Source organism: Primulina huaijiensis, chromosome 5 (genome assembly GCF_012295235.1).
Source record: "Primulina huaijiensis isolate GDHJ02 chromosome 5, ASM1229523v2, whole genome shotgun sequence".
In the NCBI taxonomy this organism is placed as follows: Eukaryota; Viridiplantae; Streptophyta; class Magnoliopsida; order Lamiales; family Gesneriaceae; genus Primulina; species Primulina huaijiensis.
The window spans coordinates 22,348,234-22,603,349 of NC_133310.1; the positions used below are offsets into that span (position 1 = coordinate 22,348,234).

General features: G+C 34.4%; 29 protein-coding genes, 2 long non-coding RNA genes, 1 other non-coding gene and 8 pseudogenes across 59 annotated transcripts; 15 read left to right on the forward strand and 25 right to left on the reverse strand.

Moving 5' to 3' along the window:
- Window positions 1-1,443: 1,443 nt before the first annotated feature.
- LOC140977238 (uncharacterized) lies at window positions 1,444-2,118 on the reverse strand. Its single transcript, XR_012175388.1, has 2 exons — window positions 1,706-2,118; window positions 1,444-1,488 (listed from the first exon to the last, which is right to left on the reverse strand). It is a non-coding gene; the product is annotated as an uncharacterized lncRNA (long non-coding RNA).
- A 5,066-nt stretch (window positions 2,119-7,184) lies between these two features.
- LOC140977239 (probable protein phosphatase 2C 38) lies at window positions 7,185-10,540 on the forward strand. Of its 3 annotated transcripts, XM_073441904.1 has the most exons (6): window positions 7,185-7,354; window positions 7,576-7,685; window positions 8,307-8,471; window positions 8,955-9,322; window positions 9,790-10,026; window positions 10,222-10,540. In XM_073441904.1, exons 3-6 carry the CDS (start codon window positions 8,327-8,329, stop codon window positions 10,459-10,461), a joined length of 990 nt encoding a protein of 329 aa, XP_073298005.1. In that variant the 5' UTR covers window positions 7,185-7,354; window positions 7,576-7,685; window positions 8,307-8,326; the 3' UTR covers window positions 10,462-10,540. The 3 variants fall into 3 exon arrangements, with proteins under 3 accessions (XP_073298005.1, XP_073298006.1, XP_073298004.1); XM_073441905.1 differs by lacking the exon at window positions 7,185-7,354 and having other exon boundaries at window positions 7,436-7,685; XM_073441903.1 differs by lacking the exons at window positions 7,185-7,354; window positions 7,576-7,685 and having other exon boundaries at window positions 7,692-8,471.
- A 1,530-nt stretch (window positions 10,541-12,070) lies between these two features.
- On the forward strand, window positions 12,071-14,504 carry LOC140977240 (large ribosomal subunit protein uL4-like; annotated as a pseudogene).
- A 1,286-nt stretch (window positions 14,505-15,790) lies between these two features.
- Window positions 15,791-21,558, forward strand: LOC140977244 (nuclear transcription factor Y subunit B-1-like). Its single transcript, XM_073441913.1, has 6 exons — window positions 15,791-15,893; window positions 16,007-16,261; window positions 19,744-19,879; window positions 20,123-20,200; window positions 20,312-20,362; window positions 21,296-21,558. The coding sequence occupies exons 2-6, from the start codon at window positions 16,020-16,022 to the stop codon at window positions 21,338-21,340; spliced, it is 552 nt and encodes a 183-aa protein (XP_073298014.1). The 5' UTR covers window positions 15,791-15,893; window positions 16,007-16,019; the 3' UTR covers window positions 21,341-21,558.
- Window positions 21,559-23,491: 1,933 nt separating this feature from the next.
- On the forward strand, window positions 23,492-29,227 carry LOC140977241 (PWWP domain-containing protein 5-like). Of its 4 annotated transcripts, none has more exons than XM_073441909.1 (7): window positions 23,492-23,713; window positions 23,834-23,940; window positions 24,033-24,585; window positions 25,854-25,888; window positions 25,975-26,112; window positions 26,536-26,680; window positions 26,754-29,227. In XM_073441909.1, the coding sequence occupies exons 3-7, from the start codon at window positions 24,348-24,350 to the stop codon at window positions 29,114-29,116; spliced, it is 2,919 nt and encodes a 972-aa protein (XP_073298010.1). In that variant the 5' UTR covers window positions 23,492-23,713; window positions 23,834-23,940; window positions 24,033-24,347; the 3' UTR covers window positions 29,117-29,227. The 4 variants fall into 4 exon arrangements, with proteins under 4 accessions (XP_073298010.1, XP_073298008.1, XP_073298007.1 ...); XM_073441907.1 differs by lacking the exon at window positions 23,834-23,940 and having other exon boundaries at window positions 24,033-24,226; window positions 24,321-24,585; XM_073441906.1 differs by lacking the exon at window positions 23,834-23,940.
- A 2,053-nt stretch (window positions 29,228-31,280) lies between these two features.
- Window positions 31,281-31,352, reverse strand: TRNAT-GGU (transfer RNA threonine (anticodon GGU)). Its single transcript has one exon. It is a non-coding gene; the product is annotated as a tRNA-Thr (tRNA).
- Window positions 31,353-34,124: 2,772 nt separating this feature from the next.
- On the forward strand, window positions 34,125-38,777 carry LOC140977242 (uncharacterized). Its single transcript, XM_073441911.1, has 8 exons — window positions 34,125-34,328; window positions 34,721-34,900; window positions 34,997-35,266; window positions 36,028-36,062; window positions 36,150-36,287; window positions 36,722-36,863; window positions 36,937-37,595; window positions 37,848-38,777. The coding sequence occupies exons 1-8, from the start codon at window positions 34,244-34,246 to the stop codon at window positions 38,664-38,666; spliced, it is 2,328 nt and encodes a 775-aa protein (XP_073298012.1). The 5' UTR covers window positions 34,125-34,243; the 3' UTR covers window positions 38,667-38,777.
- LOC140977243 (ribonuclease MRP protein subunit POP4) lies at window positions 38,412-43,726 on the reverse strand. The gene is made up of 10 exons (XM_073441912.1): window positions 43,620-43,726; window positions 42,563-42,768; window positions 42,034-42,069; window positions 41,863-41,939; window positions 41,471-41,733; window positions 40,778-40,846; window positions 40,627-40,685; window positions 40,290-40,391; window positions 39,056-39,649; window positions 38,412-38,686 (listed from the first exon to the last, which is right to left on the reverse strand). The coding sequence occupies exons 1-9, from the start codon at window positions 43,703-43,705 to the stop codon at window positions 39,546-39,548; spliced, it is 1,002 nt and encodes a 333-aa protein (XP_073298013.1). The 5' UTR covers window positions 43,706-43,726; the 3' UTR covers window positions 38,412-38,686; window positions 39,056-39,545.
- A 736-nt stretch (window positions 43,727-44,462) lies between these two features.
- Window positions 44,463-45,044, reverse strand: LOC140977783 (protein OSB2, chloroplastic-like; annotated as a pseudogene).
- A 114-nt stretch (window positions 45,045-45,158) lies between these two features.
- LOC140977744 (protein OSB2, chloroplastic-like) lies at window positions 45,159-46,450 on the reverse strand (annotated as a pseudogene).
- Window positions 46,451-47,349: 899 nt separating this feature from the next.
- LOC140977784 (uncharacterized) lies at window positions 47,350-48,932 on the forward strand. Its single transcript, XM_073442514.1, has 2 exons — window positions 47,350-48,460; window positions 48,748-48,932. Exons 1-2 carry the CDS (start codon window positions 47,575-47,577, stop codon window positions 48,765-48,767), a joined length of 906 nt encoding a protein of 301 aa, XP_073298615.1. The 5' UTR covers window positions 47,350-47,574; the 3' UTR covers window positions 48,768-48,932.
- A 1,266-nt stretch (window positions 48,933-50,198) lies between these two features.
- On the reverse strand, window positions 50,199-52,283 carry LOC140977245 (DNA-binding protein S1FA-like). Its single transcript, XM_073441914.1, has 2 exons — window positions 52,111-52,283; window positions 50,199-50,612 (listed from the first exon to the last, which is right to left on the reverse strand). The coding sequence occupies exons 1-2, from the start codon at window positions 52,162-52,164 to the stop codon at window positions 50,397-50,399; spliced, it is 270 nt and encodes an 89-aa protein (XP_073298015.1). The 5' UTR covers window positions 52,165-52,283; the 3' UTR covers window positions 50,199-50,396.
- A 915-nt stretch (window positions 52,284-53,198) lies between these two features.
- Window positions 53,199-58,629, forward strand: LOC140977247 (uncharacterized). 2 transcript variants are annotated; one of them, XM_073441922.1, is made up of 11 exons: window positions 53,199-53,655; window positions 54,046-54,357; window positions 54,434-54,542; window positions 54,631-54,724; window positions 55,143-55,230; window positions 55,309-55,392; window positions 55,807-55,900; window positions 56,019-56,106; window positions 56,230-56,335; window positions 56,806-56,898; window positions 57,760-58,629. In XM_073441922.1, the coding sequence occupies exons 1-11, from the start codon at window positions 53,476-53,478 to the stop codon at window positions 58,156-58,158; spliced, it is 1,647 nt and encodes a 548-aa protein (XP_073298023.1). In that variant the 5' UTR covers window positions 53,199-53,475; the 3' UTR covers window positions 58,159-58,629. The 2 variants fall into 2 exon arrangements, with proteins under 2 accessions (XP_073298023.1, XP_073298022.1); XM_073441921.1 differs by having other exon boundaries at window positions 53,201-53,655; window positions 54,034-54,357.
- Window positions 58,630-58,793: 164 nt separating this feature from the next.
- LOC140977246 (origin of replication complex subunit 3) lies at window positions 58,794-68,093 on the reverse strand. 5 transcript variants are annotated; one of them, XM_073441917.1, is made up of 17 exons: window positions 67,956-68,093; window positions 67,683-67,865; window positions 67,372-67,570; window positions 67,162-67,277; window positions 66,900-67,030; window positions 65,503-65,776; window positions 65,306-65,380; window positions 65,004-65,077; window positions 64,709-64,799; window positions 63,698-63,891; window positions 63,221-63,290; window positions 61,161-61,243; window positions 60,510-60,599; window positions 59,973-60,045; window positions 59,640-59,764; window positions 59,278-59,454; window positions 58,798-59,159 (listed from the first exon to the last, which is right to left on the reverse strand). In XM_073441917.1, exons 1-17 carry the CDS (start codon window positions 68,019-68,021, stop codon window positions 59,054-59,056), a joined length of 2,127 nt encoding a protein of 708 aa, XP_073298018.1. In that variant the 5' UTR covers window positions 68,022-68,093; the 3' UTR covers window positions 58,798-59,053. The 5 variants fall into 5 exon arrangements, with proteins under 5 accessions (XP_073298021.1, XP_073298018.1, XP_073298020.1 ...); XM_073441915.1 differs by having other exon boundaries at window positions 58,804-59,159; window positions 67,108-67,277; XM_073441918.1 differs by lacking the exon at window positions 64,709-64,799 and having other exon boundaries at window positions 58,803-59,159; window positions 63,698-63,907; window positions 67,108-67,277.
- Window positions 68,094-73,029: 4,936 nt separating this feature from the next.
- LOC140977248 (polyubiquitin-like) lies at window positions 73,030-75,154 on the reverse strand (annotated as a pseudogene).
- A 5,339-nt stretch (window positions 75,155-80,493) lies between these two features.
- On the reverse strand, window positions 80,494-84,012 carry LOC140977249 (auxin response factor 18-like). Its single transcript, XM_073441923.1, has 4 exons — window positions 83,587-84,012; window positions 82,316-83,511; window positions 80,980-81,848; window positions 80,494-80,880 (listed from the first exon to the last, which is right to left on the reverse strand). Exons 2-4 carry the CDS (start codon window positions 83,417-83,419, stop codon window positions 80,802-80,804), a joined length of 2,052 nt encoding a protein of 683 aa, XP_073298024.1. The 5' UTR covers window positions 83,420-83,511; window positions 83,587-84,012; the 3' UTR covers window positions 80,494-80,801.
- Window positions 84,013-94,325: 10,313 nt separating this feature from the next.
- Window positions 94,326-97,897, reverse strand: LOC140977250 (cytokinin riboside 5'-monophosphate phosphoribohydrolase LOG1-like). The gene is made up of 7 exons (XM_073441924.1): window positions 97,569-97,897; window positions 96,796-96,893; window positions 96,665-96,695; window positions 95,862-95,961; window positions 95,257-95,327; window positions 94,968-95,111; window positions 94,326-94,831 (listed from the first exon to the last, which is right to left on the reverse strand). Exons 1-7 carry the CDS (start codon window positions 97,686-97,688, stop codon window positions 94,739-94,741), a joined length of 657 nt encoding a protein of 218 aa, XP_073298025.1. The 5' UTR covers window positions 97,689-97,897; the 3' UTR covers window positions 94,326-94,738.
- A 7,181-nt stretch (window positions 97,898-105,078) lies between these two features.
- On the reverse strand, window positions 105,079-107,113 carry LOC140977851 (protein CNGC15a-like). Its single transcript, XM_073442583.1, has 5 exons — window positions 106,921-107,113; window positions 106,497-106,789; window positions 106,296-106,407; window positions 105,978-106,214; window positions 105,079-105,866 (listed from the first exon to the last, which is right to left on the reverse strand). Exons 1-5 carry the CDS (start codon window positions 107,089-107,091, stop codon window positions 105,168-105,170), a joined length of 1,512 nt encoding a protein of 503 aa, XP_073298684.1. The 5' UTR covers window positions 107,092-107,113; the 3' UTR covers window positions 105,079-105,167.
- Window positions 107,114-109,762: 2,649 nt separating this feature from the next.
- Window positions 109,763-112,507, reverse strand: LOC140977252 (30 kDa ribonucleoprotein, chloroplastic-like). The gene is made up of 5 exons (XM_073441925.1): window positions 112,047-112,507; window positions 111,307-111,408; window positions 110,815-111,201; window positions 110,200-110,316; window positions 109,763-110,057 (listed from the first exon to the last, which is right to left on the reverse strand). The coding sequence occupies exons 1-4, from the start codon at window positions 112,413-112,415 to the stop codon at window positions 110,245-110,247; spliced, it is 930 nt and encodes a 309-aa protein (XP_073298026.1). The 5' UTR covers window positions 112,416-112,507; the 3' UTR covers window positions 109,763-110,057; window positions 110,200-110,244.
- Window positions 112,508-121,668: 9,161 nt separating this feature from the next.
- On the forward strand, window positions 121,669-128,700 carry LOC140977253 (ethylene-insensitive protein 2.2-like). Of its 2 annotated transcripts, none has more exons than XM_073441926.1 (8): window positions 121,669-121,826; window positions 122,602-123,307; window positions 123,816-123,902; window positions 123,991-124,101; window positions 124,185-124,397; window positions 124,804-124,989; window positions 125,072-127,681; window positions 128,087-128,700. In XM_073441926.1, the coding sequence occupies exons 2-8, from the start codon at window positions 123,059-123,061 to the stop codon at window positions 128,441-128,443; spliced, it is 3,813 nt and encodes a 1,270-aa protein (XP_073298027.1). In that variant the 5' UTR covers window positions 121,669-121,826; window positions 122,602-123,058; the 3' UTR covers window positions 128,444-128,700. The 2 variants fall into 2 exon arrangements, with proteins under 2 accessions (XP_073298027.1, XP_073298028.1); XM_073441927.1 differs by having other exon boundaries at window positions 121,682-121,826; window positions 122,612-123,307.
- A 5,460-nt stretch (window positions 128,701-134,160) lies between these two features.
- Window positions 134,161-137,164, forward strand: LOC140977254 (phenylalanine ammonia-lyase-like). The gene is made up of 2 exons (XM_073441929.1): window positions 134,161-134,810; window positions 135,238-137,164. The coding sequence occupies exons 1-2, from the start codon at window positions 134,422-134,424 to the stop codon at window positions 136,985-136,987; spliced, it is 2,139 nt and encodes a 712-aa protein (XP_073298030.1). The 5' UTR covers window positions 134,161-134,421; the 3' UTR covers window positions 136,988-137,164.
- A 250-nt stretch (window positions 137,165-137,414) lies between these two features.
- On the reverse strand, window positions 137,415-142,266 carry LOC140977745 (uncharacterized). Its single transcript, XM_073442484.1, has 4 exons — window positions 141,243-142,266; window positions 140,006-140,365; window positions 138,473-139,425; window positions 137,415-137,525 (listed from the first exon to the last, which is right to left on the reverse strand). Exons 1-4 carry the CDS (start codon window positions 142,264-142,266, stop codon window positions 137,415-137,417), a joined length of 2,448 nt encoding a protein of 815 aa, XP_073298585.1.
- A 4,780-nt stretch (window positions 142,267-147,046) lies between these two features.
- Window positions 147,047-147,952, forward strand: LOC140977808 (uncharacterized). The gene is made up of 2 exons (XR_012175437.1): window positions 147,047-147,143; window positions 147,472-147,952. It is a non-coding gene; the product is annotated as an uncharacterized lncRNA (long non-coding RNA).
- Window positions 147,953-149,398: 1,446 nt separating this feature from the next.
- On the reverse strand, window positions 149,399-156,615 carry LOC140977255 (putative white-brown complex homolog protein 30). 2 transcript variants are annotated; one of them, XM_073441931.1, is made up of 14 exons: window positions 155,896-156,615; window positions 155,742-155,818; window positions 155,356-155,628; window positions 155,042-155,105; window positions 154,805-154,951; window positions 154,630-154,664; window positions 154,075-154,148; window positions 152,921-153,825; window positions 151,297-151,593; window positions 150,710-151,159; window positions 150,363-150,511; window positions 149,966-150,255; window positions 149,725-149,874; window positions 149,399-149,645 (listed from the first exon to the last, which is right to left on the reverse strand). In XM_073441931.1, the coding sequence occupies exons 1-14, from the start codon at window positions 156,129-156,131 to the stop codon at window positions 149,613-149,615; spliced, it is 3,180 nt and encodes a 1,059-aa protein (XP_073298032.1). In that variant the 5' UTR covers window positions 156,132-156,615; the 3' UTR covers window positions 149,399-149,612. The 2 variants fall into 2 exon arrangements, with proteins under 2 accessions (XP_073298032.1, XP_073298031.1); XM_073441930.1 differs by having other exon boundaries at window positions 149,741-149,874; window positions 155,896-156,612.
- Window positions 156,616-157,882: 1,267 nt separating this feature from the next.
- On the forward strand, window positions 157,883-161,673 carry LOC140977256 (serine/threonine-protein kinase PCRK1-like). The gene is made up of 5 exons (XM_073441932.1): window positions 157,883-158,277; window positions 159,086-159,475; window positions 160,014-160,274; window positions 160,456-160,578; window positions 160,768-161,673. Exons 1-5 carry the CDS (start codon window positions 158,251-158,253, stop codon window positions 161,284-161,286), a joined length of 1,320 nt encoding a protein of 439 aa, XP_073298033.1. The 5' UTR covers window positions 157,883-158,250; the 3' UTR covers window positions 161,287-161,673.
- A 3,574-nt stretch (window positions 161,674-165,247) lies between these two features.
- On the forward strand, window positions 165,248-175,197 carry LOC140977257 (OVARIAN TUMOR DOMAIN-containing deubiquitinating enzyme 12-like). The gene is made up of 11 exons (XM_073441933.1): window positions 165,248-165,264; window positions 171,832-172,240; window positions 172,337-172,503; window positions 172,757-172,830; window positions 173,364-173,418; window positions 173,655-173,729; window positions 173,834-173,907; window positions 174,001-174,049; window positions 174,161-174,245; window positions 174,525-174,581; window positions 174,956-175,197. The coding sequence occupies exons 2-11, from the start codon at window positions 171,925-171,927 to the stop codon at window positions 175,015-175,017; spliced, it is 1,014 nt and encodes a 337-aa protein (XP_073298034.1). The 5' UTR covers window positions 165,248-165,264; window positions 171,832-171,924; the 3' UTR covers window positions 175,018-175,197.
- Window positions 175,198-175,582: 385 nt separating this feature from the next.
- Window positions 175,583-178,105, reverse strand: LOC140977258 (uncharacterized). Of its 2 annotated transcripts, XM_073441935.1 has the most exons (2): window positions 177,772-178,040; window positions 175,583-177,652 (listed from the first exon to the last, which is right to left on the reverse strand). In XM_073441935.1, the coding sequence occupies exons 1-2, from the start codon at window positions 177,813-177,815 to the stop codon at window positions 176,128-176,130; spliced, it is 1,569 nt and encodes a 522-aa protein (XP_073298036.1). In that variant the 5' UTR covers window positions 177,816-178,040; the 3' UTR covers window positions 175,583-176,127. The 2 variants fall into 2 exon arrangements, with proteins under 2 accessions (XP_073298036.1, XP_073298035.1); XM_073441934.1 differs by having other exon boundaries at window positions 175,583-178,105.
- Window positions 178,106-178,217: 112 nt separating this feature from the next.
- LOC140977746 (cell division control protein 48 homolog D-like) lies at window positions 178,218-178,820 on the reverse strand (annotated as a pseudogene).
- A 39-nt stretch (window positions 178,821-178,859) lies between these two features.
- LOC140977261 (UDP-glycosyltransferase 86A1-like) lies at window positions 178,860-181,100 on the reverse strand (annotated as a pseudogene).
- A 1,604-nt stretch (window positions 181,101-182,704) lies between these two features.
- LOC140977259 (UDP-glycosyltransferase 86A1-like) lies at window positions 182,705-186,546 on the reverse strand (annotated as a pseudogene).
- On the reverse strand, window positions 183,114-183,924 carry LOC140977406 (cell division control protein 48 homolog A-like; annotated as a pseudogene).
- Window positions 186,547-188,651: 2,105 nt separating the features above from the next.
- LOC140977747 (uncharacterized) lies at window positions 188,652-195,643 on the reverse strand. The gene is made up of 7 exons (XM_073442486.1): window positions 195,050-195,643; window positions 193,887-194,781; window positions 193,753-193,757; window positions 191,606-192,175; window positions 190,293-191,176; window positions 188,845-188,900; window positions 188,652-188,754 (listed from the first exon to the last, which is right to left on the reverse strand). The coding sequence occupies exons 1-6, from the start codon at window positions 195,582-195,584 to the stop codon at window positions 188,859-188,861; spliced, it is 2,931 nt and encodes a 976-aa protein (XP_073298587.1). The 5' UTR covers window positions 195,585-195,643; the 3' UTR covers window positions 188,652-188,754; window positions 188,845-188,858.
- A 7,892-nt stretch (window positions 195,644-203,535) lies between these two features.
- LOC140977785 (heavy metal-associated isoprenylated plant protein 3-like) lies at window positions 203,536-205,350 on the reverse strand. Its single transcript, XM_073442516.1, has 5 exons — window positions 205,205-205,350; window positions 204,933-205,077; window positions 204,598-204,839; window positions 204,259-204,349; window positions 203,536-204,115 (listed from the first exon to the last, which is right to left on the reverse strand). Exons 1-5 carry the CDS (start codon window positions 205,211-205,213, stop codon window positions 203,640-203,642), a joined length of 963 nt encoding a protein of 320 aa, XP_073298617.1. The 5' UTR covers window positions 205,214-205,350; the 3' UTR covers window positions 203,536-203,639.
- Window positions 205,351-216,386: 11,036 nt separating this feature from the next.
- LOC140977262 (uncharacterized) lies at window positions 216,387-219,099 on the forward strand. Its single transcript, XM_073441936.1, has 5 exons — window positions 216,387-216,826; window positions 217,043-217,143; window positions 218,015-218,131; window positions 218,213-218,314; window positions 218,724-219,099. The coding sequence occupies exons 1-5, from the start codon at window positions 216,580-216,582 to the stop codon at window positions 218,892-218,894; spliced, it is 738 nt and encodes a 245-aa protein (XP_073298037.1). The 5' UTR covers window positions 216,387-216,579; the 3' UTR covers window positions 218,895-219,099.
- A 124-nt stretch (window positions 219,100-219,223) lies between these two features.
- LOC140977263 (uncharacterized) lies at window positions 219,224-221,430 on the forward strand. Of its 8 annotated transcripts, XR_012175389.1 has the most exons (5): window positions 219,224-220,054; window positions 220,284-220,353; window positions 220,429-220,572; window positions 221,046-221,118; window positions 221,225-221,430. XR_012175389.1 is itself a non-coding variant. In XM_073441937.1 (4 exons), exons 1-4 carry the CDS (start codon window positions 220,007-220,009, stop codon window positions 220,751-220,753), a joined length of 297 nt encoding a protein of 98 aa, XP_073298038.1. In that variant the 5' UTR covers window positions 219,224-220,006; the 3' UTR covers window positions 220,754-221,430. The 8 variants fall into 8 exon arrangements, 3 of the variants coding, with proteins under 3 accessions (XP_073298038.1, XP_073298041.1, XP_073298040.1); XR_012175393.1 differs by lacking the exon at window positions 220,284-220,353 and having other exon boundaries at window positions 219,224-219,692; window positions 219,958-220,054; window positions 220,417-220,572; window positions 220,719-221,430; XM_073441937.1 differs by having other exon boundaries at window positions 220,719-221,430.
- A 520-nt stretch (window positions 221,431-221,950) lies between these two features.
- Window positions 221,951-225,023, forward strand: LOC140977264 (serine/threonine protein phosphatase 2A 57 kDa regulatory subunit B' beta isoform-like). The gene is made up of 2 exons (XM_073441941.1): window positions 221,951-223,502; window positions 224,480-225,023. The coding sequence occupies exons 1-2, from the start codon at window positions 222,333-222,335 to the stop codon at window positions 224,786-224,788; spliced, it is 1,479 nt and encodes a 492-aa protein (XP_073298042.1). The 5' UTR covers window positions 221,951-222,332; the 3' UTR covers window positions 224,789-225,023.
- Window positions 225,024-225,564: 541 nt separating this feature from the next.
- Window positions 225,565-228,294, reverse strand: LOC140977265 (small ribosomal subunit protein bS16m/bS16c-like). 3 transcript variants are annotated; one of them, XM_073441943.1, is made up of 4 exons: window positions 228,092-228,294; window positions 227,793-227,838; window positions 226,245-226,417; window positions 225,565-225,892 (listed from the first exon to the last, which is right to left on the reverse strand). In XM_073441943.1, exons 1-4 carry the CDS (start codon window positions 228,222-228,224, stop codon window positions 225,876-225,878), a joined length of 369 nt encoding a protein of 122 aa, XP_073298044.1. In that variant the 5' UTR covers window positions 228,225-228,294; the 3' UTR covers window positions 225,565-225,875. The 3 variants fall into 3 exon arrangements, with proteins under 3 accessions (XP_073298044.1, XP_073298045.1, XP_073298043.1); XM_073441944.1 differs by having other exon boundaries at window positions 225,565-225,949; XM_073441942.1 differs by lacking the exon at window positions 225,565-225,892 and having other exon boundaries at window positions 225,995-226,417; window positions 228,092-228,293.
- A 3,521-nt stretch (window positions 228,295-231,815) lies between these two features.
- Window positions 231,816-238,361, reverse strand: LOC140977267 (phosphatidylinositol 4-phosphate 5-kinase 9-like). 4 transcript variants are annotated; one of them, XM_073441947.1, is made up of 9 exons: window positions 238,149-238,361; window positions 235,729-237,111; window positions 234,404-234,571; window positions 233,769-233,934; window positions 233,505-233,615; window positions 233,132-233,319; window positions 232,626-232,783; window positions 232,326-232,488; window positions 231,816-232,208 (listed from the first exon to the last, which is right to left on the reverse strand). In XM_073441947.1, the coding sequence occupies exons 2-9, from the start codon at window positions 236,997-236,999 to the stop codon at window positions 231,932-231,934; spliced, it is 2,502 nt and encodes an 833-aa protein (XP_073298048.1). In that variant the 5' UTR covers window positions 237,000-237,111; window positions 238,149-238,361; the 3' UTR covers window positions 231,816-231,931. The 4 variants fall into 4 exon arrangements, with proteins under 4 accessions (XP_073298048.1, XP_073298047.1, XP_073298049.1 ...); XM_073441946.1 differs by having other exon boundaries at window positions 235,729-237,119; XM_073441948.1 differs by having other exon boundaries at window positions 238,112-238,361.
- A 2,437-nt stretch (window positions 238,362-240,798) lies between these two features.
- On the reverse strand, window positions 240,799-249,915 carry LOC140977268 (uncharacterized). 2 transcript variants are annotated; one of them, XM_073441950.1, is made up of 20 exons: window positions 249,006-249,914; window positions 248,290-248,361; window positions 247,966-248,170; window positions 247,785-247,884; window positions 247,082-247,177; window positions 246,886-246,975; window positions 246,556-246,762; window positions 246,377-246,458; window positions 246,243-246,302; window positions 246,111-246,163; window positions 245,844-246,010; window positions 244,317-244,530; window positions 244,162-244,219; window positions 244,012-244,068; window positions 243,665-243,910; window positions 242,819-242,883; window positions 242,636-242,692; window positions 242,452-242,545; window positions 241,409-241,549; window positions 240,799-241,323 (listed from the first exon to the last, which is right to left on the reverse strand). In XM_073441950.1, exons 1-20 carry the CDS (start codon window positions 249,534-249,536, stop codon window positions 241,165-241,167), a joined length of 2,754 nt encoding a protein of 917 aa, XP_073298051.1. In that variant the 5' UTR covers window positions 249,537-249,914; the 3' UTR covers window positions 240,799-241,164. The 2 variants fall into 2 exon arrangements, 1 of the variants encoding a protein (XP_073298051.1); XR_012175394.1 differs by having other exon boundaries at window positions 241,305-241,323; window positions 242,641-242,692; window positions 249,006-249,915.
- A 2,401-nt stretch (window positions 249,916-252,316) lies between these two features.
- On the reverse strand, window positions 252,317-254,304 carry LOC140977272 (probable 2-oxoglutarate-dependent dioxygenase SLC1). 2 transcript variants are annotated; one of them, XM_073441954.1, is made up of 5 exons: window positions 254,282-254,304; window positions 253,752-254,033; window positions 253,344-253,591; window positions 252,838-253,171; window positions 252,317-252,716 (listed from the first exon to the last, which is right to left on the reverse strand). In XM_073441954.1, the coding sequence occupies exons 2-5, from the start codon at window positions 254,004-254,006 to the stop codon at window positions 252,474-252,476; spliced, it is 1,080 nt and encodes a 359-aa protein (XP_073298055.1). In that variant the 5' UTR covers window positions 254,007-254,033; window positions 254,282-254,304; the 3' UTR covers window positions 252,317-252,473. The 2 variants fall into 2 exon arrangements, with proteins under 2 accessions (XP_073298055.1, XP_073298054.1); XM_073441953.1 differs by lacking the exon at window positions 254,282-254,304 and having other exon boundaries at window positions 252,318-252,716; window positions 253,752-254,211.
- Between the last annotated feature and the right edge of the window lie 812 nt (window positions 254,305-255,116).

Sequence of the window (255,116 nt, forward strand, 5' to 3'; positions counted from 1 at the left end):
TTTTTTTTTTTTGACAGCTAAAAAATGTATCTTTAAATAATTGTTTTTGGACTTTTTCAACTATTTTTGTACTTAAATAAATATTGAATATTAGACGATTAACCTATTCATTTATCCAAATTTTGGATGTGGTTATTTTATTAGAAGTGGCGCACCAGGATAATTAAATGATACATGTACGTAATACAATAATGTTTAATATATCATAAACTATTTTTAAATAACTATAGAATATATTTTAACACAAAAATATCAATATCAGTTGATGATATGAATTCAAATAAAAATATTGTAGGGTTCACAAGATGATCGATTGAAATTCTTGTATCAAAACATATCAAGTGTGTTAGTGCTAGCACTCTTGATATAGTAGTATACACCGATCCGTTGGAGAGCATGAATGTTTAATTACCACTGGATTATTTTGATAGAGATGGGACATAGGCGAACGAAACTGGGACTTGGGTGAATGTCTCGGCCCAAACATAAATCACATAGTGCACTGAATGGTTCTGTAAAAATAATGTAATGGTACTTGTGCTTCTTACTCAAAAACCACTACTTTTCTCTTCCTTCCTCGTCCCACTATTGTCCACGTTGTTTCTTCTAAATTTAGTTTTTTCAGACTTTTGAACAGTTTTCTGTTTCCTCTTGATCATCTTCATTGCCAATGTTCTCAAAGGAATATTTACATCCAGCGGCTCTAGCACTTCTTCCAACTCACGCCACTCGAGATCTTCAAAGTCACCGTCTTCGTATTCTACCCTATACCAGCCGGCTTCCTCATCGTATCGAATTACTTTACCGTAAAACAACTGTTCCCCAAACAATTTTTTAACGCTTCTCCCTTCCAACCATTCGCCAAAGCCAGCAAGTCTTTGAGGTTGCGCATCCGTAACAATGCAAGGAAAGATATTGGCATTGCTTGAAGGCAGTGAGGGTAGCCCGTTTATTACGATGGCTGGTTCTCCAAGTATCTCAAAGACTCCGGTAGATGAAGTCTCTAATAAATTGTCATTCCTAGAGTCATCCATTCCTCTTTTTTGAAAAATAATTCAGTCTACATACACAAAATTGAGTGATTAGACCATTTCACAAACCGGCTATTACTACCATATTTTAGTTTATATTTTCAGAAAGTAACAAAAAGTGAAGTAACAAAAAGTGAATGAACGGATAGCAAGTACTTAAATTTCCAACCAAACTTTGGATGATGATAGAGTATATTAGTTACGAGCAAATGCAAAGGCAGTACAACAGTAGTAAAAGAGATCCGCGAAAAGAATATTCTGATATTGCTGCCGTGGAGCAAGGATTTCTCTGCAGTAGATAAAGAGCCATCTGGTTCAGGCAATCAAGATACTCTTCAGCCGTATGTTGCCAAAAATCAGGCATAATATGCAACATCTCACAGTGAAACAAGCTTTGTATGCCATTTTATTAAAAAAAATATCAACATTAACCCCCATGGTTAGAGACAACAATATCCTGCAGATCAAGTTGGAAAAGAGGTCATATTTCTTGGGTTGTTCTAAAATATCAGTCAAACTCTCTCGAGTATATTCTTGAATCCTTGGGGGCATTAACAAAAAACTCTGTTTTTCTCAACCCCAATAGAATAGATTAAATAAACACTTAATCAGGTTTTTCCATAGCCTCTTCTTGAACTAGCAAATGACACAACCTAAGAACCATAAAGACAAACCTCTCCAGCTTCGATATACCGCATTGCCCATAGAGCGCAATTCCACTACTCCACAAATTATCTAACAAAAAAATTTACAATAAACGCATAACTCATTTCATCACAGACATTGACAAAGACAGCTTTGTTCAATTTCGCCATCGGATTTGTTTGCATCGAAGATTTCCAAATAAACGAAAATAACAAGTGAAGAGAAAAATCATTCACAACGATAAAGTTGAAATAGTTTACAGATCATTAATTCACTGAAGGAAAAATCAATTAAACGCTAATGGTGCAACGGTTCACAGGGAGTAAAACAAGAAATGTAGATATCAGCCAAGAGAATGACAAATTCGGCAAAAAAATATGGAAGCAATACAGACCTGTGTGTAATTTTCAATGGCCGTTCGACATCTACTTCAAGAATCTAGAATAATTTACAAGCTCTCGTCTTCGGAAACCCTAATCACCGATAACCCGCGTTCGTTGCTTTCACTTTCAACGTTCTTTCCACCTGAAGTTTAGGCTTCGCTTCTTTTGGGAGCATTTATATATGTCATAGAAAGGAAAGTAAATGGAGTGACAAAAAACTTTCGTTTCTGAAAAATAAACCAAATATTTCCCAAAATCATAATATTTCGCAAGAGCCACGTGAGCGCCCCAAATGTAAAATGATTTGGTTTTTTTTATCAAATATTGTGGATCTCGATTTGATCGAATGTTCTAATTTCATCGAAATGATCCAAAAACGAAGACATAAAATGAGGAATATGATAAAATTACAGGAGGAATCCATTAACAATATCAAATTTAATTACGTTATGAATTTGAACGACATTATCATAAGAAAGTTAGAGGAATACGCAAAATCTGAAGAAACTAAAATAATAAAAATTGTAGAAAAATGCAGATAAAATATTTAGAGAAATTTTAAAAAGCTTTGTTGCTACTTTTGTTGGATTTTTTTGTTGTCCTCTATTCTTATTCTAGTTTTTGTTTTTGTTACATTCCGCTGAACAGTTCCGGCCATATTCCACGATCGTCCATGATGTGTCGTAGATCAACTTCTCCATCGTGGTCTTCAAGTGACATTTTCTTGAGCTCGTCCATTGGACCTCTCCACATTCTGCAGGCTTCTTATAGTTAATGGGTTTTTCAAGATTTGGACTAAATAATAACTTTGGCACTTTTAAATGTGTGGATAAAAATAACAATTAATTTTTAAAACAAAAAATATGACAAGCCTAAATTGGTGTGTATTCAATTTTATTTATTTACCTACCAAATTTGAATTATGGATAAGCAACAACTCATGTTTTAATCATGGTCATTGTTTAAATGTCCGATCCATACCCGTCCAGGTACAAATGTTGAATACATATTACCTGACCCATAGCCATTTAAGATTACCCAAACCCGTCCCAAACGGATGGGGTCTTAGTTGAATACCTCTTATACTCTTACTCATTGACATCTCTAATTTGGATCTTTATAAAATATTTACATGTTGTTAACTTAAGCGAATATGGGTGAGAATAATAATGATACGAATGACCTCTTGGAAATTTCTTGTGCATGAAGCTGCTGACGTTGTGCTGCTTAATCTGGTTGACACATTGTCTCTACTGAGGACATGACCAGCGGTAGAAAAAGTATAAAAAGGATTTATAATATATATGTGACAACATCAATTTTTATACACGCACCTCCTAGAACTCATGAACTTAACAGTCTGACCCATTAGCATCAAAATAGATGTAATCTGCGCTGTCACGAGTATAAGAAAATAAAATTATGCATTAATTAACAACTATAATTTTGACATATTGTTAAATGTTTGATTCTAACAATTTATATTAGAGTGAGTAATACTTTCAAGTATTCCCAAATTATATTTCTATACTTATTTGGGGATGTTAGGTTAAGCGTGCATGAGTGAGAGTATTATTGAGATGGATGACCTCGTGGGAAGTTCTCGTGCATCAAGATGTCGATATTTTGCCGCTTGATCTTGTTGGTTAGGTGGACCATAGAAGAGTGATGTCAGATGTTAATGAGTAATAATATCTCTGTTGCGGGCAGAGTCATCGGTAGGAAAAGAGTAAGATTAATCTCGAAGAGAAATGAGACATTGCCAGATATAAACTCACATCTCCAAACTCAAGGACCTAACAATCTCACTCATTTTTTGACCTAATGTTAAGCGTAACATATATTTAAGATTATTAAATTAATATTTAATTATATTTCTTATTATAGAAATACATTTTAATAAATAACTTATATGATAAAGAAGTTCACTTTGACCAAATCCCTTCAATCATTTGAATGAAACACACAAGCAAATTGCCCGCACAGCCGCAAACGGTTCCACCCGCCAAGGCATTCAAATCCTCTTCCAGAATAATGGCAACCCCATACAAAGATCCATTTAGATCGAAACAACTGAAGAGAGAGGAGACAACTATTCTATGAGCTCTCACTCCTTTGTCAACTATTTATGTTATCTCTGTTAGGGATAGCTAAAGATTGATATATGTGCTTTTTACCACGGGAGCTTGGAAGGACCTAAAATTTTGTTAACTTGGAGATGCAATCTTTGTTTTTGGTAAGAAGCTGAATCATTTTGTAGTCGTCGACCAAATTCATGGGTTCGTCGATTCTTGTCCCACCCTCCCCTCCTATCTACTCTTGAGAAGACATAACAAGCACTAACTTTTTCTAAATATTGTATCAAATATGATCAACAAAAAGAGCTGTGTTTGAAAATGAGAAGCCGTGGTGGAAGACATTATCAAGAAGATTAAGATTATGAGCTTTCCGTGTATTCTTAGAGCGATTTCTGTTATAGATGCTATGTAGTAGGTGATTTTACGATTATTGACTCTCGTTGGGGATGCTCAGAATATTTGTATCTGTATTATCTTTTTACAATTATTAATGAAATAAATTTCATTAAAAAACAAAAAAAATAAATGAATGGCTTGACGTGCTGGGGTATCAAAAGAACATTGATAGAATAATGGTAAAAACTCGTGTGAGATGGTCTCACGGGTCATATTTTGTGAGACGGATCTCTTATTTGGGTCATCCATGAAAAAGTATTACTTTTTATGCAAAGAGTATTACTTTTTATTGTGAATATATGTAGGGTTGACCCGTCTCACAGATAAATGTTCGTGAGACCGTCTCACAAGAGACATGTTAATAATAATGATTCATTGCGCATTTATCCTCAGTTTTCTCAAACTAATCTGCCAACTTGCTCAAAAGGGCTATATTCAGTGTCACTCTTTATTGTGGAAACTGATTATTATTTATAAGTTGGTGGGACCAATCAAGTGAATCTGCACCTAATAATTCAGATAAGAGAAACCATCAATTTTGATTTATTTTGCCATGTTATTCTATTTATACTATATTAAATAATTTATTTTTCTGGAAAAATCTTAAGCACTTCACGTAAAACTATAGTAAAAAAAAGTAATTATATATTTTTTAAAAAATTACTCATATTTGAATACATTTAACTAGGTAGTTACCAGGGTTGTATACCGTATCGTATCATATCGAAAATTATTTATCGTATACCTTACAAAAAATTACGATATAAAAAAATTCATACCGATATTGTACCGAAAAATCCGTATATTGAAAATTTCGACACATATAACTAGCATACCGATCATACCAAAATTGTACGATATACCGAAAATTTCGGTACAATATCGATATATATCGTTTTATACCGAAAAAACCTTATATTTTTAAAATTTTATAAATTTTTTTTTTAAAATATTCGGTATTTCGATATTTCGGTATACATCGAAATTTTCAAATTGCATACCGTTATCGTACCGAAAAATTCGATATTATTATCGTACCGTACCGAAATCTTTGGTATACCGAAAATTCATAAATTCGGTATTTTTTCGATACGATAGTTTCAATATACCGAAAATTCTATATTTTTTTTATCACCTTATTAGTGACTTGAATATGGAGGAAGACCGCACGACTTGTCTTTATGTACATCGAATATAAAAGGAGATTTATATATTTAAATGTAAATATGTGGTTATCCATATCTTTTTTTCCAAATATATATCCATGTCAATATTTAATATATATATTTATATATACTATAGAAGTATCATAAATTGATCTATTTGGTATGTCACGTGAGACAACATTATAGGATGCTTTCAGTATGCTATATACATCTAATGTTAGATTACCTACGTTAGGTATGTAAATATATTTTTTAAAAATACTCTACTTAACTATTTATCATTTATTATCCATCAAAATATAACTAATTGTCACATGCAAATTGATTTACAATAATACATAAATTAATTTTATAATAAATAAAAATATAAATTTTAAAAATATATTGATGATGCCTTCATATTGCATGTAAATATAGAGGTGGTTGGTACCATATACCGTATCAAGATTTCGGATATTGTATATCGTACTGAAAATATCGATAAGAGAAAAATGATATAGTTACCGAATCGATTTTTCGGTGTATGCTGAAGTTTTGGTATGATATCGGTAAAATACCGTCATACCGAAAGTATATATAAAAAATTTCATTTTCTTGTAATTCCAAGGCCAGTGATACTAATACTAAACAAATTTCTCAAGACAGTCAAAGAGACCAAGAAAGATATATACAAAACAAATTCATCAAGACAATAAAAATCAACCGCAACATGTGTTTGGAGATCCAAGACATCAATGAACACCAATAAACTTCAACCGCAACATGTGCGACTTCTTCATCTGCTATCTTTGCAACAATGTCTGAATTCCTATGGTTTCTGAAGCTTGACAACTTTTTAACAAGTCAATACCTAGCATCTAGTCTTCTAGCCAGATGTAAAGTTAGGCGACAAAGATAAGACTTCTCAACAATTTAAATTCTCAACTATGAGTCGAGTTGCTTCACTTAACTTTGATTTAGAATATTCCAACATGATGAGCCTAAACAAAAGTTATATTCTTTATTTTGGTACAGTATCGATATATATCGTTTTATACCAAAAAGATTACCTTATATTTTTAAAAAATTTAACTTTATTATTTAAAAATATTATATATTTATTATATAATATTTTTTAATTTATATATATTATTTCGGTATTTTCATATATACCGAAAATTTCAAATTACATACCGTTATCGTACCGAATGTTTCGGTATCGATATCATACCGTACCGAAAATTTCGATAAATTCGATATTTTTAAGTATGATAACCTTAGTATACCGAAAATTCGGTAATTTCCCGATCCTTAAGTAACTATAGTATTATTTAGCATGTAGCAATAGAGCAACATAAGACAACTTTTCATCTTTTTAACATTGTTTGTCAATTCGAAAGTTTATTCAATGTGAGGATTTATATTGATTTCGGATTCTAACGTCATAAGATTCTCTTGTCAAATATATCAAATAAAATTGCCAATGAGCATGGCCCCTATTTTTAGTGAGTGGTCAGATGAGCAAAATTTGCCTAGAATGGTGGTCTGTTACTCATTAGGTTAAAAGATGAAATCTTGACCAAGTAAGTTGGGGGGGAAAAGATCCTGGAAACCTACAAGAGAGGAGAGGAAGAGACATTGATGGGAAAAGTGAAGCCAAAAACTATTCAATGATGGTAATATTGCAATAAATTTTCATAGCAAAAAAAATTATATAAAAAAGGCCGGTTGTTTAAACTGAAAAAATTCTCCTCAACGCTTGTTCTATTTACGTTCACCCAGAATCATAAGCTGTGATCTCAATTCTGACAATCTTGAGAGATTTTATTTCGCTAGAAAAATTCCAAGACCCATTTTTTTTTCCCATCCATTTGCCCATTTGGTTTCTCTTACACAGGAACAAATTCTGTCGCCATCAAATCTGATATGGGTTTGTACAGCTAAGGCTGTTGTTGAAAGGTAGCGCAATAAAATGGAAGGTCCACACGTATTTGAACAAGGTTCAAGGTATTCAAAGGCAGGAGAAGCCTTCCATATTATCTGAACTAACCCCAGATTACTGTTTCTCTCTGTTTTTTTTAGACACTTTTTCAGGGTGTGATTTTGCCCATACCCTTTTTGCCCTCTTATTATTTCTTTATTTATTTATATCTTTATTGGTCTGTCTTGTGCACATTAATGGTGTCTAGGCCTTGTAGTGCTGGTGGGTATATAGTTTTGAGAATTGGGGTTGTGGGTTTGGAACATAAGCAAAAGCTGGAGTTGAGGTTGGGATTGATGAATATATTGTTCGCTGGTTCTTTTGGATGATGTGTTTTTTAGGCTTAATTTAATTCACACACATTTATAGATGGCGTTGACTTATGTAAGAATTTTGGAGTCGTCGTTGAACTATGCATGTTTATTAGATCATCTGGACATGTAGCTCATATATTGTAAATCACTACTCCAAATCAAGTAGTTGCGTACAAATGGTGAAGCCTTGTTGGAAACCGTTGGTTGAGGGTGATGGAAGTTGGAGAAGAGGTGACGGGAATCGGCGATGGGGCGATATGAATGGCAAGAATGATGGATTGTTGTGGTATAAAGATTTAGGACATCATGTAAATGGAGTATTTTCAATGGCAGTGATTCAAGCCAACAGGTTGATGGAGGATCAAAGCCAGCTTGAATCCGGACCATTGAGTTCACTTGATTCGGGACCTTCTGGTACTTTTATTGGAGTGTATGATGGTCATGGAGGACCAGAGACAGCTCGATATGTCAACCAGAGCTTGTTCAAAAATCTCAAGAGTGAGTTTCTTCCCTTGGGTTACTAGTTTTTCTCAGTTTTCAATTTCCCAAGTTTTTTGGAATTCAATTATAGAGCAATTTCAATGCGTTATTCATAAAGATGCATGCTTAATTGATGAAATAAGACTCCATGACCGAGCCAATCCACGTCAAAAATTCAAAATATACTTGTCTTGGAAAATTAAGAAAGCATGGCGACCGCACCTTGCTGATCCTCTGCAGTGCCCCCATGAGTAAAGCTGGGTATTAAATGTTGTAAAAATTGGTGGCAGATGGTTTACCTTTGAGTCACTTCGTATCCATGAACGTGGAAAAATGTAGTAAGCATCTTTTAGTTAAAAAGTTTCTGGGATTTCCCATAAACCAGCAATTTTTTCATCATCTTGCAATGAAGTTTTTCTTAAAGATTCGAAGTGTATATATATATATATTGATGTTACGTGGTAACATTTGTCGTAATCCTGTAACCTTTTCTTGAAACAGAGTTCGCTTCACAGCATCAAGAAATATCTGCGAATGTTATTAGAAAAGCTTTCTTGGAAACCGAGGACGAGTTTCTTTGTCTGGTGAAGGAGCAATGGCTCAATAAACCGCAAATGGCTTCGGTGGGAACATGTTGTTTGGTAGCCATAATATGCAACGGACTCCTACACGTTGCCAATGCTGGTGACTCGCGTGCTGTATTAGGCAGGGCAGATAATTCTATTAGAGGGGTGACCGCTATTCAATTATCAACCGAGCACAATGCTAATCTAGAATACATTAGGGATGAATTGCGATCGTTGCATCCTGATGATCCACAAATAGTGGTTATGAAACACAAAGTTTGGCGTGTGAAGGGTATCATACAGGTAAAATCATGGCTATTGTTCCTTTCTCTTCAGATGAAGTTTGTTTTTGATTCTGTGACGGAGGGGGATAGAGTGGCTGGTGCTGCGATAATTGCTTCCCTTTCTTTTATATTTTCTTGATCTAGAATATTCTTTTCGTAAACATATAGAGGAAAATGTAATTTCACCCCCACCGCATTTGAAAAAATTTCTAGTTTTTTAGTGAGTCCTTTGTCGAATCCCTTGCTCCATCAGTGGTTTCATTATCTATCAATAGCAGTTATTGTCACGTTCCATGAGCACGAGGTTGAGGCCATAAAATTAGACTTTTCACATAGAGTTCCTCTTGTGACTACTTTTCATCTGTTATTCAATTTGCAATTATGTAATATTCTAATCTGAGAGAAATCTACTTCCCAGATTTTATAGACAACTTTTTCCACAAATTAACAAGAGCTTTTATGCATGGTATTTTTTTGACATACCAGATATCAAGATCCATTGGAGACGCTTATCTCAAGAAGCCAGAGTTCAACAAAGAACCCCTATTGGCAAAGTTTAGGCTATCTGAGCCCTTCAGCAAACCGATTCTTAATCCGGAGCCATCGATATTTACGCACAAACTCAATTCCAAGGATCAGTTTGTCATACTTGCTTCGGATGGTTTGTGGGAGCAACTTAGCAACCAAGAAGCAGTTGACATTGTCCACAGCCACCCACATCAGGTTCGAATGTTCTTTCGTTATGCCAAAGGCACATTGATTTCTGTTAATTTATTAAAACCATCATTGTGCCACGAGCTCCTGGAAGAACAGGTGTTTAATAATCTCTATGCTCTCTGCAACTTGCCAAAGTAAATTTATGCTCCTCTTTTTAACTTGAACTTTGTTTACTATTAGAAGTTTGTTTTCTGGGGGCAGGGTGTTGCTAAGAAACTTGTGAAAGCAGCTCTTCGAGTAGCAGCAAAGAAAAGAGAAATGCGATATTCAGACCTGAAGAAAATCGATCGCGGTGTGAGGAGGCATTTCCACGATGATATCACAGTCGTGGTAGTCTTCATTGATCCATCTGCTATGAATAGAGGGGCCACTTGTGTTAGTTCCACTGTTTCAATAAGAGGAGGCGGAGGTGGAAGCGCCGTTCCCTTCTCAATTTCTTAAGAATAGCTCGATCTTATACTTCTCCTGAATCTCTTTTTGAAGTGCCATATCGACCAGATGTTGGTCACTTCTGTATTCCGATGCCGCCGAGTATATTCCATTACAACCTTTAGTCATGGATGAGATGATGTAGTGTAGCTTGAATGCCTTGTTCCCTCTCATTTGTTCTGTAGACTTTTTGAGGCAGTGGGTACTGATCTGTTTGCTGGAATAAATCATTAAGATTGTCAATAATTTGTCTCTAGTTTCTGTTGATGCGATCTGTTTTGTATTCCTATGAAGGATATCCAAATTTTTGTTTTCATATCGCAGCATGAACTCTTAATTTTGTACAGATTGACTTCTTTTTTCTTATATTAATTAAAACTCATGACGCCTTTTTCAAGAAACAAACGTTATCAAATAGCATTGTTTAGATATTAGAAGATTGCAAACAATTCGCTCATAATTTCTGAAATTGTATTTTTGTATTGAATAGATCAACGAATCAGGTGCCTCGTGTTTTAGTCAAGACTTTCTATACTTTGTCAAGTAGATTGGGTTGTGCGTGTTCTTAATTCTAATTTCGGATGTAATAGCACTGGACTCATTTCAATATTATTATATCATTTAATAACAAAATGTGTATATACCAACGTATTATCCTCCTTATCATGTTTTTGTTTTACTTAGAAAGTGCTGGTAGACGTTACTTTAGGTTGAGTGAGATCAGGCAGAGAAACAATTGCCCTTGCTAGAGCGTGGGGTTGTCTGGTTCACCCATCTACGCACAAAAACAAAAATACAAGATGTTATATATTTAGATAAGAATCGATAGTTCGATAAACAAATTTAAGCTAGAATAGTTTAGTTCTGGATTATTTAAAGCATCATATTCGATTGTCACATCTGAGATATACAAATTATTGAGGCAACTAAGAGCTTCTCTGATTCCCTACGCTTCGGCTACGGTCAGATTATTACTGCCTCGTAGTCTCCCATAAATTGCATCAATCACTTGGCCTTATGAATTCCTCAACATGCATCCATAACCAGTATGTGGGTTGTTTGCAGATATGTTTGCATCAACATTGCATTTGAGGTAGTCTACTGGTGGGCTTTTCCATTGCATGTACTTGGCTTGAAAGGAATATCTGTTTTGCTGCATGCCACAGAGTGTAAAGATCCAATGCAGATTGGTAGATCAATGTTGCTGGATTACATTTGCTATTCCTACTCGCATCATTTCGATTTTTTCCAAATACTCCACAAAACCATTGCTACAATCTCTGTCACATGATGTTCATGACTGTATTGTTGCACCCATTCCACAATCGATCCCATGGATGCAACATGATTCCCAATGGGCTTGACGCACCACATTTGTTGTTTAGTGGAAATTGGTTAAATAACATCGATCAACTATTTTTTGAAGAAAATAATTTTCTCAAGTATATTTCAAATATATTTGAGAAGGTCATTTTCTTAAAAAAATAGTTGACCGAGATTAAAAAATAAAATACCCTTTTTGTTTATTTCCACGAAAACCGATTATTTAATTTGTAATATTGGGCCACTGACTGACTAAACGGACATATAATAGCCCATTTTATCAACAAGGCCTTTGTACAATATAAACAGGACTTCACTGAAACCCTAATTCCCAGTCACCGAAACCCTCCAGTTTCCTCGCACTCTCCAATAAGCACCCAAAATGGCCGCAGCCGCCGTTCGTCCACTCGTCACCGTGCAGACCCTAGAGAACGAGATGGTCACAGACGGTGCCTCCGCCGGAGCCAATTCTGTGCCTCTTCCTGACGTTATGAAGGCGTCGATCCGTCCTGACATTGTGACATTTGTCCACGGTCAGATATCAAACAACGCACGACAGCCTTATGCTGTTTCGAAACTCGCTGGACACCAAACCTCAGCAGAGTCGTGGGGAACCGGTCGCGCAGTTTCGCGAATTCCCCGTGTTCCAGGTGGAGGAACCCATCGGGCGGGTCAGGGTGCCTACGGAAACATGTGCCGTGGTGGAAGGATGTTCGCCCCGACCAAGATCTGGCGCCGCTGGCATAGAGCGGTGAATGTGAATCAGAAGAGACACGCTGTCGCTTCGGCGATCGCCGCTTCTGCTGTTACTTCTCTTGTACTGGCGAGAGGGCACAAGATTGAGGAAGTGCCGGAGCTTCCTCTTGTTGTGTCGGACTCTATTGAAGGTGTTGAGAAGACTAACGCCGCTGTCAAAATTCTGAAGCAAATCGGAGCTTTTCCTGATGCTGAGAAGGCCAAGGACAGCCACGCTATTCGTCCTGGGAAAGGGAAAATGCGTAACCGTAGGTATATTTCGAGAAAGGGTCCTCTTATTGTGTATGGTACTGAAGGAGCTAAGCTGAAAACCGCATTCCGCAACATCCCAGGTGTCGAGATAGCTCATGTTTCGCGCCTAAATCTATTGAAGCTCGCTCCTGGTGGTCATCTTGGGAGGTTTATTGTCTGGACCAAGTCTGCATTTGAGAGGTTGGATGAGGTTTACGGAACTTTTGATAAACCATCGGAGAAGAAGAAGGGCTACGTGTTACCGCGGGCTAAGATGGTCAATGCTGATTTGGCAAGAATTATCAATTCCGATGAGGTGCAGTCTGTGGTGAAGCCTATCAAGAAGGACATCAAGAGGGCTACTTTGTAGAAGAACCCGTTAAGGAATCTGAATGTGATGTTGAAGCTTAATCCGTATGCAAAGACTGCTCGGCGGATGGCCCTCTTGGCTGAGGCAGATCGTGTTAAGGCTAAGCAGGAGAAGTTGGACAACAAGAGAAAGAAGATCACACGGGTACTGCCTTTACAGCTTTACCTTGTTGATTTTTATCTCATCTCCTTTATTTACTTGTTTCATTCTAATACTGCTGATCTCTGTTATCGTTGATCCATATCATATGATGGTAATATCTTCGTATGTTGTTAAACATTGTGTGGCTCAATTTTACGTGTGGTTATGACAAATTGATTGTTCGTACTGTTGTGTGCTACATTTGCAGGACTGGTTCCAATAGTCTATTTGTGTTATGACTGCGTCTACTTGTTGTTATCTTATTCTCCCTGGTTACTTGCTCTTAAAATCTAGGCACACAAATAGTATATATTTAATTGCAACAATTTAGCCTAAGCTTGTGATTTGATAGGATGATTTGAATTTGTGGGAAGATTTGATGTATGAATTTAATTACTCCAAACATGATCATGGATTTGAAACCATTTCTTCAATCCAAGCCTTCAGTGATTTGTTTGGGATGGAAGCTGTGCACCAATTCAAACACCTTGCTTTATTATTAAATTGGAACTCGAAATTATAACAGATTTATTGTATTTTGATTTTCATGAAATAGTAAATGCTGTTTGTTGTATGCTTAATTGCTTATAGACAGTGTTTAGACATCCACATTTTATTTAGTTGCATGATTGCCCGATAACCAAACTAACAACCTTGTATGCTATGTAAGAATTCATATTGTTAGTACATTTTTAAACAAAATTTATTACATTGATTATAAAAATGTGAGATGTTATGTATGCATACGTCATTATTTGTTCCATCCGAATTGCGAATTTTTTTGGTTTCCATTGATAAACTGGTCGTATGGACAATGTTCATAACTATAGAGAATTGTCCTTAACCGTGCGTTTCTCGAGTGTATTGATATGCTTTATATCCTCGTTCTTAGCTTCCATGACTTCTAATTTTATACCCTTTTCTCACCACTTCTTTACATAGGAGGAGGCATCAGCGATCAAATCTGCTAGCAAGAATTGGTACAAGACGATGATCTCTGATAGCGACTACACAGAATTTGAGAACTTTACAAAGTGGTTGGGTGTGTCTCAGTAATTGAGTGTCTTTATTACGGATTTAAATTGCCATTTTATTTTGTTCGCTGTATTTGGAGTTGAAGCATATTGGTCAGCTACCCCTTTTCTTGCTTTTTTAGGTGCTAACGTTATGTTCGTACCATGAAAATTTTTGGTTTAGATATTTGTTTTTGAGGAATTTGCACTTTTTTATTGTTGTTATTACAATTTCGGTTGATGCACATTAAAATATTAATAATAGATCAAACATTCATTTAAAATTTAAAAATAAAAAAATACTTTACTCAGGTACAATTCTTTGGACGATGAGAAATCTGGATATTTTTGTTAGCTAATTTCTCTTGTTGTGTTTGGTAGGCATGATAGTGCAGGGGTTTTTTTTTTCCTGGTTATCAGTTTGGTTGGGTTTTAATTAAAGAGACGGTCTCATGGATTTTAATCTGTGAGACGGGTCAACCCTACCAATATTCACAATAAAAAGTAATATTTTTAGCATAAAAAGTAATATTTTTTCATGGATGGCCCAAATAAGATATCCGTCTCACAAATACGACATGTGAGATCGTCTCACACAAATTTTTATCTTAATTAAATGGACTTTGTCCACTAGAGATTGATTAATAATCCCACATAAAAACATACCAATTAATTCCAAAACTACTTGCCGTACCCACACAAATCAACAGAATTTTTTTTTCCTCGATCGATGTCAGTGAAGCTCGTTTATTTTTTCTCCTCCTCCATCGATCTAACGGATGAAAAGAAAATGAGGGCTCGTAAATCACACACTCACACCTACGAAGGACTCTCTTTCTCGTAAATCTACTTTAAATTTTGAATTTGATATTGATATATGATATTTGATTATATAACTTTCTTTATCTTAAATGTGGCTGAATCGGTTGATTTAAAGAGATTTTTAATTTCGTGTGAACATTTGTCGTGTGGTAAATCATTGAAAAGTGTACGATAGAATGCTTACATGAATTTTTTTTGTTAAACTCTTGTAATTTGATGTCCTTTGTTCAGCTTAAAGTTTTCACATTGCAGAATATAATAATGTAATTTTACGATTTAGTAACTGATCATAAGAGCCAATGATTGAAATGAACAATTTTTTTTTTTAAATTTGATGTTTTATTTTGCAAATTTATTATATGTTTCCAATTTTTGGCAAAAAAAAAAAATTTATATTATTTTTATTTTGATTCAAAAATATGTTTTAATTTGTACATGATTATGAAACCAAAAATAAAACAAACATTGATACTAGATGATTTAGATTGAATATAAGTTATCTTTTTTAATTCTACAATTTTTTTTATATTTTTGTCATATATTTAGTTTTATTAGTATCTTGATTATGATATTTTTAAACAGTATATTAATAACAAATGCTGGGAAAATTTTAAAAATAAAAATAAAAGAGTAAGACGTCGTCGTATGAGAAACAGCAGGTTCTCCTAACTTAAATATCGTTAATCGCTAAACAAACCAACGGTGCTGATAACCTTAGATCAAAAACCCAATCTTTCATCTGAGTCGTCGTCTTCCCCCAATTCTCCACCCTCCGATTCTCATACAAGGTACGTATATTTAGGATTCGCAAACCTTCTCCCTCCTCTCTCTCCCTGCTTTGTCCAAACACATCTGCGTGTGCGCGCTTAATTGATCTAGGGGTTTTCTTCGGAAATGACAGGGTTTTCGATTTCATGGCGGACGGGCATCCCTCTTTGGTTCAGGTATCTCCGGGAAGTCCTGTCGGTGGAAGCCATGACAGCGGCGGTGACCAGAGCCCTCGCACCGGTGTCCGAGAGCAGGATAGGTTTCTGCCGATTGCTAACATCAGCAGGATCATGAAGAAGGCGCTCCCCGCGAATGGGAAAGTCGCCAAGGATGCGAAAGAAACTGTCCAGGAATGTGTCTCCGAGTTCATCAGTTTCGTCACCAGCGAGTATGGTTATTGAGCTTTGATAATTATGTCCTTGTAGTTATCTTTGCGAATGAGCTTATGTGCATCTTTGGGGAGTTGGCAGTGCTGTGGAATTAATCGTCGGGATCATGACGGTGATATGATACAAAAAATAATCAACAAAAATTCAAAAATTTACGTGTCAATATAGGTTTACTACAAATATTTATTATAGAAAGAAATATCACAAGTGTATGTAAATCACTCAATCTCATACAATCCCCAAGTAGAATGGAAAAAATAATTTTCTTCAACTCACGCAATAGAACCTTTTCAACTCCCAGAAACCCTTTTCTTTTCCATATCTCTTGATTGTGCTCTCTCAATTTTGGGATGTTTAGCCCTGCTGGTGTGAATGAAAGAACATGTTTTCTTTGATAACGAAGCTTCAATTCTTTTGTCAAAAAGACGTTGCTGCCGTCCGATGAATTTTGCACATCCACCAACCATTATAAATGCCCATACACATCTAAATTATTTTTATCTAACATTTCTCTCGCTTGAAGACAATCATGTTTTCACGCAACGAATGCAAAAGCTCATCAACGGAAGTCGAATACAACTTCAGTTTTTCAGTGATTAGTGTCTTCGTGAGCATATTATTTGGATTTTTACTTTCAGAAATCTTTTCAAGCATCAATAGTCCATCTTCCGGTATTGATATGATGAAATTGTATTGAACCTGTATATGCTCAGTCTTAGCATGATAAACAAGATTTTTGCTAAATGAATATCACTCTGGCTGTCACAGTATAATGTGCTACCCTCAAGATTTTGACTCAATTCATCTAGAAAGGATCTCAACTATACCATCTCCTTGCTAGCTTCTATTACCACAACGTACTCAGCCTCAGTAGTCGAAAGAACAACTTTCTTTTGCAGCTTAGACACCCAGATTACCGTTGTACCACTACCACATAATGCGAATACATAACCAATATTAATTTTTCTATCATCCAGGTCACCAACCATATCGACATCGACAAAACTTTGTAAACCCAAACTTGACTTCCTGAAGCATAAAGATGAACTTGCAGTATATTTCAAGTACCTGATAATTCATTTAAATACTTCTCGGTGTTGTTTTCTCGAATTGTTCATAAACCTGTTAACAACTCCCACTACATGTGCTATATTTGATCTTGGCCACGCCATTGAATACACGAGGTTTCTGACAACAGAAGTATAAGGAACCTTGTTCATATAAGCCTACTTGTAAGCCTACTTGTGCTCCGTCGATGGTGATTGCGTTTTGGTTAGTTTAAAATGGCTAGCCAAAGGAGTACTCACATATTTAACTTCATCAATATTAATTTTGCTAATCAACTTTTTTACGTATTCTTCTTGAGATAACTTCAAGATTCCATTCATCAATATCTCAAGATCCTCATTCCAAAGATTTGCTTTGTAGCACCCAAATCCTAATAACAAATTATTTTGATAACTCTTTCTTGAGTTTATCAAACTCTTCCAGACAAGCTTATGTATCAACTTATCATCTATGTATACTAGTAGAATGATATAAGAACTATCAAGCTTTTTTACATAACAACAATGCCAGCCTGACACATCAGGAAATTATTTTTACTCATGAATCCATCAAACTTCTTGTACCACTGTCTTGGAGCTTGTTTGAAACCGTACAAACTTTTTTAAAGTTTGCACATCATTTTTTCTTTCTCTTGTATTTCAAAAATTCCTATTGACTGTTTATATAAATTCCTTCATTCAAGTCACAATGAAGAAACAATGTCTTTTACATCTAACTGATCCAAATGTAGGTTTCTTCCGCCATTAATTAAAATACAATTCTGATAATGGTTAACTTTACTACTGGAGAGAATCTGAGTGTAATCAATGTTTTTTTTGTTGAAAACCTTTTACAATAGGTTTTGTCTTGTACCACTTGCTACCATCATGTTCTTCTTTTAACCGGTACACTCACTTGTTATGTAATGTCTCTTTGCCTTACGGAAGTTCTGTCAACTCCCACGTATGATTAGATGACAGTGAATCCATCTTATTTTCGATGACTAACTCTTACTTGGTTGATTTAGCATTTTGCATTGTCTCTTCATAGATCTTTGGTTCACCTTTATCTTTCAGCAAAATATAATGAAGTGCAATGGATTATCTCTGAGGCGGTTTAATTGTTATAGAAGATCTTGAGTTCAACAACTGGAGTTTGTGGGTCATCATCTTGTGCAATTCCTTCTTTTATTGCTTTTCAACTCATTCACATGAATATTTATCAATGACACTTCATCAGTTTTCTTGACTTCAGGACATTCATCTCCTACTCCAATGCTTGACCTGTCTTTGTACAATACTTACTCATTGAAGATTACATCTCTGCTCCAAATGATCTTCCGGTATAATCAAACTCGTTATCTCCATAACCGATAAAGAAACACTTTTTGAATTCCGGGATCAAGTTTTGTTCTGCTAGCTGAATCAATATAAACATAGGATAGACGTCCAAACACTTTGAAGAAAAAAATGTTTATTTCTTTACATATCCATGCATCTTCGGGTATTTGCAGTCAAACGGTACCGAAGGTCTCCTATTAATCACATATACTGCAGTGTTAACATCAGCCCAGGGTGATTTTGGTAATCCAGAGTGCAATTTCATGCTTTTAACGCGTTCATTCAGGGTTTTATTCATCCTTTCAACTACAAATTATGTTGAGGTGTAACAGAAATGATTTTTTTCATTTTGATCTTGTTTTGTGCGCAATATTTCTTGAACTCATCATCTTCATATTCACCACCATTATCAGACAGTCGTCACTTCATCTTCAAGTTGGTCTCATTCTTAACAATGACTTTCCACCTTTTAAAGATCTTGTAAACATCATATTTATTTTTCAAAAAATAAAGTCAAACTTTACTGCTCGAATCATCGATAAAGGTGACATAATATCATGAGTCTCAGAGGGATGTCGCAACTCCAACTTTGTTGTTTTCGGTTTTCTACCGTATTTTGAAATTAATTTTCTCTAACTCACACAAGGACCTCTTTGATTTTGCACATCCACCAATCATCATAAATGCCACACATTTAAATGATTTTGACCTAACAGGCAGTTTGTGCTGCGTGATTATGCCTTCAATTGAAAAGGAAAAAAAAAGATCAATTTTTTTGTACAATTCTTCAAAAATGTATGTTTTGCCCCCAAACAAACTTGGGTATGCCTATCTGTCTATGCTTGTCGCTGGAGCATGCCAGCATGTGACTGCCTAAATTTTTTTCAGGTTTAAAAACATGTAGTTATTCTTATTATATGTAGCCCTTGTCTCAGTATTTTGTATGAGTATGTTCAGAGAATTGCTTTGGTGGCTTGTTCGAGTGACAGTGATGAATATCTATGTTCATGGTTTTGCTTATGAATGTGGGTGTACTTTTGTGCTACGTTGATGAAAACACAACTAACTCGTTTTTGGATGGTTCTAATGTCAAGGGCAAGTGATAAGTGCCAAAGGGAAAAAAGAAAGACCATTAACGGGGATGATTTGCTGTGGGCTATGGCAACACTAGGTTTTGAGGATTACATCGATCCACTAAAGATGTACCTGGCTAGGTACAGAGAGGTAATTGTTTCTCTCTAAAGGTTTTCTTGATTTCGTTTTTTACTCTTGTTTGCTTGAAGTAAATTATTTAGTTTTTCTTTACATGCTGCAACTGATACTTTCCCTTATTTCCCTTGTTTTGGTGCTCATGGTGGTGGCTGGTGTGGCAGATGGAGGTGAGTGAAATAATATAATTCCCCTGCAGTTTGTCTTTCTTTTTGTATTTCGTTCTCTGACAATTTAAGGAAATTTTTTATTTATCCTCAACAGGGTGACACCAAAGGATCTGCTAAGGGTGCTGAGGGATCTGCAAGGAAGGATGTATTGCAACCCACTTCCACTTCTCAGGTCACATATCATATGCGAACTCATATTCATTTGTTTTCTGTAGTTTTCCACCAAGATTAGTAATGGTTATTGTTGGGCAATGTTGAATTGCTATTTCTGTTAATTGTACAGCTTGTTAACCAGGGTTCATTCTCGCAAGGCATGAATTATGGTCACTCTCAGGTACACTTCATTCATGTTGGTGTTGCTTCATAGCCAGTATCACTGTATCTGATCTCTAGGTCGTGTACTCGTATTTCAAATTTTTAATTATGAATGTGTCACTTATGCATGTTAAGTACTTTGTCTAGCTTTCTGAACACTTCAACATCTGATTGATGGAATTGACCTAACAATTATCTACGTTGTGGAGAAAGTTCGTAACTTCTTTAAGTTGTTTTTTTCTTCTCAGGTTGATTAAAGTAATCGATAATTTAAGGAGTGAGGTAGAATTTGCGACTTACAAATCATGAAGATGTATTATTGTATTGTCAAATTACTCAAACTAGAAGCTTTTTAGAGAGAGACTGAAGAAAGTTGAGGAAAAATGCTTCTGTGCAGTTCACCTTAACATAGGAAGCCAGAACATAATGTGGAGATGTTAATGTGTTTTTTCTTTGTTTGATGCCAAGATATTCTGACCTCCACTGTTATCTATGTTGCTCTGATCCAGTGTGGCTCAATCCCAAGAGCTATACTTGTTAATTCCGATGGTTCTACACTGGACTTCACAGTTGGCTATACCTGACTTTCCTAACTTTGTTTAGGTGAACCTTGATCAATTTGGTGGTAAGGGCGAGATAATAATCAAATCATTATTTCTTTTGATCGAATCAAGTTAGATATGTTGTTTTTAGGTAATTATAGTCGATGAATTACTCTACTGGATTGAATAGATGGATCTCACTACCCTATTGTGCTCCATCTGAAATTAGAACATGAAATGATAACATCCCTTTTTCTTTTGATTGAGTCAAGTTAGATCGTTCATTTTTGGGTCATTACATCGAAGAACTCAGCTGCTGGATATATTATAATCAAAACACGAGAATCTGCTCATAATTCATTTTCACCATATGCTTTCCTGAGGCATTTAGGTTTATTTTGTGATTGCAGTCACAAGCTCAGCACATGATGGTTCCAATGCATGGAATGGATTAGATGTTGCTTGCCCATCTTTGGTCAGGGTCACCATTTCATCCTCTGCTAGGGAACATTTTACTCAAGTTCAAGATACATTTTGTGTTTTCTTGTGCTGTAACTCTTGCATATTATTATTTTTTCTGTGTTTTGTCGTCAGTTTTATCGTACTTGAAGTTTGTATATCACAAATCTTTCGGAATAGGGATGTGTTGAATAAGATTTTAACTTTATATTTATCTCTTTATCATGATAATTCATTTGTTTTGTTTGCTTTTTATTCTTTTTGAATTATAGAAATAATAGAATCACCGTTGAAATATAACCGTCTAAGAAGTTAGAGGCCAAGCTTAAAGAAAATCCACTTAAAGCCCCATAAAATTTCTCTTATGTCCAAAAAAGTATATTCATGTACTCGACAAAATTAAAACCTTCTTGTAGATTATTACACATAATCATAGTTTTTTTTATTACGTTTATAATCACAGCTTTTCTTATTGTCCTTTCAATTACTGCTAGGTATCGTTGTTTACTTTAATATAAAACTTTTTGCTATATTGGCTACGTATTTTAATTTTCTTGGTGCTCAAAATTTTAATGGTTCGAAACTGAAATACGCGCAAAAGATCTACGAGCAAGAAGGAGATCATCTTTCATTTGTGAGAAACTGAACGAGATATTTAGGCGTTGATACATTATGCTGTCAGTGACACTTGAGTATGATGTTTTCCTCATATCAGACACTTCATCCTCTGATTTAGGACTATGGTCAGATGAGAGCTTGAAGTGTGCACCAATAGGGGTAATGACTGAATTGGGATTCATCATATTAAACCTATTTAGGACTTTGGTAATATATCCCTGTTGTGTAATATGTAGCAGTCCCTTGGCTTTATCTCTGTATGTTTTCATGCACTATATTTTTGAAGCTTGATCTAAATATTTCATTTCAAACTCAGATCCTAGAAGCTTCTTTAAAGTGTCGATTTTAGTCTCCTTGTTGCTTGCAATTAACATATCATCCGCGTACAAGATGGTATTATATCCATGTATTTTATGATAGAAGCAACATTTCATCTCTTGTTTTCACAAAATCCTCTGCCTGTGACATATATATTGTCTCATTTAGCTCACTCTATTTGCTCCAATTAAAAGTTATAAAAAGCTACAATATATAATAACATTTTTAATGGAAGTATATTTGACCACGGGGTGAGAAATTTCATTGAAGTCGATCCCCTCTTGCGAGTGTAAACTTTTGCCTTGCTTTATATCTAGTATTTTCAGTTCCAATAATTCCTTCTTTAATCTTGTAAATCCATTTACCACCGACTAACTTCTTGTTATTTGGTTTATCCACAAGAACCCCAAGTGTCATTCTTGTGGAGTGATCGAATTTCCTCATCCATAGCCGACTGCCGAAGGTGACTCTCTTCACTTTTTTTAAAAAAATGACTTCCTCAAATATTGTTAATGTGTTTAAAAAATCAAGCACATTTAGTCACGTACAAGGGGTTTTGTGATTTTATGCATTGAGTTTTTCGTTTTTTTAAATTTCAAAAGAGGTACTAACTACGGGAAATTGGACTTAACTCCCCAGCCGTCGTTTTTTTTTGTGTTCAGTCCCTGGGTACTTTTTTAGTACCACATTTTCACATGAAGTGTACCACATTTCCACATGAAGTGTACCACAATTTGTATGACATAGTACCACAATTTTGTGGGTAGGGAGTGAACCCAAATAAATGTTTTGGTTGGGGATTTTTCACCAACTTCCCTTACTAACTACTAATGCAATTTGCCCAAAATAAATTTATTGAATAAACATTAAATTTTTTATTTAACTAATAAATTATTATCATTTTGTTATAAAGCAAGAGGATATTGTTATGAAGCGAGAGGAAGGGGTTGATATAAAAAAAAAATTGTGGCGAAATTGAAAATAAATTTATCGAATAAAAAATAAATAATTTCATTTTAATTAATTAATTTTAAAAATTATTTTATGCTTGATATTTTATTTCAATTTCAATAAATAGGCTTCCGCAATTCAGAATAATATTTCAAAATTAAAATTTAATTAGTTTCCTATATTTGTAATTTTTAAACGATTAAAGTCTAGAATTTAATTGTAGAAAGAATTACGAAATATTATACATAAAACTCTATTATAATTCAGAAAAAACCTCTCGCTTCATTTCCTTCCTTGTATACTCACTGCCGTGGCATTCTCCTATCAAACAAACCCTACGATTTTAACGACCGCAGTACTAGGACTTACACTTTCTGATTTATTGCGAAATTGTAGATGGATTACCTCAGAAGATTGATTTCGAGGCGCGATAGAAATCAGTCTCATTGATCTTTCATCTCAAAACAATTTCCAGTTTCCAGGTACTTTTTGTGATTTCTCGAATTTTTATGTTTTTTTTAATTGGGATTGTGAAGTAGATGATCTTCCACGTGTGTGTTGGTTGTACGTTCTGGGTTTGAGGCCTCCTGTGTATGTAAAAGTACACAGTACCAGGATCCCAGATATGTGGATGGGAATTGGATTATTTAGGTATTTTTTCGTGGGTATGTTGTTTTACTGAATCGAAGTACGGAGCCCTCTTCACATGGTGATACAAAGTCTTTTTTTTTGTTGAATTCAGTTTCTATTGAAATTATGTCCAGGAAATGCTATATAAAGTTTTGTTGTGTTTTTCTTCAGAAAATTTGACAGAGCACAACACTCATGACTTGCTAGGAGATACAAGTGCTGAAAGAAGAGCTGGCACTGATTGTGCCATCGAGGAATTTCCCGTACTTCATGAAACAACTGAACCCAAAATAACCCACAGCAAAGGGAAGTATGACTTGCGTAAAAGTCTAGTCTGGGACAGTGCCTTCTTTACTAGTGCAGGTACTGTTTGTCAACTGAAGATGAATTGAATAATGTTCGTGGAACTGTCCGATCCACTACTTGCAGCTAGTAATTAATCTATTTTGCAATTTGGGGATTCTGGATCCAGAACAATTACCCACCATGCTCGAAGGACCAGAAAAAAGCGATAAGAAATTATTGCCTAGAGTTGAAGAAGATATTTCAGGGAATGAGTCCATATCCACTTTTGAAACTGATATTTTGACTGTAGATAGTCTTGAAAATGACTTGTTTGACGACATCAGAGCTTCTCTCCAGAGATCCAATGAAAAGGCATCCAACACAATAAACTCTAGCATCAAGATAGAGACCATGGATACAGATAGCACTGCCATTTCATGTGAGCTTACAGTTCTATAATATTTTAGTTTTTTTTATCCTCGTGTGTTTTAAGGATATTTTCTTCAGATCTCTAGGTGCTTGATTGGGATGTTTCGGGTTTTCATGTAATTGTCCTCACTTCAGTAATTGGCTGTTTTAAGTTAATTAATCAGTTGGGAGAAACTAACTTTAGGACTAGTATCTTTTATGTCTCTTATTATAAGTATGACATCATGACATCTCTTTTAGTTTCAGCTATTACTATTTAGTTTTGGAGGTTTGCACATCAAGTACATGCAAGATGTTGAATCCTATAAGTAGACATGGTTAGAGATAGTACGATATTATATTCAATATCCAGTCTTGTCACGAGCTACTATATTAAATAATATTGGTAATTTAATTTGCTTTTACGAAAAAAATAGTGTTACCTGAATGATATTTGCGTCCAATACGTGTATTCCTAGTTAATGCATTAGTCTAAGCATCTAGATGAGTAGGTTTCCCGAAGGGCATATTTTAGATTTGTGTCCCAACTCAATATTTGTTTTAGTAACTTTGGAAGGTTGTCAATCCCTAGGTTTTCTCTGAGAGAAACTATTTACGTTCTTTTAGAACTGCAGTTGACAAGTTTTGCTTAATGTTTATCATGTGTGAACCAAGGTTCAAAAATTTCCTATGCGTTAATCGGTCACAAGACCAGCGCCTAGAGCCTACGCCACTAAGTGGATTCCACGATATCAAAAGACTTGTAATGGTTCTTAGAATAAATTTCAGCCCAAACTTTGTTAAAATCCAATCGACACCTGGTTCATTCCTCCTGCAACTTCTGCTTAAGGCAGGTCAGGATAATAGACAACGCAAGAAATATCATATAAAGAAAAAAAGTACCTTTAGGACCTGGTTCAATTTTCTTATGTGTGCAGAAGTAAACAGACAAAGAAGATGAGAGTGGTGTGTTAAGGTAAGCGCAAGCCAACAAATCGTGTTTTTAATTGGGCTTTCAATCCCAAAAAATTAAACGCAGAAATCTATAATTCTTTCTTATGTCATGTTCTGATTTAATTGGGCTTTCAAAAATTAAAAGCCAAAAAAAATTCTCAAAAAAGCTTTAAAGCCTAGGATCGCCTAGGCGACCGCCTAGCCCGAGTTTTAGAACACTGGTGTGAACCTAGCTTGCTTATTAAATTATTTTTGAACTAATATGATTTCGTGCACCCACTGGTGGTTTTCTTCTTTATCTCGCTCGTTAAAATATTCTTGAACTGATACAATTACGATAAACAGCTCTGCAAAAGGACTACCTTGCTTCTGAAAGTAAGGTGAGTCTGGTTTTTCAACCTGAAAAGATATCTGTTTACAATAGCTTTTCCTGTTCTAATTACTGGAGACTATGGCAATTCAACAGAATCCGAAACCAACTTTAAAGGAAAACAGTGGCCTGCAAATTATTAGGCTGTTAAAAAGTCAGCCAAAACAGAATATGTTGAAGTTAGGATCCGGGATAGCTTTTAAGGAGGATGGTGGTCATTCACAGGTGGCACAGGTAAGTTTTTTACTCGAACCATATAATCTAATATTATGTCCTATCAAAGAAATGAACTTTGGGTGCCACCAGTTTACCATCCCATAATCACAAATAAATCTGAACAGAGCTAGCTTATCTAATTTGAAACCTATTTTTTTGCTTATCCTTATTTGATATATTATAAAAAAATATTTGATTTGACCTTGCTTCTCATGTACCCAATGACATTATGATATTTGCTTCGACAGTGTGTAATGAGGTTTGAGATCCAATTTATGTTGAAACATTTTGTCTTCTTTTAGATCTATAACCTTCATTTATTTAATTTCCCCCTCTTTTATCGAGAAGGTTGAAATGTAGCTTCAATTATTTTATTAATTTCATAAACAGAATTTGTTCTCATTGATGACTAACACCAACAATTTATTTTAATCGTTGAAGTCTTCGGCCATGAATGGTGAATCAAATTTAGTACCTAAGCCACCCCAGGCTGTCAGCAGGTCGATTCTGGATTCAACAGCGGTAACAAAGCAGGATGATTTGGGGAGAATTCGTGCCAAATCTGAATGTGGAAACTCAAAACCTGGTACTGCAAAAAAACTTTAGTCATTTACTTTTGAAACATGATTAATATAGAATTAATAGTGTTTATTTGACAGTTTTGGAGAAGGTGGCTCAGCCACCAAAACCTTCCATCTTAAGTGGTGCTCAAAGGCCTTTGCCAAATCCTGCATTGCCATCCAAATCTTCTTCATTGTGTTCTTCGACTATCAGCACAGATTTAGATAGTAAATTAGATTGCACACGTGAGGGAGCTGTTCTCAGCGATGTGAAGAAATATGGAACTGGGAATGATATAAATAGCATTGTTGCCAATGAGGTGGAAGATGCGAAGAAAGTTGGAATTGGGAATGATACAAGTAGTATTGTGGCTGCTGAGGTGGAAGATATGAAGAATTCCGGTACCAACCATGATGGTAGTAGCGATGTGGATTGGAACGTGTGCCAAAATGAGATTGGTGAGTCAATCTTTGAAGATGGAATGGCCGTTAATGAAGCTGTTAACTACAAAGATTTAGATAGTAAATTAGATTGCTCGCGTGTGGGAGCTGGTCTTAGCGAGAAGCAACACTTTGTCGTTAATGAACATGTGCCAGATGGTGGGTTGGAAAGCAAGGGGTTAAATAATGTCAATAGTGCTGACATGTTGTTGCAGAGAGGATGTGGAGGAGAGTGTGTGACCGAAAAGGAAGGAGAGTATAACGTGTCAGATCTCGTATGGGGAAAGGTCAGGAGCCATCCATGGTGGCCTGGGCAAATTTTGCCACCTTCAGCGGCGTCAGATAAGGCAATGAAACATTTTAAGATAGATACTTATTTAATTGCATATTTTGGTGATCAGACATTTGCATGGAATGAAGTGTCTAAAATGAAGCCTTTTCGGACTCATTTCTCAGAGATGGAGAAACAGAGCGATGCAGAAAAATTTTGCCGTGGTGTTGGTTATGCTTTGGATGAGGTTGCTAGGCGAGTTGAGCTCGGGCTGTCATGTCAGTGCTTACCTAAGGAGGTGCATATTGAGATAAAGTCCCAAGTTATTCAAAATGCTGGTGTCAATGAAGAATCAAGCATTAGAGATGGTGGAGACCGTTTATCAACTGCAACATCATTTGTACCTGGAGACTTTTTGCAGTTTTTAAAGTCATTGGCAGAAGCACGAGTGTCAGAAACAGATAGATTGCAATTTTGGATAACGAAAGCTCAATTTTTGGCTTTCAGTCGATGGAAGGGTTGCCACCAGCTTTTTATTTTTCAAGAACATGGTGGATTGTTGGAGAATGATGCTCGATTTACTATGGAGGAGGGGGAAAGGAGTTCTCGAGATTTTGTGAATGGAGGCCTTTCATATTCAATTGATGCCATTAAAGTTAAATCGAAAAAGAGAAAATCGACTGCTCAATATGTCTCTTCTCGAAAATGTAACCACGTATCAAATGATGAGCTCTCAAAGATAAAGGAAAAATCCATACCTGTCTTGGCAGCATCTGCGAACTTGAGTTTACTGGATGATGAGAAGAATGCGGTGAAGAGTGGCACAAAGACAGTTTCTGCTGGTAATAAACGTGGACGCATTAATTATGTTTCTAATGCTAATGCTAAAGCTAAAAGACAAAAAAGTGTGCTCAGGCCTAGAGATACATGTTCTAGTCAGGCCATATTCAGTGGTGGTGGATCAGAAGTACGATTTAATGCTAGAAAATCTACAGTTGAGGAAATGATTCCAAGTGAGTTCAACCCAGATGAGATTCTTTTAAAGCTAAACTATGCTGCAATAAATCCCAGGCGAGGGTATTTCATCTTAACTCCTATCATGGGCTTGCTTCGTCAAATCCGATACTCAGCATGCCTGGAAAAACCACATTTACAAAATCTGAATAACCATTCTGAGAAGTTTGAGAACAAAAATACATTCAGCTTGGAGGCTACAGTTCTTCGTTTTGAAGGTACCAAGGACTCATACTGGACTGATAGAATTATTCAAGGCTGTTCTCAAGAACAGGTGATGCTCGAACCAAAAAAGACTGCTACGAAGGATGCCTCTGGTGCTGAATTAGAGGCCAGTATCGGTATGATTGCAACCTTGGGCGATCAAAAGCAAGGAGATTCTGTTAGTCTTCATTGTGAAGCAGAAAACTCATCTACTCAAGTTGATGAAGGGTCTGAGGAATATTTTCCTACTGCTTTACTCCTTAATTTTACAAATCTAGATTCCATTCCACCAGTTGAGAATCTGAACGAGATATTCAAGCATTATGGACCTTTGGATGAGACAGAGACTAAAATATTAAATAAAAGCAAACGGGCAAAGGTTGTCTTTAAGAGAAGAGCAGATGCTGAAGCTGCTTTTAGCAGTGCAGGGAAGTACAGTATTTTTGGGCCTTCACTCCTAAGTTACCGCCTTCACTATGTTGCTAGTAAACCCTGTGCAGCCTCAAAGGGGAGAAGAAACGCACATCCATGAGAAGCTTTGCATTTTAAATTTTATGGGCATCAGTTTAGGCATTTCATGTTTTCATAAGATCCAATATTTACCGAACACGTTGGGCTAAATATTATAAGGGCGTGCACATATGTTTGANTTTGTTTAAAATTTGTTTAAAAACTAATTTTTTCATTAGTATTTTAATTTTATATATAATAAAATTTATAATTTAATTAAATAAAAAAACTTATTCGACTCAATTTTTCCATCTTTCTTGACTCAATCTTAGATCTCATTTCATTTCTTATCTTCACAAAAAATCTTTTTCCTCTCAACCTTCCATCCTCTTATTTTTTGGCTAACAATTAACCACGAATCTATAAATTAATCTTCTACAACAAATCCAAAAAATAAAATTATGTATTGAAAAAAAATTTATTTTGAGATATCAAATTTATTTAGTCTCGTCAATGTTCACGACCCAAGATGAAGAACTTCACCCAGGTCGTGACACAACCCTTGGCTTCACGACCCATGGGTCGTGGGTCTTGTGCTTCACGACCCAAAGGGGTCGTGAAGTCACGACCCTGGGTCTTGTGCTTCACGACCCAACTTTGGGTCGTGAAGCACAAGAGTTGGGTCGTGAAGCACAAGCACTACCCTGGGTCTTGTGCTTCACGACCCAGTCGTGACGTGAAGATTTCACGACCCTTTCATGATCTATGGGTCGTGACACAACCCATTAATTTTAAATTTTTATAATAAATAACATTTGTTTTGTTTTAAATTTATACAACTAATAATTTTTTTGTTTTTTTTTTTACAGGTATACTTTCTCGCTAAACTTAGAAGAAATCAATTTTTTGAATGCAAGTTAACTTTAGGATCAAAATACGTTTAAATCTGTAAGAAGATTGTATCATTTTTAAATGAGAAAGAGATAGAATATTTGGTGCAGTACACTCAATTTGATAATTTAATTTTATGTGTTAAGGATTATAACAATTTCAAATTTCAATCAAAACTGAGTCGAGGGTTATGACTCGTCAGAAAATTGGGTCGAGATACACGCGACCCAATTTTGGTGGATCGCGTGGGTCGAGATGNCTTCACGACCCACCCGGGGTCGTGACGTGAAGATTTCACGACCCTTTCATGATCTATGGGTTNCCACTGAGTTAAAAGGGCTTCCTTGTCTTGGCTTGGGGCAAGAGAAGGTAGAATAGGCCAATAGAAAGATTCCTACCATCACAAAAGATTCGATAAAAAGATGGCGCACAAGAAATCCTGTTGGTTACCCAAAAGGTCCTCAAACAACTCCAGGGGATATCTGCTAAACTCAGTGTCTGGGACGTATTCTTATTGGGAAGAGAGCTCCAANAGAAAGAGATATAATATTTGGTGCAGTACACTCAATTTGATAATTTAATTTTATGTGTTAAGGATTATAACAATTTCAATTTTCAATCAAAACTGAGTCGATGGTTATGACTCGTCAGAAAATTGGGTCGAGATTATACTCGACCCACGCGACCCAATTTTGGTGGATCGTNTCCTTAATTAACATCCCTGAGTTAATGAGCCAAGGAGCTAGTGAGCCCAATGAGCTGAGGATGTCCTTGACCTCTCTTCATTTTTTTTATTTAAAAAAAAATATTTAGAAGTAGAAGTGCCCTTCATTTTTTTTTTAATTTTTTTTCAAAAAATTTATTTTTAAACAAAAAAATAGAAGTAGAAGAGTCTTCTCGACCCACTCTTCATTTTTTTATTTTTTTTCAAAAAATTTATTTTTAANTAGTCGAGTATAAATTCAACCCACATTGTTAGAATAAGAGATACATTCTTCTACTTGTTATGAATTTTTTAACTAACATACTTAAATTATGACATATAACTAATGTTTACACAAATAAATTTTTTTATATATATTTACATTCTATTCATATATAAAGTGAATTATATATTATAAAATGATCAAAACTCAAAAATATCAAAGATTTCCTACCCACTCGACCCAAACCCTAAACCCTAAACAAAACCCTAAACCAAACCTCTAACATTATCACTCGACTCACTCTTTTTATTTTTTTTATTTAAAAAACATAAAAAAAAATTAGAAAAGTGTCGTCGATCATGTATCTAACTCAACCTGTTCACCTTTCGTCGGTCCGACTGACAATCCAGTTTCACTTCAATGCCCCAAAGCCCTTTATCGGATTTGAACCGATGACTTACGCCTTACCATGGCGTTACTCTACCACTGAGTTAAAAGGGCTTCCTTGTCTTGGCTTGGGGCAAGAGAAGGTAGAATAGGCCAATAGAAAGATTCCTACCATTACAAAGGATTCGATAAAGAGATGGCGCACAATAAATCCTGTTGGTTAAATAAAAAAAATTAGAAGAGTGAGTTCTTTATCTCTTAAAAAATAAAAAAAAAAAAAAAATCAAAAGAGTGGGTCGAGGTCTTCACGACCCAGCACCTCGACCTACTGGGTCGAGCGTCTGAAGAGTAGGTCGAGTCAACCCGAACAAAGAGCTCGACCCCAGGTGAAATTTAACTAACTAATTAATGATCTTATCTAACTAACATATTCAACTCCCTTTTCTCGATTTAAAAAAATCAAAATCTCTTTTATTTAATTAAATTTTAAATGAATCGTATATTTTTTATTGACCCTTCCTCATATTGACTTTATTCTCGTACGTTTAGTCCTTTTTTGTTTTTAGTTTCCATTCCCCTTTTGTTGTGTCGTTGCATGAATGAATTTTGATTAAAACATTTTATTTAATTTTCAAAAGTTTATCCTGAGTTTAGAGAATGAATCTTTTTTTTTTCAAAAAGTAAAAATTACTGTTATTTATTAGATGAATAAATTTTGATTAAAGTATTTTATTTATTTTTTAAAACATGTTTAAAAAATGAGAAATTGATTATTCTAATTCATTTCAAAGTCATAATTTTATAAACGACTTTTTTTACTAAATATTTTACATTATGTCTTATATGATTGAAATATCATATATTACTTTTTTTTTATTCTAATTTATTTGCTCTCATTTTTTAATGTCTAGTTATCAAGAAAAATAAATAACTAAAGAATCAGATTCATGCCAATTATCATGGACCTCATTCTTCTTTTCCGACATTGCTCTACATTTTTGTTCATTATTTCAAATAAGTTACTTTACAATAATTGTTCAATCTATGTTCTCAATTTTTATATATTTTTAAATTTACATCATTCAATATTTGATAACCAATTGAAATCTAATATTAAGATATTTAACTCAACATAAGAGGTTCCATTTGAGACGGTTCAAGTCCACGATAACCTTGTGACATTCCATCGATTCTCAATAATTAGATCCTAAAACTCGGGGTTATGTGATAAGTTTGTATGGTTTTCAAGAATTCAACAAAAAAATTATTTCAACAATCATCAAGAACACATAAATATACATTTTTAATATGTACAAATAAAAAAAAATTCAAATATATTTCAACTTCAAAATATTCTTGTTGGAGTCGATATATCGCTAATCTTCCACTCATTAATACATACAAATAAAAGAATTCACATATATTTCAAAAAATTCACACATATTTCAACTTCAAAAAATTCACATATGTTTCAATTGCAATAAATCGCAAATCATCCACTTATTTCAACTTAAAAATATTTTTAATTATAAAAACTTAAAATTATGGAAAAATCATGACAATAATCAAGTCAATTTTTTTAAAAAATTAAAATCAAAATTAGAAAATTTTATTTGAGCCAATATATTCAACAATTTGATTGAAACAAAACCGTTTTGCCATATATCTATGCACATATATTATTATAAACAAAAATTAATCATTATTTGTGTAAAAAAATAGGTGGACAAAAAAATGAAATTCATACATGTTTGAAGAATTAGAATAGATATGCTTCAATGTTCCTAACGCATGGAATTGATGAGAAAAGAAAAGAAGTTAATAGAAAAATTGATGTGAGAAGGGTTTAAAAGATATCTTTGTAAATTGATATAATAAAACAAATGTTTGATTTATGAACTTAATTGAAGGTTAAAATTAATTATAGTAATTTGGTGGAGGGTATTTAAGAAAATCTCTCTTAAAAAATTTATAAAAAAGTTTTGAGTAAGATACATAATAATAAAATCAGTTTATGAATAATCAATATACCAGAATGTACGATAATAATATTCACTAAAAATTGAAAAATGTGATAATATGTAAATTTTGTTCATATATTATTTAATATTTTAGAGAAGAATGAGATCTTATTATACTTAAATAACATAAAAATAAAAACCGTAATCGAATTAAATAAACAGATATAAATTGTCAATTATACATCCTTTAAATTTAGTTAATTATAAAAACCTCTTATACATTGTATTTCACATTTACTATTATAATAATTATATTTTAAAGTTTAACCATAATTTTTATCTTATATGAAAATAAACTCATTCTTTTATTAATATAATTCAAAATACAACTTAAATTTTAATGTGACATATAAATTTGATTTATTTTCAGTAGTTAATTGAATCAATTTAGTTTGAATTTTAGTTTGTTTGATATAGTTTAAACCTATTCATTAAATGATTTATTTATTTAAAAATTCAATATGACAATCGTATAAAGTTTTAAAATAAAAAATATAAAAACAAATCTCCTTAAAACTAATGTTTAAATAATATAATATAATATTTTTTTATTGTTGTGCAAGAGCAATAAAAAATTCATAAATTGACCATTTGTACTCCCCAATATTTTTACGTATTTATAGAAAAAAATTAATCAAAATTTCACGAACCTCGACTAAAACTTAGGATAATTTTTTTTATTTTTTATTTTATTTGTGAATGGTAAAATTTTAGTTGTTTTTTTAAAATAAAACTTTTAATTGATATAAAAAAATTAGATAAGGTGGAGTGCTTTTTTCTTTGAGAATGTAAATTAAATTAAACTCCACTGAAATATTATTATATTATAATATATAAATAAACCGCCTCTTTGGCAATTCAAAAACTTTCCCCTTCGCGCTCTCGCTTCATCTCCTTCCTTGTATACTCTCTCCCATTGCATTCTCCTATCAAACCCTACGAGTTTAATCCCGAGATTCAGATATAACAATCGCGAAATTGGAGATGGATTTGCCTGAAAAGATTGATTTCGAGGCCATAGACATCAGTCTCATTGATCTTTCCTCTCAAAACGATTTTCAGTTTTCAGGTAATCTTTATGATTTCTCGAATTTTTATGTTTCTTCTTTTGGGATGGTGAATTGGATGATCTTGCTTGTGTGTGTTGGTTGTGCGTTCTGGGTTTGAGCCCTCCTGTGTATGTACAAGTACAGCAGGATCCCAGATATGTGAATGGGAATCGGGTAATTTAGGTGTTTTTTTTTTCGTGGGCATGTAGTTTTACTGAATCGAAGTACGAAGCCCCATTCACATGGGGATACAAATGTATATTTATTTTTTGTTGAATTCAGTATCCATGACCCATTAGTTTTATTTCCAGGTCATGCTATATAAAGATATCTGTTATTGTTTCTTAGTTTGCTCATGGCACATATGATTATACGTCTTGTTGACAGTTTTTGTTGTAATTTTCTTTGACAGACCTCAACGTTCATGACTTGCTAGGAGATGCGAGTGCTGAAAGAAGAGCTGGCACTGATTGTGCCATCGATCAATTTCCCATACTTTATGAAACAACGGAACCTGAAATAACCCACAGCAAAGGGAAGTATAACTTGCGTAAAAGTCTAGCCTGGGACAGTGCCTTCTTTACTAGTGCAGGTACTATTTGTCAACTGAAGATGAAATGAATAATGTTCGTGGAATTGTCCGGTGCCCTACTTGCAGCTAATAATTAATCTATTTTGCAATCTTTAGGCGTTCTGGATCCAGAAGAATTGTCCACAATGCTCAAAGGACCAGAAAAAAGCGATAAGCAATTACTGCCTAGAATTGAAGAAGATATTTCAGGGTCAAATGAGTCCATATCCACTTTTGAAACTGATATTTTGACTGTAGATAGTCTTGAAAATGACTTGTTTGGCGACATTAGAGCTTCTATCCAGAGATCCAATAGAAAGGCATCCAACTTAACAAACTCTAGCATCAAGATTGAAGCTATGGAGACCGATACCGCTGCCATTTCATGTGAGCTTACAGTTCTATAATATTTTTTAGTTTTTTTGTCCACATGTATTATAAGGATATTTTCTTTGGATCTCTACGTGCTTGATTCGGATGTTTCGGGTTTCCATGTAATTGTCTGCACTTCAGTGCTTGGCTGTCTTCAAGTTAATTAATCAGTTGGAAGAAACTAACTTTAGGACTAGTATCTTTTATGTCACTTATTATGAGTATTACATCATGACATCTCTTTTTGGTTCAGCTATTACTGTTTAGTTTTGGTGGTTTGCACATCAAGTATGTGCAAGATGTTGAATCCTATAAGTAGACACGGTTAGAGAGAGTACAATGTTAAATTCAATGTCCAGTCTTGTCACGAGCTACTATATTAAATAATATTGGCAATTTAATTTACTTTTACGAAAAAAATAGTGTTGCCTGAATGATATTTGCATCCAAACGTATATTCCTAGTTTAGTGCATTGGTCTAACCATCTAGATGAGTAGTTTGCCTGAAGGGCATATTTTACCACTTTGTGTCCGAACTCAATATTAGTTTTAGTAACTTTGGAAGGTTATCATTCCCTGGTTTTTCTCTGAAAGAAACTATTTGCATTCTTTTTTAGCTGCAGTTGACCAGTTATGCTTAATGTTTATCATGTGTGAACCTAGCTTGCTTATTAAATTATTTTTGAACCAATATGATTTTGTGCAACCCACTGGTGGTCTTCTTGTTTATCTCGCTTGTTAAAATATTCTCGAACTGATACTATTACGATAAACAGCTCTGCAAAAGGATGACCTTGCTTCTGAAACTAAGGTGAGTCTAGTATTTCAACCTGAAAAAAATATCTGTTGACAATAGCTATTCTGGTTCTCATTGCTGGAGACTATGGCAATTCAACAGAATCCGAGACAAACTTTAAAGAAAAACATTGGCCTGCAAACTATTAGGCTGTCAAAAAGTCAGCCAAAACATAATATATTGAAGTTAGGATCTGGGAAAGCTGTTAAGCAGGATGGCGGTCTTTCACAGGTGGCTCAGGTAAGTTTTTGACTTGAAACAACCGATTTAATATTATGTCGAATCAAAGAAATGAACTTTGGGTGCTACCAGTCCACCATCTCATGATCACAAACAAATACGAACAGAGCTAACATGTGTATCCAATTTGAAACCTATTTTTTTGCTTATCCTTGTTTTGATATAGTATAAAAAATATTTGATTTGACCTAGCTTCTCATGTACCGAATAACATTATGATATTTGCTTAGTCAGTGTGTAGTTACTAGTTAGACTTGAGATGCAGTTTATCTTGAAACATTTTCTCTTCTTTTAGATCTATAACCTTAATTTCTTTAACTTCCCCCTCTTTTATTGAGAACGTTGAAATGTTACTTCAATTATTTTATTAATTTCATAAACATAATTTGTTCTCATTGATGACTGACACCGATAATTTATTTTAATTGTTGAAGTCTACTAAGAATGGTGAATCAAATTTAGTACCCAAGCCACCCAAGGCTGTCAGCAGGTTGATTCTGGATTCAACAGCAGTAACAAAGCAGGATGCTTTGGGGAGAAATCGTGCTAAATCTGAATGTGGAAACTCGAAACCTGGTACTGCAAAAGAACTTTAGTCGTTTACTTTTGGAACATGATTAATATAGAATTAATACTATTTATCTGACAGTTTCGGAGAAGGTGGCTCTGCCACCAAAGCCTTCCATCTTAAGTGGTGCTCAAAGGCCTTTTCCCAAGCCTGCATTGCCATCCAAATCTTCTTCATTGCGTTCTTTGACTACCAGCTTGGTGCAATCTACAAGGTCCCACGCTTCAAATGATATTTACAGCAGTATGTCCTCTAATGCCCCTGCAAAATCTTCACTTGCAGCAGTGAGAAGAAATCCAGTCAAGAGCAGCAGCTCTCTTTCAGCTTCATCTAGTCCTATCCCCAAAGTTCCATCTAGAGGGGCGTTGAGAAACAAACCATCACCATCTACTCTTTCGACTTACGTGAAGTCAACTAAGATCTCCTCTAGTGTCTCACCAGCTAGTTCAATTAGTGAATGGTCTTCAGTATCATCTTCTTCTTCCATAATTAACCAAAGATCTAGTAACTCAAGGACCAGTGTAGAGATGGATTTTTGTAGATCTTTAAGCAGTGACAACACTCTTTTAGATCCAAGTAATCATTCTGCTAACCGACTAGCGGAGGTACAAGAAAATCATGAACTTGGTTTGCCTGGTAACAGGTCAACAAAATCCTCAACACGCGTGAGTTCCCTTCAGACTCTTGTGAGACCATCAGGATTACGAATGCCATCCCCCAAAATTGGGTACTTCGACGGGGTTAGCTCTCAGTCTCTCTCTCTCTCTCTCGTTACTTTTTGATTGTAAATCCTCAACAAGGGATTGTACTGGTTCTTATGAACAAAAATGTAGATCATTCATTTAAAACAGGGTTGTTAAATATATTTGTTGCTGCTTTCTTGAGATTATTTGCGAAAAGCGCATCTGAGATATTTGCAAAAAACTAGAATTTATTTCTAAAGTTACTATTTCTGCCCAGTGCTGGGTTTCCAATTTATTCTACCTTTTCAGGTGAAATCATCAGTTTGCACCCCTAAGAAAACAATGCAATCCCCATCTAGCTTGCATACTGTGATTCCTAAGAGTGGATCTGCTGTCTGCAGTTCAAATCGAGGCTCAAACATCAAGCTGAAAAGTGACAAGACTTCAACAGCTAGAACAGTTAATACTGCGGCACATATTAAGCCTAATTTTCCACAAGCCATGATTCCAACATCCTTCCATACTTGTGTTGTGACGGATGAAAAAGATTCTGCCAGCTGGTCTCTTGAGGGTGATGGTTATAAAACAAGAGTTATTTCCTCAGAAGCACAGAAACAAGTTGTTGATGCTGGTGCAGGTTCAGGTGCAGTTAATGAGAATGTAGCTGGCTTGAATAATGAAACTGGCTTGGATGTGGATAAAAATATGGGTTTTGGGGGTGTCAAAATCCCTCTTGCTGAAGGGATCGATCCTTCAGGTTGTATTGGTGGGAAAGTGGATGAAGGTGGAAGGGTCGAGCAGAATCACCTTGAGAATAATACCCATCAAACTTGCAATACTGGCGACAAGGAAAATCATAATGCTAAAGATCCAGGGGAGATGTTAAAAGGGCTCAGTGTAGATCTAAATCCCTATATACCCAGTTCAATGGCTGAAATTTTAAAGGAAATATCAAATTGTGCTCCACTCTCGCCTAAAACTGCCACCGAGTTTGCAGTTCCCAGATCCCCATTTGCTCCCAAGAATTGTTTCTGTGATCATGAATTATTTGATGCATCTAAGGACTCTGCTAGCTCGGTTGCAGATAAACCAGCTTTTCTATCGCCTTTGGACGAACACAACAGCTAATAATAGAAGTCAGCTGGATTCTAGGGGTATGTTATGTATCGATGATTCTGGCAAAAATCAATTACATAAATTTATTGTTTGATGTTATTTCAAAATATCAACTTTTTATGAGCTCGCATGGTCGATTGCATATTATGTTTTGTTATGCATATGTAAACAAATTATCCTCGGCTGGAAAATCATGTTCAAAGTGTCATCTACATGCATGAAAAACCATTTTATCGAAAGATCTCGACTGCTCTTCGATCCCGTAAAGAGTACAAGAAATGAGTTGAATCTTGTGAACCATATGAATTGCATTTGAAAGTTGCTCCACTTTTTCCTGTCCATGTTTCTGTAAATATGTCAGATTAGGCAGTTGAAACAAGCTGTCCGTTGAATTGCCATACTCTTTTTCATGAAGGTATGGCTGCTGGAAGAATGAGATCATGTGCAGAGCGTGGTTAGCCGTATAACAAAAGTGTTATTTCATCATACTGGCGCCTAGTGTAAAATTTTTTTTATAATTGATACGTTTGTTTCATCCAAGTGGTTTATCAAATCTCTGCAGGAGTATTATATTCTCCAAAAGTTTAAATTGTCAAACTCTACTTGTATCCCCTGTAGCTGTCGCAGCTAGGTTGTCTGTTTCCATCGAACTTTCGAACAATAAACCTTCATTTGCAAGGATTTTAAACTCGTGGACTACTTATGCACCATGTCAGTTTTACCAATCCGTTCAAAACCTTAAATCATTGTCAACAATGATTTGTATATGTAACATTGTCTCGTTTCTGACTCATTGAAAACTCTCCGACTGTGACGACGAAAGTGGGGAAGATGACAAGTTGGATAAACTACATCAGAACTGGATCATTCCGACTACAGAGAATACAAACATCATGACCAAGGAATTAATCTTCTCGATGCAAGTCTATCACCAAGTAGGGTAATCTTCCAGCAATCAGCTTGTAGCACGAATACAGATAGCTTTTTCGGCACAACTGCAAAGAATAAGCGCAAGATCAGAAAATTTTTGAATGTGTGCTTTGTGCAAGTTCGTGAATCAAAACATGTTCCACAATATGCAAAGAACATCCCGAAGAGCAGGGCCCAGCAAGCCACTCACATAAAATATCTAAGGAATTAAATGTCTTCTGTATGCTTCAGTTTAGCATGAGGGCAAGCGGCTTCAAGTATCTGAACTAAAAGTCAGGCAACAAGAATACACAGCATGGATAATTGGAAATATCTGAAGAAGAAGTGTAGATCTAGATATGATCTAGGGGCCACTTTCCCAGTATTATCCTGGACTCTTAATCTCACTTAATTTGAGACATAGACGAGACAAATGGATCTTTTGCCAGCAATCAACCGAGAGCGGAGCAAGATGGAAAGTACAAACACAAAACTCGTGCTTGAAGAAACAAGCATCAAGATCAATTTCTTATCATAGAAATTACAGACGAACTAAACTAGTGCATAAATACACACACGTGCAAAAAACATGTAGCAGCTCACTCTTTAGCAAGCAAGACAGCAGATCAAACTGCATGAAATTAAAGGATGCATTTACCAAAAACCTGTGTTGATAATAGGAAAATGAACCAAAGCCAAAAGAATCTCAGAGATATAGGGCACCACCTCTGAATTTGTTGTCCTGGGTAATAATTCCAAATGTCTGCTCAGTTTCTCGGATCATGATGCCATATGTTCCAATGTTGGCAACTATTTTACACCTAACAACTAAAAAAATTAAACAGAAAGTAAATACCACATGATAGGAGTAGAATTATGCAATAAACCTCATTACTACATTAGAACTATAGTTGGTCTACTGACGGTATCCCAAAAACACTGCAACGTCTTGCGAATTAACAGCGTCGAACAGAAGATTATCAGATCAAGCAAAGTTCCAAAACACTGTGGGGTCTCTTAGCACATACTGAAAGCTACTTGGGCAGAAAGTTATTTTTCTAACCTAAAATGGTAGCACCATGAAGATCTGCATTGAGAAAACACTGAGCCAACTGATCTTTCCTGTCAGGGAATCCAATCACACAAAAATCAATATCGTATATGAGATGATATAATAACAAATAATAAATGAAAAAAATCAGATTGCCACTAACCCAACATTATTCAGAAGTCGCGATGTGTAAGATTTCCACTTTTCATGCATAGACTTGAAGATTTCGAAGCTGAAACCAAATCAAACTATATGAGAATTGCTAACAGAATCAATGAAATCTTAGTAACCAACCTCACAAATTTATATGATTACTCGATGAATTATCATTAGTTATACTAATTAGATTATAACTTAGCAGGAGCACTGACATTACATGGCCAGGAGGTCCAGGACATAAATTTTAATTCAGATTATGCGCATGCCAGAAAGAAGCGTACAGTGTTTTGTCAAAGAAGCTAAAGACCTAGGCCTCAAAATTTTCGATCAATTAACTACTCCAGATAAGCCAAATATGCCTTTCCTTTAATCGCGCCTCCATATTTTTATATCCCAGTTGCATAGTTCAATGAGAATGAAAAGCAAATGATGGGCATTTTGTCCTAAGAATTAGAAGCACTGAGAGTTGAGGAACGTCGAAACAAAATTATATCAAGTCCTGTGAAAACATATATAAACTTAAGTAAACATTATAACCATACAATTTCCCTATTGAAAGAACTTTTCTTGCTTGTTTGATTTATATACTGCTACAAGAAAAGACATCAAGAAACTCAAAACAGAACTGGAAAAAATGTGTAACAAAACAGGGAAATTTGAGTACCAAGAAAAGATACAAAAGGACCAATGGACTCACTTATGGAATTCTTCAGGCATGTCAAATGTTCCCTTCTTCTTATGCTGCTTCAAGGACATATGCTTTTTGGAGCGCTTTGAGCATTTCTGACGGGCCTGAAGATGGGAATGGTTGGAGAAGCCACGCTTTTCGACATAATTATCAAGGAGTATTGTATTCTCAATTCTCATACTTTTGGATCCCTGAATGTACTTCTGAGCGGAATCTCCATGTTGAAATAGATCATGCAAGATATGATCCACCGTGGCCTTTTTATCAGAAATCTGCACATACAAGAGCAAGTTAAAAAGTAGTGGAAATATAATGAATTCCTGTCTCATGCGTATCCGCATAAAGCTTCTACAAAAATCAAAATTCACAGAGACAGGCTATAGTGAAGACTGAAGAGTCACCTGGTTACACGATGGTAGCAGTTTTTCATTCACAGAATGAGAAAGTTCAAAGTACGCTGGCTCATTTACTTCCACATCTGCAAATTAGGGTAGATACAACTTGAATTACAACATTGCCAAACTTATTTTCCCCATGCATATAGAAACTGGAATCACCATATACAAGCGTACCTTGTTTTGAAGTATGACTAGAGAAACAAATATTGCCTGCAAGCATTAGGAAGCAGCTCAATGAGGAATAACAAACTCATACATAAATGAGTTTCACACAAATATATTTGAAGTTCATTTGCATGAAGTATTACGTGCCACATACATGATCCTATTATCACTTCTTAACATTACCCCCAACAAGTCAAAACACATCTACAATTTGTGCGGTAAGGGCAAGGAGCCGACTTACAAATTTTATGAAACAAACTACAGAAATTCAGTCATTTCACCAAACTTGTGCAATCTACTTTTGTCTTTTGACATAGACATCCTCACATCCATCTTAGGTACCTTAATCAGTTGCACAGGACATTATTATAAGGTCATCAAACAGACCCTAGAATGTGCTAAATCTGAAAAGTATTTTATCTCTAGACTTTGGACAGTTCAACAAATGAATTAAATATAGGAATTTGGCATTCTCACCAATTAACCATTATTCGTTAAAAACAAAAACAAAAGCAAAAAAGGTAAAAACAAAATAAACCTTTTCTAGAAGAGGTATTTAAGGAAGGTTTTATAACCACATTATCTGCAGGTGGACGCTTGACATCAGACGTAACTGGATTCGTATCTTCCATTGGCCTTTTTTTGGTCTTCTGTTGTTGTGCATGAAATTCTTCCTTTGCTTGTGCAAACCTTCGCTCCAGGGCTTCCAGTGTTCGTTTCCTTTGATCCTCCATTGTTGCCCCACTAACAAAATTTTATAAAGTAAACACCACTTCAGCGGAATAGAACTGGATAGTTAACATCAAATGAAGTTCAATCAAATAAAGAAAAAAAAAACAATAATACAAATGTAAAAGCAGCAGTCAAACAGTTAATAACCCTTCTGAAAAAATCGAATATGGTATCACTGAAAAAATAAAGCCACCGAGATTTTGTGTGATGTGAAACTCATCAAACTGCAGAACCAGGGATAAAAATTACAAGATTAATATTAATTGGATCATCTTCACAAAAATCTATAAACATAAAATATAGCTTAACTTAGCACGTAGCCACATACACAGTAAAATCGTAATCCTCGCTGTTTTGTTTACTGTTTATGGGGTAACAATAGAACCAGATAATAAATTAATTCCTATACAATTAATCCTACTGAGTTCCTCTAAAATTCAACAAAAATAGCATCAAAAGCCCAGATTTCACAATGTTTTGAATTGTTGGAATTTTGAACGAAGATTGCCTGATGATAGCTCTAAGGAATCAAAAATTTAATCCTATAAATATTAAAATCAGCTGGAAAACGAACTGCACTACAAGCTAACAAAATTCATAATCTTAACCAACACTAAAAAATTTACCAAGAATTGAAGCTAAAAAAATTATCCCAATTCGAAACTAAAATCGCCTAAGATAGAAAATTTTATCGTTTAAATGAGAATAAAAAAAAACTGTGTTTCGAGGATTTCATAATAAATTTCAAGAAATAAACGAAACCCGTCTTCAAATCTCCTACAGACGCCCGAAAAATTAGCTGAGAGTGCATTCCATAAGAATATGAACCGAAAGAGTAGGAACAAGGAAAGCACGCCGAGGACCTGCTTCTGTGTAGGGCTTCGCCATCAGCAAATCCAACCGATCCGAAAATTAGGACATACGATTGGGGCGTCGGAAACGACGACATTTCATAATGGGCTTGGGCCAGAAAAACCCAGCTAAACATAGGCCTAGAAAAAACAGAAAATTCATTTTCAAACAAAAAAATAGAAAACACACACAAAAAATAATAATAATTTTATTTATAGTAGGTATCTTATACCGGAGAAACGAGTCAATTCGGTTGACCATGCAACTAAACGACTGTTTAAACAAAAATCGTCGTCTCAAAAACCGTCGCTAACACCTATTTTTTTTGTAGTGAACCGATAAAGTTTATATGTAATTTATTTATTGATAAAATAAAATAAAAAGAAAAGTGTTTTAAAATGTTTGCTGGTTGTTTTTATAAGTTTTTAAAGCATTAAAAAATCACAATCACAATTATAAAGATTCTAAGGAATTTTATATTTTTTTCTTTTGAAAGATGAAAAATAAGAACAAAAATTGATTTGGCTCCGTTCCAACTTAGCTAAACATTTAAAACCAAATAATTATGCATCTGGCTTTGTCTCTGCTATATCCCCCATTGTTGATGTACTCCAAAAACAATATATAAGGGCCATACTATCCAATGGTTTAAAGAGATGGGGAAAGAAATACTCATGATCCTGATCTTTGCAAGTAAAGAAAATATTTTTTGGCCATCATTCTTTCATATTTCATTTTTCAGTCAAAGTCCAAAAAGGCAACACGGGAGATCACAGAGTATCAAAATGATTTACCCAACTTCAATAGCAGCAAAAATGGCTCGTTAATTGGTCATACGTATAAATTTGGTCATCTCACAATGGTGGTAACTTTGACGATGCCATATCTGACGACTTGTTTAACCATCACACTTCTCCCGTCTCTTTGTGCTTGAATTCAGGAGCTTTTGGATTCTTCTTGTTTGATCGTTTATCCCACCATTTATACGGATTCTCCATCAACTTCTTCCAAGAACCATCTCCCTTTTCATTCCTTTTTCTTTCATAAGTCCATGGACTTGTTGGTTGTATCTTGGCATAGATTGGTTTCACAACAAACTCCACTTTTCCAAGTCCAGCCAACACCCATTCTGGAGCCTCATTGATCCAAAGACTCTCACCAGTTGCCTTATGTTTAAAATCTGGGAATTTTTCTTTAACCAATCCGTTAGATTTGTGCCCACGATAATCCCACCATTGCATGATAAGATCCATCCAAGAATCCCCATCTTTATGTTTGCTATCAGTCTCTCCCCTCATCTCCTTTCCTTTTTCCAGTTTAGAATTATCGTTGAAGACCATTCGGCCTTTGTGACTCAGCTGGTGTTGCTGCCTCAGAATCATAAAAAACTGGTGGTTAAACAAAATCCTGAGCAGAATTCCCGTAATCCCTTTCATTTTTCCCGTACAAACTCTTCATCTTCGGGCGTTCTAATGAGTCCCTCCACGCCGGATCCAGAGCTAGATGACTTTTGCCTCCATCATCGCCACTTTCTGAAGAAATGTTCACCTCTAACTTCTCAGCCACGGGACTAAAAGACTTAAGAAGTTGAGACCTCTTTTTTCTCTCTCATAATTCAAAATAGTCATTTTCAATCCCTCCACAAAGTTGAGATTTTCGGCCACAACATGAAACTTCCCAAGACTCTCGCTCAACACCAATGGCATTGAATCAAAACTCAGCTGCCCAGAAACAAAAACACGATCATTCTCCTTCACATGACGAGCCACAACATGAGCCAAATTACCCTCAAACACAATAGGAATCAACAAAGACTTCTTATCTACGTCTTGCGAAATGACTGTGGCAGCCCAGTGTTTCCCATAAGAAGAGGACTCGAACTTCACCGAAATCTTCACACGACCAATTATATTCACAAAATTATCAACCTTTGCTTGATATGGAATCTCTCTCGGCCGACGCCAAAGATTTAGTGCTTCCTCTTGTTTCTCGACACTCTGAGAAAAACTCGACGATGGTTCAGAAGATTTCTACGTTTTAGGCTTGCTAGATCGCTGTTTTTTCCGGGTGTTATCAGCATTTTTGGTGGAATACTGACTATGTTAATCGAAATTTGAGAGTGTACCCTTACTCGCCATTACTACGACTGTGAATTAGCCGAGGCCAATAAGTTGGGATGGAGGGTCATAATTTTAAAATATAAGCATCCGCGGCAACACGTAGCGAGAATTATGTATTCAAGTATTCCATCTCCTTTTCCCTTTGTGTTGTAGTCTTCAGTTGGATAGCTCTTTCGTTATGATGTTGCATTTGTTGGTATTAGAGTTGGTACTTGCTGCAACGTGAACACTTTGTCTTTTTCTCAGACTTTTATCCATGTCTTATTGTTGCTTTTCGAGATTTAATCAGATGGGAAATGAAAGCCAATTCTTTGGGTTGCATTGAGGAGACAATCCTGGAACAACTTTCGAAGTCTCTACTCTTGCTCTTAGTTTTGGTCAATAGGTTGAGTTGATGGAGGGGCCAATATAAACGAATGATCCGTACTCACTTTCAAATTTCAATAAGTATCCCATTCCTACACATGCTATATAAATACTTAACCCGCATTGGTTTGTATTTCGTTTTCTGCTGTTTGTTCGTCTTCGCTTTAGCATGGACTGAAAATATTCTGTAAGTGAAGATCTTCTCTGAATCACCGCATTTGAACTGGCTTGAGCTTTGATTTTCTTTTGAAAACTTTTCATATACTGCAATGATATAAACCAATGGAATTATATGTGATGTAACTGGTGTAAAAGAAGCACTTTACCTTAATTTTAGTTGTAGAAATTGTGTCCATATTTCCCATGCCCTCCCTCCTCTTGTGTCTGGATTTGGAATCCTCATGTTAACTCTGCTGGCTAATTGTGTTTTTTGTTTTTGGCTTTTCTTTTGTATTTTTTTTCCAAATTTGTTGGGATGTTGGGTTTGAGTAAGAACAAGAAATTTTGTTTTCTGTTTTGCATAAATTCTATATTCTTATCCTCTTTTTTTGTCGCTCACTCGCAGGCCCCTTTTTGGATCACCAGCCAGATTGGCTGGCCCCTTTCACACTTCTGGAGTCACCGAGGGCGTATGTGGTTTTGTCTTTTTTCAAAAGAAAGTGAAGTGTTCTTTGTACTAAAAAATTATTAATACTCTATTGTTTTATTTTAATAATTGACATTATTGCCTTAGCGTTTTGCTTCTACAAATATGCATCTCCTTTTCAAATCTCAAGATTTTTCTGCCTTAGTGAATCTATAATAATTCATGTAATATTATTATTAATTATTGGATCAGTTGGTGCACAAATTATTCAAGTGTTGAAAATGTAACATGGTTCAACCCTTAAAATGATTCTATTGTAAAATCAGGTGGTAGCATTATATATACCAACCGATGATAGGCATTGCATATCAAGAAAAATGATAACTTAAAACAATAGTTATGATGGAAAATCATTGGCATATCCTCGTTCGTGATAGCATTTAAATTGTTACCCCAAATTTAATATATCAAATTAGCTATTTTATATGGAAAAGATAGATTGTGCATTTGGGCGTGAATTTTTTGAAATATTTGTTAATAATGTAAATTTAATTCGGATGGTGTAATCGAATAATATAACATCTAAATCCGTAAATATCGATTAACTATATATTGATGTTATCTTTAACATTATTGTTTATTTTACACTGACTGTGAGGCATTAACGTCATGTCAGAAAGTGACAAAAACTAAAATCCAGGAAAAAATAGCATATCGTAAGAAAAAGCCTACACCTTCAATCTCAATCTCCTCATCCCACACCAGAACAAACCAGAGAAGACACACGTATAAAACACAATACATGCATGGGCATATAGCAAGGGAAGCCAAGATTCATTTCTAACCATTGGAAACTGCAGATTTCTGTGAATTTTATGCATTTTTAGTGTAAAGATGAAATCTTTACCGATGCCAGTGTCGAGTCCAAGCAGGGCGGGGGCGGAAAATTTTCCTCCGCCATTGATGAGGTCCTTGAAAAGCGATTTGGGAAGCAGAAGCAGAAGCAGAAGCAGCGGCAGGCCACGTGCAAGCCCGATGCTAATTGGAAAAAAGAACTCGGTTGGTGTGATTGAAACTACACAAGAGCCATCTTCTCCTAAAGTAACTTGTTTCGGCCAAGTCTCTGCTCGGCGCTCCGCCAATGCGAAGGCCAAGAACACCGCAAGCCACCGTCCATGGTGGCGGCACAAGAAAACCTTATCTTGCGGCGAAGTTAGCTCACGATTTGGCAGCTGGTTCTTGTTCTGTAAGTCTGGTTTCTGCAAGAAAGTGGATGATAGAGAGGATTCTTTCAGGGCTAATTCGAATCAGAAATTCCAAAAGAATGAGGATGGTGCTTCTGCTAATAAAAGTGACGATAATAATTGTAGTAGCGAGAACGAGGTTGACGATATAAAGTGTGAAAACCTTGGAGTTGGGATTCAAGAAAGTAAAGATGATTTCGTTTTTTGCCCACCCAAAAATGCACTAATCTTGACTAGATGCAGATCTGCTCCTTACAGATCTTCATCTTTGGCAGCAAAAATTTGGGGGTCCCCATTTGAACCTACTGGAATAGAAGCGGTCAAAACTGAAATCGAGGCAAAAACAGAGCAAGAACCTCATCCCTGTCCAGAGAATGCGGCGGAGGAATCAAAAACTATCCCCGAAAGCAGTAGGAAGTTGGAAACTGAAAATGCAAATAAAGAAAATAATAATCAAGATCCCAAGGGAACTGAAGGAGGTAAAGTAGTTCATCCTTTACTACTGACAAGATGTAAATCAGAACCAGGAAGAACAGGTGAGAGGCTTAATCCAGAGCGTTGTTTTTGGTGACATGGTAACTTCGAGTAATTGATAAATGGAAAATGATTTTGGTTCTGCTTATTTCCGAAAGAAAACAATGTAGATTGATCTTGTATCTGACAAGTTTTGCTCCATTTTTGGTGGAAGAATGATAATGAGAACTGAACATATATTTCTTGCTTGTGCCTTAGATCTATTCTTCTCAACCAGCCAAGACAAATTTAGCAGTAGTTCCTCCAAAGTATTTTAATAAGAACGACTTTCCATTTTTTATTTTTGCAGAAAACTTGAGCAAAGATTGAATGAAAACCGGAACTGTGAAGTTATTCAATTCCTGAAAGTTTACATTCAGGTTGTGAAATGATCGTGTTCAATTCATCATCCTACAATTTCATCTTGTTTTTCAATATGTATTTAATTTTCTTGTGTCGTTTCTTTGAAAAACGAGAATACCACATAAAGTGACGCAAAATAAACAATTCCTATTGATTTTTTTCTTTAAAAAATATTTCTCTAATATTAGAAAATTCATTTATTAAAAATATGAGCATTATCCTTTGATACATCTAAAATAAAAATTATAAAATATAAACTATTGAAATCTTTTACCCTGTCATTTGGGAAATCGAAAAGACTAATATCAAGAGAAAAGTGGGTCATCTTTTGCCATAAAGGTGATTTATTTTTAAAATTAGTCAAGTAATTCATATTGTATCTAAGTATTATCTAGCACATTTCCCAATTTTCTTGAATTAAGTTCAAACCTTCATTACCCTAGGGCAGATATTCCATTTACCGGAGGGAAAGTATTGGTTATCAACGATCCAAACAGAAAATAAGAGCAATTTTTAGTGGGCAAACAAACTTCATTTTCTTAAATATATGATAAAACCCCACAGCCGGTAAAATTCTTTGGATGCATGTGTTATAATTCTGAATGTAAACATAATAGTTATTATGATAAAATTAGATAGAAAATAACATAAATATGTTTTATTGTAGTTAAAATGGGAAAGTTGCAAGACTGGGCTACTATCTCAAATTCTGAGTCATGCATCTAAGGCTATATATATATGCACTGAAATAGCTACCACGTATATTGATAAATATCTCCTCTTAGATAATACCCTTGACACATATGTTTATATATATAATACCCTCGACATATATATACACACACACACACACACACACACACACACACACACACTCTGAAATAGCTTCCACGTATATTGATAAATATCTCCTCTTAGATAATACCCTTGACATAGTCTCCTGAGAGTAGTATCTCGTTCTCATTAAAATGATGATTTGCACTCAAATTAGGTAAATATCATGCATTTTAATTAAAATTATACATACATCACGTAAAATTTCATGTATGAGAGTATTTTAGCTTCAACTCTGAAAATAAATGAGAACTAAACTCGCTGATTTTCACGGCCAGAGTTCAGCTTACCGCAACATTCATACTAGATCCTTCGGCATTGTGAGATTCGAACCTTCTAAAGTTCCACTGGAATAGTAACTTGGAACATCTTTAAAGTTTCTACGGAATCATAATTTATCCATCCATAGAAGAGAAAGTACTAGGCACAGGTCTCCGGAGGAGAGGTAAAAGGCAAGATACCTATCTATCCCTTGTGAGTATGTACAGTGTGTGTGTGTGTGTGTAGCTCGGTCTCCCAACATCACTAAAACGTCAAAAAAAAAAAATTATAAAGGCAATATCGTGGATCCAAACAACCTTCTTAGTTCTTAGTCAATAGACAAAGCCGAGAGTCTAATTCTAATCTCAAGTGAAGTTCTTTCCACACTGGATGACAACGAAGGTCTAAAAACGATGCAATGATTTTTTTGACAAAGTTTTTAACATTTGAAGTCTAAAGAACAACTTGACTTCCTAGGGGAACATCCCATGTTACCTCCATCTATTCTCCAGGAGCTGATACACATTGCTTCAGCCTTTCCCTCTTCATCTTCTTTTTTGAAACAGGCTTCTTTTTCTTCTGAGGGAGGGTTTTCTGGGCGTATGCGTAGAGAGCATAGTTTCCAATGATGAATGTCAAGAGCAGCCCACCTATGACAAGCAGGACAATTAAACCTGGGTTGAATCCCTTGGCTTCAATGTCCTGGGCAACATTTTTCTGTTGATCCAGTCATCCAGCAAATGAGAAATAAAGAACAGTGAAAAACAGCAAAAAATTTGACATCTCAAAACTTGAGCCACCACGAAGTTATGAGTAATCATCGTATAACTGCCTAGTTAACATTAAAATGAATGTAATATGTGATTCAAGCAGAAGAATGTTACAAGATTCCATGCTGAAGGATATACTACATGCTTACGCTTGAATTAGCTTTAAGGAAGTGACGAGTATGATATCTCAACTAGGGGAAACTCTAGAAAGAGGTTTCAGTGCTCAAGTACACATAAAGACAACATAACAACATAAAAGGTAATCATTCTCATCCGCTCAATTCCTGAGTGCAAAACAAATTGGACCATAACAGTGTCCTGTATCTTCTCACCCTAAACATATAACCCAGTTTCCTATTGGACTAAAGCAAAATGCACAAATCAAACTAAGTGAACGGGACATGACGAAATTATGAGCACCAGCATAGAAGATACATAATCATGTGGATGATTTATGCATTGCATTATTTATCTCAACAATATACATCTGAGTCTGTATCATTTAATGCCCAAAAATCCACTTCAAAATTCAAAAGCAAAGGGGGGAAAGGTACACAAGAGGGAAAATTAAAAAAAAAAAGTTAGCCTCGGAAATGCAAAACAAGATCATCCAACCATACAAGGATGACATTAAAATCAGATCACACAATCAGATTTAAACTTAATATGCTAAGCAAGTCATAGTGTCAGGATGCCGTGGAAACAGATTACAAAATATTGTTTCTGCGTAAATAAAACAATACCAAGTAATAACATTTACAGCCACCAGACAGGCTAATCATGCATTTTACATGCATGTTCGCAATCACAGTCAATCACACACATATTATAGGCTTGAAATAAATCTCACTGGACCAACAAAGCCATATCCTTAAAACGAGGAAATGAATATCAAACAAGCCATGCAAATGTAAAACCATATGTTAGGAATGTGCTGTGGATAAGTTTAATGTGAATCGTTAATCTTAAGGATAACAGCATAGTGTTTATTTTACCACCCATGACTCCAGAGTACCATAAACTATCCAGAGTCCCAGACATAAGATTTGATACACAATTTTCGTCCCCCTTCATAACCAGATACAATGTTCGAGTTAAAAAAACGATTCTTTCTATATCCTCACAGAACGAGCCCAAGCATCTGTAATTGAATTCTAGTCAGTTCTCCAATAAGAAAATTTTTTTTCTTCGGCAAACCAAAAACATGCAACAGAAATCTCATTTGCCCATCCATTTCGAGAGCAAATCCGATAAACCAAACGAATCAAGCAAATCAACCCAACAACAAATATTTACAAAACAGAATGTTGTAGATAAATACAAACGAAATCCAATCCACCGATAATCTACAGATCTTCGATTAAATCAACTCAATCAATTCCAGGAATAACAGATCTACAAATATGAGCAAAAATGGAGCTGATTTTGGACCAAAAAAAGGGTACCATTCGATCAAATGACGGAGGCACGCGATCGTCAAAATCTGGTTCGTAATCCATGGCCCTCCACGTTAACAATAACACAGATCAAGAAAAATAAGAGAAAAGGATAAGATCGGAACAAAAAAAAAACAGGAGAAAAAAAGTGACTATGGTCTTCAATTAAGCGCGTGTTAGCGGAAGTTGGCTGAGTTTCTGAAAAGTCCTCTGTTTTTTAATATTTATTATGAAATTACCCACATGTTGTTAGCCCAAATGAATATTGAAACTTGTAAGCCCAAGATCAGTTCGGAGGCTATCCCAAGCCCAAGCTCAAGCCTAAGACCAAGCCCAAGCTCAAGCCGAAGCTCAAGCCCAAACCGAAGCTCAAGCCCAAGACCAATACACTATTTTATGGGGCAGCACCTCCTTAAAATTGGGTGAATTTTAAAGTATTCATTTGTTAAGTTATATAGATGTTATCGTTTAACTTACATTGATCTTACTATAAGTTGGAACATCTTATATAAATATCATTTCAAATTTATTATTCAAATATCTTCATGGATCAAATCTCCTCCTCCAAATTCGTCTATATTGATTCGTCCTTTTCTTCAAAATTTCAAAGGAAATGTGCTTTAACACACTAATATAGATAGATAGACACATTTTTCTTGAGAATATAACACATTTCAAAATTAATTCATCAAACCATTAGCTACAATTTCACGAGTCTAAGAATCACATTCAAAAACACTCAGTTTCTTTGGATGTGCAAGCTACAATTAGCTAGTTCACGACTCACGAGTCACTGACATAGATGCATAGGTTAGTGATATTTGGTCACGGTTCCAATCCAGTCCGATTATGACAAATATTTTTGACAAATCTTTAACTAAACTTTAATCTTTAATTGTTTGCACAAAAAATAACACATTTTTTTGTGGACAAAATATTTTTGACAAATTGTTTGCACAAAAAATAACACAATTTTTTTTTAACTAAACTCCCTCAATATTATCGTTAATATTATTTAGATTTTAAAAATTAATGTGTATCTGACTTCACTATGTTGTCAAGAGGATCTAATATTTATTCAAAACAAAAGAATATCACGCGAAATTCCATGGATTTCGTTCAATTTTTCAGCCTACACCCACATAAAGTCAATTGGCGATAAAGAACTTTGGTATTTAATTTACAATTTGCTTAACAAAACAAGAAAACAAAGCCTTGATCCACAAAAAACACTTGCACGAAGGCAGTCACCGATTTTCATCAAGAACAGAATTTTGCTCCGGAGGAAAAACCCATTCGGTTTGTATGATCTCTGGACAGTTTTGACAATATTGATAGTAACGATTTTAGTATATATTTTTTGGGTCTCGAGAGATGATGAACTCTGCGACGAGTAATAATATGATGTCTTCAGCATCCGCGTCTGGGAACAACGCACAGCCGCCGGGTTTGAAGACTTATTTCAAGACCCCAGAAGGCAAATACAAGCTTCAGTATGAGAAAACCCATCCAGCGATTGGTCAACAGTATTCCCAAGGCAAAACTGTAGTTCAGGTTTGTCCATTTCTGCTCTTTAGGGTTTCAATTTAATATTTCGCTGTTGAGTCACTCTGTTTTTGGCAATTTGTGTGTTGGAAATTGTAAGCTTTATCAGTTTAGTATAGATTTTGGAATGGCTTAAGTAGTCCATATTCATCTTTCGGGTCTTCAAACGGTTGTCTGTAATATGCATTGGTTGTGGGTGGAGATATGAGTGATTGCTGTTATAGTCGAGTAACATGTCCTGAAATTTGATGCTTCTGACTTTTGGCTTGCTCACAAGGTTAAGTAAAGGATTTACCAAATAAGATTTTCTATGGTACCAGATTACTTGCTCTTTTATGAATGTGACTTGTAGGTAGTTTTAAACTGCTGAATGAATATTTCCTCAAGGTTGTTGGTCAGGTTACACTGGCTCACCTCAAGGATAAGCCAATGCAGACACCATCACAATCATCCTCAAGTTTGGGTGTCAGCAGTGGCGTGAGGTCAGCGGCAGCAAGGTTATGGAGTGGTGGAAATGGTGGTAGGGCCCTTAGTTTTGTTGGAGCAAATGGAGGTAAGTCGGTCGCTGGCACTAGTAGTAGAATAGGATCATTAGGCGCGTCAAGTTTGAATAATGTGGTTGGGAATTCAAACTTTGATGGTAAGGGGACTTACTTGGTGTTCAACTCCGGTGATTCAGTTTTCATCAGTGATTTAAATTCACAGGATAAGGTAATTTGATGGTCTTCTGTTAACTTTTAAAATCATAATGGTGTTGATTTTTGAGAGGCCTTTTATTTTTTCACAGGATCCTATAAAGTGTATTCAGTTTAATAATGTATATCCTGTTTGTCATGCATATGACCCCGATGCAAAAGACGGGCATGATTTGCTTATTGGTTTAAGCACTGGAGATGGTTTGCCTTCTTCTCTTAGAACTTCTAATCGACTATCATGAATAACACACTTTTCATTGAATTAGATTTTACTTTCTATTTTTTGTAGTCTATTCAGTGTCACTCAGAGAACAACTACAAGATGTTGGGAAGAAGCTTGTTGGGGCTCAACATTATAATAAAGATGGTTCTGTTAACAATAGGCAAGAACATGACTCTTATTTTGATCCCTTCCTGAGTTACGCATCTTTCTGCATTAAATCTTTTTATGTGATACTTGGAACAAATGCTGTTGTCACCTTGAGTTTATTAATTTTTTATTTTTTGAGATGCCACTTTAGTTTATCATCCTCTTCGGGAACATGCTTCATCCAAGTTTTCTTATTTATGGGATTCCCAAACCTTCCTGTATTGTACACAATTATTGACTTGAACTAACGTAGGTTTTATCACAATTGCTTCTCTGGATTGAGTCTGCTTTGTACGTACTTTATGACCGTATGAGTGTGTTTGGGAATTTCCGATACTTAAATCTTATCTGATTTTTTCAGTTTTCATTGTGGAATATATTGAAGTCCTGGAGTTTTTTAGCTGATCTATTACTCCTTTTCTTTTTAACAGTCGTTGCACCTGTGTTGCATGGATTCCCTACAGTGATGGATCATTTTTAGTTGCTCACGTGGATGGAAATATGTATGTTTATGAAAAGGCAAGTTTTGAAATGAATAAAGTTAATTCTCTAAGTGGCTGTGTTGTGAAAATTTAAATATCCCGATGTTCTTTTCAGAACAAAGATGGTTCTGGTGATCCTTCATTCCATGTGATCAAGGACCCAACTCAATTTTCTGTTTCACATGCACGCTACAGTAAGGTATTGGCAATTGTTAATCATGTTCTGTACCTTTTTTTTTTTTTTTGGTATTTTCACCTACTACCTACACTTATTTCCAAGTTTTTTCTGAATTATTAGCCTCTGTAATTTTTTTGCTAGGGCCTAGGCAGAATAGCACAAATTTAGTCAATTTTTTTTTGGCGGGGTGGGAACGAGGCGGTTTGCCAATGTCTTCGTAGAAGTCTTCCTTTGCAGAGTTTTACTCTCTGAGTTGAGAAATATGTTTATTTTCTTGTTAATTGATGACAGGATGGACATCTATAAAGAAAAGGCTCACTATGTGGTTGTGTAGATAGAGGATTTGACAAATGCTTATAATGCATAATTTTCAGGACTTTGATTTTGTTGTGGAAAGGTAGTGTTAACTGGAAGTGATTATATGATTCACTGCAGAATCCTGTTGCTAGATGGCATGTATCCCATGGTTCAATAAATGGCATTGCTTTTTCAAGTGATGGATCTTATATAGCAACCGTCGGAAGAGATGGTATTGTCATTTTCTTAAGTCATTTGGCTATTTCGAATTTTCAAGTGTGAAAATTTGTCTCCAACCGCCTGTCAACTTTCCTCTTCATTTACAGGCTAAGTAAATTTAATGAGTGCAGGTTATCTTCGAGTCTTTGACTACAAAAACGAACAACTTATATGTGGTGGAAAAAGCTATTATGGCGCTTTACTGTGTTGTGCTTGGAGGTGGGCATTCTTATTTTCTGGTTTGAATTGTTATTCTTCGATTCCCAACAATACTGCTTCTGCAAGTACATTGTGTGGTCAATATTAAAAGAAGTGAAGTTACTAATGGCAAACGAACAACAGTATGGATGGAAAATACATTTTGGCTGGAGGAGAAGATGACCTAGTTCAAGTGTGGAGCATGGAAGATCGGAAGATTGTGGCATGGGGCGAGGGACACAACTCATGGGTGAGAGTTCTATGATTAACCATCCACTAGATAGTATCTCCAGCTTACTTAGATAAATGATTTGCAACTTGTTCTGTAAAAGTTTTGAACGGTGCTGAAAGCCTTCTTTAATGTTTACACAAACAGTGATATTTTTTTCTAAAGAGGAATTTCCAGAATAAGTTACGTTCATTTATAAATTATTATAAATGATTCACTTCATCTATTTATTGGGTCTGCCCTGTAAATGTTGAACTGTTAGTAGAACTAATCTATATGTTCCAAAAGTAATATCAAGATTCCAGGAGAGCTGCTCAATTAACCATTTAGCACACAATACTTATACAGCAGTCCAAATAGCATAAATGATTTTTTTTTTGTTCAAATATAAACTATATTAATCACCTGGATCGGGTTGTAGACTGTTGCTATGTGCTTAATTTCTGGTGGATACTGATGTCCTCTTTTACATATGTTCTCGGCAATGGCAGGTTAGTGGTGTGTCATTTGATTCATATTGGTTGGCACCAAATTCTGATGGTGTAGCTGAAAATGTTGTATACCGTTTTGGCTCAGTTGGTCAGGTATTGCTTTAAGCATAATTAGCCAATTTTTGAATTAATGAATCGCACAAGTCTTTAATAACTTTCTCATTTTATTTGACTGATGTGTTATATAACCCTGTACACCTTAATACTGAAAGTAGTCAATATGTTATCGTATTCTTGGATTACAGGCTGTAAATGTTGATCTTACAACCACTTGTTCTTACTCAAAATAACTTCTATTTCTTCTGAACTATAATTTTGAATTTGCGGAGGAATGTTGGACATCTATAAAATGGATAAGGAACCATGTGTTTTATTTGGAACAACTTAGGGCTATATGCTGGAGCTTGTCTGGGTTCACTGTTTCGTAATTATGTCCTTTTTTCCTTCCTGCATAGGATGTCCAACTCCATGGAGTTGGTTTTCACACATACCACAATGTTGATTAGATTCCTGGATAAATGTTCTGGTCTGACTTCCTTTTGTTCTTTTTCTTTTGTTATGTTCTTTCTTGAAATCAAGAGATCAAATGATATATTAATATTTATTCTGATGTTTGCTGTGCAAAGTAAATACACCTTTCTGTATTGCACCTTTTGTAGTTTATGAACTACTACCAATTTCTAGTCCCATCAAGTTACTTTTTAGAAACAGATTAAGAGGATGCTATCTGATAGATCCATCACCTCGAGGCCTTTCATTTCCATATTATCTTCCTTAAATGTTCTTTATTTATGTAAAGGATCATTTATGTGGGGTACATTTATTTTAGTGAAGAAAAAGAATCTTCTTTTGATAGAGACTTGTATGTCTCTCATGCACACGATTACTTGCCATCTGTTTATTCCCTATCACCATCTCTCTTTGTAACATACGGAAAACTTAATTTTTGTGCAGGACACACAATTACTTCTATGGGATCTTGAAATGGATGAACTTGTGGTACCAGTACGGCGTCCCCCTGGTGGGTCCCCCACTTTAAGTACCGGAAGCCAGTCATCTCACTGGGACGGTGCTTGTCCTGTTGGCACCTTGCAACCTGCTCCAAGCATGAGAGACATCCCAAAACTCTCTCCATCAGTCGCTCATCGTGTTCACACTGAACCTCTTTCTGGTTTGATATTCTCTCAAGATTCTGTTCTTACTTGTAGCCGGGATGGACACATAAAAATTTGGACGAGACCTGGTTCCCTTGAAAGCCAATCAAACACCACTGATTCTCTGTTAACTGCAAGCTTGAAAGAAAAGCCATCAATACCATCGGGGAAAGTGGCAAGTCCTCGTTTTAAACAATGACGATGATGATCAGTCAATTTACAATAAGAAAAGCAACTGTGTGACGCTAATTGGATCGTGGAATGCGGCCGTTAGGATTATTTGCAGAGTTCTTTTGTGGATCGACTGAGCATACGTGATACTCATGTATGCTCTCAGTAAAAACTAACAGATAATTATGTGGCCAACCAATTAGCCCTGCAGTGGAGCAGCTGGTTTGAGTTAGATTCTGGATGCGAGTCCTACCAGTACGGGAGATGATTATCGTATATGAGCTAAATATCATTGGATTTTGTTTGAGATTGAGATAGAAAGCACAAGCCTTTTGTAAGTATGAGAGGGATGTCCAAGAAACATTATTGATGAAAAATAATTGAGTTGTGCGTCTTTGAAATTTTTACTCCTTTGTTCCCGCGCTCTGTTTTGCTATAGCACGCTGTGGGATTTATTTATATTTTTTAGAGTAAGCATAAGCTGGGATTTTAGTTTTTCTTTCCTGTTTTATTTTTCAGTTTGTGTAATTGAATATGTATTCTACTAAGCATTTTGAACGAACACAAATCGATTGTCTGAAACGGTAATGATTTATAAATGATGAATATCATATAGTAATGTATTGTTTTGGAACCTCCAAACTTTGGCTTGGCTTATCTCTTTTGGCTCGGATGGTAAGGATACACTCAACATATGACAAGCAGGTATCCGTGGCATTGGCATAAAAAACTTAACAGGCCTACCAATAAGAGTTAGGTGAAATGTCAAAATCCTGCTGATTTACAATAGAAGTGACCCTGTAGCTGAATATTGAGACGATCACACATCAATTTAGTTAACCGATTTGAGTCCAACACAGATCATCTTTGCATACAGAAGCAGCAGGTTGGGGAGCAAGAAAATGTGTAGAGCCTGTACCTTTTCAAATTCCAAAAGCCACCATCTGTACATAATCAGGGCGCCTTTTGCTGGGCAACCGAAGCAGTCCGGTAATCTGTAGCTCAGTCACAGCCCTGCAGAATTCAGCTCTATACATTATGTAGTTATGGATATCAGTAGTAATATTGTGTACATCTGCTGGCGTGAGTAATAAAAAATGCTCCATAAATTTCAAATGAATAATACAGAAAAGAAGGGTAAGGATACTGAATTGAAGCATCATTCCGGTGTTCTGGTTCCTTAGAACTTTTTCGTTTTTTAGGTGATGGTGACAACTTTAACCTCTTCTTGGCTTGTGAACATATGGGAGAAACAATGGCTCTGAAAGAGTAAAACCATTCGTGAATATTGATGTGATCACCATGTTCTTGAGCCAGAGAGTACCTATGCAAGAAAATGAAATTACTTCAGGGAAATTACCATGAAATGCCAGCATAGCACATAACAGTTTTTCATTTAATTGTTTTCGCTCCTAAGGCTTTAAATTGACAAGTATCAATACACAAAGTTCAAAATGTCAACATTTCAGTGGAACATTACTGTTAAAGAGGTAGATATGTACTACTTACATTATCGAGGTATCATGCATGGATGGTAATGGCCCACTACCATTTTTGCAGCAAGAACACTTGAGGAAATTCCGGGACTCTAAAAGGTCAGCCTGGATTCTTCTTCTAGGATCTCCTATCAAAGCCTAACGTGATGAAAACAAAATACACCAAGTCTACAGCATCAGCGTATAAATATCTATTTAAAATTTCTACACATTTTAATGATTTTAGATGTTTCTGCCACCTTATATACACATAATTTTGCTAAATTGTTGCTGAGAAACTGATATTCATCAATAATTCAAGTCTGCCAAAAAAAACACAAACAAATGGATTTTTAGCAAACTTAACTGCTTGGAGCGTGTGGACATTATTGAAGAAGAATATTTCATTGAAAGGTATACTTTCAATGGGCTTCATATCCCTGATTTTTCGGCAAAAAAACATTAGTTACAAAGTATGCCAACATTAAAACAGTGTATACAATACAAGAAATCAAGTTAATCAACACTATAAAATGATTAAAGAAAGAACTTATGCATTCACTTAGCATTCTGAATATTTGCGGTCCACATTTGAGTTATGTCAACAAAACGAAATTTATTTTATAAGCATAATTATGAGATACAATTAGACAACAGAAGTATGGTCGCTACATAAAACTAGAGATTATTTTTGTCAGCCATAAATTGAACCACCAGTTATGCCTCAGATTTTATTTCAAGTAAAAGCTCAAATTAGTCAAGATTTCTTTTTCTTTTATCATTAGAAGATAAATCAAATGGAGCCAGTAAGAGAAGCGATAAAGGGGCATTGAATTGCATTAACTGAATGACACTGCTTGAGTCAACTCTGTTAGTAAACTTACTAGGTATAAGCTATCCCTACCTGACCATGCATTCCAGAAGAATAGCAACTTTCTCGTTTAGTGCACTTTTATCCTTGTTTTCATGAACATTTTTCCTGGCAATGGACTTCCTGTGACATCAGCACAGAGTACACTAGTCATATCCAAATTATGTCAATATTATAATATTCAGAGATGTTGAAGCTAAATAAAGAATTCAAGCAACAAATGCAAATAAAGATCAGATCAAAGACAAGTTCAAACCCAAAATCAAAATGGTCAAATGTGATGAAGACTTTAAATTCCCCAATTAGACACTCCGTTGTGCTATGATCAATCAATTGAAGTAACTGAGAAAAGAACTTTCATAGCATCAACGACAATTTGTAAACCAATAGGTTTCAGGTCGAGAGGTCACCTAAAAATTCACTGAGATCGGCTACTACTGTAAATCATGAATTTTCCATACAGGTTGGGCCATTGGGGATGCATTGATGTGGCATAAAATGTTTCATACGAAAATTAATACTAGGCCAAAGTAAAGATTCAAAATAAAGATAACATAAATAGAGCTTGTCACCGCTCAGTAAGTTCTGTGGTCCATGAAAGAGGTTTCTACGGCATCTATTTGGTCTAGGACTGATGCGTGGTCAAATAATACAATACAGTGCAAGGCAGCAAAGAGAAAATACCTGGTTGCTTCATTCAAATCCCTTTTTGAATGTTTGTCCTCCAATGCTACCAGAGACTGCAACTCCTTTACTTTTTCATGAATCTGGACATTGTTTTTCAAGTATTCAAATCAGCTAGACACGGAAATCATAATATGGAAAAAATTATTCATAGTTGATTTTGAGTAGACACTGGAACATTATAGGAATCCACGTCATAAGCAAAAATATAGCAATTTGCTAAACACGCTTTTCTGTTTTAGCTTGAAGTTTCTTTCTATACATCAAAACTCTAAAAAAATTATGGTCGAGAAAAACTGAAGCAAGTATCAAGCATATCAGAAACATGGATTTTAGACATTTTAAACTGCAAATATGTCAATTTTCATATATTTATAAATTTTACTGGTAAACCATTGGCTATTCAAAAACAGAGCCCCTTTTGTTTTCTTCATCTAAGCTCTGAGCAGCCTATTCATTATAGAAAACATTAGACGACTGAAACATAAATACATTTTAATGCAATATAACTCTAAAATGTGATTTCTGGGATATTTGATGGTACTTGAACGATGGAAAGGTTAGTACTGCATATTGGAGTTTTTGACCTTTTGCAGGGACAGTTTGAGTCCAAATTTCAGAAAAAATAGGACTAAAATGTGTCCAACATGTTCCCAAACTACTTGCAAACTTTTAAAACTTAACGAATTATCAAAAGATTCTATTTATGTTGTCTTATTCCTTGATTGGTGCGTCAAAACCACTTTATTTGGTTCACAGTGATGTTTGGGGTTCCTAAAAAATTACCTGTTTGATTTGAACAAAGTGGTTGTTACTTTCATTAAAGATCATACTCGACTTTGTCGGAATTTTTACATGAGTGAAAAATCTGAAGTTAAAAAATTGTTCAAAGAGAGCAATAATGTTTTCTACGCATGCCCAAAGTATTCATGGAGGGATGCTATTATAACAGCATGTTATCTGATTAGGATGGCCTCACATGTTTTGAAATATATAACACATCTAAAGAATTCAAAAAATGTTTCTCAATCATTTCTGATTTGCCATTAAAGGTACTTGTCCGTCTGTGCTGTTTTTGTCCATATACCAAATCACTTGCATTCTAAGCTTCATCTTAGGGCCAAACCATGCATTTTTTCTTGGATATATTTCTAATAAAAAAGGAACCAGTGTTTGCAGAAAAGTTGTGATCCCAGGAAGGTGAATATGCAGTTCATTGAGAATAGATCAGTGTTCCATTAGGGGATCTTGGAGGACGAGATGTGGAAATGAATCTCATTCTAGAAGGTGTTAAAAGCAAGTTACATATAAACATATCTATCACACGTGTGTGTCTATATATTTGTGTAAGTAAATACATATACACACACAAACAAATATATCTATAGATATATGTACTTATACATGCATGTACTTGTGTATAAATCTGTAGATACACATAATTATATTCCCATCTTGTGGTTTCCAATGAGTGATGTCAAGAAAATAAGATTAAAAAGAGGGAAATTGAGAAAGACATGAAATGACTTGTGGGGAAGGTCAAAATTAATCTTAACCTATAAAAATCCCCAACGAAACAAAACCAAATGATAATTCATCTTGGGAAAATGAAAAGCATTTCCACAATATAGAAGTAAATACGGCAAAATGTTTTATGTGAATTTTTATCATGTGTAGGGATTTAATACGCATTCGCCTTAATATTTTTCAAATTCAGGAGGAAACATGTCCTTTGATTTCACTATGCCCTGTTCAATTTACATGTGTCAAATGAGAGTTAATGCACCAAGTGCCCTTACTTTTTTTATTAAAAAAAACCCTCATATTTTCAGGGAAGAAAATATGGTGTGATGGATTAGCGAATCAGACAGGCATTTGTGGGCTTAAATTTTAATGTTATAAGAACTGGTTATATTTTTGTCAAGAGGTGCATCCTTCTCTCATGTATTTTCATTTTGGTGTTTATATAGTATATACTGGTAGAGATCAATGCTTAAGCTTGTCGCAATGCATCTTTTTTTATAAAAAAAAAAAAAAAAAAATTATGTTTGACAACCCACCTCAGTTATGCCTCTGGAAAGTATTTCCCAACTCTTGAGTAACTTGGCCATCTCAGCGCCTGAGAGATCCCTGGAAACATTTAACTATCGATCATTCAGAGTCTTGACACATAAATCTTAGTTATTCGATAAACCAATAAATCTACTCACACCACAAACAGGGTATTTTCAAATCGAACTCGTATATTATCGATGTTCAAGGACGATCAATCAGTTATAAGACAACTATTTGAACCCAAAACAAAAAAAAAAAAAAAAAAAAAAGCACTACCCAACTATCTGAATTACGTTATGATCACAACCTCCTTCTTGCAAGCAGGCAAGCAAATGCTCTTGTTAGTTATTCGATAAACAACCAATAAATCTCCTCACACCACAAACAAGGGCATTTTCAAATCGAACTCCTATTATCGATGTTCAAGGACAATTAATCAAACTATAAGACAACTATTTGAACCAAAACGAAAAAAACACTACCTAACTATCTGAATCGCGCGATGAACACAACCTCCTTTTTGCAAGCAGGCAAGCCAATGCTCATCAAGAGGTGATTGTCGATTATCTTTTGCCAATCGATCAGAAGCCTTGCTGTTGCATAGCTCGCGTTCAAGCATCTCACAGTACAGATCTAACAGGGTGATTTTCTGATACTTTCCAACTTCATACAGGCACTGCAACAATGTTCGTCTATCAAATGACAAAATTCTCTGCTGTTTAGTTTAATAAAAGTTTTTACATATAAACTGTGAAAAGAAAAAGAACACGTAGATAGATGTTTGGCATGGAAGAAAATCAATAAGGGCTAAAGGTACATGTTCTATGCTCTACACCACATGATAATCATGTAAAGAATCTAAAAGAACAATCACCAATAGAGCGAAATCTAAAATATGAAATAGTTTCACCAACAAAAAAATATTGGTTACTATATAAAACTGCAACTTTTTTTTTTTGAATCATATAAAACTGTAACTTATTTTCACGGACATTGTAAATATACGCAATAATATAACATGTTATGTTTCCTCCCACATCGCTTGTGAAAAGCTTGCATTGAGGGTTTATAACCTCTTGGACACCCTCCCCCCAATAGCTAACTTTTGAAGTTGAGTTTTACTAAGGATTATAACAGTGGTATCAGAGCATTTGTTCCCTGTGGATGACCCTCGTTCCGGTGAGTGGGGACGGCTGCTACCAGCATACGTGCGGGGTCCACGAAGTCACTCGGGAGGGCTGCTACGCACATGCGTGTGTGATCCGCAAAGTCACCAACTGCCGTGGACATCAGTTCTTAAAGGAGATGGATTGTAGCATGTCATGGTTTGTCCCACATCGCTTGTGAAAAGCATGTCTTGTGGGTTTATAATCTCTTGAGCACCATCCTCTCAATAAGCTAGCTTTTGAGGGTGAGTTCTACCAAGGGTAGTAACAAATAAAGTCTATATTACCAAGGTCTATGAAACTATGAACTGAATATTTGGATCTTACCATAACCATAGAGTTCCATAGATTGCGAAATTCTTTTAGTTTGGACCAACCAAAGACCCAGACGTCATCGCCAGAGCTAGACTGACAAAATCTTTAGAAAGAGGTAATTTAGTATCAGAAATTAAACTAGAATGTATTATATTTTTTGTTTTAAAAATATAGCTAATAAACCATGTGACATGGTGGCATAGACCTCTTTAGTTAAAGAAGAGGTGTGGATTCAAATCCAGTTAAAAGACCCCCAACCCCAAATTGTAGTCAAAAAATTATAAGCGCAAACAATTTTTTCCAAAACCTCTGGATGGACGGAAGATCCAAAGCTTGCTTGACCACAGTTTCTTGGGACAAAATACTTTCTCCTCCAAAGCACTGCAATGGGTTCAAAGGCAATTCTAAGCAAACGGAGTAAACATCTTCTGGCTGCTGAAGTAGGAACCAAGTACAGGACACAAATCACATGAAATTTCACACCATTTATGAAAATTTTAACAAAAAAATATGTGACCATACAATCACACTGAACTATCATTACCAGGAGAAATCATGTGGCAGAAAGAAGGAAAGTCGGTAAACAAATTTGATAGAAATATATCTTGCCTTGGTGTCCTCGTCAGCTATTTTTGTAAGTAAGAAGCTTAGGTGTTCTGCATAAAGTTGTTGGGCCATAGAAATCTGGAAACACTCAACACAGCAGACAGATTAGGTGAAACCGACATGTTAAACATAAAAAGCCGTCACCATAAAAACATATATAAAGATGGCAACAAAAATAACTATAATTATTTTGTATTAACCTTCAGAGCTCTAACAAATAAGGTCAGCGTTCCATCATGGTGTAAGAAGTAACTTCTCAGGAAACTCATCACTTGCTTCCCAACACTGAAACTGCCGGAATGTTTCAGAAGAACAGCCTCTATAATTGCATCCATCCTTTCACCTGGAGTTCCCAAAGTGAACTCACAACTAGATATACGAGAGCATGAATTTGAAGATAATGTATTTCTCAGGACATCAACAGTTGTTGCAACTCCCACAATTAAGATTGTTGGAATTTTTATTGCCCATTCGCTGCAAAGAGCCACATTGTAAGCATCATCAAGGCTGAGGATTTGAAATGCTCAAAAATCATTACTCATTAAATCATGCCAGTTCAACCTGTGCCGTCAATATATGCATAATATATGGTATGTCTGTTCACCCATTAATGAGATCGGAAGCATTTAATGGATGTTGAATATAAAATATTGATGATAATGATGCTAGTGGAACAAGGACGCAAGGAAGACTTTTGTAACTTAATTTCAAACAATAAGTCAGACACCCTCCGTCCTTCACTGTTTCATATCATAAGCAACTGATCTTAAGGGCGACCAAAATTCACAGAGGATGCACAATAGTATGTTATATGTATCAAGAATGATAATAGACAGATATATACAATTTTGAAAATAAGATGCAACCCATACTAAAGAATGAAAAAAAAAATTGAAAAAGACACATGGCAAAAGAGACTGACTTCACAGAGTTTAACCTAAAGATATCAAGGTTATGTTCAAAATCTTCGACGTCAGTAACCTAATAACTTCTTCGCTTTGCCATACCAAGGCACTCAATAAATGATTTCATGTGCTACATAATACAAGATGTTGTCCACGGGGCACATCAATGAGCAATCGCCTAATTTTTGTGCAGCAATAAAGATTCTTCATGTCTTCCATATTTAAGTGCGAGTATATCCTACTTTTTTCTTTTAACAATTTGTGTTTTTTACAAATTTATTATTTTATAATCGCAAATGAAGAGCATCAAAGGGATATGAAGAGAACAGTAGTAGACGCTGAGCCAATTAAAACAAAAGCATTCTAAACCTGGATTATGGAATGAAAAGCAGTGAAATTGGGTCCACGTTTACCATAGGCATCAAGATGTTTCTCGTCGGGACAAGGTTTGCGAAAAAGATCACAAAAAATTTATTGGCTAGATTGTTGGAAATAGCAATTTAACAAACTTTAAATTTTATATGTAAAATGGCATTGACAGCTTAAGAGCAGATTATCTAATTGCACAAGTGAATGTATCATTTATGAATAAGATAATCGTGCTAGGTAAATGTAGAAACTAAATATTGCTATATAAATTGAGGTGGCAATAGAAAGATATTGCGGAGGCCGGAGAGAAAAATCTACTATACCTCAACAAAATGATGAAATCAGCCAGGACAGAACCACTGCACCTTTCCACATTGTCGATTATAACAACCAGTGGGCTCCCATAGTTCTCTGATTCAGTGTACCATGATGCTAGCGCAGAAATGTCAGGTGCCTGTTTAACAATCACAGACAATTTAGATTTTGTATAGTGGTAAAGTTGCGAAAGTGTAGAGAAAATTACAAGCTTACATCAATGCCAACCATGAGAAATTGTCTCAATAATGTTTTGAGGCAACCACCAACCCCATTCTTGGCAGAGAAATCCAATGATGTGAGGTTAGCAACGTGACATCCATGGGTCCTCAAATGTACACCAAGATCAACAAATGTGATTATATCATCAACAAATTCCATGTTTTCTGCTAATCCAGCCCATAATTAATGTCACCAATTTGCAGTAATGCAACAATATTAAATAGGGAAAAGAAAATTCAAACGGAGGAAGGTACTTACTGGTGAAGACCAGGGCAGTAAACAGTTTCCTGGATGCAACAGCAGAATCGAAGGACAAACGATTCAAAACTGGACAGTGAATTTTTTTCTGAATAGCGCTAATGGGATCAACCCAGCAAACCCGAATTGCATCAAAGGACTTACGAACCCACTCATCAATCTTTTCAAATACACGGGCATTTACATTTCTCAAAACATCCTGAATTTAATGTTCACGTTTTTAGACTGAAAACCCAATAACAAACATAGTGTGCAGATTTACGAAAGAAAACCAATAGAAGCATTAAAGAAAGATCAAAAGAGAATTTCACCGTGATAGTGGACTCAATCTCGGACCAAAGAAATCGAAAATTCTTTAATCGCGCGTTATCATCATATCCCTCGGCGATATCTTTCTCATTGGCATCGGAAGTTTTGGAGGATAAGTCGATTCTTCGACGGATTTTTCCGGTTGATTTGCTGGTCGGAGTTGCTTGGTGGAGAACAAAGAATGGCTGGCGCATTCGTAAGTATTATCACATCAATGTTTTATAATTAATTTATAAACAAAGGTGGAGGCACAAACTCGTAGTTCATATATGTACCTGGAGATTATTATTATCGGCGGAGTAAATAGGCGGTGGAACCAAAGGATCGCCCGCCGGAGACATTTCGGACAGATTTTCGGAGACAGAGGTTTATACTCTCTCTCTCGCTCCACCAAGCCAACCCTTGGAAGTGTTATCTTGTTTTGGCGGGAAACATATTATTAGTCCTACCTTAATTTATACTACATATATATCATACTCCGTTTTCATGGGCGTAGTCAAAAAAAATTTTTTTTATTGGTATACGAAATTTTGTTTGAAGCATATCTATAATCATAAAAAAAAATATTAACATTAAAGGTGAAATGAAAGGTGTTTTAACATAAGAGTAATTCTCTATACGGTTTTACGAATCTTTATCTGTGAAACGGGTCAACCCTACCGATATTCACAATAAAAAATAATACTCTTAGCATAAAAAGTAATAATTTTTTCATGAATGACCCAAATAAGATATATGTCTCACAAAATACGACATGTGAGATCATCTCACACAAGTTTTTGTCTTAATTATAAATAATACATTACAAAATAAATAATATCTTAAAAGCAAAAATTAAATAATTTATGTCGACATATACGTATAAAATTTGAACAAACTAACTTATGCAGAATAAATACACTCCAATACCTCTTATTTTGTATAATAATAAAAATTAAAATAAAAAGATTATAGAATACAAAATTCATATCAAAATCGTCGGAAAGTTTTCGCACCAATTAATGAGGTGGAAAATGAAGAGCACTGGGGTTGAAATCGATTGTTAAATAATAATAATAATAAAAATAAATTCGGACTCTCTTCTCGTGTGATATGTGTCAAATTTGATATATATTTATAATAAAAAAAATAAGAATGAGTTATGATTGAACTAACTTGTCACAAAAAAAAAAAACCATGGTAAGTTAAAAATAAACTAGTTGAGAATGTTAAAAACAAAAACAAGTCTAGCTACTAGACAAAAGTGTAATATTACAAGCATACGGTTTGGGTATATTAAAGGATATGAGCAGAAGTCCGCCGAGTAAGAGCTCACTCTAGCCCATATACCTTCTCCGCCCCTTGACGTTTTATGATATGTTCTCGCGGATATCTTGTGATGTCCATGAGATGCTCACAAGAAGTGGACAATATATGGGCATCCTATGGACATTACAAGATATTCGTGGGAATAGCTTGAATATGATGTTATCAACCGTGTCAACTTCTGTTCTTATCGATGAAGTGTCTATCATTTATAAGATGTACAATTTGTATATATTTTATTACATCCAATAAATTAATGACATTCCATTAGTTGGCACGTTGAGTAAACAACATATCAAAATATATATACCCACTGCATAAATTTTTAGTAACATTGATCATCCCTTATTCATTAACAGATAAATAATTATTGATTGACAAAGGGCAGAATAATAATTCTTGACTCAATTACAAGCATAATATTGATCGGATTAACCGAAAATACTATTATTCATCTTCTACACTCTAATTGATCACTGTAATAATTGCAATAACACTAACACACATATACTCTTATATGTTGGATTTTATCTTTTATGGAACAACCAAATGATATTCGACATAATTTATAAAGTATACTGCAATTTAATGTATAATCTGATGCTATGATATTACAATGTCTCGTTCAAATCTCTCTGGTCTTTCTTGTATGAGGCGCACACAAGCGGAAGTTATTGTGTAATTAATCTATCAAAATACTATTGAACATCGAGCTATTATTATTAAATATATATTACTAGTAATTTTTTTGCACATGGATTATTATTATTATACTATGATAATATAGTATAAATTATTGGTAAAAGCAGTAAAGATTGAAGAATAACGAAAAGGAAAAAGTGGATAAGAAGTCACTTCAATTATCATTGTTGAAATGATTGTTTAAAAGTGAAAAAACAACACGATTTCCACATTTCTTGGTGAAAAAGAAGAAGAAAAACGAATATACAATAGAGGGTTTAAGCAGCTGGTTCATTTGGTTGAATGAGTACAATTTCATCATCACAATTCTCAGAATCTTCTTCTGTAATGGTCTCCAGGGTAGGGGAATTGGAGGGCTTTTGAGGAACAATGTAAAGGGCTGGTGCCATCTCGATCCAACAACTCAATGATCCAAACCCGACCTGAGGCGACACCATCGTCATCGTCATCGTCGTCTACTGAGAAATAAGAAAGAAGGTCAGATAAAGAACTAACGGGGAGTTGATTGAGTGGAGAACAGAGTGTGGAAGCTGGGGTTGAGAGAGTTGGGGGAATTCAACTTATTTTATAGGAGGAGAAATGCAGTGGAAAGAACACGGAAAGTGGCGAGTTCAACGGGGAAAATGTGAAACACAACACCGAAACTGTTGCTTGTTTTATGGGTAATGGTTGCATTTGGACCCACCACCAGGCATCCGCACGATTTCAATATATGTAATTTTGACTCATGTTTGTGTTGCTTTCGTGTAGCAACATGCTTTAATTAATCAATAATGCCAAAAAAGCTTTTGTGTGGAGTCCACGTTTAAATTGCATTTTTTTTTTCAAGAACTGTTCCGACTCGGAACTTACCTACAACATTCTTAAAAAAAAAACATATATCATTTTGTAAGTGGTCTAAAAACATGATGCATGCTCGCACGAAACGAGATGGATGTTTCTTGAGCAGGAGTACAAAGAGACTAATGTTTCCCAAAATGTAGTTAACAAGTATAAGACTGGAATGAACTATACGACCAAGATCCAGCAAGAGAGACAACCATCGGTACAAGCGTATGAGAAGGAGAGCACGAGGAAAGTACTTGTTCATTCTAGTAGCAAAATAATGGAAAACCCAAACCATAAAAATGGTGTAAGCCTGTATGGGTGTATAGCCTAGTAAAGATACATCAGCCATTTTATGGTATGAAAAAGTGTAACGTGCATCTGAATACAAGAGAACGAGGATAAAATCATCAATTCAAACACCAATAGTTTGACTACTGTTCGAATTCGTACACGAAGTCAAGATGAAAATTTGGAACCCACAAACAACCCCGAGGTGCAAGAAAAATTGGCTAAAAAATAAGTATCAAATGCTGGCAACAGAAATTGGAAAAAACCACGAAAAATACTATCCATTCCAACACCATAATGAGTGATTGAGACCATAATGATGGCTGTCATTCCAGTACCTTCTCACCTATAAATACTCCCTTAAAACTCCAGAAATCACACACAAAAAGCTAAGATCTCTCTAAATCAGCAGATTTTAGAAGCAATTCATAGACAGAATTTGAGCATCATTGTGACAGCAACATCCTGTCAAAGTTCTCTCCAGCGAGTTCAGTCCGACTCCAAGAAAGTTTATGTCCAACCTTCAAACCAAGAAACCCGAGCACTCCATCAAGTTTCATTCTTAATTTTTTATCCAAGAGAGGTAAAATTATATTCACTATGAGATCTTCGTCCTACGATTCTGTTTTCAAAAAACTTCGTTCGAGCAGGGTTCTTTCATTCATGTCATGATTAAGAATTATATGTTTCAAGTACTTTTATGATTCGATTTGACATGGAAAAATATTTTCGAACTATGATAAGATATGAACCTTGTACGATTATAATTGTTGTATGATCTCGCATCTTAGAAGATTAACAATTAAGAAATAATATCAGTAAACCATGAAAATTATATGAAATTTCAATGTTTTATATTCAAACAATGGTATGTAATATTTTTTGTGTTTGAAAAACACATAAAATACTTAACAAGCATCTTAAAAACAGTTGCAATAACTAAATACAATAAATAAATAGACACAAATTTGTCTATGGATGGTTGGAGATTAACAACTCATAAATCACCATTTCTTCCTCTTGGAATGAGACTTTGATTTATACAACTCTTTATATATATATATATATCTATTTTGACTTTGGATTTATCCATTGTCTAATCGAAACTCTCAGCACACTTTCAATGGTAGGTCGCAATCTCACAATTTGCATTATATTTAATGTCTCTTAGGCCAAAACTACAAACATAATCTTTAATTTCTTTGTGTGAAGACTCACTCGGCTAAACTTTGAATCTCAACTCTCATTTATATGCGTGAGTGATAATGTGTGGGGATTTAATCAATTACAGTGTGTATCCTCACACTTGAGTTTGCCCACATTCTAGCTAATTTCTTCATGTAGGCTACCCATGTTTTGAATACCTTCAAAAGCTTGTATTTGATTATCAAGATATTATATTTATAGGCTTCAAGAATTATATACACCTTAGACACAAGAATATGACCATTTGGAAATATTGTGTAAGGATTCTGAAATTGCAGCGATTAAATTGATGTCGACTTTTCCTGAGCCTAACTGATTTTGAGGTCCACTGTCAGTCGGGCTCGTCAGCTAGACTGAACCAAACTGAAGAGATCTGCTAAAATCAGTCTTACTGATTTCGGCCTGTGCATAACCAGTATTGTTATCGTCATTTATCAACATTTTAAACTCGTATTCAGACTTTGAATTGTGAAGATGATTTGTAGATCATCGTCTTAGTTTCGTAACGCGCACTGATTCGTTCCATTTGGATAACCGATTTGTGTTTGTAAAGCTTCAAAATTCTGTCGGAGAATCGGGTGAGGCGTCCAGAAGTCTGAAGAAGAAGCTGGAGTTGTTGCAAAAGGTGCGTTACATATTCATGCATAGTCATGACACTTGTTTTTAGCTGACGGTCACTTGTTCAATTGCCTTGTGTTATTAGGAAAACATGGCTTTACTTGAACGGGTGGAGTTACTGAAACAAGAGCTTGAAGCTGAGAAGTTGAGATGATGTGCACCATAGATGATGTTGTCGTTTGTTGCATGGTGGACAAATTCCGATGGGAGGTCCTCCCAACTAAAACTTTTGTTCTTTGATCTGTCTTTAAAGGGATTGAGAATTGGATTTATTCTCCTACTTGTGAATTCTATGCTTGCCCATCAGAATTTTGGTACAAGGTACTAGGACATTATACGTGTAATTTTGCTCGAAACATCTCACCATCATGGATCCCACTTTTAAAATAGTACACAAGCCCAGAGACACTTCAAATACATATTGAGAAAAAAACTAACATAAAATCCACATGCAATATAAGAAATGTAGAAATTCATCTTCCAAAGTCAACACCACGAAAACAAAACACAAAGGCACGTATGGCATGGCCAACCTTCAATTTATCTTTCCCCGTCCAAGTCTTAGTCAAATAATACCTAGATACCTAGATACCTCCCCCCCTCAAGCGCAAAACAAGATGCAGCGTGGACTCCTTTTGGATGTTATAGTCTGCAAGTGTCCTGCCATCCTCAAGTTGTTTACCAGCAAAGATCAATCGCTGCTGGTCTGGAGGAATGCCTTCTTTGTCCTGAATCTTCGCTTTTACGTTGTCAATGGTATCTGAACTCTCGACCTCTAAAGTGATAGTCTTCCCTGTTAAGGTCTTAACAAAGATCTGCATTCCGCCCCTCAGTCTCAACACTAGATGAAGAGTCGACTCCTTTTGAATGTTATAATCGGCAAGTGTTCTGCCATCTTCCAGCTGCTTCCCGGCAAATATCAATCGCTGCTGATCAGGAGGAATTCCTTCTTTGTCCTGAATTTTCGCTTTAACCTTGTCAATCTTGTCTGAACTCTCGACCTCCAAGGTGATGGTCTTCCCGGTCAAGGTCTTAACAAAGATCTGCATGCCTCCCCTCAAACGAAGCACAAGATGTAGAGTTGATTCCTTCTGTATGTTGTAATCCGCAAGGGTCCTGCCATCCTCGAGTTGTTTCCCAGCAAAAATCAATCTCTGCTGGTCTGGAGGAATACCTTCCTTGTCTTGAATTTTTGCCTTAACATTATCAATTGTGTCGGAGCTTTCCACCTCAAGAGTGATGGTCTTCCCGGTGAGGGTCTTCACAAAGATCTGCATTCCACCACGCAGCCGGAGGACGAGATGGAGAGTTGACTCCTTCTGGATGTTGTAATCTGCAAGTGTTCGGCCATCCTCAAGCTGCTTCCCAGCAAATATCAACCTTTGCTGATCACGAGGGATTCCTTCTTTATCCTGGATTTTGGCCTTGACATTGTCAATTGTGTCGGAGCTTTCAACCTCCAGGGTGATGGTCTTCCCAGTAAGAGTTTTCACAAAAATCTGCATCCCACCACGAAGGCGGAGGACAAGGTGGAGGGTGGATTCTTTCTGAATATTGTAATCTGCCAAGGTTCGCCCATCTTCAAGCTGCTTTCCAGCGAAGATTAGCCTCTGCTGATCAGGAGGGATTCCTTCCTTATCCTGAATCTGTCTTTACATTATCAATGGTGTCAGAACTCTCTACCTCGAGAGTAATGGTCTTGCCGGTGAGAGTCTTAACAAAGATTTGCATCCGTAATCGCACATGAAAATGAAGAATGTTTCAGAGAGAATGCATGATTTTACTGATCGAGACAATTCAAAAGTATCCATCTATAGATCTACCATATAAAAACTAAACAATCATCAATGCTCAAACTTCAAATCTAAGTAAGAAAAACATGCAGCACGACAATAGATAAAATACTTCATATCTAATGTGCTTGGGTTACCTCACAGTATCTCAAAAGCAAGCCACAAACTATCTCTTGTGTAAAATCAATGCTTGGATTAGTCATTTATATTTCTTGGGATTGATTATTGTTTTGTTGATGTACGTGTACAAGCATATAATCTCGTTTTCAATGTCAAGAAACTCCCACAAATAATCCGGTATTTTTCACCCATTTGCATATCCGGGACCATGATACGTAGAAAACAGTTTCAAGAAACCCAATAAAATCAGCCTATATTATTCTTCATTAAAGTCCATATACATATCAGGAAATATGATCTTCAACAATCAACATTTTAAATGAATTAATCGATCCCCATTTCACATGCGAATCAGGAAAAACAACTGATTAAAAAAGCAATCCTCCAAGGCTCCATCGGCAGGATACAAACCTTGCAGATTAAAAGATCTCCAAAATCAAATTCAGTCAACAAAATTAACAAATAATTTGATCTAACAAAACTAAGATGGATCCCAATCTCTCCAGAGAAACAACAAATCTAAAGTCTAAGCCCTTACCATCAACAAAAAATTACAACATTAAAAGATATTCACAGTAAAAACCCATCCACTCAAACAATCTGAACGCGAATTACACAGCAACAGAAAGCTAGAGCGAGAAAACAAAAAAATTACCTTTAAAAATAGCTGAAAACGGAGCGATAAGCGATAAACAAATTCGAAAACTCCGAATCGTTGGTGAGAAAGCAAAAATGGGGTACGAGTGGAGAGATGATATATTTATAGGAAGCGAAGATAGATTGTCTAATTTAGTTAAACGCGGGTCGCTTGCATTTGTTGCGTAATGTCCACATTATACACACACACACACACACACACACACACACACACACACACACACACACACAAAATTTTAAGTTTCGTATGTATTAGATTTCTAATTAATTTTTTTGGTTAATACTATATATTAATTTTTCATTCCAATATGTGAGTTTATATACAATATTTTTCACTTTAAACGAAATAGTATTTCACCAATAAAATGATATATTTATTAGTAGATGATCTCTTGTGAAACGATATTAATGATCTATTATCATGAGACGGGTAAGAAAAAGTGATAATTTTAATATAAAAAAAAATTTTCAGGAATATTGTTGGATATCATTCTCACAAAATTGATCTGTGATATCATCTCATATTAGTTTTTGTGTATATATTTTAATGATTAAAAATAATTAAAATAAGTTTTTCTCTATTTAATAATATCGCACAATGATAATAATTTTAAGATGAGTTTTTAGTACACATCTTTGTATTTAGTATATTTGATAATCTCATTATTTTTATACTTGATAAATTATGTAACTCTAAAATATAGGGAGACACATAATNTTTTAAAAATTAGTTGGGCAAAATTAAATAACTAAATATCTCATAAAAAATTTATTTAATGGACTCCTTAGTATATCAACAAAAATAACGGGCCTATTGGGCTAGCAATGGAAGAAAAAGGATCCAACTGGAGGCATACTGAGGTCCAACGTAATAGGCAAGTGCATTTTGTTCCAACACAGATCAAACAGCGTTTTAAATAATTCAAATTTCGTTTTGGTGTGCATGAATTGACCTGACATGGATCAATTCAAAAGTTGGCAAGAATTTTAAAGACATGATATTTTTTCTATAGACATTCTTTAAAATTCAGATATAAAATGTGGATAATATAATAAATTCCGGGATGGAATTTTAATATTTTTTCATATGATCTAGAGTGATCGTTTTTGGGCACCCTATGTCGGAGGACATTAGGCTGATAGGATGGATGAAGCTGTGGCACGCAAGAATTAATTGCTGGCAGGTTTTTTTGGGGAGAATGGTCCGAATTTTAGAGGGATGCTATCAAATATTTAATCTTGTATTCAATGCAAGTTAACTAATTTATGGATATTGGTCTATAAATAATTGCAAGTTTTTGTTTTCTTTCATTTTTTTATGTTCCAATTTGAACAATGAACACAAATAGGCCTCTTCAGGGGCCTTTTGTGTAGGACTGAACGCATGTTTCTTTATCAAAAATTATAGCTGGTGATAATAATGTAACTTAAATATTTTAAATCATCAAACAGTTCAAACACTACGTTTCAATTGTGGAACACCCAAAACTTTGATATTTTGATTGTAAAATAGGAATTAGCCAAGATTTCATGAAACACTTGGGCTGTGTTTTGTTTCATGGTCATGTGGGCTTTTCATAGCTTTCCGGGAAGTGAAACTCAAACGTGGTCAATTCTTGGGGAGAGCCTGGTTCATTCCCAAAACAGCCCACACCAATCTTTCGCACATTTGATTTTATTTATATAAAAAATATATATTCAAGAAAAATAGTTTCCGGATGCTTTTTTTTTCCTGCTCTTGAATACATACCTTGAAATTTCTCATTTCTCCTCAACAAGCTTTTCCATAATCTATAATTGACCGAAATAAATAAAATATAATAAACAACAGTTACTACATAATATAATAAAATTATTATAATGAACAAAAAATAACTCTTAATCCATGATTTGACATCATCAATTCAGAACTTCAATATCAAAAAGAAATTTTTTTTTTTTACAATATTTGTTTAATATGTTTGTAATTTATAATTTTGATTATTTATGTTATCAAATTTCAATTTTAGTTATATGTCTTCCGATTTTTGCAATTTTATTCATTTTTCATCGAACTGTAGGTGTGACACTACACATATTAACGTCACATCAATAATACAATGGTGGCACATCGAGAAAATGTCTAAAGTTGTAAAAAAAAAAAAACAAACAAACAAAGATACGAACTAATATCAAAATTTGACAATATATATGATCAAAATTATAAAAAATCAAACATATACCAAAAAGCCAATTTTCCCTCTAAAAATAAAATAAATTAAATTAAATATATTTATTCATGCTTTGAAATTTACTTCGTTTTAAAGAGTACAGTCAGTTAAGCGAGTTGAATTTGACTTTAGAAAGAGTAAAAATTTAACTCAAACTGTCAACTGTTGGGCACCAATTCATTGACAAGTCGCTGTCGTAGTTAATAGATTTTTTTCGGGTGAAATGGATCTTTGTCCTTGTTCTGAGTCCACATGCTCTTGGGCCCTTACTACCTGTCTTTGTCTTCAAATCTCTGTCTCTTCGGCCCCATTTTAAACATTTATTATCAAATTATTAATTATGTGGATCGAATCTCCAACTTGACTCAATTCATGAAAAAATATTATTTTTTATGATTGATATGAGTCGATCGATCTATCTCATGAATATAAATTCGTGAGACGATTTCACGAGAAATCAAATCTTTAATAAATACATTCAAGATGCATTTGAAATATCTTCCATCAAATCCAATTTATCGATTCAAACAAAAACGTGATTACAGATGGATCGATGCTCATCAAATTATATCACGAGTTAGGAATGAGGGATTGCGTGTAGCTGGATATTGCTCCCTCGAATTTACTCAAACAAATTAAAGCAGCTTTTTTATGTGTCAAGAAGCTTGCCACTATAGTCCATAATGGAATCCACCATTTTTTTTCCTTTAAACGTAATTTGGATTGAGATTATCACATCATGTACTTTTTCACAATTTGTTATTTTTTTTTGAAGATGAAAAGGAAAAGTATAAATGTAAGTACGGACATTGATCTTGCATATGTTAATATTGAGACTTGTACATAACTCAACCCCAAAAGCTAGCTCAAAATTATTTTTTTTTCTAAAAATCCATATATGAAACCCCAAGGATTTTATACAATTTTTTGTCATTTTGATTGATTCTCTTATGATGTAAGACAACTAAAACACTCTATCACGCCCGATAATTAATATCTAGAGCAATGATCCAACTATGGACATAACGGGTGGCTCAATTGTCGGCAACCCAACACATAATGGTGGAACTTGGGTTCTTAAACAATGTTAAGATTTGAACTTGAAGATAACTCAGCTCTAAAAGCTAGCTAAAGAAAAGATGATTATCCAAGTCCATATATACAACTCTCAAATATTTTATCCAATCGACGTGAGACAACTAACAATATATACCTATGATATTGATTATTAAAAATAAAAATAATTTGATCTCGTGTCGATTTTCCAAACAAAATTTGGAAACACAAAACATAAATATAAAAATAGTAATTATGATTTTTGCCATTTCTAATATTCGTGATGATTTGCAATTATTTTTTTCAAGCGACGATGGAATTTGCGATCACTATCATTTGATATATATTAGGTAAACTTTCAGATTAATGTAGTAGTCATTACGAAGTATGCTAGTCAGATAAACCAAGAAAAATCTTGTGCATTAGTCTTGTCCGATAAAATGTTGATAAAAGAATCAAACTGTTTTCAAATAGTCCATTAACTTGAACGCACTTTTTTTGATTAGCCGTTGTATTGTTTTTTGCTAGTCCACCATGATGCCTGGACCATTACTCTTACTTTTTCACCCTGCACTCACCTTGGTGAAACAATTCCTTGTACTGTGGGCTAAAAATAGAAATTACATTCACCAAATGACTCTCTCTGTTTAAACTACGTTGAATGACATTTATTCGCGGGGGAATGATTTAAAATTTATTATTTTCATACAAAATTTTGTGGCGGTTTCATTTAAGTAATAAACATATTTATGGCATAATAATAATAATAATAATTAAGTTAATAAAAATTTAAATCCGAGGTTGTCGTTGGCAGTTTCACACTATCCAACTCAGGAGCCCACCTCGAAGTGCGTTGTTTTTGCTATCCACACGCACACTCCAGCTCGAATTCGAACTCGAATTTTATAGTAATCATATGTGTATGATTGAATTTTTTTAATTAAGTTTACGATAAATTTTACGCTTTAAGTGGTTTAGGAATTTATTTATTTAATACAAAATACATATATCGATAATCAGATATCACTTTTTCATAACATTTATATGTGAATCAGGGTAATTAGGTAGTTAAATATGATAAATTTCTTATTTTCAAACTAATCTTATTAGGATAAATAAATATTTTTAACAATTTTCAAAAGATTTTGATAAGTCGATAAGATATGATATTTATTGATAAGTTAAAATTTTATCAAAATAAGTCTCTTTTATAATATTGATTCTTGAATAAAAATAACTATTTTTAAACTGAGAGGGATATATTTTAATATATATTAAAAATCAAATCAGTTACTATAAGTTAATAGATTTATGCATCGCAAACAACAATTGCAAAATTTTGAAGGGTGAAATAATAGAGAAGAAACCGCGCAGTCTTCGAAACGCCGCTAAAATCTCATGTTGACGCAGCATGCACATGCGCATGGTCCCACCTACTCCTCACACGTGCGCTCATATATTTTATAAATTGTCTCTGTCTTCTAGGAAATTAAATGTCTTACTATTTCCCACAAAAAATCTTGTGAGACGACTTACGAATCAATTTCGTAGATCGAATCTCTTATTTGTGTCATCCATAAAAAAAATATTACTTTTTATGCTAAGAGTATTACTTTTTATTGTGAATATCGATAGGTTGACCCGTCTCACAGATAAAGATTCGTGAGACCGTCTCACAAGAGATCTATTCTTCTCTTTGCGTGATGCTATTTGAAATACATTAAATAAAGATACAATTCCATGTATTTTTAGGTAATCCGTAGAAATTGTAGATAAAATAAAAAAAAAACTCTATCGTAATCGGGAATATTCATGCAGTCGATTCCAACTCCTGCGGCACTTTAATAGCAAAAACGAATTAACTGTCGTTACTTGTGTTATCGCAATCAACCATCAACAAATAGTATTAATCAAGTAAATCATATTATATAGAGTTTATGTTTGTTTTTTTAAAAAATATATTCAAAATAGCTTGGCAAAATTTGAAATGGGACTTGTCCGAAAGAGAGAGTTCTCCCGAGAAGTATATATAGAGAGAGGGAGATGATATCGACGAAATGGCTTTTTTTACAATACTAAGCTTCGAATTTCTTGAAACCATAGCATAAAATTCAAAACCATACAAAAATGCAAGTAACTTAAACTTATTGTTTACGAGAAATAAACAAGAAAACAATTAAAGAGGAATCTTCTCAACAGACAGGATGATAATGTAGATTGAAAGGTGGATTTGTCATTTGAGTAGGGTCCCCCATGATCCAAGAATGATTCTTCATGAGTTGTTAAGAGCTACGCTTTAAGTTATTCATGGTTAGACTGGAGATTTCCATTTATATGATCACAGGTCTACGTTCTTGCATTCTCGCTGCGTAAATTTTGTTAAAATCCTCAACCTTTTAGCGGCCATCTTGAAGTTACTGAAACATTAACAGACCAAAGTACCAAATACGTGATTAAATGTAGAGAATGACGAAAGAAAACACATGAATTCAAATAACATGTATGAGATAACCGACCTGAATGGTTCTTCACCGAGTTGCTTGACTGCACCTTTGGCGTCCCAGTACAGGACTTGATTCAGCGGATCTGAAATTTCGATCCCAAACATATTTTCCAGATTTCGGTAAAGTTCTTCATATGAACCGACCAAAGAAAGGTCCAAGCTGCGACCCATATCCTCAGATTCAAAGAAAACTTTGCACTGACCGGTTTCAAGATTCAGACCTTCACATGAAGTTCGTTCCGGTGCATCATTCTGATTCGAACCAGATCCATCAGAAGTATTTCCTGTTTTATCAGCATGGCTAGAAAAACTGTTACCCGCATGGATTGAAGAAACAGTATCACTACCACAGCTCGTACACATTTGCTTCTCGGTTAGTATTGGTTGGCCAAAAAGCACAAACGGAGTTGCCTTTAAAACATCAGATTTCTTTGATCCCTCAGTCGAATTTCCCATGGTCAGTGAGCAAGAAATGTTCTCAGTATTGGCAGGCTTGGCGGGTATGAAGGGAATCGAGGCTCCGGTAGGTACAACAGCTTGTCTGAAGCTGACTGGAAACAAACCTGGTTGCAGTTTACTGAGATGAAAATCGGATAAAGGTAATCCATATTGAGCATGCCTGGCTCCCTGCATGCCAGCAGGAATGTTGTCTGGACGACAACCTAAGGGGATGCTGGACCCAAGTAGGAGATTGTTGCCCGAAAGAAATGGGAATGGAAGTTGGGAGTCAAGTGGGAGATCTGACTGATGAGGTAGTCTTAATTTCTTTCGAGGAGGCGAAAAAGGCGAGAGATGAACGGCCGGCATGTTTGATACCAACTCTACAAGCCATGGGCTGACACGTTTCACATTTTGGAGTAGGTCAGGTTCATCCCATGTCACCTGCACCGATTCGCTAAATTAAAATGCGTGAATCATAGTAGATTTATCATAAGGTCCTTTGGAATCACAAGTTTTTCCCCTCAAACTTTAGGGCACACTAGAATTAGGGACAAGTTTTTTGATCCAACTATTCCCGCAGTTAAAGGTATCAAAATTAAAAAAGAACAAGAATATTCGCAATCAAAGTTTGATGCATATATGTACGAGATTTGAAATTTCAGAAAGAAATACAGGGGATAGGACATCAGGGATTTTTCACGGACGCAAACCATGGCATTGGTGCTTAAGGCAGTATAAATGCATTATCACTTAAATTTCATTGTAGTTTTTTGAGTCACATTACAATCAAATATACAAATATAAAATATCATAAAGAAAAGGTTAGATCAAGGTGAAATCATGCTCAACGGAGATAAGAGATCATATACCAAGTTAAAACACGAGGCATTCAACAGAGAAGAAATTACCTGCAGAAGCCTCCAAGGAGAATCAGGCCAGCGAATAGGATCAGCAACCTGGACTGACGATATGGTCCCCATAAACCAACTTATCCTCGACGAATCCTCCGTTTCAAATGCCATCTTGAACCTGGTACCCGAGCTCCAACGTATTTGCAATGCCACCTTTACAAGAGAGGCCTTAACACAGAACTCGGGCGTGCTAGCTCGAGGGTAGTAAATAACCTCAAACTGTTGCCCACTGGCAGCAAGAGTAGCAGCTTCAATTACCGTTTCTACCTTCACTCGTTCTCTACCAATCAAACTTCCATTCCCAACCCCATTACTAGTTCTTGCCAACTTATTCTCATCATCCCTCAAGAAAGTCGAAAATCCTCCATAAGGCATGGTAGAATTCGCCCCAGCTGGATTCCATCCCGGAATCTCAATTCCACCACCAATTCCCCTTTTCGCGCGTCTAATCCCAACGCAAAGATCGCCGTTTTCCGCCCTTAGAAAAACTACGGAATCGCCTGCCACTAGCTTCTTATGGTTCACAAAATTACTCCACCCCGTGGTCAAGAGATGTCGCCTAGGTGTCCCTCTATAAATATGCCTGAATTTCCAAGTATCACCATGAACATCCTTGGCAAGAATCGTCTGAACCGGAGGATCCACGGTATAATCCAGCCTAGGAAAAATCGTCTCTGCGCAGTACCTAGGAACTGAAAAGCCCCCACCATTGTTAGCATCGGATTGCGTTAAAGTTTTGGCAAACGAAGTGGGTTTTTCTTGATGCTCAGGCCCATTAATCCCTACAACCCCTTCATCATCAAAATCCACATCATTTCCAACAGGAACCAGTCTAATTTTCGCAAAAACCTCATCTGTTTCGAGATCTGCCATGAATTTGATTGCAGAAATTTTACACGGTACGAAAGCAGGAATCCTAGGAAAATTCCTATAATCGACATTCCCAGAAGCGTGCTCAGCATGTCCCTGAGGAAAGTAAAACACTTTCGAGTTAACCGGCGGCATTTGAATCATGCTACCGGCACAAGCATGCCATAACTGAGAGTCCAAACATTTCTCAGTTTCTTTCACAGTTTCCTTCGATTCCATAAAGGTGATCATCGCAATTTTAGCAATAACTATCTTCAAATCAAACCCAAAATTTAGGTCACGGGAAGCCCTTCAACAATTCAACAGGCGTCATAAAGTGATGCCTGCACAAAATAAAACACAAAACATTTAGAAACCAAGAAAACTAAACCGAATCCAGAGAACATCCAGTTTCTTACCTCTCTTATCTTCAGCCAGAAAAGAGACCCCATCTGCAGAAACATCTAAAAAAAATCAAATAGTAATTTTACTGCGGATTTACAGAGGAAATTGAACCCCAGAAAATCTCAGTCTCATCAATTTTGCCATCCCACATCTCATTTTTCACCAAATCTGTTCACATCAGCACAAGAAACCCATGACTTCCCGAGAAGATTTGAGTCACTTTTGATAAACAAAACAATCAATACATAGAAATTGAAATAAAAGCAAAATCAAACAATTCTGCAAGAAGAAACAGAACGAAATTTTTTTTTTTGTTTAAACACGCAAAGATCCCAGTAAAATAGGAACAGATGAAATCCCCTTTGGATTTTCTTTACTTCAAAACTCTGTTTTCTTTCTCCCACATTTACACTCAACTCCATTCACACATATAAACCAATCTCTCTCTCTCTCTTTATATATAAAATATATACATACATATATGTGTACGTATATTCGTGAAGTCTTCACACGTACACAAAGCGTCTTTCAGTAAAGTCCTTTTCTTTTTCCATTCACCTGACGAGTAAAACAATTGTTTCTTCTCCAAAAAAAAATTTTTTTTTTCACAGAACTATTATAATAAATATCTCACCTTTTTCTTCGGATCTGAAGAACCTTCTGATGTACCTTCAGAAGTCAGCATAACAACAAAGATCTTAACGTAAGCTTTATCTGTTTTCACCCTTTGTTAACACACTTTCCCATTTACAATTTATTCGTTCCAAGATTATAATATAATTATATTTATTCTGTTGCTTATGGGTATGGAATTTGAGATTAGTGGAGCTTCTTAATATTATGACAAAAATTAAATCTTTACCCATAGAATTTATCAAATTTTTGAATAATCAAGAATGGATTTGACTGTCATAATATTACGATCGTGGGAATTGTGATCGTTTAATTCAATAGATAATAATGAGATTTTGAAAAGACCGAGGTATTGTTGTGAGTGAACATGTTTCATTAAATTAAATGTTAATCTTGAATGAATTGCTTTAATTTAGGCAAGTCAATAGTTGCTCTGAGAGCAAGGCAGTCTTTAATTAAAAGAGACAGAGGTAAAATCGCTATTTACTTGTGGTAAATATATTGAAGACGCTTTCTGTTTCTAAATAATCAATGAGTAAGAAACAACAAATAATTACCAAGAAAAATTTAGGAAGATATGATTTATTTTAATTGATTGATTGGAATAATCTGATAAAGATCTTGGAGTAGTTATTAAAATAATGTTGGTATATACTTGGAGATGATATTTTTTAAAATAAAGTTTACCCAAAATTATTTTCCTCAAATATCTTAAATTTTTAAATACCACACTTTAAATGACGAAGAGATGAATATATATTGATGTGATCCGGATGAATATGGTGAGCTGAGTCGGTCAATCCATCGAAATCTGATAATAAGTTGATGAGAGAAAAGTGAGCTACAAGATATATCCCAAGTTGAGAATATCTCCTTATTTAAGAAAATAAACGCGTGAATGACGAATAGATGAATATATATGGATAATATGAGTGATAAAGATTCCAAATCCAAAATATGAATCAGAATTACATATCCTCTGTCTAGATTGTGGGATAGGGTCACCATTTAAATGTACCGTGAATTCTTGAATTATCATCACATATATATATTGTATATTTTTCTTTCTTATTTGTACATTGCTCGCCCTATTAATCCACGATCCATAGACTTAATGATTTTTAATTATCTTCGAAAATAAATTTTTATAGAATTTCACATATTTATAAATGAAAGTCTATGGATTACTATAGATTTTTTGCAATATTTTTTATAGATTTCTACAAATTTTTTTATAGAATTATATATATTTTGTACCTAAAATTATAACATTTTTATAATTTCTTTAAATAATTAAGCAACGTTATAGTTTTTTTTATCATATTTTATTATTATTTAATATTACAATATTTTTATACATCATAAACTAAAAATCATAAAATCAATTTCTGAATTTTCGTTAAAAAAAAAACTAAAAATTCGAATAGTAAAAGAGGAAAAATATATTGAAATACCTTTTGAAGAGAAGTTTTTAAAACTTAATATTGAATATTATTTGACTTTTTAAAATTTTATGAAAATCTATTTTGAATAACACTAAATTTTATAAAATATAAATAAAATTTGTTTGGAAACACTATACTTTTAAAATATAAAATAATAATTAAAAGCCAACAAATCTTATATATTAAAAAGTACACACACACATACACACACACGCTCTGACACACATACATATTCTTTTATTGAGGTGAATTTGGCACACAGTAAAAAAAATCTACAGTAAACTATTTACTTCTTCCAGACTGGGTTAAAGACGTTGGACGAGGCCATTTCATATATATTATTACAAAATTCGCCATTGTTCACTCCAACGTAACTCTAATGTAGGTAAAATATGCGTTCAAAAGATATATATATATATATATTGTCATCATATATGTATATATAAGTAAAGAGATGATTATGACTTGACAAAGGGCATAGGTTGGGGTCTTGACATTATTATGCATGAATGATGCCACATAAAACCGAAAGGGACTAATGAACCACATCATTTGCTGCCATACAATAATCCCTGTCCAAATCCAAAATATGACATGTATGTATCCTTTAACATATGGAATTTTATTAACAAAAAAGACACCATATTTATAAACAAGTCACATGCACCATCACTACAAGAAAAAATTAGCTTTAACAACACATCTACAACAACGGTTTTTATTAAAACCGTTGTCTTTTTATCTTTAACAACGGTTTTAATAAAAACCGTTGTCGTAGCCTAAAAAAATCCGCTCAAAGACAACAGTTTCTTTAAAACCGTTGTCTTTGATATATCTACGACAACGGTTTTTAAAAACCGTTGTCTATGGGCGTTTTATTTTTGACTACGACAACGGTTTTTAAAAACCGTTATCTATAAGCGTTTTTTTTTAGCTACGACAACGGTTTTAAAACTGTTGTCTATTAGCGTTTTTTTTAGCTACGACAACAGTTTATAAAAAACCGTTGTGTTTCAACTGGTTTTGCGACCGTTTAAGTTAAATCTGTCGCTAAATTAGCGACGGTTATACTATACCGTCCCTAATTTAAATTTGGCGACGGTTAATGTATAACCGTAGCAAACTTTAGCGACGGTTTAAAGTAAAACCGTCGCCGATGTAAAGATAACGACGGTTTTACAATAACTGTCGCTAAATATAGCGACGGTGGTTTTTAACCGTCACTAATGTTAGCGATAGTTTTGGTAATACCGTCGCTGATCTTAAATCAGCGACGGTTTATACCTAACAGTCTCTATATTTAGCGACGGTTTTTTAATATCTGTCGCTAAATATAGCGACGNAACTTTAGCGACGGTTTAAAGTAAAACCGTCGCCGATGTAAAGATAACGACGGTTTTACAATAACTGTCGTTAAATATAGCGACGGTGGTTTTTAACCGTCACTAATGTTAGCGATAGTTTTGGTAATACCGTAGCTGATCTTAAATCAGCGACGGTTTATACCTAACAGTCTCTATATTTAGCGACGGTTTTTTAATATCTGTCGCTAAATATAGCGACAGTTCTTGTAAAAGCGTCGCAAATTTAAATCGGCGACAGTTAGAAAATTAACCGTCGCAATTTGCGACGGTTAAAGTCAAAACTGTCGCAAACTGTCTATAAATATCCCAACCCTCGGTCCATTTTCTACCATACCACTTCACAACACTTAAAATTTTTCTCCCTTACACAATTTTAGTTTCGATTTTCTCTTTAAAATTCAATAAATTTTTAAAATAAAAAATATAGTATTTTCGACGATAAATCAAAAATATAGTTTGCATATTAGATTGTAAGTTTTTTTATATTTATTAAAATATTAAAAGTGAAATTTTTTTTAATTTTACTGCATAAATTAGCGACGGAAATCATACAAAACCGTCGCTAAAATTAGCGACGAAGTTTATAAAACACTGTCGCTAAAATTAGCGACGGAAATCATACNAATATAGTTTGCATATTAGATTGTAAGTTTTTTTTATATTTATTAAAATATTAAAAGTAAAACNCAGTTTAAATTACGACCGTCGCTAATTTTAGCGACGGTTAACGATGTTGTCCGTGGCTATTTAATTTGCGACGGTTTTTTAAAAACCGTCGCAAATTAAATAGCGACGGACATCATCGTTAACTGTCGCTAAAATTAGAGACGGAAATCATACAAAACCGTCGCTAAAATAAGCGACGAAGTTTATAAAACACTGTCGCTAAATGTAGCGACGGTGTATGGAACCGTCGCTATTTAGCGACAGTGTAAATTACGACCGTCGCTAATTTTAGCGACGGTTAACGACGATGTCCGTCGCTATTTAATTGGCGACGGTTTTTTAAAAACCGTCGCAAATTGTAACTACCACAACACTCTCCCACCGTTGTCTTTTAACGAATTCTTTAATCACAGGACCTTTAACAACGGTTTTATATACCTACGACGACGGTTTTTCACCTTCGTCTTTAGACGTCTACGACAACGGTTTTTCACCGTTGTCTTTGAGCACACCCTTTAAGCACAGGGCTTCTAACAACGGTTTTAAAAGACCTACGACAACGGGAAAAAACCGTTGTCGTAGGCCTTTTTTCTTGTAGTGCATTCAGATAATACAGTTTGATACGAATGATAAAAATATTAGTTAATGTTTAATAATGTCATAACTTATTATGTTATCTGATTTATCATTCGTGAATATATACATATTATTCGACATCTCATCCAACGAGACTAACAGTGCTTTGTTTGATGTGTTTTATGTAATAATTTGAATTAGGATCCATCCCGAACGTATATTTTGGTGGTTGGATAAGACTAGGAAAATACAATAAAAATGTAATGTAAATGAAAGACCAAAATGTGACATTTAGCCCACTCATCGGACCTCGCTTTCCCCTAACGTCTTAACAAACTACTCATGAAAAAACACACTTCCAAGCACTATGTAATCTAAACTAAATAATTAATCAATTAATGCAAGAGATGGGGCAGTTCAAATGTTGGGTGGATTCTGTCTCTCCATGAACTTGATTAACCGAAACATAACACGACTTCGTATTGGTGTCCACACATATTGTTTTCTAATTTAATTATTGTTTTCTTTTTAGGAAAAACGAACACGATTTTGCATTTAGAAAAAAATATATATGACTTTTAAAAGAAAATTCAAAAACTCGTTACAATAAAACGTGTTTCTAAAGAAATGCTTTTTTTTAAAAAAAAAAAAATCAAATTCCCCATCTATCCTCCGTTTGGTCGGTTTTCCCGCTTAGGAAAAACTCTTTAATCGGGATTTTTTTTTTTTTGTATTACCTGAAAATAAAATGAAAGAAGAAGTTTTTGATCAAAATATTCATAAAATGAAAGTTAATAAACCCATATTATTCCTTAATTGAATTAATCTGAATTTTAGAAATACATTAGAGTTGTATTTGGATGGATGCGTTTGAAGTTATAAATTTCATAAATTCGTTCATTTGTTTACAAAAATCTACTTAATTTTAAATTCTTTGTTATTATTTTTTGTGTTATATCTCAAATTCATTCCGACATGGAATTATTTCAAACCTCCAGTCAAATAGTTTTTCTCAATCGTTTGCTATATTTACTCGAGAAGATTGTTGTTCATGCAGAGCAATAAATAGTTTTAATTTTTTGAAATGTTACCTTGTCTGAGCGAAAATATAACACAGATGTCGGCATCTGGATACAAGAAACATTAATGCTAGAATAGTTATGTTGTAAACATAAGAGAGATGTCATTTCAAAATCGGGTGTTACAAGTATAAGCTTCTTGAGTTTATAAGCTACTGTTTGTTAGTTTAATATATCGATGTGAAACATTTGTAAGAAACACTCAATTGGATTTGTCGACATGTTCGATTTTGTAATGATAAAAAAAAATCTTTTCATGAACAATAAATAAACTATATATGCAAGGAAAACTTATGCAGTCTTCAGAAATAAATACAAGGAGTGTATGTTTGGTCATGTTTAATAATTGTATCTACCCTAGATGAATTGAAATAATATTTAATTCATATAATATAAAACATGTATATGAATTATTTTTTAAAATAACGATAACTTTAATACATGAAATGATAATTGTATTTGAAATTGTAGCATGCTTGTGGGAAAAAATACAAAATAGTGAGTATACAAATTTCCATTATTCAACCATAATCCTGAATTTTAGAGAAAAACAATATCAAACAACAAGGAGGAGTCCACACGTGTCGATAATATTTTATAAAAAAAAGTTGGTATTGTCTATTTTGTACGTTTTTATGTGAGATTTGTCAACTCTGTCCATATTTACTATGATAAATAATATTTTTAATGTGTGATCCAAATAAGAGATATGTCTTACAAAAGTTTTTGTACTGTCTATTTATACCAGACATCCACTGTTTAATATCTAATACCTTAAATATTAATTTGGTCTATGTAATATACGACACAGTTACAATTTAAATAAATATTAATGAGCCGAAAGTTTTGAAAATTTTACACTTACCATCCACAACACTCCAATTGTTATAGTTATGCATATTTGTCATGTCTACACAAAAGCTTTTAGGTTTATTTCCCCGTAAGCCGAGAATTTGCATAATTTATAGAGTGACAACGACTTCTAAAAAACGATTTTTCCAGTTTTTACGTATAAAATTCACACACGAAAGACGAAAAATCAATTTTTTAAAGGTTGCAAACACTACGTTAATTAGCATTAAAAAATTTGTGCAAAATTTATAGAGAAGGTTTTTGTTTTTTCCCTTCATATTTGGGCAAGCTTTATAAAGGCAAAAATTTGTGTGAGACGGATCTCTTATTTTGATCATCCATGAAAAAATATTAATTTTTATGTTAAGAGCATTACTTTTTATTGTGAATATCAGTAGTGTTGATCTGTCTCACAGATAAATATTAGTGAGACCGTCTCACAAGAGACCTCCTCATTTATAAAATAATAATTGTAATCTATTTATGCAATAGGTATATATATTGAGGCGTTGTGAAGCCTATGAAATTAAATTTAGCATTAAAGACGATTTTTGGGCTCAAATTTATAATCCTACGTGACTGCTTTATATTTGGATTCTCTATCTCATTGAAAAAATATGAATACTAAATTGGATAAATTATTTAATTTATCATAATATTTAAATAATAATTCATAATTATACTAAGAATTTCTTGTTTCTTTTCAAGGACGAATAATTTCGCTTAAAGCAATAACTTTTGCTGGCCCATTTCTATTTTTTGAATTAATGACAGACGGTAGAATGAAATTGTTTATTTTTTTTGGTAGTTTGTGTTAGATCATTTTTCATAATTTATTTAGGTTATTGAAAATGAGCAAAGTTTACCGCTGCGAAAATTGCGGGATCGACCTGTCCGGTCAGGTCGTGGCCCCCAAAAGTTATTCAGAAACCACACGATCTTTCGCAAGGAGTAAGACAACTCTTTGGAAACAACACCTTGTTTCGTGATTCATTTTCATGAAAAAGGTGCATTGTTTCATGAAGAATCGCATATGTTCTGAATCAAAATTTCGTTTCTATATATATGACATCATTAGTTCAAGAAAGGTATTCAGATTCAGATTTGATTTAGTTACCCACAAATACATAATATCTCCATTGTATCCTGAGAGAAATATTTTATATCACTGTGACTAAAGTGAGGGAGAAAACATTTCTTAAAAAAAGTGTTGTAAATGTGTTTTGGAGTTCATTTATTTAGATCCGAAATATTCCCTCAACAGTTTCTAAGCTTTTGGATCCCACATTGAATGAAGATTATAGAAAAACCATTTGGGTCAAAATTTACTTTTGTTGTTTCAACGTGACTCAATAAGAAGACGAACATAAAAACGAGAATACTTAGCTAATTTACGAACAATTTCATTAGTTTGTCAGCATATAAAGTGAACCGAGAAGCATGTGAATAACTTAAACCAAGGATGTCTCCAAACTTGGTAAAATCAGCAATTGTTGCTTTCACAGCATGAAATACTTGTTGCACATCCACCTCAAAGAAGACATTTGAAAAATCTAGAATATGTTCCATTATACCAAATACATCGCGCAATATTATATATAATATAATTGTATAATTGTGCGGTAATTTATATATATATAAAAAAGTTTTTATCATATTTAGAAAGTTTTGAAAAAAATTACTATAAAAATAAATATTTATTAGTATTTATCTATTATGTTATCGTTTTAAATATTTAAAAATAAATATTTAATTAAACGTGAAGTCTTTTCAAATTTATTTAAAATTAAAATTTGAATTTCGCGTACTTGAAAATATAAAATGTATTTAAGTATCTACATTTGTTATTTCATTTTATTTAATTTCAGTTATGATTTTGATTTTTACGTTACTTTTATATATTTAATTATTACTATTCTCTATCATATTAAATAAATATAATTTTGTTAAAAAAATTTTAAAAGAAAGTTTTGTAAATTTTGGTACATTGAATGTTTGTAAATTGCTATTAATATTATATATCTTGATTAGAACTTTAATATGATTTTTTGTTTTTACATAATTTAAAAATAATTTTTTATCAAAATTTATTCATATAATAAATGATAAAAAAATTTGAATTTTTGAAAAATATTTATTTATTGTTTAAAGTTTTGATAGACAAAATAATATGTTCTTTTTAGATATATTTTAGTAATAATTTCACTCAACCCAGATAAAAGAATCAATTTAACGGCAAAATATTGTTATCCTCTATTAAACATAATTTCAAATAATATAAATATTTTTGATATAATAATAATTAAAATTTTAAATATATTTACTATATTAATTGATAATTTTAATAATCATTCAGTCGTTAATATTTATTATAAAATACTAGTAATAGTAAAATTTAAAAATAAAGTGGACCATGGACCAAGTATGTAAGGGTAGATGGATACACGCTAAGTTTGACAGCTACAAGACAACAAAATGTGGACAGAGCAGAGCTTTGGTGTTGTTGGACACGTACAATCCGAACTACGTGTCCACAGGTGGTTGGGTGATGACGTCTGGTGTTTGTCCCTCGTGTGCACCCGACCCACTGACCATTTTTCCGAATCTCTGTCGGTTTTTTTTATCTGAAAAAGTAAAATATATAATATATACATATAATTTTGATATAAACACCCATAAAACGATTAAATGTGAATAAAGATATAAAAATTGTCTAATACGTGAATATCACTTCATCGATTCTTACATAAGTGTATACGATAGATATACAATATATCAAAATATTTTTATTATTTTTCATGGAAAATGTGAAAATTAAGACTTATCACATTTTTTATTTATAGGTTGGTCCCTTTAATACGCAAGAAGGAATAATAGAATGTCTCTTTCGAACATACATACATGTCCTTCTTCAAAGAAATAATAGAGAAAATGCATAATTTATTAAAGTAATGAATGAAGATTGTCTTAATAATTAATTAATTAATATTACAAAAAAATTGTCAAAGAAACAACAGTGTATTCATTCACACACGGAGAGAGTAAATGGCTGAGCAAAAATTGGAATGTTTGATTTGATTTTTAGACAAAGTCCAATTCATTGTTGGACTTGGACATGAAAGATATTCATCCTAAGATTTTTCAGAACCAACTAAATTATGTAAACAATTAGGCCCAAAACCATGACTAAACGAGCTTCTCTTTGGTGCAGATTGCTTGAAAACATAAAATCAATATTAGATCTTTAAAAAGTTCGTACACCAACCATTATCAACCCAAAAATTCCTTACTACAAAACAATATGTGATAATTCTACATAAATTTGATATTGATCTCATACATTTTCTACATATTAAAAATATGAAAATGTGTGTATTTGTGAAAATCAATAAAATATCACAAAAATTAATGTGAGACAGTCTTACGAGTCAATTTTGTGAGAACAATATTCTATTTGGATCATTCATAAAAAAATATTAATTGTTATTGTAAATATGAATATGATTAACGAATACAAAGAATAAAGATCCATAAAAAGGTGGTGTCCCTACCTTAAATTAATGGAAGGAAGAGAGAGTGAGTGAGTATAAACATGTTTGTAACAAAAATGGTCCCCTCGTTTCTCATTGAAACACTACAATTGCTCCATTCCTATCCTGCCATTTATTCAAAGTTTCAAACTATGGAATCTGACAATGATAACAAACAACTAGTCACTAACAACCAACATTTACTTTTCTAGTTAGAGACCAACGTCTTGCTCATGCCGTGGATGGACTGTTATATTGACCCGAGAACCGGGGCTAGAGTCGTTGACAGCTAAACCACTCTCATTTTATTCAGGATCAACGTTCTAATTTTACATCATTCCATCATACATCGACATTTACATATAACTTGCCAGTAACTTCATGAGTTGAGTTCAACCTACCGTAAACATGTTAAACTAATGATCTATATTTTGTCACATTAACACAATTAACATTAATATTATCTATCCCAACTGGATTGAGGTACTTCTTAAGGATAGCATCTTACGTCCCAACTTTGTCTTGCTAGTTTTCATTATTTCTTTTGTATGCGTTGATTTCTTAAAAAAAAAATTTAAAATAAGACGATGACAATGTTCTCCTACAGAAACTTTCACAAGGGAAACATAAAAATGGCAGTGGAATCCATTCATCAAAGGGCATGATCTGACCTGCAACTTTGTCCTTGAGACTTCTTTTCAATTGGTCAAAGTAGAATAAATATGAACATCTTCTATAGAATGAAATCTTGACATAGACAAAAGATTGAAGTCATTAGTGGCGGGGAATGGGATTAATATTGGTATGCATTCAATCTGGTAGACCAGTTACAACTTGAAAATAGAGGGAACTGAGTTTCCATATGAAGCTGTATTAAGAGAGTTATCATATGGCCAGGCCATAAACTTTACAAGATAAGATTTCCCATCCTACATAAATTCGAAATCGCGAGTCAGCTTTTTTTAGTGGCCATTCGCATGATCTAACTGTGGAGCGATAGTATGCAGAAAATCCATTGTTTTCACCTCGAAAGATCGTATATCTGAGAATAGCCCAGCTGCTCCATTTCCCAGCTATGTTTTGAGGCCACTCTTTCATGTCGAGGTACATAATCCTGTAAGACATCCTTATATTTAGACAAAATTCCACTTTGTGAATGCTTTTTGTTGGTCGATATATTCTTGAAAAACGGGGGATATTTAATTTATCTAATCCTTCTGCTGGATTTATCAAGGAAAATAGTTTACTACCTCCAATTTTTTGACAAGTTCCTTTGCATTAGGTGCAGAGACAATGATATGGCGCGCACTTGGACTAATGAATCCTTCCTCCACCGCTTTGTCGATGAACGACAGTAACGAGTTATAGTATCCATCTACATTTAGCAATCCTACCTGCAAATATTCGACAGCACTTACAAATTTTCTTTATGGGATTTGATCAAGTTCTTATTCGTTCTATTTTCTTTAATGATATGAAGTTTCTGATATCTGAATAATATATATCAATGAATCTATGGCATATCAGGAAATAAAGTACCGGTTTATCATGGATTCCAAGTTGAGCCCATGTGATCACTTCAAGCAATTCCTCAAGAGTTCCATAGCCACCTGTTTGCATCAAAATAGTTCATTTATAGCATATGTTAAATTCCTTGACCAAGTTCTTAATATCGAGAATAGGCAAAAAGTATGATTTCAATTAAAAAAAACATGTATATCCATCGATAACGATTTCTATTTATCCTACAGGCAAATAAAAACATGTAATCTAGTCTATTTTTTGAAGTATCTTACTCTCTTATAATCAAAAGGAGTTTCTTTTTAAAACATTTGTAATAATTTTCTATCTTGTTACATTTTATGTTACACAGAACAGTTGTTTGTGTCATAACTTATAAATTGACTAGGAGTTGGTTGCTGTACTGCATTTCTTTGGTTCTATGTTTAACAAAGATTTTGCAGATGAAAACAGCAAAGAACAAGAATTCAATCCCATTAGTAGCATTTGCTACCTTTATAATTCATTTAAGGAAAAAAATGATGCATTTAGAAGCCACTGCACAAACTTTTAAGACCAAGAAATGAGAGAAATGGCAAACTTCAAACTGAGAAATTGGCGCAAGTGAAGGGTTTTACACCAACCTGGCAAGGCAATAAAAGCATCAGAATGCCTAGCCATTTCTGCTTTCCTTTGGTGCATATCTGCAACAGCTTTCACTTCTCCAACTGTTACACCAGTTAACTGCAAAAGGATACTCGTTCCCATTAACCAAAATTGTTGATAAAGCTGAAAAAGAAAGGAAGAGTTTACTTGCATGTTGAATACTGTGCATTTTTTGCAGTGAAGCAATAATGGGTGGTTTTGCAGAAGCAATAAAATTCAAAATCAGCAATTTCAGAGCCAGTGGTAAATTTGAATGACAGAAAAGGCCAAGGAAAAACAGTACAAGAGCCATAGGTAGCAGAGCAGAACAATCAGATATGTGAAAATTAGAGAAAATATCTGGAGTCCGAATGTAGTCATATGTTGCAGTGAAACAACATCTACTTAAATCCTTTTCGTTGTGGATAACGTTGCAACCACCAACCAAGAACCAAATGGTTTGTATTTGGTCAGAGTCAAGGAACAAAAATTAAAAGCAGATGAAAGAAATGCAGAGCAAACAGGCTCATAAGTCGATCAATATTCAAGACATAACGAGCTTGTAGTCCATTACGGATCAAGAAAAGTGTTGTCATCCAAGAGAAACATATTCAACCAATCAAACAGTACACCCTGAGAAGCAGAAACTACGGTTGACGAAAACATGAAAAAACAGAAAAGAAAATCATTGTATCTTCCTCATCATCGGTCTTATTAGAAAGCATTCAAACTAAAAAAAGTTGTAAATAAATTATGTAAACCGGAAAACAGCCCAAAGACATTTTAACCGTAGCGGACAAACCTCTCGAGGCATGAGCGTCTTGGGAATCACCCTGCATAAAGAGACAATAACATGACAAAAAAAAAAATCAGTCAAGTAAAGAATTAAGCAGAAACTTCACCATTATTAACTGATTAAAAGAAAGCTTATACCCCATGACATGCCGACCACCATCATGAACAGCTTGTGAAACAAAACCCATAAGTCCTATGCTGCCTCCTCCATACACCAAATCAATGTTCCTAGAAACCTAAGAACACGTGAACACATCAGACCAGAGGAAAAATGAAGTTTGTCTTCTTACAAGCGAACTTTTTATTTGACCAAGTATAATTTTATGTACAGTAGCCGCCCACCACCCTCTCTCCAAAAAATGGACATTTATCATAACTTCGACATCGTAAAAAAGGCGAAAAAATTATTCTGTACCAAACATGGAGGCTAATACAGTAGGGGAGAGTACTTCATATAGTACGATCGTATGTTGGGGTTCTTATCCATTTGAGGAAGAAAACTAGATTTTCATTGGAAAAAAATTGGGAGACACCTGTAGATGAAAGTAACATGACATGCGGAGTGTCTACACTAAAAGCACAAAGATCTAATCTTCCCCGTGTCATTTTTAGAGCAGATGACCTCAAAATATCGAGTTCGAATTATTTAAACCAACCGGTGGGGTGAAAAATTAGGATTCCCAAAAGCTAAACGCCATAAAATTTTCGAGAGCAGAGACACTGCATTCCGAAATGATGGCAACAATTTCTTGTAAAAACCCAAGTCAAAAACATAAGTAAAACAACGAAAGATGCAAATAACAAGAATTTGAACAAACTTTCATTCGAAGACGAACACAACATTTTCTTAAATACAGAAATAAACACACTTCAATGAGAAAAAAAGGAAGGGAGAAACTAAATGCATGTACCAAGACTTTTCCCAGCTCAATAGCAGATTCTTGATAGCTGGTCTTCTTGCCTTGGCTACTCCCACAGAACACACAAATCTTCTTGAATTTCGACGCCTTCACTTCTTTATTTCTCTCCATTTTTTCCCTACCTTTCTCTCTTTTATCTCCAAATTTAAGCGGCACCTTAGAATAAAAGAACAAACTTTCTTACAACATTCCCCTGAATACACCCGACATGGCTACTATATGCTAATATAATGCTTCCTTCATAGTAAAAATAGCATGTATTTATCAAAAAAGAAGCGGGAGAGAATGGAAGAATACACGCATCAACTAGGAGTGGAGATATCTGCGCTTACTATATGATTGGCTTGGGTTTATTTATAGTGGGAAGGAAAATGGCATGCGTGACTGGCACGTGTGGACCACTTCATTTGTTAAGTTTTTTCTTTCTTTTTAATAATTCTATTTTATTTCCTAGAACTTGAATTTTGTATACATATATATTTCAAATGTACTGAATTCATGTAAATTAAATATATAATCTATTTAATTTATGTAATATTATGGGAAATCTTGTTATTTATGCTATAGTTAAAATGTAATTGGAAAGATATTAAATAATTTTTAATCATTTGGAAATGAAAGGGAAATATTGTCATTGGCTGATATGGGGTTTTATTTTGTATTCGATTCAATAATGTAATTAATTATATATTATTCTTCGGAAATTATTTATTTCAAAGCACATTTTATTATTTATTAAAATTTTTTTATTGGATAGGAGGTGGAGATAATGAGTAAAGAATGAAAATTTTGGCACTCCCAATTTTTATCCAATCGCAATTTTTTCTTTTTTCCTTTAGTCATTCATCCAATTGGTTTTTTTAATAAAAAAAGGTAATTCATCATTTCAACCAATTGTTTATATAATCCAATATATATATCCAATATATATATATCCAATAGAAACAAACAAACTTTTTAAGCCAAGAATGGCAACAAACGGAATTTCATTTTATCAATTATTAATTTAACTATAATTATAATTGTTATTAATGTAATAACACGTATTACTAAAAGATTCATCAATCAATTCGCGTGATGTAGAATACAAACATAGGTTTGCGACAAAATAAAACATGCGAGGACAACCTGGTTTTAAAGATAAATCAAATAAGATTTTAAAATTATTTTTTTGAACAACAAAGAAGCGATAAAATAAAATTGATCTTGTAGTGACTTGAGTTCGAGCTCGAATTCGAGTCCTCCACCTCTTAGATTGAGATAACAGAAAAAAAAATGGAAATAGTTTGTTCATAAAATCAATGGGTGGCAATATTTTTGGTCTTTTTTTTTTTTTTGCTAGTTTTCTTCAAACCCAGGGAAAAAAAACAAATAAAATAGAGCAATTTATGTGCAGTCGACACGCATACCTAGGAAGTGACAATGGGGTAGGGAGTATTCGATGCCTATCGGCAAGAATTGTCTCGGGACACCTATTTAGGGAAAGGAAGCTAGCTTTCTAATCGGGTCGGGTGTGCCTAACCTCATCTTCACACAATACTCCAACAAATCCAATTAATAAATATTCATTCAAAATACACAAAATTTATTCGGCAAGCATCGGGATTGTCCTAAACTTGTTCATATATAAATGCACACTTCATTAACGATGACTGTAAATTTTAAAAGATCATCGACTTGTCGTTTGCGGTAATAGTTTTGTTTTGTTGTCCACCAACCATGCGAAGCTCTATGCTCGCCAATGGAATTAACACTCACATATTGAATATACATATATATGTGTGTGTGTGTGTGTGTGGAGCAGTGTGTAAGAAAGAATATATTTGGATGGAAATTTATAAAATATATATATACATGGGGGGGTGGGTGCCCTCACCACATTCCATTAAGCTGAGAGAAAACTTGTTGTTTTCTTGGGAAACATTTTGTGTGTTTCATTCCCACATGAGTTTCTTAATTTCCCCTTACAATTTGCTGTCCCCTTAACCCGGCCTAGCTTCTCTCATTTCTCCCTATCGCCATTGGAGGAACTTTAACCTGATATATCCTGAAAATAATGCAGTAAATCCTGCTATCAAGATTTTCAGATCTCATCCATATATAATTTTCACTAAATGTCTAAAATTGTCCCTTTTAAAAAGCTTGTTGATTTGCACATATTTAAATAACATATATATTGAATACAATAATTGTCTAGGTGACCTGGTATGTGGGAACAGAGTCATTTAAACCCCATATGTCATTAAAATGATGTAATAAAAAATTCCACATCCCAATGGAGTCTGCCTGCTTACGCCAACATTCAGTACTCACATACCTTGGCCGAAGGGAAATTAATTTATAGTCGATGGGCTCACTTAAGTACAATATATGAATATTAACAGTGGAAACCCTACGTATATATAGATCAGTAGGAGCTAAGAGTTTGGTGCAGCCGCAACTCTTCGAGAACATAAACCAAGTTGGATTTGAATTTGAGTAACATATTTGACTCCCCAAAAATTTGTATAGATAAATATTTAAGATATATTTATTTTATTTAAAAACATTTCCACTCATTGAGACAAGCCCCAAAATAAAGTAAACAATTTTCAAGAAGAAGTAGTATCCTAAATGCTTGTTTTTTTTCCAATTTTTGTTTTTTTGACCTTCCCTCCTCTGATTGTTAGTAGGGGGCGGCCACGCGGTGTCACCCAATTAGATGCACTATCTAAAACATTAATTAATTAATTTATATATATAAAAAAGAAGGTATTGGACTTTGTTGTAGCTTGTTCGTTTCTCTCATTTCTCTACTTCCCAACTATCTATACTATATTATATAAAAAAAAAATGAAAATAATTTTGTATTAATTATTTAGTATTATTTGATCGAATTAAAAATAATAATAACACATGCAACACATGTGCATCTTTTATTAATATATACATAATATATTGTGTTTTTATTAAAAAAAATATTTGTGATTGTTCTCTTAAATTTGGCAAAAACTAGTGTGAGACGGTCTCACAGGTCGTATTTTGTGATACGGATATCTTATTTCGGTCATCCATAAAAAATATTACTTTTTATGCTAAGATTATTATTTTTTATTGTGAATATCGGTAGAGTTGACCCGTTTCACGGAGAAAGATTCGTGAGACCGTCTTACAAAAGACATACTCTATGTGTTTATGCTCTAAATGCATTCCATTCATCAACATAATAAAATAATAAAAGAAAGTGTGAATTTATTTTTCTTATTGACCGTTGAATAGGACAGGATAATGAAATCATATTATTTTGTCAAGAAATCAGCGCAAATCTGAGGCCATGAATACTTTGTGTCCTCAAATTTCAGTACCTGAGATTTTTCTCAAACAGACTATTTATTTCCATGGAAATTACGTTAAAGACAACGATTGAAATATGTGGCTTTAATATATATATATATATATAAATTTTATATTCAATAGATAGATGTCGTCTCATTGATGAACACACGTATCGACACATCTGGTGTGCATAATATAAAAATTGTGTATATATAGATGCAAAAAGATACTGCTGGAATAGTAGCCACTTGCGGAAAAAGTGTGAACAAAATAAATGGTGATTTGAGAGGTTCTCATCTTATCCTTATTTTGATGACAAGTTTTTTATATATAAAAAAAAACACAAATGAAAATGAAATGTAATAAAATTCTAAAAATTAAAGTGTGCGACAGTCTCTAAGTTTTTGTACTTAAATACTTCAATTAGGACTATATAAGTTTTCCTAGTGTGCATGAAACCCACAGACAACGTTAATAAATTTGATTTATTACTTTAGGTAAGGATTAATTCGCTTTGACTAATTAATCAAAAGTGTAAATTCAAATGATTTGTGGGGCTTCTGATCTTTTCAATTATTTATATTAAATTTTCTTGCCTTAAGGTTAAAGACAATATTAAACAACGATTTTGTTTGCATTCATTTCTTCTGTATTTAATGAATTTGACACTTAATTTTATTGCATGTTATAATTTTTACACTAAATTAGAAAAAAAAGAACCGTCGAATACAATTAATATAACGGATGCGAATACAAAAAACTTGTCAAATCAACCTATAATAAATATATGTATCTACAAAACCATATAATCTATTTAATAGTAAATCTTTTATTACATCAACAGATTATTTATGGAATATATGTTTCAAAAGAACCATAACAGATCTGTAGGATGGTAATATAAATCGCATTTTAATAAATATATAAAATTAGATGTAACATAAGTTCAGTCATTTTGTTTGTTGTTGTCCATCTGTCTAACAAATTTAGAAAGTCATTTAAATTGGGAAAAAAAAAGGATAATAATCGAGGTAAAACATAGAAATCCCAATTTATTATATGACCCCACATTATTCCATTCTAATTCTAAAACATTTTTTAACTAATGGGGAATCTCGTTGGTTGTTATTACCGTTACGCTAAAAAAGTCAAAAATACCAATTTTAATGTTCCAAATATTTATAGGTTGAGGAAAATCATCAATTCTTACGAGGAAAATGACATAAATGTCAGTCTGAAAATCGCAACATATATTCGAATTAAACAATCTCAAATATTAGAGGACCTTACAACGATAATTATACGTACCATGAACAAAAAACTATAACATAAAATTTAATTAAAAAACACAAAGATTATCCAATAGGTTCATCTCAGTTATTCGAAATCATAAACATCGCCTTCAAATAGATATTTGATTGATGGTCAAAAGTTCGATTCCTCCCACCAACACCTTCTCAGCCAAGATCGTTACTCAAAGTTGGCAAGTATAGTTTACTTAACTAACATTATTTGCCGATTATTGCGTTAATCTTGAATTTTACCCAGTAAAATCATCAATATCGAGTCTTCCTACCCACTACAATGCTTTTGCATCTAAAAGAAGAATGCATGAAATTAGTGTGATCATTAGGTTGTAATGAAGTCCAAAATGGAGGCCATCATGCATGCGTAACAAACTTTGGATAATTCATCTAATTTTAAATCATAATTTACATCCAACTTCTGTTTGACTTAAATAAAATATATGGCATGCCATATCGATTATTGATCACTGCATAATATAATATCAAAATTTATATGTGTAGGGAAATTTGTTATAATACCAATTTAAAGAGAAATTTCAGATCCGTTTTGAGAATCATAATGAGTTAGTCTATGCTACATCGAAAGTATTGTACTTTCTCTTTTTATTCCAATATCATTATATCACGTAAATCTATCATATTTTTATGGAAGTTGACATATACGTTAATAATCTAAAAATTAACATTGGACCACGTCACAGAATCAGAAATACTCGAATAATCAAATCATTAATATACTCACTTTTTATACTGATTTACAAGTCAGCAATTCAAGAGTCAAAAAGTAAGCAAAAAGTTTGACTATATATTTGACACAGATTCATTCACCACCGAAAGGGATTCTAAAAAGAAACTTTATATATATACTAATATTATACCTTTTGAAATATAATCGAATGGAAAAAAAAAAAAAAAAAAACCTCACCCTTTCGAATTACATATAAATATATATATTTAAGTTAAAAGAAAACAATAAACTATTAATTATATTTTTTTTAGTCATGTAATAAAAAGGAAAAAAATGGGGATATTTTGCTGTGCAGATGGGAGTAAGATAATGCAGGGTGGGGCATCCTGGTTTCGGAGTCCGCTAAATATTGTTTCTCTTTTTGAAGAAAATCATGTCCGTCTCATCCATAGTTTGTCTACCATTCCGATTCCTGTCATACGCACGATATATTATCGTTGAAATTGTTAGACATCTCTAACCTTACACCAAAATGTATTATAGTTGAAATTGTTAGGACATCTCCAACCTTGCACCAAAATGACGTCATTTTGGTCATTTTGGTGCAAGGTTGATTGCTCCAATGAGAGTGCTATCTTTTGCACCAAGATAGCGCCTCACTCTCCCTTGCACCAAATTTGACGCGGGGAAAATCTCATCACCAAATTTGGTGCAATAATTTTATTTTTTAAATAATTATTAATAATGTATAAATAGTAATTTAATACTTGTTTTATTAATGTAATAATTATATATTTAACATAAAAAATTAATTATAATTATTTATTAATTTTTTAAATAAATATTTAATTATTGATTTTTTAATATTTATTTATGCTAATTATTAATAATTAAGGAATATTTTGAGAATATTTTTTTGGTGGAAGATTTGAAATAAATGGTTTGGAAATGGATGTTGTATTTGGTGCAAAAATCACGCTATNACATCTCTAACCTTACACCAAAATGTATTATAGTTGAAATTGTTAGGACATCTCCAACCTTGCACCAAAATGACGTCATTTTGGTCATTTTGGTGCAAGGTTGATTGCTCCAATGAGAGTGCTATCTTTTGCACCAAGATAGCGCCTCACTCTCCCTTGCACCAAATTTGACGCGGGGAAAATCTCATCACCAAATTTGGTGCAATAATTTTATTTTTTAAATAATTATTAATAATGTATAAATAGTAATTTAATACTTGTTTTATTAATTTAATAATTATATATTTCACATAAAAAAATTAATTATAATTATTTATTAATTTTATAAATAAATGTTTAATTATTGATTTTTTAATATTTATTTATTTATGTTAATTATTAATAATTAAGGAATATTTTGAAAATATTATTTTTGGTGTAAGATTTGAAATAAATGGGTTGGAGATGGATGTTGTATTTGGTGCAAAATTCGCACTATTTTAGTAGATTTTGTGGTTCAAGATGATCTATTGCTTTTTGAGTCAATCTGGTTATAGAAAATAGAATCATTTGATTTTTTTGTTCTTTTGTTTTTTTAAAAAATTATTAGATATAATATCATAATACTTTTTTAAAATTTTTATTAAAAAAATAAAAAGAAAATAAAACATCGATGCTATGAAACAAAATCGAGTATCACACTGATTTTAAATTTGAACAACGTGAATTCTTGGAGAAGTAAATGATGCGTTTCTTTGATACATACAATCAAAGTGTATGTTTCCTAGATGGGTAAAATATTTGGGGTCAAAAGTAGGGTTTGAGGTAAACTCATTAGTTACCAAAAGTAAGGAACCAAATAGGAAATTATTTAAAAAAAATTTTTTGGGTCAAAAAGACAGGGAGGAATTGGTTTATGGCGAGACAAAGCATGTTACTTGGTTTTATTGGGAGGGAAAGACACAAAATCATGTGTGTGTGACGAACGATGAATTACCTATTTATCTTTTTTTGTCCTACAACACTAATTTAATAACATAGAATGATGTAAATTCATATTTCACTTTTTTAATTAGACCACATTTTTATTAATAAAATCATTATTATTTCGAATATAAAATAGAGTGTGAATAACAATAATTGGAGACAAACTAATCCGACGTCGAATCGTGTTACTTTTTCGATGGATTCTAAAGTAGAAAATGTTATCCTAATATTTGTCTCTAGGGTTTATGAAGGAATTATTGGGACGGAGGCCCATAAATAAGTACATAAGCCCATTACACAAAATGTGAAGCCCAAACTCGTTTATGATCCACTAATTTTGAACTGAGAAGTCAGGTTCGACGGGCTTCTCCAACACATTGAGCATGTCCATTTGCAAGCTATTCCTCAGGCTTCTGCCCGTGCAACTACTACTACGAGCCACCTTTGCAGCACACATAGCAAACTCCGACGCTCTCGCCGGCAGAGAACTGCCACATCTCACAAGCCATTGCGGTGACGCTGCCACAGCCCTCTCCCGAGCCTTAAGCAATGCGGCCTCCCGCCTCCTCTTGAACCTAAACCAAGCTGCTTGTATAAAACAGGCGGCCCACATCCTCCACTGGTGTGAATGAAACCGGAACTTATGTTTCAGTTGCTTGCTGTGCAGTTTTCGAAACTGCGATGCGATGAACTTCACGTCCTCTGCCGCAAGGGCGAAAGCCTCGACATCGGTTATGGCCTTTACGGTTCGAGTTGATGAAGGTAGGAGAATGCTCGGGCGAGGATATAGAGCCCAAGAGAGGAGTTCTTCCCCACAGAAGTCTCCGGATCCAAGGCGACACAAGTTGAAAAACCCGGTTCGACCTCCATTGGTCGTGTAGGATTCAAGATGGCCTCGTAAGATGAAGAGCATTTCTATCACAGGGTCGCCCTCTCTCACTATGCAAGTACCCTGACTGCATAGAACAGGCCTCAATCTTTCACATATTGCATCAAGTGCGCAAGAATCCATCTCATCAAACAGAGGAACCTACAATGATACAGTTAACAAATTGTGAAAAATATAACTAAACTCCTTTTGTTTCTCACAGACATAATCTCTTTTTCTTGCTATGGTAAAATGAATAAAGTTGAAACTTACTCTTCGAACAAGGTCTAGACAAATGTGGTGCTTGATGTCTCTTCGGAGATCCAAAGGAAGACTTCCAAGGATAGATTCCTCATCGACTCCTCTTGCTGCAACCCATCTAAACAGATCGTGTTTTCGTACTCTCTCCTTTAACTCGTGGGGAAGTTGCCGATGATGCATCCATTGCTCGGTGTCATTTCTTCGAACCCTCCATTCCTCTAGTCTTGCAGTACAAGATTGTAGATACGCCTATTTAAGATACTCACATGTTCAAACAAATCAACGTTGACTTGTATCGAGATGGAATGTATGATAATTTATGAGACTCACTTGCATGTTCCCTATCAGCAGGGCAAAAAGCACCAAGCCAAGAATTGCAATGGTTACAGCAAAATTAATTTCCCCAATATAGGTAGTTGTCATCAGATTCTGTCCGATAGAGCTGCAGATGAGCGTCATTGTTGCTGGTTACTAGTCGAAATCAAACCAGAATATTATCGACCTGATAATACAAATTAATACTCGACATACCTCAGATTTCTTAGTCCCCACCAGAAACAATACGAGTATTTGTTGAGGAAACTAGACGTCGTCACACTATAAGTCAGTGCATCACTGTAAATTCCAAAGTTATGGAAATCGCTACCAGGACCACAGAGCACTGAAATGTTGCTCGATTCAAACCAAGCCCTCCTACTATAATCGTCCTTCGTTTGGCAGTCAAAGTAGAAGTATTGACAGTTTGGTTGTTGAAGATCACAGATTTTTTTCCAGCACTCTTCTTGCCTCTGCACCGCCAGAAGGTACCAGCAAGAACCTATGACCTTCGCAAACAAATGTTCATAAGATATATAAGACAAGTCTAGGAATCAGTATAATTTTCTGGGTACGATCACGCTACTTCTAGCAAATATTTTGTGACACAGCAAGAATCACGTTACGATGAGAAACTTACATGACTTGCCAGCATGAAGAGCATAAGATTAAAAGCTGCACCAGCCCATGCAGCTTCCACCACCACACCGGCAGTCTTGATGATTTTAGATGAAAGAGGAAAAACAAGATACAGTCTCAAAATGAATTGAAATATTATTGTGATCCTAAAACCATGTTTTGCGCTGATCATAGTCGAGCCCCGCAGTGACGGTAACACAGCCCAAATTAACACCTATGTATGAATAATAATCATCATCATCATCATCATCATCATCACCAGCTGTTTGATTCACATAATAGTAAACAGTGGATGTCGTTTAACCGGTAAAACGTTACCTGCGGAAGCGGTAGAGCACCCAATAAGTCGATCCAGAAATCTCTACGAATATATCTCGAAGCTATCTTTGAAGAACTGATAACAAGCTCTCCTCGCCCAAATACGCGAGAAGAAGGTGCGGTGTAAGCTGTTCTAAACTGAACAAAAATCCGAATCATGTAAATTGCATCTACCAGTGACCGAACAACAGTTAGAACAATCTCAAAAGTGACACTTGCTTGCATACACGAGTGCTCCTTAACACTTGGAAGGTAAAAGAATAAAGGGTCAACAAAAAGAGAGATGAGACATGACAGGAGAAAAATTTTATTCCATCTGCTTAAAACGTGCCCTCTTGGATCTAATATGTTGTTGTTCACGGTCTCATAGTCTTCCGAGAAAACTCTGGATAGCTTCTTGTCCTGAAACAGTCTGCTAGCCGCCTGAATATTGGGGTTCCTGAGGTGATATGTGGTTGTTTCTTTACCCTTCTCCATTGAGACGAAGGCCACCGAGTCATCACATTTTGGTGGAGAACACTTTGCACCTTCAGGATCATCTTGAAATCTAGCGACATGATAAATGTAGTGCCAATCATTATTGCAACTCGAACACAACATATATGAAAAAAAAAAAAAAAAGATAAGGATTTTTCAGGCAACCTTACTGATTTTGAATTGGCGAAGCCCATGTCGCTAATGTAGGTTATGTTTATGCTTTCAATCCCACGTTAGCAGGTTAAAAAATTTGGCCAGCTTAGTGCTATTTCATGGAGAAAAAGAAAATCACTTATAAACAAAAACTTGCACTATTCGTGTGTATCAAATGATAGAGAACAAGCATCTAGGGATATATAATATGTGTTTATGGGGTGAAACGGAGTTCTCAAATTCTTGTTTTTGTAATATTTTCATGCTCTTTGGTAGAGATTCAGTTGCATGAATCTTGCGAAATCTCGAGTTTGATTATTATTTTGGTAGTATAGGCGATTGAAATCGATCAGCTGCAAATGAAAACAAAATATATCCTTTCCAAGTACAAAATGAGACAAAACTTGGAATTCTTGACATAATTGTCTGTTTGGACAACCACACTTTTGCCCTTATTTTGTCTGATTAGTTCATGATTTAGCCCAATTATTTTTTTTCACTAAAATGGTAAAAAAAGTGTTAACGTAGAAATAGACACGTCTGTCCAACATAATCAATATAACCAAATATAAAAAAAAATTAGATATAACAAAAATTCGGTTTGCTCTATTTTGTTTTGTTTTTTGAGCTGGGAAGTGGTTTTCATAATTTTTAGTTTATGAAGTAGAGAATAACTTACAAGATAGAGAATTCTACAACTAAAAACGACTTGGTGGCTTTCGTCACTCTAGTAATTTATATATGTAATCGCTTTCATGGTGACGTTGAGCGCCCTCTCACTTTGGGAGAGATGGCTACCAATTGCCACCCCCACGCTTTCTGTCACTGGCTAGGATGATTTACCCAAGGTGTCGTCTGGATTCCTTCTTCCTGTGGAGTCTATTAAGTCTTTCAAGAAGTATCCTACCTTGGTCAGTCTTACATTGATTGTTCTATGGCCAACAATGGCCAGATACATCAGATTTTGTCGGTTCCTGCATACTAGGCTTTGGAATGTCACTAAACATAGAAACGTGAATGACAACATTGTTTGCCATTAACGGTGCTCGCTTGACAGATAAACTCGACGGACGTCGTCATATGCGGTACTCGATACTCTCTTTTTGTCAGTCGGATCTCTTGTAAAAATATGGCTTCTTCAGGATCAAGATTTAGTTTTAGTCGACTCTGTTTTTAACAGTTTTGGGAGTCGATAGGCCTATTTCAGACACACAAATCAACGCTACGCTTAATTGTATGAGATTGAATGCATGCTAATTTATGTGGCTAACGTGAATGTTCCCTATCCGCAGCGCAAAAAGCACCAAGCCAAGAATTTTAAAATTAATTTCCCCGATATAGGTAGTTGTCATCAGATTCTGTCCGATTAAGCTGTAGACGAGATTTATTACCGCTTGTAGGTAACTCGTCGATATCAAACCAGAATGTTATCGAACAGACAGACACAAGTTTGCCCTTATTTTGTCCGAGTGGTTCATGATTTTGCCCAATTATTATTAGCATTCTAGAGAAAATGAGCCGTACATCAAATGCATGGCTTAATCAAACTTCCCTGGCTATTATAATTTTTAAATTTGAAAAAACAAATCAAATAATAATCAGTAGCTATTTTGAGGGATTATAAAAACTTCAAATATCATATTGCATAAAATCTAAAATTTTGTTTAAGCACCCCCTGCTCCAAGTCTCCAACCAAACTGGCTCGACAACAATTAAGGTTTATGTTCTCCACCTGAGAAGCAAATCCAATCCTAGTCAAGACTCATACGAGTGTTGCTTTTTCAAGCAAAGGATCATCTTTGCGTTTGCTACCCAAAGCAGATCCATCATATCCTTCCCTCCAAGGGCGAGGTTAGTCGACAGCGCCAAATGAGATTTGGTTTTTTTAGCAATAATGGAATAAAGCTTTACCTGCATATTGATTTCACAATCACAAAATCCTTGATAATGGTAAACCATAAAGACTAAATCTTATCCAAAATTGCAATTTCGCATGAAATGGTACACAGTGGACCAAATAGTCACATGCATACATTGCAAAAAACTTAATACACTTCAGGATCCTGTTAGACAGGAGACCCAAAATTTCAAGTTGCAACTTGAGTGCATACATATAAAGTTCTTGGGATTTATCGGCCATCAGCTCCAACAGGAAAGTAGCTGCAACCCTTGAGATTCCTCTGCTGAGATCTGTTATCCAATGAGAACTTATATTTAGTTAAGACGGATTAATAAATTTGGCATAAGAGTACAGACTACAAGTGTGACGGAAAAATATGATAAAATGTGATGGTTATGCTGGAAGAAAGTTCAAAATATCTTAGGTACATACCCAAATTTTACGTTTCCATAACAAGTACCATGAATGACTCCCTCCCTAAAATTGACGCCTTGGACGGGATTCACGGGATTCAGCAGCGCTAACTCGAATAGACCTGCCATTAAGGTCCTGTGCCAATAATTTTCAAGTAAGATAGTTAGTGTAAAAGAAACTGCTACACTTGCACCACATGATTAGCCCTAGCAAAAGGCCAAACCAGATTTCGAACCACTTTTAAGCACAGACAAATATACGACAGGAAATTGAATGAAAAATTGATGAAAACCAGATATGGAAAAAAATTGAGTAAATAATATATAATTTGATTATGTCAAGATAATAAAATATTAAAGGTATTCACCACAGACAATGTCTCCGTACCCGGATTTCTGTTGTATCAAATGTTTATCAAAATAATTGCTGGAAATTTTTTTTTGCCTGAAATAGAACCTAAAGTTGTTGAAAATTTTCAGTATCAAGCATAACGGATCAATTCTTGAAGTACATATAGTAAGCACGTATAAACAAAAACACACGGGTGCAACCACCATGTGCTTTAGGTGACATATGTTGAAGGAGATATGCACCAATGGCTGAGCCTTATCGTTCTCAGAACATAGTACTTACAGCTCCATCCAATGACTCGATGGCATTGTTGACCTCATCAGGAGAACTGAGAGTTACAAACCCAAAGCCCTTAGATCTACCACTTTCTCTGTCGTACACCACCCTGGCTTCCTTGACCTTTCCTTGCTCGCTAAACAGAGTCTCAAGTGCAAGATCATCTACTCCCCATGAAAGGTTACCCACATAAACTCTGTTGGCATCACCAGAACTCGTCCTTCCCCTAGGTCCCCCGGCTCCCCTAAACGAGGAATTTTCCCTAAAAGAGGAATTTGAATTTTCCCGATACGAGGAATTTTCCCTAAAAGAGGAATTTTCCCGAAAAGAGGAATTTTCCCTTTTAGCTGGTGGCGGCCCAGAATTTACCCTCAATGGTCTTCCCTGCAATTCCTGTGATATCATTTACTATGTCGCATTAATTCCAATGGCTTGAAATACAATTTTACTTCAAGACTATCATAAAGATTAAGTACGGTGCACTTTACAGAAGCTTACATATCCATTAAATTGTTGAACAGCAGCTTCAGCTTCTTCGATCCTAGACATGGTCACAAAGCCAAAGCCCCTACTTCTTCCCGAGAGCCTGTCGTAAATAACCTACAAATTTCACAAGTTAAATGAGTAAAATCTTTAGTATCGGTATATTAAAAAATTCTTCAGTATCCAATTTGTCTAATGAACTAAGGCATAGTTCACAGTAGCAAAGGGAAATGCAGATGTGTGAATTCTTGAGCCTAATCCATGTGTAATGCTTACATAGGCATGTCAAATTAAATAAACATAAATTATGAGTCATGAAAAAAATAAGTTCGTCAAAGTAAAGCTGGCATACAAAAAATAGTTTATAAGCACAAACAGGAGAAGGGGCGGGATTCAGCAAAAGTAGGCAACTAATGCATTTTGAGTTTTTGTACATAACTCACATCTTTAGAAAAAGTTCGAGTACTTTTTCAATCAGTTGCCCCAATTCCCCAAACGAAATTATGTGAAACAAATCTTGTACCACGATCCATTCACAACTTCCAATCACCCAAATTCCAAGATTAAAGCCATAATAGAAATCGATCCCAAAAATTTAACAAACACACGAAATTGAATGGGTTAGAAACTGGAAGTCTCAATTTAATAGATAAAAGAATAAAAATTTTAACTAGAAATAAACTATTTACAGCAAATAACGAGGTACAGTGCCACATCAATCAGTAATAACAGCGGCCAAGTAACAAAAGTACTACCTCAACCTCCTCGACATTTCCGGCCTGTTGGAACAAGCCAGCAAGAGCTGCGCTGTCAACATTAAAAGGCAAGTTCCCCACAAATAGCTTCAAGTCGGGCGACAAACTCCCCTCCCCCGGCCCAGAAAAGTCATCTTCATCAAGGTCCAAATCCGACGAAAACGCAACCTTTGTCAAGAATTTGGAAGTGGGAGTCGCATAATTAATGTTAACAACGCCACGGTTACTGGCGGAAAACGAACGATTTGACTTAGGCAGTGGTTTGAGAGTGAATATAGCGAAAGAAGATGGAGCGGCCGCGGCCGCGGCAGCGGAGTGGTGAGAAAGGGTTTGTGGGTTGAGGGAAAGGAAGTGGAGGGAGGCAGCCATAGTAGCGTAAAAGAAGATAAGGTTTCTCGCGTTCCCTTGGATAGGGTTTTGGATGGCGCGGCGAGAAGAGGAAATTGTGTGCGGTAGAATGAACGTGTCTATGGAAGGATATAAAGGTTTTAGGACTCAATCCGACCCGAACCGACGCAACCCGACCCATCCGAATTGACAACCTACGGATAAGCCAGCCAACTACTCCGATCTTTTTTAATTTTGCTTTTTGGAAGAAAAAAAAGCCCTAATAATTGAGTTTTTTTTTTTTTTTTTTTTTTTTTTGGGGGAAAAAAAAAAAGTAAAAAGAAAAAGCCCTAATAATTGAGTTTTTTTTTTTTGGAAAAAAAGAAAAAAGAAAAAGCCCTAATAATAATGAAGATAATAATTGGATTTTAAAAATTTTAGAAAGTAAACATGATAGTGATAAGTGAATACATCACTTTAATAAATAGATTTTTTATGACATTTTTTATTTAATTAAAATATAGTACTTTTATAATTTCAAAGTAGCATTGTTGGTGAAAACAAATTACTTTTATAATTTTAAAGGATGATGTTGGTATTTTAAAATTCACAATAATATCAGAACTTATAAGCTGTGTTTTGCTGAATTTATTAAAAACATCTTATAAAATATAGGAGTTTATAAGCTGGTTTTAAGAGCTTATAAGTTGTAATGCCCGAAAATTTGATTATTGTAATCTGATATGATTTGTTGATTAATTAATGTGATTATAGATGGAACGGATTAGACCGGGGAAGGCGGAAAGGAGAGTTGAATTATGTGTGAGGATTGAGCCTCGCGCATATGCGCGACTTGGATCCGCGCATGTGCGCGCGAGGGGCAGAGAACCTCACCCATATGCGCGAGGAGTGTACGCGCATATGCGCGAGTTGTGCGATGAATCAAGTGCAATTCCAGAGAACCTCGCGCATATGCGCCGCGCAGGGGCGCGCATATGCGCCAGGCGCTGTGCATGCTACGCGCCGAGACATAATGTCTCGCGCATATGCGCCGAGTGAAGTCGCGCATATGCGCGAGACGTGTTGCGTGAAAGGATAAGCCACCTAGCTCTAGACATGCAATATATATATCTATCAACGTGGCATTGTCGCTCATTTCCATCAGAAAGAATCGAGAAAAGCTTCTGGAGAAGTGTGAAAAATCCTTATGCCTTTATATTTCTATCCGTCCGTTAGATTTTGAATCCGACTTCGGTATTGTGTTCCTATCGACGTAGGCTCCAACTTGACGTAAGTTTTGTTACGTTCTGATATGTTTAGAAATTATGATATTGCCAGAATTGAATAGGATTCATATATGATGTTCTTGACATGTTAGACATCGTAGAATCGAAGTCAGATTGAGAAACAGATTGATCATGGAATTGTTATAATTTTTTAGAGTATATTGATTGATATTGGACATATTTGGATGATTGATTGGTTACAGATTGTATTGGATATTGGTTATGGATTGTAAATAATATCGGTTGAGATTGTATTGACGGGGATATCGAGATTGTTCCGTTATGCCGCTGATTTTGAATTAAATCCAGATTTATCAGATTCGATATTGATCTGAGTAGTATAGTAATATGGTATTATTTGATATTGTCATTACCAGACTGAGGGTTGACAGACTTTGAATTCCAGACAGGAACGTCATCAGAACTGCGATAAAAGAAAGGTATATGTCAATGTGGTATTGGGAGATCGACACAGTAGGATATACTTGTGTTTCCCTAAATCACATACTATTTGTTATTATTTGCATTGATTTGATTTGATATGCTTGTTCTATTGATGTATAGAGAGCAAGTGTTTAGACGAGTGATCTTGTGAGAGAAGTACCTGATAGTGGCGGGGTCGCCACGGGCACATTGCACTATGTCACAAGATAGTGTATTGACGATAGTGCCACAGTCTGTGACGGATAGGACAAGACACTGGATGTTTGGTTATATCGACGTGGATAGAATCGGAGTTTCTTCAATTACTGTTGGTGGATATAGGAATACCAACGTCTGAAAACCGAGATCTCTAGACTAGGATTGAGTCTAGTCTGAGCCGTGGAGTCACGAGTATGATTGATAGTTTGATATTAATTATGTTTCAGATTTTGATATATATCTGATATCTGCTTCATGCTTTATATTAATTATATGATTGCATGTTTCGTTGATTTATACTGGGATTTGTTCTCACCGGAGTTATCCGGCTGTTGTCGTGTTTGTATGTGTGCATGACAACAGGTGGGACAGGTTCAGGGTCGAGGAGATGAAGAGAGAGATCGTGATTAGAGTGGAGACTACGGACTTGATCTGAAATAGAGTTGAACACTTGATATTTAGTAGTTGAACCTTAGTTTGTAAATGATTGTATATAGTACAAAACTTGTACTTGACTTTTATACTGATATGTATAGTAGAGTGATTCCATTACGTTCCGCATTTGATATTATATTGAAAAAAAAATAATTTAGACCCTATTTATTATAATTGATTAATTAGTCCCAATAACGATTAAGAACATGATTAACGTCCGGGTCCCCACATAAGTTGTCATGTTTTATTTTAAAAATAAGTCAGTTAAAATATTTAGATATCTTATGTTAAACAAATTTAAAGTTTTGATGTGTTCTTCATTATAAGATTTTTTATTGTTAAAAATACTAAAAGGTATAGTATTTATTTAAAATTGTTTTAGAATTTTACCATAAATGTTAAAAATATATTAAAAAATAAATATATCTCATATTTTACTTTTGAACATTGATATTCTTTGGAAATTTATTGTTAAAAAATATTTAATATTTAATTAGTGGAATACATGGTATGTATTTATGGGAACATACAAGGCTATTAAAGAAGTAAAATGGTAAGACGATAATTTTTTAAAAAAAAATTAGGGTCACCCCAGTTCTCTTAAAAATAGCTTATAAACTGTCAAATAACTTATTATTTTGATGTTTATAAGTTGTTTGATCAAATTGTTGCAAACAAATTTAAAGAGTTTTTAACAAAAAAAAAAAAAACCAAACAAACAAACAAACATATTATGAGTAAACCGTTTTAAAAGTTTTTTGCTTTGATATAATATTTAATTTTTTCACATAAAATTTGTTGGATTAAGTATGCATCAGTGAAAGTAGTATTGAAGTTAATAACCTCCTGAAAAGTTATCGTGCGTCATGCTGCTGACGTTACGTCAATTGATCTAGTTGGCTAGTTAGGTCATAAAAGAGTGATGTCGGATCTTAATGAGTGATATTATTTTTACTCAGGACATGACATATGACAAAAAAAAAATAAGACTGATCTCCAAAATATATTTGATATTACCAGCAGATAGATATGCATTTTACCAAACTCATAAGTCTAACAGCTTCATCCATTAGCAATCAAGTAGGTGTACTCTGCACTGCCATAAATATAAGAAAATAAAGTTTCACTTTTGATAATTTTTTTTTTTTTTTTTTTTATAGTTTTTGGCATATTGTTAAGCATATGATTATAACAAAGTTTATCTAATACCCAAAAAATTTAATATATATGCACACATCGCGAGTCAAGTGAAAATAATTGTAAAAAAAATCAACGGATAATGATAATTAATGCATCACATAAATTATCTTCTAAACTGGGAAATTAATTAAGGATGAAAATATATTTTTCTCAAGCTTCTATAATATATTCGTTAAGATTGCTAAAATTACTAATTGGGATTGGGATTTATCTGCCGTCAAGTAATTGAAATTGGGCTTGAGCAGTTGAGCTGAGAGCACACTTGGACCCAGTAAAGGTGAATGAGGCCCATTAACCCATTTAATCGGAAGACCATACAAAATTTTTATTAGGACTGGAAATTTCTAGGAGTGGCTAGCTTAAAATTTAGATTTTTGTAATTGGCTNAAAATTAATTAATTAATTAAACAAGATTCCTCCGACTCATTATTAATTATAAAATACAAAAACTCATATCAAATCATTTCATGATCCAATTTTGTGAAATATATTTCCGACCCTATCAGACCCGACCGACCCATAAAAATGTATTATTTTTATACCAAAATATTATTTGTAAATCTAATTATGAACTGGGTAAACCTGTCTCATATATATAAGTGAGACTGTCTTACAAGAGAACTACTCATATAGTAGGTATTAAATGATACGATCTCACATATATTTATTCGTGAGACGAGTCAATATGATCTATACTTACAATATAAAGTAATATTTTTTACATAAAAAATAATATTTTTCATGAGTAAATCAGAAATTCGTCAAATAAAATTGAATTGTGAGAATGATGTTACACGTGAATTTTTTTGAATGCTTTGTTTGCCCAATATACGGATCTCGTTTTGCGTAGTGATAAGGTGCTTGACAAGTGTATAAATTAAAGTTTTTATTTATCTACATAGATTATTAGTAAATTTTAATTATATAGAAGAAAATTACCAATTTTAAGTATACAAAAAAAAAAAGTGAAATGAGATGCTTCTAAGCGGCGTGCTGTATGGATTAAGGATGATAATTAATCCGGAAAAATTAATCATAATTCGTGAAATAAGGTTGTAAGATCACGTGCTTTGGAAGATTAGATACAGTGAACCGACTTTCCTGACATAAATCAACGAGAAATATTATTTTAAAAACTCTTTTTTTTTTTTTTACGAAACCCCAAAAATCACAACCCAATATCTTAAGAAAAACTATTAAATATTATATTATCACAGAAATAAAAAAAACAATAACTAGAAAATTACTAAAGTTATATTAAGTAAGATGTAATTGCATAACACACTCCGAGTTTGAGTTTATGTTATATCTGAAATAATACTCTCATTACGTTGTTTTATCACATGACCAATTGATAATTGATCATTAGACATATTTTTACTTGAAATTCATATTATCAATTGAATATATTGTATTAAAGGTCTAAAACAAATGAAAACAATATTCTTATTACGTTGTTACAACATGACCAATTGATAATTGATCATTAGACATGTTTTTACTTTAAATTCATATTATCAATTGAATTTGTTGTATTAAAAGTCTAAAACAAATTAAAACAATATTCTTATTATGTTCTTTTACAACATGACCAATTGATGATTGATCATTAGACATGTTTTTACTTGAAATTTAGATTATCAATTGAATTTGTTGTATTAAAAGTATAAAACAAATGAAAAGTGTTACTCCAAATATAAAGTATAAAATGACCTTTATACATCAAATTGTCTCTAAGATAATTACCAAAATTACTTTCATAGAGATCATAAGGGGAAAAAAATTCATTTCTATCTTAAGCGGGATATGATCATATTATTCGAGAGGCTGAATACTCTATAGTCTTAAACGGAGAAAAAAAATTATAAAAGATCATTTTTGAATCATATTTCGCGTTCATTAATTTTAGAGTTGGTTTTTTAAAGACGGTCTCACGAATTTTTATTTATGAGACGAGTCAATTATGTTCTAAAAAACAGCTAGCGGTGGGTGGGCAGCCACTTAGGCGGCACCTAAAAGATTTTTCTTTTTTAGCTAAATGTATAATTCTTAGTGTTCATTTCCATAATTATCCAATATTTTATCTATTTTAAATTCAAATTTAAAAACAATGACATATTCTTCATCTTTATCTGATAAAAAGTAATGATTTTTTTAATATATATATATATATATATATGTACATATGCATTATATTTACGTACTCCAAAATGTGGATTTTACGACTACAAATCATAAAATGTACCAAAAAATTATTGCACAGGTTTTAATTTAATAAAAAAATGTGGTTAGATGGATTATTAGAAGGATTAGTGTTAATTATTTATGGATTTTGCACTGAGATCAGTTCGATGAATGTTGTGGGTTTTGCTTAGTCATCACCACATTGGCAGGTTAAATTGTAAGTATGCATTAAAATACGTGCCGTGATATGTTAAATTTATGGGTTGTGGTTTTTTTTTTTAAATTAGAAATATCTATTATAGATAAATTTGATGAAACAATGAAAATTACCTTAATATTATTACATTCACAGGAAAAAAATTACTAGATATAAATCTATAATCTATATTGAATTTTAATGTATCTATGTGCATTGTCTGCGTGTATATATAATATGTTATTTATATGCATTATTATATAATAAAACAATAGAAGAAAATTAGAAAGATTCGTTTAATCATATAATATATTGATTTTTAAAATCTCGTTTGATTCCAATATGCTTTCCAAGCTGTTCAGAGCCAACAAATTGATAAATTATTTTCAATCTTACATAAATTGAAGTAAACAATTATTAATACAAACGAATCAGTTTAGACTTCCAACTCGTTTAAAATATAATTACTCGTTTAAAATATAATAACAATTATTAAACTTAAGTTTGGGCATGCTTAATCATAAGACAAAAACTTATGTGAGACGGTCTCACGGATCGTATTTTGTGAGACATATATTTTATTTGGGTCATCCATGAAAAATATTAATTTTTATGTTAAGAGTATTATTTAGTATTATTTTTTATTGTGAATATCAGTATAGTTGACCCGTCTCACAGATAAAGATTCGTGAGACCGTCTCGTAAGATACCTACTCTAATCATAATGTGAATGGATATAGACATGCTCATTAACATTTCATTTCAAAAAGTTAAAATCTCTTCAATGGATTTTCATTACCGACTTCTAAATCGAATCAACATCTATATCTGATCGAAAAATATTAATGTCACTATATTTTCAGAGGTTGATGTCGCTAACATGTTTTCGATATTTACAATGTAATAATAATGAGTATGTAATAATATGAACGTAGAAGCATTTTATTTTCTTTATTTTATAACGACGTCACATTAATCTTCGATTCGTGATAATCTTCAATAATAATAACAAATTAAAGAGAGCCAAGTGTTTCTAGTAATTATATAATAACGTCGCATATCTTCGATTCGTGATAATCTTCAATAATAATCATGGGAACCAATTATTTCTAGGAATTATATAGAGTCGTTCTCACGGAAAAATATGCCAACGAATTTGACGCTTACTTTTATTGATGATCGTCTTTATTAAGTTGATGTTTCCAATTTATGGTGGAGAGTACGTAAACATTTGGTAAAAGTCAAACCATTTCCCACATCGACAATAATTTCTGAGTTAATTTTAATCCTTTGTCCAATTCAAATAAATTTTCTTGAACGGTACCCTCGTTATCACATGTACTTTGGTCAACCTACGTCACCATGACCAACCTCGAATCGCTACATACATAATATCATACAAATACGGGATGCAAAATAATGTATAAATATTATGAAATTTATATTTGTAAATAAGTAATTGTTTTAAAATATTTAGTTTAGTTAAGTTATTTCACAAAATTATCGAGACATATATATATATTATTAAGTGTGATATTCTTAGAGTAACTACATTAGAGCACACCAAAATATTACCATACTAAAAATCTCAACAAGTCATTTCATATTTTACATAGAAAAAAATATAAAAAAAAATTTCTTTTTAGATCGAAAAACTCTTCTAAATTGAAAATAATTCCTTGTTAATTGTTTAATCTTATTTGATAAAATTAAAAATAATAATAAAACATACAACTCCTGTGTATCTTTTACCAATATATATAAAGTTACCTTTTAAAGCTAATAAATTTCTAGAAAAATGCAAGAAAGTTGAGGATACTTTTGAGATTTTGAAAGAAGCTTTACAGACACATTAAAATAGTTAGCTAGCACAGAAGAGTCTGGAGAGATGAGTAACATTACTCATATTTGGAATAACAAATAGCTAAAGTTATATAATTTTGTCACTCCCCATGATTTGAAACTCGTACAATAAAGTTTCTATAAATTAATAATATTGGGATCATGATATTTTGTTAATTTAAAGAGATATTAATTACTCTATAAATTGACAAATTAGTATTTTAAAGATTGATTTTCATATTTAATGAAAGTTGATTTAATTACATTGATATCACTGTATATCACTAATGTCCACAACATGTTTCCTAGAGTGGGTCTCATGTCACGGATCTTAATCTGTGGGACGGGTCAACCCTATCCATATTCACAATAAAAAGTAATACTCTTAGCATAAAAAGTAATACTTTTTCATGGATGACCCAAATAAGATATCCGTATCACAAATACGACCCGTGAGACCGTCTCACACAAGTTTTTGCATGTTTCCTAAATTCATGTAAAAAATAAAGTATGTTGTAAAAATATATTTATAAAAACCAATAAATGATATTCATATTTTTTATAATAAATTTTTATTATATTAATTAATCAAAAAAAAATTATTATATATTGTCACTGGCATGTATGAGTTCAAAAAAAAAAAAAGAAGTCTCAAACTAAATTTAAATTTAAAGAAAAACAAAATAAAAATAGTTTTTGGATGCAATTATTTCGCGAAGAAGATGAATATATCGTGACCTTCGAGTTATTATACAATTTAAAATATTATAGTTGTAATGTTGTTATCATCTATAATTTTTTGATAAACAACAAACATTCTCATTTTTAATAGAATAATATTTTTCTTAATTGTACTAGTTATGTTTGTAATTATAAAGAATCATTAATTTATAGTATTGACAAGACCATAAATTTATTCAATATTTTTTTGAAAAATTACTATCTTATTAATTTATCGAAATTATTAAATTCACATATTTGTCCAATCGACACCGAGTCAAAATATTATTTTAAAAAGATTATTAATTTATGAGATATTTTACTAAATTTTTGTGTTAAAAATAGGTAGTTGGGATATATAAATTTAGAATAAGAATAATTTTTAGCCTAGTATTAAATTTTTAGCATTTTCTACTTACTATTTTTGACATATTTGTAAGAATCAAACACCTTTATATCTTAAGAAGGGAGATATAATATTTGTACGTAAGATTTATTTTAATTAAAGATACTTTATTTTTATTTTTTTGTTTTAACTTCCATAATTTTGTTGTTATCCTTCGAAATTTCTCATATTATGACAAATTCAAAATATAAAATAATCTATATTTGGGAGGTTTTGGAATTTCTAATATAATAATAAATTCAGATTATTAAAAAAATAAAATAAACTCAGAAAGTGGGAAGTCGGACCAAAACCTTATAATTCATCGTCACCGTTGATTTTCCCTTTCCCCACGGGTTTTATCTTCAACTCCTCTCTCTCACACACATAAGCACTAATATATACAATCAATACGTACACACAACTTTCTCTCTCTATCTCTATATCTGTGTTAATATCTGGTACGCTCAGTGTTTTTACTCTTTCGCTCAGTTCATTTTACCAGTAAACGCGTGGATTCTAGAAAGTCTGATCCCACCCTGAATCAAAGAGAAACGCGAAAGGTGGGAGATAAATCAAATTCTTTTACAAGACGTACATGTTTAGCTTTGTGTAATTAGCGATTATATTCTCTGTTCTTTATTTACGGATTTACAGATCGGCGGTTTTATTTTTTTACGGAATGTTTTTGTTTTCCGGCTGATGAAGGGTATCAGCTGTGTTTTGGGGATTTGGATTCTGTGTTTCTTTTTCGGAGAAATTAGGGTTTCGAATCTTCTGTTTTGTTTATCCCTTTTGGTGGTACAGTTGATGTTCTGTATTGTACGATTGTTATAAGTATGGTTTGAAGCATGGTATATTTATCATTATCTCTTGCTTTCAGTGTATGTGTCCGTGTCCGATTGCTATCGAGTAAATTTCGTTTGTTTTTTGTTTTTTTAACATTAGCTCCGACTGCGGATTTGCCATGGTTGGTCTCGGAGATATAAGCAGTTGAACTTTTGATTTTAGTTTTGGACATTTCTTCATATCGCTTACAAACGGGAATTTACTGGCGTTGTGGTCTTATGGAATTCCGCGTTAAATTTTCAAAGGGAAGCTTTTATTTCGCGTGACAAAATTGAGATCCTGATTTGTGCAACAACTTTGCCGAGATTCTGAAGTTCAAGAATTTTATTGATCAATGCGTCTTCTTAAATGGCATAAGTGCTAGTGACATGGATACTATTCTAATTTGTGTTGTTTGTGGCATCTGATATGTTGTGAGTTGACGCCAGGGTTTAGAGATTATTTGCTGTCCGATGTCATATTTATCATTGAAGTTGTTTCTTGAATTAGGAATGACCAGGCACAGTTATTACTAAGGAGAGGTTCAAGTTGTACGTTAACTGTTCTCACAACTCAGCAATGGAGATTAATCTGATCAAATTGAGTCTGTTCTGGCGGGAATATAAAATCAATTATGCATTATGATTAAGGTGATTTGGAACGAGTATTTCCAGTGTGTTGTGTCAACAATTGTCATGTAACAAGGATGGAATTCACCGGGAATGAATTCTAAACAAACTTCTAGACAGGTTCTCTTGACAAGGATGACATCTATTTCATTCTCCCTTGGTTGCCTCGAAAGAGTTGCTGATTAATTTCCTATCGGGCTATGTCAGTGGCATTCTTCATAAGTCAGGCGGCTTGTCATTGTTAAGCTTATTGATGCTTGTCACATCTTGCAGCTGCTTGAAATTGTCTACTTTCAGAGGATGACTCCGATGATCTAAAATTTTGACATATCAGAAAAATGGAAACTGAGAATTTGACCACTACTAGTCAGTCAACAATTCGTGAGCGGATGCTGGCTTCTGCTGGACCGTTACTTTGGATTGCTATCAGCTATGTAGACCCTGGAAAGTGGGCTGCTGCTGTAGAGGGAGGCGCTCGATTCGGACTTGATTTATCTTTACTCTTGCTTGTTATTAATTTTACTGCTATTTTGTATCAGTACCTATCTGCTTGTGTAGCAGTTGCCACTGGAAAAGATCTCGCCCAGGTTATTTTCCTTCAGCGGTTTAGTTTTCTTGAGATGCAATAAATTCTGGTTCGGCATAACTATATTAGAAATTGTGCTTGGTGCGATCGTTTGTAATCTTGGGTTAATTTGTTAAATGGTCGATGTTGACTGAGTCATCTTACCAAATCATTTTGGATTCTAAACATGTAAAATTCCCGTGATTGGCCGAGTGCATGTTTTAATATAGATTTTTATCCGACATATATTCATTAAGTCAAAGGATAATATTTGTGGCTAATCTGTTTACTGAGCCATGAGGAGGGTTGTTTTTTTCCTAATGCGCTCTGTCCGAGCTATCTACGCCCTATGATAGTTTCTTGGCATTGAAAGATTGTTGGTTTCACTTCTACGAAACTCTTTTCTATTGCTTCCTTTAAATTCGTTATTCTATTCATTTTGGTCTTTTACTCTGTAAATGCGAAAGCACTTTTTTTTTAATATTTATTTGGTTCTGAAAAATGTACGAACTCATATTGGTATTGAATAGGTTTTCAATGAGGAATATGATGATATGACATGCATACTCTTAGGAGTTCTAGCGGAGATCTCAATGATAGCTTTGGATCTCACTATGGTAATTTCATTCTTTCAAAAAGTGTTTGAAGTTCAATTTTATTTAACTGGCTACCCATTGTCATTTCATGAATATTTTTTTCTAATAGGTCCTGGGCACTGCTTATGGCCTCAATGCCGTCTTTGGAATTGACATATTTAATTGTGTTTTTTTGACTGGCTTTGATGCTATTTTATTTCCGCTTCTCTCCAGCCTCTTTGTAAGTAATACTTTTCCATTATGTTGCATTTCTATATTTTTAAGATGGATGAAATATAATTGTTTTTCATCTTATGTTACTAGGAGAATCCCAAGGCGAAGTTCTTATCCATATGCTTGGCAAGCTTTATATTAGTATCTTGTATTTTTGGATTGCTCATAAGTCAACCAGAAAGTTCATTTCCTATGTGTGGGATGCTTACAAAGCTGAATGGGGAAAGTGCATATGCATTGATGAGTCTCCTTGGGGCAAATGTTATGCCTTACAATTTTTACCTTCACTCTTCTGCTGTAAAGGTCTCTCTCTCTCTCTCTCTCTCTCTCTCTCATGTACACATGTGCACTGTAAGTGTGTGTGCTGTGTTCATTTATCATCAGATTGTTTGTGCCTTCTTACGGTGCATAGTTAATAATAGAAGGCATGAATTTCAATGCTGTACTGTCAAGTGTGAGACAACAAAATGTAGAAACCTTGATTGTTAGCAGTTTCAGTTGTGCTGATCTGTCCTTGATATTAATTTGTCATTATTTTGGTTCTGCATTTTAGACCTTTTGATTTGAATATACATCGATCTCTGAGTAATCTTCCAGTGTTTACCTGCCATACTCTTTTTGCACAGCATTATTTCTCATATTCTCTGATATTACTTTATGTTATTTTGTCTTGAAAGACAATTAAACTTTCCGCACCATGTTTTTGCAGTTAACTCAAGGGAAACTGAATCTTTCTAAAGGGACCTTGTGTCATGACCATTTTTTTGCCATAATCTGTATCTTTAGTGGCATTTTCCTGCTGAACTATATGCTTATGAATTTGGCGGCTAACGTGTTATACAGTACTGGGCCACTTTTGCTTACCTTACAGGATGCGTTGTCTTTGCTGGATCAGGTTAGTGTTGGATGCAGAATATTCAATTGGCTAAGATTTAGGTGCAATTCCTTTTGTTCACCAAAAGTTACATATGATGCAGGTGTCTAGGAACTCAGTGGCTTCAGTTGGTCTGATATTTATCATGTTTTGCTCTAGTCAGCTAATAGCATTAAGATGGTATCTTGGAAGACAAATGATTATCCAAGATTTGTTTAAAACCGATATTCCTGGCTGGCTTCATCGGGCTACTATCCGAATAATTGCTATAATTCCAGCCCTCTACTGTGTGTGGAATACAGGAGCCGAAGGAATATTTCAACTCCTGATCTTTACACAGGTTTTAGTTGGTCTTTTACTTCCTTCTTCTGCCATCCCCCTATTCCGCATTGCTTCATCAAAATCAATAATGGGTGCATACAAAATTCCTATGCTGGTGGAATTCTCCACATTAATCTCATTTGTTGGTATACTGGGGATTCATATTGTCTTTGTCGTAGAGATGATATTTGGCAGTAGTGACTGGGTTAGTAGTTTGAAATGGAACATTGGAAATAGTGTGCCTATTCCTTATCTTATCCTTCTGGTTGGTGCCTTATTGTCCCTCTGCTTGATGCTTTGGCTGGGTACTACACCATTGAAATCTACAAACTCTGCGGCAGATGCTCAGGCATTGATCTGGGACATAAGAACTGCTGCGCCTGAGCCATGTGCAGATGGAGACCAAGCTGAAAGTCGTGCATCCCAGCATCATTTAGACAGTGCCACAGAACAGCAGGAGCCTGAATTGCCATTTGATAAATCCTTTAAAGACAATCAAAATGTCATGGTCTCAAGTGCTGATCTCAAATTGCCTGAAACACTTACGGATACAGCAACTAATCTTTGTTTGAATACCGTTCAGGAGATAAAATCTGAAGTGGAAACCCCTGCTTCAGGATTTTCTGAGACATCTGAAATCATCGGAGATGGGCCGCATAATGAGGTTCTTGAAAGCAAACCACTAGTTGGTAGCTCGTCGAGCGCTGAGCCAGACTATTTGGTGGTGAAGACATCGCCAAATGAGGAGTACTTGCCTCAGGAAAAGAGTGATGAGGTTGACCCTTGGGAGCCAGAAGAGTCGACTAAAGATGTTCCTGATGGTAGCCTGTCTTTGGTATCCGACGGTCCAGGATCATTCAGAAGTTTTAGTGGGAAAAGTGACGAGATAGGGAGTGGGGCTGGAAGTCTTTCAAGATTAGCAGGACTTGGCCGTGCTGCCAGATGTCAGTTAACTACAACTCTTAATGAATTCTGGTTACAGCTTTTTGATTTTCATGGGCAAACAACCCAGGAAGCGAAGTCTAAGAAACTGGATGTTTTACTGGGGACTGATTCGAAGGTAGATATAAAATCATCACTTGCGCCCGTTAAATCTGGTAGCACGTGTAAGGATTCTGCTGGATATATACCATCTGTTAGTGGAAGAGGATCTGATTCTCTTAGAACTTCTACTTTTTACAATTCTCCAAAACAACAGCTTGCCCAGAGTGTTATTGGATCACCTCTTGGGGCTCACAAGGGTTCGTCAATGTGGTCTCCCAGTCCGCAGGTTTTAGATGCATACGTTCGAAATTCCAGCCACAATGTGCTGGACTCTGGTGAGAGGCGCTATCATAGTGTTCATGTTCCAGCAGCATCTGATGGCTACAACCAACAGCCAGCCACTGTTCATGGTTATGATTTAGCTTGGCATCTGGGTCGAACGGCTATGGATAAAGGTTCTGATTATCAAGTTGATCAATTGGAATCATTAAAGCAAAAGTCCACTCTGCCAGTCAAATCAAATTCAAAGGAGTTGTTTGCTCGGGCATTGGGGCAGAAGCCACAGAATGGGTTGAGCACTCTCACCCCTCCTGGTTTTCACAATGTTCATGTTTCTCGAAACAATTCGTTGAATATTGAAAGGCCATTTCACGAGCTTTCTGCACCCGAACATATGGATTTTGCAAACAACCCGGCCGACTTGAAGAAATTTCACAGCTTACCGGACATATCGGGGCTTTATGTCCCTCACCGAGATTCTTCTCTGACTGGTAACCATGATAATTTCGCTGGATATGGGCGGTCCATTAGCCGCTTAGCACGTGAACAAACCTATCAGAGTGCTTCTTCATGGGCTGGTGCTTCTTTAGGATTTAGTGAGCTCTCTCCTTCGAAGGTATGCAGAGATGCGTTTTCGCTGCAGTTCAGTTCTGGTTTGGGTGCTAATTCCCTGTGGTCTAAGCAGCCCTATGAACGATTTGGTGTTGCTGATAAACCCCTGTCAAGTTCACAAGAAACCGCATCGATTGTGGAGTTTGAAGCCAAGCTTCTACAGTCTTTCAGAAGTTGCATCATGAAACTTCTGAAGCTGGAAGGATTTGACTGGTTGTTCAGACAAAATGATGGGACTGATGAGGACCTTATAGATCGGGTAGCTGCCCGGGAGAGAGTATTATGTGAAGTTGAAGCAAGGGCCATAGACAGAAAGCTTGGTTCTGCTATGAAAAATGATGATGCAGACCATTCAAAATTAATGTCCGTTCCAAATTGCGGTGAGGGGTGTGTATGGAGAGCTGATATTGTTGTAAGCTTTGGTGTTTGGTGCATTCACAGGATTCTTGAACTTTCCCTCATGGAGAGACGGCCAGAACTCTGGGGTAAATACACTTATGTACTTAACCGTCTTCAGGTAGACATCCTTTTCTTTTCGCGATGTTTGAACCATATATTTTTCTGAATTTCACTCTTAAATATCATTATATAGGAAATTAGGAATTGAACTACCATTTTACCGTTTTGTTGTTTTCTTCGTTCTGTTTTTTGTACCAGGAATATTAAATTCTGATCCCCCTGCCGCCTGCGGGCTGATACACCCCCTCAACGTAAAATGTTTTCAAATTTCAGGTTTTTTCGAAAATTATAATTTTTTGCACACCGCAAAATACATCTGACCCATTTTCTCCCAACACTCCCGTGTGATTAAAATCATGGATCCACCCTCGCATCAGGCTATAATTTTTGGCTCGTGTTCTCACATGTGACTCAATCTTTGGTTCTTTGTGATATTTAATATCATGACCATATGTACATGCAGGGGATAATTGATCTGGCTTTTGCAAAGCCTCGTTCGCCACCAGTTCCGTGCTTCTGCCTCGAGATTCCACCTGGATATGAAAGAAAGTCCAGCTCTCCTATTTCAAATGGTAGCTTGCCCCCACCTTCTAAAATGGCTCGTGGCAAATTCACAACTGCAGCTATGCTATTAGACATGATCAAGGATGTTGAAATGGCCATATCTTGTCGAAAGGGACGAACAGGCACTGCAGCAGGCGACGTAGCTTTTCCTAAAGGAAAAGAGAATCTAGCATCGGTACTGAAAAGGTATAAACGCCGTTTGTCGAATAAACCAGTTGGATCCCAGGAAACGGGGCATGCATCCCGAAAGTTGTAGCATTAAATGCTTAAATTTGTTTCTTGATTTTGGACTGTACGTACTCTCGTGTATTATATATCGACTCAGTTGTTCTTGTAGTTTCCTTGTATTTTATTACCTATGGATAGGATAAATTTGTACTAGATGCAACACATTAGCTAAAGGAAATGGATATAAGAACAGTTGAAATATGGTGGTTGCAAATGGATTCTTGCTCTTGTAAAATTTTGCCAGGTCTGATGCCATTAGTGAACATTCAAGTTCTTCTCGTTTTATGGCCTTTTAGTCCTTTGAACAGCTGATAAACCAAGTCCTGGAACTGTCAACTTTTCGTTGCAGATCTTAACATGTAAATATGCTCACAGAAATAAAATTGATCTTTGCTCCAAGGTTTTAAATTATGGAGTGAATTAACTGTAACATAATGATGGTAAAACATTGAAGTTTTGGTATATGATATTCTTGCTCAATTGAAAGAAACACCAACGGGAAGGGAGACAGAGACGAAGTTCGATGTATTTTGTTTAATCATCTCGTCAAATCACCAGTCCTTCTGCCTGTGGTCTTCTGGATATCTTTCCACAACAATTACGACAAGCAATTCTAATTTTTCAAATCACTAGACTAATGCCATGAGTCCTCTAGCTTGTTTTTTTTCTCCAGTTTTATCTGGTATGCGTTATTTGTAAGCTACTGCACATAATCGGGCTTTACACAGTGCACACTCAGATTATAATGGTTGTTATTCTTATTATAATGAAATAAAAAAAAAATATTGGAGTTGGGTGTGTGCCCAGTCCATGTATGCTTTTTTGTAATTACATTATTTCATATTTTCTCCACCTTAAATATTATGGTTGTGTTTATTTTTTATGATAAGGATATGATTATACCAATAATCCTATGTTTATTGGCAAAAACTTGTGTGAGACGGTCTCACGAGTCGTATTTTGTGAGACGGATCTCTTATTTGGGTCATCCATGAAAAAATATTACTTTTTATTGTGAATATCGGTAGAGTTGACCCGTCTCACAGATAAAGATTCGTGAAACTGTCTCATAAGAAACGTACTCATGTTTATTTATTTATTTTTTATATGATTTGTACTAACTCATAAAGCTCATTCATACTTACTTAATTTAGACTTTAAAATTTTATGATTTATCACATATAAAAGATGTGATAAACTAATATTCTTTCCAAGAAAAAAAAACCCTTTATTTCTAAAAAATAATGTATGAAAACTCGTTTAAAAACATTATAAACCATGAATGAAAAATCAAATAATTTAAAATACATGTCGTTTGATGAATCATATATTTCATTATTCATGGAACAAAATATTTTTACTCAATTTATTAATATTTAATTTTCAAAAATAAATAATATTATACCCAATAATTTTGGTGAATAAAAAGAACTGACATGTGATTTGATAATAGTTTACATTGTTAAAAAAAATCACAATCTAAACTTTACAATACAAACCAAAAATAAGATTATTTATCATGATGATGAAATTACAACTCGTCATATGATCAAAATTCAATTTCAAAATTGATAAATTAAAGCAAACATATTATTACTTGCATATTATTATTCCACATCTTATAAAATTATTTTAATAATTTTTAACCTCGTAAAATCTTATCTCACGAAATGAACGCAACCTAAATGATCTAATCAAAGAATCCATCTCCACCCAAAATAGTCACTGGGCACTGACATCATATCGTTTGTCCATTCATATGAAATTTACCATTGAAACCTAACTTATCGTTTGTCTCACCTATTCTCCAAACAACAATTTCTTTGAACATTTATTTGTTGAATAGAAATATTGTGAGAAAAGTTCGCAAATTTTTATTCGTAAGATAGTGAAATTTATTCATATTTATAATAAAAATAATATTTTTTAATGAATGATCAAAACAAAATATCAGTATCATAAAATTGACTCGTGAGACCGTCACACATGAGTTTTTGTGTTATCTATTTAGCTAATGGAATCAGCAAATCCAATAAATTGGGATTCTTTTGTAAAAGAATTACCCCAGCTAAATATTATGATCAATTAATAAACTATTATTCTCCAGATAAATTAAAATTATGTACCCTATCAAATTTATTGTTCTGAACCTAAGAATTGCTCAACTCGAGTTCCTCCAGAATCACAACATGAGTTGATGAACGGCTCAAAAGCATTATCCACCAAACCTTACTTACATCCAACGGTCAAGATTTCCCTACATCACCATAGCGTCGATGTTCTAGATAAGTACCTTGTGAGTGGCGTCATCATGGAAATATTATGAAGCACACACTTTTGTCTATGTGCATCATAAATGGTGTAAATTTAGAATATATTTTTATATAATAAATAATATTTATATATTTTTATTTTTATTTAGCTTGATCGGATAGTTTCTCTACTTGAAATATTATTATTTTTTCGTTTTTTTGGTTGTTTTAGGATCGCTAATAAGTGCTGAGAAACTAAGACAAAGTTACTGAACAAGCTTACTAGAAAATGAAAAATGTGAAATTGAAGCGTAAATATTATGAATAAACTAATAGATATCTTTGTTATATTATCGATAATTAGTACATTTAAATAATTATATTATATTTGATCCTTTCAAATAAATCGACACCTATATATTTCTTTGTTGTGTGAGACGGTCTCACGGGTCGTATTTTGTGAGACGAATATCTTATTTGGGTTATCAATGAAAAAACATTAATTTTTATGCTAAAAGTATTATTTTTTTATTGTGAATATCGGTAGGGTTGACCCGTCTCACAGATCAAGATTCGTGAGACCGTCTTACAAGAGAATTGCACTTCTTTGTTTAACAAGAATTGTCGCGGAAATCATATTTATCTCTGAGTGGTATTTGGAGACATCTGGTAAAATACAAACGATGCATCGAAGATTCATGTAATATAATTCCAAGATTCATGTGATACAGTTGCGAAAAAGGTTCGATTTCTACCAAACTTTAATTTGGACAAGAAAGGATAAGGTTTGGTGGCAAGTATCGTTTCAGCCACCCTAAAGGACATACTTCACCAACGCATTTAATTGAAACGATATGTATAATCTTTATATAGGAAAAAATCAACATCATAATAACTTTTGTCATATTTAATATTATATTATTAGGTGTGTAATAATTGTTTTTATTTACCATAACAATTGAATTGGTATTCTTGATTTGATATCAATCGTAAGATTGATCATTTCACATTGATTACACAAAGGGAAGCGAAACGTGATAATTGAGCTACAATGCGATTTAAAATATTTGAGTTGTAGTGTTACCATCAACTATAATTTTTGGTGGACAAAGTTTTTTGTGAAAAATACTTGTGTTACTTCATATTTAACTCAACGAAATATTTATAGACTTTGATTTCTAATCATATCAATAGTCATTCACTAATTAGAATTCATAATCGTAATCCCATTAAGATTTATATTTTCATTAATTAATTACGTCGATGTACCGATTGTAAAATCTTGTTCTTGTAATGAAAATTGAAAATTTTGAAGATCAACATTTCACTGATATATTTTTGTCAGCTGCCAATTTTGTGAACTCCTTCACCAAAACATACAGTTCTACTCTCCTCATTTAGTTAGCAGTTACTCCAACTTCCACATATTCCATAATATGAAATTCACTTATAAACTCCTTTATAATCAATCTATTTGATCTCCATCAAACTAGAGACACCAAATTCAACCCCTTGAACATGACTATCTCAACGGGAATATGGAATCCGATACTTGTGTGAACCTCAATGGTTCAAGGGTACAACTAACCGTGAGTTACAACTTCATGTGATTCAGAATAATATTTATTCTTAACCTTAATTAGCCCAATTGTTCTCATCAACCCCTTAACCAAGAATGTCAGAACTGAAGTCTGATTGCACTCATCAGATCATGGTAAGAGTGTCTAATAACATCACTATATGATCTTCTAGATATCACTGATAGTGTCTACAAGAACCTTAAGTTAAGGTTAACGTACATTACGGTCCTTTCATATCATATATCTCGATCAAATATGTAATTATTGGTATATCGAGAGTTGTATATGAATTTGATAACGATGCGATGTACTTTTGAATAATAACAGTGATATGGTATGTGCAACTAATGAAAAACCTTTCCAAAATGCACACGTTTTACTTATGCTAGAGATTCTTTGCACTATTAATTCATCAGATCATATATGATATCTTTGTCCGCAAACAAACGGTGAGTCACCGACTACAATGTATTGGTTCCTACATATTTCAGAACTATACTCAACTTCGTCACCTGATGACCCTCAATAGAGTTGGTAGACGGATCAAAGGACTAATGATGTACAACTATAACAACATATTATTTTACTCGATAAGTGATAATTATTTAGACAGTCCTATGGATGGTTGTTCAGTGCATGATCAATTGATCACCCATCTGTAATAATAGACATATCTATGCTCTTATCAATGAAACATGATATTTAAATCACATATGTTAGTATCAAGCTCAAACAACCTTCATCCTTATTTAGACGGTTTATTCGACTTAGAACCTGTTTCTTAATGAGTTTCACGATATTAAGTTGAGAGACATACGTCATAGTACTATTTACATATTCAAGGACTTTATCTATACAACTTGCATGAATATACAGATAAAGTAAATGTCATAATTAGATAAAACCATAAAAAAATTACTAATTTAAACATTGTTTCTACATAATAAGTAATAAAGTCCAAGTCAAAATTTGACTCATTTAACACTTACTTTTAACATGAGAAACATTTCTTATTTATTTAATTCAGAATAGTTAGATAATGGACATAGTAGATCATGCATAACTATATATTATAGAAATTATCGATGTAAGTAATTTTTTAGCAGCATAGTATCGAAAAGCCCGCATATTCCCCAAAAGTTCTTACTTTGACGTTACGTTGGTCTTTTAACAAATGGTGAATAGACAAAATGATCGAACCTAGGACAAACTTTCTATAAAATGCTGAATTTCCCAGGAAAAAAAATGGGTTTTCAATATACTTTTATCTATTTTTTTCATTAAAAATGGCTCCAATCATAAGGTTAAACAGATTAAAAGGAGAAAATTCAAATTTTTTATATATAAAAAAATAGAATCGACTGGGAGGGTTTGAAAACAGAGTTTAGTGCGTGTGTTTCTTTTTTGAAAAGTCGGACTGTCCCATGTATATTTCAATTTTCAACACCACACCAATTATTTTTAGAGAATTTAAAATATAATATTTTGTGAAATAAAATTTTAAATATTCATAGTTTGATCATATTAAACAATTAATCAACCGATAATTTATTTATATATTATAATTTTTACATTTGATAAAATTAAATTAAGCGTAAAATGCACAGAGTGGACGAAAGGAGCAATACAACCCCAATCATTATTACTGTTATAGGTCCTTTTTTTTAAATTTTTTTTGAAATGGACTAAAACGTGAAATATCAAGAATACCCCTCACCAATCCTATAAGCACCAGCTACCACATCGCTATATCCTTTTTTATACATAATATCATGTTCCCATGCAACGGCCACATCTACACCGTCAATAGCATGCAATCAACGGCGAAGATGGAACCTCAACCAACTCCCTCGCAAAATGGACCTGTCCGCCTGCAACTCCATCTTCTTCCTCCACAAAACCCACCTACCAAAATCAAACGTACACCGACTGCCTACGCATTCATTCAAACTATACCAACCCCCATTCCTCGTTATTTATATCACCCACATATCCTACTTTGTTTTCTAGGACTTTCCTCTCAAAATAACTTGCACATTACATACACTTACTTCCTAGTACCTTCCCTGCCTAACATATTGATATATACACAAGCTTGTTTAGAGGAGAACTTGTGTTAGTGTTTGTGTCTTGAGGAGTTACGTACGTTGTCGCATGTGGCTGTGATCATTGTGATGGAGAACGGGCATCAATACTCAAACGGGAAGTTGTCGTCTGATCTTTGTGTGAACAAGGATCCTCTGAACTGGGGGGTGGCCGCGGAGGAGATGAAAGGGAGCCATCTCGATGAGGTCAAGAGGATGGTGGAGGAGTTCAGGAAGCCGGTGGTGAAGCTTGGAGGGGAGACGCTGACCATATCGCAGGTGGCGGCGATCGCGGCCAGGGATAATGCGGTGGCGGTGGAGCTGGTGGAGGCGGCCAGGGCTGGGGTGAAGGCAAGCAGTGATTGGGTGATGGAGAGCATGAACAAAGGGACTGATAGCTATGGCGTCACCACTGGTTTCGGTTCCACCTCGCATCGGAGAACTAAGCAGGGCGGTGCTCTTCAGAAGGAGCTCATTAGGTACAACAATTAAATACTTCAAACTTCGATTTTTATTTTTTTTGCTAATTTTCTTTAAGAGATACTGTTACATCAATTCCCTACTTTTTCCCTTGAGTATGATAATTGTCATGTTATCAGTGAAGAATATTTTACAATTGTAAAAAAAGAAATAATCAATTCAATTATTACAAAACAACTTAAATAAACTGATCGAGCATGTGTAACGTAAATGTGTTACCTATAAAGGCTGCAATATAGGTGCGGATTGAGAGGTTTGGATGAAAATAAATTTCTTGATTTTTCGAAACTAAAATTCTATTGTATCACATGTGTTTTAGAGTTGATCTTGGTATGTTACAAATGACAATTCAGAGGAAAAATTGAGATGAAATCACAAGAACATATCGAAATGTCCCCTAACAATTGAGGATCTGACTTGTTTCAGGTTCCTAAATGCCGGAATTTTCGGGATCGGGACGGAAACTTGTCATACTCTGCCGCACAGTGCAACTAGAGCAGCCATGCTAGTGAGAATCAACACACTTCTCCAAGGGTACTCCGGCATCAGGTTCGAAATCTTGGAAGCCATCACCAAATTCCTTAACCACAATATCACCCCTTGTCTCCCTCTCCGTGGCACGATCTCAGCATCCGGCGACCTTGTCCCCTTGTCCTACATTGCTGGGCTACTAACCGGTCGCCCCAACTCTAGAGCTGTTGGCCCTAAAGGCGAATCCCTTAACGCCGAGGAAGCGTTTAAACTGGCGGGTGTGAATGGAGGATTTTTCGAGTTGCAGCCTAAAGAAGGGCTTGCACTTGTCAACGGCACCGCTGTTGGTTCAGGCTTGGCTTCGATCGTCCTTTTTGAGGCCAACGTTCTCACTCTGTTGTCTGAGGTTATGTCTGCTGTTTTCGCTGAAGTTATGAATGGGAAACCCGAGTTTACGGATCATTTGACGCATAAGTTGAAGCATCATCCGGGGCAGATTGAGGCTGCTGCGATAATGGAACATATTCTTGACGGCAGTGCATATGTGAAGGCTGCACAGAAACTACATGAAACAGATCCCTTGCAGAAGCCGAAGCAGGATAGATACGCGCTTCGAACATCGCCCCAATGGCTCGGGCCTCAGATTGAAGTCATCCGAACAGCCACAAAAATGATCGAAAGAGAAATAAACTCTGTGAACGATAACCCCTTGATTGACGTTTCGAGGAACAAGGCGTTACATGGTGGGAATTTCCAGGGCACACCTATTGGAACTTCGATGGATAATTCAAGATTGGCTATTGCAGCAATTGGAAAGCTGATGTTCGCTCAATTCTCCGAGCTTGTGAATGACTTCTACAACAATGGGTTGCCGTCAAATCTCTCTGGTGGGAGGAATCCGAGCTTGGATTATGGTTTCAAGGGTGCCGAAATCGCCATGGCCGCTTACTGTTCTGAGCTCCAATTCTTGGCGAATCCTGTCACAAATCATGTCCAAAGCGCGGAACAACACAATCAAGATGTGAATTCTCTGGGGTTGATTTCTTCAAGAAAGACAGACGAGGCTTTGGATATCTTGAAACTCATGTCATCCACATACCTAATCGCCTTATGCCAAGCTATCGATTTGAGACACTTGGAGGAGAATCTGAGAGTTGCTGTCAAGATCACTGTCAGCCAAGTAGCTAAGAGAACTCTAACAATGGGTGCCAATGGAGAGCTTCATCCATCAAGATTCTGCGAGAAGGATTTGCTCCGGGTGGTGGACCATGAACACGTATTTTCATACATAGACGACCCCTGCAGCGCGACCTACCCGTTGATGCAAAAACTCAGACAAGTGCTTGTGGAGCATGCCTTGAAGAATGGGGAAAATGAGAAGAACGTGAGCACGTCTATCTTCCAAAAGATAGAATCTTTCGAGGATGAACTGAAGGCCCTTCTACCTAAAGAAGTCGAGGGCGCAAGAGCCGCACTGGAAAATGGGAACCCTGGGATTTCTAACAAGATCAAGGAATGCAGATCATACCCTTTGTATCAATTCATCAGAGAGGAACTCGGCACAAAATTCTTGACAGGAGAAAACGTTACCTCTCCCGGGGAGGAATGTGACAAAGTATTCACTGCTTTGAGCAAAGGATTGATTATTGATCCATTGTTAAAATGCCTGGAGGGCTGGAATGGTGCACCTCTTCCTATCTGCTAGTGTAATCTCATCAAGTTGTTTGTTGTTTAAAAAATAAAGCATGTGTTTGAGATATTTGTTCTTTTTGTTTAATTTTGCTTCCATAAGTTGCAACAGCATGTAAAAATTGCAGATATTCTAGCTGTAAACTTAGAATCCTTTACTTGATTTGCAGTGTTATATGTGGACAACTTTTTTGTCACGCCCCAGAACGGGGTTGTTGTCACGGGCGTTGCTCTCAAATTTACATTCGAAAACAACAAGCCTCATAAGTACAGAATTTTCAGAAACCAGTCTTTTATTCACAATACTGAATATTCATTGTCTGATACAACTCAAATAATAATGTTTTACAGCGGAAATATAAAAACAAATATAACATCGTCTTAACAAATGCAACGGACTACACATAAATTAGAACTGATAACAACGGTCTCCTTCACCAGCCTCAGAATTGAATCTGATCTTCTTCTTCTAGCTTTTCTTCCTCGTTTTTATCTGAGATGGGTTTGGTGGGTGAGTGATATGGTTGTCTCTCAGTAAGCAGGGGCGTGAATAACTCCCAATTTTCAAACACCATTTTTACAGAAACAGAAATACAATAATATACAGAAAACTCTTGTTTCCAGAACAGGAATCAGAATTCAGAAATCACAGTATTCAGACAGAAATCAGAATTAGTAAGCACTGAGCACGTTAGTGAATATCGTGGGTAAACTGATATCAGAAATGTTCAGAATATATATTCCTACCATTAGTTCACTAGAGAGTTTCAGTGCTTCAAAATCATATACCATATATCAGAAATCAAACATTCAGAAACTGTACTTTAAAACCGGAATTATCAAACTGATTTCAAGATATTTATACATAAGCCCACTTACCGTAATTTGCTAGAAATTTCGGTTGAATTCTGTAATCTGCCGATGTCGCTACTGGTTTCTACAACTTCGAAAAATGCACTCTCTTAGCTCTAATTTCAAGTGATAATTTCAAGGTTTGTGTAACCCATTTCAGAGACTTGAGGGTGATATTAATAGGCCAAATTCTGACTGTTGGACTCCCTATTAATGGCCATAATCTGTCATGATGTGCTATTAACAATCTTTATTTCATTTTAAATGCTTCAGTTACAAGTTCTAATCTGAATCAGTAGCTTATCTGCTGAAATCTCGCTACTGAACTTCTTCTGCTGCTGGATTCTGTCTGCTGGATTCTATCTGCTAGAATTTTGTTTGCTGGAAAATAACATCTTCTGAAATATTGGCTGCTGCTGGAATTGTTAGCTTCTGCTGGAATTTTCCATTGCTACTGAATATTGCTAGCTACTGCAAAAAAAATGCTAGCTGCCGAAAATTCGGGTTCTCACATCCCTCCCTCTTTATGAGAAGTTTCGTCCTCGAAACTTGGCTATACATGATTCTCAAAGAGATAAGGGTATTGTGCTCGCATCTTTTCTTCCAACTCCCAAGTAGCTTCTCTTTCGGTGTGATTGGACCATTGCACTTTGACATATGGAATAGTTCGTCGTCTCAGCACTTGGTCCTTGTTATCCACAACTTGAATCGAGATTTTTTCATATTTCAGCTCTTCATTTAAATTTCCCTCAACCAACAGGGGTCCAGCTTCCAGAATATGACTTGGATCAGAAATATATCTCCTCAGCTGCGAGACGTGGAATACATTGTGAATTCTTGACATGTCGGGTGAGAGTGCTAATCTATAAGCAAGTGTTCCCACTTTCTCAAGAATTTCAAATGGTTCGACGTATCTGGGATTCAGTTTCCCAGCCTTATTGAATCGGACTACACCTTTCATGGGTGACACTTTCACATACGCCTTTTCTCCAACTTCAAATTCCACGGGTCTCCTTTTCAGGTCAGCCCAGCTTTTCTGTCGATCTTGTGAAGCTTTTAGTCGCTCTTTGATCATAGCAACTTTATCCACTGTTTCTTGGATCAGTTCGGGTCCAACGATGGCTTTTTCCCCTATTTCATCCAAATATAGTGGTGATCGACATTTTCGTCCATATAAAGCTTCGTATGGTACCATTCCAATGCTGCTGTGGTAACTATTATTGTATGCAAACTCGATTAAGGGCAGATGTTCGCTCCAATTACCATTGAAGTCCAGAGCACAAGCTCTCAGCATATCCTCAAGAGTTTGAATTGTCCTCTCTGTTTGGCCGTCGGTTTGAGGATGATAAGCCGTACTAAGAGTAACCTTAGTCCCTATAGCTTGTTGAAAGCTCTTCCAAAATCGAGATGTAAATCTAGGATCTCTGTCTGATAGTATGCTAGCTGGTACTCCATGTAATTGCACGATCTCATTCATGTACAAGGTGGCTAGCTTGTCTAAATTATAGTTCATGCGGACAAGTAAGAAATGTGCAGATTTTGTGAGTCTATCTACGATTACCCATATTCTTTCATGACCTTGTCTCGACTTTGGTAAACCAACTACAAAATCCATGGAAATATGTTCCCATTTCCATTCCTAGATTTCTAATGGTTGAAGAAGTCCACCAGGTCTCTGGTGTTCTGCCTTGACTTGCTGGCACACGTGACACTTAGAAACAAACATTGCCACGTCCTTCTTCATTCCACTCCACCAAAAATTTTTCTTCAAATCTCTGTACATCTTGGTACTGCCAGGATGGACTGAAAATTTTGACTTATGTGCTTCGAACATTACTTCTTGTCGAAGGTTATCGATGTCTGGTACGCACATTCGTCCTTTCATCCACAAGATTCCTTTGTTATCCGTCTCGAAATCTGGTGATTTCCCTTCTTTGGATTGCTCTTTCAATTTCACCAAAACGGAATCTCTATCTTGACTTATCTTGATTGTCTCTTGAAGACATGGTTGTGCTGAAAGTGATGCCAGGATCACCTTACTCGTATCCTTTCTTTAAAGCATCTGCTACCTTGTTGGATTTGTCAGGGTGGTAGCTTATCGTCAAGTCGTAATCCTTCATGAGTTCAATCCACCGTCTTTGTCTCATATTTAGTTCTTTTTGAGTGAACAAATATTTGAGACTTTGGTGATCAGTAAAAATCTCGCACTTGGCTCCATAAAGATAATGTCTCCAAATTTTAAGCGCGAACACCACTGCAGCTAGTTCGAGGTCATGTGTTGGGTAATTCTGTTCATACGGCTTCAACTGCCTTGACGCGTATGCAATCACCCTTCCCTCTTGCATGAGTACACATCCTAAGCCTCCTTTAGATGCATCACTGTAGATGGTGAAGTCTTTGCCGTCAGTTGGCAATACCAACACCGGAGTGGAGGTAAGCTTCTTCTTTAAAGTCTCGAAACTTTGCTCACATTCTTCACTCCATTGAAATTTAGAGTTCTTCTGTGTGAGCTTGGTGAGGGGTATGGCTATTGAAGAGAATCCTTCAACAAATTTTCGATAATAGCATGCTAATCCCAAGAAGCTTCGAATTTTTGTCACATTCTTTGGTCTAGGCCAATCTGAGATTGCTTCAACTTTCTTAGGGTCCACAGATACTCCTGCTGCTGATATTATGTGTCCCAAGAATGTGACGCTCTCTAACCAGAATTCGCATTTCTTGAACTTGGCGAACAACTCATTTTCTTTAAGCATCTGGAGGGTGAGGCGAAGATGTTCCTCATGATCTTCCTTACTTTGTGAATACACAAGGATGTCGTCTATGAATACAACCACAAACCTATCAAGGTAAGGTTTGAAGACTCTATTCATGAGGTCCATGAATGCTGCGGGGGCATTGGTCAGTCCAAACGGCATTACCGTAAACTCGTAATGGCCGTATCTCGTCCTGAAGGCTGTTTTAGGAATATCTTCTGCTTTGACCTTCAGTTGGTGATAGCCTGACCTTAAGTCGAGCTTGGAAAAGACTGTAGCTCCTTTGAGTTGGTCAAACAGATCATCTATTCTTGGAAGTGGGTACTTATTCTTGATTGTGATATTATTCAGTTGTCTGTAATCGATACACAATCTCATGCTTCCGTCCTTCTTCTTTACGAACAGGACATGAGCTCCCCACGGGGATGCGCTTGGTTGGATTTGCTTCTTATCCAACAATTCTTGAAGTTGCTCTTTGAGTTCTTTTAATTCCGCTGGGGCCATTCTGTATGGTGCTTTTGAGATCGGTGCAGCCCCAGGAATCAAGTTGATCTCAAACTCCACTTCACGATCGGGGATTGTGCCCGGGAGTTCTTCAGGAAAGACATCCGAAAACTCTTGTACTACTAGAATCTCTTCTAGTGCAAGTGCAGTTTCTTGTTTTACCTCGCTTAACATGGCTAGGTAAACTTCTTCTCCATTTTTCATGGTTTTCCAAGTTTGAGAAACAGGAAGAAGAGTCTTTCGTTCTTTGGTCTTGCCATGAAATAAAATTTTCTCTTGGTGTGGATTGGATGGTTACCGTCTTTCCATGACAGTCTACTAAAGCATGATTATTGGCTAACCAATCCATTCCAAGAATTACATCAAATTCCACCATGTTTAGTTGAATCAGGTTTGCCTTGAAACTCTGATTATCTATGAGAACACCAATATCCCGATATAGAGTGCGAGTTTCTAAAATTCGATTTGCAGGAGTTGCTACTCTATATGGTTTTTCTAAGTTATCAGGCTTAGCTCCTAACTTCTTGGCAAATCTCTTAGACATGAATGAATGCGTAGCACCACAATCAAATAACACATCAGCAGGTATATTATTGATTAAAATGGTACCAGCTACGACATCATTGGAGTTGTCTGCCTCTTCTTGAGTGATAGCATAGACTCGAGCATTTGGCTTGTTCTCTTTAGGCTTGTTTGGTGTTGTTCCACCTGCTGGACCATTCCTTGGATCTGGAAGAGGGCATGGAGCAATGCGGTGGTCCATCTTTCCACAACGAAAACAAGCTCCAGAATTCCTACGGCATTCACCAGTGTGAGTGAATCCACAAGTTTGGCACTTGACTCCCTCTTTGCTTGATTGAGAAGGAGTGGTTCCTTTAGATGGAGAACTGGTGAATTGGTTACTTGAAAACCTAGGCTTCTTGAATTGTTGGCCCGGTTGGTGCTGGCTTGACTGAGGATGTTTGAGTTTGTTCTCACCTTCACGCCTCTTAATGTCATTCTCAGCCCTGATGGCGGCTCCCATCAATTCATCAAAACTATTGGGCTCGATAACCGCAAGGGCAGATTGAATACGGCTGTTCAATCCCTCCTTGAAGCGATGTATCTTCAAGGCCTCGTCTCCCATGATGGTTGGGGAGTAAGTTCCCAATGAATGAAACTTGGATGAATATTCCACCACTGTCATGTTTGGTTCTTGAACCAAGCTTTCAAATTCTGACAGCTTCTGCACTCGAATTGCTGTCGGAAACTACTGTCTCAGAAATGCCTCTCGGAACCTTTGCCAGGTGATAAGTCCCGTCCCTAACATAGCTGGTGAGACTCCTTCCCACCATTTGGCTGCTCTATCCACAAGAAAAGGTGTAATCACATCTACCCTGATCTCTTGTGGAACCTCAAGGAGTCGAAGATGATTCTCCACATCCTTCATCCAATTCTGTCCGACCTCAGGATCAGAGCTTCCATCGAAGTTTGGGACTCTTGCTCTTCGGAGAGCCTCATAGTGCTGCTTCATCCCATTCTGAGCTGGAGGTGGCGGCGGCGGCTGATTAACATTAGGGTTGACAAACTCTTGTAACGTGGTTGCCACAATCGTGGCTATAGCCATCAAATCCACTTGGCTGAGGCCAACTGCTGGTGGTGGTTGTTGTTGTGCATCTTCGTCATCGCGGTTGTTGTTGCGGTTGTTGCGATTTCCATAACGAGGGTTGCGATTATTTCTTACTGGTCTTCCGTCCATTTCCTACACATATGGAAGTTCTAAGGTTTTGGCAGAATATGGACTAAACAAAGGAAGCACAATGATTGAGTAATTGCTCAAAATTTTAATATGAAACCAATGAATAGAAATAACTTTTATTGATTTCCCAAGAAAGTGCAATTACAATAGAAATTCGAAAATGAAAACAGAAATGCAAATGGAACAAGTGGTATTACCAAAAAAAAAAAAACCACTTCTGATAGTCTAATCTATCACTTCTCCCCAAATCTAAATCCATAGGATCCTCTTCTACTTCTTCTTCTTCTTCTGGATCCTCTTCAGGTTCATCTTGGTTGTCTATTACTGCTTGTAGATGTTCAATATGACCATGCAAAACTGCATTCTGATCACTAAGTACTTCAACCGTGCTCTGCAACTCATGAATTTGAGCATTAGTCTGCTCACTATACTGGTTATGCTGGTGTACAAGTTGGTGATTTTGATCCTTGAGCACTTGGATCTTCTCAATTAAGTTATCACGTAACTCGATGAACTCTGCAACGGTCTCTTGAGAGGTTTCAAACTCTTCTCTAGCTTTCCTATTCCTCTCTTCCGCCTCATGCAGATGATGAGCATAACGTTGAACATCATGTCTTAAGTGTTCTTCTCTACGCTCTAATTCATCCTTGTCCAGCTCTAAGCAATAGTTATGCCACTTGAACTTCTCTATCTTCTTCTCTAAGTTCTTAATGTAGCTACTCTGGTCAGCCATATCCTACATCCAAAACATGAGAGTAAAGGTTCAGAAGTGATATCAAGAATATAGGTCGAGTTATAGACAAATACTGGAATGAACAGATTCAGTACTGCCTATACAATTAACAGAAGAAATAGCTCAAAATTTTTCGGTCTCAGAATGGCGTGAAAAATTTACTAAAAATCCTTCATATCAAGAACATGAATGGTACCAAATTTGGTGGAAAATTACTAAGTCGTTTGGAAATGAAAATTCCTCAAAGTTTCGAAAAATTGGAAAATTTTACGGAAAAGACGATATCACCATCTAAACGAAAGATTTGAGGTTCGTCGACGGTGCTAGAACAATTGAAATGGTTCTAGGTTAGATTCTTCTCGTCGAGAGCTTTTCAACACATACTTTTAATAGTAAAAATTCCTTCTGGATCAAAAGTTATGGCCGTTTGAAGTTTGCGCGAAAAACACCTCAACTTCCATGCCACTTTGCGAGGTCTACTGCATGCGCTTGCTGGAATTTACTATCTACTGCATTTTTGATGCTACTGCAATCAGTCTACTTCTTTCCAGCACTGTTAGAACCAGTCTGCTGCATTCCAGGTCTATTGACCCAGTCTTCTGCATACAGATCTACTGATTTCCATCTACTGGTTCTGGTTTCGGCTACTGGTTTTGGGTCTACTGATTTTTTTTCTACTCATTTCAGACATGCTGCTGAAACACTTAGAGCTCTACTGTATTCTGATTTGTTTTCCTTACTGATTCTCCTAACTGTACATAGTTAGTCTATCTTTTCAGTAGTCTATTACATTAGCTTATTTCAGTAGTCTATTACAGTAGTTTATCATAACTCATTTTCAGAAGTCTATCAGAATTTATTATTTCTAGTTCCTCCTCCCCAGATTATGAAATCTGGTTCTGCTCTGATACCACTTCAATGTCACGCCCCAGAACGGGGGTTGGTTGACACCGGCGTTGCTCTCAAATTTACATTCGAAAATAACAAGCCTCAGAAATACAGAATTTTCAGAAATCAGTCTTTTATTCACAATACTGAATATTCATTGTCTGATACAACTCAAATAATAATGTTTTACAGCGGAAATGTAAAACCAAATATAACATCGTCTTAATAAATGCAGCGGACTACACATAAATTAGAACTGATAACAACGGTCTCCTTCACCAGCCCCAGAATTGAATCTGCTCTTCTTCTAGCTTTTCTTCCTCGTTCTTATCTGAGATGGGTTTGGTGGGTGAGTGATATGGTTGTCTCTCAGTAAGCAGGGGCTGGAATAATTCCCAGTTTTCAAACACCATTTTTACAGTAACAGAAATACAATAATATACAGAAAACTCTTGTTTCCAGAACAGGAATCAGAATTCAGAAATCACAGTATTCAGACAGAAATCAGAATTAGTAAGCACTGAGCACGTTAGTGAATATCGTGGGTAAACTGATATCAGAAATGTTCAGAATATATATTCCTACCATTAGTTCACTAGGGAGTTTCAGTGCTTCAAAATCATATACCATATATCAGAAATCAAAAATTCAGAAACTGTACTTTAAAACCGGAATTATCAAACTGATTTCAAGATATTTATACATAAGCCCACTTACCGTAATTTGCTAGAAATTGCGGTTGAATTCTGTAATCTGCTGATGTCGCTACTGGTTTCTACAGCTTTGAAAAATGCACTCTCTTAGCTCTAATTTCAAGTGTTAATTTCAAGGTTTGTGTAACCCATTTCAGAGACTTGATGGTGATATTTATAGGCCAAATTATGACTGTTGGACTCCCTATTAATGGCCATAATCTGTCATGATGTGCCATTAACAATCTTTATTCCATTTTAAATGCTTCAGTTACAAGTTCTAATCTGAATCAGTAGCTTATCTGCTGAAATCTCGCTACTGAACTTCTTCTGCTGCTGGATTCTGTCTGCTGGAATTTTGTTTGTTGGAAAATAACATCTTCTGAAATATTGGATGCTTCAGGAATTGTTAGCTTATGCTGGAATTTTTCATTGCTACTGAATATTGCTAGCTACTGCAAAAAAAATGCTAGCTGCCGAAAATTCGGGTTCTCACATTTTTTATTTCTTGGATCAAACTGAAATGAAATAAGAAAATCGTGTTATCAATAGCTGATCTTTGATTCCGTAATTCGTTTCCAAATTTCGGGGGCTTTTATTGTATCTTATTCATTCAAAGATTTTGGATCTGCCACTAATTATCGCCTTCATAATTGTTGTTTGATGCTGTAAATAGGTCGGAAGTGCATTCAATTTATTTGTAAATGTACTAGTATTTTACCTCATCTGTGTTCTTTGCGATTGTACATCAAATTCTTTATTTTATTCTTCTACAAAAAGCTCATGTATATATAATATAATTATTTATTCGACTGCACTCCAAGGATTGATTTAACGATCATAAAAGAGTTCATATTAGAAATCAAATTTAAATAAAATTTTTTTATGATTTTTTTATAAATTTTCTTACAATAATTAATCAACTTTAAATACGTTAAATGTGTGAAAAATTAAACCTTGAACTAAAACAAAATAAAAAGCATAAAATTTATAAAAAAGTAAATATTTGCAGTTGAATTTTAAAAACGACATTTCTTTGTAAGAAAGAGATATCTCAGTATTACAATAAGACACATGAAAAACATATAATTACCCATTTTTTTGCAATTAAAATATATATTTCTTACTATATTATCAAGAATGTGACTAATAACTATATTCGGTAAGTTGGCTGATAACTTCTTTATTACATAAATAACCCTTATTTGAAATTAATTTATAAATTATTTTATTATATTTTAATCGCATAAAAAATAAAAAATCTCTATCTAATTTTTAATTAATAAACGAAATAATATTGACTAATTAATTTATTATTATTTTTTAACACGCGAAATGCGCCCAAAAGTTGAGCATTACTTGTGGTTGTGAGCCACTCCTCGCCATGATTTCTTCTGTAATTATTTATTTTGAAGGCAATTAAATCTTTTCTTTTAAAAATTACAGTAGATTATGGGTATGGCTCATTATAATTGCTATCTTAAAGTGACTGAAACAGTATATCCATATTCACTCTGAGTTGACTTTATGACCATTAATCCCACTTACTAAGTGGAATTTTCCTATTTAGGCAACTTATTCACAGTCCAAATTAATTATGACATATATAGATGAAATATAAATTTTCCATTCAAAACTATGATTAGGTATCATCTGACACGATATCACACATATATTTTCGTGAGATGGACATATTGAACCATACCTAGAAGAATAGATAAGGTCGGATAGAAGATTCATCTCACAAAATTGGTTCGTGAGACGGTTTCACAAGAGTTTTGTATATAATTGCTGAATTTATTTTTTTTTAAAGAAAAAATAATAATTGATGAATCTCATAATCACTAGAAAGGTAAAAATAGGTCACCCACTTAGTATTGTCTCATTATTGGTGATACCCCATGATAAATAAAATTTTAACACGACTAAACGAACAGTACAAAGCCTGCCTTCATAAATAAGTGTGCGAGTGAAATTAAAATATCAATCCACATTTCTTCTGCCTGATCCAGGTAAGTTTAAAGAATGCAGGCCATAGAATTATTAGGCTAAACTCCTCTCAAGAAGATGATTTGAATCAAATAGGCATCCAATTTAAGTTTTTATATAACTGGATAGAGTTTTCTTCCAACCTCCTTTCGACGTAAATCATGTTCGGGTTGATGTTTTCTAACCCGATTTTCGACCTCCTTTTATATGCTTTCACTTGGATATTCGTCTGTCACTATGCTATTTATCTAGTAGTTCATGCGAATTGTGTTACTCCATAGGGAGGATAAGATGTTACTCTAATGTTAAGAATATGTAATATAATAACCGTGGTTTTTTTTATATCTGCAGCATTCAGGGAAAAGAAAAAATGAAAGTGGTGGCATTTCTCTTGATTCCTTTGGTGGCTAGCTTTTGCTTCATGGCTCCCAGGAGAGTTCTAGTTACTGGTGGAACCAACAACGTTGGTACAGAAACAGTTGCTGCACAAGTAGATGAAAATCATCACAACATACCGAGAGAGTACTTTAATCAGAGGGGTGGTGGTTCAAGTGGAGGCGATAATGGCAATGGAGGTGGCTGAGCACATTCGAAGGCAATACTCATCTTCTGTTCCAATCGAGTTCGTCTCATGTTTCATATTTACCGATCGATGGCGCTGCAGATTCATACATAAATAATATGTGCCAATCATTATATAGTGTGTAATATATTACAGTGGTGACAGTTTTTTCCTGTTTTTTTTTTGGGAACTAGTGCTTTATATGGTAACATTTGAGATATGGTATGGTATCTTCATATTTCTGAGTATCAGAAACATACCGATTTGTCATATACTATTTCAAACAGCAGAAACCAACCATTCTTCACGACACCAAACAATCATTGTTGATTAAAAGCATGTTCAGATTAGAAACTTTAAGTTACGTGGTCATGTTCCAGGAGAGGTTTCAATTCCCATTAACGCTTCTTGTGATTCTTATGTAGTTTCTCAATGTTCCATCAGTGCTTCCATCTGAAGAAACGCGATGAAAATGAGCAATCTTGACCTTTGGGGTATGTAACACAAAAATAGGAGCCATAATAAAACCAAAAAACTGCGGCACATATCTCTCTCTCTCTGAACTAATTGCTCTCCCATATTCGATCCAATAACAGTTCCACTCATCCAATCCAGCGAATTCACCGGCCCACTACATTATTGATATATTACCACTCGATGGGACAGGACTCCGGAGCTCCGACGAATATGATAGATATCACTTTTTATTAGGAAAAACGAATGATTCATACACACGGACACAATATGATTTGAATATGATCACCCTCGACGCACAATTAACAAACAAGCAAAAATATCAAAACGAATACCACTAGAAAAAAAAAAGAGATGAAAACCCAAAAAACAAATAGCATTAATCACGCACAATTAACAAACAAAAATATCAAAACAAATACCACCAGAAAAAGAAAGCGGGAAACCATACCAAACTCCAAAAAAGTAAAAAAAATAAAAACTCGAACATTGACTAGGAATTTTGCTCTCTCTTTCAACTCAAGAGCGTGCGAAGATAGAGAAGCTTTTGGAGAAAGGAACGTGCATAGTGTCAATAATATTTTCCAAATTTAGGGTCGAATGGATTCGAAGATAGAAAGTTTTAATTTTTTTTGGTTTGATTTCAGCTCGGAAGATAGTTCGAGTTCGAATTGTTCTCGAAATCTTTGAACATAAATTCGAAAAATAAGGTTATCAATTATTACTCTTTGAAAATGAAAGTTCGAAACTTATAAATTCGAAATGTATATATATTTAATATATAATAATATTATTAAAGACTTGTACTATTGAATAAAATGAGTTTTACTCGAAAAAAATTTGAACATTTTAAAGTTGGACTCGAGTTCATAAACAATCATTGTACTCATTATTTATCCAAATTTAATTATGTATTATTATCAGTAGCAATCCAAACAAAGCTGCAGTACCTCAAATGAGCCAATTGTATATACTTGTCTACTAAACAATCTCATGACTTAACATGTAAATTAAATTTTTTGTCTAAAAAATAATATTTTTTTATATGAAAAATAATAACATTAGAGTGATTTTCATATTAAAAATAGTATTTAAAATTTTAATTATTATAATTTGTTTTACGTAAAAAAATAATGATATTTATAGAGAGGAGGTACTATTCATGCTTCACCTTTAATAATTCAAATAATTATAATAAAACAACTAATGGGTGAGGGGATGGTTGAACACGATTTTGAAATGATTGCAACGCAGAATAAATAGCAACTATGCTACAAAACTGCAAAGAGAGCTTTCATGTTTTTTACATACAATACGTGTGATGACACTGATTCATTTCTTTCCGAACTTGAGCAAACAGAAGAAAGCTATAAACCTACATCCTATACCACTGACTACCAATAAAACAATACAATAACTCCAATGGTGAACACTATATCCCAGTTCATTTAACGCATCACAACGTGTTATCAACCACACTCCAGAGTATCTGTAAAACAGACAAAGCAAATATCATGCAAATTCAGAACTTGGGAACTGTAAAAACACTCGAGAATTCAGGTACTAACATGTGAAGTTTCTGACCTTTGAGCATTGGCAATGAGAAACGCTTCCAAAGCCCATGTTGGATAACAATAGGGTCCTAATATCCTTCCAAATTTATCGTCCTTACCTTGATTCGAGATGAGGGTAAAAACGACAGGAAGCAGCACACACCACTGTATCACAGGAAAAGAGGCTTAGTCATTTTTACATGAATACACCTAGCGAATAATGAGTTGGTGGTTGATATGTCTATAGATGGCGTACCAGTTGTGCTGGACCTGGTGGAAGGAAGATGGCAAATATGTAGGCTATGCCTGTCACACAGTACACTAGGCAGAGCAAAACCACGTAATTATCCACGAATGTTGATCTTGGATTGTTGAAAAAAAAGAACATGGAAAGAAAAACCACAGGCTTGATAAGGGTGTTGAAGTGATCTACTGTATCCTTGGAGAGGAAATATGCTAGACTGCTCATCCCACTTTCACTTTCTCTCCGGTAGTGTAATTTGTCCAATGAAAATGATCGTAAAGCCGAAATCTTGCAAAGGAGTGCTGCAAATACCATTTTATTTTCAGGTACGAGTAATAAAGAGCAAAACAAATTTAAAAATAAAGTGAAAATGGACGTGTGACAAGGTTCTGTTAAAAAAGTTACTTACAGACAGCAATGATAGTATACATATAACCATGATAACCAAACGTGTCGCCCTTCACTTTAGAAAGCGTTCCTAAGCATGCTCCAGCTAGCAAAAGGATCATATAATCTGCTGCTTGTAGCTTGGCTTCTCGTAGTCGTTGCTTGCTATTTCTGAAAAAGATTACAGCATATAATGCCGACATAATTGCTGAAAAAACATAGGGGTAAAAATAATGTATCCTTTGAAAACAATAAGTCATACTTGCAATATTTGAAGACCATTAAGTCTCTATCGCAATATGAAAAACATAATACAAAGTAAGAGTCCTAAACTCCATGGATGACACCAAAAAGACTCAGGTTAAGTACCTTCCAACGTAATATCTATACTGCCGCATCACGCCAGGTGTAATTCTATTGGATAAATCATGACTTTGAAAAAAGAGGAGTTGTTGATGTTCTTGATTGTCCTGCCATGAACCTCCAGCAGAAGGGGGTTCTAGAGTATCACAAGAACTATTACCAGCACCAGCAGACGAATTTCCAATTTGATCACAGTACTGAAGCATGTCTGGAGGCACTGGATATCCATTGTGAAGCATCCATCGAACCGGTAGCTGTTGAACAGTCACGCCTGAGCTTGGTTTCACTAAACCTTCAAGAATGTCAATGTAGTGATCTGGAGGATTGACCCGATCTGGTACGGTAAGTCCAAAGCTAGAGAAGTATTCTTCAACTTTCTTCACTGGTCCATGGTACACAGTCAGGCCACCTTTCGCCAAAAGGATCAAGTCATCAAACATCTTGTATAAAGAATAGCTGAAATACCGGAAGACACAAACTTGTAAATACTGAAGTATAGAAAGAAATGGACATGGATTCATAAAAGTCTGCTTGTTATATGACAGCATATTTCAAATATGTAAGAACAGTAGGTGATCATTTTAATGACCCACCTTGGCTGATGAACAACCATGCAAATGTTTACTCCTTCAAGAGCCTCACGTCGAAGAGCTCTAAGAAGTAAGTTGGAAGATGAACTGTCTAATCCAGATGTAGGCTCATCCAAGATTAGTAATGAAGGTTCCAAGGCTAATTCGAGCCCAACATTTACTCGTTTCCTCTGGCCTCCAGAGATACCTCGCTTCTCTACTGTCCCAACAAGTGAATCTCTGACTGCCTGTAGTCCGAGGGACTCAATAACTCTTTCAACAACAAGAACCTTATCGGGCTTCGGCATGTCTTCAGAAAGCCTTTATAGAGTAGGAGGACATCATACGACATACACAGACCACGAAATAAAGATATGAGACATGACAAAACAAGGTGCCGGCAAATAAATTAAATGAAAGGAAAGTTGAAGTTTACTGCAACACCACAAAACAGAAACATGTTTTTCCCAGTCAACTTAGCATTCCAAAATAGAAATTTTCTAAGTTAACAGGAAAAGAAATTGCAAACTGTAGTCTTGAAATGGACATACTCTTTAATTAAAGAAACACGGTTTGCATAACTGATGAAAATGGCTTGTCTCAATAGATTACAGCATGTATTCAAGATTAACGCTTGGAATTTGACGTTATGAACTGATTAGAGCAACTGCACGACATAATTCATTTGCAGTCTGCGTTTACATAGTCACAATGGAAGACAATCAAATATGTAAACATTGAATGCATCACGACTCCCTAACTTAATTTATGCACCAAAAGCAGTTGAAAGGTTTGTAATTGTTGAGACGAGCTATATTTTCATTCCTTGTGTGGCAAATTTAGTCATAAAGTTAGCCTATCTGCTAGCCTGAAGTTTTTAGTTTTTCCTTCTTCAGTTAGGCTATTTTGTGCATAATCACATTGTAATTTTTTTGTAAAAGGAACAAGTCAAATAGAACGAAAAAGATTGCTAACAGAAACTCTCTGCCCAACTCTCCTTCCTTCATGGTAGCAGAAAATTGATCGTAGGATTTTTAAATGGTGTTTTTTTAAATGCTCTCATTGCGGAAACCCAAAGCATACTACAGACACTTTTCAAGCTACACAGTTTCGTGGAAAGTTCTCAAGGCATGAAAACAAGGTAAGGTGCTGGCAAACGCTGAGCACCAATTCTCTCTTCTACAACTCCTTCAACAAGTTTTGCATAGAGTGTTGATTTGAGCTGCTTTTTCATTCCTTTTATGGTAAATATTTTCTTTTGTATAATTAGCCCTAAATTTATCCTATCTTTTGGGTTAAAGGTTCAGTTTTTTCTTCTCTATTAGGCTCTGTTTATGTATAATTACAGGGTAACTTTTTGTCTAAGAAAACAAGTATTGCTACACTCTTGGCCAACTCTCTGTTCCTTCAGTAACTTTTTATTATCTCCAGCATTGTCATATGCCCAAGTCGAAATAATTTTAATTTTACTCTATGCTGAAATGCGAAGCCAAGTGCATAATTTTTAAATAGAACATATGAAATATATTAGAGATTTTCTATGCCTTATAAGTTACCAGTTCAATATATATTTCTCATGTGATTTTTATCATGGAATGGGATGATTATAGTTGCTACATGAACACGATGAGTAAACAAGTCCAGATACCTGCATCGTGCACTGAAGCGGAGGTTCTCCTCTACTGTCAAGTTTCCATGTACAATATCATCCTGGGGAACAAAACCTATGATCTTCTTGTAACACTGAATGGGATCAGGCTTTCCATTTATGAGAACTGAACCAGATATGGTGCATCCCTTTATCTTTCCTGCCACGGCAGAAAGAAATGTTGTTTTCCCTGCTCCTGATGGACCCATGACAGCAGATATTCGACCAGGCAGTATTTTCCCTGTCACACTCCTCATCAGATGCTTGAATTTGTGGTTCAGAGTTATAGTAAGATCATTGAAAGCAACTTCAATTGTAGGCCTAGTCTTGATGTCTGTATCAGTGGCCATTGAGATAACTCCTGAAAAGGTCATGTTCTGATTTTTCTGCTCCATAGCTTTTTCTTTCTCGAGTTGACCATATGCATACTTGAATATTTGACTCTTAGTATGTAACTGTTTTGCCTTGGGAACTTGTTTCTTGATATTCTTGTCTCCAATCTCCATATGAAAACCCCCTTGACCATCTGGATCATTTTCAAGAGATTGCAACATTTTGGTGAGACTGCTCGAATCCTTCTTCGCTTTTGGAGCACCAGAGGAAGGCGCACTAGTAGTACTTGGAAATTTAGGTGGAAGTTGTGTATCATTTGTGCTTGATTGATTCAAATTCTTTGATTGATCCCCTTGAGTTTTGCGTGAAAAAGTACGCGACAACTGTTGTTGCAAGCCCATAGCTCGCTTCTTGGTAATATCTTTTGCAACCTTCCACCTCTCTCTTGCTTGCGCAGTCTCTCGGGCACTTCTTGCAGCTCGTTCTCTAGACTTGGCCAATCTTGCATATCGAGTTGTGAGGACTTGATCAGAGCAATTATAAAAAACTATCAATATCAAGGTTAAAGCTCCCTGCACAACAAATAAAATCAGATTATGAATATAGTTGTCTTCTAGTCTATGACCTCTATGCTTTTGGGGAATTATAATCCACTGTTTCGCCATTTGCATCTACTTCTAACTTCTATATGTCAAAAGAAATTTTCTGGCCAGAATGCGCTCACAGCATAGCATGTCAATAAGACAACAAGGTGCGCATGTATGAAAGAACTTCAGTGCCCTTGTAGGACAAGACGTGATTACATGTTCGCAAAAACTTACAATGAGCATGAATCCATAAGCATGCATGTTTTGCTTGTCTGAATTTGGATTGCAAGTACTCAACTTGAAGCAAGCTGCAAGTATTAAGCATAAGGATATGAGCAACCACAGGATACATCACGTGCGACAGTATGTACCTAATTCAACACCGCTTAATAGTATCAAAATGCAAACCTCATTTATGTATAACTACTGTCATCTAATTATATTTGGCATGAAAGTTGAATCAATTTTTCTTTTCAAAAAGAGCCATTTACATTCAGCTATTGGCATTTATCCGTTTTCATAAAAGGTGTAATGACAATATCATATACACAATCATTAGATGTCATAGGTTCTCGAGGGTTGGATCGACAATTTTCCTAGATAATGAACGAGCATAAAGCTCCATCATATGTGCACTTTTTGGGCATTCGGAATGTTAATGAAAAGCTCTTGGCCCTTACAACCTTATTTCAAATGGCTGAAAAGAATGGGGTTAACTTTGGGACGCAGAATATGGAAACAATGCATTAGTATGTTTACGCATAAATTTAATATGTTTTTATATAATACCTCTTTGGTCTATTGAGCCCTGTCTGCAATAATGTCTGGATGTGGATAAACATTGATCATTAGCATATAAACAGGCAAAAACAAACTCCAAATAAAAATGTGGTGACCAATTATGAATTATTTGAGTGCTCTTTGAAATGTTTTAGTGGTGTAAGCTTTCTGGTGAGATACACACCCCTTGGTGCAGGTAATCTTCTTGGTGGTTGTTGGACAATAAGAGCCAGCTGAACAAAATAACTCCTCACTACTGGATACACTGGCCCATCTATCTGCTCCACCACACGAGTGATTTGTCTTACCAGGAGGCAATTGATAAGCATACCTGAAATTTTCTTTACCAACATGTATATCAACAGATCATATAAACGACAAGCAATACAAATTGATGTCCAGCAGGAAAAAAAAGACTTACGGATCGCATATGCCAGTGGTTTGATTAAGCTTTGAACGTGGGCAAAATGAACCTAAAGGACAAGCTACAATACCGTGGCAAAACAGAATATATGAGTTAGATCTTTCAATTCTTCATTAACAAACAAGAGCATTTGTGCTCAATTATAGGTAAGAGTTTCTGATGTTTACGAAAGTCTTGAATCCTTTTTTTTCCCGTAACAGTTGAATATGCATCTTCCAAGGTAATTTTTTTTCAACCTTTAAATATTACCATTTACTGATAGCAGCAAAACAAGGCATAGCTTATGCACAAGAATCACCAAATGCACTTACGGATCATGCAAGTGAGGCCTCGAGGGCAGAAGAAACCTTCACAACAAGGTTGGCTATCACGAGTCCGATCAGGGATGTCCTTCGAGTTTTTCAGGTCAACTGTAACATTTGAAGCAACTCCACAAGCCCAACCAGGCTCACAACCAGGGACCCAAGAAGTCAAATTACAGTTTCTGTTTGGTTTTAAGAATTGAGCATTGGCTGATTTTGTGTCCATAAAACTAGTGAAATAGAACTTCATTTCCGCTGCTGTACAGATCCTTTTCGTAACATCTGTTAAATTAAGTAATGACTGTCAGCAATAAGGTTTAAAGAGCACTGAAGCAAGATTTAGTTTAAAAAAACAGAAAAAAAATACTGAATTGTCATCTTTGTTATCAGAATACCTTTCGTCTGTTTGACACAATTATTCAAAAAATCCAGATTGCTGGAAAAATTGAATGCTTCATTCATATCAGTGTCCCTGGGGAAGAAGAAACTCTTATGAATTCGAATAATATGAACAAAAATATCCAATATAAAGAAGTCCATGAAACTCACACATCCTTAATGCAATATCCCAAGCTGTTGGTGATTTCCTTGTTGAATATCTTTGTAAGATTGGAAATTTGGCTGTAGATAAAAGATGTAACCAATGGTATTGCTGTAGGATTACCAGTATTCGAGTAGTCGTCCCCATCCACACCCCAAACCAGCCGTGAAGAACCCAGAATAAAAACCAAAATAAACAGCACCGGTGATTGAATACAAGAGGAATCAATCCTCATTCCTCTCATTTTAATAACAAAAATCTTTCCAAATCTCACACGTAAGGAAATTCATCCAAGAACGTCACAAAAACAAACGCTTTACCAATAGTGTTTGCTCAAATGCTGGAAGCTAGCTCGAAGATTCCCAAGAATCTTTAGCACCAATCCGATCAACGCTCTTTTACATAATCTGTTTGGGAAAAAAACAAGAATCATGGAGGTTGATCACAGGGCTTGGAGGACGAAGATTTGAGGGGGGTGATTCTTGAGCCAAAAAGCCGAAAGCTTTTCTTTCTGGTGAGGTGTTCAGAGGTGAGATGTGAGAATGGTATCCAGTGTTGGGGAGAAGCTCCATTGTTTTTGGATGAAGAATTGGCGGGGAGAGATTGATGGCGCAATGTATGGACTCAAAAAATGTAACTCCTTTTTTACTTGATTTCTCTCGTCACATAGTACATGCATGCACATATCATTTACCACAAAAAGATAAAATAAATAAATACTTATCTCCCCAAGGCCCAAGCCACATGCCAACAATATTCGGTGGATTGTAACAAACAAGAATCGAAATTTCGAATTCGAATTAGAAAATGGACGAGGAACATCTACGGGACATTAATTCATACTCTTTGACACACCCTTTTCTAAGATAAACTAGTCGCAAACATATTGCGGGACAGGATTTCCAAATTAAGCGCATAAATAGCAGTTTTGGTTCTCGGGAAATTTTATCTGAAAAATGGGAACAGGGTATGTGTACACATAAAAATGCAGAACCGAGTCGTGTTCATTTTGCATCCACAGAATCCTATTATCAGACTTTGGCATCAAATGAACGGATAACAAGTCATCGACGAATATATATATCATCATTATAAGGATCATTGATATTGTGATATTACGCTTTGTCTCAAGCATCCATATGACATGAATAACTTTCAACTATTCGAACTAATATTCGTTTATCTCATCTGATCTATATATTCCGCTTATAACAAGCTTTATTTTAACCATTCATCAAACAAAAAGGCCTTATTGTCCTATATATCTTATCCGATTGAGAGAGTTTTTGGCTTTTTGCACCTCCCATTTGTATACAACGATTAGTTTATAATTTATAGATATTAAGTTTGAAAGTAAGCTTAAGTGTTTTGTAAAAAACAAGATAAAATTATATTTCCAGTCTATATTTGTTTCGTTGTAATTTTGGTCGTAGTGTTTTCGAATTCCAGTCGTGATCTTATACCTTGCAATTTCTGATAATTTTAGTTTTTTTATATGGAAGATTTATGTATCCCTGAAAACGTCATCATCACATCAATGTCGTATTAATGTCATATCAGTGTCATGTCAGAAATATGATTAAATTTTTTAAACTAATAAAGATACAGATTAAACATAAAATTTGACAACATAAAGACTCAAAATTATAAAAATACAAATCTATAGAACAAAAAATAGAGTTTTCCCTAAAAAAAAAAAAGTTGTCCCCCATAGATATGGATGACATCATGTTTAAGAATATCGATCATGGGAGATTTTAAACTTTTTTTTCTTTCATATATTATAATTTAATAAAATACTATATTTTCTTTCAAAAATATTTTTACCAAACACAACTTTTGGATCTAAATACAGCACTTAGATCCAATGGCCTCTTGTACCTGATAAACCTGTAATTAATCAAAACAAAAACAACAAAAAATAAAATAATTAAACTAACCTAAATTATTATTATTATATATCAAGAACAGATAACGATCCAAATCCCAACCACTCTCTCGTTTGACCTGAGTGTGGATGTTATGTGACTAATTCAAACAAAGACCACGACTTTCTTACCTTGTCATAATCTTCTCTCAAACAAAGTTCCAGTATTAAATTGCCGCCTTCACACTTGGCCTTCAATTTTGTGCTGTCTATGGTCCTCACTTGCCGTTTATATATGTGAAAGCAAACGATATTTCTCCCCTCCCATTTTTTGAGTGGATTTAAGTCTAGTCCCTGTAATATTATGTGGCCTTCAATTATTTATTTGTTTATTCAATAATAAGACTTTGGTGAGTTCTTGCGGCTAGAAGTATTCTCTTCAGCAGTCGTTCAAGATTGGATTTTTACTGGGTTGTTTAAAAGACTGAGGATAAATATGAGTCCCTGGTTTCAGATTACGGAGGTAAAGTACTTGATATATATATCATTTCTTTGAATTTAATTTGGATTCTTGAATTTATTGTGTGATTTGGATAGAAAATGTAAGAGTGCCTAGACTAGAAATCATGGAAATAGTTTGTTTTTGTAATCAGCCTAAACGCAAGACTCGTTTTTTTTATGTCGTATTGCTGATTTGTATAAAACTAAATTCACTGTGTGTTGATGCTATTGGACAATCCAGTGGTTCCTTGATCAAGACTTACGATTGTGTATGATTGATCCCACATAGTATTGAGTCTTATGGCTCCACCACCTCGTGTATGATCATTAGTCATGGTAAATGGTAATGTAAATTTATTTCACCGCATGAAATTGGGTGTTTGGGGATTTGCTGCTGCTTGTATTCGATTACAAGTAAAATTCTTTGTCACTGCTTCCTTTTTAACATGTGAGATAGAGAATCTGTATGAAAGTTACTGAAATTATTGTTATGTGAACTGTTGTATTGTCAATGATATTACCTCAAGATTTTTCCTTTCCTATACCTTCTTAACTCATTTGTTGCGTTTTTATCATTTTTGCCCTTTGTAGCTTGAACCAGTGGCAAGCCCATGGTTTCATATTTGTTCAAGTCAACTATGATGTGTATGGAGATTCGTTTGTTTGATGTGATTGTGTTGTCAGCACTTCACACTTTGGTTTAAAGAATCATGAATACTACTTTATTAAAATTTTGAGTCGCTCTGTTATATTTTTCGGGGTAAGTTACCGATGTTTTGGTGATGTCGTGATGATTTCTTCAAGAAGGTTCTCTTCTTCTTTTTTCGCAGATGGATTTGTTTAATCCATTGAAATGTTTTCAATTTCACAATAAAGAGAAGAAGGGAGAGGAAAAGATCACAGCACCAAATTCAGCATTGTCCTCATTTACTGATCAAGAAATGAGGCAATCAGGATCTGAAGTTAATTCTCAGAATTTATCAGATACAAGTACTGAGTCAAGAGGACGATGCCAAATCCTAAATTTGTCTGATAGGCCTAGTAATCTCCGAGTTTTTACCTTTTCAGAGATAAAACAAGCGACAAAAAGCTTCAGTCGAACTACCAAACTTGGTGAGGGTGGATTTGGATGCGTTTTTAAAGGTGTGATCAAGAATTCAGAGAATCCGTCTGAAAAAATTCAGGTGGCTGTGAAACAACTTGGTAAACGAGGACTGCAGGTAGATTCTCTTTCATGCTTTCCTTGTTTTCAAGATTTCTCCATTTCTTTCCGTACTTTGATTATAAAATCATTGTTTTGTCTTGTGTCATGAGCTCAAGCTTTTGGTATAAAGTTTTGTTTGACATGGTATTAGAATTTAGAAATAGGTGGTGACAAGGTCAAGACCGGTGCAATGCAATCCGTTTATGTTTGTCTTGACTGCTTATTTTTGGGCCTTTATTGTCCGATAATCGACGATTGCCCGCATGTATGAATTGTGTCTTAATTTCGTGCATATATTCCACGGCTCAGGCACACGTGAGGGGTTTGTTAAAACAGAAAACTGTTGTTGTGCCGATTCCCATGAATTGAGCTAAAGTGATTCCAAGACATTAATTCTTGTTTGTCTTAAATATAGAAATAAGTTTTATAAAAAAACAGAATAGAGAAATTAGATATGAGTGTCTTGCACAGGTGCCTTTAATTTAGAAAGTTGAGCTAAAAAAATTTGTGGAACAGTTTCTTAATGGTGAGCGGAACCTTCTGTGTAATTTCAGGGTCACAAAGAATGGGTGACAGAAGTTAATGTTCTTGGTATTGTTGAGCATCCAAAGCTCGTGAAACTCGTAGGCTACTGCGCGGAGGATGATGAAAGAGGTATCCAAAGGCTTCTCATTTATGAGTACATGACAAACGGAAGCGTGGAAGACCATCTGTCAGCTAGGTCAGTCACGCCACTTTCCTGGGACATGAGGCTTAAGATAGCTCTAGATGCTGCCCGTGGTTTAGCTTACCTGCATGAAGAAATGGATTTTCAGGTCAGCTTTTATGGCAACTCCCTATCTTTCATTCTGTCATTCGACCATGGGGCCTTTTTTTGTATATTCAGATGGTTAGAGCTTGAATATATCATGCTATTTGTAACATGGATCATCATGCAAAGACTGGTTTTTTTTTCTTTTCTTTTTTCTTTTTTCTTTTTTCTTTTTTTATGTTCAGATCATCTTCCGAGATTTCAAATCTTCAAATATTCTCCTGGATGAGCAGTGGAATGCTAAGCTGTCAGACTTTGGATTGGCTAGGTTGGGCCCTTCGGAAGGACTAACTCATGTATCAACTGCGGTAAGCTCGATGATACAGTGCTGTTGACTCCTACATCTTTGCCTTTTGGGAGAAGTATGACAATAGTTGGTATAATTTTGTGAAAATCCCAAAATCTAGAGAAAATAATCCCGGTTTGAAAAGGAGAATTTCACTATAGATGTGTAGAGTCGTTACAGTCATGCTTGATAAATTCTTTCTCAATATCAGGTTGTCGGGACCGTGGGATATGCAGCTCCCGAATACATTCAAACTGGTCGTCTCACATCAAAGAGCGATGTATGGAGCTATGGTGTCTTCCTTTACGAACTAATAACAGGCAGACGCCCATTGGATAGAAACCGTCCCAGAAGTGAGCAGAAGCTTTTAGAATGGGTAAAACCATATCTATCTGATCCTAGGAAGTTTCAGAAGATAATAGATCCAAGAATTGAAGAGAAAGATATTATTAAATCAGCCCACAAACTCTCACTTGTGGCCAACCGTTGCTTGTCCAGACTTGCAAAAACAAGGCCCAAAATGAGTGAAGTTGTGGAAATGGTGAATCAAGTTCTGGAGGCATCGATAGGTACAGGCAATCCGGAACCCTCTTTGAAGAGTAAAGAGTTGTCGAAAAGTTATGAAGAAGAACGGGAAGATAAAAGTAAAAGGAGGATCCTGGATATGAAGATCGGTGATGGTGGATGGCTAGTCCGTGTGTGGTCGCAAAAGGCTGTTAAAAGTTGTTGATAGATTGTGACCAGGATGATATATTCGATATTTTAGAAGCAATTCTCGTGTGAATATTCTGCAAGAAACAAAGGTTGCATGCATGATTTGCTTTGGTCACGGGATGAAGATGAATCCCATCTAAATTTCTGCAAAATTGCGACTACCAGAGATTCCAGTCCGCTCCTGTCTCCAATGTACAAGGAAATAAGAGAGAACAAATAGCTGCAGAGGAGATTCTAGCCTTTGAAACAAGATTAATAGCTTGTTTAATATTCACTGAAACCAGATTACTTTCTTTTTTTTTTTTTTTCTGATTGTTGTATGTAGATAACAGATGCCTGGATCGGTAATCAATGATGTACAAGTTTGTAACTTAACTGGGATAGCCTTTGTATTCGAGACTTACTAGTTTGGATCTCAAGAACAAATTATTTCAACCCATAACAACAATTCGGTCATTTGTTCTTGATAATTCTGACCGGATCTCGAACCCTCTCGATGATCGACCACTTCAACTCTCAATATTTCGTCTGAAATCGAAGTTCCTGGATCAAATGCAAGGACCACATATCGCACGCTCATAAACCTCGCCGGAGGGAAAATTGTTGGAAAAAATGGGTTTTGAGGTCCATCAGCCTTCCAAATTTAATCGAATGATACTCATCCGATAAAAGTTAATTTGAATTGAAAATTAGAATTGACATTTGGAGTTGATGATTTTAGAAGGGTAACGATTAAGGGTGTGATTATTCAAGAGCGAGTGATCTAGATCAAAAAGATTAAATTTGGATCATTAGGTCGACGTCAGCGGTTGAGCTATGTTAGATCTATATATACATCCAAAGGTTGTGATCATCCTAAAGATATGCTATTTGGATCGTCTAATTTAATTGATGCACCATATTGAATCTGATCAAGAAAGAATGTGATCCAATAATTGTGACTCACCAAATAGGAAGCAATCTACACCAATTAGATCAAGATTTGACGAATCGGATTGAATCTCATCCAAGAGACACAATTAATCGCGAAAGAGTAGGTCTCTTGTGAGACGGTCTCACGAATCTTTATCTGTGAGACGGGTCAACTCTACCGATACTCACAATAAAAAGTAAAACTCTTAGCATAAAAAGTAAATACTTTTTCATGGATGACCTAAATAAGAGATACATCTCACAAAATACGACCCGTGAGACCGTCTCACACAAGTTTTTGCCATCGCGAAAAGACCTTTACAACCCTCGAAAAAGTATAAATAGACTTCTAGCTCATAATGAAATAAGGGTATACTATCAAAAACTCAAAAATAAACATAAATTTTCGTGAACTGTATATTGTTGCATATAATTTTCGTTCGTTCGTTCATACAGAATGTTCAAGAAACATATTAGAAGTTAGTCTGTTTTTGTGATTTACAGTATCCTATCACAAAAAATTTTTTTGTTGTATCACAAAAATATGGGAAGTCGGACTTTTAAATATGGTCAAATTTTTGTAATAATTTTCGTGAAAATGCAAATTTCATCACGAAAAAGTCAAAATCCGCGGCGGCCGGCACGGGCGGAGCCACAGGTAAGAGTGCCTCGGCTGAGCCCGGGTGCTAATTTTTATTTTTATTTTAATTATGTATTAAATTAAACTAAATGACTTTCTAGCTCGTGGACATATTCATAAATAAAAGAAGCCCAACGATCTTGACTTGGATCCATTTCATTCAGCTTTATGAGACTATCCTAAATGATGAAAACATTCAAGAGACGAAATTGTAATTAGATTTGTCTTGTTCCCAATCGCTCGAATACTTAACCTTAAACCAATCTGCTCAAGTACACTCACTATATATCTATACAAAGTTGGGTCAAATACTCATCTCAAATCTTATGTTTTTTTTCGAGTTTTGAAATCTTGCCAATTCATTGTATCATTTCAATCAATTTCAATTTATAAATGCATCAGTATTAATTTTTGAGCTGACCTCGTCTTATTCTATTTGAATTCATAGTTTTGCTAAAAGCTTGCTTCACTTGCATCATTTGCTACTTATGCTTGGCTGTGGTTTGGAACCAAAAGAATATTTTAAATGGTTCGACATTCACAAGATTTATACTATCGCTAAGAAGGAGTACCTCATGGAGTATGAAATGCATCATTAGACGTGTCACCTATAATATTATGAGCGCGATGTAGTTTGTCACGAGATTTTTTAGAAAATATCCACTATCTCATAATTGTGATTTGTGCCGAGAGCTGTTGAAATAAAAAAGTTTTAACCTTATAATCTGATCGGTATTGAGAGATAGATTTGTTTAAGTATTGATTAAGATTCTGTAACTAATAAATATTATACTTTAAATAATCATAAATCACATTTTCAGTAATTTAAGGTGTTCTTTGTTAGAAAGTCAATTGATTTTCGGCAAGAGTTAGGGACGAGGAAACAAAGTTTTTTTTAAAAAATAATTATAAAATTATTTATTGGTTGTATAAATAAATATATATAATAATATCTCAATCGACAATAGTTCACTTTAATATTAAAATTTAAAATTCTTTCAGAGGCATTGGAAGCATGAATCACGAAGTTGCAACATATTTAATTTTACGTGGAATTTCAAAAAAGAAGAAAGAAAGGGAAAAAAAAAGGGTTCAGTGCGTATACAGTGTAAACCATTCAAGAGACATCTAGTGCATCACACCCACAAAAACATTAACAAAATCAAACAGTAATAAATAATACGATATTTATTATCGAATTTGAATTGCTTTTTTTTTTTTATTTATTTATTCTCGAATTTGAATTGCTTTTTTTTTAAAAAAAAAAAAAACTTTTGGTATAGATTTATTAAATTTCATCTAAGGATCAATTTTTAATAATACAGTTAAATAATTTATAACTAAAACAATTAATAAGACAATGAAATTAAGACATTAGGAGGGGAGACGTGGTGTTTGGGTTATCTGTCAATGATACATACGAGACAAAAATTGACATTTTATCTTCTGTTGTTTATATTTTTTAAAATTTCGATTGTAATCGTACTATATAAATTTGAATATGAATTAAATATAATGTTTAAAATTTGTATTTAATTAACCACAAATGACACGGATTATTATTTATATTATTAAACATAAATCATGATTATTGACAGTATTTGCCATTTGGAGTTGCTGGTATTTTAAACATTTGGCTTGCAAGTTGCAGCAAAAATTTTGAATTGAAAGAATTTAAATAAATAAATAAATAAATCAATATAATATTTATTTCCTGCAATAGTTTATTTGTCATGCAGATTCGCCGCCGTATAGGGATAAAGAATTTGCTGAATTCCATGCCAAGTCATGATTGTATTTTTGACTCATATTATTTATTTATTATTTTGGATAAATTTAATAACTCCATAAACTCAAAGAATAATACTAAACGTACCACAAATATATCGTTACGATAAATTTTGTATTTAAAGTGAAATTTTGATAAATTGAATTTTTTGTGTTAATGTACAAATATCAATGTACATATAACATCACTCGAAATCCAAATGCATATATACTTTGTACACACGTTTGGAGCCACCGAGGTCGACCTCTACTATGGCCGGCCGAATCCATATTTAGCGCCGAAAATGTATTAATTTGTTTATTTTCAATGAAATTTATAGATTGTTTCATGTCGCATGTTCAAATGTATAAAAATTTCCTTCAAAAAAGTATTATATATTCGATTATTTTTAACAAATCAAATATAATTGAGTATAGTAAAACGTGTACTTTTGCTTATATTAATATTCATAGTTATTTTCGGACAAAACAAATGAATAGAAGACTCTTGAAAAAGGACAAATTTGCTCACAGATTGGTAGATGTCCTAAATTGAGGAAATTCTCCAAAGCGTAAAAATAATATGCAAACCATTCAAGGGAAGAAAAAAAGGGAGAGAGGCAATGTGTGTAAACAATGTAAGACCATACAAACGGGCATTTCCGCTGACAACAGGTTACGCTCCCATTTCGCATCAACTTGTTTGATCTTTAACGATTGTGTATAAACCCCCTTAAATTCCGTTCCTCTATTTTCTCCTCTTTCCAATTGGTTCTGGTAACTCTATCTCAATTATAGCTACTCGTACGTCATTGCTATTGTTGGGTTGTGATTCCTTTTTGCTACACGTTGATTGATTGAAGCTCAGAGGTGATTTTTTCTTCTCTCTTTTTTTTTTTGATTGATGGTTGTGCATTGAGTGATCTCCTTTTTTTGTTGTGTTTAATTTCAATTTAGATTTGGAATTGCTTTGTTCTGAAGTTTTGGATTTTTCTCGGTTATGCTTTTGTTTGATTTCTATTAATGTGCTTGGATGTGATGACGGCAGCTTAAATGAATTTAAAAATCTCTGAATTCTTGTTTAGATTTTCTTAGAAAATTTTTTTATCTTTTGATTTGTCGTTTCTGAGATCAAAAGAATTGGTTTTGGGGATATCTAATTTATATGCGGGAATGAGTCTGATTTTGCATGTTGTGGACACGGGCAATTATGCTGATTGATTTCAACTTTTTACATGGGAGGTTTGTTTTTGAAGTTTCTTATTGGTAGGAAAATGAAATTAATGTATAAATGTTGGTTGGATCTGTGTTTGGGCAATTGGGAGATGGAAAATTAATGTATGCAAGTTTTTCTTCTTCGTTTTTTTCCGGAACATGGTTGGTTGGTTCCACGAGGTTAAGATAAATACTATTCATACTTTGAAAGTCAATCTTTATGTTTCTATACCCAGGCACCCTTTTTCGTTCTGGAATTGTCAGCGGAAATTTTTTATACTTTTTGGTCACCTCTAAGCTAGTCTACGTTGATTGGATAAGAAAATGAGCTTTGGGTTTCTTTTCTAAAGAATGATATGCGAGCGCTTTGGCGACTCAGAAATCGAAGGAAAAATTATGGCATCGAAAGTTTTGAAGAAACATTCACCAGGGCCTAAATTGACAGAAAGTTGATGTTGTGAACATTTTCATAGGTTATACGTGATTTCACTCCTTGAACATCATGTCTATCTTGTAAGGACATTTATCAGTCACGGATAACCAAACATTGTGGGTGATCATTTGAATATATGTTGTTTTTGAAAATTGTTATGAAAAATAAACTTCCACAACCTTAAGATTTCTTAGAAACAATCAAGAACCGTAGAAACAAGAATTATAACGATTAGCAGCCAAGCATGTATCAATTGCTACAGACAAAGAACTCAAGGATTTATAGTGGTTCGGCTTTAATGCCTACATCCACTTTGAACTCGGAACAAATATTTTATTGACGACCAAAGAGAGCAGAACAAGTTTACAGGTATGAAGTAAACACGAAGAAGACGATCACCAGCTGACAGAACTATTGGGTGATTATATACAAGACTACATAATCTAATAACCAGCCCACTATTCCCTTTAGCCCAGCCCATTAGCATATATCTAAATAGTCCCCATAGCTCCTCCTCCTCGACTCACATATTGGGTTTATTCTTTCTCATTGTCTTGACGTTGGAATATATCGATCAATGCTCAACAATTCTCCACCTGATCATTATTCCATATCTCCTCTGCTCCTCGAGTTCAATCGACCCCATGCTTCAAGGAGGTTTACCAACTTTAAGTAGAGCTAGGCAATGTTGAAACTTATCTCCAACAACTACTTTAGTTAACATATCGGAAGGATTGTCTTCAGATGCAATCTTCTTAATGTTGACTTTTCCCCTTGTTATTATGTCTCGAACGAAATAAAGTCTCACATCTATATGCTTTGTCCTTTCATGGTGTCTAGGATTCTTGGCCAACTGAACTGCCCCTTGGCTATCACACCAGATGACAAGTTCTACTTTCTTCCCTTCTAATTCTTCCATTTTGCCTTTGATCCATAATGCCTCTTTAAAAGCTTCAGTGGCAGCAACATATTCTGCTTCAATAGTTGACAGGGCTACAATGGGTTGTAGATTTGCTTTCCAGCTAATTGTATTACCATATAGTGTGAAGACATAGTCTGTTTGAGACTTCCTTCTGTCTTGATCACCAGCGAAGTCCGAGTCCACATACCCTTCAATCTTCTCCCTGTCACTCCACCTGTTTGTGTAAATTAATCCAATATCTTGAGAGCCCTTCAGATTCCTAAGTGTCCATTTAACAGCTTGCCAATGCTCCGGACCCGGGTTGGACATAAATCTACTTACTAAGCTTGATCCATAATCAAGATCCGGACTTGTACACACCATCCCATATATTATGCTCCCTAGTGCATTTGCATATGGTATTGCCTTCATTTCTTGTATGTCATCATTTGTTGTGGGACTTTGCATGGCCGATAGTTTTATGTTGGTTCCTATCGGGATTATAACTTGTTTAGCTTGAGCCATGTTAAACCAGTTCAGGACCTTATTGATGTAGTTGCTCTGTGTAATATATAAAGTCCCCTTTAATCTGTTTCTCTGAATTTCCATTCCCAGTATTTTAGAGGGTTGACCCATGTCTTTCATTTCAAGCTCAGTAGCCAGAAGTCCTTTTAGATTGCTTATGGTACTCTGTTTGTTGCTTCCTATAAGCATGTCATCAACATATAAGATTAGGTAAATTGCTCCATCACCTTGAGTGTGTTTATAATAAAAACATGCATCATAACAGCTCCTTTTAAACCCATTCTCTGTCATGAATTTATCAAACCTCAAGTACCATTGTCTAGGTGCTTGTTTGAGGCCATATAATGATTTTTTCAGTAGACAAACTTTATCTCTATCCTTATTCAGCACATATCCTTCGGGTTGAGTCATGAAGATTGTCTCCTCCAAGTTATCATGTAGAAAGGCAGTCTTGACATCCATTTGCTCCAAGTTCAGATCATAATGGACTACCATTGATAGCAGGATTCTTATCGATATGTGTTTAACCACGGGAGAAAAGATTTCTCTAAAGTCTATGCCTTCTTGTTTGCATACTCTTTAGCAACTAGTCTAGCTTTGTGTTTGGGATCCATAACACATGGGATTCCTTCTTTCAGTTTATATATCCATTTTCTCCCAATGATCCTTTGATTCTTCGGTTTTTGGACTAGAGTCCTGGTGCTATTTTTCTGCAGTGATCTCATCTCATCATCCGTACCAAGTTTCCAAAGGTGACCTGTGTCATTACTTATGGCTTCATTGTAGGTTCTTGTTTCATTACTCATAAAGTCTGCTATCGTCATATAGCATAGGCAGTAATTTCATCATATCCAAACTTGTTAGGAGGCCTTGTATTTCTTCTTTGTCTATCTCTTGCTAGCTGATAATGGCTTAGATCTTCTTGGTCATTACTTTCTTCTTCTTCTTCAATATGAGCTTGTGTTGCCTCTTTCTTTATAGTAGATGTAATTTCCACCTTATTTACAGATTCTTCATGATTGTCCTTATTTTCAATTGTACCTCTGTCATTTTTTTTAACAATTTGAGCAGGCTTTTCATCCAACATATCTTGTTCATTAAAGATTACATTCCTGCTTGTGATGAGTTTAGATTTGACTCCATCATTGGCCCAACATCTATATCCTTTGGTTTCATCAAGATATCCCAAGAATATACATTTCTTGGATCTTGGTTCAAGCTTTCCCTCATTCACATGCACATAGACTGGACAACCAAAGATCCTCATATTAGATTAATCAGTTTTTCTTTCAGACCACACCTCCTCGGGTGTTTTGAAACTTAGAGCAGTTGATGGTGACCTGTTGATCAAGTAGACTGCTGTAGAGGCAGCCTCTCCCCAAAAATTCTTTCCTAAGTTTGCAAACTTTAGCATACACCGGACTTTTTCCAAGATGGTTCTATTAATCCTTTCCGCAATGCCATTTTGTCGAGGAGTGTACTCGACTGTCCTGTGTCTTGCAATGCCTTGATCCTTGCAGTATTCTGTGAATTCCTCACTGAGGTATTCAAGTCCGTTGTCAGTCTGAAGTCTTTTGATTTTCTTTACTGTTTGGTTTTCTATTAGAGCTTTCCATTGTCTAAAGGTTTTGAAGGCTTCACTTTTCTGTTTCAGGACATATAGCCACACTTTCCTTGAGTAATCATCGATGAATGTGATGAAATATTTGGCTCCACCTAGTGTATTGACAGTTGCAGGCCCCCAAATATCTGAATGTATGTAGTCTACTGTCTCTTTAGTTGTGTGTTTGGCAATATCGAATTTCACTCTAGTTTGTTTACCAAGCACACAGTGCTCACAGAATCTCAACCTATCAGCTTCATCACTTCAAAGGCACCTTGTTTCTTCAATTCATCTATACTTCTTTGGCTCACATGGCCTAGCCTTAAGTTTCATAACCTGGTCATATCAGGTTGAGTCTCTGTGGCTAAGCTTGAGGATGTAAAAATTGTGTTTCCCTGTAACACATATAGGCCATTTTGTTTGATTCCTTTCATGATAACCAATGCCCCAGAGCTTACTTTCATTACTCCAACTTTTGCCTTGTAAGAATAACCTTTGGCATCTAGACTTCCAAGTGATATCAGATTTCTCCTCAGTCCAGGGACATATCACACATCAGTAAGTGTTTTACATATACCATCTATATTTCTGGTCTTTATTGATACAATTCCAGCAATGGTACACTCTGCATCATTTCTCATTACCACTTTACCTCCTGCATAATTTCATAATTATCTAGTTTCTCGAACTAGTCCTTGTTTGGAGTCATGTGATATGTGCAACCCGAGTCTAATTTCCAATCCCTTTCATTGTGGGATGTTGAGACTGTTAGCACTCAGAACTCTCATACCCATCAGAGAGCATTGCTTGATCTTTTGGCTCGTTTTCCTTTGCTTTTCCTTTGAATTTCCTCTCGGGACAGTCTCGCTTGAAGTGCTCTTCTTTGTGGCAATGAAAGCACTTCAATCTTGTAAGAGATTTTGATCTAGTTCTACTCATTTTCCTGTAGGTTTTGCATCTCTTTTCCGGCCTTCATCTCATTATCAACCCTTCGCCATCTTCATCATTCTTTCCTTCTTTTCTTGACTTTCTTTGGCTTTAATGGCAGCCACCACCTCATCTTGTCTCTTGAGAATTTCATTGTCAACAAAGATCGTATAAGATTTGGGTAAAGAATTCATGATCAATACCGCTTTGTCCTCATATTCGATGTTGATTTCAAAATTCTCCAGGGCGATAATGATCTTATTAAATTCATCAAGGTTGTCTTCAATGGATTTTTCTTCCATAATCTTGAATCCGAATAATTGCCCTTCGAGATGTATTCGATTGTAAAGAGTGTTCGTCGTGTACAACTGTTCTAATTTTCCTATACACCTGATGCGCTGGTTTCTTTATCTACTTCACGTAGAACACGATCACTTAGATGCAAAATGAGAGTGTTGTACGCTTGCTCCAGGATTTCTGCCTTTTGATCTGGTGTGAGAGATGTTGACATATGTTTTTCCCTTCAAGAGCTTTGGCAACTTTCATTTGTACCAAAATTGCCTTCATCCTCTTCCGCCATATCGAGAAATCCGTCTTTCCGTCAAATATCTCAATCTCGACATGGGTGTTTACCATTCTTGATAATATTACCACCGAGAAGCACCAAGAACCTGGCTCTGATACCAGTTTGTTATGAAAAATAAACTTCCGCAACATCAAAATTTCTCAGAAACAATCAAGAATCGTAGAAACAATAATTATAGCGATTAGCAGCCAAGCATATATCAATTGCTAAAGACAAAGAACTCAAGGATTTACAGTGGTTCGGCTTTAATGCCTACATCCACTTTGAACTCGGAGCAAAGCTTTTATTGACGACCAAAGAGAGCAGAACAAGTTTACAGGTATGAAGTAAACACGAAGAAGACGATCACCAGCTAACAGAACTATTGGGTGATTATATACAAGACTAGATAATCTAATAACCAGCCCACTAATCCCTTTAGCCCAGCCCATTAGCATGTATCTAAATAGGCCCCATAACTCCTCTTCCCCGACTCACATATTGGGCTTATTCTTTCTCATTGTCTTGACGTTGGAATATATCGATCAATGCTCAACAGAAATGGTATATGTCAGATTTGAAAGTATATTGTCAATACTAGCCACCATTACTATTAAGCGTAGCACTTGCAAAATATGAACTTTCCAAGTTCAGAAGCATATATAAACTTGGTGTTTGAACGTTTGACCTACTTTACGGATGTAACTCATCTGAACATTTTGTGGTTGTGAATAAAATAGGATAAGGGAATTTTTAGATTCATATATGCACTATACATTTATTTGTTTTTGGAAAATATAGTAACTGGAAATTAAATTGGATTGGTATGTAATTGAATTCTCTAGTAATGTCTTAAGATTTGTACTCTATGGCATAAATATGTTTATTCTACGACTTTTTTTTTCTACCAATGTATATGCAAGAATTGAACAAAAGAAACTGATTATCTTCACCTTTAAAAAAATTTGTAGATAGTCGACAGATACCTATCTCATTTTCTTCAAAGATGGTGATTTGTTGAGGTTGATATGTTGTTTCTTAGCCCAATAAATCGTTTTTTGTTTGGCTGGCAGGTGTTCAAGGCAAACTTACTGGCTGTAGATATTGACATTGTTAATAAATAGGGGCACTGATGTTGGCAAGCTCTGACAAAATAGGGAATAATTATGTATGAGCCGGAATCAGATGCTACTCCTTGGAGTTTTTTCAATGTGGATCAAATATTCAGTAATAATTACTACGGTGATAGTACTCGACATGATTTAAGAATTTGTCACGAACAGTATATTAGAGATAGTCATTGTGATCCAGAGTATGTCAGCATTGACAACGATGAGATTATTGCACGTGCTCTTTTCCAAGAAGAATTTTCACAGTTATCAATTTCAGAATCTCCCGAATTGTCACATTCTGGTGAAGAATATTCACAAAACTCTAGTGTTGTCCCAAACTGGCATGACTCTTCAAATAATTATTTTCTTGGTATGCTATCGCTCCTTTTGATTCCTGTTTTTCTTCCTATACAAAGAACCTGATGGTATCATTGTAAGTGCCTGATAAAACCTGCAAAATATGTAGGCCATGAGGGTGGCCCATACGAGAATGGTGATGTAGGCAGTATATGTTCCAGTCCTGGTGATAGATCTTGTGGTGGTGATGATTCTTCTTATAATTTGGAAATAGCAGATGAGTTTGAAATTGATGGAGAAGTCGAAAAGAGGTTGTACCAGATGTTTCCTGTTCCTGTACGTATAATTCCCATAAGTCCTTTCTCATGTGGGAATCATCACTGTGGCATATCACATTGGTCGACAGATCAATGCCCCGAACTGTGAATTTCCTAAAATATCAATCATTTTTAGGTCTTTGATTCTGTCTAGAAAACTTAAACTTTGAAATACTAGCCATCAAACTCTTTTAGTTTTGTGTGCTTGAACAATCTAATCCTTAGAAAATGTTACAACCGAAGGAAATAAGTGTATGATCGATTTCATGCAGCATGTTCCTAGAATTAATGGAGAAATACCTTCAGTTGACGAAGCGACTTCTGATCATCAAAGGCTACTGGACAGGTAAATCAGTTCCCTATTGTTGTTTCCTGCACATATTTAGCTGCAAATCGTGATTTTTTATACAAGTCCATTGTCAATAATCTTCCTCTATATCTATGCGTACATATGTGTGTCTGTGAATATCTTGACATATCCTTTCTTACCCATGTGGCCCAGTTCATTTTAGCTGATTTGAATTCATTTTTTTTTATTCATGTATAATTTCCCTATGGGACTGCTAAAACCCACTATTTGTATCTTTCTAACCTAGCTAAGTTTTCAGCCATATAGAGAGTTGTGCTAGGCTCAGTCATAAGAATTAAGAATATTGCATTTCATCAAGCTTTATTAAGCATGATGCTGTTATTCCTTTTATCTTAAATTCTCCTTTCTTCTAACGCTGAAACAATGTTGTGACTAGATCACTTGTGTACTAGTCCAACTGTGTTTTATTTATGGTGGTTCGATTGAACATCTTGTCTACACCAGATATATTTTGTTGGTTAATCAGTAAGTACGATTGAGATGTAACTTGATGGTTCTGAATATTTCAGGTTAAAGTTATACGACTTGATTGAGCACAAAGTTCAAGGAGATGGTAACTGTCAGGTTAGTCTATTTGTTTTAACAATGATTGTGTTTTCTTATAGTATTGTAGTCATATGACATTTTTTGGTATGGTGTAATCTTCCTTTTATGCGATCATAAATTTATGGGGACATAATTATGTTTGCTTTAATATACTTACCTTCTACTTTTACATATCTACAAATTTCAATGACATTGTTGTATATTTATTTGTATTAAAAATTAACTCTGCTTCAGTTTTCTTCTGTTTGCTACAGTTTCGTGCTTTATCAGATCAATTCTATCGAACCCCTGAGCACCACAAATTCGTGAGACAGCAAGTTACCTGCCAGGTTATTGTAGCTTTGCTCTTTCTTCTCTGGTATTCTTCAAATAATTTTTTTACGTTATTTATCTAAAACTGATGGCTTGCTATGTGTTGATTTGGTATTGTCAGCTTAAAGCTCATCCAGAAATGTACGAGGGGTATGTTCCAATGGATTATGCTGAGTACTTGAAGAGAATACCTGAGTATGATTGAAAAACTTTGCCTTCAAATGTTAACTTCTTAATGCTTCTCTTATGAACATTATTGATGCTTACACTGCTTAATCATTAAATCAGAAGTGGAGAATGGGGTGACCATGTTACGCTGCAGGCAGCTGCGGATTCGGTATTATTTTCCATACACATTAGTTATATTTGGCTTTTAAACATATTTGGAAATTATATTTCAAAGAATATGTTTCCTAGAACTGATCTGAAGCAATTTTCCTATTGACAGTATGGTGTCAGAATTCTTGTAGTTACTTCATTCAAGGACACCTGCTACATCGAGATTCTTCCCCAACACCAAAAGTCAAAACGAGGTTACTTTTAAATGATTCTATACATTGTAAATCTTGTGAATTACTTAATCATGATTGCCTCATCACAATTAATAAAAAGTTCGGATCTCACAACTCTCTTATTCAGCAAAATACTTTGTGTGATGTTGATTTCTATATCCTAAAAATGGGAACATTGAACATCTTGCCTTCCAAAAATAGTCCGTGAGGAGTTCTTTATTTTGTTTGATTTTTCAAGTATGTTAATCTGCTTCAACGTCCCGTGCCAGTCATTAAACATTTTGGTCATGTCTCGTGCAGTCGTGTATTTGAGCTTCTGGGCTGAGGTGCATTACAATTCAATCTATCCGCAAGGAGGTAATTTCTCTCTTTTTATCTCCTGATTCGATAGAATGCTTCAAACTAGAATGGGGAATAAATGAGGGTTAATTGCATCAACACTCTTTGTAAAAAAAAAAAACCATATGTAAATTTAATAGCATTTTAGACCTCGTGTTTTTAAAAATCGGGCATAAAACACCCTAACAGAGGGTAAATGTGTATGAATTTTTATAACATAAGAGTGAAATGTGTTTGATTGGCTGTATCTGTTTGTCCCATATATTAGATCCACCCCGCCTCATGTTATCAAGTTCATACCGTCGATAGTAGCTCAAATGACTAGCTTTTCATGTTTCTATATCTATATATATAAATATGCTAATTTCAGAAAAATAATCTTCATTGATCAGATTTGCCACCAGGTGATTTTAAGAGGAAGAAAAAGTGGTGGAACTTCCGAAATCAGCACTAGAAATTATTGAGTTGTATACCCCGATTCTTTATAGTGCCGCACCCTCGCTTAGGCTGTATATTAATCACAGAGAAGGTCATATTTATTTGTTACTTCATATTTTTGGCGATGCTACCATTCACTCAATTAGAAATGACTTTCTGAAACATGGTTTGTTAAAGTTACTCCCTACTCCTCAAACCGTCGAGTTTTCAATTTTGGTAGTTCTTGTTTGCGTGTTTTGTTCCTACTTCCTCGAATTTAATTCATCAAACTAGGTAGGAAGCTAAAACATGACTATGAGAATCAGTAAAACAGACTAATGACTACAAGTCAATACAAAATCTTACTATAATTCTAGACATCGATTAGAATTTCATTTATGAATTTAATATTTGCTTTCGTAAGTTCCGAGTAATATAAATCGTGTTTTCCCGAGTTGTAAACTTGTAATATTCAGTGTGTGATTTAGAACATAGAAAAATAAGATATGAGATTGTCATTAGATTAATGAATTTTAAATTCTTTACTTGTTTGGATAGATAAAATTGAAATGGATTTCAAAGTATCTCAAATCTTATCATTTCAATAATACTTGTGATGTATTTTAAATTCATATCATAAGTGTTATTTGAATTTCATACCTCAAATTCCTTCCAAAATTAAATCATTACACAACTCGAATTTTAAGACAGCAAACCAACACAGTTCATGAATTGCGTGATAGGCAATGCAAGCCTCGTACCGCTGCAGGAGATGCTAAGCAGAAACAAATCGCAAATATAGGCCAAGTTTCACCTTCTAAAACCATTGAAATCGCCCTTTTGTCCCAATGCTCCCGAATTTTTGAATCAAACCCTATACTGTTGTGCCACCGTTCAGGATGATCAGTCCGATGTTAAAGGACGATAGAAAATCATCTCATTAGAGAATGGCTGGTTCATAAATATTTTTCTCTTAGGCATACATGCACTCACATGCGGTTTCAAGAAATCATATGCTCTGCCAATTGGCTGGCCATAATTCACACCAACTTGTTGGAGCAAGAGATTTGATTGATGACAGCAAGAGTGTTTGCCACCATTCTTGACGGGTTAGTCATTTATCCAGTTCCTCACATCTTAGTTTCAGTCAAGTGCCATGGAGGCTGCCAACAAGGGAAGCATACACAGTATCATCCGGTGTTAAACCACTCGCTTTCATCTCATCAAATAACACAAAAGCTTCATCCGATCTCCCCTCTTTTGACAACCCTGATATCAATGTTGTGTAAGTTACCACACTCGGAATCAAGTTCTTCACTGGCAACGCTTTGAACAATTTCATAGCCTCGTCGACATTACCGATTATGCATTCCCCGTGTACGAAAGATGTATATGTAAAAATATCTGGCGTTAGCCCCTTATCTTCCATCTCCTTTTTAAGCATATATGCGTCTCTGAGCCTACCTTTTTTGCAATATCCGTCAATCAAAGCATTATAAGTCACTTCATTCGGTTTCTCCCCCATTTTTTCCATCTCAATAAACACACTCTTAGCTTCTTGAAATTTGCCTTGCTTGCTATATATATCAATCAAAGTAGTGTAAGCAACAGTATTTAGTGCGACACCTTTATCCACCATAGACAATAGCGATATCTTAGCTTCTTCAAGCTGGTATGATCTGCATAAGGCATTAGCAAACATGTTATATACATATACATCAGCTTCAAGGCCTTTCCTCTCCATAACACATCGCAGTCTCCAAGCCTCATCCATCATCCCTTGGCTACAATAACCATCTATCAATGTATTGAAAATTACCCGATTCATGTCTACTCCTTTCCTTTGCATATCTTTGAGCAACATTTCTGCCGCCTCCATTTTCCCCGTCTTACACAAGCCATGTATCAAAGATCCATACGTGTGAGAATTCGGGACAATGCCCTTGTCCACCATCTCATCAAACAATGCAAATGCCCTTTTCAGGTCACCCAACTTACCATACAAATTCATCATCAAACTATACACATGGACATCGGCAGGCACATCCTTCTTATTCATATCATCAAACAGTTTCTGCGCATCTTCCACCTTGCGAGATTTCAAACACCATTGGATCAAAATCGTATAAGTAGAAACATTGAAATCCACCCCATATTTCTTCATTGCATCTAAGGTTTTTTCAACACCCCTAGAATCCGATTTCTTGACATGAGCATCAATCAAAGTGTTAAAGGTATATGCATTTGGTTTAACACCTTTGTTAATCAAATCATCCATCAAATTTCTTGCTTTATCAACTTCATTTGTTTTACACAATCCATCAATCATAATTGTCATGGAATAAACTGTAATCTTCACATTATACTTCTGCATCCTCTGAAAAAAATCATACAGTAGCTCGAATTGATTGCTTCTCTTAAAAGCAACCAAATAAACCATGCAAGAACGTTCTTCGATCTGGAACCCTTTATTTACCATGTACTCAAAAACCTCTAAACCCTCGTGAATCATTCTGTTATCAGCATAAACCCTGAATAACATATCGAAAAACTTAGCTTTAACTTCCATTTTTTCGCAATTCGCACTCACCAATAAAGCAATATCCGAAAATGGGCATCTGAGATTATCAGCAACAGCGGAAGTCAATAAATTCTTGGCCTCGGCAAATTTCCTAACTCCAAATAACCGTAAAATTAGGGTTATGTGAGCTTCAAGACTCTGTTTTTGATTATTTTCAGACAGGTTTTTTCGCACAAATTTGAAAAAACGCAGGCAAGAAGAAGCAGGTACCCGAGGATTCGATGATACGAGGTTGGTTGTGCGGGAATTGACATTTGATATCAAAGATGCTGAAAGATGGATGGATTTAGAGCTTGAATTAATCCGGGTTTTGGCAATTAAATTGGCGGCTACTTCATTCGATTTTGAACAAAATTTGGGGATGAAAACTTGCTTCGCGGCGAGGCTAAATTTCAGGCGAAACATGGAGAACCAACTCCGCACTTGGGCCGAAACAGAGGCCGGCGGGGAACCAACTTCGTTGCAGAATTAATTATTTAAATTTATTAAATAATCATTACTTTAGCAAATAAACTCCTAACCTCAAAAAGTCCTTCGCAGGCAATTTAAAGAAATGATGGTTTCAGCCTGATTTATTTTATCAATGTTTTTTAATTTAGACGTGTTCACGGTTCGGTTAATTCATAATCGAACTACTAAAGCATGATTTTCATAAACTAAATTAAATTGAACTCAAACCAATCAAAACCTTTAGTGTACTGAGCTAGGGCTCTCAGGTCGATATCTTTTTATAATGGGGATTTCCGTAGGCAAGATTTGTAAATCAATTGATCAAGGCGGACATGGCGCGCGGAGGAGCGCAGGGTCAATTATATCAGGCCTATTGGTTGCACCAATAATGAAAACCGTTTTCCATTTCAGTCAAAAGTTGGTTCAATACTCGGTCAGCAGCACCGCCTCAGTCTCCGACACTACTTCCTCTCTGAAAAAAAAACGGGAGACATGCAACTTAGGAAAAACGAAAACCAAGCGTAGCAACTACATATGCATATACGAGCCATGATATGCACCTGCATCGCAATTGAGTCCAACTCATCAAAAAAGAGAACACAAGGAGCAGATTGATGAGCCTAGTCAAAAATTTCTCTAACATTTGCTTCACTCTCTCCAAACCACATGGTGAGCGATTCAGGACCCTTGACACTTATAAAGTTTGCTTGACATTCATTGGCAATGGCCTTAGCCAGCATAGTCTTCCCACAACCGGGAGAGCCATAGAAAAGAACGGACATTCCGAACTTTTCAAACTTCTCGGGATATTATTAACATGTTATGTTCAAAGATACGTCAGGAGGGAATAAGTGTGAAAATGTAGAAATTTACATTGGAATGCAATTTAATTCACAAATTTAAGTTGCAATTTTCGAATAAAAATAACAATTATAATAATGTATACGCATCTATTTCAATTATTTTTTTGCTCAAATCATACGAGCAAATCTAGCTACATACATGAATTTTAGCCCTCAAATCAACCACAAAACGCTCAAGATTCTTCTCCGAAGACCCGCCATCGTCCAAAGAATTCCGCATTACACTACTCACTTTCTTGATCTCCTCCTTGAATTCCCCACACATCAGCCTCTTTATCTTCCCCGCGACTTCATCTCTCGTGACAGATTCGCCATCGCAAAGATTAATACCAATCTTCCAATCATCAACCACCAGTTTCCGATTCGTAGGCTGGTCGTGGAGCAACGGATAACATAGCATCGGGACACCATGCCACGCACCTTCCAGCACAGAGTTCCACCCGCAATGCGTCAAAAAACCTCCAATCCCGGGGTTGGATAGCACGGAATCTTGATCACACCATGGCACGATCAATCCCTTCTCCTTAACTTTTTGCTCGAACCCACTAGGGAGCACGTTCGTAGCATCAGAATTCATAACGACATTTGTTCGAACAACCCAAATGAAGTTTATGTCAGCAAGCAGAAGCCCGTGAGCTATTTTTTGGATCACTTGTTTAGTTGAATGAACAAAGCTGCCGAATGAGATGTACAGAACGGAGGCGGGAGGCTTGGATTGGAGTCATTCAGTGCATTCTGTTTGTTGTGTTAGGGTTGTGGAACTCTTGATATTTCTCGTGGAGAAATTTATCGCGGGGCCGATTGCATAAGTGGGCAGGATTTGGTTGAGGGCTGGCACCGGTTCGGGTTCTAGTTCTTGAACTGTGTTTAACAGGATGAAATCTGTATTTTCAATCTGCTCAAATGCTCGGAACACGAGCTTGTGCTCCACTGTTATGTCCGTTTCGTGGAGAAATGTCATCAAGTCCTTTGTGCTGATCAGTTCCACTCCCGGGACGTAGGTTACGGTGTCCTCGCTCTTCTCTGAAAAAATCTCATCAAATTTTCTTGAAAAAAACACTAAAAAGAATTTTACTGAAAGATTTTTATTAAAAAATTAAGGACAATTTACAGATTAGATATTTATGTTTGCTTATTTGAAATTTTGATCTTTTATTTTTTCAAATTTCAGTTTCAGCATCTTAACTTTGTTTTGTTTTAATTGATGTGTTGTTGGCGTAGCTCTAGTGTGTCCACTCAAGTAAACATTTCCACGGAAATATAACTAAAGTTGAAAAAAATATCAAAATTGCAGAAAAGGTAATTAAAGATACAAGCTAAAACTCAACTATAATAACACAGCGGATCAGGATCGCAACGAGCGAAATACAAAAAGCGGAAGAAAAAAAAAGGCAAATTTCCCAAACTTGAATAACTTCGTGGTAAACATTTTTCAAGAACGCTGGAAGTCACTTGGTCCCAAAAAACCAAAACCAAGAAACTTAAACCAAATGAACCTACTTAATTAATTATCCCCAATTAATAAACACATACTCAGGCAAAAAAATAATTTAATAATTAGCCCAAAACGGGAGAAAGAAACGGTACCCTTTGGGAGAGGAAAGTGTCCATTTTTTCTCAGAAGGTCCAAGTGATAACCCAGAGCAAACACTAAAGCCGGCTGTGTCCAGAACGAAACATTAACCATATTATACTTGTACGCAATCTCGGCATGCCATGAGCTAAAAGTGTCCGTAATAAGAATTAACGGTTTGTAATCACACGATTTTACTATATTTCCCATCAACTCATCGACATGAACTACGTAATCTTTGATCAAGTATTCCCAAAACTCGACAACGTTGGCGTCTCTATCAAAATCAAGAGGAAAACCATCGCTGAACGTCGTGTATCGAATGTCTAGGCCCGATTTACGAGCCTCGGAGAAGAGATCGATTTCATCTGTGCCTGTATTTTTGTGGGATTTTGATAACAAGTGGTGAACGAATTCCGTGTTGACGAAAGTGATCGTAAAGCCTCTTGAAGCAAGATTAAGAGCTAGATCAACCAGTGGATTGATATGGCCCTGATAAGGGGCTGGAATCATGACTGCGTGAGGCCTGATTTCAACTGTTTCGGCCATTTCTTTTTTGTGGGAATATTTGTTGAATAGATTTTATGATGAATTGTGGTTGCTGTGTATTGATTAAAGAATGAAATGATTCCACAAAAAAGTTTCGCTGTCATCGTTTGGATGGGGGTAGACTATTGGGTGGTTTACGAGTGGCAACGACTTAAAATATTTTAAAATGGTTTTATAAATTCACATGCGTCGAATCTAATATATCATATCATATTAACAATAAAAAATAATATTTTTAATATAAAAATTAATAATTTTAAAATTTTATTAAATAAAGTATTTATATTACAAAATTGATTAGACAGTTTCATTTAAATAATTTATATCCGTGGTCAAAAATAATATTTTCAACTTAAAACATAATATTATTTTCATGGATTGAATATAATAAGAGATATTTATCACAAAATTGATTAGACAGTTTCATTTAAATAATCTATATCCGTGGTCAAAAATAATATTTTCAACTTAAAACATAATATTATTTTCATGGATCGAATATAATAAGAGATATTTATCACAAAATTGATCTATAAAGAGTTTTTAATTTTTTAAAAAAAGTTTTGTCTTTATTTTTTATTTTTCGTTTTTGTTAAGGAGATATTATGGGGAAACATACTTACATATAATTAACTCGAGATTAATCAGTATATCCATCTGACTCATCGACGGATTTTTAAAATTTTCGTTTGATAACGATTTATCAATGAATAGTTTAATTTATCTTTCATTTAAAAAAAAACTATTTTTCATAAATTTGATTTTATTTAGCCCATAAATATAAAATATGGACTTGCTAACTAATTATCTGCCATATACTTTTCGTAGTTGGTTTGTTTGATGAAAATACACGTACGCTACAAAATAAAATAACGATGATAAAAATAATAGTTGAAGTAATTATTCATTGAAAAAATTTGGAAGTCAAATTCTGGTGAGTAGAATTAGACATATTTGTTAAATTGAGAAAAAAAAAAAGATAATTAAGATACGATATCATCATTCATAATTATCGTTGATATCTTTCTTTAATTATATTAATTTACTAATTAAATATTTATTATTTTGAATTGGCTCCATTAATTATAATTAGCACGGGATTCGACCTCTATTATATCCTAGTAAATAAAACTATTCTTCCAGATTTCATCGTTTTTAATTTATAAAAATATATATAGTACAAAAGTTCACATGTATCAATGTTTGACCGTTCATATTTGGCACGTACCACGTGGTTTGGAGATTGAATTAAAAAGAATATACATATTATATTATATTTACTGTAACTAAATTGCTAATAATAAAATTATAGAAACAGAAAACGAAAATAATCTCATAAAAACAAATTACTAAACGAAAAAAACATATTATTGAAAATATGAATCTTGTTTATAAAGAACAATAAAAAACAGTAACCAAAACCGAGACTTGAACGAAATACAGTTTCACATTCATGACTTATAACTTTCATTCAAACTCTGGACTTATTCAAATTTCCAACATATGTGATACTTACAAAATGATAATATCAAAATCTTATATTAAATTACATAAAATATAACTTATCCGGTACAACATGGATCGAAGACTGTACCCATTGTATGAATTCTTGTATAATATATATTAAATAAAGATTATATATTGTAAATTTGTACATCCGCTTGAATATGCACTGTAAGTAAATGTTAAATTTGTATAATTATTCCGACATCTTCCCAGGAGACATTGGGAACTTCAACAACCAACAACACCCATGATGAATGTTATCAGATTTAGCATTCAAACTCAAAGAAGTTCAAACTACAACTAAAAATTATGATATCAAAACTCACAGTTTCACGTAGTGCAGAAGGATTGATTGTTCCAAGAGGAGTCTGGAAATGTTCGTTGGTGACAGCCGTGGAGTTCAGAATCTCTGCATATATGGAATCGTCTTCCAAGTCAATCACATCCATCTTCTCCCGAATGCATTGAAGGGCGCCTTCAGTGCACAGAGCAGCTAAATCTGCACCAACATAGCCATGTGTGTCCTTGCCAATTCTTTCCAAATCAACCTCCAAAGACAGATAAACTGATATCACTAGGTCAATGTGTAAACTGATAATTGTATAACTCAATCAAAAGTTCAAGCTTACACGGTATGCGAGCTTCATATTCTTAGAGTGAATTCGAAGAACTTCCAGACGACCAACTTCATCAGGAACACCAGTGTCTATTTCTCTATCAAATCTCCCAAACCTTCTCAAGGCAGGGTCAATGCTATTGGGACGGTTTGTGGCACCCATGACGATAACATGGGCACGTGACTTGAGTTCATCCATCAATGTCAAGAGTTGGGAAACAATTCTTCTCTCCACCTCCCCATTGGTTCTCTCTCTTTTTGGAGCAATCTAGTCGATTTCATCAATGAATATGATTGACGGTGCATTTTTCTGAGCTTATTCACACGCCTTTCTGAGATTGCTTTCGCTTTCTCCCGCCAATTTAGACATATCTCTGGACGACTGGACCGTTGATACTGAAGAAGAAAGCACCGGTTTCATTGGCCACAGCTCGGGCTATTAAAGTCTTCCCAGATCCTGGGGCTCCATAAAGCAGTATTCCTTTTGGAGGGTTGACACCAATGGGCTTGAAAAGCTGTGGGTGCCTTAGTGGCAGTTCTACTAGCTCCCGAATCCGAGCCATCTGTTTACGGACACCACCTACTTCATCATAGCCAACATCATCCAACCGATCCTCATCCTCCCTTCTGATAGGTTCCCTCTCACAGAAGATCTCAGTGTCAGGAGCAACAACACATTATTCGGGAGGATCAGTCTCAATAACTTCGAACTCTACGCTTCGCATTCCTCCCCCTACAAGAAATAGGTCACCCTTCCTCACAGGTCGGTATGCCTCAAGGAAATAAGCTGGAACAACAAGAGAAAAACATGAATTTCCATTTTAAAAAAAAAAGTAGGATAAAGGGAAATTGAGTCAGTTTCACATACAATCGTACAAGCTTCATATTACTGATTAAAGAAGTTGGTGCTTTCTTCCACAGAATTTGTATATTAGTGGAAGGTTTATTCAAGATTAAAATTAAAGCTCACTAAATTAGATAAAACTAAACATAAAGTCCCATAAATGTCAAGCACAGGTGCCAGTGGTGTAGCAGGTGTACTATTTTACATAGTTAAATTGCAAACACATATCCAACACAGGTTTTAATTCTTGTTTAAGTAAGAATGTACGTAGCATGTTTGAATATGACTTAGAAACAAAAACTAGGCATTGTAAAGACCTCTTATCTAACAATATAATAACATTAATATAGATATTAAACAAATTATTTGAATAATTAATACATTAATTATTAACATCCTTTATTGTATAGACCATTTCGATTAAATAACATGTTATTTTCAAAGATACGTCAAGAGGGAACAAGTGTTAAAACGTAGAAGGTTACATTGGAATGCAATTGAATTCACAAATTTAAGTTGCAATTTTCTAATAAAAACAACAATTATAATAATGTGTACGCATCTATTTCCATCATTTTTGTGCTCAAATCACACGAGTAAAGCTAGCTTCATACATGAATTTTAGCCCTCAAATCAACCACAAAACGCTCAAGATTCTTCTCCGAAGACCCGCCAGCACCCAAAGAATTCCGCATTACACTACTCACTTTCTTGATCTCCTCCCTTAATTCCCCACACATCAGCCTCTTTATCTTCCCCGCCACTTCATCTCTCGTGACAGATTCGCCATCGCAAAGATTAATACCAATCTTCCAATCATCAACCACCAGTTTCCGATTCGTAGGCTGATCATGGAGCAACGGATAACATAGCATCGGGACACCATGCCACGCACCCTCCAGCACAGAGTTCCACCCGCAATGCGTCAAAAACCCTCCAATCCCGGGGTTGGATAGCACGGAATCTTGATCACACCATGGCACCATCAATCCCTTCTCCTTAACTTTTTGCTCGAACCCACTAGGAAACGCATCCGTAGCATCAGAATCTATGACGATATTTATTCGAACAACCCAAATGAAGTTTATGTCAGCAAGCAGAAGCCCGTGTGCTATTTCTTGGATTACTTGTTTAGTTGAATGAACAAAGCTGCCGAATGAGATGTACAGAACGGAGGCGGGAGGCTTGGATTGGAGCCATTCAGTGCATTCTGTTTGTTGTGTTAGGGTTGTGGAAATCTTGATTTTTCTCGTGGAGAAATTTATCGCGGGGCCGATTGCATAAGTGGGCAGGATTTGGTTGAGGGCTGGCACCGTTTTGGGTTCTAGTTCTTGAACTGTGTTTAACAGGATGAAATCTGTATTTTCAATCTGCTCAAATGCTCGGAACACGAGCTTGTGCCCCACTGTTATGTCCGTTTCGTGGATAAAAGTCATCAAGTCCTTTGTCCTGATCAGCTCCACTCCCGGGACGTAGGTTACGGTGTCCTTGCTCTTCTCTGAAAAAATCTCATCAAATTTTCTTGAAAAAAAACTATGAAGTTTTTGACAAAATGATTTTTACTAAAAAATTAAGGACAATTTACAAATTAGGTCTTTATGTTCGTTCTGATCTTTTATTTTTTTAAATTTCAGTTTTATCATTTTTTTTGTTTTATTTCAATTTTATCCTTTTTGTTACTATTATTGATGTGTTAATAACATAGCGGATCAGGATCGCAACTAGCTAAATACAAAACGAGCAAAAAAAAAAGAGCAAATTTCCCAAACTTGAATAACTTCGTGATAAACTTTGTTCAAGAACGCTGGAAGTCACTTGGTCCCAAAAACCAAAACTTAAACCAAATGAACCTACTTAATTAATTATCCCAATTAGTAAACACATACTTAGGCAAAAAAATTATTTCATAATCAGACCAAAACGGGATAAAGAAACAGTACCCTTTGGGAGGGGAAAGTGTCCATTTTTTCTCAGAAGGTCCAAGTGATAACCCAGAGCAAACACTAAAGCCGGCTGTGTCCAGAACGAAACATTAACCATATTATACTTGTACGCAATCTCGGCATGCCATGAACTAAAAGTGTCCGTAATAAGAATTAACGGTTTGTAATCACACGATTTTACTATATTTCCCATCAACTCATCGACATGAACTACGAAATCTTGGATCAAGTATTCCCAAAACTCGACAATGTTGGCGTCTCTATCAAAATCAAGAGGAAAACCATCGCTGAACGTCGTGTATCGAATGTCTAGCCCGATTTACGAGCCTCGGAGAAGAGATCGATTTCATCTGTGCCTGTATTTTTGTGGGATTTTGATAACAAGTGGTGAACGAATTCCGTGTTGACAAAAGTGATTGTGAAGCCTCTTGAAGCTAGATTAAGAGCTAGATCAACCAGTGGATTGATATGGCCCTGATAAGGGGCTGGAATCATGACTGCGTGAGGCCTGATTTCAACTGTTTCGGCCATTTCTTTTTTGTGGGAATATTTGTTGAATAGATTTTATGATGAATTGTGGTTGCTGTGTATTGATTAAAGAATGAAATGATTCCACAAAAAAGTTTCGCTGTCATCGTTTGGATGGGGGTAGACTATTGGGTGGTTTACGAGTGGCTACGACTTAAAATATTTTAAAATGGTTTTATAAATTTACATGCGCCGAATCGAGTATCATATTAATAATAAAAAATAATATTTTTAATATAAAAATTAATAATTTTAAGATTTTATCCAATAAGATATTTATATTACAAAATTGATCAGTTAGACAATTTCATTTAAATACTCTATATCCGTAGTCAAAAATAATATTTTCAACTTAAAACATAATATTATTTAATGGATCGACTAAAATAAAAGATATTTCTCACAAAATTGATCTATAAAGAGTTTTTAATCTTTTAAAAAAAAGTATTGTCTTTATTTTTTATTTTTGGTTTTTGTTAAGGAGATATTATGGGGAAACATACTTACATATAATTAACTCGAGATTAATCAGTATATCCATCTGACTCAACGACGGATTTTTTAAATTTTCGTTTGATAACGATTTATCACTGAATAGTTTAATTTATCTTTCATTTAAAAAAAAACTATTTTTCATAAATTTGATTTTATTTAGCCCATAAATATAAAATATGGACTTGCTAACTAATTATCTGCCATATACTTTTCGTAGTTGGTTTGTTTGATGAAAATACACGTACGCTACAAAATAAAATAACGATGATAAAAATAATAGTTGAAGTAATTATTAATTGAAAAAATTTGGAAGTCAAATTCTGGTGAGTAGAATTAGACATATTTGTTAAATTAAGAAAATGAGAAAAAAATATAATTAAGATGGGATATTGTCATTCATAATTATAGTTGATATATTTCTCTTATTTATATTAATTTACTAATTAAATATTTATTATTTTGAATTGGCTCCATTAATTATAATTAGCATGGGATTCAACCTTTATTATATCCTAGTAAATAAAACTATTGTCTTCCAGATTTCATCGTTTTTAATTTATAAAAAAATATATAGTTCAAAAGTTCACATATATCAATGTTTGACCGTTCATTTTTGGCACGTACCACGTGGTTTGGAGATTGAATTAAAAAGAATATACATATTATATTATATTTACTGTAACTAAATTGCTAATAATAAAATTATAGAAACAGAAAACGAAAATAATCTCATAAAAACAAATTACTAAACGAAAAAAACATATTATTGAAAATATGAATCTTGTTTATAAAGAACAATAAAAAACAGTAACCAAAACCGAGACATGAACGAAATACAGTTTTCTTAAAAAATATTTGTCTCTTCTGAAGATGTTTCGAGGATCAGGACAAAAACTGTTTCTCGGAATAAAACGATAAACGAAACAGCAACTTAGTACAAAGTAACTATACCGATGAACTAAAAATGTACCTTAATTTTATCACCAAAATTTAACGGAGATCAAATAAAAGCTACCAATATGAAATACAAAAGAATGATAGAGTGGAATTTTGAGTGTGTGTGTGTGTAAGATATATTTATTTATCTTTAGATTGAGGAAATGATCACACTATTTATAAGCTAAAAAATGTAAACAAAAAAGCAAAGCAAGATTAATTTAACTCAATTAATTTTGTAATTAACTCAAGAATACGAAGAGCAAAAAATGTCCAATTAACTCAAGAATGTAGAAATTCAAAGACACTTTCATAAACAACTAATTCAAAAATGTGGAGAGTCAAAATACATTTTAACATTTATGATTTATAATTTTCATTCAAACTCTGGAGTTATTCAAATTTCCAATATATGTGAGACTTACAAAATGATAATATCAAAATCTTATATTAAATTATATAAAATAGAACTTATCCGGTACAACATGGATCCAAGACTGTACCCATTGTATGAATTCTTGTATGATATATATTAAATAAAGATTATATATTGTAAACTTGTACATCTGCTTGAATATGCACTGTAAGTAAATGTTAAATTTGTATAATTATTCCGACATCTTCCCAGGAGACATTGGGAACTTCAACAACCAACAACACCCATGATGAATGTTATCCGATTTAGCATTCAAACTCAAAGAAGTTCAAACTACAACTTAAAATTATGATATCAAAACTCACAGTTTCACGTAGTGCAGAAGGATTGATTGTTCCGAGTCAATCACATCCATCTTCTCCCTGATGCATTGGAGGGCGCCTTCAGTGCACAGAGCAGCTAAATCTGCACCAACATAGCCATGTGTGTCCTTGCCAATTCTTTCCAAATCAACCTCCAAAGACAGATAAACTGATATCACTAGGTCAATGTGTAAACTGATAATTGTATAACTCAATCAAAAGTTCAAGAAAATTGAACTTACACGGTCTGCAAGCTTCATGTTCTTAGAGTGAATTCGAAGAACTTCCAGACGACCAACTTCATCAGGAACACCAGTGTCTATTTCTCTATCAAATCTCCCAAACCTTCTCAAGGCAGGGTCAATGCTATTGGGACGGTTTGTGGCACCCATGACGATAACATGGGCACGTGACTTGAGTTCATCCATCAATGTCAAGAGTTGGGAAACAATTCTTCTCTCCACCTCCCCATTGGTTCTCTCTCTTTTTGGAGCAATCTAGTCGATTTCATCAATGAATATGATTGACGGTGCATTTTTCTGAGCTTATTCACACGCCTTTCTGAGATTGCTTTCGCTTTCTCCCGCCAATTTAGACATATCTCTGGACGACTGGACCGTTGATACTGAAGAAGAAAGCACCGGTTTCATTGGCCACAGCTCGGGCTATTAAAGTCTTCCCAGATCCTGGGGCTCCATAAAGCAGTATTCCTTTTGGAGGGTTGACACCAATGGGCTTGAAAAGCTGTGGGTGCCTTAGTGGCAGTTCTACTAGCTCCCGAATCCGAGCCATCTGTTTACGGACACCACCTACTTCATCATAGCCAACATCATCCAACCGATCCTCATCCTCCCTTCTGATAGGTTCCCTCTCACAGAAGATCTCAGTGTCAGGAGCAACAACACATTATTCGGGAGGATCAGTCTCAATAACTTCGAACTCTACGCTTCGCATTCCTCCCCCTACAAGAAATAGGTCACCCTTCCTCACAGGTCGGTATGCCTCAAGGAAATAAGCTGGAACAACAAGAGAAAAACATGAATTTCCATTTTAAAAAAAAAAGTAGGATAAAGGGAAATTGAGTCAGTTTCACATACAATCGTACAAGCTTCATATTACTGATTAAAGAAGTTGGTGATTTCTTCCACAGAATTTGTATATATATTAGTGGAAGGTTTGTTCAAGATTAAAATTAAAGCTCACTAAATTAGATAAAACTAAACATAAAGCCCCATAAATGTCAAGCACAGGTGCCAGTGGTGTAGCAGGTGAACTATTTTACATAGTTAAATTGCAAACACATATCAACACAGGTTTTAATTCTTGGTTTAAGTAAGAATGTACGTAGCATGTTTGAATATGACTTAGAAACAAAAACTAGGCATTGTAAAGACCTCTTATCTAACAATATAGTAACATTAATATAGATATTAAACAAACTATTTGAATAATTATTTCATTAATTATTAACATTCTTTATTGTATAGACCATTTCTATTAAATAACATGTTATGTTCAAAGATACGTGAAGAGGGAATAAGTGTTAAACGTAGAAGTTTACATTGGAATGCAATTGAATTCACAAATTTAAGTTGCAATTTTCTAATAAAAACAACACTTATAATAATGTATACGCATCTATTTCCATCATTTGTGAGCTCAAATCACACGAGTAAAGCTAGCTATATACATGAATTTTAGCTCTCAAATCAACCACAAAACGCTCAAGATTCTTCTCCGAAGACCCGCCATCACCCAAAGAATTACGCATTACACTACTCACTTTCTTGATCTCCTCCCTGAATTCTCCACACATCAGCCTCTTTATCTTCCCCGCGACTTCATCTCTCGTGACAGATTCGCCATCGCAAAGATTAATACCAATCTTCCAATCATCAACCACTAGTTTTCGATTCGTAGGCTGATCATGGAGCAACGGATAACATAGCATCGGGACACCGTGCCACGTACCCTCCAGCACAGAATTCCACCCGCAATGCGTCAAAAACCCTCCAATCCCGGGGTTGGATAGCACGGAATCTTGATCACACCATGGCACCATCAATCCCTTCTCCTTAACTTTTTGCTCGAACCCACTAGGAAACGCGTCCGTAGCATCAGAATCTATGACGATATTTTTTCGAACAACCCAAATGAAGTTTATGTCAGCAAGCAGAAGCCCGTGTGCTATTTCTTGGATTACTTGTTTAGTTGAATGAACAAAGCTGCCGAATGAGATGTACAGAACGGAGGCGGGAGGCTTGGATTGGAGCCATTCAGTGCATTCTGTTTGTTGTGTTAGGGTTGTGGAAATCTTGATTTTTCTCGTGGAGAAATTTATCGCGGGGCCGATTGCATAAGTGGGCAGGATTTGGTTGAGGGCTGGCATCGTTTTGGGTTCTAGTTCTTGAACTGTGTTTAACTGGATGAAATCTGTATTTTCAATCTGCTCAAATGCTCGGAACACGAGCTTGTGCCCCACTGTTATGTCCGTTTCGTGGATAAATGTCATCAAGTCCTTTGTCCTGAACAGCTCCACTCCCGGGACGTAGGTGACGGTGTCCTTGCTCTTCTCTGAAAAAATCTCATCAAATTTTCTTGAAAAAAAACTATAAAGTTTTTGACAAAAATCAAGGACAATTTACAAATTAGGTCTTTATGTTCGTTCTGATCTTTTATTTTTTTAAATTTCAGTTTTATCATTTTTTTTGTTTTATTTCAATTTTAACCTTTTTGTTACTGTTATTGATGTGTTAATAACATAGCGGATCAGGATCGCAACTAGCTAAATACAAAACGAGCAAAAAAAAAAAAGAGCAAATTTCCCAAACTTGAAATAACTTCGTGATAAACTTTGTTCAAGAACACTGGAAGTCACTTGGTCCCAACAACCAAAACTTAAACAAAATGAACCTACTTAATTAATTATCCCAATTAATAAACACATACTTAGGCAAAAAAATTATTTCATAATCAGACCAAAACGGGATAAAGAAACAGTACCCTTTGGGAGAGGAAAGTGTCCATTTTTTCTCAGAAGGTCCAAGTGATAACCCAGAGCAAACACTAAAGCCGGCTGTGTCCAGAACGAAACATTAACCATATTATACTTGTACGCAATCTCGGCATGCCATGAGCTAAAAGTGTCCGTAATAAGAATTAACGGTTTGTAATCACACGATTTTACTATATTTCCCATCAACTCATCGACATGAACTACGAAATCTTGGATCAAGTATTCCCAAAACTCGACAATGTTGGCGTCTCTATCAAAATCAAGAGGAAAACCATCGCTGAACGTCGTGTATCGAATGTCTAGGCCCGATTTACGAGCCTCGGAGAAGAGATCGATTTCATCTGTGCCTGTATTTTTGTGGGATTTTGATAACAAGTGGTGAACGAATTCCGTGTTGACGAAAGTGATTGTGAAGCCTCTTGAAGCAAGATTAAGAGCTAGATCAACCAGTGCATTGATATGGCCCTGATAAGGGGCTGGTATCATGATTGCGTGAGGCCTGATTTCAACTGTTTCTGCCATTTCTTTTTTGTGGGAATATTTGTTGATTAGATTTTATGATGAATTGTGGTTGCTGTGTATTGATTAAAGAATGAAATGATTCCAAAAAAAGTTTCACTGTCATCTTTTGGTTGAGGGTGGACTCTGGTAAGGTGTCAATTTGGATGGGTTGGTTGAATTGGGTTAGATCGAGTTAAGAAATAATACTATTCAAAAATTGTTCAACCAGAACCTAACCCGAACCCGAGCCAAACCGAAAACACTCAACCCGAACTCGAACTCGAATCAACCCGATCAATCCGTTCAACCCAATTAATCCGATTTTTTTTAAAAATTTTTTAAAGAAAATTAAATAAAATTCAAAAAAAATAATATTTTAATTTGAACACATAATAACAATATCTTCCTCATATATATGATTTAAATTTGAAAATCTAATTGTAGAAAAATAAAATATATTTACTAAATCAAATAAAAAATTGTTTATAAAATAAAAAATGTTCAAAATAAATATTAAATTATGAAAATTTATGATATAAATATAAAATAAATATTTTTCAGACATACAATATATTAAAATATAGGTAATATTTATTAATTATATTTTTTAAAAAAAAATTAAAATTTTCGGGTCAACTCGGGTCCGAGTTGACCCGAACCCAACCCAACCCGATCAATGTTTTCGGGTCAGCTATCGAGTCCAACCCGATCTGACCCGAACCCGAAAACCCTAAACTCAAACCTGATTTTTTTCGGGTTGAATCGTGTCGGGTTGGTGGGTCATGTCTGATTTTGACACCCCTAGACCCTGGGGTGGTTTACGAGTGACAACTACTTAGAATATTTTAAAATTGTGGAGATGTGTGATAGGTTTAACGAATTTGTACATATCACATGAGTCGATTTGATTATATGATACTATTATTTCACAAAATTGATTTGTTAGACGGTTTTATAAAAATAATCCATAACTATAATCAAAATAATATGTTTAATATAAAAAAATATTATTATTTTCATAGTCGGATCGAATAGAAGAGTTTTCATAAATTTGTTTTTGTTTTGCACATAAATATAAAATATGGACATGCTAACTAATTATATGCCAATACTTTTCGTTGTTGGTTTGTTTGACGAAAATTATCCTACGCTACAAAAGAAAATAATGATGTTACAAATAAAAGTTTTAAGTAATTATTCATTGACAAAATTTGGAAGTCAAATTATGTTGAGCAGAATTAGACATTTTTTTCAAATCTTTCTCTTAATGATATTAATTTACTAATTAAATATTAATTATTATATCCCAGTAAATAAAATTCTTGTCTTCAAGATTTCATAATTTTTAATTAAAAAATATATATATAGTACAAAAGTACACATATATCTAAGGTCAAGGTTTGACCGTTCATTTTTTGCACGTCACGTGGTTTTGGAAATTGATAATATGTAAATCTTATCTTAATAATTAAAATATAACTTATCCGCCATAGCATCGATCGGAGACTGGGTCCCATTGTATGAATTTTTGCATGATATATTATTAAATAAAGATTATACAAAAAAAAATTAAATAAATTATATTTAAATAAAAAAAATAAATAAATAAAGATTATATATTTTAAACTTGTACGTCTGCTTGAATATACATTGTAAGTAAAGATTAAATTTGTGTAATTAATCAGATGGTTTATAAGAATCCTTCATTTATTCAATGACAATTATTATCACAGAGGAATAAGCCTAATTTAAACATACAAGTAAAGCTAGTAATATGCATGAATTTTATCCCTCAAATCCTCCATGAACCGCTCAAGGTTCTTCTCCGAAGACCCGCCATCATCCAAAGAATTTCGCAGTACAGTCCTCACTTTCTTGCTTTCCTCCCTGAATTCCCCACACATCAACCTCTTTATCTTCACCGCAACTTCATCTTTTGTGACAGATTCACCATCCCAAAGATTAATCCCAATCTTCCAATCATCAACCACCAGTTTCCGATTCGTCGGCTGATCGTAGAGCAACGGGTAACATAACATCGGGACACCATGCCACATACTTTCTAGCACAGAATTCCACCCGCAATGCGTCAAAAACCCTCCAATCCCGGTGTTGGATAGCACGGAATCTTGATCACACCATGGCACCATCAATCCCTTCTCCTTAACTTTTTGCTCGAACCCACTAGGAAACACGTCCGTAGCATCAGAATCTATTACGATATTTTTTCGAACCACCCAAATGAAGTTTATGTCTGCAAGCAGAAGCCCGTGTGCTATTGCTTCGATTACTTGTTTAGTTGTTTGAACTAAGCTGCCGAATGAGATGTATAGAACGGAGGCAGGAGGCTTGGATTGGAGCCATTCAGTGCATTCTGTTTGTTGTGTTAGGGTTTTGGAGATCTTGATGTTTCTCGTGAGGAAATTTACGGGGCCTATTGCATAAGTGGGCAGGATTTGATTGAGGGCTGGCACCGTTTTGGGTTCTAGTTCTTGAACTGTGTTTAATAGGATGAAATCTGCATTTTCAATCTGCTCAAATGCTCGGATCACGATCTTGTGCACCACTGTTATGTCCGTTTCTTGGAGAAACGACATCAAGTCCTTTGTGCTGATCGGGTCCACTCCCGGAACGTAGGTTACGGTGGTGTCTTCACTCTTCTCTGGAAAAATCACATAAGATTTTCTTTAAAACTAATTATAAAAGATTTTACAAAAAGATTTTTATTAAAAAATAATATACTTCACTAACTTCTAAGTAAACATTTTTGAACAACACCGGAAGTCAGTAGGTCCCAAAACACCAAAATCAAGAAACTTAAACCAAATAACATGTTTAATTCATTATCCCAATTAAACACATCCTTGGGCAATAAATGCTAATAATAAAAGCCAAAAAGAAAAAGCATAGACAGGGGAAAGAAACAGTACCCTTCGGCGGCGGATAGTGTCCATTTTTTCTTATATGTTCCAAGTGATAGTCCAGAGCAAACACTAAAGCCGGCTCTGTCCAGAAAGAAACGTTAACCATGTTATGCTTCTTCGCTATCCGGGCATGCCATGAATTAAAAGTGTCCGTAATCAAGAATGGTCTGTATGCACACGATTTTACTATATTTCCCACCAACTCATCGACTACAACAACGAAATCTTCGAGCAAGTATTCCCAAAACTCGAAAACGTTTGTGTCTCTATCAAAGTCCAGAGGAAAACCATCGCTGATCGTCGTGTATCGAATGTCTAGGCCAGATTTACGAGCCTCGGAGAAGAGATCGCTGTCATCTGTGCCTGTATTATTATGGGATCTTGATAACAAGTGGTGAACGTATTGTGTGTTAACGAATGTGATTGTGAAGCCTCTTGAAGCAAGATTAACAGCTAGATCAACGAGTGGATTGATATGGCCCTGTAAAGGAATTGGAATCATGATTGCATGAGGCCTGATTAATTCAAGTGTTTCAGCCATAGTTTTTCTGTTGGATTAACGGGTGGTGATTTGTTGATTAAATACTATGGCGGTTTGTGATTGCTAATATATTGATTAAAGAATGAAATGATTCCACAAAAAGTCAAAAAATCATTGGAAATTTCTTTTTGGGTTCGCATTCAACACAGCTTTCGCTTACTTGCTGCCGGCTGGTTGCAAAATATAATTTGCCCTTTTGTGCTTAGGATGCAAAATATAATTTGCCCTTTTGTTTATCTTTCGCATGTAACGTAGCTTACTTTTAAGTAATTCGAGATTAGTCTGCGACGGAAATATATTCAATTTTTGACCAAAAAATTTTTTTATAAGGTTGTGTTGGATAGGGATGCAATTTCATCTCTAACTTAATGAAAAATCTGATACTTAACTCGAATGGAAGAGTCTATAGAAGGGATTTTTACCCAATTAAATAAATGGGTAACGATATGGGGATGGAGGGGATCTTAAATAATATTACTCATACTTAACCCGAGTATCCGATTAAATTAATATTAATATATTTTTATATATGGTTTTTCGGCTATTGTGTTAGTTCTTACATGTTGTTGTTGAATGATATTAGTTGGATGTAATTAATAAATTATTAGTATAGAGTTAATCCTATTTTTGCTGGATAATGTTGTTAGAATAAACTTTCTAATATTTTGATATTTTTTCTATAATGTTTAATTTTGCTTTTTTTTATATTTTTGTTCATCATTGTTATCAACAATTTACTAAATATCTATAACTTACTTGAAAGTATTCAAATTTGAGAAAATGTTATTATAGCTGATAATGTAATATTTAGGTAGGGTATGAATATTCAATCATCCGACACGTATATATGATGATGATGATGATAAAGAAATGGAATATCCGATGAAGACGTGGATATTGATTAATATAAGAAATGAAGATGATGACAGAATCTATAAAATCCTACCCAAACCTGACATATTGTCATCCCTAATGTAGGGCTTGAATTGATGAATATGATATGAGGAATGAATTTCAAATAATAATCTTATGCGCATTTGAAATTTATTATAATTATTATTGAAATTACATAACTTAATATGAAGTTACGTTGATTTGAAATTTACTTCGATTGTGTTTGGATTTATTGATTTGATTTTGTTAGATATATTTATTTGTGAAGGATTTGAGGCATTATTTTGAACGAACCCCTCGTAGGTGTATTTAAAATTCACCATAACTATTATTAAAATTGCTTAATTTGATGTAGAATGAATTTGAAACTCATAATCTCGAATTTATCAATTCAAACACAACTTTCAAATTTTTTTCCGTCCATCACAGACAAAAAATTTGAAATACATCATCTTAAATCCATCAATGTAATCAATTCACAACAATGAGACTATTACATAAATAAAAAATTATATATAATCATTGGTCAATTGTTGGTGTTTATGAATATTGAGTATAAATCATATCCAGAGTCCATGTTCAAAAGTACTATAATCGCGTTACATAACATTTGTTACATCTGGAGACTGGGCCTTGTAAACTACTTAAGTTCCAGTCTCCACCCTTAGTTTAGGAATTTCANAAAAAAAAAAAAAAAAAAAAAAAAAAAAAAAAAAAAAAAAAGAGCATTTGTTACATCTGATATCGCATATTCTTAAACTAAGCGGACTCGAGTTTGATTTAACATCTTTTCGTATTACACATGCACTGCATGTGCATTCTAACATATTAATGTACCGACACACGCGTTGTGTGTATGTACAAAATTTTGTTATAATTCATTTGGTTTATATTTAAATGGAGATCAAAATGTAATTATAAGAAATAGTGAGAGATTATTGATATATGAGCTAAAAAAATAAATAGAAAAGAAAAGAAAAAAAAATCAAAGCAATAATTGAGCCTAAACTTGATAATTAGGAAACAAAGACTCTAACTGGTGAGCTACATGTGACTTGCATTAAAACTTTAACACTTTATTAATATATATAATTAATAAAACAGACTATGACATTAAAAGTTAGTTACTCTAAGTTTTTCAAACTTAATAATATAATATATATACTATAAAAGTACATATAATATAATATAATATAGATCTATCAACTAATATTTGATATGATTATTGGAATTTGTGTTGCTACATTTTCCTTTTTATTTTGTGAATTTGTGTTGCTACATTTTCCTTTTTATTTTTCTTCCACTCAAACTATAATACATGAAAACAAATTGGATTTGATCAGTCATTCAGTTATTTTCCAATGTTTATTTTTGCAAAATAGTTACTATTAAAAAAAATTTAAAAATGTACGAGTACAAAATAATCTAACTATATGAAAAGAAATAGGAAATTCTATCTCCTACCGAAGGAATAAGATGTGCCGATCAAGGAGAGCCCCATAGATTTTCAAAACTTTTGAAAATTTTGCACTCACATTTTCTCCTTCTTTTGATCAAGAAAAGACGAGGCTAAGTCAACAAAGGGACCAATTCCCATTTCAAACTTCACAATATTATATAATATAATAAATAACTCCACTAAAAAGTCACCATTTAATATTAAATGATTGGAGTGTGAATTTGATTAATCATATTAAGATTGAGACTTGAACATAATTCCATCCAAAAACAAACAAATATTTACTCCATTCGATATATGACATTTAAGTTTGTGAAAGAAAATGAGAAACAAAATAATTTATATGGAATACTTTAGTAAATTAGAAAAAATAACATTTTAAAAAGTCCTAAATAATTATTATAAATATTTTTCTACATTAAAATATGTTTTTTTATAAAAATATATAGTACAAAAGTTTACATTTAAAAGATAAATAAAGTCGTGGGTTTGATCGATCGTGTCTCGCACATGTACGCTGGTTTGGAGACATGGAACGCGGTATATTAGGCGTCCATCAGAATCTCGCCGTAAAGCCAAGTCTGCATGACGTGGACTGGAGTACTGGACCCCACTATTTGACCTCTCATGGCATGAAATTAAAACATTAATTTTTACCTCCTATCCTAAATATGAAAGTATAGTAGGTCATAGTTTTTTCATTTAAATTTATAATTTTGTAGACCAAATTATAAATTTAATCGAGTTGACGACATACTTTGGTACATCGAACTTATTCCTATATATGAAATTTACGAATTATTATTCTTATCGCATTATGATTTTGTTTTCTTCAAAGTAAATATTTAAAATGTTTGTGACTGAATCGTTTATAGACATGTCAAAACGGGTTAGCGGAGCGGACCAACACGTCAAAACTAAATGTCCAACCCAGCCCAACCAACCTTGGGCCGCGGGTTAGACGGGCCGATCCGCTTATTTTTTTTTAAGAAAAAAATGCTAAACAGTATCACAGTAAACATAGAAGAAAAGAATATATTTCAGTCAAATAATTTCATAAAATACTTAAAAACATTGAAATAAGAAATTAAGAAAGCATACAATATAATTCATAAAAAATAAAGTGGTTAAACCAAAATGAAGAAATTAAACAAATACTATAAAGTCAATTCTCATTAAATTCCATTCAATCTTGATCTTCTACAATAGCACAGATATTCGGATTTTACCAGAGTGAGTGATGGAGTCGAGGCGTAAGAGAAAAATAAGGAAGAAATAAGATGAGAGAGTGATGATAGTGCAAGAGACTTATTCCAATTTTTATATAAAACTTAAAAATATAAAATTCTATCCTTATTTGACGAGCCAGTCCCGTCTTGGCCCGCCACCAAACGGTCTGTTATTTTATCAACTCAACTCGCTCAATTTTTATAGTGGGGTGGATCGGCCCGACAAACCTGACCCAATTTAACAAGTATAATCGTTTAGTTTGAAGATAAGATATAACATCATTACATCATCTTACATTTTGAATCGATTATACAATATTTTGTATTAAAAATAATTATATTCGATTTCTTATTTCGTTAAACATATCTATAGGGTTGATGTCTATCCTTGATCTTCAATAATAAATATTCAAGGTGACATAGGACCGATCAACCATACATAGTAGTCTTTGCTTCGAATTATGACATTTTTTTAATAAGAGATAATATTTTTAATATAATTAGTAGGTTTTTTTCTGAGACGATCTCATAGATCTTTATCCATGAGACGAGTCAATCATAACCATATTTAAAACAATAAGTAATTGTTTTGATATAAAAAATAATATTTTTTCATGCGCGATTCAAATAAGAGATCAGTCTCAAAAAAATTTGTGTTAATTTAATTATACTATAGCGTGTGTTTTTATTAGGGAATAATTTACAAAACAGAAGTCAATATTTCTTAAAACAAATAGAACAAGTTTTGGGGATATGTCCAAAACACATAATACCAAGACGTTTAGTATTTTTTTTCTTAAAACAATAAATATTAAGTATAATTTCTGAAGCCAATACACATTACCCTTTTTTCTTTTTGGGCTTAAATTTAAATTCTACGGCATTTTCTAAGTTATTATCCATTTATCGAAATATTTGAATTTGGGTTGTACTTTTACTATATTTAATTTAATTAAAAATTCAAACAAGTTGATATTAAACATGCAAAAATGATGTCTGCATTGCATACCCAGTTTCAAATATTTTCAATCATTAGTGGCCTTTTGTTTTTCGGCTGCTTTTCAAATCAAGAGTTTCTAGGGCAGACGCATCTGAATCATTGTTATTTCATCTCGAGCTTATCCACCATCTCGTGTGACGTAATACACCACGAAAACAATAATAAATTATCGAATTATATAATTTTTCATTATTTCATAAACAAATGACATATTAAACTTCTATCGGGCAATTGAATTTAGATTATCACTTCAATTTCTCTAATTTTTTTGTAACGAATTGAATTCACAATCGTTATTTTTCATGAATAAATTTTCGAACTAATACGATAATCAAGCTAATTTCTAATCATATAAATCACACCAGACAAATCATGCGAACATATTTGTTTGAGAAATTGTTGATAAAAAATTGAAACAATTTGCGTACGGTTTTCTAAAATTTGAATGTGCATGCACCTCCACTTCTATTTATCATCGGTACATGCACTAGTTACATATACCTTATTATATTAAATATTAAATATTAAATATATTATATTAAGTATTAAATATTAAATAGAAATAATATTAGAGAATGTTGACAGCGACGAGTCCCAGTTTCACCTTGTGTATATATAGTTGCATACACTTATTTTTAGAGAAAATAAACTAAGCCTCTGCGAAGAATATAATATTACAATACTCTTAATTATATTAATTTAGTAATTAATTTTTTATCATTGTAGTTCAATTTTTTTTTAAAAAAAATCTTATCCAGTAGTAAAATTTGTAAACTTGAAAACATTTAATATTTGGAAAAAATACAGAGAGGTGTTTGTGTCCATTTAGAATAAAATTTTATTTGGTATTGTTTTAATGAAAAAAAATTGTACACGTTTATTTATATGTGGTTTAAATTGAAAAAAGAAAAATGAAATTGAGATTGGAAGAATAACGATTAAATTTGTTGTCAATAGTAGGACACTAATGAAAATGTTGATAAGATAACGGAAAGAGTAGAACACTAAATTAATATAAAAATTCATGTGAGACGATCTTACATATATATGAATTTGTGAGACAAATATTTTATTTGGATCACTCATGAAAGAATATTACTTTTATGTTAAAAATATTGTTTTTTATTACAAATATGAGCAGAGTTGATCTGTCTCATGAATAAATATCCGTGAGATCGTCTGACAAGAGACATACTTATTAATTAAATGTTGAAAATGTAGTTTTTGTAATTTTGTAATTATAGAGTGACACTGAAACGATGGAAAATGGGAGATATTAGAACATTATTATCTTGAACACAACTTGGTTCGTTCCAAATTCGGCTAAATTCCAATCTAGTTTTCCCAGATCAATTATTGACATGAAAGCAGGCCAAAACGCGTACATAATATATATAATCGTTTTCTTCAAATATGCTTAATTTTGATTTGTAATATTTTTAAAATAAATCAAGAGTTTTTTTCCCTAATTTCATATAAATTTGTAAACTGCAATTTCAATAAAGTCACCTATTCGAAATTATCGACCTTCTAATTACTAGCTCCATTTTTTAATTTATTTTATATGATACATGTAAATTATTATAAAAATATTTACGTAATATGTATAAATATCGAAGCGACATGGTGCATGTCATTGTAGCTTGAAATATGGGACTTCATGTCACGAGTGTACACATTAGATATCTGGATTTAAAAGGAGAAATTTAACGATAAATTTAGTTTTTTTTGTACTTTCATTGTTGCTACTAATGAACTATCGAACAATATGACGGATTTTTTTTAATTATAAAGCATAATATTAGTTAATATGTATTCAATCACAATATGTTCCCAACTACAGTATTTGCATTTTTATTGCGTAAATAAGTCAACCGACAATTTTATAAAATTGTTTAATTTAATTGGGTTAGTTGACTGGATCGATTATGAGTGTTTATTTTTTAAAAGATAAAATATATGATTTTATGAGATAAGAAATTAAAAAATGGAGTATTTAAACATTAAACCAAAGGAAATCTATACTTATTTACTCACCATCCTATCATCGAACCAAACAGTTAGACATTTTTTTCACATATAAAATGTCAAATATCAATATCGCTTAAGCAGCATTAGCAGCCTGAAAACTATATCTTATAATTATAATATCTGCATTTTTTGAATTTATAATAGATGGTTAAAAGTACCCAATTCATATTTTTTAAACCGTAACGTATTTATGTAAGTCCATATGTCGAGTTTCATCATTATTCTAGACGATATATTTATTGTTTCGAAACAAATTTCTTGCGAATGAATTTCAAATGATCCCATATTTTAGGCTTGAGTGCCATGCAGAAAGCAGCTTTTAGATATTATTTTCCCGGCCGTTTGCAAAAATGATCGCAATTAATATTTATTAAGTGTTACAAGAGTTCAGTTCTAAGCTCAAATTGTAGCCTGGAAAAATGTTGATGTTCAAGTCAAACTTAATTAGATGGGTTACGTTTGAGTTGTGGCCACACTCGATCAAATAATATACTAGTGGTCAGTCGATATATATAACATGTTATATCATGGTACATTAATCGATACAGTATATTATTTATTTTTCTTTAAAAAAATATTATATTGTTCAATTTTGATATTTGTCAACTTAATTTTCAAATTTTGGTTTTGACATATTAACTTTAAATTTTCGACTATTTTAATCCAAATATTAATGTAAAACGAGAAAATACTCACATGACAACTAAAAGTGCTAACCTGACATAAAATTTGTTGACTTGTAAGAGTTAATAGTCATGTCAACAATTATACTAAAATAATCGAAAATTAAAAATTAATGTATTTAAATCAAATTTTAAAAATTTAATAAACAAAGCCCAAAATTATACAAATTAATGAAAAAAAAAAATCATTTTCCTTTTGGTTGTTGCTTAAAAAAATAATGTTACTTTCGTATTCGTCAAACTTCACAGACAAGGACTTGCGGTCTGTAGATTTGGTAGACATTAAATTGAATAATTTTGGAATCGAGGTTAGGCCCCGGGGGGCAGTCGTCTTGTCAAATATATATGTGGGTAGGAAATGTGACCCAACTACCACCACCCCCGTACATACACATGACAAACAATGAACAATTGATTAATGTGATTTAAACGTAAACTAAAAAAATAAAATGAGATTGTGATTTATTTAATATATACAGCCTTAAACCAACAATTAGGCAACTAGCATTTTATAATAATTAGCATTTTAAAATATGTTTTAATTGGAAAACTATTTTAAACATAGAGTTAAAATAATTTTATAATTTTAAATTTTATAATCTTAGCATTATCAGAATAAAAATATATATACAGAGAGATAATTAAATCCCCAAAATTAGTATTCTGATATACACATTTCCGTATAAGTACGTATGTCATTCAGTTGTAATAATACTTTACAGTAAAAAAATATATAGATCCTCCTCGCGCTGTTCACGTTCACATTATGAAGCATCCATTAGGGTTTTCATCACTAAACATTTGGTCGTTCATGTTTAAATAGGTGGGCGGAGGTGGCGGCGGCGGCCCACTCATGTACTGTACCACGTAGCCGGTACTGGGATAACCTTGAATGTTCGGGTACATCGGCAACCCGTAATCTTGATTTGTGAAACTTCTATCGTACATTGGCATGGCATATAACGTATGCGGGTTGAACCCCTGGAATTCCATCTTGTTGACCTCAACCTTGGTTCCCCCGCCCCCGCCGTCCTTTTTGTCACCAGAACCACTGCTGGCGGCAGCAGCTTCCTTCAATTTTTTGTCTCCGCCGCCGGCTTCGTCTTTCTTGGCCGGAACAATCTCGACGGCTCTATTGAGCTTTTCTTTCAGAAGGGAAACCAGCTCTTTCATGTTCGTTGTCCCGGTCACAGTGACCAAATCCTTTCCTAAATCCGTTGTAACTGAATCAACCCCTAAAAAAAATTGCAAATTTAGAATCTTTTGTTCAATTATTTTCCTAAAATAAAGGCAAATTTCAGCCCTTGAGAAATAACTAAATTTAATGACATAATGCTATGCATAAACAAATGGAGATTAAGCCTAATCACACACTAACCATCGATGTTCTTCTTAATAATTCGCTTAATCTTGTGAGCGCATCCATCACAATGCAGTTTAATTTTCATCACCACGGTACTTACGGCAACCTGGACAACGATAATAACTGCAGATTAATATTTGATTAATCAAAATTATCTGAAAATATATGTTATCCTTTTTTAAGCCAAGTTGCACTAAAATAGTAAGTCAGCGTTTAAAAAATATTTAAGTTTAATTATTTAAAAAAATTAGAATAAGTAGCGCTATATTAAGAAAATTTCAAATAATTTTAACATTAAATGATATTTTGTTAACATTTACACAATTATTCAATATTTTCCGTTATGTTCGTTACCTCTTTGGGTTTCTTGTCATCACCCTTTTTCTCCTCGGCTTTCCTCTCCGGCTTCCCATCGGTCTTCTTGTCACCTCCAGCGGCGGCGCCACCATCTCCACCTTCCTTCTTGGGTTGAGGAGAGAGTATCTCCACCTTCTTCTTCGTCTTGTATTCGACCCTCTCCCGGATACTAGCCGGGTCCACCTTACCAACCACCGTTAATTTGTTAGCTGCGCTGTCTGCCGTTACTTTCTCCACACCTTCACGATCAAATCGAACGCAATAAATTTTTGTACAGCGATTTCAAGAATCCAATAAATAGAATTTGAACGTACGTAAAGTGTAGAAAGTACCTTCAAAATGGCTGACGGAGCGTTTGACTTTCTTGGCGCATCCTTCGCAATGCAAGTCCAGCTTCAGCACGACGGTGGCTGGTCCGTTGTCTTTCTTTCCGCCGCCATCGGCCTTCTTCTCTTCTTCGTTCTTCTTCGCATCTTTCTAGAAAAATTAAGTTCAACCCGGAAATTAAAACAATGCAAATTAGAAGCTGCAGGTAAAATAATTGAAAAACCTACGCATGATGATTCATGCCCCAGAATTGAAATTCAGAGGAAATATGAATTACCTCACCCATTTTCCGTGTTGTTATTTTTTCCTTACAATTTTACAGCGATATGGGAGTTTTATGTAGAATTAACAAACGGGATGGAAACAAGAAGAATGGTTTGAATAGAGGAATATGGAGGCAAGCGAAGGAATATATAAAAGATGGAAAAAATAAATAAGGTGGCTGAGTTATTTATGAAACCATGTGGGGCCAAAAATATAATATTTTGAATAGGTCGATCTCCCGAATATTTATCTGTGAGACGGGTCAACCTTACCGATATTCACAATGAAAAATATTACTCTTAGCATAAAAAATAATAATTATGGATGACCCAAATAAGAGCTCCGTATCACAAAATACGACCCGTGAGACCGTCTCACACAATTTTTGCTTAATATTTTATATTGTTTTTTAATTTAAGAAATAGCACTTTGTTTCACAATTTCATATTTATAAAATAGATCGATTCGAAAAAATAATATTTTAATATAAAAATTAATATAAATTGAAAATTTATTTTATAAAATTGATTTATGAAATAATTCTACATAAGTTGTTGTGTTTATGAAAATAATTAGACCATTATATTTCAGGGAAATCTTTTGGTCGAACAACTGATTTGGTAATAAATGTTTTCGGAGATATAAAATATTTTTTAAAATATAATATTGTTTAAATATTCTATTGATTTTTTATGATTCGTTTTTTTTCTCTCTAAATAAATAAAAAAATACCAAATATCACCAAATACAAAATTAGTTTAATTGTTATTTTTTAATACTAGAATGTTTTTTTTAATGTAAATTTACTTTTTCCAAATTAGAAATATAGCATAATTCGTTTTCGATAACTATAATTTTAAAAAATAACGTATTAATTTATTATAATTATATTATTATATAACCAAATACTAGAATTTCACACAAACGATTATGTTCATGTATTAGTCTTCGAGGATGAACATGTCTCGCCGTCGGATTAGACTAAGCAGCTATCGCTAAAATGTCCATATTGCCCCCATTCTAATGGACCACTTCAAACGCCGTCCGGTGGTTTTTAGTACTAAACCCACAATGGTAACTACAAAACAGAAATTCCCAAACTTCCAATTAAATATTATTACAGCACATTAACTGATATATTTAATATTAGGATAATGACGGCAAAAAATTGTATGAGACGATCTCACATGTCGTATTTTGTGAGATATATATCTTATTTGGGTCATCCATGAAAAAATAATATTTTTTATTGTGAATATCGATAAGGTTGACCCGTCTCACAGATAAAGATTCGTGAGACCGTCTCACAAAAAACCTACTCTATGATGACATAATAATAACCATTAAATGGCTGAATAAGTGTAAGTTAGAAACACATATTTGTTAATCACACCAAATTTTATGATACTCTTTTACGAATCAAATTTATGAGATATATAACTTATTTATAAAAAATATCAAAAAAATTAATTTTTCACTCTAATTATGAATATATATATATATGTAAGACAATCGCACACGAAACTTGATATTTGTTAATTATTGCACAATAGATGGGTGGTTTTTTGTGTTTTATTTTCTTATTAAAAAACACATTTTATGTCTAATATATTGGAAAAATGTTAAAGCCAGCCTACCCTAGTTGGGTAGGACGGTATAGGATAGGTGACATCTTATAAATTGGTATTATTGTTGCATAATAATGCATGGATGCAATTGGTGAATTTGACTGATTGATTATTTGTTAACAACTCATAGTACTCATCGATTTCTTATAAAAAAATTTTTGATGTGGCATGAAATTGTGTATTAAAATGGTTGTTCATGTAGTCTTCGAATTTTTAAAAAATTTAAATATTACCCAATGGAAAAATATTATACATTAGTACACACGCATTGTATATATTATTATTATTTTTAAATTAATCAAATAATACGTCTCAATTAACACGAAATTATTTTCAATTTAGAAGAGTTGTTCGATTTAAAAAAGAATTTTATTTAGATTTTTTTTAATGTAAAATATGGAGTGACTTGATGAGGTTTTTAGTAGGATAAAAAAAGTAATTATGGAATTAAATATTTTGGTGTCTTTTAAGGTAGTTAATATGATGACCACATTTTTAATATAATAATTTTGAAGGCCCAATAAGAGCAAATACAGCTTGGGCTTCAAAACTCCGTTTACGACTATTTTTATTCTGATGGCCCAACTAGTAAGTCTCTCTTTGGGCTTTTAAGCTCTTCCCCTTCGCAACGTGTTTGCTCATTATCAAAGAAATCTACACGTGCCACTCTAAAATTACTTCATCCACGCCACAGGCAATTAATTCTGGTTTGCTTGCACGTGCCACTCCTAAATTACTTCATCCACGCCACTGCAGTTAATTCAAGTTTGCTTGAAACTGAACAGACTCTACCAAACACTTACGATTACTTGCATGGCCTATACGATTACTACCAGACTCTACCAAGTTTGCTTGGCCTATAGTTAAGTTAATTTTAAGCTTCTAGTAATCTTTCGCTCAATCTAGCTAGTTGATCTTTTATCGTGGCACATAATATTATTTTGGATATGACAGCAGGAATGATACAATGGAACATAAACTTGGTTCTTTTTTTTAGATAATCTACTACAGTCTAGTCCATATAAGGATAGCAATTAACGTGTTAAATGTATACAGTGAGTGATTGTTACGGAAAAGGACGTGATGTTCTTGAATTCATCAATATCGCTATGAGTATTTTATTCATTGTGAGCATGAGCTGGAGTTCAGATTCCAAGGATCTTTGGCATACCTTATACTGTGTGTGTCACCATGCTTATGAGCAGGTAAATCTTTTTCCTTCGTTTGATAGACATCTACCATTGGGTTCTGGAAACAATCATTGCACAAAAATATGTGGAAGTTCTATTCTTGGGGGGCAAGTTTCATGATTATTTAATCTTTTTTAGTGACGTTAGTGCAGAACAACATGAAATTGTTCCTACATTCACTGATAAATATGATCTTGTGGACTTTGATTCATCTTGAGGGACAACCAGATTTGTGGACACAGATCTTTGGGATACTTAAAGAATTGGAGGCACTCATTGGCCACTGGCAAGTCTCCTAATTTGTTAATGTGGTGGCAATTCCTTTGCAAACACTTTCCGATGTTTACATCTACATTGTCCTGTAGGCGACCTATCTCTCATGTGCAAGATATAGGATATACGAACATTTATCCTGTATGAGATGTTAAAAATTAGCATTTCCTCAAAGTAGGCAACCAAAGATTTCTCGGGCTGTTGAACGAAAACATCAATGAAACTGTATACCATACTTGTTATTTTAGATCTCTCCTATTGTGCTTTAATTTGATAAGGATTTGCTCTCTGACTAGTCAGGCATTGTCCTTTTCTATTTCATTCCCAGTAAAATATTGACCCTGTATCTTTTTCTGTTCTGTTTTGTTATATGATTCATGTGTACGTATGGATTGGATCAGCAAAACAGTTATCACCACCATCTAGTCCGAAAAGGAAGATGTTGGTGCTTGTGCAATGTATGCATGCGTGAGCGCATATGTGTGCATCAGTGACAGATTTATGCAACTCACTCACCTTCCTTTTTCTGATGATTTTAATGATCATTCGGCGTAATAATATGTTCGTTTCCGTATGTATAACTTGAAAGATCTACAAGGCCAGGATCATGTGGATGTGTGTGGAAGCTTGTTACCTCGTGCTTGGAGTACTCCATTGAACACTGCATTTGTGATGGCTTTAATTGTTTTGTACTCCATGCAATTTCCATTAATACGTAAATGTGATTAATTTTATATCGGCCTCCTGCCTTCCATTGGTCCTACGCTGTGTATATGCAATGTCTAACAATGTAATTAATCTGCCATCAGAGCATCAACAATGGAGATTGATTTACTCAGAGCCTCTTCTGAAACATTTGCAAGTGGGTTGCTTAAGGTATTCTGTGGCAGGGTTGATGCACGAACCAAGTGGATTGGAGTTACCCAGATTTGCACAATTAAAGACGAAACTTGTATGTTCTTCCATGCAGATGTTGAACACAAGTTTCAAGCTTTCAACTCGCCACTGCAAATTAAATTAAACAGAAGCTGTCCCTGATTTCAAATTCACTTAAAGTTCGACCGGTGCATGTCTTTGTGTGCCATAATTCAGATTCATGCATCTGGGATATCACGTTTATGAAATGCATGGAGGCTGGAGCAAAAAATTTCGGCTAAGTTTCTGTTTTTTCTCTGAAAGGAACATCAATTGAATGTAATCAAACGCTAGTTTTGTTTAATTGATGATTATTTATTGTTACAATTTTATGAGCCTTAAAAAATTGCCCAGAGCCACCAAAAGAAGACTAGTAAATTGGAAAATGTGCCAGCCGACAAGTGGGAATTTGGAAATATGTCGGGTTGCGGGAGATGGGGTATGGACCTGACGCACTGTTCTGTTTGAGAGCCGTTTACAACATTTGTTTTAAAAAAAATTGTTAGTATTAGGCGTGGGAAAAAATCTAATTATGTATCTATATATATATATATATATACACAGAAAAACTATAAAATGTAGTCAGATTAACGATAAAAAGGGACTTTTGGAAGCATATTTCTCCATTTACTTCTGTTACACTTTCCCCAGCTGGCATGTCCACGAGTACAATTTCACTTGCTTTGCACTTGGACAGATGAATATGTCGTACAGCATGTTCATCTCCTAAGCCGCAAGTAGATCCAATATGTGAGCAACATGATGTATATATTCGTGCGTACTGTACCGATAATTGCACACAGAGCTTCTTGCATATTTTGGATCCATTGTAATTACCAGCATAAGTATTTAGTAACACACTCACCGCCATATGTATGCGTGTCTATCTATTATATATATATAAATATGTGACTTTATATGTGAATTTCCATTTGTCTCCTTATTAATTGTTTGCTTTATATTAATTGCTTATTTTAAATGTGTCTTTTCATTCTCTTTATTCATATATTAAATATGTGTGATTATTAATATTTAATTTTTTATGTTTGCCTACATTATAATATGTTATTTTTATCCAATGATATCTTTTCATTATGTAAATTAGTATTTGGCTTTTTTATGCATACCCATATTATAATATGTTATTTTTAATCCAATGATTTAGATTTTTTATTTAACTTTTCATTATGTAAATTAAATTAATTAAAGTTTAGAAATAACTCATTATCGAATTGTGAATTTTCTTTGGAATCTTATTAATTTTTTTCATGTCCTCATGTGACAGTTTGCTAGAATTTATGTGTTTAAATTAAAGTTTTTTGCAACCGAAATTTTTTTGCGGTTTATATTTATAAATTATTTAAATAAAACACGGTAAAAGACCGTTGCGATTTGAGCTGTCAATTTGGGTTCGGTCTGTCGGTTTGGCCTACACCGCCAAACAGTTTATGTGAGTTGGGTTGAAATTTTGTCTACTCATTTAAAGGTGAGCCTAAATGAGCTCTCACAAGTTTATATTAAATATCTATATGTATAATATTATCAATTTTCAATCGTGAATTTTTGATATAAAAGGGAAAATATCATTTGATTTCAAAATTGTGATGTTACTATCTTGTCCAAAAATCGTAGGTTGTTGAGACATTTTGACAGTCACTCAAAATTGAGTGTCAATGTTGACATTTGAGTTGTATTTTTGGATTCTTGACAATATGTTCGTCAACATATTATTTTTAAGTTAGTTTTATCAGTATTGTGAGGGTAAATATATTTATTACAATATATAAATATTATCATCTCTTTAAATTAATATTCACTTTCATGTTTGACATATTATGAGTCTTGGCAAAATGAGGAATAATAAATTCAAACAAATGAATATACAAAGCGAAACCATAATCATATGGTAGCGGAAATTAATATATAAATTTTTAGTGAATTTATCGATGTTAAGATGTATAACAAATCTTATGTCATAATATATAAAATTTCAACCTTATAAATGAAATAAATCAAATATATATGAAATATACAAAATTTTATTACATATACAATCAAATAAATTATTATAATTGTATTTTATTCTACAAGAATTCTTGTCAAACTCAGTGATTGTGGATTTAACATCTATTAAATCATCAAACTAAAGAACGTGTCAATTAAACTAATGGAGTAGTCACATATTTTTGAATTTCCTAATTAATTTTTTATCTTGATAATTTGTTTCATTTAATATTTTAAATTATAAGACACCGTTACTATAACTAAAGACACTTTTGTTTAAAATGTTCATAAGGACTCAATCACTAACTCATATAGAAAACATTTATCGACATATTATATTAAAAACATTCTAATTAATTCAGCGCATTTGCTGAAAATTTTCTAATTAATTAAGAAAAATTTATTTACAATAATCATATTTAATCTTTTTGAGCTAACACAATTTATTTTATAAGATATTCATCGCAATTATTTATTTGGATGTTAATCTTTAAATCTGAATTATGATGTATATTGTTTTTATAAAAGTTATTAAATAATGATTCAATACATTTATTCGACACTTCAATATTAACATTTTAAAATATATTAATTTTATATTGTATGCGTACACTTCTAATCATGATTATAAAAATTCTAAAAATGAATTAGGTATAACATAAAAAATTACACAATTAATCAAAAGACAGAAATAAAAATTAAATAATTGTCTATTATCTATAAACTACTAATACCGACTTCTAAAGATTGAAGTCGGTGAGAGTGGAGGTCACCATGTACTAAAAAATAAAAAGTTAATGCTTGAATGAGTCACACTGAAAAGTTAGTGAAGTAAAAACGAAAGACAAAGTCGGTTAATAAAAATATTATAATGGGCTGTTGAATGAGACTCATATATACAAGTATGTCACTTGGTCTCACCTTATCTTTTGTCATTGTACAAAGCAAAAGTTTATGCACTGTAGTGTTCTACATTTTCTTAATTTTTCATCGTCTATTGGTCTTTAAAGATATATTAGAATTTTTTCCAAACATTTAATCTTAAATGTGATCAATTAACCAAATAATTATTATACTTTGTATACAATAATAAATAGATTAATATATTTGAAGATAGAAAAATTAATGTATTGAGAAGAATTAAAAAAGAATGTTAGAATTAATACTATAATTATCTAATGTCAATATTAAATTTAACATCCTACAATCGAAAATGTGTTTATTGAGGTAAAGACTATGACGATAAACTAAAAATAATAATTTATTTATCATTGTAACGTAATAATAATGTGATCGTTATTCGGAATCAGAAAATGATGTATTTTTGACTTTTTTTATTAAATTGTATAAACAATTCTTTCAATATTTTTAGTGGATAAACATGTTAAATCTATTAAAATTAAATAGTAAAATTTAATGATGAATATGAATGTATTAATTCAACTTTCAATTTGGGTTTCGGGATTTTGTCAACTTTTCTGATTTTTCTTTTATTTTAAAATATAAATTTTCAAATAAATGAAAAATAATTTTTTTTCTTTACTCAAATGTCTTATAAATTTATATGATATAGTAAAATGTTATTTGCATAAACTTATTGTTGGGTACAATAATTGATCATGTTGGGTAGAGTAATTGAAATGTAGTGCTTGAGCTGTTGTACTATTTAAAATATTTGATTTGTACTGTTACCATAATCTATAGGTTTTGATAAAACAGTAAACGCTTGAGCTTACAATTGGTATCAGAGCTAAGATCGCGACTTTGATTTTCATTGATTGCAATTGGTGCAATTATTAAGAGATAGATTGTTTGGTACAATAATTGTCCACTGTGGGTAGACGCTTGAGCTGTTGTATGATTTAAAGATTTGACTTGCATAGTTACCATCAGTTATAGCTTTTGGTAAAACGACAAACGCTCGATCCTATATTATTCGATTGTAAAGCTAGAAGAAACATGTTGCATCAACTTTTAGTTTTGAATTGATCCCTTACATGTTACTCGATTTTTAAATTTAGAAGCATTCTACAATTTTCAAATATTATTATATATTGAATTATAATTTATCCCTTTCAAATTGGATAAATATACAATAAAACTCATGTAAATATTATTAACAAAAACATTTAAAAGAAATATTGGATTTGTCGATAATCAAAATAAGAAATAAACAAATTTTGATCCTTGAGTGAGAAATAAGATATTTAAATAAAGTTATAATTGCCACAATGAAATAATGCACCTACATGCATTTATCACTGTATTTTGCAACTAAAATGTCAAAAAAAGTTTCCACGTATTATTTTTATATCATATTTAAAATAATTATGAATCCTAATTTTTATTATTTTGAGTTGGCCTTTGTTATGAAAAATCATTGTGAATAAATTGAATTTAAAAATTCTTATATCTATGTATATCACATATTAATATATCAACCTAAGTCCAGGTAATAAAAAACTACAAAATGAACTTATTCATCTTCAATGTACACAAATTATATAGTAAAGATATATGACAATTAAGACAATGAAGTAGAATATATGCTCACATATAACAAAATATATAGACAAGAAAAACAATAAATAAAAATATTTTTCTAGATATAAATATTTTTTTATAACTTTTTACAATGAGTTGGAGAAGATAAAAGAGAACAAATATTAACTCTTTTGGGTTACACAAAAAATAGAAATGGAAGAAGTGTTTGTCATACAATAAATTCAGTTTCCAAATTAAATGTATACTATAAAGTTATATTTATCGTTTAAAATTTATAAATGTAATGAATTTTTCTCAAGATAAGGGTACACAAATGTTCCCGTTAAGATATTTAAACAATTAGAAAAACTAAATATATTATTTTTCTTGAGGTAATACCGATATGACATTAGTAATTTGATTGTGCTAATTATACTTATGAGTTAATATGAAATATTAAAATAAGTGTCATAAGAGTCAGTAAAAAGATGATTTATTGTCAAAAATATTATTATTATAAATTGCAAATAAATGACAACATTTAATCAATATTTATTTAAATCAATCCATCAGTACTTTTTATGTGATGATAGATTGTTATAATAATTAGGGGTGAGCATTCGGTCGGTTCTGTTACCGACCGAACCGAACCGAATTAGTCATAACCGGACCGAACCGAAATATTTAGCAATAACCGAACCGACCGAATTAATTTTCATAACCGATGAAAATCGAACCGAATTAAAATCGGTTAGTTCGGTTGGTGACCGAATTAACCGATTAGTTTTTTAAAAAAATTGTGATTTAACTTTAATTATATATGTAATTTTTTTGAACACTACAATCTACACAAATGCATAAAAACATAAAATCACATACATCACAAATTTTTCTTTAGAATTAGGGCTGATTTTAAAATTAAAAATAAAAATATATATTAAAATTGAAAAAACAATAAGAATTTATTAAATAATAATATTTATTATATCAGTTAATTCGGTTAGTCGATTTCAAAATTTTGAAAATCGTAACCGAACCGATCGAATTAACCGATATAACCGAATTTTTTTTACTTTGAAAACCGAATTTTCGAATTGACTCGGTTCGGTCGGTTAATTCGGTTTAACCGAAATTTTGCTAACCCCTAATAATAATGTGTAGTTTATATGTTATCAAGTATAAGTGTCTAATAAATTAAAGGTGACTAGGAAAGTAAAAGCATCCAGTAGAAATTGTTGTCAATTTACATGAAAGAGAATAATAATCAAACAACATTGTAAATAAAAAATTGCATATCGTTGATTGTCAAAAAAGATTGTAATAATTGAATATTATAATAAAATATATGCATTATTGAGAGAATATGACAAATAACAAAAGAAAACAATATGATAAAAAAAGATATGATAAAAATTTTAGTAGTCCAAATCTTTTTTTAAAATTAAAAAAATATGTTTTTTTTCAAATTAGTTACATATGCTAATTAACACGAATTTTCAAAATTTACAATATTATTATCATTGTTTTTTGTTGAGTTAACTAATTTTATTTCAAATTCTAATTAATTCAACATATGTTTCTCACGTGCTTGGCACGTGCATTATTTCTAGTATATCTATTACTATATATTAAGAATCTCTCTAATAGAGACAAAACAAATTGGTCTGTTTTTTGATTTTCTGATTTTGCTCTTATTTTATATCACAATTACATTTTTGTTTTTATTTTTTTTAAATTACAAAAAACATTTTTTTTATTTTTTTTAAATTACAACTATTCAAATAGCACTTTAGTCCCTCGATAATTTGTCAAATTTCACTTTAAACTCTCAATAATTATAAAAAAAACCGTACACACGCACCGCGTGTGCCAAGTAGCTAGTATATATATATGTGGGGGGACACGTATTATATGCATATATTAGCCAAGAGCTATTACACTTAGATGGCTTTGTTCTTCTGCATTTGCACCTGCGCCTCCTCTTTAATTATATACGTGAATGGTCCAGGGCAGGGCAGGGGAGGGGAGGGGAGGTGCAGATGCCCGTGCAGACGAAGATGGCGTCTTAATCGTCTAGCTCGAACATATAATTCATATAAGCATGCATACATGTATGTATATATGAAGGTTGTTTGAGATCAATCGCCTTTAATTTCAACTACTTTAAACCAAATATATATATGGTACTGTCCGGCATTTCAGTCGCTTTAAATATATTTTCCCATTTCCTTTCAATTATTGATCATCAGATAAAAAAACTTGAAAATTTTGTTCCCACACACAAAAACAAGTGTCTAACCATCTTTTCTACATGAAAATATGACTTTTTGGAGGCTTTCAGACAATTCTACTCTCTTTTCTACCATTAAATTAAAGCAAGACTAATTAAATGACATGCATGCATCCCAATTAAATCCATGTAATTTCTTACTTCTGCTCTTGAAAATTCCACTCGGTTGCCATTTTCCTTCCTTTTTTAATATATAATTTCAACACAGTTTTGCTCGTTTCTAATGATGTTCTTGAAAAATATATACAAAAAAATTCGTATCAATTAGATATATGTGAATGTTTACAATATTTATTTGAGGTTCGAAAGATTGTCTGAAAATGGAAAATATAATATTTATTTGATTAAAATTTGATGAATTATATTTTATTTTTGAATATTCGTCTCAAAGGGTAGACGTGTCAAGTGCGGCTTTGTTCTCCACCACCAGTGTAATAAAGCGTCCCCGGAGAACATGTGGTCTCTCTGACTCGCTTTCATGTCCCTTTCCTGTCCTTTCTCCACTCTGATCATCGACAAGAATCCTCTCATTCCATTTTCTTGACATTCATTTCTCGTCTTGTAATTCTCCCACATCCTATAACATATATAGGAATAATCAACAATGGTGGAATCGTCCACCCTATGTATTTCATCCTTTTCATCTGTTCCTATTTGTAGCGAACCCAGGTCCTTGACCTTTTCCTTTCATTCCACGTCTCTTCCACTTCGAAAATTTCCTTTCCAAATCCCTCGCTACCAATCGTCACCGCGCCGCTTCTTCGCCAGGGCTGCTGGGTCGGGGTATTTTCCGGATGACGATGATTCCTTTGGATTGTACCCCTGGCAGAATTCTGACACCGCTGATCCAAGTATTCCCGATTTTTGCCACTTGATTCATCAATTTATTCATTTTTTTATTAAAAAAAATCTGATTCAAGATGTGTTTTTTATGCCTTGTAGTTATGCATGTGGCATGCGGATTTGATTGACATGGCAATTTGATTTCATGTCTATCTGGTTGAAAATTTGACGGGACTTGTTTATTACTTATGGGGTTTCTTGGGTTTGTGATGTTTTCTTGGCAGCGATTCAGTGGATTCGGGAGGAGAGAGTTACTTTACTTACTGCCGATGGGCTGATCCAAATTGGCGGAAAACTTGTCCCGCGCCGAGTTTCTTCTTCTGATGTATGTTTTTGTGTGCACGAATTACTCGATTTATTGTGCTTAAGTTGTTGATTGAATCGCGTCATATTTTGATTGGGTTTTGGAAAAAAAATTGAGAATTTGGGGGAAGCGTGCTGTTTGTATTTTATTAATATGTTCTTGTCACCTAATTTCTAAAAATGCAATTGTTGCTTTAATGTGTACACACTGAAATCTACAACAGACATATGGATCTAACCTTTCGAATGATTAAGAAGATCCTTTACTCTTGCCGTCTAACTAAATTCAAGTAATAGATGCAGAAGAATTAGGCTAATAAAACTTCCAACTATAATGAAATCGTATTTTGCAGCATTTTTTCTGGGATGTTTTTACCACCATTAAAAAGTTCTTAGCTTTGAGAATTTGTTTAAAACTAAATTCAATACTAATTTGGCTGTCTATCTTGTGCGGTCTGTGAATTCTATAGTAGTTCATTGCTCTGTGGACTATGGTTGTACTTCATGTGTGGCCCAAAAGTCTTCTTTAACTATGGGTATACTCTAGTTAGGATTCTGTTTGTAAAAAGTTACAGATCCTTTTGTTCAGAATTTTTAGTTGGTTTAGTTCTTCTCTTTTCCCTTGTTTTGAAGTAATTTTTATGCTTGTTTAGTTTGCAGAATAACGGCAAGAATAAGAAGCGTTGCTTCTTCTTTTCATGATCCATTAGTTGTAGTTAATGATGTACTTGATTAAATATGATGTCTGCAATGTAATAATATCTTCGTGGGGGATATATGTAAATATATCGGCAACTTATCTTTTTCGAATATTTATTTTATTTTTAAACAAATTTCGAATCCTCTATTTCTTAATGAAGACAAATAAATTGCTGTATGCTCTTGGTACGCAGAAGAAGCAAGGGAAGGCCAAATTATCTCAAAGGTCCCAACGGTTTAAAGAGAGTAACTACATGGATCCAAACCAAAGGCTATGCCTTGGTGCTTTATTTGATATAGCGGCAACAAATGTATTTCTTTTCCCTTTTACTTGGCAAATTGCTGTTGTTTCGGCAACTTTCTGTTAACTTATGTGAAGTGCTCAATGTTAGGGACTTGATGTGGGTAGACGGCTTTGTATTATTGGGTTTTGCCGTTCAACTGAGATGCTTTGTGATGTTGTGGAAGATACTGTTCTGGAGCATGGTGGGGAGGTACTTGTTCTATGCTTTGACTCATATCTGTAAACATCTGATGGAATATATATCGCCTCTGTAATCATCCAGTCCCATAAAATTTGATGAAATGGGCAACTTACTTCAACATTTGGGGCAAACTTATCATACCCTCTGATGAAGAGACTTTGAGTCGGTTACTGAGCTGATTGTCTTGGCTAATAATGAAATGTTTGCAAAATTTGGATCCTCTGATCTTCCCTCCGGGTTGTTTCAAATCATGTAACTGTGTATATCGATTAACAGTTTATTGGCAAATCCAATAATCTTGTGATAAGGTGTGATTCATTGTTTGGCAAAACTTACAATTTTTTTTTTTGAAAAAACATCACACAAATTTCTTCAGTTTATAAATGGTGCGACTAATTGTGTTGCTGTTGAAACTCAGGTTGTGACAGCGAGAAAAGCTAGCAGAGAAGGGCTGCACGAAAAGCTAACCATGACTGTTGCGGTGCCATTGCTATGGGGAGTGCCTCCAGCATCCGAGACTCTTCGTCTTGCAGTCAGGAGTGGAGGTGGGATTGTGGACAAGGTCTTTTGGCAATGGGACTTCCTATAAATGACTAAACTTAGAACTCTTCAATTCTAACCATAATTGCTGCTTATGTAAATACTTCATTCTTGTAAATTTTTTTTGTAAATTTATCTACAAAATTCTTGAAATTTAATCAGTTGTATGTACCCATAACCCATATATATTTGTTAAAACAACTTCTCTCCACCTTTATTTGGCAGACCAATAATGCATTTATATAGTTACCTCACTTCTCTGCTTGACATGTGAGTCAAATTTTGTTTATTAGTACTGTTTGCGTGTCTAATATTTTTTTTTTTTTTGCGTGTCTAATATTTGAATCATGATACTGGACCTCTTTTAATTATTTTTTAAAAAATAAGCATTTACATTTATTTTATCCAAACATATGCTAAATGTTTGATTCCATCTTGTCTGAAAAATTTCCGGTGAAGAAAATAGAATCGTGTCTTCTTTCTTGCCTAATGCCTATCCCATCTTTCCAATCCAACCTCCCCCGAAACTTATCAAAAATCCCAAAGATGAAAATTAGAAATATTCCAACGAAGTCAAGAGGGTTACTTTGTACCTGCGATGGCTGTGGTGAATGCCTCCTGTGTCTCTTTTACACCATTCATCTGCTTCTCCTATGCTTCGCAGTTAAAATTTCACCACCTTCCCATCAAAATTTTCTTCCTCTGCCACTGTAAAAAGAAGATTTTTTGGATTCTCCTTCTGCTATCAACAACAAGAGCAGTGTTTGTGAAACTGTGGAGTCCACTGGAACTCAATTGTATTCTTTCTTCCCTCTGTCTTTGCTGGTTTTAGCTGCTCTTACAGGAGGTAATGCTGCTACATTCACATTTGCAAAATAACTTTTATGTGTTAAGGGTCGAGTAAATTCTTTAGCATATTTCTTTGGACAGATTCATACTAGGTTTAGCCTTGTCGATCTTATTTTGTTTCAACATTATCTTACTGAAAGCTATTGACTAATTCTGAGCCTTCTTATATCTTGAAAGGTGAAGCTGTATCGTTTCTAAAGATTTTTAAATCTTTCGATATGTTTGAACTTGCATTAATCTTGATTTTGGTCATTATTTCTAAGCTGCAACTGTGACATCTGTCTTCGAACATTTCGTCGAACTTGTGAAGTCATGGAATCTTCCCGACTGGCTATCCATTGGGGTCACCCTTGTAACATGGTAATTTCCTTTCCCTTTGATTTTCGAAACTCCACTGAGCAATATCTTGAGTAGTTGGTAAATGTAGAATTCCATCAAAAGCACAAAATATTGTTTCCACGATCAAAAAAATTTGATAAGAAACTCAAACTAGTAAATGAATAGAATTTAGTTGGCAATAAAAGTTGGAATCATAATCTTGAATGGCTTTTACTTGTGTCTTTATGGTGCACTTCACATACTATTGTAGGCTGTTGTGCTGTTTGCCATGGGGGGATACGGGGCATACTTGGGTTTTCGTATTCGTTTCTCAGACTGCGGTAATATGCCAATATATAAAACTAAATATTAACAATTTTCTTCATTTATCTAATTATCTTTAGTTTGCATTGAAGTTTCTTCATGCTTGTTCACGAAGAAAAGGCTATGGCCAAAGCTTTGCATCCTAAACTTATTGGAGGAATGTTCTTCTTCTTTGCTCTTGGAGCTACTGGTGGAATCACGTCTCTTCTCACTTCAGATAAATCCATTTTTGAAAGGTATTCATTAATTCCCAATACATTTATTAATTTGCTGGAGCCTTGTTTGATCGTGGAGCATCTCGCTTGTTCAGAAAGTAATACCTTTTACTCTGAAAAATTGAACTTGCAAATGCATTGCCTTGACGGAAAATTAACTGTGACAGACATGGTGATCGACAAGAATCACCTGATTCTGTGATAAAATACAACAAATGTTCCAGTGGGTTCTCCCAGTTCTAATGATCAATATTGACATCAAGGAATCCGTCTCAATCCAAAGGGAGGAGAGATTGTCACAAAGTTCCAATCCTCATAAGATGGTCAAAAGTTCAACTCGAATATTATAGCCAACACCAGTACAATCCCAAAATAGCAGTACAACATTTGCTATATGATCTTGAATAATACCACAACAGAAGACTAAAACACTCCAAATACCTGAAAGTGGTGTCGAATATGACTCGTTTCTTTATTCACTTTGTATTCTGCAGTCCTCATGACGTGATACGTTTCATAGGACTCACTCTTTTGACAGTTCAGACAATACTACCAGCATTGTTTGATGTAAACCAAGATGGGGTTATATTTACTTTATTTGGAAATTTCAAGATTCATGTTTTCTTGGTCATACATAGTATGTATGATTCTGGGATTTGTTTGTTTTGTGTAGGGGAATCCGGGATTGCGCAAAGTTCCTAGTTCATGCAGCCCTCGGGCTTCAACTTGGCCTCAGTCACTAATCCCTTGCGATCAAAGGCCTCTTTGTTTTTTTTTCTTTTTACACAAATCATTTATAGTTTACTCTTTCGGCAGATATTGACAATACTGCGTGGAACAGTTCTTAAAAATATCATAAACATTTCGTATATATTGATTTGGTTCTATAGTTTCACCTATTTTTTTCTTTGAAATGCTTTTTTTTTTTTTTGTAAGGATTGTTGTTATTAGGATCCCAACGTAACCTGAATTCTCTCGAAAACGATAAACAAGCATGTTAAAACAAGAAATTTGACATGTCTCTCTTGCAATCTAAGATTTTTGGGATCGACTCTTGAATTTTTCTCTACGTACGCTTCACGTTTGAATTTAAAGTAATATTCATATCTGCTCAATTTCTTGACCTTTCTACGAAGTAATGTTTATGTCTGCTCAATTCACTTATTTAATAAAAAGTTATCATAAAATTTACAATACTATATTACTTAAATTGATCATTAATCAATAATTATTTAGATTTGATAAAAATATTTTTAGAAATATAATAGTAACTATAAACATGACCAATTGCAATTTTACTTTATTAATTTATTTCATTTTCGGACATAAAAAAAACATTATCCGCAACAATTCAATAATTTGCAAAAGGTCAATCAATACATTTATTTTATTATCTCTACTTTGGTTCTCTTCTCTCCACAAAATCTCTGTATATAATAATCATATATTGTATCTGTGTATATCTTCTTTCTTCCGCCCATTCGCGTATCTTTTGTCCGCTTCATAGCCGGAAATGTTCCTACCGCCGGCGACTCGCCGTTATCGGCTCCGCCTTACATTTGTTTCCTCCGGCTTCTACCGTTGATCCGTTGACTCGTTCATTTATTCCATATATAATTAACATTTTACTTCTTTTGATCTCCTTTTTTTTCCTGTCATTATTAATCATTGTGGAATATTGTGCACGTTGTTAACTGTATTTTTGAATTTTTTTAAAATACGAATGAGCAAATGTTTTGTATAGGGTTAGGGTTTTGATTGTGAATCGTGGGGGGGCGAGAATGTTTAATAAGATAATGAAGAGGGGACACCGCAAGGTGGCCAAATCGGATGTTGATTATGGTTATATGCTACCGAATCGGAGCTCTGGATCCGTTTCTACGTCTGATGTTGTCATCAACCACGCCTCTCGAAGCGGGGCAATTTCAAATTCGCATCAGCCTCAGCATGTAGCTTCTGCTGCAGTTGTGCCTCCTCCTCTTCCTTACACGGGTACCATTGAGAATCTACCTATGTTTAGAGATGTTATGGTTGCCGAGCGTCAGAATTTGTTTCTGCGGAAACTGCAAATCTGCTGCTTCTGTTTTGATTTCTCAGAGACTTTAAAGATGCTGAGGGAAAAGGAGATTAAAAGGCAGACTCTTGTGGAGCTCGTGGATTTTATTCAATCTGGATCAGGTAAAATAACTGAATCTAATCAGGAGGAAATGGTTAAAATGATCTCTGTGAATATATTTCGTTGCTTGCCCCCGGCCTTCCACGAAAATTCGGGATCTGAGACTACGGACCCTGAGGAGGAGCCGTATCTTGATCCTTCTTGGCCGCATTTGCAACTAGTTTATGAGCTGCTCCTGCGCTATGTTGTTTCTTCGGATACAGATACAAAAGTTGCCAAGCGTTACATTGATCATTCCTTTGTTTTGAAGTTGCTCGAGTTGTTTGATTCTGAAGACCCAAGGGAGAGGGAGTATTTGAAAACGATTCTGCATAGAATATATGGGAAATTCATGGTACATAGGCCCTTTATCAGAAAGGCGATAAATAATATCTTTTATAGACTTATATATGAGACAGAGAGGCACAGTGGGATCGCCGAACTCTTGGAGATACTTGGGAGTATAATAAATGGGTTTGCCTTGCCAATGAAGGAAGAACACAAGCTGTTTCTAGTCCGGGCTTTGATACCACTCCACAAACCTAAGCCGGTAGCAATGTATCATCAGCAGTTGTCATATTGCATCACTCAGTTTGTGGAAAAGGACTATAAGTTGGCAGATACCGTGATAAGGGGATTACTGAAATATTGGCCTGTGACCAACTGCCAAAAGGAGGTTCTCTTTCTGGGGGAACTCGAGGAAGTGCTGGAGGCAACACAGGCTGCAGAATTTCAGCGCTGTATGGTCCCTCTTTTCCGACAGATTGCTCGTTGCCTCAACAGCTCCCATTTTCAGGTGCTAGAAATTTACCGAGATAATTATCTGGTGATAAATTGCATGGCGCTCTCAGTTTAAGTTTTATATTATTTATGTTCTTTTGTTTGTATGCTGTATTTTGTTTTTGTTAGTAGCTTGTTTAATGCTGCTGAAAGTTGCTTAATGGTTTCAATGGAATTTTTATTACAATAAATAACCTTAACTACTGCGTTTATAATGTTAGTTAGAGTACATTAGCATCTATAATATGTTTATTTTGTTCTGAACCTTTTCGATATCCTAAAAACTGAATTTGATTTTTTGAGAGGGATGTCCATACTTCTTGTTCTCTTTTCGTATTTGTACTCTCTCTCACAACACACAAAACACAAGTGATGAGATTTCAAATCCGAGCGTCATCTCCATCCTCTTTTCATGAGGGAGTCATAACCTAGTTAATTATTTTATTAAATTTTTTTCACCGATTGGAACCTGAATTTATGCTGTTCTTCTTCATCCTTATGATTGGATTTACTGTTTTTTTTGGCAATTGAAATTACTTTCTTTTTTTTCCCCTCCATCTCAAGAGGATGATTTTGTGGCACAAGATCCAATTTTTTTAGCAACTGATAAATTTGGTGAGGCTTACCGGTCCTAGTCTCAATGAAAATTCAACTTTGTGAAAGTAGAAAGTTCGTCTAAGAGCATTTAAGGTTGGTCTGGAACGAGAAATATGAAGTTAATTTCCGTCTTCTTGTTGACCTTTAATAGTTCAATGCTCCCACTATATTATAACCTTCCAGTTCTTTTTAGCCCAAAAGTAAAGTCATAGTTGGGTTAGATTCTTGATGACTAGGTATGTAAGCGGAGAGAAATTTGACAAAATAGCTCTGGGAATGCAATATATTTAATGACCTTTTGTTCGATACTTGCGCACGCTAAAAAATATACTTGCTGAAGCAAATGCCATTTTTCGCTCACTGGCGTGCTATTTCATTATGTTGTTAATGTTGCAGGTGGCAGAACGAGCGCTCTTTCTATGGAATAACGAACACATTGTGGGATTGATTGCTCAAAATCGCAGTGTTATTTTGCCAATCATCTTCGCGGCATTGGAAAAGAATATCCAGTCCCACTGGAACCCTGCAGTACACGGTTTAACTGTTAACATACGAAAAATGTTTGTGGAGATGGATACCGAGTTATTTGAAGAGTGCCAGAGACAGTATGAAGAGAGCGAGTCCAAAACCAGGGAACTGGAAGAACAACGGGAATTAATGTGGCAGCGATTGACAGCTGCTGCTGCTGCTGCTCAAGGAGGCTGAAACTGACATTTTTATTACTTGTTGGTCGTCACCTACGATGAGTGGGATCATGTGAAAGATGGATGAGTAAACCTTGGAGGTCTATTTTCTTGGCTTCAATGGTAATCATCTAAAAGTATTTTGTATCAATCTTGAATTTTCCAAATTAAAAGATGCGTGCAAAGCAGCCGACAATGTGATTTTAGATGTATTATTATGTTTTTAAATTTGCTGAAAATTAAGATTGGCTTGTCAAGTCCCGTGTATATGTTATGCATTCGTTGCCTATGGTATTAGTTTTACTCTCATATATTCGAGTTTTTGATGAGGGGAATTCATGCTTTATGCTGAGGTTCATAAGTTTTAAATTTCTTGAATTCTTACCAATGATTCGATTTGAGGGTTTGACAGTTTAAGTCAGCTCCGTCAATGTTTTTAGATCCATCCCGTGTATAGATAGGTCCGTCATATACATGTTACAAAAAAGTTTGTTAAATAAAGGAAGGTATTAAGTTATGAGTATGTCTCTTGTGAGATGGTTCACGAATTTTTATTTGTGAGACGGGTCAACCCTATCGATATTCACAATAAAAAGTAATACTCTTAACATAAAAAATAATATTTTTTTATGGATGACCCAAATAAGAGATCCGTCTCACAAAATACGACCCGTGAGACCGTCTCACACAAGTTTTTGTCTTAAGTTGATATATTTGATAGACATTTGTGTGTACATGTGTGTATGCCCTAGGGCATCTATGGATATTCATCGGTCGGTTCGGTTTGGTTTTCTTAAATCCACGCTAGGGGTTACGTAAATATAATATAGTTTATCATATTTTACTAAAATCAGTAGCAACAACGCTGAAACAAGTCATCACGAGCATTGAAAAACGACGGTGTTGCCTAGAGTTCTTGCTTCTGTCACAATTCAAACAATCTGGGGAAACACGAGTTTCATTCAGCTACATGATGTGACCAAGACATATAAACTGCCAACTTCGACGAGAAACACAACAATCAAGAATTAGACATCCAAGCTCTTCCGTGAAGGCAAAGCATCCCTCTTTTCTGGCGACTCCTTCGGATTCTTGATATATCAATAACTTCAGATCTTCAAATATACTATTTCAAAAACAAAAGTATATATAGATAATTGGGTCCCTGATCAAAATTTTCACCCTGCAAAAGACCAACTATCACATTCTTTGATATGTTTTTTTTTCCTGCTGCACGTGTATAAATATTTATTTTACTTTAAATATTAAGTCAATACAGAAAAAGAAATCATGAAAATCTTATCACACAAAATTAATTTGTTCTAAAATCCAGATATTAAAAAATACTGGCTTCTCTATATTATGTTAAAGGTTCAATTCAGTACTTGAACAATACGAATGATTTAAGTATCATGAAGAAGTGGTAATTTCTTCCTGGTCAACTTCACTATCTTCAGGGACCAGGCCAGACTCCGCACCTTCTGTTATTTCAGGCGTTATTCTGCGCCCCGTCATAGGATCAACAGGACGAGTATCCCGTGGGCCACCTTTTCGTTCCATTGCAAGCATTGGAGGTGGGGGTAACAAGCCAGATCGAAAGAGGAGGCGTTGAACAGGTTCTGAAGGTTGTGCGCCAACAGAAAGCCAGTACCTGCACATGAAAGATAAATCATACACTTCATTGATTAAGCCGATTTTGGGACAACAGTTCATCAAACAGTTCATGGTCACAAGCATATCAAGCAAGTTCTTGTATTTTTAAAACTAAGAGAATGAGAATTATATAACAGGGGCAGATGTTAAATTTCAATCATTCATGTACCCTAAAATGCATAACTCGTGAGAGGAAATTGATAAAAATTCAGGAATTTATTTGATAAATCACACAACTTTCAAAAAGACCGAGAAAAGGATAAATTATGCCAATCAGGACCTTCCAATTTCCGGCCAATTATGCATATCAGGACCTTCCAATTTTCGGTCTTTCACAAGTTATATCGGCAGTATAGTTAAACAAAGAGCTAATAAAAACAGGTAAAAACGTATTTAACATGACACATACTACTGAATAGCAGGAAGGTCTTCTCATAGTTATCAGCATGTTCATAAAGGAAGATAAATAAATGACCCAAGATAGAATTAGATGGCCAAGGACAGAATGGTGTTCTACAGAACATTGGCACTTGGTCGAATGGCCATAATATCCAGGAGGTAAAAAATACTGCATTGATACGTCAATATAGTACGGACTTCCTATTCAGCTTGGAAAGGCCGCTGTGACATATAAATCCCGAATTGAAGACAATATAACGTCAGACAATGAACCTGATGGATGATTTAAAACATGAATTAGCTTCTGCTAACTCGTTTTGCTTGGAGACCTAACCTCAATCAGGGCCAAATACAGAGTAGTAGGATTACGAAGTAGAAAAAGAAAACTAAGCTCTGAACTATCATTTATATCCTCAGATTTATCAGAACATCATTCCGTGAAGACATACGCACAAATCCACGTCGTTCTCATACAAAGAAAAATGGACAATGAATTCATGAAGCAACCTTTTCCTGTTTATGCTTCATCGATAACGACTCATCATCAAATCTTCAATGAAATCGTACAAACTAGTAAAAATTTAAGATGACAGTATGCCAGTGAATGTCAGTAAATAAATGCATATATACGTATTTATCCACAACGAGTGATAAAAAGAAATGGACTAAAAAGTTGCTCTGTAAACTATATAAAAACATTGATGCAGTTCAATATTCAGGGAATCTACAGCTTATCCTTCATGAAATAAATTGCTCCCCACAAGCATCGATGAACAGATGATCCTCTAAAATTTCACGAAGACATACCTCAATAGACAGATTCAAGGAAGAAACAATAATATATCTAACCAAAATAAACACTTAATCGCAAATCATGGATAAACCCAAAGTCAAAAACACATTTCCTCACATTCAGCATTTCTCAAAAATTAATCTCCCACCCGCAAACTCAAACTAAATCTGAAAACACTTACTTCACTCTATCAAAATTCATACCCATCCTTTTACCACCATCTTGACCTGCATGATTCCGTAAAATTCAGAAAGAATCAGAAATATTAAAAAAATTAAAGTAACAATTGCAGTTAGCTTTAAAATCTGCTGATGGGGCTAATTCAATAAAATTCAGAAAGAATCGGAAATCTTAAATAAAATAAAATAAAAAACTAAAGTATCAATTGCAGTTAGCTTCCAGATGAAATGATTACGAAATTAAAATCTGATGATGGAGCTAAATCACAATTCGAGACAATTGGATAAGACAATGAGTCACCAGGAAGAGGGTTGTAGTAGCCCAAGACTTCCAAATGCTTTCCATCTCTAGGGGATCGGCTATCAGCGGCCATTACTCTGTAAAATGGCTTGTTACGGCATCCCAGCCGAGAGAGCCGTAAACGCACCACCATTTTCTCCTCCGATTTGCCTAGCGTTTTGGGGTTTTAACTTTTAATCAAATTTTACTGGTTAATTACTAACTAGGTAACAAAACGACATCATTTTAAATGCCACGCGTAGAGTGGAAGGTCGAAAACGAAGACACTACAAAGTCAAATTTTGAGAAATTATTTTCTCAATCTAGATATGCAAATACACTTGCTCAACCTTTTTTTTTTAAAAAAAATGAGTGTATATTTTTTATTGCATAAATGGTTGGACACTATCTACATAATTGTCCATCGTTTCTTACGTTACGTGTTTGTATAAATTTTTAAAAAAAAATAATTTGATTTAATATAATATATACTAACTATAAATATATGGGTTGAATTGTGAATTTACTTGGTTACCCTTTCACTTACTTGGTTACCCTTTCACTCACTATTACTTCATTAATGTTTCATTTATTTATTTAAGTGAAATATGAGTTTGAATTGTTAATTTACTTATTTAATCTTTAATTCACCATTACTTCATTAATGTTTTATTTATTTATTTAGGTGGCTTTTCAATTTTCTGATATAAAGATTGATATTGAAAATAAAAATAACTTTATTTCATTGTTTTAGTTGAATCAACGACAAATATTACAAACACATTAATATGATACTTTATTTTATTTTTAATTTCATAAATTGTGATATTTAATTAATGTCTTAATACACATATCAAACTTACACTTTTCTACAAGTGTCATTGAAAACATGTCAGAAAATGTCATTTTTATGGTACTTTTCCAATGAAAATAGGAATTGAGACCATGTAGATTCTATATGCTCTTTTGCAAATTTTTCTTATATTTTATTAGTCGTATAATTTGATTAGTTTGATTTATTTCAACTAGACAGAGAAATTAATGATAAATTATGTCATTCTTTATGGTATTTTTCCAATGAAAACGGACATTGAGACCATGTAGATTATATATGCTCTTTTGAAATTTTTTTTATATTTTATTTGTCGTATAATTTGATTAGTTTGATTTATTTCAACTAGACAGAGAAATTAATGATAAATTATGTCATTTTTATGGTACTTTTCCAATAAAAATGGACATTGAGACCATGTAGATTCTATATGCTCTTTTGTAAATTTTTCTTATATTTTATTTGTCGTATAATTTGATTAGTTTGATTTATTTCAACTAGACAGAGAAATTAATGATAAATTATGTCATTCTTTATGGTATTTTTCCAATGAAAACGGACATTGAGACCATGTAGATTATATATGCTCTTTTGCAATTTTTTTTATATTTTATTTGTCGTATAATTTGATTAGTTTGATTTATTTCAACTAGACAGAGAAATTAATGATAAATTATGTCATTTTTATGGTACTTTTCCAATAAAAATGGACATTGAGACCATGTAGATTCTATATGCTCTTTTGTAAATTTTTCTTATATTTTATTTGTCGTATAATTTGATTAGTTTGATTTATTTCAACTAGACAGAGAAATTAATGATAAATTAAAAAGAACGAAAATTACTTTCTACTTTTGTTTTAAATTTATTAGATAATCCTTATAATTTTTTAACATAATTCTTTTAATAATATGAATTATAGTGATAATTTATTTTCATTCATTATAAATTAATTTTTTAACTTTGAATTACTTATTAGTTTATTTATATATTTGTTTTACTACATATATTTATTTGATTGATATTATTTAAAAAATTTATTTACCATGAAATATTAATCATCAATATTAATTTACAAATGATTCATTCTGATATAAAATTAACTATCTATAATATGTATTCTAAAAAAACAGAGAAAGTTAAACAAAATCCGCAAGGGGTTAAAAGTTAGCAAATCTATATATCTATAAATATATGAGTTTGATTTGTGAATTTTCTTAGTTACACTTTTACACCCCATTACTTAATTAATGTTTCATTTATTTATTTAGGTGAATATTTAATTTTCTGATTTAAGGATTGATATGGAAAATGAGAATAACTTTATTTCATTATTTTAGTTGAATTGACGAAAAATATTACAAATACATTAGTATGATACTTTTTTATATTTTTAATTTAATAAATTGTGATATTTAATTAATGTCTCAATATATATCTCAAGCTTATACTTTTCTACAAGTATTATAAAAACCATGCGAGAATTTGTCATTTTTCTTATGGTTTTTTTCCAATGAAAATGGACATTGAGAGCATGCAGATTCTATATGCTCTTTTGCAAATTTTTCTAATATTTTATTTACAATATAATTTGATTATTTTTAATTATTTCAACTTTATTCATAGAAAAAGAAATTAATAAGAAATTAAAAAGAATGAAAATTAATTGATACTTTTGTATTAAATTTATCAGATAATCCTCATGATTTTTTTAATTAAAATAATCCTTATAATAAATATGAATTACAGTGCTAATTTATTATCATTGGTTAGAAATTAAAATTTTAATATATGATATTTATAAACTGAATGTTACGTATATGTGTTTTACTATACATATTTATTTGATTGATATTATTTTAAAATTTTATTTAACATAAAATTATTAATCATCAATATTAATTTTCAGATTAACCATTCTGATATCAACTAACTATGTATAATATCTATTCTAAAAAAGAAGAAAGTTAACAAAATTCGCAAGGAGTTAAAAGTTAGCAAAAATAAAATTGATATTTAACTTAATAACAAGTTTAGGGGTTTTATTTTAACAGCATTATGATAATTTAGTAATTAAGAGAATTTTATTTGACAATAGCTATATGCACTTCATTTAAATATATTGGGATTTTCGTTTTAGTAATATTCACTATTCTATTAATTATTTTTTTATTTTTTTTCCATTGTGAATAATATTTGGATGAAAAATATCTTTGTTAATTTCATAGAGCTGCCATTATGTTATAATCACGCGAATTAAAAAATGTTATATAAATAAATGAATATATTTGATTTATCGTCATCATGTATTTTTATTTATTGTGTTTTGATATATTTAGATTAATAAATACTCATAAACAATATGTTATTCAAACGATTTTAAAAATTATCTAAATCTCGTTATTATATTTTTCATTATTAGTCACCTACGTGCATCGCACGTAATCATTCATAGTAATTGTAAATTAACGAGTTGCCATACTGCAATTTGAAATGATGATATACGTAATTGTAAAAAACTACTACTCAAAAAATAAGACAAAACTACATAAAAGTAATTGAATAATTAAGCTTACAAAAACTTGAGCAATCTCATGGCATGTTAGATGAATTCGAGACGATGAATTTTAAATCAATTTCATATAAAATTATACAATTTTAATAGTGATTATGTTAAATTTCAAATACATTTATTTTCAAATACATTTAAAATATATATAATTTGAAATTAATCATTTCTCAAATCAAATGTGCATCAATCACAACCCTATATTATTGACTTTGAAATTTTGAAAAATATTATTATCTTCAAGTAACAACTGCCCTCTGATATTTTGTCTTTACTCAATTTTGGCTTATTGTTACAAAAACTGGATAGGGTGTAGATTGCAAAAAATAAAAAACATCGAGGTGTTAAAAAGAAAACTGAGGTAAATAAGAGGCAAAGTTCAAGTAATTTGCCACAGTAGACGAGTTACAGAAATGAGCGCCACAGAAAACATAAGAACAGAATTATTTGGCTCTCAATCTTAACACCTCACAGCATTTGGAGGAAAAACCTTCTGAATGAAGTCTAGAAATCGCTGAGAATAGAACTTAGGGTCGACTGCGGAAATCAACAGGGGATTGAAGTTAATCGATTTGTATGCGTGTTCAATTTTCTTACTCACGTTGTATTCTTGCAGAATGTCGATGATACCCAAATACAGGACGACGTCATATGCCTCATGAAAGATCCGAGCATCGTCTCCTCCAGAGATGTTTTCTGCTCTAGCTGGCATATTCACACCAAGCTGGATTTGAAGTCTGTAAACAAACATCAAATGTATCAATCTATTCAAAAGTTCTTAGAAACCTGGTGATTGCAATTTAAGGGACTTTGGATTAAGGAAAACACATAATGTACATCAGCTTTTCTGATACCTTGCAGTACCAGGAAGGAGAAGATCTACTTCCTCGTTGCCGCTTGCAGATGATGCTCGTAAACGGTTGCCTCTGATATGAGAGCCGATAATGACATCTCTGTCATCAGCACCGCGAGGGACCAAAACAAGGCCTTGCGGAGAGATTTCATCCTCCATAGACTCTGGAGGTTGTAAATCAACATTTGCAAATGACAAGATACAAATAAATTAAAGAATCTCGGTAAAAAGTTGATGTGCCATGGATAATAGAAAACACGGAAAAGGTATGTCAGATTTTGTCATGATTTGCAATGCTTACCATTTTCTGCCACAATTCCCAGTCCATCTACCGATATACGCTGACTGTAAGACAAATGTGAGCGTAGATGATGTGGTGCTCGGTGATGTACACCTACCAAGAGGCTGTAATCCATTATATTCTCTGATTCCAAGAATTTGCTATCTATTTCGATCTGCCTGGATAGTAGAACAGAACAAGCAACATTACAGTGCCATCAAATAGATCACATGTTACTTCAATTCGATGATTAATAATTGTTCGAGATTGACACTGGCATCCACTCAAGGTAAACACTCCATCTCAAAAGTTAAGAGAGAAAAAAAAATAAAAAAGAATGAAGCAAATAGAATAAAAACAGGTTGATGAACAATCTCCGTCAGACAACATGGAATTCTCCTAGAAGAAACTTAGAACAATAACGAGTCCTGTGGGATGTTAGTTTAGGGAACTATTAACTAAATTCCCAGAGACAATGATGAAAAGTAAAGGGAACGGAAGCTAAATCTGAATTTAGTACCACTTACTGTAGAAGGACATTTTGCCAAGAAGGTTCCAAATAAAAGCAGTAATTCAAATCGAGATCCTTGAGTATTGTATTCTCGTCAATTTCAACCTTGTCTGCAGAACGTCCTAATGTAGAACCTTTCAGATCAAATCTCCGATGTATTCTTAACTCTGTGCAGAACACGTTTCCCATGACGACAAAACGGAACTGCAAAGCAGAAATCGAGCATAAATGTTAGTATACTGTTGAGAGACAAGGAATGAGTATGCAGAGAATTACATTCCAAGACAAGTTTTCTGGAAGAGAGAGACAGCGAAAAGCTCCGATAATAACAAATAAATTGCATTGAGGTCATAAGCCAACATAATCGTACGAAAACTAATTTTCTTTACCTTTTGACCGCTAGAAGGTTTAATCCTGTGAAGACCAAAAAATTTAGTTATCAGGGTGTTTTCATATGTGCACACATGACGATAATAGTTTAGGAGCATCCGCAGCAGAACCTACAAGTGCAAACACGGTGGGTCATACTTATTTTAAAATGTTAATAACCACGGAATCATAGTTTTTATAAGATGATTGTCACATCACATTAGACATCTCACAACAGCAAGAACACAAGGTAACCAGTAAACATTAAGATTGAAATATGAGACCTTAACTTCTGATTTTCGCAATGTCTTGATCATGAACCGATCATCCTGAGACAGGAAAAAGACACTACCACTTTTACCAGGAGAAGAAAGTTCCCTGAGGGCATCATTTCCACATATTGACATCATGTAGTCAGCGGCATCAATCTCAAACATCTCTCTAAGATTCCTACAAGGAATAACATAATACATCGTTTTTATATAATGAATTTCGTCTTCTTATAACACTGAAATCACTGGTTGAATTGCAAACTAAACTTGACAAAATCATTTCATCTTTGATAGGGTCAACTGGGGCAATATGAACGCCTACATGTTTCAAATATAGTAAGTGAAAAACAAAATGGGTGCAACTAAAAGTCCAAAAGAACAAGATCTGGAGCTGAAAAAGGGCTAGAGATTTCAAGTAAGACGCGTATCAAGTTGACTCTCAAAACGAAAATATGTGAGTGCGTTTGCAGAAATGAAGAAAAATAGCCCGAAAAATGAAACTAATAAATGATTGCTTAACATAAAATGTGAATAAAATTTCAGAAACAAAAATGTCTATGAATAAGTTGAAACACTTTTAGACTAAAACGCAGAACCAAGAGAGGGACGTCTACACAGGTAAAGGAGCTGCTGTCAGAAAAACACACCTGAAAACCATTGGACAATAGTCTTTCCACTTGAAATCCTCAGACTGATGTGGAGGTGTTAGTTGTGAGCCTTCTCTAGGAAAATTCATCCAAAAGCTTGCATGGGGACCAAAATCTGTTGCCCTAACTTCTCGACTTTGTATGGGAGTGATTTTCCCCACAGTATATCTGATCATTTTCCAAAAGTTATTCATAAGTTACTTAAGAAAAGGGTCAATTTAAAAAATGTTTAATATGATAGAGTGGATTTTTTGTGTTAATAAAATATGCATGCTTCAAAATAAATAAACTCAACTAATGGCATGAGAATAATGATTGTATTCATGGTACAAGCCTTCAAACCAAGCACAGGAAATACAATAATAAATCCAGAGGAAAAAGTTTCGGGAGTCAAGGAACCAACATGTTAAATTTAACTGGGTTTGCCAAGCTAGAGAGACAAAATCAGGCATGTGATTCATGTATATGCATTTCATCCATGAGTCATGCGAAACTAAAAAGTCAGGATAAACACTTCATCAATCTGTTCCTTTTTCATAGCTAATCAGTTGTCATTTTACATGTACTCGAAACGTACATCTTCTAGGTTAAAATGCTCAATTTTCATAAGATGATCTTGACTGTTATTCAAAAGGTCCAATAATGTATATATATTGGACCTCGAAACTTTCGTTTCCAAACATCTGCTATTATATGTTCGCACATGTACATTTCTCGTGATATATAATTGTTTAAGCAATACATGATTCATAGCCAAGAGATGTGATGATTCACGCTATCATAACTTCAATGAAACCAGCCATTAACTCCCAAATCTGTTTTCCTTCACCTCTTTAGTCTTTACACACAAGATGAAAATCACACATAAATGGTGCGTTTGAGCTTCGTTTTTCAGAAATTATCGAAACAATAACAAGTTATGGAGTGTTAGAGCTTGTTTCCAAAGAAGAAGTTCCACTAGAACCTTAAAAACTTGAATTTTTTCATTCTTGATAATTTCTATGATCTAATAGCCACTAATCGAAAAGATTCAAAAGGGAACTCAATAAGCGAGTCGAATATGCCAGAAGGCTCTTCATTTATATTCCTGATTGATTTAATCCAGGATTTTTACGAAGTAATCCAGTCAATTAGCAAAAGAACACCTGCGTTCAGTTCTGGAGGTCAGGACATGCAATACAAAGAAAACAAGGATTACCCCTTAATCAGATAGAAATCCAAAACACATTTTCCAACTTTGAAATCTAACAGCATAATCACAAATGTCCAATGATGGACTTCTAAAAGGCGTGAAAGTAATCTGCACTTGACAATAGTCATCATACCTGATCCCAAGTTGCAGACTTAGCATTAAATCATAACTCCTGTGGCCTTTAATAATTTGTTCACCTGGCCTCTTTATTTCCCTTGCAAGCCTTTTCTGTCGCCTGTTTGCTCTTCTAGATGATGGTGAAAAACGATTACTTAATACAAGCTCACTGATTAGGATCCCCTGGATATACTCTCTTTCCAAGATGGGAGGGTTTATGTTGATCCCATTATCTCCTCCTTCTAGAACTGTGTCAGATGTACTCGATGATCTGTAGTGCCCAATAACTTTCTCAATAGATACTTCAAGACTCCAGCTCCTTTTCAGGGAAACATTTTTCGTGTGAGATTGCTCAAGATTTAACAATCCCCCTGAGAGTTTATCAGATGAATTCCAAACAGAATTTCGGATTCCACCAATCTCAACATATCCCATGTCTACTGATGTTGCCTGGTGAATATGGGAAACCTGATTTTGTTTTCTTAAATCAGGTAACAACCCTTTCTTTCGCAAGGCATGAAGATACAACTGCTGACCAGCTGGAAGGCTACTGCCTTTCGGATAAAATGTTCCTTTCCCATCCTTCAGGCCTTGAGTCCAAGTTCCAACGTAGCAACCACCATCAACCCATGTGTATACTCCAAATCCATGAATCATGCCATTTAACCAGTTACCTTCAAATGAATCACCGTTAATCCAATTAAGAGTTCCCTTCCCCGACATTTTACCCCCCTTCATATTTCCCAGATACACGTTTCCATTCGCCCAGGTATACTTCCCAGGTCCCTCCGGGGTTCCCCTAATCCAAGATCCTTCAAACACATCTCTATTTGGATAATTTTGATACCCCAAACCATGTTTGAGATTTAACCTCCACCGACCCTTGTAGGTCATTCCATCAGATCTGGTATACGTCCCAGTTCCATGGATATAATCACCTGAAAACTCACCTTCATAATGCGCACCTGAAGGCCAGTGAAGTATGCCATATCCTTGCCTCATCCCATGTCTCCATTCACCCTCATATTTGCTACCATCTGACCAAGCATATTTCCCAAAACCCTCAGGTTTACTGCCAAGTAGGGATCCAGAATAAGACTCCCCATTGGGAAGAAAGAACTCACCAGCTTTAAAGCCATTGGTTACTGATCCAGCTCGAGAATCCTCCCCACTAAATTCACTTAAGACACTATTTTCATTAGATAAAATAAAATCAAGTGATTTTGTCCTATCAGCAAAGGAAATTGCTCTTTCAAACTTATCGACAATGGCTTCAAAGCCAGACATGCATAATTCTTAAGTCTCTGTTTGCAAACTAAACAGATGGCAAGCATCCATATAACTCTTGCAAGACTAGGAGAAACACCTCCTGAATGAAAAGATCTCTGAAGTTTCTCATCTGCATACCTTGGAGATGAAACAAAATGGTATTTAGACTTCAATAATTTCTTGGGTGTTAAAGTACGGATATATAATCCAGAAAACAAAAGCTACAGGTCACAGGAATCCAAATAAGAGTTTGACACATTTCCTGACTGCAACAATACTAAAAATCCATCACAAATTTCTCCAAATTTGATAAGTGCAGTTCATATCCCACCTTCACTGAATCATTCAGAAAAAAAGAAAAAAAGTTGATGTCCACCACCAGGGAAAAAAAAACAAGCAAACAAAAAAAAAAAAACAAAAGAAGGTGAGAAATCACAGCAAAAGTAACTGATGCCAAGTGTTTCCAGAATTATTGGATGTTCAATAATCTAGTTCAGCTCAACCTACATTCAAACAAACAAGTTTGCACATCCAATATTCTCTAGAATTGTGTTTGGATTGAATGATTTTTTTGTAGATTTCAAATCCCTAATTTTTCATTTGTAAATGACAATATATTTTAAAGTTTCATATCCAACTGAAAATAACAAAATACTGAGCACATCCTAAAGATTAAAAATCTGTCATTTTGTTCAAACGCATGGGTTGTTTTAATCCATCAAGCTTAAATCCTTGATAAATAACCTTCATTCAAAACTTGGGTTTATAAATTAGCACCTCTTAACATAAAATGACTAAACATAACAAAAAAAGAACATCAAGGGAGGATAACATCAAAACAAAACACAAACAATCTAACAACGTTTAGCAATAGGTTCCAACTCCTACACCTTCTCCCTGCAAGAAATCAGAAGCCAGTACAATGTGATATTAAATCCAAAAAGAAAGGAGAAGATAATCCTTGAACTTTGGTCACGCAACAAAACGAAATCTTAACATTTTAAGATTGAATTGCATAGCACTAAAGCAAAAAAAAAAACCCAACACGAATTCTCAAGTTTGCTCCCAAACATCATGTCTCAAAGAATAACACACACACCGACACATCCACAAACACACAAAATACTTACATGTAACATATCAGTCCACAGTTGTAAAACGACTCGCCTTCTGTCCAGATAAAAAAATTGAATAAGATGATGGAAGTAGAAAAAGGAAGATCTGGGATTTTTGACTTCCTTCAGAAAAATTCAAGTTAAGACTTTCAAGCTTCGACGATCATATGTATCTGCTAAAAACAGCAATGGAACCCAGAAACGATCCAATCCCACGAGGACGAAGGCAGGCAACTGATACAAGTTGCTGGATTTTCATTATTATAAGATATTATTATATTCTTACTTTCGGATTATAATTAAATAATTAGTGGATTCGAGGTGGATAGTGGTCAGAGGCAAATGATGAATCCACCTCAGGATATGGATCCCACTTTTAAGTCATTTTGGGCCAATCAAATGTTCTCTATAAAAATGGTTTTTAATTTTATTATTTTAAATAATAGTTTCATATTTTTATATTATTTTTATTTTAATATAAAATCAAATAGTGGTTATTATTGGTGCGATGCAAGTTGGGTCTTGGTTTCAACTCTGACAATATATCCCTTTCAGACCAAACCCCTAGTGGAAATATTAAATTAATTATTTAATTTATGGGTTCGTTGTCTGAACTAAATGTATTTGATTTATTAATAAATTTTGAATTAATTAATTAATATATACAAATAATTGCCCGCTTGAAATGTCATTACATGTTTAACCTGTAAAGAACTAGTCTTTGATCACTTATTCTGACATTAGTGAAATAATTTATGTAGAACCAAGAATATTAGTATGACATTCTCATATTTAAACTATTACTTTTAAAATTGGCAAGTAAGTATTACAAGTTTTATTTCTTCATTCCTACGTTAAAACTCTATTCGTATTCGAACGAGGGCTCGTATTTTCTTGGATATATGATAATTTGAAATATGATATCATCATTAAATATTAAAATCCTAAATATTGGAGTTGATCGTCACATTGGAGAAGTAATACAAATATTACAATGATAATTTCTTTGAAAAATGAAATGTTATGGTAGGGGTAACTATCTGGAATTTAATGGCATGAGGAATCAATGCCCTAAAGATTGCTAGTATATATATTAAATACCAATTCACAATGTCAATTTTGTAGTAATTATTAAACAGGCCAAAGCTGGTGGGCGTATAATAAAATATAATTGTGGAATATAATAATATGCCTTAAAAAGAATTAATAATGGTGTTTTCATCATAATGTACGGCTATGACATCACCACCTACTATTCTTTTATTTTTTTTTCCAAAAATAAAATAAAATCAAATTCCTCTTTAGTAAAATTTAAAGGTCTAGACACGAAAAAAGTTGTTATTCATTCAAGTATCAATTTTGACCAAGTTACAACTAAGTGCTACACCCAGCATACTATAGAATGAGCTGTAAGTTACATGCTATTACTATTTTTTTTTTTAAAAAAAACATTTATTATTTTGGAATAAAAATGACGTAAGAACAGTGTTCTAAAAAGCCCGCTTAAGCGCGCTTAAGCTTGAAACTCGGCACAAACGCCCCGCTTCGGAGAAAGCGGAAAAAAGCGGTCAAACTGTAGTTTGACCGAATTAAACATAATTAATGTGTTTAATTAAGCGTCCTTAAGCACAATTAATCGCATCTATTTATTTTTAAATTTTTTATTTTGAAGGTATGTCTTTTTATTTTAAAATAATAAATTAGGTTTATAATTTAGATGTTTGTTTTTTAATTTTAATTATGATTAAGCGTGTCTGATAATGATTTGACAAATATTTAACATTTTTAATGTGTTCTAGTTGCAAAAACAAATAAAGATTGTAATTTTGATATTTTTATGATTTTATAAATATGAGAATTAATGTATCAGACTTAAATTTATCATATTTATGTATTATTTTATCTATTTATTGGTTTGAGATAATTACAATTACACTAAAGATAAAAAACGCTTTTTCACGCTTAAGCATGTGCTAATCTCGCTTAAGCTTGAAAAACTTGGAGCTTGACATCCGCGCTTCGGGACGCTTCACGCTTTTTAGAACCTTGCGTAAGAATAACTATGGGATTATTTTGTAAAATTCCTATATTGGTAAAAAGAATTAATATAATAAAGTTAGTCCATAAATCACGACAAACGTGATGATCAAATCAAAAACAATCACCACCAGCAAGACTAAATATAATAAAGTTAGTCCATAAATCACGACAAACGTGATGGTTGAGGAATGAACTAATAATTTCGTAAAAACAATGGTTAATTATTATAATTTTGACATCACTTTCGGAAATCTCAATCATCCTATCGTTAGGTAGCCGCAGCCTCTACGGCCATTTATATTTTATTCCCCTCGTGTTGGAGTTAAGCTATTAGTACCTCGTGAATTGTTCGATCAAAAATCAACTCAAACTTTATCGATCTTTAATTGAGTCGAACTCAACTCATACATGTTTCTATCCGAGAAGCTCGAGAGATTAAGCTACTCGATTATAAATTGCATTTGTACTTAGAATTAGAAAATAGCCTAAATTAAACTTTTAGAGCTCGAGTAACTAAATATATTTTTGAATCAAGCTCGAGCTTGAAAATTAACACTCAGATTGATTCTAGCTGAAGTTCGAGCATGTTAAACTTATGTCGAGTCGAACTGGATTGTATACTCAAGCTCGACTCGATTGCACCTATATGACCTCTCCAAACAAAAAGTTCGATCTCGTTTATTGTTAATAATAGCATGGCCTATATTTGGTTCTTACATCATGATGGTGCTTCATTTGGGATCATACCGAATATATGAGTCAGAGTAGCCGGGAGAGGGCGAGAATAGTACCCCACATAAATAAACACGAATAAATTAAATCTACCTCACGAACAGCTAGCTTGCAGGGCCATGAATTGTGTTGTCCAATATAACTAACCCACTCACGATAACTTTACGGTTCGACCTTTTACCGACTAGGCAAAATACCATTGCAGGTTCGTGTCCTTTTCCATCTCGACTAACCATCAACCAACCTGCAAGTACTTAACTCACACACTATCTAGATATTGGGACAAATCATGAAAATCATTGAGGAGAAATGGCTTTGCTTTGTTCTTCACTGCTGGGAGGCATGGAATCTGATTTATCTTGGTTAACAATACGACATTTCGGAACTTGTTTTTCTAACATAGAAGTCCCTTTGAAAGTTATCATTTGCCAACATGTTTTTTTGTAATTCAAGAGCTGCAACAAACAGAATATCAAATATCATTACTTGTTTGAGGGAGAGGGAATTTGGGGAGGGTTGGTTAACTTCTAGCTAGTGTACCTGCTCTTCAGTAATCGCTGCGAATCCAAACTTTTTTGTCCATATTGATTTTGCCTCATCAGCTGCTGGGAGAACAAAGAGTTTCACACTCAAGAAAGCGAGCAATTTTTCAATGCATGTGTACAGAATTTGGAAGTATCCCTGCAAAGGCATGCAACCATGAGACAGGCCATCAACTATCTTTACAGGCAAAATTGACGAGGGAAATCTTGTTGAAAAAAAAGGACAAAGACGCTCTTTCAGTTGATGTTATCGAACAAGATTTGATATTTATTGAACTAAAATGTGATCAACAAATTACACCATTTCAAAAATATTTTCAAATACACGGGCACAATTGGATCAAATGACAAATTTTATATCTATTTGATTTGATTTGTTCGGATGAATTTATACCAGATGAATTGCAAATCCACTTTTTATTAATCTAAGCAAATACAATACTAATTTACATAGGTTTGAAAAACACCCAAGTTAGATGTCATTTCAAATCCAATCTCAAATCAAATCCCTTCACTCAAATCTTATCAAATCCATCTATCCAAACTTAACATAAGGTTACATTTGGACAGAGATATTGGAAATAAATATTTCAAATCCTCAAGTTCAAGTCTATTATAAATTTTTTGGATTCTTTCGATATGGAATAATCAAAATTCATCCTTTCTAAACTTCCACTCTTGGATAATTACATGTAATGGATTTCAAATGTCATCTGAAATTCAAGTTTCGAATCTTTTTCCCAAATCAAATCCCTCTATCTAACTCGTATTATTCCGAACCAAAAGCAACTTAATCTTTTTCCTCAAATTATTTAAGTCGAACAAAACAAACGTTGGAAAGCTAATTTGCTTAGGTTATTCCTCACACTATTCCCAAAAGGGAAATCACACACTTATTCGATGTCAAATACACGACCTCGGTCAATTTACATAGGCACCAGTTCAATTTAGACACTAGGCACCAACATTTAATAGTCATTTTTTTCCTCCAAAGACCTTTCTTACTATTCTTGATGAGTCATATAAAAAGAAAAAACATACCCTATCTTGATTACCGACACATGTTGCAGCCAATGGAAGTTCAGCCATCTCCTGCCCAAATATCCGCAGGATCCCTACTGATACAACTGCTGAACTGCAACATAGGCAAAAATGTTAAAAATACAATGTCACATCAGCAGTAGCTAGACGAAAAGAAAGAATGAATGTGAGAAATGGGTCTAACTTTACTGTTAATATAGCACAATGCATTCCACTGAAGTTTTGGCCCCTTATATTCCTCCTGTCAATGCGAAGACAGGGGAGCAACACCCACAGAAAAACACACAGTTATATGACTCGATGCATCACAGAAATTTATCGAACAAGTTTAGCCATGATGGTAAAAGGCACAAGATGTTAACCATACCCGTAAACCATAGACGGAATGAAGTCCCTTCCAGTCTCTGAATCCACAATTGGGTCAAAACATTCCTGGAAACAGAATAGATTAATACAGAAAAGTCCCGAAAAAACATTAAACTACAAATACTACTACCAATCACGAATCATATAAACTAAGGTTGATTGGAAAAATGTTAACCAGAGCGTATCATTTTGGACCAAGCATCTGTCCCTAAATAAAAAATTATAATGAATAATATTTATCAGCTCAAATACTATGAACTGCACTGTAGCCAAAGTACCACACTTTGATTGTTATTCTCACATATACAGCAACAAAAGACATGAGGGCAACTGTAGCTCACGCAAAACCATTTCATCATCAGTGATCCAACTGCTCTTGAGATACAAATACATGGCCCAACAAAGATACCTACTTACTTACAAAGTATTAACCATTTTAACAAGGGAAATAGATCATCGTAATGAAGCAATTCAAATTCTTTAATAACACAATAACTCAAACACCATGTGTTGGATAATGTGTCTTGCCAACAGCCACACAGGATAGAATAGATAATCAGAACCTACACAAATCCAACATTCGGTATAATGATGAAGCTTCAAGTCTCAACTATATAAGGTCATGAAAATTGAAATCCAGAAGTAATTGCAATTAAGAAAACTGGATGTCAATTCCATTTAATAACACAAAATGAACACAAAGGAAGACTACTACAATATGTTTTAAAACCAACAGCGAACCTTGCTCACACAATTTGCGCACCAACTCAAAAACAAGAAACTAATCACTGTACACATTGCAAAAGTGAAATCACAAACATACAAGTTAAGATTCCGCAAAACTTACATGAAATATTGCCACAGCCTGTGATAGCAACACTCGGGTTTCACGAGAAGTATTTTTCCCATTTAAGAGCCTCCATCTCACATCAAGATCAGTATCAGCAACTAAATTCTTCCCCTCCCATTTTTTCATTACAACATCTAAAGTAGCGCCTGGAAGCTTTTCCGCCCCATTATTCAGCAAATTTTGCAGTGCAGAGTATATCCTCTTGCAATTCACAGAGCAGAACCACTTTCCTTTGGGAAGTTCCTATTGAACAATTGGATCAAATTCAGAACTAGAAACAGGGGAACAAAAAGGAATATTACAAAAGAACAGCATACAGGTTATCTTTTTTATTTAATGTACACCTTTAGATCAGACATCTTGCATTTTTTTAAACAGCCAACATGATACTCCTTTTCGCACTGCAAAACATGACATTATAATCAGAAAATGGTCTCCATATTCACAATACTCAGTTGAACAGGACAAACTAAGATGAGAAGCAGGAAGAACACCTGATCACACAGTATAACAGTGCGTGGACCAAAACCAGATTTGCTAAAATCATAGCCCCTGCATGCAAAATAAATTCAGACATAAACAAACAAAATTAATCTTCGAGTTTCAAAAACAAAATTCCAAGCCAATTATCTAGGGGAAAATATGTTACCTGCAGATCACACATGCTAGTAACTCAGTTTCTTCAGGGCTGTTGACAATGCGAATGCAACGGCTTTTTATCTGCTCTATTGCATCAATACCTAAAACTCTTCCAGCAGCAACAGCATTGGCATTGGATTCAACAAATTTCTCTCTCTGAAACATGTTTTGGCAGTATGTGCAATACCATTTACCACGAGGGATACATGACAATGATGCACATTCTGAAAAGTGACAAGTGGACGCAATTAAACATAACTCAATAAGAAATAGAACACATGTGCATACATTTATATATTAATGACACATCAGGGTCAATAAATTTTAGAAAATGATGCACTGAAAATGAGCAGGTTGAGACTTATGAGAACAGAACCAAGGTTTGTTTTGTGGGGGGGGGGGGGGGGGACACATAAATTACAGTTATCCTGTCATTGACCAGCACTGATATTCGGTACTGGCACAATTTTTAAATCAATGACAACTCTTTGGTCCCAGCCACATACAGCAAAAACCTTATATATTTGCATATAAAATAAATCTAGTAGATATTGCAGGCTAAAACCTTCATTACTTCAACACAAAAGCTTATCAAGTGGAAGATATGCAGGCAGATGCATGCACATGCATTGCTACCCACAAAGATGCTGCTACATCTTAACAGGTGTGCCAAAATCAAAAACTTTTTGAACCACATAATATATCATTTAATTTTTGGTAAAAGCTCTGCCTGAAATGCAGAAAATTATCTTCCTCGGCAGAATAATTTCTTAAATTATTTAAAGTAGCAACTGAGATAAGAGTTATGAGTTGATATATGGCTTTAAATGCCATTGGTTTCGTAAAGTACACTAGGGGGCAGGGTGTTAGCAGTAGGGACTTGATGAAAAGAGCTGTTATTAGTGCCAGATAATCTAAAACATCAGCGAGGAAGTCCCTTTTGCAAATAATTTTATAATTGAGATCAATTATGTTATCTTTTAAATTGTATAAATGAAACAGGTACAGAAGTATTAGAAAATAATTTCCCTCACAAACAAACCAACAATCAAGGAAAACCTTGGCAGTTCAAATCTTCAGAATCCAGTAAAAGATTTATAGCTCAAACACAACCTAAAGAAGTCCATGCGGCACAACAATCAAAAGCAGTTATCAATATAGTCGATTCCTGAAAGCTATTGATCTCACACGGTTTGAGACATACTCAAACCAGACAAGAGAACAGGGAACAATGAATCAGGATGAACGCGCTGACAATATATGGTAAGAAAAAAAGGATCTCGAGCCACATAGAACAAAATAAAGCAGGCAGCATATTCCCTCTTCATAGTATCAAATCTTATTGAAATTTCAAGTGCTTCTACCATCCAATGCTGCCCCTTGCCCACCAAAATACAAGACTGGGGTGAGAGAAAATAAAAGGGTATAAAATGTGGGTAGTTATTAGGATTCTTCGTGTGAAAATAATAGCTTCATTAACTGGAAAAAAGTGGCAAGCCATAAATCAATGTCAATCTACATATAAATCTAAAATTACCTTTGTGAAATGCCCTAGGACATCCATCACAAAGCACAAGTTTCCCACCGTCCGCACAAATGATGCACAAGTCATCATTATTCTTTGCAGAACCATTACGACCTTTCAGCAAAGAGATGGCGAATTCATGGAGGGAGACTCCATTAGATGTGTAGATATACATATAGCTGCAGGAAAAAACTGGCAGACGTCAGGGCTAAAAATATATACATTAAAAGAAAGTGTTTGATGATGATATTTCACAGACAAACAGATAGAGAGGCTGACGGTTTTCTGCGGGATGCCCAACCAGCATGAGCTTCAAACTGAGATGGACTGACCTGCTCAAAATAGGTACAAGAATCAACACATTGGCTAAAACAAGCAGAACTTTCAAACTCAAAAAAAATTGAATGATACCTCAGTGTTGCAACAACAGCAAACTATTCCTGATCCCATTTTATAGCCATCCTGCAATTTCTGCGTACAAACAAAAGAAGATAACAAACCAAAAATCAAAATAAGATTAAGCATCTAGCTGTTATCTAACTCACCTTGCCATGGGAATAATATGCGACTTCAGTTCCATCTGGTAATCCACCATCCTCGAAAACAAGCCAGTGCATCCTCTGATCCCTGGATAAAAGTACAACACTTCTTGTATGCCGAAGTGGAAAATATATACATGAAATGCAATGCTAAAATGATATATAAATATCCAAGTGGAATCAACTTTTTAGTTATCTTCCATGAACTCTTTGATTGCAGTGAGATAGACGGAGATCCAATTTCTGAGGATTTGGAGAGCCTTCCACTATTCTTGTTCTTCAGTAAACCGTGCGAGGAAGCACAACCATCTGTATTTACATAAGACACAGACCTTGTATACCTCACTGAAGCGCTTACACGGCATTTAGATGCAGAAGATGATCGTGACCTCCTTCACACAACAAACAAAAGCATATCAAAAGTGAAGACATTACAGCTACTAATACAAAACTTCACAGCAAGTAATGAAAATTACATTTCACTTGAAAAGTGATCAATAAAAATTTAAACTCACATATTTGTAATCTCCCCTTTTCCCTTATTTGTTGAAACTGGGGGTGATGATCTTCTGGAAGATTTTGAATCAGAAGCCAGCTCATGATTCCTAAAGACACAAACATGGAGGCATGATTCTTAATCTACAATTTCCTTCAGATCAGTGTAGGGAAAAGCACTATTGGATTAATAAGAAAAGCATATAATATACACACTTTCTTTTCTTCCTTCCTCGATGACTTCCGCTTTGTGGAGTGTTGTGCCCTTCTGTATTCTCAGAAATTGTAGAACTAAGAACTGGCCCAGAAGGGCTGAATGAGACAAAAAAAAATTAAGTTAAAAAGTGGACGAACTTCAATTATTATGATTTATAAGTTAATGATTTGATAATTGTTCTATAGTTGCATCAGGAAGGCACGATAGAGAAACTGAAACAGCTCATCAGTAATCCTAGAAATTCATGGTTTAAGATTTGGTTATAGTAACATTGCAAAAATGACGGTTATAAGAGGCAAGTATAAAGATCACTTGCAGAGTAAAATGAGATTCAAGAATGGTTAAAAAATCTGAATTTACAAGCCTTCTGATTTTTCCACAAATATCATATAGTTCTTGTTGGTCCTAGCTCTCACTTCAGGACTATCCGGAGTATACATCTAACAACTGGTTACCAATAACTCCATGACTTGCAACCATCAAATTTGCAAATAGGGCACAGACACGATACTGTCATTCTGATTAACTATTTATTTTTCAAAAATAATCAAACACCTTCCATCATGCTTCATGTGTACTTTAGTCATGTTACATGTCCAGCAGTTAATAAAAAAAGGTTAGAGCTTCCAAGCAGGTCATATCCACCTACAAAGTTTGAAAGAAATGCAAATAGTCGCAAGATCTCTCAGATAGAAAGAATACCCAGAATTTACACATTCTGCAGCAGCATCTGAACTCACAATAATCATGCAAGCATCACAAAGTTGTTCTGCCTTTGCAGATGATGTCGCAAGAAAAGTCTCTAGCATAAAAAGGCACCAAGTTATCTTTTGCAAAAGAATACATGTAATGCAAGAAGATTGAGATGATAAACAACACTCACTCTTGCAATTGTGACAGACAAAAGATTCCTTCATGGGCATGGGACCTATGAAGTTTTGTATGGTTTCTTCTAACACCTTCACAGAAGCTTTGCGGCATTCTTTGACAATGTCCAGGAGGCTTTTACCGTTCTCTAAGCATATATACTGAGATGCACGTCTATATGATTTACAGGCATGGATTTCAAATTTACAAGGAGGTACTACCTATAAAGTTAACACATCAGGATCTTAGGATTATATTTAGAAGCATGAAAGCAAAAACAATTAGCACCCAGACTTCATGGTGGTGATCACACCAAACTACTCAATAATTAAGCCCTCACCGTAACTCCTTTGCACAAACTGCAAGAACAAATGATTCCGCCATCTTTTATAGTTCCTCGCAGAGGAAATCCCTAGATGAGAGCAGAAATAGTTAAGACTCTGAAACAAAACTGTCCCATGCATAAATAGTGGTTGAGAAACAAAAAGCTAAATGTAATTTATACAATCTGTAATACCATAACAAGAGTCACATGTTAATCCATTGAGGAGACAAATCAATTCCATTTTTTAACTCTTGAAGACGTTCCTACAAACATTTATGCATAACAACTTCCAAATTTAATCACATAACACCATAAGCATCCGCAGTATTAAATATTAACAAATCCAAAATACTAAGCAATAGCGCTGATTAGTTATGTTATAAAGCTTTTGTGATCCTTCACCACGCCTCTTGTGTATGGACAAAAATAACATTGAGACAGAATCATTAATGGCATCAACGGGATAATTTATTTTTTTGGCGATTTTTATTTTCAAGTAAAAAGTTTTTCAAATACAAAAAATCTCTAGGAAACAAAAGCTCGATCTATTCTCTGTGGGAAAAACTATCAAAGATCGATAATCTTAACATCTTTTCCTCCACCATTTGAAATTTCAAAATTAAAATGAAGTGAAAGCTACATAACAATGACAATTTAAATATAATTAACCACCACAATAACAATAATAACAATCATAATAGTATGACAACACAGGTGGCTGATCATACTACCTTCTTGCCACCATTGTAGAAAACTGGATACCCTTCTAACGACCCAGTATCTAAGAGCTCTCGAACAGTTGTCGGGCGTCCTTTTATCAGGATATTTTTTGACATCTTCATCTTCTTCGCCGGACTACCCGGTGCAGCCACTGTCGCACCCTCCGATCCGTCGACCTCAAAATCCACCCCATTTTCCATTTTAGAATCCTCAACCTTTGATCTCAGTACCGATCGCGTAAATCTCCGGTGACCATCTCTCATCACCACCGCCATGGGCTTCCGTTTCACTTCAGTCCCACTAATGTCGCCTAATTTATCCTCAACTCCACCAACATTTACAAAGTCACCACAACGGGCTATAATCTCACGGTTCGAACGTACTACCTCCGCGGCGTTACTGGAGATTCCCTGACATTCGAGGACATTATCAAAATATCCAATTCTGCCCCCGTTTCCACTCTTCAACCGCCCACTCCTCGAATAAACGGCGTAACCATTCGCCTCACTCGTCCTAACCCCTGTTCCATAGCGGTGATCCATGAAAACCGACCGGTCGGCCTCGGGTCCGAGAACCCGAATCCCCTGACACGGAATTCAGTCGTTTTTAACTGTCCCAAACAAACAATTTCCACCCCAAATTCAGGCTTCAATGCTGTTTCTATTTCCTCTTTATCTGTTTTTTTAATTCACTGATGCCGTGCTCGGGAACACAGCATCAGCGAACGGAAAGAAAGGGATTCAGCTTACGGATCTGCGTCAAAAACGGGATTGAATTTCATGCATTGAAGAAAAAAGAAGGTTGATTCGAATTTCTCCGTAGCCGAGAGGATAAATTAGAGATTGAAACCCTCGAAATTGAGAGAAATTGGCGATGAAGCGAAGCAACTTACGCAAATCTTTTGGTATAAACAAATTCTAATTTTTTGAGAGATACAAAACCCCCCCCCCCCCCCCCCCCCCCCCCGTCACGGACTCGCTGCTGTGATCACGGTGTGGTACAGTACAATTACAACTAAAGTCGCTATTCACAACCAAAGGCAACACTCCTTGTTCATCAGATTGTGCGAATCGTACAAGAAACTCGTGGCTTCCATATTTCTTACAAAATGATCGATAATCAATATGCATTTGTACGATGTTGTCCTGTAATTGACCAACATAAAATTTAATCACCGTATGATATAGTATAATATTACCTTTTGGTCATGCTAATTGGATATATTTCGACCTTCGTCCTTGGTCTTGCTAATTAAACATATATATAATTTTTGAATGTTTCTTAATTCAATGAATTAATAATTTCAATCGAGGCCATAAGAAAATATCAGTAGTAGTTTAAATTTGTATAAATTGGTCGATCAACAAATTCGAGACCAAAAGTTAAATTACTCGATGCCTAATCACCTTTTTATAAAATTTTGATTTTCTTTTAGTTCAAAATGTTTTTTTATTTGAATATCTTTTTTTTAGCCAAAATCACCATGCACAATCACCAATCTTCGATATTTTGTTATAACCACAAACATATATATTTTTGGGTTAACACACACGTGTGACTGCACAATAAACTCTTGTAGCACAACTATTTTGTATTCATTAGTATTCGTCGTCGTTATACGAAAACGATTAACTCAAGTTATTATATGTATATTACAAATCATTATGAATCAATTTAAACTTTGATTTTTACGGACAAGAGTATGACAAGTAACTGAGTGAGAAGACTCCTATTTAGGAGTGATATCGTGACTTGCATTAATATAATATATACGTATGTATCAACTTTTCAATTCCTTATCAGAATTAAAAGTATAAAGCCGCTGATTTCAGTAGATTTTTGAGTCCGACAATGCCATTGAGGCTGGTGACTTTGAACCACATCTAGCTAGCAGATGATATCGTATGAATCACATAAAAATAAACAGACTTTGAAGAAAACAATATGTTTATTATTCCCCAAATAATTGACCTCTAATTAATTAGCTCTACCCAAATAAAAGCAATCAAATACAACAACATTTCAGACCAAGCTTGGAGCTTCCCCCGCCAGCCATACAACAGTACTATATAAAGAGAGTCGAGAATGCCAAAGGATAGAAGTTGCCCTATATAAAAAACATCATCCCGCAACTGATGGGGCCACCCCCACTCCACCACTGCCGGCCCCCTACTCGATTCTTCCAATCTCAGCCATCGATCAGAATACGTCGTGGGGATAGCTAGCTAGCCTAGCACAACCAATTCTTTGCACACATATATGCGTGTGCGTGGAAGTGTTGGCAATATCAAGAGGGTTTGATGAAGAGGGATTGTTCGGAAGTTATAAAGATGTTGGAAGTCGTCAATCAATGAAAACAATAAAAGAGTGAGTGAGGTGACTTTTTGGTCACTTTTGGGTAAAGAGAGGGACAAAGTGGGGGAAAGAGAGGGAGATCAAAGGGTGGGATGTTGGAATCTTCCAAAGGATATGCCATTTGCTGCAACTCATTATTTCTCCTAAGACATAATAATATAATAATTATATGAAAAAATGCAACATGGGATGGATGGATGGATGGATGGATGCATTGCAGATCGAATTTCTAACGTTGTTTGTCATCTATTTCGTATCTCATGACTAAGGTATTGACTAAGATTTCAAGAGCTCAAAAGTTATACCTTTCACATAAAAAAGAAAAAGAAATATTTTGTCGAGATTGTGAAAAATTAATAATAATTTAGAGTGTCTAAATACAGCCAAAATAACATATATTGTTAATGTATCTGACTAAGATTTCAAGAGCTCAAAAGTTATACCTTTGACGTGAAAAAGAAAAAGAAACATTTTGTCGGGATTGTGAAAATTAATAATAATTTAGAGTGTCTAAGTACAGACAAAATAACATATATTGTTCGCAGATTATTCTTTTCGGATTCTCTCCCAACACTCTTTAGAGAAAAGAGTTGATCCATAGGAGGCGTACGTAAGCACTAAACATGGTATTGGAATCATACTTGAAAGTATATTCTGTTCAGATATTCCACAATTGAATTTCAAAATATATGAACTATCATCGAGCTATTCTATCGATTTGAATACTTCCATTGGTTCCGAATCACAATTGGGCTTGTTTCGGACTTTGGTAATTACCTAATGGGCTTCTGGGCCTGATGTTCGCCCATAAATAGACCAAATGTGTGTGCTCGTTAATGATAGCTAGGGCCCACGAAAAGCTCCACAATTTCTTTTGTTAGTAGAAAGACCAAAAACATATAAAATGATTTTTACTCCAATTGCTCTCTCAACAAAGAATTATTAGGGATTATTTCCGGCTATTCGGTGCAACTAAAGGGCATCACTACCTTTATTACTGACATTAATACTTTAAACTTTTTTTTCTAATTCCAATTAGGATACAATACAGTATGCGTGTTGTCCACATATGAACTTTGAAGACTACCAATTATTCTAGAACCTTTTTTTTATATTTATTTTCTCTATAATTTTCTGGACTCGATAAAATTCTTCTTTGTGGAGTCGCGGGATTTCACGAACTCGAGAAAACTCGAGAAATCAGTGTCTTTGTAACGTCTTGGATTTGACTCATCAATGAGTGTAGAAGATGGCTGAACTGTACTCGTAAAAGAGAGACTATGCAAAGAGGCTACCGATATCCTATAATTGCTAGAGTTCACCAGAACTCTATGAAGAACACTCTTGTATCTTCCATTGCTAAATATCTGGAAAATTCCAACAAATTAAATGCATTATTGGATTATTCATAGAAATTTAATATATTATATTGACTGTTTAGCCATAATAATTAAAGTAGTCGATGCAAGGACACTAATGCATGCGTGCCTCTAGGTGATCTCCAACATTAACCACAAAGGATCCGGGTACGGGTTCAACAGTAACCCAATGATCTTGGTGGTGTATTTGCAATCCACGGATCTCATCCTGGAGCAGAAGCGTTAGGAACCCATAGTCGGAATGTGGCAGCATACCCACCGTCAATTCGGGTTCGGGGCATGGCGGATAGCAGTTCATAACCAGTATCTGGCTACCATTTTCCAGTTCTTTTAGTATTCCATCATCACCACCTATATTTCTTATTCCAAGGCTTTCTAGGATGGCTTGTACGAGTGATAGAAACAACAATTTGGTTGCTTTAGCGTAAGCAACCCCTGACTCCCTGTTGAATTTATACCACAATATTCCAACAAAAAGAAATTTAGTCAGCACCAAGAGTACTTATTAACATAAGATTGACAATCGATGTCATCAAAATATACTAGCATTCGTAGTACACACGTGTGTGCAAATTGATTTTCTTGTATTTTATGTTATCTTGAGTTGACTCTTACTTCAAGTCAATTGGAGAACGTGGCCAGTGAGACAGGACATCTGGCTGAGGATCACAAACTAACTTGAGGAAGTCCCTCCAGCAGAACACCTCGTCGTTTATCTGATTGAAGCTCGTCCCGTACCGGACAGGAGACCTCATATCCGACAACATGTACTTCTCCCTATCGGCGAAGGGTAACTCAAAAAACCTCTTACTCATGTCCGACATATGGTTTATTACCTCTTCAGGAATACCGTGATTTGTCAGCTGCATCGATCAATACAGACAATGAGGAATATTTATAAGTTATAACCCCTCCGAATATGAACTTTACATTTACAATTTCAATAATGAATATAACATTTCTATAGAAGTCAGCAAGTTTACTAGATTAATTGAACCAGCTGGATTTTGTTTCACATCCTACCTGGAAAAACCCGTAGTTTTCGTAAGCGTATGCGAGCGAGGCCAAGACTCGATCCCGGTTAGGACCTTTGAGTTGAGCACGATCAATCTCCGGGAGCTTGAGGTTAAGCTTGGCGCTCCTTGAATTTTCATTGGGGCGATCAGTTTCGGGCAATATGTACTTCCCTGGGACATGCTTGATTCCGTTCTCGTACAGTCGCTTCACTCCTTTCTGGTACTCTTCTTCATGTGACAACTCGTGTCGCATTGGAGACATTGTTCACGTACGATGTCGAAATGATTCCTGTGACACACGAAAACCAATCGAACATGTTGATTATGTTATGCTGTATTCATCTCAACAATTCCTCTAATCGAAAAGCAGATCGAAACAGAAGATTTCCAGTTTTTAAAGTTTGAATGGAACATATATTGCCCGAAACATATTATATTATATTATATTAATCAATATTATCTCCATGTACAGAAAAATAAAACAGATGGTGGTGTCGAAATTTGGATGAGGGCTTTTGGATAGAATTAGGTGCCAACCTGGGAAAAACGTTATTGGAAACTGGAATGGTGGGAATGATGAAAACTGAATGTTATTTATAGAAGAATCAGACCGGAGGGGACAATTCCAAGCGAGTTGTTTCTATGCATTGGGAACCGTTGACAATTTTGTAAATGAAGCAATAGGTTTACTAGGTACAATGGAAGCCATGCCATATATTCATAGCTTATAATTAATTAATTCTTCAAATAAGTCAACTCGTGAGATATCAGAGAAAATGAAAATCCCACAACTTTGACAAATTATGTCTAAATAAATAAAAACTGGCCCAAAAGGTGGATTGAATTATAACAACTTAACAAATATCAAGTTGAGTTGACTTTGATATGTTTTAGTATAAAATGTCCTAGTTTTGCCTTTTAAATCTTAGAAATGACATGAATATATTCAGCATGACATGCATGGATATACAATATGATAAAAAAATTATCATATCATGTATCTTATCATGTCGATCTAGTGAAATATTAATGACTCGTCCGTTTAAATTATAAAAACATAAAAACTCATGTCAGATTGTCTTATTGGTCAATTTTGTGAGACCAATCTATTACTCGACTTAAACATGAAAAAATATTATTTTTATATCAAAATTATTAAGTGTACACATTTTCTTGATAGATTTAGATGGTATTTGGCTCTACCATGCATTAATTCTCACATAATAAGTCAACTCATTTAATATCAAGAGAAAAACAAATGCAACCTACGATTTTGACAAATAACAAACATAAATTTATGATCAATAATTTCAAAAAGATCATATGAATTAAATATTCCAAATGTCAATTAAGCATCGTGATCTTTAATATA

What these genes read in the sequence shown, in the direction of transcription:
- LOC140977239 (XM_073441903.1), top strand. Translation starts at nt 8,150, where the DNA reads ATGGTGAAGCCTTGTTGGAAACCGTTGGTTGAGGGTGATGGAAGTTGG. An exon ending in CTTGTTCAAAAATCTCAAGA is followed by an intron (nt 8,472 to 8,954) that starts GTGAGTTTCTTC and finishes TTCTTGAAACAG; the next exon opens with AGTTCGCTTCACAGCATCAA. An exon ending in GTGTGAAGGGTATCATACAG is followed by an intron (nt 9,323 to 9,789) that starts GTAAAATCATGG and finishes TTGACATACCAG; the next exon opens with ATATCAAGATCCATTGGAGA.
- LOC140977244 (XM_073441913.1), top strand. Translation starts at nt 16,020, where the DNA reads ATGGCGGACGGGCATCCCTCTTTGGTTCAGGTATCTCCGGGAAGTCCT. An exon ending in CTAGGTACAGAGAGGTAATT is followed by an intron (nt 19,880 to 20,122) that starts GTTTCTCTCTAA and finishes TATCCTCAACAG; the next exon opens with GGTGACACCAAAGGATCTGC. An exon ending in AACCCACTTCCACTTCTCAG is followed by an intron (nt 20,201 to 20,311) that starts GTCACATATCAT and finishes TTAATTGTACAG; the next exon opens with CTTGTTAACCAGGGTTCATT.
- LOC140977241 (XM_073441909.1), top strand. Translation starts at nt 24,348, where the DNA reads ATGCTCGAAGGACCAGAAAAAAGCGATAAGAAATTATTGCCTAGAGTT. An exon ending in AGATAGCACTGCCATTTCAT is followed by an intron (nt 24,586 to 25,853) that starts GTGAGCTTACAG and finishes TACGATAAACAG; the next exon opens with CTCTGCAAAAGGACTACCTT. An exon ending in ACCTTGCTTCTGAAAGTAAG is followed by an intron (nt 25,889 to 25,974) that starts GTGAGTCTGGTT and finishes GCAATTCAACAG; the next exon opens with AATCCGAAACCAACTTTAAA.
- LOC140977242 (XM_073441911.1), top strand. Translation starts at nt 34,244, where the DNA reads ATGGATTTGCCTGAAAAGATTGATTTCGAGGCCATAGACATCAGTCTC. An exon ending in ACCTTGCTTCTGAAACTAAG is followed by an intron (nt 36,063 to 36,149) that starts GTGAGTCTAGTA and finishes GCAATTCAACAG; the next exon opens with AATCCGAGACAAACTTTAAA. An exon ending in ATGTGGAAACTCGAAACCTG is followed by an intron (nt 36,864 to 36,936) that starts GTACTGCAAAAG and finishes TTTATCTGACAG; the next exon opens with TTTCGGAGAAGGTGGCTCTG.
- LOC140977243 (XM_073441912.1), bottom strand. Translation starts at nt 43,705, where the DNA reads ATGTCGTCGTTTCCGACGCCCCAATCGTATGTCCTAATTTTCGGATCG. An exon ending in ATGCCTGAAGAATTCCATAA is followed by an intron (nt 40,847 to 41,470) that starts GTGAGTCCATTG and finishes ATTTGGTTTCAG; the next exon opens with CTTCGAAATCTTCAAGTCTA. An exon ending in CGACTTCTGAATAATGTTGG is followed by an intron (nt 40,686 to 40,777) that starts GTTAGTGGCAAT and finishes ATTCCCTGACAG; the next exon opens with GAAAGATCAGTTGGCTCAGT.
- LOC140977784 (XM_073442514.1), top strand. Translation starts at nt 47,575, where the DNA reads ATGAAATCTTTACCGATGCCAGTGTCGAGTCCAAGCAGGGCGGGGGCG. An exon ending in ATCAGAACCAGGAAGAACAG is followed by an intron (nt 48,461 to 48,747) that starts GTGAGAGGCTTA and finishes TTATTTTTGCAG; the next exon opens with AAAACTTGAGCAAAGATTGA.
- LOC140977245 (XM_073441914.1), bottom strand. Translation starts at nt 52,164, where the DNA reads ATGGATTACGAACCAGATTTTGACGATCGCGTGCCTCCGTCATTTGAT. An exon ending in CTCCGTCATTTGATCGAATG is followed by an intron (nt 50,613 to 52,110) that starts GTACCCTTTTTT and finishes CTGGATCAACAG; the next exon opens with AAAAATGTTGCCCAGGACAT.
- LOC140977247 (XM_073441921.1), top strand. Translation starts at nt 53,476, where the DNA reads ATGATGAACTCTGCGACGAGTAATAATATGATGTCTTCAGCATCCGCG. An exon ending in ATATGTATGTTTATGAAAAG is followed by an intron (nt 55,231 to 55,308) that starts GCAAGTTTTGAA and finishes TGTTCTTTTCAG; the next exon opens with AACAAAGATGGTTCTGGTGA. An exon ending in TTACTGTGTTGTGCTTGGAG is followed by an intron (nt 56,107 to 56,229) that starts GTGGGCATTCTT and finishes AACGAACAACAG; the next exon opens with TATGGATGGAAAATACATTT.
- LOC140977246 (XM_073441915.1), bottom strand. Translation starts at nt 68,021, where the DNA reads ATGTCTCCGGCGGGCGATCCTTTGGTTCCACCGCCTATTTACTCCGCC. An exon ending in TACTGCCCTGGTCTTCACCA is followed by an intron (nt 67,278 to 67,371) that starts GTAAGTACCTTC and finishes CTGGATTAGCAG; the next exon opens with AAAACATGGAATTTGTTGAT. An exon ending in TTTCCAGAGGCATAACTGAG is followed by an intron (nt 61,244 to 63,220) that starts GTGGGTTGTCAA and finishes AACAATGTCCAG; the next exon opens with ATTCATGAAAAAGTAAAGGA.
- LOC140977249 (XM_073441923.1), bottom strand. Translation starts at nt 83,419, where the DNA reads ATGATCACCTTTATGGAATCGAAGGAAACTGTGAAAGAAACTGAGAAA. An exon ending in CTCCTTGGAGGCTTCTGCAG is followed by an intron (nt 81,849 to 82,315) that starts GTAATTTCTTCT and finishes GAATCGGTGCAG; the next exon opens with GTGACATGGGATGAACCTGA. An exon ending in CTCGGTGAAGAACCATTCAG is followed by an intron (nt 80,881 to 80,979) that starts GTCGGTTATCTC and finishes TTAATGTTTCAG; the next exon opens with TAACTTCAAGATGGCCGCTA.
- LOC140977250 (XM_073441924.1), bottom strand. Translation starts at nt 97,688, where the DNA reads ATGGAGAGAAATAAAGAAGTGAAGGCGTCGAAATTCAAGAAGATTTGT. An exon ending in TTGAGCTGGGAAAAGTCTTG is followed by an intron (nt 96,894 to 97,568) that starts GTACATGCATTT and finishes ACGTGTTCTTAG; the next exon opens with GTTTCTAGGAACATTGATTT. An exon ending in AACTTGTCAAAAAATTGGAG is followed by an intron (nt 94,832 to 94,967) that starts GTAGTAAACTAT and finishes GATGTCTTACAG; the next exon opens with GATTATGTACCTCGACATGA.
- LOC140977851 (XM_073442583.1), bottom strand. Translation starts at nt 107,091, where the DNA reads ATGATCAGCGCAAAACATGGTTTTAGGATCACAATAATATTTCAATTC. An exon ending in TCTTCATGCTGGCAAGTCAT is followed by an intron (nt 106,790 to 106,920) that starts GTAAGTTTCTCA and finishes TTGTTTGCGAAG; the next exon opens with GTCATAGGTTCTTGCTGGTA. An exon ending in GTCTAGACCTTGTTCGAAGA is followed by an intron (nt 105,867 to 105,977) that starts GTAAGTTTCAAC and finishes GTATCATTGTAG; the next exon opens with GTTCCTCTGTTTGATGAGAT.
- LOC140977252 (XM_073441925.1), bottom strand. Translation starts at nt 112,415, where the DNA reads ATGGCTGCCTCCCTCCACTTCCTTTCCCTCAACCCACAAACCCTTTCT. An exon ending in GAAATGTCGAGGAGGTTGAG is followed by an intron (nt 111,409 to 112,046) that starts GTAGTACTTTTG and finishes TGAAATTTGTAG; the next exon opens with GTTATTTACGACAGGCTCTC. An exon ending in TTCAACAATTTAATGGATAT is followed by an intron (nt 111,202 to 111,306) that starts GTAAGCTTCTGT and finishes ATGATATCACAG; the next exon opens with GAATTGCAGGGAAGACCATT.
- LOC140977253 (XM_073441926.1), top strand. Translation starts at nt 123,059, where the DNA reads ATGGAAACTGAGAATTTGACCACTACTAGTCAGTCAACAATTCGTGAG. An exon ending in TAGCTTTGGATCTCACTATG is followed by an intron (nt 123,903 to 123,990) that starts GTAATTTCATTC and finishes TTTTTCTAATAG; the next exon opens with GTCCTGGGCACTGCTTATGG. An exon ending in CGCTTCTCTCCAGCCTCTTT is followed by an intron (nt 124,102 to 124,184) that starts GTAAGTAATACT and finishes TTATGTTACTAG; the next exon opens with GAGAATCCCAAGGCGAAGTT.
- LOC140977254 (XM_073441929.1), top strand. Translation starts at nt 134,422, where the DNA reads ATGGAGAACGGGCATCAATACTCAAACGGGAAGTTGTCGTCTGATCTT. An exon ending in CTTCAGAAGGAGCTCATTAG is followed by an intron (nt 134,811 to 135,237) that starts GTACAACAATTA and finishes GACTTGTTTCAG; the next exon opens with GTTCCTAAATGCCGGAATTT.
- LOC140977745 (XM_073442484.1), bottom strand. Translation starts at nt 142,266, where the DNA reads ATGACAGTGGTGGAATATTCATCCAAGTTTCATTCATTGGGAACTTAC. An exon ending in GATTTTTACTGATCACCAAA is followed by an intron (nt 139,426 to 140,005) that starts GTCTCAAATATT and finishes TGGATTTTGTAG; the next exon opens with TTGGTTTACCAAAGTCGAGA. An exon ending in GAACTATTCCATATGTCAAA is followed by an intron (nt 137,526 to 138,472) that starts GTGCAATGGTCC and finishes GAAAATTGGGAG; the next exon opens with TTATTCACGCCCCTGCTTAC.
- LOC140977255 (XM_073441930.1), bottom strand. Translation starts at nt 156,131, where the DNA reads ATGAGAGGAATGAGGATTGATTCCTCTTGTATTCAATCACCGGTGCTG. An exon ending in ACCACTGGCATATGCGATCC is followed by an intron (nt 154,952 to 155,041) that starts GTAAGTCTTTTT and finishes AGAAAATTTCAG; the next exon opens with GTATGCTTATCAATTGCCTC. An exon ending in GGGCTCAATAGACCAAAGAG is followed by an intron (nt 154,149 to 154,629) that starts GTATTATATAAA and finishes TAATACTTGCAG; the next exon opens with CTTGCTTCAAGTTGAGTACT.
- LOC140977256 (XM_073441932.1), top strand. Translation starts at nt 158,251, where the DNA reads ATGAGTCCCTGGTTTCAGATTACGGAG. An exon ending in TTGGTAAACGAGGACTGCAG is followed by an intron (nt 159,476 to 160,013) that starts GTAGATTCTCTT and finishes GTGTAATTTCAG; the next exon opens with GGTCACAAAGAATGGGTGAC. An exon ending in TAACTCATGTATCAACTGCG is followed by an intron (nt 160,579 to 160,767) that starts GTAAGCTCGATG and finishes TCTCAATATCAG; the next exon opens with GTTGTCGGGACCGTGGGATA.
- LOC140977257 (XM_073441933.1), top strand. Translation starts at nt 171,925, where the DNA reads ATGTATGAGCCGGAATCAGATGCTACTCCTTGGAGTTTTTTCAATGTG. An exon ending in GACAGCAAGTTACCTGCCAG is followed by an intron (nt 173,730 to 173,833) that starts GTTATTGTAGCT and finishes TGGTATTGTCAG; the next exon opens with CTTAAAGCTCATCCAGAAAT. An exon ending in TGCAGGCAGCTGCGGATTCG is followed by an intron (nt 174,050 to 174,160) that starts GTATTATTTTCC and finishes TCCTATTGACAG; the next exon opens with TATGGTGTCAGAATTCTTGT.
- LOC140977258 (XM_073441934.1), bottom strand. Translation starts at nt 177,966, where the DNA reads ATGTTTCGCCTGAAATTTAGCCTCGCCGCGAAGCAAGTTTTCATCCCC.
- LOC140977747 (XM_073442486.1), bottom strand. Translation starts at nt 195,584, where the DNA reads ATGGCTGAAACACTTGAATTAATCAGGCCTCATGCAATCATGATTCCA. An exon ending in ACACTATCCGCCGCCGAAGG is followed by an intron (nt 194,782 to 195,049) that starts GTACTGTTTCTT and finishes TGATTTTTCCAG; the next exon opens with AGAAGAGTGAAGACACCACC. An exon ending in ATTTGAGAGCTAAAATTCAT is followed by an intron (nt 188,901 to 190,292) that starts GTATATAGCTAG and finishes TTCCTGATGAAG; the next exon opens with TTGGTCGTCTGGAAGTTCTT.
- LOC140977785 (XM_073442516.1), bottom strand. An exon ending in CTCCGTCAGCCATTTTGAAG is followed by an intron (nt 204,840 to 204,932) that starts GTACTTTCTACA and finishes TTGATCGTGAAG; the next exon opens with GTGTGGAGAAAGTAACGGCA. An exon ending in ATGACAAGAAACCCAAAGAG is followed by an intron (nt 204,350 to 204,597) that starts GTAACGAACATA and finishes ATCGTTGTCCAG; the next exon opens with GTTGCCGTAAGTACCGTGGT.
- LOC140977262 (XM_073441936.1), top strand. Translation starts at nt 216,580, where the DNA reads ATGGTGGAATCGTCCACCCTATGTATTTCATCCTTTTCATCTGTTCCT. An exon ending in TTCTGACACCGCTGATCCAA is followed by an intron (nt 216,827 to 217,042) that starts GTATTCCCGATT and finishes TTTTCTTGGCAG; the next exon opens with CGATTCAGTGGATTCGGGAG. An exon ending in GCCGAGTTTCTTCTTCTGAT is followed by an intron (nt 217,144 to 218,014) that starts GTATGTTTTTGT and finishes CTTGGTACGCAG; the next exon opens with AAGAAGCAAGGGAAGGCCAA.
- LOC140977263 (XM_073441937.1), top strand. Translation starts at nt 220,007, where the DNA reads ATGGAATCTTCCCGACTGGCTATCCATTGGGGTCACCCTTGTAACATG. An exon ending in GGGGTCACCCTTGTAACATG is followed by an intron (nt 220,055 to 220,283) that starts GTAATTTCCTTT and finishes ATACTATTGTAG; the next exon opens with GCTGTTGTGCTGTTTGCCAT. An exon ending in GATAAATCCATTTTTGAAAG is followed by an intron (nt 220,573 to 220,718) that starts GTATTCATTAAT and finishes TAACTGTGACAG; the next exon opens with ACATGGTGATCGACAAGAAT.
- LOC140977264 (XM_073441941.1), top strand. Translation starts at nt 222,333, where the DNA reads ATGTTTAATAAGATAATGAAGAGGGGACACCGCAAGGTGGCCAAATCG. An exon ending in TCAACAGCTCCCATTTTCAG is followed by an intron (nt 223,503 to 224,479) that starts GTGCTAGAAATT and finishes TTAATGTTGCAG; the next exon opens with GTGGCAGAACGAGCGCTCTT.
- LOC140977265 (XM_073441942.1), bottom strand. Translation starts at nt 228,224, where the DNA reads ATGGTGGTGCGTTTACGGCTCTCTCGGCTGGGATGCCGTAACAAGCCA. An exon ending in CTACTACAACCCTCTTCCTG is followed by an intron (nt 227,839 to 228,091) that starts GTGACTCATTGT and finishes GGAATCATGCAG; the next exon opens with GTCAAGATGGTGGTAAAAGG. An exon ending in ATGAATTTTGATAGAGTGAA is followed by an intron (nt 226,418 to 227,792) that starts GTAAGTGTTTTC and finishes TTTCATGTGCAG; the next exon opens with GTACTGGCTTTCTGTTGGCG.
- LOC140977267 (XM_073441947.1), bottom strand. Translation starts at nt 236,999, where the DNA reads ATGTCTGGCTTTGAAGCCATTGTCGATAAGTTTGAAAGAGCAATTTCC. An exon ending in TGCGAAAATCAGAAGTTAAG is followed by an intron (nt 233,616 to 233,768) that starts GTCTCATATTTC and finishes TTGCACTTGTAG; the next exon opens with GTTCTGCTGCGGATGCTCCT. An exon ending in GGGAATTGTGGCAGAAAATG is followed by an intron (nt 232,489 to 232,625) that starts GTAAGCATTGCA and finishes TACAACCTCCAG; the next exon opens with AGTCTATGGAGGATGAAATC.
- LOC140977268 (XM_073441950.1), bottom strand. Translation starts at nt 249,536, where the DNA reads ATGGATCACCGCTATGGAACAGGGGTTAGGACGAGTGAGGCGAATGGT. An exon ending in GTTTGTGCAAAGGAGTTACG is followed by an intron (nt 248,171 to 248,289) that starts GTGAGGGCTTAA and finishes TTAACTTTATAG; the next exon opens with GTAGTACCTCCTTGTAAATT. An exon ending in GCAGAATGTGTAAATTCTGG is followed by an intron (nt 247,178 to 247,784) that starts GTATTCTTTCTA and finishes TGTCTCATTCAG; the next exon opens with CCCTTCTGGGCCAGTTCTTA.
- LOC140977272 (XM_073441954.1), bottom strand. Translation starts at nt 254,006, where the DNA reads ATGTCTCCAATGCGACACGAGTTGTCACATGAAGAAGAGTACCAGAAA. An exon ending in CGTTCTCCAATTGACTTGAA is followed by an intron (nt 253,172 to 253,343) that starts GTAAGAGTCAAC and finishes TAAATTCAACAG; the next exon opens with GGAGTCAGGGGTTGCTTACG. An exon ending in ATGTTGGAGATCACCTAGAG is followed by an intron (nt 252,717 to 252,837) that starts GCACGCATGCAT and finishes GGAATTTTCCAG; the next exon opens with ATATTTAGCAATGGAAGATA.